The following is a 288,358-nucleotide window of genomic DNA, read 5'->3' on the forward strand; positions in this document are numbered from 1 at the left end:
ACCTTACTTAAATACAAGTTACCTGAAAAAAATTGTTTTGGGATTGTGAAAGATATAAAGAAAGAGGAAAAAAAAAATAAAAGCTAGAATAAAATTGCAATTATAACGTAATAGTAATTAATAATGTAATTTAAAAGCTTCTTTTCGAAGGTGATTAAATCTCTTTGACCTTAGTCCCGGGTGAAAAAACCCAAAACAAATCATATTTACCATGGAAGATGGAAAGAGAGAGAATTGATATCTTTGACTTAAGATAATGCGACTTCTTGGGTGTTAGAGAATGGAAAAAAAAAAAAAAAAATCTCAACAATATTATTTCAACATTGAATGAAATGCTTCTACATAGAGGCACTATTTCTCGAATTTTTAGGGTATGTTTGAAAGTATAGGTGTTGTTGTTTTTTAAAGTGATTTTCACTTAAAAATATATCAAATAATATATATATATATATATATATATATTTTTTAAAATTTATTTTTAAAATTAGCTTATCAAAATGATCTAAAAATACCAAAAAAATATTAATTTAAAATAAAGAAAAAAATATAAAAATTATATTTACCATGTGAAAGAGAAAGAAATGTATAGTTTTAGGCTATGTGACTTTTCCTGAAAGGTGCAAGAGATAGAAAAGGATTTTTAAAAATCTTCAAAATATCATTCCAACAATGAAGGAAGATAAGAGCACAGAGAAGGAAGATATGGTTGCAAATAAGCGACGAATAAAGCCAATAAAAAAAAGGAGAAATTATATAAAAAGGACTAAGAGCTGAAAAAAAAAATTACAACAACAATGCATTTCTATAGTCAAGGTCTATTTCATTTTAGTTTCTTTTTCTTATATATATATATAAGAAAAGGTTTTTAGAAAAGAATACTTTGTCTAATTCTTTGATCGCTTGGGCTTCTTTTTCTTTCTTCTTTCTTCTTTTTTTTTGTCTTAATGGCCTTTTCTCCAACGTTTTACAAATTGAAGGCCTAAATAAATTTTTCTTAAGAATTTATAGATATAGAAGAAATAAATTTGTTGGTACCAAAAAGAAACTTAATTTAATTGAAATTGACAAGGACGGCTACACATCATAGGTATAATAACTTAATTTAATTTGTAATATTTGTGTATGTATGACTTTTATATCATCAAAGATGCTAAAATCTAGTCGTTGTTCACAAGTGACAAGTCATTCATGTCTCTATATGGCTTGCAATATCAATCGTTATCGTTAATTAAACCTATCAAATGCAAAAAAAAAAAAAAAAAAAAAAAATTTTACATATAAAATAAAATCAACCTAATTTGTCATTTGAAACTAAAGGGAACAAAAGCAACTCATTATTTTGTGATCCTTGCAAGGATTGTTAGAGATTGTGGTAATGATTTATGGTTTAAAATGTTTTTTACTTAAAAATACATAAAAATAATTTTTTTTATTCTTTAAGAATTATTTTTTAGATCAACATATTAAAATGATATGAAAAATATAAAAAAATTATTTTAATAAAATAAATTTTAAATTTTAAGAGAATACGATTTCAATTGCATTTCCAAATATAATCATAACACGAGAACAAATAAAACATGTTTTTAAGTTAAAAAAGTTACAAAAGGTAAATTAAGAAATAAACAAATGAGCTAATAATGTGTAAATCATAATATAAGATGGAGTAAAAAATAATTGGCAAACCTCACAGACACCCAAATGATTGTGGTAGTCTCAATTTTGCATTTAAACCATTTTTGTATCAATTTTATCACCATACTATTTTGATTTCTCAATAAGCACCCATGTTAAAGTTATTTAACGAAAAAAATGTTAAGTTTTTTCACAAAATAATGTAATCTCTTAAAAATATAAGTAAAATTTGGATAGAAATATGAATAAAAAGTCTTAAAAATTGATGGAAGTCCTTAATTGAAAAATTTTTAAAAAATTAAGGATAAAATTGATATGAAAATAATTTTGTGATAAAGTTGAAAATACCTCCATAGCTGGATGATGTTTTTAATATTAAATCTTTTTATATATATATATATATATATATATATATATAAACAAAGAGCATATGAAGTTGATTAATGTATTTAAGTCGTGTATATGTTTTAAAATAATTAATGTGCAGAGACTCAACACGTTTAAACATTTTTTGGACTTTATTTTTAGGCCTAAGCCCGCTAAACCAATGGAACGCATGTGACTAAATTCTTTTTTTTTTTTTTTTATGGTTTTTTTTTTAATTTTATTATTTAATACTGAGTTTTTATTAAAATTATTTATTTAATTATTTTTTTAATTTTATTCTTAAATATTTGATTGATTTTTAATTGGTTTCCACGATTTCTTTCAGTTTATTTTTTATAAGGTTATTGTGATTTTAAATAAATATCTTTACATTTAATTGATGTTTGATTTCATGAGCGTATATCTTTTTATTGTAAAATATAATTTTAAAAAATAAAAATTATTAAAATGAGTGGAATTCATGATCTAGGGTGTATGTTTGACAAGTTATACCATAAAATCTAAATTAATCAAATATATAATCTTCTTAATATGAAAAAAAAGATATCACCTTGTTAAATTATTGTTTCTACAAGTTATTTAGATTATTTTTAGATCCATTAAATTGATTGAGTAATATCAAATTAATTTTCATAAAATTTAATTTTAATTCTAAATTAGACAAAAATTCGAGTGAGGAGAATTTAAATCAATTAAACAAGTTATATTTAATAATAAATATCATATAGTTCCATATAATCTATATATTTTTTACTTTTTACTTTTTTTATTTAATCAAGAGTGGAGCGCAGAAAAATAAACTAATATTATATACGTATATTGGATTGTTGGATACAATCTCACGAAGACTTGACAATATTGATAAGTAGGTACATTTCCAACATTGTCATGTAGGTTCAAATCATAAAAAAGGTTTTAAGAATATATATATATATATATATATATATATATATATAGACACTAATGTGGGCTTGGAAGACGGCGCCCGAGGCTTCAACCGGAGACAGACTCGGTGTCCATGGAGCTAACCGGAAAATGACCTTATTAAAAAGAAAAAAATAATAAAAATGTTTTTGGGCCTAACTCAAAGTTACGAATCAATCTGGGTTATGCTTCTTCAATCTTTTTCAACGAAGTCCTTTCGAAAATCAAACCAAAAAAAAAATGTTTATGCACTGTTTATTTTTGTTATAGAAATGTGGTTTTTTTTTTTTTTAAATATTATTTTTAAATTATTTTAATGTATTGAAATAAAAAAATTTATTTTTTTATTATAAAATCTTCTTTATTTTAAATGTACATTTAAAATTGTGATAACAACATGGTATAAGAAAAAAAAATATTATAAGTTTTTAATGAAATTTGGGTCATGTTTAAATGATTTTTACTATAAAAAAAAAAATTAAACTCCCCAAAAACTTGCTTAATTATAAGTTAGATGTGTGGTTGTAGTTGTTTTTGAAAGAATTTTTCACTTTATAATGTATTAAAATAATATATTTTTTATTTTTTAAAAATTATTTTTAATATTAATGCATCAAAATGATTTAAAAATATAAAAAAAAATATTAATTTAAAATAAAAAAAAATTTAAATATACTTTTAAAACATAAAAAACAAACATAAATAAAACTTCATGGATTTAATTTTTTTTTTTAATTTTTTAAATAGCAAATATGAGAAGAGATTGATTTATAGGCATAACTGTTGCTAAATAAATCTTTCCACCACCTCCATGATAATCCACTAAAATCGCACACCATCTAACGGTCAAAAACCCAAAACAAAATTCAAACGAATCAATCCAACCCCTACAAAACCACAACCCCACAAAAAAACTAGCCGTTACGAAGAGCGTCCAAAACCCTCTACGTTCCTTTTTCTCTTCACAGTCACACACCATCTATGCCCTCATTCATCGCGCTCTCTCTCTCTCTCAGTGATCAAAGAAACAAACCCCCATCTCTCTCCCTCTCAATCGAAACACTTACAAGCAAAAAACCCTTTATTGATTTTGGTATTTTGAAGTGATTCTTGATGGATTTGAATACCAAGAATCCAAAATCAGCCACTCCGGTGAAAGACCCTCATGGGTTTCAATCAAAATTATCTGAGAATTCAAATCCAAATCTTTCCCATTCAAGTCCTTGTTCAAAACCCACAAATTCTCCTCTTACCAAATCTGCCAAATCCCAAAAATCTGCCTCGAGGAATCCGACTTTGAATCTAAATCCTGTCATTTATTCACCCAGAAACAAGATTAGGGAAAGAAGGTTTGTAGTGGCAAAAAAGAAATCAAAGAAAGGGGCTTTGAATTCAAATACAACTCCTGTGGATTGCAAGTGCAAGGAGAGATATGGGGACAATGTAAACAAGTGCTTGTGTGTGGCCTATGAGACATTAAGGGCTTCGCAGGAGGAGTTTTTCAAGAAAAAGAATGATGTTGAAGAGAAAGGTGACACAGATAAGGAAAAGGCCTTTGATTATAAAGCTATGATAGAATTTGAAGAGGAGGAGATAGAAAATCATTTTGCGGCTCAAAATCTTGAGATTGAAGATAGAGACGGATCAGATACTCAATATTCCTGCGAAAGCGAGAAATCGGGACAAATGGGTAGTTCCACAATCAAGAGAAGGAGAGATAAGTTACTTGAAGATGCAAGAAACAGTGCACCTGACTCTGGGAAAGTGAAGCATTTGGTTGATGCCTTTGAGAAGCTTTTTACCCTACCAAATCCAAAGGGATCAGATAAGACTGAAGAGGAGGAGATAAAGGAGAATAGAAAGAAGGCAATGCAATGGGCATTGCCTGGATTGCAGCATCCTAAAGTGGTGCCCGAGACTGAATACTCTTCTTCTTCATTTTCATTGCCTAGGTTTCAGCCTGCTGAGGTATCCGAGACAAACGTCTCTTCTTCTTCATTCTGTCCATCTGATTTCTGTTTAACTTCCGAGAATCTGGGGCTGGATTCAAGGATTTCTCTTTCCTCTTCATGGGATGGCAGTCATGGCAGGTTAGTAACAACTGCTGAATTGATTTCATTGAACCCCACATTTGAAAACATATTTTAGTTTTTAAGTTAGGTTCTAATTAGGTATTAATTTTCTGTTTTTTTCGAAATGCCAGTAATTCTAGCAGGTCATCTAATGGAGGCAGGAGAAGCCGAAGAAATGTGAGTTGTTTTTTTTTTTTTTTACTTGCCTCGTAATTTCCTATTTGATCTCGCGTGTATTATATTTAAGCTGATGATTTTGGTGATCTTGTTTGAATTTTTAGAGTGCTGAGTCAAGTGGAACAATGGGGTTGAGGCGATTGAAGAAGAAGAAGCAACTTAAAGTCACAAGCCAAAAGCCATTTAAGCTCAGGACAGAGGTGCGTAGCTTTCTTTCTTTCTTTTTCCATCATGAGAGCTGAACATGGAGTGTTCACATTGCTTTGTAATGAATTGCACGGTAAGTTTTGTGATTGGTTCCCATTGTAGCAAAGGGGAAGACAGAAGGAAGAGGAATTCACAAAGAAGATTCAAGAAATAATGATGGAGGAGGAGAGGCTGCGGATTCCTGTTGCACAAGGCCTGCCTTGGACAACAGACGAACCAGAGGTTAGTCCTTTCTCTGATTGAGTAGGCAAGGCAATTGATACTCCAAGATGCCTTATAAACTTGAAGACCAGTTCCATGCTGCATGGTTAATAGCATGTTTTTAACCATTTTGATTTGGAAGGATAAACAGTTCACAGAAATGAGATTAGTTGACCTGTTTCTGTCATGAGGAATATGCAATCAAGGATTTAGGGAAATATTTGTGTTCATGAGTTCAATTTCATTGATGTGTTCTGTCTAATTTTACATGTCATGGAGTTCAGTTTTTAATCATACGTTTTGATCATGAATTACTTACATGGGCGTTGTCTGCAGTGCCTAATCAAACCTCCAGTGAAAGAAAACACCAAGCCCGTTGACCTGAAGCTCCATAGTGATATTCGGGCCGTGGAGCGTGCTGACTTTGACCATCAGGTAATTTTCTAACTATATTGATTAGCATATGGGGTTTTAGTGCTGATCTTGATAGGTGCACTGCTCGGTTTATGATTAAACTACCAGAAAATGGGTCTATTAAAGCCTGTACAATTAACTTTCGATACTCTGGTCGAAGAGAACATCTAATAGAAGCATGGCTTACAGTGAAATGCCTCTCATAGAGTGAGGTTGTTACCCCCCTCGTGATTGATAAGTGGTGTTTGTGCTTTCATGTGCGGGCAATCATGTGTTTACTCATTTGTTGTTACTTGTTGGTTCTAGCTAGCTGAAACTATATCACAGTACCAAGACTTGAAACCTGGAAGTAACTTCATCATTTCTTTATATTACAATGCTGTCAGGTATCTGAGAAGATGAGCCTGATTGAGCAATACAAGATGGAAAGAGAGAGGCAACGAAAGGTAAGTATAGAAAGAAAAGGCATGCTTTTAGGGTGATGCTGCTGTTTCATTCTGATTAAAATCTTCAAATTCGCTGTTGGCTCTTGTAGTTGGCAGAAGAGGAAGAGATACGCAGATTGAGAAAGGAACTCGTTCCAAAAGCACAGCCCATGCCCTATTTCGATCGGCCATTCATTCCCAGAAGGTAAGGGTTACCTGGTTTATTTATTCGCATGTGTGTGTCTTGTAAGGCACTTCATTTCCATATGCGTTCCTTGTGGCTATGGTGGGGTTGTTTACAGTGGCAAAGCTCAACCTTTCTTCTGAAGGGGGAAAAGCAAAGGTCCAAGGGACCATGGTGTTTGTTCAAATGTGTTTTGATGTGTCCTTATGCTTAGAATGAAAGTTTACATCAGTTCTTTTGGTAGTTAATATGCACAAACAAGAAGGAATGGTGGTGAACATTGTATTTCGTTGTCCTCAGAATACACGAGATAAAATTTGTGCCAAAGCATGGTTATTTTACTTCGAAATGTATTTGGCTTTTTTGGTCATGGATCATAAGCTTCCTTCGTTTGATTTGTATCAGCCAACCCTTCTAAAAGACCCCTTTTAAGATAAAATGTGCAGCTTTCTTGTTGAATGAACTAGTTAGTTAAATGACGTACTGTCTGCTGTTTTTGGATTTCTTAAGGTCAATGAAGCATCCAACAGTGCCGAGAGAACCAAGGTTTCACATACCTCAACACAAGAAGATCAAGTGCTGTCTATCATGGAGCGATGTCAGTAGCTACACTTGTGATCAATAGGGAAACAGAGGAAGAGAAAGAGAATAGGTGGAGGAGGGTTAGGCATTCGTTCGTTCTTGTCAATTAGTACTTAATACTGTTGACCCTTGTTCTGTTTATCCATTTTCTCACTCAACTCTTCCCAATCATTCTTTACATCATCTGTATATGAGAGGCAACCAATTAGTTGCAATTTTGAGGACTGTCTTTGTTGGCTTGTGTTCTTGTGCGCAGTGAAACCAGTGGGGGGAAAAACATATGAAGTTCTCAATTCATACTTGGTGCCTTTCAAGGTTGCATGACAAGTTAGTGCAGCAGAATATTTATCTGTGGCTTATTGTTTCTTCCATTTCCTCCATTGATAAGTTCTTAATCTTTTCTCATGTCCAAGCCTCCAGCATATAACTCTGCGTTGTTTCTTTTCTATTGTGCAAATCACCTTGTTGCCCAGAAACTATTGCCTGTTTATATTTACTCCCCCTTGAATATTTATCTGTGGCTTATTGTTTCTTCCATTTCCTCCATTGATAAGTCCTTAATAATCTTTTCTCATGTCCAAGCCTTCCAGCATATAACTCTCTGCGTTGTTTCTTCTCTCTCGTGCAAATCACCTTGTTACCCAGCAACTATTGCCTGTTTTTATTTACTCCCCCTTGAACTATTATTTCTTCCTATCTTTTGCTTTTATTATTGCCTTTTCTTTTTTCATTTATCAATTATTTTGACTCTTTTTTATGCGCTAATTTTCATATGCTTTTCAATGAATTTATTAATGAAATCTAATGAAAGGGGTGTATATTCGAACAAGCAATAGTTCAGCTATTAAAATTTTATAAAAACCTCAATTCAGTATAAACAAAAATGAATAATTGTATAGGAGGTTTTTATATAGACTGGTCTTGTTAAAATTAATTTGGTTTTTTTTTTCCTATTCATGTGATTTTCATGTATTTTTAACAAATTTATTAATGAAAATTGACAAAAAAAAATGTAAATCAAAACGAGTAATACTTCAACTATTGAAAGAAAAATATTTTTTCAAGGATGTAAATAAAGAGAAGCAATAATTTAAGGGGTCTTTGTACAAACTATCCAAGTTGTGTTAAAATTATCTCTAAAGATTATTTATGAAAAGAGATAATTCTAATATAGTTTTGATAATTGAAAAAACTTAGTGTTTCTAAAACTCTCTTTTTTTTGTATTCCATAGCTCATAGTTTTGTATTCTGACATAGTATACAAATTATATTGTTAAGGTGTGAATGAAAAGTTATGTCATTTTAAACTAGAAAGTTATATCCTTTTGTTTTAAAAGTTGTGTTAAATTATCTATCAAGATTATCTATGAAAAGAGATAATTTTTGACATAGTTTTAATAATGAAGAAAACTTACAGTTTTTCTAAAACTCTTCTTTTTTGTATTCCTTGGCTCAAAGTTTTTATAGAGAGTAAGATATAAATTTTGGTTAATCATTTATTTTTGGTTGTGCTGCCAAGAATAAAAAATTGAGAGAGCAACCAATAAATTGTTTTAAGCCTAGATGATTGATTATTGTTTAAATTCACTTCTTCAAGTCTATTTTCTATTAACAAATACTATATGTTGATTTTTCTTTTACTTTTTGATTTATATGCTTGTTTTATTTTTTGTATAAATCAAATCATAGAGTAAAGAGAAACAATAGTCCTATTTAAAGTATTCTGACAAATTAAAACTCATATTGTATGGATTCTTTCCCTCTATATTTGTGGTATTCTCCAACTAGTTTTATGCACCATTCTAAATATTGGTTAAAGCAAGTGATGTAAAATAAGACTAGAGGATGGACATAAATTTTACTTCTCAACCTAATTTGAGATTTGAATACTATTAGTAAGGGAAAAAAAAAGCATCTCTATAAATCTTTTATTGATTTTTGTGTGTGCAAAACTATGAAAAGTTAGATAGGCTATATATCTTAATATCTTACTCTCTTTTAGGAAATATGTATATCATCTAAAAAGATCCCACCACACTTATGTTAGGATCAAAATTTAAGGTCTTTTTAAAGATAGCTATGACTATGATAATATGTGTGTGTACACACACCACCAACTCGTTGTTAGGCATGGAAGAACTATGTGGAATATCAATTTGCAAGTCATTTTAACTATATATAAATATAAACTCAAACTTTTGATTAACTATTATACCGTCATACAATGCCAACATTTTAATGTAACTAGCTATGTGATCTACGTTCCATTGCGGGCTAGATAAAAAAAAAATTAGCTCAAGAAAATTATGCTTATTCAATGCAAGTGTGTTGTAAAGAAGGGGAAAAATTCCACGTCACGAGTCATAAACCCGATTGAGCCAAATATGTTGCGTTAATTTTAATAAGATGATTAAAAAAAGATAGTAAAAGTAAAAAGACATAATAATAATAAAAAAAAAGGATAATGACAATAATGTGAGGGGAAAAAAATTTTAAAAGAAGGGGAAACAACAAAGCTAAAGTCTAAGCAAGCTAAAGGAAAAAAAAAAATTAGAACAAAATAGGATAGGTGTGCTCTTGGGCCTCGATGCTTGGTCCATTAAAAAAGAAGCCTTTTCAGCGAGCCAGACCTCTCTTGGATGAAGACATAAAAGAAAAAACTTTAATGTTAAAAAAACAATGAAAAAATAAAAACTCAAGTCAATATAGATTAACTTATAAAACCCATAAACTTAGATATTAGATCTTGATAGTCTTATGGAAACAAAACTAAAAAACTTAATGAAGTCAAATTGTCAAACTACATTATGATGGATAATGAAATAATCAAAAGAATAACTAAAAAATATCTAAAAAGGGATGGAGTCAACCCATGTTAATCTTTAAAACCCGTCACTCGGTCCATAGGACTGGGATTAGCCCATAGAAAGCAAACATGAAAAAATAATTAAACCAAGTCCCCAAAATAAAAAATGCTAGGGGGCAAAATTGAAAAAAAAAAATCAAAAGAATGAGGGTAAAAATTGAAACAAAAATCAAACTAGATAAAATATTGAGGAGTGAAATAGAAAAAATAATAATAAAATGATTAAGGATAAAATGAAATAAATCAAAAAAACGAGGACCAAACTAAAAAATATTGAATTGAATCAAATTTGAGGGATGCTACTGGAAAAAATATTCAAAACAATACAAACAATTTGCAATTAAGAGAATAAGGACCAAATTGGAATCAAAAGTTGATTAAAAAGATAGAAATCAAGTTTGAAAAAAAAAAGACAGAGAAAAGTAGGCGGAGAAGAAAAAAGTAAATTAGAAATCAAGTTTGCCGTTTTTTGCAAATTGTTCTTTGATTCACAAATTATTCAATTAAGTTTCTAATTGCTCACCATACTTTAAATTTTATGCACTTAAACCCTTGATTTGACCAATTAAACTTTTTAAAGTTCAATTTCAGTCCTCAAGCTTTGATTTGTTTCAATTAATATCCAAATTGACTTTAAAAACTAATTTTCTTTACATTAAGTTCTCAATAAATGCAATTAACCTTCCAGAACTCCAATTAAGTCATTAAACACCAATATAAAACATTTTCACTATTGGGATCCTTTGTCAATTAAAATTGGGTTTTCAAATTTTTTTAATCTTGGACATTTTCATCTACTAGCTCTTACTTGGCACTTTGACATTTTCACCAACAAAATTGGTCTATTCTGTTTAAACTTTCTTAATGTGTATTCTATTGTATATATTTTTATTTTATTTTATTTTATTCTTTATTTTTTGTGTGAGGTTTTAAAACTTAGATAGCAACAAAATTAAAAAATACTCGTATCCATATTAAATATTAGCACTCCTTTTTTTTTTTTTTTTTTAAGGAAACAGCCTAGGAGCAGCATAGTCTTATTTGTTTAGAGGTTTTTTTTTCCCCTGAAAGAAAAGTGAGTCTATTTTAACTATTGGGCTTAAAGATAATCCAAATAGCCCAATACCTGATATTAACATTCAATAGGCCCACCATAGCCCAAATATCAAGAAACCCTAACGAGATTGGCCGCTGCTATATTAATACCCAGTAGACCAACCACCAGAAACCCTATTGAGAGAAGAGTAGCGAGAGAGCTAGCTAGCTCATTCCTTGCATCAAAAGAGCTCTCTTGTAGCTGAAGGACAATGGCAACAGCAAAATCTGTGAAGGACGTGTCTCCTCATGAGTTCGTCAAGGCTTACTCTGCTCACCTCAAAAGATCTGGCAAGGTATTTTGTTGCACATGGTCCAAACACAAAATTACAAGCATGGTTTTTGGATTTTTTCGTTTTAGATCTATTGTTTTAGTGATTGATAAATTGGGTTTATGTGAAAGCAGGTTTTGGTTGCTGTATTTTTTTTTTTAATTGTGATATGTGCTTAATGTTTGAGCTGCGTGTTTATATTTATGACTCATAGGAATTTGTAGTTTATATTTATGGCTGATACATCTTGCGGAGTTCTGACTGATGGTGCTGTTTGGTTTGTCCTAAAACAGTTTACGAACTAACCATTGATTGTTTCTGAACTGGATCACTATGATTGAAAGTATGGCATGTGTAAAATATGCACTACTTGATTCAGTGATTTTGTAATAATAATTTTGGGAGGCAGATGATGATGAGAGGGGAGATAGAGAAGTGATTTGTGTTCATCTTTTAGAAGGCTTATGTGAGTTTTAGTGTATCAGGAGGTATCATACATGTGGGTCAACCATGGTTTAGTGGTGTGGTTGTTAAACTCCTGAAGCTGTAGTTTGTGGCTCGAATGTTTTGAGAATTGCGTGTATACCTGTTTCAATTGATGTTGTATAGCCCTTTATCCTTGGTTTTCTCCTCCTTCGTATTGAAGGAAAGTAGTCTTTGATTAGCACTGATAGAGACGTAAATCAAAGCATTTTATGAAGTTTCTGTCAGTATTTTGTGACTTTTGACTGAAAATCTTGTTTTGTTGTATTTCTGAACTTGTTAACTGCTGTGATATAATTAGTCATTAGTATGATTGTGGTTTAGGGGTTATGATCTATTTTCCTTCTCTGTTGATGAACAGATTGAGTTGCCACTATGGACTGATATTGTGAAGACTGGTACATTTAAGGAGCTTGCACCATATGATCCTGATTGGTACTATGTCAGAGCTGGCAAGTCATTCTCTCCCTTGTGGGCACAAGCTCATGTACGTTTTGTTTGGGGTGTTTGTGATGCACAGTTAATATCTTTTGCTTATAGGCTTGGTATTTAATCTTTATTGCAGCCTCCATGGCAAGGAAGATTTACATTAGGGGAGGCCTTGGCGTGGGTGCTTTCCGTAGGATATATGGTGGTAGCAAGAGGAATGGAAGTCGTCCACCTCATTTCTGCAAGAGCAGTGGTTCTGTTGCTCGTCACATCCTTCAACAATTGCAGAATGTGAACATTATCGATATTGACCCCAAGGGGTGAGCTACTTTCCTCGTATTTTTCAGTTTTTTTATAATTTGTCTTCAAATTATGCTTTCTAAGATTTTATTCGAATTTCAGCCTATCAAATATGCTCAGTTACGAAATCTTGCTGTGTTACCCTTGTCTTTCATTTCACAATTGAAGTGGATTGATAAACATAGATACACTGAAGAGTTGCATATTTGCTGATGTGTGTATTTTTGCTTTGGTAATAGTGGGAGGAGAATCACTTCAAGTGGTCAACGGGATCTTGACCAAGTTGCTGGACGCATTGTGGTAGCCCCTTGATCATCAAATGTTGAGCTATGTTACAACTGTCGTACTCTAGGTTTCAGTTTCAATCCTGTGGAGAGATGTGATTGCAGCCACAAGATTATATGCTACGGCGTTTTTGGTCCCAACTATCAAATGTTTTTGATGTGAAGTGTTTTTTGTTAAGTTGCATTTCAATGATTAGGTATTTTTTGTCTTGCTGGATCCGATTTCTTACTTTTTTAGAGTCAAGTTAAACAAGCACCTATACACTTAAAAATACACTCTTTTTTTCGTGTCAAATCAGTATTGTAAAATCTAATCTTCCTTGATTTTATGTTTAGTTACCAGTGCTTGAGAGGTGACAAGATTGTTACTAAAAAGCTCCTCTCCAGTAAAACAGTTTTCAATTGTCCTGGAACTGGGGCTCGTTCCTCTGCAAATTTCGCTCCTTCTCGAAAGCTCTTGCAATCTTTCTTGAAGGGTCTCTTTGGGTTATTAACCTTCGCTGGGCCTCAATTTGTTTTCTAGAATCTAGGGTCAATTCCAGGGGGGCATTGGAGGATTTGATATTAGGAAGATTTGTCAAAAGAAAATAATTCACTCAGCGTAGGAGTGAACTAAGGCAGGAAAAAGTATTCCTGTAATTTTGGATGAAGATACGGATCTCGTGTGAGTCCTGGTATTGAGATTACAACTTCTACTAGTGAAAAGATTAGAGAACCATAGATACATGCAAGCAAAACCTTGAGTTTTTTCAGTGAAATTAGCTAGCATGCATGCAAATAGATCCTCCGAAGGATAATTGCATGTCTTAGCACACAGTGAAGTTTCCACTGGCAAGGAAAGGCTTTAAGAATAGGAACCATCGTCATATTGAAGCTGCCATGGGTGCAACAAAGCAATCTTTTATAGGATTGGAAGGTGTTTTTTCAAGATCGGAAGCTATTGCAGACTAGGAGTGAAAGTACAGTGCAGTGGTTGTGTTCTAGTTTTTTTTGGATAATGATCGAGGATTTAATTAAACTGCAAAAGAAAAAAAGTACAAATTAATAAAAAAGAGAACATTAAAGGACAACAAAGGAGTGAATGTTCCTCTTACTTCTATAACAAACATGGAAACGAAATCAGCAAAGTCTTGAGAAGCAGTGTATATAACATGAGATCCCACAAACAGATGCAATAACAGCCCAAAAAGTCGTCACCTCCACAGTCAAGTACCAAGAAATTAATGAGTCATAAGCTATAGAGCCCTCCCCATTGCATCGTTAGTCCAAAGTAAAATACCCTCAGCCTTTCGAACTAAGTCAAGCCCCGTGTAAGGAAATTCTTCATTCTTTGACCGAAACCAAACTAAGTCATAAGTTTGTCCTTGATGTAGCGTGTCGCAAGTAAATAATTAAAACTAGTGTTACCAACATTAATTCACCGGTTACGAAACTTTCCTTCTGCCTTCACACACTTTCCATATGCCTTTTTATATTCCATCGCTGAGAGCACGAAGAAGATGAGCTCTTCCGCCTCTGTCAACTCTCTAGCTTCACTCAAGTCCTCTAAAGACTCAATCCGCTTTTGAATATAAGCCATCCGGGCGTCTTGATAAGGATAATATGCATGTCTTGGCACATAGTGAAGTTTCCACAGGCAAGGAAAGGCTTTAAGAATAGAAACCAACGTCATGTTGAAGCTGCCATGGGTGCAACAGAGCAATCTTTTTCAGCATTGGAAGCTGTTGCAGATGATGAGTGAAAGTACAGATACATGCAAGCAAAATCTATAATTTCCTACATTGTCACTCCTGATTTCAAAAGGAAAGAAAAACTTTCCTATACTACCAGACACAGACACAGGACAGCTGCCTTGTTAAATTTCCTAGAATGTTTTCTTTTCCCCTTCAATATATATATAGCAGCAGTCATAAGAAGAAGAATATTTATGTCTCTTCTCTTTCTCTGGCTTATTGTTGTTATTTGACTATCAATAGAGCATCAGGGCAAACTAATGAAACCCGGGTTCCAGGTATCTCTAGCTACAGCTATCCTTGTATTCTTTACTTCGATATACAATGTTTATGTTTTGTTAATATGTATATATATGTAGCCTGTGATTTAGTTTAATTAATTTTGTTAGTGTAGAAAATATGATCAGTCACCCACATTATAATTTCAAAAGAGATAACAACAGTAAATCAAGCTGTTCTTTTTCTTGATCTTCTTCAACTTGAGGTTCATCTTCTTGCACTGTTTTTCAATAGTTCCAAAAACAATCAAGGTCCATTGATGCAACTAATGTAGAAGGTGTTGCATCTTGATCATCACCTGACCTTTTTCCCTCTTCAAGATTTGATATGACTGAATAGATTTCAGTATTCATATCTGTAGTACTGTCTTGTGAGACACCGACCATATCCCTTTCAATCTTGAAACTTTGCTGCTTCATGTTTGTGCCTTGGTTTGCAATCAAGGCTCTTAAGATCGAGTGGTCTTGCATTAAAACAGAACCTGAATTTTGTAAGTTTCCTGATACTGGGACAGCCTGAGGAGTGTAGAATGGATTCAAAAGTGGGATTCGCGGAAAAACCTCTAAAGGGTTTGTTGAAACTGCTAAAAGATGATTGCCGAAGCTATCAATTATGTCTTGTTGGTTTCTTTGAACATTAATGGGATTGGAGAAGCAGGGCACGTAGGCCGCCTCGGCCACTGGCTTAATCTTGCAATTCATTACTAAATGGCAGACCGGGTTTCATTAGTTTCCATTAAACTCTACTCATTGATTGGTTGAGATTTATTTGTTTTGTTTTATTTTTGGTAAGGAGAATTAACGACAGCTTGTACAGATCACTTTTATATAATATAATTCCCTACATTGTCACTCCTAATTTACAAAGGAAAGAAAACGTTTCCTAAACTACCAGACACAGACACAGGACAGCTGCCTCGTTATATTTCCTAGAATGTTTTGTTTTTCCCTTCAATATATATGTAGCAGCAGTTGTAAGAAGAAGAATATTTATGTCTCTTCTCTTTCTCTAGCCTTTTGCTTTAGTGTAGGCTTATTGTTGTTGTTATTATTATGGTTATTTGACTATCAATGGAGCATCAGGGCAAACTAATGAAACCCGGGTTCCAGGTATCTCCAGCTATAGCTATCCTTGTATTCTTTACTTGGCTACAGTTTCTGTTTTAAGGGTTTAGGGTTCTCTTGATCATCTGTTTTAGACAATGATTGGTAATTTAATTTATTATTCTTTCATGAATTCTGATCAGGTCGAAGCCAGAAAGGAGGACAGGATAAGCCAGCTCCCCGATCGCATCCTATCCATCATTCTATCAAGATTACCCATGAAAGATTTGGTTAAGACCAGTGCTCTATCCAACAGATGGAAGCACCTCTGGGCGCTGAGGACCAACCTCAATTTTGATGTTGACGGCATCTTTGGAACCAATCATGAAAGGCCGGATTGCAGTTCAAAACATAGCAAACATTACGAGGAATTTAAGCTTGAATTCGCAAGGTGTGTCGATGGATTCTTGCAGAATTTCCAAGGCACAAAAGTAATTTCTTTCAAGCTGCATTTCTTGAAACATCTTGGAGACACTTCAAACATTAATCGATGGATTAGTTCTGTGATTGGATTGGGAATTGAAGAGCTTGAACTTATCTTATCAGGCATGACATTATTTTCCTATTATCATCATGGTCTATTAGGTGATGAATATTATAGCTTTCCCTATTGGCTTCTTCCCCATCCTAGTGATTCAAGAGTAAAGCACTTGCATCTACGAACTTGTGTTTTAAAACCTCCTGCTGATTTTATCGGATTCAACAAACTAATAACCTTACAACTGCACGACGTCTTTTTGGGAGAAGAATTTCTTGCATCTCTCTTATCCAACTGTTTGCTCCTTCAAGGTCTCATGTTGATACGCTGTAAACACATGTCCCTTTTAAAAGTTTTCAGTACTTCACTCCAAAATCTAGTGTTGCTTGATTGCTCCAACCCATCACCAGTTAAGGTAATAGCCGTAAATCTCACGGATTTTGAGTATAGTGGAGACATCATGAAGATCACTGTATTTGTTGCTCCTTGTCTGGTAAAGATCTATTTCAATTTCAATTCTATTCATGTGATAGACATGCCAAATGCATTATCCCACTGTGCAACATTTCCAACTTTACAGACTCTAATCCTGCATCTCGACCCTTGGAAGGTACGTAAAGATTCAGAATTCACGAAGTGTAACTAACTTCCAATGATGACAATGAGAATCTGTTTTCTAATCTGCTTTTGTTTTCATTCAGGAAAAAAGATTACCACAAAGCGTGGACTCGCTCAAAAATCTGAAGCAACTAGAGCTATTTTATATCAGAGCAAGTAAGGTAGAGGATCTGTTGTGGGTTTTGACATATCTAAATGCTTGTCCCCTGCTGGAGAAACTTGATATCACGGTCGGTTGCTATATATTCCGTCAAATCTAAAAGATTCTGGAGAAACACTTTATTTGAACTGTTTGTTATCAGCTTATATTCGACAGTTTGTTTTGCCAAAACAGTTGGAGTACAATTTTGTCTAATATTGTGAATCTTATTGTGAGTTGTCTCTGTTGTCTATAGCTGAGCGGTGAAGAATTCCACAAAAATCAAAGAGAGATGCGAAATATCTGTGGATGCACATATAGCAGACTCAAGAAGGTTCGGATGAATGGATTTAATGGTAACTGGTTCGAAATGGAGTTGATAACGCATATACTGAAAAGTGCAACATCCCTTGATCAAGTTGTTATCAGTCCCTTGGCTCTTTTTTATCTCGGAGGTGGAGAATGGAGTCGTTTTACTCCAGATGAGTCGTGGCATGAATCACGACAGGATGTTGTTAGAAAATCACTTCAGGAAAATGCTCCTGCTGGTGTTCATCTTGTAGTCTTGTGATGCCAATTTCGCTTTCTTCTCTTCTTTTTTTCTTGGGTTTTAGTAATTACTCGGTGTGAACAAACTTGGAACTGAGGGCTTTTTGCTCTTATTTGTTTTGAATTAGTCCCAAAGGAATAATTGCCTTCAAAAACTTAATCTTCTTCCAATAAACTAGGGGGAAAGAGGGGCACTTTTAGTGTAAACCAAATGCTAGAGTGAAGCAAATGTTTGAAGCAAAAGTGAGACCTATACCATTAAGCTCTTTTGCGTTAATATTTTACTAAGCAGTACTATGCCTGTTCTTCATCACCAGGCTTCAAGCTTGAAAGAAAAAGGGTATACGTTACCTGGTACAAGTCCATGTAATACAAAAGGGTACATATCTCTTGAGATTTTGTTCTGAAACAGAGGAGGGAAAACATGGGGTGGAAAGAAAAAAACATTTGAAGTCAACTCCTCCCTTCTGCAGAGCCGGTTGCATTGTGGTTGATATGAACATTCTCGCCATCAAGGTCCAAAGAGTTTTTTAAACCCTATCATTGCTCTCTCTTTTTTCATTCGAATGGTTAAAAAGAATAAGATTGAATGAAAGGTCATTGATCTAGTGTTTGTTTTCTTAAAATCTGTATTTATTAAAAAAAAAAATTCAAATTGCTTGAGCAAGGTGGTTTATATATAACATTAGACTAATGATCAAAGTTTATAATTAATTTTAACGATTAGATTTGATAATATCTTGAGGGATAAATAATATCATTAAACCCTTTAACTTGTAAACCATAAATTGCTAGAGACTATATATATATATATATATATACTATTTAACATGACATTGGTAACATGATAGGGAATGGGGACAACACTGGAAATCAAGAATTTGAAATTTGCAAGTACTTTTGGTGTCGTTTGCTACTTGAAATTGCAGTAAGAACCTCAAAATACATAGAAATACATGTATAAGCAGGACCACATCCCCCAATTTTCATATCATGTATCTATTGAATGATTTGGACCTTTGAATCTGTTTACGGTGCAGATTTCTTAGTTCCCATATGCAACCTGCTCATCCCCCAGAATTATATTTGTTACAGATATAATCTTTCCACTTTGATTTTTCTGCCAATTCAATCTCCAAAACATGGCTCGATTCTTGACAAGCAAAGAGCCTGTACCAAGCCCTCCTCGATCATTAGCTCTCATCACTAAACTCCATTTAACTTTGCAGAGCCTTTTGTTCTGCCCTGCTCCGAACCACAAAAATTTCCTCTGGTTTGATGTTAACAATTTTGCAACTCCTTCTGGCACACAAAAAAATGGACATATAACAAAGAGGTAGAGCATTTAATACACTTTCGATTAAACATACCCTACCGCCCATGCTCAAGAGTGTACCTTCCCATCTAGCCAATCTGCTGCTAAACCCCTAGTAGTTGGTTCGAAGAGATTCACACCTACACAAAACAGCTTCTGCCAAGAATTACTATACTGGACAGCACCGTTAATTCCGACAACCGAACTTTTGTAAGAGTTAGTTCTGAGCCCAGAAACAAATTCAAACCATTTGACGATCCTCTTAATTGTCTGCAGAGACTGAAGATTAGGAGGAGAAAAAATCAAGGTGTCATCCTTGTACTGCAGATGAGTAATACACTCTTCTTCATTCTTCAGTTGCACACCTTTAAAAATCCCACTAACTATACCTCTGTGGAATAAAAATGATAAATCCCCTGACGAAGACCTCGAGAAACAACAAATTCTTGAGTCAGCGAACCATTTATCATCACCGCCAATTTCAAAGTTGAAAGACATTGGTGTATGACATGTCTTCATTTTGTGCCAAACCCCATTTAAGACATAATATCAAAGTATGGAGGCCTTTTTGATGTGTTTTTTTTTACATAAAAAAATCTAAATGTAAATAAAAAAACTCATATAAGCATCTAATTAAATAAATCAATAATCATATGTGCAAATAAATAAATAAAATATCATTAACAATAACTAAAATCAAGAGATAGATATAGATCAAGATATTCGATCCTATAATTTATAACATTTACTCGGTTATGTTTAATGATTTTATTTTACTAAAACAACTTTTTTATTCAATCAAACAATAACAAAAATAAACAGACATGTTATTGATTGAATAAATAAAAGAAGAAAAAATCATCGAAGGCTGAACATATTATAAATATTATTTAAAAATAAATATTTTTTATTTTTTTAAAAAAGTCCATCTATATAAAACAAAAAAAATATATAGATAAATTAGAATAATATCCTTAAAAATTAAACACATACAAATAGTATTTTTTTTAAAAAAAAATACACAAACAAAACTCTATTCAAAACAAGCTAAAGAAGCAAAATAAAAAAGCACGGAGGAGGGATATTAATTGAAATATAAATTAAAAAGGTATTAAAAAAAGACATAACAAAGTACCAATTAGAATAACAACCAAAATTAGAATAAGAAAAATAAGAAAAACATGTGGTCTGGTACTATTCATCTTCTTCTTTATTTTTTCACTCGAAAGCTACTTAGGTGGCTATTTTTTCAAAGTATTTAATACTTCATCTCTCAAATAAACTAGACAAATCATACACCACCATGATGGTCCGACACTTGACCATACCACTATATGGATCTTTTTGATTGATTAACACCACAACGACCACAATGCCGCCCCAAAAAAGCAAACTTAGACAGCCTTGAGTTGCCAAAATTTGACAGTTCATCATGACAACTTTGAACCAATAGTTGGGATCCTTTCGGTTCGAATCAAGGGATAATATTTGGCACCAGTAAATAAAAAATATCTCTCTTCCACCCCCTATAAATAGGAGTGCATTCCATATCTTGAGCAGGAAGAAATCAAGGTCCAAAGTTAGTAAAAAAACCAGCCCCCTACCCCCAATTTATGTTTTCTTTTTTCCTACAACTTTCAACCACTCCCTTTGTCACGCCTAAGTCGTAGTTGCCGCCACACACCAGACTTCCTAGCACCACCAGGAACACCTTTGGTAGCTATTCTCATCCGACCAGCTGAGCCTTCTTCTTCCTAAAACCTGATGGTGGTGGCCATTGCATGTAGAATTTTGCATGCAATGGCCAAATAATTAACCTCATGGTCACTAGGCTGGGCCAATGACCATGCGAGCCTAGGCTGGACCGGATCCAGTCCACTTAAAAAAACAAATGTTGTTGGGCCTCAACTGACCCAACTAAATGTTGTTGTTCCGCATTAGAACCTAATGCTCTTGGGTCCTGTGTCCACACCCAACTCTAATGAGTTCGGATTGCATCCAGAACCAAGGCTTTAGGGTCTGGCGTTCAAGAGGGCCAAAGCACTTGGGTCTGGTGTTGCAGCTAAATCCACTTAAACTTGGGTAAGTTTATTATCATTATTAATATTAAAAATATTATTATTTGTACTATAAATTTTCTTATTTTTATTATAATTAATATTGCTAATATAATAATTAATAAATTTGAAAAAATATATTATTAATATTGAAAAAAATAATACATTTTATTTGAAGGCTAAAATTAAGAATTACTACCGAAAAAAACATAAATTTGATATGAAAGGTAAAATCAATTATTAATATTATATAATATGATGAATATAGTTTTTGCAACCCTTGGCCTTTGCTGAGATGTGGAAGAAGCGAGTGTTTCTGTCCCCCCAACTTGAGCCAATACTATCTAGCCTTTTGTCTCCATATAGATTCTACATATCTGCGGAGTTTTCATTATTTATCTTTAAGCTCATATACCCTTTTTCCTTTTAGAGTCAGACAACCCTCCACTTTTAACCTAATCCTTGAGATTCTGGATAGAAGACTGAAGATTTTGTAGAGCTTAGTCCTGATTCCCAAACACAGTTTTATTCCACTTTTATAACTTTAGCCTCAAAGCATTGATTCTTCCAATCACCTGAAAGTCACCAGGGATATCTCACACAATATCCTCCCACAAGACCTTGAGGGTCTTATGGAAGGAATGGGCCATGAGCCAACAGTCCAGACATTTAAAAGGTTTCCATCTCCAGTGAGCTTGTTCTTTCCTAACAAGCAGGGGACAATGATCTGAAAAGCCATGATCTAAACAGATTAGTTTCAAAGAACTAAAATGAGACAAGCATTATGTGTGAGCAAACACTCTATCCAACCTACTCATGGAGCCACCTTTAAATTAGGTAAACCTATGATTCCCTAGTGGGTATTCAACCAAATCACAACCATCAATGAAAACTTGGAACTCTGAGGCCCCGCACCTTTAACATTTATTTAATTGAAATTTTGACTTCTTAGTTTTTTTATTTGGTTACTATAGGATTTTTCATTAATTTTGAGAATAACTTGGTTGTTTTGAGTCTTTTTATTTGTCGTTTTTTATTAAATTTATCTTCTAAAAAAATATTTTTATTTTTTTAATTTAATTTAATTAGTTGATTAAATATAAGAATGAGATGTTCATTTTATGATATTTTGTTAGTTTATTTTTTTTTCAGTTTCATCATTCGTCATTTATTTAATTGGAGACCGAGCTTCATTATTTTTTTTTGTTTTGTTTAGCTTCCTATAGGATTATTTACTTATTTTGAAAAATAACCTTGATTATTTTGAGTCTTTTTAATTTATTATTCTTTGTTAAATTTAGTATTTTAAAAATAACCTTGATTATGAAAATACCGATGGAATTAAGTGGGTAATATCTTTTTTGGCATGCTTTTTTTGTTTATAAATTCAACGGTTGTTTTATTACCGAGTGACCACACATCGCTAGTGATAATTTTTTGATGAAGTATTTCTGTCCGTGAGCTTATTGGTAAAATTGATGCCAACAGACTAAAAGTATAAATATCAATAAAATATTGCATCGGTAAATTTAAAAATTCTGGTAGCGGATGAACGGATACGACTAGCCAACCAAAGTTAGCTTGTAAGTTCTTCTAGGTTTATTGGTTAACAAAAGACCATTGTTATGATAAAACCAATTGATGCCTTTTTTCGAGAACTTCAAGACAGAGGAGGCACTCAAGATTGTTAATTACTTGTTCCCCTCTCCAGAGAGTTTTGTCACACCTTTCAATTACTTGTTTTTAAAGTACTCGAGGATGGAACTCGATATTCAAGGGGTTTGCGACAGGGTAAATTTCTTGTGCTAGTCTTACTTCTTCTATAAGAGTTTCAACCTAAGCTACATTTGTGATATTTGGGGATTTAACAAGGATGAAAATGGGATGATTCCAGTAGGAGAAGTCAGGAAAAGTGGGAGCATAAACCGATAAAACATCAAACCACCGGAAGCTAAAAGAAAACATGACTTCTTTTTTTAGTTACTATTTTGTTAGGAGTCGTCATGATCCTCCATTTGCTTGGGAGACCTGTTGTTTGTGGAATAACCAAAGAGCAAGTTCCTTAAAGCCCAAGGAAAACGCTAGAAATGGAAGAAGCCACAGTTAAGGTGTTCTGTCTTCAATAAATCTCAAGTGACTTAAGGGTTTTCCTGATGAATTGATTCTTTATGAGGTGTCGCATTAAACTTATATTTTCAATATTCAATAAATATCTCTTGGTCTTGCATTAGGAAAAGAAAAACAAAAGAAAATAAGATTAAGGTGCTTTTCCCAAGAGTATTAAATTACAGTTTCATGCCAGCTCGTAATAAGACAACAGACTGTCAACAAAAGAGATTTGGCATACTTGTCTTGATCATGATAGCACAGCAGATTGAGTGAGCTCTCAATCTCTGTCTTTAAAGAACAAGGATCGTGAATATTTTAGAAAAGCCTATAATACTAGTGGATCTTCTTACTAGTTTCTCAGTTTGTCCATCATCAAGCTTCAGTTTAATGAAACTCCCTTTCTCCAGCACAGGTCAAAACATTGATACCAAGCACTAGAAGCGATGATATAGAATATATATAGTCGATCCTTAAGGTGCAATACATCTCTATCCACCTTTAACAAAGATGACAAGAAAAACGGATGGGGAACTGCATGCAAAATCATAAATATAAACTAAAGCATTCCTTAATTAGCTGATCCATTACAATAATTTAAACTGGTAAATAAAAGGTCACGAATCTACAGGAATAACAACAAGTACGTATCGAGAAAGGTCATTTATGAAAGATAATATAGTAGGCTATTAACAAGAAAGTAAGTGAATACTATACTTCATGATATAACGTCGAATTCACGGGCTTTAGCAGTTATTAATATCTGCTTCCTTAATTTTCTTGGAACATCAAGGGGACGACAAGGATGAAGTTTTTTATTCCAGGTGATCCTACTCAGTCTTGTTGGGGAATCTGGACCGGTGATGTACTGATAATTGCTCATTGGAGGGTAAGCACACTGATACAATATTTAACGTGGTTCGACAAACCGCCTACATCCACGGGAGAGTCAATATTATTAGAGATAGAGAAATGATACAAAACAAATACATGGAGGAGGAGGATCACTTCACTCAAACTCAACTCCCAGCTCTCATTGCTGCCCTTATAGCTGCTGCAATGGCAACAAGGCTGTTATCATTGTAGCCCTTCACTTTCTCTCTTAGTCTCTCTACTGCACTCACAATCTCTCTCATTTTATTGCTCTCTCTCGGTGCTTATTTATAGGCAAGAATGGTGCCACCGGCTCCAGCTTTTCTTCAACAATGGTGGCTGCCAACCTTTGACATTTGGGATAGGTGCACATGGTTGGTGGAGCTCCAGCTGCAGCTGCTGCATTTATCAATGGACGGTGCCGTCCATTAATGGTTGCTGCACATTAATGGGAACAAACCCAACAATCACCTTCTTTGCCATTCATGTGGGGCAATTGTCCTCTTGCTTCTTCAGCACATGCTTGCATCTTGCAGTTCTTCCAAGCTTACCATTCCGAGAGTGTCTTTGGCCAAGTTTACAGGTACTTGCCACACCTTTCAGTCACCAAAGCACACCTTTGCTCACACCAAAGGATCACTTCAACAAGATGGTCTCCCACATCACATCTAAAGAGTGTTAACGCTTATCTCTGGAACACAACATTCCCCTTCGAGCGTATCAACCATGCTCGGTCCGAAATGATTTATCAAGCCTCACACCAAGGCTTACAACACCCCCTCAAATGGAAATTTATATTCCTAAGTGCGACAATTATTATCTGAGTATCTCAATATGATCACGAGATCACCACTCTTCCAAGAGTCTACTCATCCTGGAGTTGCATCTGCCTTTTATTTCACCCTAAGAACCACGCCTTACTTCTCCGTGAGTCTCCTGCTCTTAGTCTCAAGAGTCTAGGTAGCTCTCCACCTTTAACTATGAGGGCATCCCATTAAAGGTTGATCCATATCTGTCTTCATACTCTGAGTATTACAATGTCATTACCATGCTCACCACCTTGACAAGAGTCAACTTGTTCCAGGAACTTACTCATGCCCTCTGCTCATTCCTAACAGTCGCGTCTTAATGCTCCACAAGTCACCCACTTATTGTCCAAGGCAAATGTCTTCTAGCTCATTGATCTTTAGCATGGGGGCAATATCCATGAAAGTCAATCCTGCATTTGTCTCCATACTCATCATAGCCACTTCATTGGCTATCCATACACTTGTCCACTCATATTTAGCCATCACATTAGCTTTGGGGTGTTCTAAACTGGGGCTTCTATCACGGCCCTCATACCTTCTCTAAGGTGTCTTCGCCTATTTTCATAAGACGGTCTGAACTGGGTTTCTATCATGGCCCACACACCTTCCATCTGAGGTGTCTTTGCTCATCGTCATGCGACAGTCTGAATCTAGGCTTATATTGTGGCCCTCACACCTTCTATCTGAGGTGTCTCCGTTCGTCGTCATGTGGCGGTCTGAACTTGGACTCATATCATGGTCCTCACACCTTCTCTCTAAGGTGTCTTCCCCTTTCATAGGCAGTCGTCTTTTATCAAAGGCGTTCACACCCCCTCAATTAGGTGTCTTTGCAATAACTCATCTTTCCATCCTTACATGCATTGGAAAGGTCCTCGCCTGTTGTCTTCATCAAGAGCACAAGAGACTTCATATTGTACACAGTCTCTGCTCTAAGCTTCATCTGGGAACTCTTCTTCTCCTTGCACCTATTGTCTCATTACAGTACCTCGTTGGATCCTTCGGGTACTTCTTCACAATCTTCGTGTGCCCTCGTGCAATATCTATTCTCCATATTTCTCCCTATTCTTTGCTTTTATGTTTGATAGTAGCTCATCCTGTCACAACACCTATCTAAGTCAAAATAGGGTGCCAATCTTTATCCCCTTGCTGTATTTCTCTTCTATTATCAGGGTCTTCATTAATTCTCCTCTCGAGAAATCACCGTCACCGAATCTAACTTCTTTGGAGAAATCACCACTCCATCAAATCCTTCATCATACGGAACCCAACTATTCCTTTTTGCCGTTATCCTGCTAGTCTTCAACAGTTTCATAACAAACTGTTACATATACAAAAATAGTATTGTATGGATAATCCTTTAACTAAGCAAGTTCCCAGGAAAGATTGGAGGGGTCACAACGGTCTCGCTTAAAACCCAATCTCCTAGCCAGAACTTCTTAGGCCATATCTATCCATCGTACTGCCTTTCCATATATACAACCATTTGCTAGCTTTGTTGCAGCTTTCTTTTACAACTGATCTGGGTATCCTAGTTTTATACCTGATTTCTCGACTACTAGTGCTTAGATTTGCCAAGTTGGTCTCCACCTCAAATCGTCCACATGATCGGGTGTCCAGAGTGTCCCAATTTTGCCTTCCATCAAGGCAATTAAAATTTCCCCACTAATCAGTTCAACACATGTAATTGGGCAAACATGTGCACTTTCTCCCTCTTCATCTCCATTGACCACCATGATGACCTTTAGATGCCTCCTCATCGGGCAATCTCTCTTTAATAATTCACCACCACCATTTTAGGTCTCAATCTCAACGATTGGACCGTACCATTGCATCTGGAATGATCAAATTAGCTGGAAACAAGTCTAAAATCGTCCAAATCGCATTTCAGATGACTAAGATTTGATCTAAACAATTCTAGCCTCATCAATGGCTCAGATTCAATCTCAGATCCGATTGCACGTAGGATCAGCTACACTGGATCCTTCCCCTCGGCTCACGATTGATGATGTGCCATGTGGGTCCCACTGTGCTGACGTGTCTGTTGACTGGGCGCTGACTATGCATGATGGCGTCACCATTACATCAGGTTGACGTCATCCTTGGTATGCCTCCCGTGCATGCTGATGTCACAATTTCATCATGCTGACATCATCCTTGGCATGCCCTACTGTGCATACTAATATCATAATTATCCGGGTCAGTCACATGGGTTGGGTCAACTGGTATTCGGGTCGGGTCAGCCCATCTGGGCGAAAAAGACCCGTGGAGCGCGTCTACGCTCATGGGCAGACGCCTTGCCAGAGCGTGACGGCGTGTAGGGCCATGTCTGACATCTGATTTTGATGTCGTTTTCACCAGTGGCTTTGTCTCTTCCTCCTCTACATAGTGGTATGGTCAAAACACCATTTTGACAACTTTTATTTTTGAGCAAAAATCAAATACCACTTCAAACCATCAGCTCTGATACCAATTGTAGGGAATTGTGACCGGTGATGTACTGATAATTGCTCTTTGGAGTGTAAGCACACTGACACAATATTTAATTTGGTTTGGCAAACCACCTACATCCACAGGAGAGTCAATATTATTAGAGATAGATAAATGATACAAAACAAATACATGGAGGAGGAGGATCACTTCACTCAAACTCAACTCCCAGCTCTCATTGTTGCCCTTGCAGCTGTTGTAATGGCAGTAAGGCTGCTGCCATTACAGCCCTTCACTTTCTCTCTTAGTCTCTCTATTGCACTCACAATCTCTCTCACTTTACTGCTCTCTTTCGGTGCCTATTTATATGCAAGAATGATGCCACCAACTCCAACTCTTCCTCAACAATGGTGGTTGCCAACTACAGCTCTTTTTCAACAATAGTGGCTGCAAACCTTTGACATTTGGGATGGGTGCACATGGTTGGTGGAGCTCCAGCTGCAGCTGCTGCATTTGTCAATGGACGGTGCCGTCCATTAATGGTTGTTGCGCATTAATGGCAACAAACCCAATAAGTCTACAAATCCTCGTGATTCGCGGGAGTGGCTCACAGGATGAAGCACGAGGATTGGCAATGAAATCAGCTTTTTTGTTCAAACAGTTGTTGAGGATAAGTTCACTTTGGACATCCCTGTATTCTTCCATTGAAATGGATTGAGAGACTTTGTACCCATACTGTAAATCTGACAGCTTTTCATTAGCTATGTAATTGGACATTTGTTTCTTAGCATTGATATGGATATGATAAACATCATCGTCGGCCATACTGAAAATTGAAAGCAAACAGAGGTCTGAGTTCCTGCACTAATTTGCAGTTCATTGTATAAGCCTAGTCGAGATGTTTGGATCATGACACCTAGCATGCAGCTCTTGTGATCAAACCATTGATGCATTCATGATATTCGCCCCACCTAAACAACCCTAAATTAGTTTACTTGCAACATTTTTTAACAATACGAAATAGCGTGGAAGTTCACTCTATACCTTTAATAGAAACAAAATATTCTATAAAAAAAAAAATGGAATACAACCACTACACTATACCTGTTAGGATACTGACATGCAAACCCGAAAAGACAAAAGGCAAGGGACAGGATAAAACGAGAAATGAGACACACAAGAATTTACATGGTTCACCCAATTAGGCTACGTCCACGGGCAAGTATAGAAGGATTTTACTAAGTGATGTGGGAATTACAACCTCTCTTAAATAATAGAAGAACAACTAAGAATCTCTCTATTATTAGGAGAAAACACCTCACTTACTCTCTCACAAATACCTCACAACTTTGTGGGATTACTCTCTCTTCACTCTTCTCTTCTTCTCTATATCTTGGTGTGCAAAATAAGCTTGAAGGCATTGCCTATTTATAAGCAAGAGTGAGGGGACAAAGGCCATAAATCATGGCACCAATTATGCCACAAGTTATGCCAATAACTCCACCAATTATGCCAACAACTCCATCAACTATGTGGATTTAATTAAGTGAATTTACATTCTCCCACTTGAAGACTTTGATGATTTAATCAAGTCTTCACACTTGATTATTTGTGATTTTTCTATCCTTTCTGTACTTGCCATCTTTTAAGTGACTTTTAATTTGTACTTTTTTTTTGTGGTCAGCATCTTGATTACCATTTAATTAAATCCAGGATCATTATAAAAAAAAAAAATGGAATACAACCGCTGCACTATACCTGTTAGGATACTGGCATGCAAACCCAACAAGACAAAAGGCAAGGGACAGGATAAAACAAGAAATGAGACACACAAGAATTTACGTGGTTCACCCAATTAGGCTACGTCCACGGGCAAGTATAGAAGGATTTTACTAAGTGATGTGGGAATTACAACCTCTCTCAAATAATAGAAGAACAACTAAGAATCTCTCTATTACTAGGAGAAGACACCTCACTTACTCTCTCACAAATACCTCACAACTTTGTGGGATTACTCTCTCTTCACTCTTCTCTTCTTCTCTCCATCTTGGTGTGCAAAATAAGCTTGAAGACATTGCTTATTTATAGGCAAGAGTGAGGGGACAAAGGCCATAAATCATGACACCAATTATGCCACAAGTTATGCCAACAACTCCACCAATTATGCCAACAACTCCACCAACTATGTGGATTTAATTAAGTGAATTTACATTCTCCCACTTGAAGACTTTGATGATTTAATCAAGTCTTCACACTTGATCATCTATGATTCTTCTATCCTTTCTGTACTTGCCATCTTTTAAGTGACTTTTAATTTGTACTTTTTTTTGTGGTCAGCATCTTGATTACCATTTAATTAAATCCAGGATCATTATAAAAAAGAAAATGGAATACAACCGCTGCACTATACCTGTTAGGATACTGGCATGCAAACCCAACAAGACAAAAGGCAAGGGACAGGATAAAACGAGAAATGAGACACACAAGAATTTACGTGGTTCACCCAATTAGGCTACGTCCACGGGCAAGTATATAAGGATTTTACTAAGTGATGTGGGAATTACAACCTCTCTCAAATAATAGAAGAACAACTAAGAATCTCTCTATTACTAGGAGAAGACACCTCACTTACTCTCTCACAAATACCTCACAACTTTGTGGGATTACTCTCTCTTCACTCTTCTCTTTTTCTCTCTATCTTGGTGTGCAAAATAAGCTTGGAGGAATTGCCTATTTATAGGCAAAAGTGAGGGGACAAAGGCCATAAATCATGGCACCAATTATGCCACAAGTTATGCCAACAACTCTACCAATTATGCCAATAACTCCGACCAACTCCACCAATTATGCCAATTACTCCACCAATTATATGGAATTAATTAAGTGACTTTACAATACCTTCACTCATCATTTGCAATGGCTTCCAGTCCTGAAAAAGATTGTTCTGCTCACCCATTACAGCTTTAATATGACGATGGTTTCGATTCTTAAGATTGTTGCACTCATCATCATATTAATAGAGGAACATATTATTGTGATTTTGATTGTTGTTGGAATGGCCAGATGCAAGCATGGTTCTTGGCAGTGTCTTATGTTTGTTTATGGCAAATTAAGTATTGAAAGCAATTATTTCTCTTTACAAACTCACACCTATTTGTAGCTTTCTGAAGAAGCCTTCTTCATTCTTGCGTGTTTGTTCAGAACAAAACATTGACCTAATCAACATTTATATATTCTGCAGGAACACATGGCTCTGGTTTAGGAAGCCCTGCCATATATTAATCAAATTATTATTATTTCTTATTTTTTTAGATTGTTGATTTACTGATATTAAAAAAAATGTTATTATAACATATTTTTAAATAAAAAAATAACATTTATTAAATTTCTAAACAAACATTTTGTTAGAAGCCATGTTCGTAAAAGTTTTTGATTACACAGTACAATCCACTTCTTGAGACCATGCATATGTGTGACTGTTCAACATCCATCGAGACATCTTCTGGCCTTCAAGGCCCATAACTCTTTTCCTTATTTGGTTTTTCCACTTCTTCATCGAGACATCCGTTTTCTTGTGCTAACACATGACTATATACGGTACAATTTTTACAATTATAAATGTATGGAAACCTTTGCTTTAGTATGCATGATTAAGTAATCCTGATAGATAATAATAAAATCAGACAATTTAATAGCAATTAAAAGTTAAGATTTCTATAAAAAGAAAACGAAACAAAGTTTGGCAATAGAACCTTTACCAATTCTACCTTAGAAATCATGACCTATTCACTTTGTACAGCTGATGTCATCTTCACCCAACGCTGATGCATATTTTTAGTCTGTATAATGTTGTGGTAAATGCCACCACTCACCACCTTCAACCGCCAACTATCAACCACTCACCACCCTTTGAAATTTGAATTTTCTTACTTTCAATTTATGTATAAATAGGCAGCTAAGTTTATGTTATTAAGTTTGGGAAAGAGAAGAGAGAAACACTAGAGAGAAAGAGAGGGTGTGTATTAAGAGTGTTTTTGTTTGTAATTTTATAAGCTTATTGTTTTGAAATAAAACCGTGTGTTTTATCCCCTCTGAGTGTTTCAAAGCCGCCACCAGTGGTTTATCCTACCAACATATAATACATCCCATGCAATAATCCAAAAGAAAGGAGGAACGGGGAAGGTGAGAAGGTTGGGTATGGGAACCAAGAAATTTGCACCGTGGACAGATTCAAAGGTCCAGATCATATAATAGTAATATACATGATATGAACATTGGGGGATGAGGTCCTGCGTATATATATATTGAATAATAATATTCTATTTAACAATTTGAATTAAAAAGAGAGAGTAATGATAGGGTTTAACCACAACCCCCCTCAATGTTTTCCCTCCCTTGTTTCAAAACATCGATAGTTTTGTGTGCTTTCTTTCTTGCTTTTTACTCTTTTGTATGCAAGTAGACGACAGGAAATGTACGTACAACATGCATGTTTTGCACATTCCCTACATGCATGCAGGTGATCAATTTCAGCCACTTCTCCTCTTTTTCTTGCCCCTCTTCCCCTCCTTACCTATCCTTCCAAAGAACTTTTATATTATTGATTATCAATACTAAGTTATCATGACTCAAGGTTTGGTTCCATATGCATCATAATAATAACTTTGATAGCGAGAATATTTTGTTTCTATTAAAGGTATAGAGTGAACTTCCACGCTATTTCGTATTGTTCAAAAATGTTACAAGTAAACTAATTTAAGGTTGTTTAGGTGGGGCGAATATCATGAATGCATCAATGGTTTGATCACAAGAGCTGCATGCTAGGTGTCATGATCCAAACATCTCGACTAGGCTTATACAATGAACTGCAGATTAGTGCAGGAACTCAGACCTCTGTTTGCTTTCAATTTTCAGTATGGCCGACAATGATGTTTATCATATCCATATCAATGCTAAGAAACAAATGTCCAATTACATAGCTAATGAAAAGCTGTCAGATTTACAGTATAGGTACAAAGTCTCTCAATCCATTTCAACGGAAGAATACAAGGATGTCCAAAGTGAACTTATCCTCAACAACTGTTTGAACAAAAAAGCTGATTTCATTTCCAATCCTCGTGCTTCATCCTGTGAGCCACTCCCGCGAATCACGAGGATTTGTAGACTTATTGGGTTTGTTGCCATTAATGTGCATCAACCATTAATGGACGGCACCATCCATTGACAAATGCAGCAGTTGCAGCTGGAGCTCCACCAACCATGTGCACCCATCCCAAATGTCAAAGGTTTGCAGCCACCATTGTTGAAAAAGAGCTATAGTTGGCAACCACCATTGTTGAGGAAGAGCTAGAGCTGGTGGCACCATTCTTGCCTATAAATAGGCACCGAGAGAGAGCAACAAAGTGAGAGAGATTGTGAGCAAAGTAGGATACTGGCATGCAAACCTAACAAGACAAAAGGCAAGTGATAGGATAAAACGAGAAATGAGACACACAAGAATTTACGTGGTTCAACCAATTAGGTTACGTCCACGGGCAAGTATAGAAAGATTTTACTAAGTGATGTGGGAATTACAACCTCTCTCAAATAATAGGAGAACAACTAAGAATCTCTCTATTACTAGGAGAAAACACCTCACTTACTCTCTCACAAATACCTCACAACTTTGTGGGATTACTCTCTCTTCACTCTTCTCTTCTTCTCTCTATCTTGGTGTGCAAAATAAGCTTTGAGGCATTGCCTATTTATAGGCAAGAGTGAGGGACAAAAGGCCATAAAATCATGGCACCAATTATGCCACAAGTTATGCCAACAACTCCACCAATTATGTGGATTTAATTAAGTGACTTTACATTCTCCCACTTGAAGACTTTGATGATTTAATCAAGTCTTCACACTTGATCATCTGTGATTCTTCTATCCTTTCTATACTTGTCATCTTCATACTGCTGATGTTTTTGCTAGGTCATAAGAGGATCTGCACCATATATACTTATCAGTGTTGATTGGTTTGGTCAAAGCATCAACTGGGTTTTCCTTTTGTGTGAACCTTCTGAAAATCCACACTTCCATCTTCCACCACTTCGCAAACAAAGTGATACTAAACATCTATATGTTTTGTTCTTAAATGAAACATTGGATTCCTTGCAATATGCAAGGCACTCTGACTATCACAATACAAAAGAATCTTCTCTTGTTTGTGCCCGAGCTCCCCCATAAATTTCTTCATCCATATTGCTTCTTTACAAGCTTGTGTAGCTACCATATACTCAGCTTCTATTGTGGATAACGCTACAACAATATGAAGTTTAGAGACGCAGCTCACAGATCCTCCTGCAATTATGAACACATAGCCTGTAGTGGATTTTCTTTTCTCAAGGTCACCAGCAAAATATAAGTCAACATAACCTCTGACAGTAAATTATGATCCTCCATAACATAATGTGGCATCTAAGGTACCCCTGATATATCTCAAGATCCTCTTAATAGTATTTCAATGCTCTCTACCAGGATTTTCCATGTATCGACTAGCTGCTCCTACTGCTTGTGCAATGTCTGGTCTTATACATATCATGGCAAACATTAAACTTCCCACTGCTAACGCATACGGTACTCGAGACATCTTCATCCTCTCTCCTTCATTGCTAGGAGACATACTTGAGGATAATTTGAAGTAATAAAAAGTGAAATGGAAATTGGCTTACAATCTTGCATGTTGAAGCATCATAAGATCTTCTTCAAATAATTAATGAGAAAGCCAAATCTTCCTTTTACTTCTATCTTGGTGAATTTGCATCCTTAGAATCTTGTTTGGTGGTCCCAAGTCCTTCATATAAAACTCCCTAACCAATTATGCCTTCAATTCTTAGACTCGATCTTTGTTGGGGCCTATTACCAATATGTCATCCACGTACAATAGCAGAATGATGAAATCATCATCTTCTTCAAACCTCTTGTAGTATGTACAATGGTCTGAATTAAGTCTGTTGTACCCAAGGCTAATAATGAAGGAATCAAATCTCTTGTACCAACACCTCGGCGCCTGTTTAAGACTATATAGAGATTTGTTCAACCTGCAAACCAAGTTCTCCTTGCTTGTTTCAGCAAAACCCTCTGGTTTGAGCATATAAATTTCTTCTTCAAGTTCTCAATGAAGAAATGCAGTTTTCACATCTAACTGCTCTAAGTGAAGATCAAATATAGCACACATCGCCAAGACTACTCTGATTGTAGTAAGTCGTATCATCGGGGAAAATATCTCATTGAAGTTTATTCCTTCTTTCTAAGCATATCCTTTCACTACCAATCTTGCACGATACCGCTCCACCTGATCATTGCCATCACGTTTTATCTTGTAAACCCATTTGTTGCCAACAACTTTTCTTTCTTGTGATAGCGGAACAAGATCCCAAGTGTTATTCTTGTGTAGAGCTTCAATCTCCTCTTGCATTGCTGTCATCCACCTAGATACATCTATGCTTTTGATAGCCTCATGGAAAGTTGATGGTTCTCCATTCTTTGTTAGAAGATAGTATGCAATGTTACTCTCAGTAACATATTTTGAGTGTCAAGCCAGTGGTCTTTTTTCACGAGTTGACCGTCAAACTTCAGAAGTTTCAGACTCTATTTGTTCTTGTTCTTCATGCTGTATGATTCTGAGTATTTTCCATCTAGACTGTTGTGGTCTCTTTTAAAATGCTATTATGTTATTCCATTTGCATTTTATCTTCTACAAATATGACATCTTTGCTGCTGATCTCTTTATCTTGATGTGCAAATTAAGCTTGGAGGAATTGCCTATTTATAGGCAAGAGTGAGGGGATAAAGGCCAAAAATCATGGCACCAATTATGCCACAAGTTATGCAAACAACTCCACCAATTATACTGACAATTCCACGAATTATGTGGATTTAATTAAGTAACTTTACAAAAAAAACCAAAATGCTCCCAACCAAAAAGCCTTCCCTTTCCCCGGCAACCCAGGTCCTAGCAACCTCGTTCAAACCTACCTTGTACAACCTAGCCTCTCAAACACCTGCAAACACATCCTTCAAACTCACTGATCCCCATCCTCCCCTCCTAAACATCCACAACACTCTTCCTTTGTCCCTGCTAATCTGAGCCTAAAGAACGCCCTTAACAACTCTCTAGCCTCACTCAAGTCCTCTAAAGACTCAATCTGCTTTTGAATATCAGCCATCCGGGCATCTTGGTCTCCATAAGTTCCACTGTTCCATGCTCTTAAATGTCTATTACTAAGGTAACTCAATTTTTTTAACAAGCATGGTTGTCAATCAAATTTGTATCTGACTTCATAGTATAGTTCTCATCCGATCCAAACCAACTTAGTTGCCTTATTTAGTTGAACCACGCTTAGAAGCTGCAGAAGAGATTCCAGTATAGCTGATTCATATTGAAAAAGCTCACGACACCAAGCTATATTCCAGCGCCAAACTCCTTCGCGCTGCTCGCCCATTTTCATAATCTTACCACACGGATTTATTGAGAGCTTGTATGGGCATGTGAACTCTTCCATTAATAGCTTATTCGAGAGCCAACAATCCCTCCAAAAGAGTATACTTCTACTGTCACCCACCTTATACTTGAAATTATCTTTGATGGCTGTAAAAAAGCCCTCATGGTCATACTTTAGTATGAAATATGGGGATCTCATTCCTGAAGATAGGATTATATTTGTTACATATATAAACTTTCCACTTTGATTTTCTAACCCTATTCAATCTCCAAAACATGGCTCGATTCTTGACAAGCAAAGAGCCTGTATCAAAAATTTCCTATGGATATATGTTAACAATTTTGCAACTCTTTTTGGCACAAAAAAAATGGACATATAATAAAGAGGCAGAACATTTAATACATTTTTGATTAAACATATCCTACCGGCCATGCTCAAGTGTGTACCTTCCCATGTACTGGACAACACCGTTAATTCCGACAACCGAACTTTCATAAAAGTTAGTTCTGAGCGATTTGAGGGTCCTCTTAATTGTCTGCAGAGACTGAAGATTAGGAGGAGAAAAAATCAAGGTGTCATCCGCGTACTGCATAATAGTAATTAATACACTCTTCATTCTTCAACTGCACGCCTTTATAAATCCCGCTAACTGTAGCTCTATGGAATAAAAATGATAACCCCCCTACGAAGACCTCGAGAAACAACAAATTCTTGAGTCAGCAAACCATTTATCATCACTGCCAATTTCAAAGTTGAAAGACATTGGTGTATGACATGTCTTCATTTTGTGCCAAACCCTATATAAGACATAATATCATCAAGGTACTCCCAAAGCACTGAATCATCATGGTCTATTAGGTGATGAATATTATAGATTTCCCTATTGGCTTCTTCCCCATCCTAGTGATTCAAGATTAAAGCACTTGCATCTACGAACTTGTGTTTTAAAACCTCCTGCTGATTTTATCGGATTCAACAAACTAATAACCTTACAACTGCACGATGTCTTTTTGGGAGAAGAATTTCTTGCATCCCTCTTCTCTAATTGTTTGCTTCTTCAATGTCTCATGTTGATACGCTGTAAACATATGTCCCTTTTAAAAGTTTTGATCAGTACTTCACTCCAAATCTAGTGTTGCTTGATTGCTCCAACGCATCACCAGTTAAGGTAATAGCCGCAAATCTCATGGATTTTGAGTATAGTGGAGACATCATGAAGATCACTGTATTTGTTGCTCCTTGTCTGGTAAAGATCTACTTCAATTTCAATTCTATTCATATGATAGACATGACAAATGCATTGTCCCACTGTGCGACATTTCCAACTTTACAAACTCTAATCCTACATATGGACCCTTGGAAGGTACGTAAAGATTCAAAATTCATGAAGTGTATCTACCCTCCAATAATGACAATGAAAATATGTTTTCTAATCTGCTGTTGTTTTCATTCAGGAAAAAAGATTACCACAGAGCATGGACTCACTCAGAAATCTGAAGCAACTTGAGCTATTTTTTATCAAAGCAAGTGTGGAAGAGGATCTGTTGTGGGTATTGACATATCTAAATGCTTGTCCCCTTATGGAGAAACTTGATTTCATGGTCAGTTGCTATTCTCTGTCAAAGTTAAAACATTCTAAAGAAACCCTTTATCTGAACTGTTTGTTATTAGCTTATATCCGATAGTTTGTTTGCCAAAATAATTGGAGTACAATTTTGTCTAATGTTGTGAATCTTATTGTGAGTTGTCTCTGTTGTCTATAGCTGAGCAATGAAGAATTCCACAAAAATCAAAGACAGATGCGAGATATCTTGTGGATGCACATATAGCATACTTAAGAAGGTTCAAATGAATGGATTTGATGGTAACTGGTTCGAAATGGAGTTGATGGTAACTGGTTCGAAATGGAGTTGATAACGCATATACTGAAAAGTGCAACATCCCTTGATCAAGTTGTTATCAGTCCCTCGGCTAGTTTTTATCTCGGAGGTGGTGAATGGAGTCATTTTACTCCAGATGAGTCCTGGCATGAATCACGACAGGATGTTGTTAGAAAATCACTTCAAAAAATACTCATGCTGGTGTTCATCTTGTAGTCTTATGATGCCATTTGTATTTGTTTTCAGTAATTCTTCGTTGTCAATTAACTTGGAACGCGGTGATTTTAATTTTTTGTTGTTGTCATTTGCTCTTATAAATTAAGGCAAGCTTATTTCGACGTTGGGAGGATCGGGTGTTGCAAGCATGTTTAAAAGAAATAAGAAAAATCAACTTTTTTAAGTTTAATAAGTTGATTTTATTTTAATTAAATGATAAAAAATAAATAATGATAATAAATAGATAATTTTTTTAAAAAAATAAGATCAAGATAACTTAGAAAGAAAAAACCTTGGAAACACGAAATTGAATTAAAAAATAGATAAAAAAAACTTGAGTTAACCTGAATTAGCATGATATGAGCTATTCCGATCTCATTAATTTTATCATGAGTTTGACGGATTAACTCATGTTTATTTAGGTTATTTTTTTGTGCTCTTTTTTATAATTGATTTTTTTTTTTAATTTCATTCTTTAACATTTAATTAATTAAAAATTAAATTTATAATTTAAAAATCATAGAACTAATTATTAGAAATAGGATGATCTTTTCACATCTATAAATTAGTGATTATTGTGTTGATGGAGAATAAATCTTTTTTTTTTGCATTTATGATGCACAACAAAACCTTAAAATCAAATTTTTAAAAAATTAATGCCTAAGGGTGTTTTGATATTATTACTTTTTTAAAAAAATTAAAATGATTTAAATATCTTTAAAAGTAAACTTTTATGCTTATGTTCTACAGAAGTTTTGTATTTTGACTTGGAATTTTTTGTTATTATAGGTTGATTTAAAGGGAAAAAAGTATAATTTAATAAATATAAATATTATTAAAAAGAGTTGATGACCTGTGCATTATATAAGTTAAAATTAGTTATTTTTAAGATATATTTTTTAATTAAATTAAATTAATTTATTGAATATAATCATAAAGATACTCATCTTATAATGTTTTGTTAATTCTTATTTTTTTAATTTTATTATTTAATATTTATTTAATTGGAGATTGAGCCTCGTTAATTTTTTTACTTGCTTTCTATATGTTTTTTTAAATGATTCTAGTTATCCCTGATTTTTTTTATTTGTTATTCTTTGTTAAATTTAAGTTTTTAAAAGATATTTTATTTTTTAATTAAATAATTTATTAAATATAAATATGAGATATACACTTCATAATTTTTGTTTTATTTGATTGAATATAAAAAAGTAAATGGGTTAGAGATTTCGATGGAGACCTATTAACCATAAAAAAAAATTCTCTTGACTTAAACTTTTTTCTTTCACTACAATTTTTTTGGGTTCTTTTTCTCCAAATAAAAGTTCACAACAACTTTTCTACTTAAGAGATGACAAAAGATGTAATAGGAGGTGATTTTATATATATATATATATAATCATTTATTGAAAATCACTATAATGAACATAAATTTATAAGAATACATAAATAAAAATTTGTTAGGTTATAATGTGATTTTATATATTTAAATGAATTTTGTAATTCGTATTTTCCTATGAAAAACTTAATAATTTATATATAAAAAAAAATTATTAAATGGTCCTGTGATTTAGATTTATCTAATATTTTCTCTTCTTACAAACTTAAACATTAGACTAATAAATAAATATATTTATATAAAAAAAATCTTCTTATTTTTTTTTTCCAATCACCATCTTACGTAATTAATTACTTGTAATTTGTAAATCAAAAGCTATCACTTCCATTATTGCTTGTAAATTAAATGTGTTAATTAATATTTTGTTAACAAAATTGGTAAAAACACACACTTGCAACGACACGTCGTTTAAAAAATCAAACCTGCAAGTCACCTCCATGCTTTAATAGTCATATCTTCACTATCATAGACCCTCTCAGGTCTCCACTGTTTTTATCTACAAACCCTAACGCACACGAACCAAAATCATGGCTTGGAAGCGCCTTCTAACCCTAGCTCGCCGGCCCCACAGACCTTTATCAGCAACCACGGCCAGATCCTTTTCCAATGCCGCCTCCGTCGCCACCGTCAGTCCCACCACTCCACCCACCCCACCACCACCAACCGCCATGATCTACGACCGATTAGCTGAATCAGTCAAATCAAAGCTCAAACTCCTCGAAAATCCGGACCCAAGATTCCTCAAATACGGGTCACCCCACCCAACTCTCAAAACCCACACCCATATCCTCTCCTCACCTGAAACCCGCATCACTACGCTCCCTAATGGTCTCCGTGTCGCTACTGAGTCGAATCTGGCTGCTAAAACTGCGACTGTTGGGGTTTGGATTGATGCCGGGTCGAGATTTGAGTCCGATGAGACAAATGGGACTGCTCATTTCTTGGAACATATGATATTTAAGGGAACGGAGAAGAGGGGCGTGAGGGAATTGGAAGAGGAGATAGAGAATATGGGAGGGCATTTGAATGCGTATACAAGTAGAGAACAGACTACTTATTATGCTAAAGTTATGGACAAAGATGTTAATAAGGCCTTGGATATTTTGGCTGATATTTTGCAGAACTCTACTTTCGATGAGGGGAGGATATCTAGGGAGAGGGACGTTATTACTTTGGAAATGAAGGAGGTAAATTTGGGTTTTTTCTGTTGTTTGAACTTGGATTGGAAATGGATTTTTGTTGTTTTGCCTGTTGTGTCTAAAGAGTCTAGTGTTTTGTGTTCGGTGGTTGTAAAATTCTGTGGGTTTTGGTTGTATATGTGTAAAGTTTTGTGCCTTTGGTTCTAACTGTTATGAAAGTTGGTGTCTTTGTAGCTTTGGGTCAATGGGATTTGACATGGTTCTTTCTATTTTTGGGTTGAGCATGTGGGAATTAGAATTGCATAGTTATCTATGCTTACTGATTTTTAATTTAGAAATGCTAATGGTTGTTGATTTATTTACAAGTAAATGAGGGATGTCATTGTTGTTTGCAAGTGTGGGTCATTTAGTTAACTTTTTTGGTGTTTGTTTTATGAAGTTTGTCGAATAGAAGATGTGGTGTTTGTTTGTCGGGTAGTTTTAGATGTCAGGTCCTAGCATCAAAGTTTCAAACTTGTTTAAATGAATCCTGGTTATGGAGAAATGGTCATGTATTTGTTAGTGGATGGTTTTAAATGATATGTTCTAGTGATAAAGTTTTAAACTTTCTTAACTGGATCTTTGTTGTAAGCATACTGAGTTGTTTGCTATGCTGTGTACCGAACAAAATGCTCAATTGCTTTTCAAAGTTATGAAAGGGGATAATTTTCATGTGAAAAGTGTGTTGTTGTATTGTACTTCCAGTAACATTTTACCGCAGGCATTCAGTTTTCTTAGTTCAACATTTTCTATGGATATAGCCTTACTTGATTTTGCTTCCTGCTTCTAACAGTTATAAATGATGTATGTGGAAAATTGTAGGTTGAAGGGCAAACCGAGGAAGTAATTTTTGACCATTTGCATGCAACTGCTTTTCAATACACTCCTTTAGGTAGAACTATTCTGGGACCTGCTAAAAACATCGAGACAATATCCAGGGATGATCTTCAGAACTATATACAAACACACTACACAGCTCCTAGAATGGTAATGCTTTATGTTATTTTCCTTTCTGCTTGCTATTAAGATTGAAGGCTTGCTGTTGAAATTCTTATCATGGGTATTTGTGTGACTTTCATTTCAGGTGATTGTTGCATCAGGGGCTGTGAAGCATGAGGAATTTGTTGGGGAAGTAAAGAAGTTGTTTACAAAGTTATCATCTGATCCAACCACTGCTGCACAGTTAGTTGCCAAAGACCCTGCATATTTCACTGGTTCTGAGGTGGGAAGATATAACTTGAAATCCATGCCTTGTGTCTATGCCTTTTTCTTTCTCTAAACTACTGTTTCTGCTCATTGTTGTGAAAAATCAGGTCAGGATAATTGATGACGATGTTCCTCTGGCACAATTCGCCGTCGCTTTTCAAGGAGCATCTTGGACAGATCCAGATTCCATTGCTTTGATGGTCATGCAGGCTATGTTAGGTTCTTGGAACAAGAGTGCAGGAGGTGGAAAGCACATGGGGTAACCTCTCCTCTCTCTCATTTACCAGATTCGTCGCCATTCATCTTTAAAAAATTGTTTGTATTCAGGGAGGCTTCATTTAACAGTTTTGGACTTTTATTATAACATTTCCGGAGAGCAAATATGTACAGTGGTCTGTATTTACAGAAATGTGTCAACTCATGAGCTACAAATGGAATCCCTTTGTTGGTGGAGTTATAAGCAATTAAGCTTAAAAAATAAGATTTTTCAAACATTACATTTAATAGGGCTGCGTGATTAACCCCTAATGTTTCAATGATCATTCCTTTCTCTGTTTTTCCACATCCTGACAAGTTTCAAAGTTTAACTGGCTGACTATTTAAGACACTTTTGTCTTGTTAGCAAGGGCATTGATTAAATCTCAATCATTGGACAGTTCTGAACTAGCACAAAGGGTTGGCATTGATGAAATAGCAGAAAGCATGATGGCTTTCAACACAAACTACAAGGACACTGGTCTTTTTGGTGTTTATGCCGTTGCGAAGGTATGGAGATTTTTCTTGTTTTCTTATTATTTGGGAAAATGTAGTTTTAGCATAGTCGAGCAAGGAATGGAAAAGGTGCAAGTAACTTTGGAATGAATCTTAACATGTTAATAATGTTTTCACATAGCCTGCAATAGGAACTTGACTGGCACTCTCTCGCATCATCCTGAGTAATTTGGTTCATCAACCAATGCGTAACTCTCAATAAATCATGCTTCTGAGAACTTTTATGAAGTCAGTTCCAATCTTGCTCTGCTTTGACTGGTATATAATTGGAAATTGTATGCCTTCCTAGGTAATGCTACATTATGTGTTTGTGGCCCACCATCATTTCTTCCCATCATCTCTCTTTTGCTGTCTCATTTAAGTTAGTCATTAAAGATTTGTTACTTGCTGATTCGTCTTTGAAAGCATAAGATGTTCAAGTGTAGCAAGTCTATATATATATATATATCATGATAATTTAAGTCATTTTGCCTTTTGATTGGATTCTCGTTTAAGATTTTTTTTTTCCCTCTTTTCTCAATGAAAAAAATTGTCTGATGCTTTGTTTTCAGCCGGATTGCTTGGATGATTTAGCCTGGGCAATCATGCATGAGACAACTAAGTTATGCTATCGAGTTTCAGAAGCTGATGTCACGCGTGCTTGTAATCAGGTGGTTACTAATGTTCATCCTTTCTTTTAAAAGTGGATTTTCTATGTTTGTTGCTGGCATCCATACGATATTTTTTTAAGATTTCCAGGTCATTAACTCAGAACGTGTTACATATGCTTTCCCATCACATACAATGTATTACTAATTGTATGTCCACCTTGCTCTGTTTGCTTACTGGTGCATATCAGACTGCCCAATCTGTTGATTATGATATGCAGATGAAGCCCATTGCAGATTTTCATTTACAAAAATTCTTTGCTTTCTTAATCTAGTCATCATTTATTCCCCTTGTTGAATCTTTATTATCATAAATAACATTTAGCTGTTGCTGTCTGCAATATAGAATTTGTAAGATGCTAATTCCAGTCTAGTTCATGGTTTCTTTCTATCAAACTAAAGTTTGATGTTTGGATTGTTTGTAAAGAAATAACATGGGTGAAGAAGGCAAGTAACATGATGTCACTTTGTTTGCTCAGCAATAGCTATACTAATAACTGTGTTGTTCTCCTGTTGGAATGGTATCTTGTAACCTAGTTCTGACTAATTAATTTGCATTTTTTTTGTGATAGTTTTTTGGATGGAAGGATACAATGAGACATTGTATTCAAGGTTTTTTGTTAGTCAATCTTGTCGACCTTTTCACAGTAGGATTTCTTGAGTTTAAACAGTTGTTTCAAGTTAATGTGAGCCTCCACTATTAAATTGATAAGCACTTGATTGACATTAATTACTTGAACTTTAGACAACTCCATCATTCTTGTGATGCTGGAATTTATTATCTACAATTGTTTGGTTTAATATACTTTATTTAGACATGAGTAGCAATTAATTAAATTTTAACTCCCATATGAAGCTAAGAAGCTAGTTGACTGTGCAATCTTCTTTGTATGTTCAAAAAATGAAAAAGGGGTTATATGATTTAAAGCTGTATCATTTGTATGCTGTGTGTTTTTATCCTCATAATCTTCTCTTGATGTGCTAGGTGATGTGTACGTTTAACAGATCTTGGAACATCCTATGTTCTCATAATCTAGTCATTTTTCTTACCTTGCTGCTTACTCATGTTTGACTGCAGTTAAAATCTTCCTTGCTACTTCACATTGATGGAACTAGTCCTGTAGCGGAAGATATTGGGCGCCAGGTATGACTTCACCTCATAAAATAATCTGGTTAATAAATGCTAGTACAGGTTGTACAACTCTTCCTGGGTATACTATGAGATTTGTTGCTTGAAGATAATTAACACCTTGCTAATTTTTCGAATGGTTTCCCAAATTACACAACCCAATTCATAATTGGTGTAGTTTCAAGCACAATTGTCTGCTGAGACAATCTAAACAGCATGTGTTGTGCTGTCCATGTTGATGTTTAAGTCTGATCCTTCATTGGCTGATCTTTTAGTTGGTGCAAAGGCTTTCAAATTATTTTAATCAGTGTTACCAAGAAATTCAATGAAAACAAAATAATACTCACATTCAATTGTTTTCCATGAAAATATTCTGTTATTTTAATTCTTGAATAGGCTGATAATTTTGTGTTTTGTATCCGTTTGTGTTTATACGCACTATTTTATTGTTAGAATTTTCTTTCCCCTTATTAAATAGTTCCTTTCAAACTACAGATTAGTTATCACTAGCAGCATGTTTTTCTATGTATAAAAAAAGAAATAGGTTGACATGATTAATGTGTGTTATTCACTAGATCCAAGTCATGTGAGTCGTTGATAATTATGCTATACAAAATAGTGTTTAGTAATATGCCGCAGCTTCCATTGTCTGGTTTTAGGTGTTTATTCTTGTATGATTAACAGTTGTAGGATCATAGACACTGACTAGTGAGAGTAATCTTGTTTGAAGTGAAATCAGAATTGTAATCTACTTTAGTTACTTGTTTTTTCCTTACATTTGGCTGCATATGGTTGCAGCTACTTACTTATGGTCGAAGAATCCCATATGCCGAACTGTTTGCTAGGATTGATGCTGTCGATTCAAGCACTATCAAACGTGTTGCAAACCGATTTATTCACGACCAGGTACAAACTATAGAATACCCCAAGTCTTATTGTTATCTTAGATCCTGCTTTAACATCAACTAGTTTATAATTGTAAGAATCCTGTTGAAGCTAGAAGCTCTGTTAGTTGCAGGAATTGAATTTCCATCTCAAGTTTTATGTCTATTTATCTATTTCTTTCTTCTATAATAACTTTTAAATCGTGTCAATTTGTTAAAGTGGGAAAGTGTTTTGCGAATATAAGTTAACAAGTGCACAAAGAGCTAAATCCTAATGATAAATGTTTTTGCCTGTTAAAGAACCTTGCACATAAAAAATAAACCCTACTGATTTCCATCGTTTGAAAGAAATCACATGCACATATGGGACAGGCTTGGGAGTTTTGGATAAGATGTGTTGATGTTATGTTATTGCAGGATATTGCAATTGCTGCCATGGGTCCCGTCCAAGGGTTGCGTGACTACAACTGGTTCAGGCGCAGGACCTACTTGAATCGTTACTAGATTTTGCCATGCGTTTGTTTATCACTGCATTCTTGTGTATTGTGCAGTTGCCAAACATTTTACTGCTTCTACACGCAACCGATATCTTTGGAGAGTCCTCACGGCCGCCTAAGCCCCCATTTTTTTAAGGTTTTTGCTTCTGTAATGGTATCATTGTTGACAGTAATAAGCGAATGCAGTCTCCAGTAAATGCCTATAGGCTGCTGCTGAAAAGGATTTCTAATTCAGTCCATTTAAAGCTGATGTATGAGCTTGCATCTTCCCTTTCTTGAATAGGAGAAAAATACATGGCTCTATTTTCCAACTGCCACCTGCTAGCTAGCTACCTCGCTTAAGGGTTGGTTGCTCACATACAGTTGGAACCACTTGAACCAAAATCAATAAATGCTGTCGAGATCTTGGTCCCCCATTCTAAGGAACTAAGAGTCTCCTTCCTTGTATGTTGGATCTGTACGTGTTTCCTTTTTTATTTCAAGTATTTTGCTTTGGTTTTCTCCCGTTCACAGTTAACCAGAAAGGACGTACATTCCAAGGGCTACTGTACGTATAACTATACGTACATAACTCCCGTTTCGGTAGCTAGGGTTTATTCATGCACACCAAAATTAGAAGTTTCTTCTAAAAGAGATTCGGACTGCACCAATTTCTCCGTAAAACTTGTACCTGAGAGCAAGGCTAGTCCCCGTGCTCTTGCTTTACTTATATTAGAAATTGATTTAAATGTATATGTGTGTTGTTAAGTGTTTCTATAAAAAACAAGAAAAAATTCAAATGTAAACTGAAAAATAAAAGCATTCGCTGAATAAAACTAATTAACAATAATATGCGTTAATAAATGATTAGTCTAAAATGGAATGTTAATAAATGATGGGTCTAAAATGGGAAGCTAATGGGTAGATGCACATAAAAAAAAAACATGATTTCACATAACAACATGCTATTTATTTATTTTTTTACTTTATTATATCAATATTTTTATAGAAAAAAATTTAAATTCAATGTAAATAAAATCACTAAACCATGCTAGCATGATGCAAATCAACGAGTAGGTTCTACAACAATTCATTTCTTCCATAACCTCATTTGACTAAAAATAAAACTTAAAGTTATTGTTAAAAAAAAAAAATTTTGAAATAATAACAAATTTTGATCAACTCGGTTTAAATAGTCAAGTCTACTACATGGATCATGAACCTGGTTAGGTTTGTTTTCTAGAATATATTTTTTATCTAATTAAACGATAGCAAAAAATATAAAAACTAAAAAAGACAACTATTAAAAATATATCATGAAGGGCTATATAAAAAAAGTGTTTATTTATATTAGAAAGAAGTGTTACAATTCCTATTAAAAAAAAAGTAAATACTAAATTACACTTTATTAAATAATACCCCAATTAAAATTCTAATTTATTTATTTAAATGAAATTTAGTAAAAAAAAAATTAAAATATCCTATTTGAATTAAAAAAAAAATTGAAGGTCAAAAAAAGACAAGTAAGGGGTTTGGCTTGGATGAGCTAGCATGCCTACCTAAGCCATATATGTGAGCCTGACCTTTCATGTCATCTGCTTTTTTTTGTTAAGAAAACAATCACAATACGTTTTGTAATAGTAGATATCACATCGTCTGAAAAACCAATTTCTGGACCAATAAGCTATTTTTCAATTTATTTTCAACTAAAAACACATAATGTACATCCTCGTAGTCTCTCAAAACCAATCATTTTATCTAAAATATCCCTAAAGTGGTAGTAAGAAAAAACACAAAATCAAGTAGAAAACAAATCAATTAATTAAAATCTAATGCCAATCTACTTTTCTCATCAAAAAATGGGTAAAAATCAATTAAATTAAACTTTTCTTGTTAAATGGAAACTTATTGACACTCGAAAACGACTTGTTTGATGTTAAAATTTGATCAACCATAAACTCTCTCTCATTGCTCCTATTTGAAAACTTTTCTTCTCCTCACTCTAACTAAAGACAAAAAAAATATAAAGTTTTGGAGCTAAAAGGATGAAAATAAAAAGCCAAAAAAATTCAATGTGCTTCTTAAATAGTAAAAAAGACCTTGGTTTTAGATAACATCTCAGATTTGGTCTCTGCATCTTTAGTTTTTTTAGGCAACAAAACTAAATTTGGTTTTTCAAATTAAGGCTGATAGAAAGCTAATGAAATGAAAAAAAAAAACAATATATAGGAACAAATACAATGGGCTAAAATTATGAAAAAGTAAAGCTTGATGATCAAAATAAGAAAACCATAAAGAACTACGAAAAGTTCATTATGCAAATGAATAGTGTTTTTGCTATATTTTCAATTTTTTTGTAATGAACTTTTTTCAAAATTTGCAATTGGAATTATAAAAATAAATTCAAATGCAAATGATAATTTGGAATGTAGAAGTTAATTTGGAAAACTCACTTATCATCAACTACCGATCATTTTTTAGGTTTTTGCTTTTTAACACCATTTATAAAAATATTTCAATAATATAAATAGAAAAAAATCTTAATAAAATAACACATTTTATATCTACTAATTAGAAAACAAGAGAACTAAAGATGTCATGATTCTCAATCACGACATGTACCCTAAATTTCTAAAATCAAATCTTAAACAATATCCTAAACCCAAAACCCTCACCCTCACCCTAACTAACCCTAAACCCAAAATCAAACCTTAAATAATAACACTTATCATTAATCCTATTCCAAACCGTAAAATCTAACTTTAATGATAACTCAAAACTTCATCTAATTTTACTCCAAATTCCCTGCACAAATTAAATTTTGGAATTCTCAAATCTATTGCGAAGGTACAATTAAGGTTTATTATGGATTGCTTTGAAAACTAAAGAAGCTTATAATAAAAAATTCAAAGCCAAATATACATATAACATGTGGGCCATTGTATCCTATATTAAATATTGTGTAAAAAAACTAGGATTTTTTAACTATAATTGTGTGCCTATTTTGAACTAGTATTTCTTTTATTTTCTTTGATTTACAAGTATATTTATGTAAATTATTCTATTGTAACTTGTTTAACGATAATTGAAGTTGATAATAACACAACATAACAATGTTGGCTTTATTCATCTTTATATGCTTGACTAGAAATTCTAAACAGTCTAGATATGAAAATTTAAAAAAATATCAAAATTAATAATTTCTCAAATAAAAAAGCCTAAAACAATATTAACATTCCAACTACATTAAACCCATTTGTCTTTTGTACATGTGTTCATATGTGAAATTTAATTAGGGAGAGGGTTTAAAACTAGGGTATTGTTTAGGATTTTGGTACATGTCGGGTTCATAATTATAAAACAATTAAAGATATTGTGTTTTTCAAACTCAACATTCTTAAATGTTGCATTTTCAATTCATAATATCTTTAAATGTTAGATTTGAGAACCATAACAAGTACAAATTGTGTTATTTTAACTGTATTATTTTACTAATAAATTTTTTTTCAATGAACATTTCTAATTTTCAAAAAAAATATTCTCATTTTTAATTGAGAAACCAAAATCATAGATAGCATAAACCCCACAAACAAAATCCACATCACAAAGGACACATTCTTGACTCTTCATTCCAGTTGTGTCGTGTGCCCATGACAGTTGTTGGAGGGAAACTGAAGCTCTGACCCTCTTTGTCGTGAATGTGTACGTAGGGAACGTGTGAGGCTTCGGCCTCCAAGACTTCAAGTGCCGTTGGGTTAGTTAAAACCTAAAACCGTGTACGTTTCCCCCCTCCTCTTGGAAGTATCGAAACACATATATTGCGTTTAAGCTTTTCTCTATTTTGGTTTCTCAGATTTCCCACAACACTCACACACACTTCCTTTGATCCCATCGCCACATTTCTCTACAAAACTCCACCAACCCGCCACACTTCTTCAACCTTTCTGTCAATAGAATTCAAAACTCAAAAACTTAGGACATCATTCTTTCTTGGGTTTTGCTCTGAGAAGAGAGAGCATGGCTTCTATCTCTGTTCCATGCCCCAAGACTGTCTTGGTTGCTGCTGGTGCGGGATCCAACGCTCAAAATCCACTACCAAAGCATAGGATCTCTTTTCCTCGACCTCCCAATTCCAATCAGAACCCGTCTCTCTCTTTCGGATCCACAGTGTCTGGTTTTGAGGTCAGTTCATCTTGTAGTAATTTGGTGGTTCTCTCTATATCTTCATCATTTGGTTTCCCATTATAAAGTTCTTGACTAAGACATGAATTATTCGCTGTCTCATTTCTTTTCTTTATCTTTGTGTGCGTGCTAAGCATGAATCTTTGATGTTTTATATTGATGCAGTGAAAATTAAATGTGGCCTTAACAACTTGTTTTGGGGTTAACGTATTTTTAAGGAAGGTTGTCTATTTTCAATTAATCATGATAGATAGTGAATGACTACTGTCTGATTCTATCACCATGGATTGAGCTTCGCTTTTCATGTTTTAACATTAATGTTGTCAATTCTTAACTTGTCATGATTGGATTTTCATTGATGTGATATGACTATTATGTTATATGAAGACTAAAATGCATCTGTTGGAGTTGTGGGAGACCAATGTCTTCACAAAAATGTTCTTCTTGTTGTTGAAAGTTTAAGGATTTTTGGTTATCATGTGCAGTGGTCTAATAGGAAACAGCAAGCTGTTGTGAAGGTGCAGGCACAGCTTAATGAGGTAAGTTGTACACGAGAAGTTAAAATTGTATGTTTATAGGAGGTAGCATCATTAGCTATTTACAAAACCCACTTCTTATTCCAAGGCTATTGCCAAGAAATCTTCAAATTCGGCGGTGGTGGTGGACACTGAACCCAAAGTTGCATCGTCAGAGGGAGAGGATGAACCCACAGAAAGCAAAATTCCTGACGTGTCATCTATCTCAGCATTTATGACACAAGTATCAGAACTTGTCAAGTGAGTCAAATAATTTTGTAATGTCTAAGTATGTATATGTCACTTGTTGTTATGTGCTTGGCCGCACATCTATCTCATTGTTTGAATTGATAATGTCTTCATGAGCAGACTTGTGGATTCAAGAGATATCACCGAGCTGCAACTGAAACAATCAGATTGTGAGCTTGTAATAAGGAAAAAGGAGGCTTTGCAGCAATCAGCACCAGCAGCTGCTATTCTTGCAATGCAGCCTCCTTACCCACATGCAACGTTTCCTGCTCCACTACCAGCAGCTGCTCCTGCCCCAGCTGCTGCTATTCCCCCACCGTCCCCTGCTCCTGCCCTGCCTTCTCCTGCAAAGGCAAGCTCGTCATCTCATCCGCCACTGAAATGCCCCATGGCTGGAACCTTTTATCGGAGTCCAGCTCCAGGTGAACCCCCATTTGTGAAGGTAAGTGTTTGTGGCTAGTGACCGTGCCATTTAAGAGCCGGCATTCCAAGAGGCAAACCTTGCAAGATTTCCCAAGTGCATATGTGAACTCTTTCCCCATCTCCATGTATTTTCACTTTACAGGCGGGGGATAAAGTGCAGAAAGGTCAAGTCATTTGCATCATCGAAGCCATGAAGCTAATGAATGAAATCGAAGTAACTCCTCTTCTTATTCCACGTCTCTTGAGCTTATTAGTTTTAGTACTCTCTCATTTACAGATCTTTTGTTTGAAGAATTGAGTGATTCTTTGGATGCCTGAAATCTATCATTTAATTTTGCTTCTTATTTTGTTTTGTGGTTCTGTAGGCTGATCAATCTGGAACCATAACCGAGATCGTGGCAGAGGATGGGAAACCAGTTAGTGTGGACTCGGTAATCTCTCTCCCCTCATCTCTATCTTCCTACTTAGTGGAGAATCTTACATCATTCGAAACCCTTTGTTTCTTCCATGCAGCCTCTTTTTGTCATTGTACCATGATGACTTGCAAGGAGCTTCCTTCAAACTTTGTAGCCGCTACTGTTTTCGGAGAAGTAACTCTCAACTTTCAATATCCAGTCTCTTCTTTTTTTTCCTTGTTTCTCTGTAATTTTATAGAAATAATGGTCTCATCTTGGTTCAGGAAAGTCGAGTTTGTACTCTAGTTTTGTATTTGGAGTGTGAAAAAAGCCTCTGGCGATACGATATGTAAGGGATTGGGCAATGTTCGAAAAATAGAATTCAGAAGCATCAATTGGAAACCTGTAATTTTTATTCTTAGGGTTGAACTTGTAAGAAGCTGTTGTGCATTCTTAATTCAAGAATTGGTTGGTTGAACCATTTCCACCTAAACGTGGAATGCATTGGAAAAAAAAAATGCAATTCCTCTTGTTTACATGTTCATCTTCCCATCCCTAACAAGTGGAAAACATCAAGGACGCTCAACTCCTCTGACCTAACAATTTCAGCACACAGGAGGGAGGGTAGAGAGAGCAACGAGATTTTGTGCGGACACAAAAGTTTTTTAAGAGATAAAACGACGTAGTGTGTGTGTGTGTGTAAAATAAAATAAAATAAAATAATTCCTTGAGGCGAGCTAGGAGGAAATAAAATGATTTCATTACATGAAGTCCGAAAAATGGATGTACACTTTCTATCTTGCTGATGTTTTGCTCTCGATTTCTCATACTTGAAAAGAACAAGTTTCTTCAAAGAGTTAAAACAGCCCACGATTTCTGGGAAACCAATGCAGGATTCTTGAATTTCACTGAAAGCAACGAATGAAGTTGTGTGTCAATTGGCAATCAAATTACAAAATGGAGATAGCTAGAGGAGAAGTGCCTCACTGCCAGAGTCCTCGCATGAAGACCCTTCATGCTTGCTTTCTTCTGTTTCCAGAATTCTATTCTTTTGCTGTCATTCTATCCTATTGCTATTTCCTTTTCTCCTACATAATATACATTCGTTAGCCTACCCTGTTTCATATTCACAGAACTATTGCCGGTGCCTACTTCTACTGCTGTTGCCTTTCCTGCCACTGCCCAGCCTCCGACCCCCGGACGCCCAGTCTTCATCTTCTTCATCGTCTTCATCGTCTCCCATCACACGTCCAGATTTCACCTTTCTTGGGGCAGGTCGTTTCCTCTTGATATTTGCTGTGTACGTTGAGTAATCGACAGTATCCTCCTTCAAGGCTCCCTTGAATTCCTGTGCAATAACAAACCATTTAGACACGCAAGTTCAGAAGTTGAACCAAACTCTGTCCCCATTCCAGTTCTATGAGACCTTCTCATTGACGGTCAAGCTACCTGATATCTCTGAACCAAATCTTGATAGGTGGACGGCAAACTGGTGCCTGTTTGACTCATGTCAAAAGGAATGTTCTGCCTTGAGAAAGCCTCTCCTGGCTTTGGGGGTTCAGTGGGAGAAAAAGCCTGGCAGTTATGACATGTAAAATTAGTTGCGGACAATTTAGGCACATGCACGGTATTGTAAAGCAAAGTAATGAGAGAAACCAAATCTAAACAGTTTTTACCTGGCACCGGGCATCATTAAGGCCATACACAATTTTCAGGTGTCTCTTGAGCTTCAAAAGAAGCTCCAAAGCAGTTGCTGCGAGGCAGTCAACCTGTGTAACGACCCACAGAAAGAGGAATGAGAAGCAGTACTGGGTTTGTGAGGTAAAGGATTCTCATGTGCGTGCATAAAGAATTCTCATCTTGTATTTGTTCAAAAGCAAATGCACTCAGAGACATGAACAGCATAGCATTAATAAATTGGCATATGCTATTCCACAATCCTGCATAAGTCATAGTGGTGCCCTCTAAAAGCTCATGGCATACCATCACTCCCAAACACTGAACACTTGGAGAGGACAAAAACCCAAAAAGAAAAGGCAGCAAGACACAGCCCTCCATTGATCTATTCTTCCAAAGAATAAGACCCTCTATTCTTCCATCTCAAGACAAGATATAATTCAACTTCCAGGAAAAAAAAAAAAAAAAAATTCTGCATGACTTCAAGTGCTTTCAGAAGTACCTGAATTTTCTCCACATCATCTTTGGAGATGCCTACGGACTCACCAGAGCTCACACGCTCCATCTTTGGATATCTTGAGACACTAGAGTTTAGAACTGCATGATCAGCAGGCTGTTCTTGAACTGTTCCGTTCAGATCAAATGATCTCAAAGGACTGTGATCAGGCTGACCATCTGGCTTTGGTTGAATTATACCATTCATGTCCATGTGATGGGAAACGGGCTCCGCGAGTTCCCTTTGAATGAACCCATTTTCATTAACCATTCGAGCATTTCTTTGGGAAAAATGCAAGATTAGTCCCTTCATATTTGCTTCAAGTGCCCCTGCTCTTACTTGAATAACTCGATTTATAACATAAATCAAATACAGAGGTTCATCAGGTAAGGTAAATGGCAGCAAAGCAAGCATTTCCGTGCAGTACCTGTTAAAAAGAAGACAACTTCTAAAATATCATATCAAATTCAAAAGAAATCTATGATCAGCATTACAGACAACTCACACTAAAAAAGGAATCACTGAATCACTCCGGCTTGGATTGTCAAATTTTCGCACAATTGAGGACATAAATTTGTTCCTTGAAACTCGGTTTCCGCGAATAAGCTTGTATATCCGAGAAACCCCAAGCCTTGCTTGATATAGGGAGCCACCTTCAGGTTTTCCCTTGAGATTTCCAGCAGTCTTAGATTGGAGTTTTTGGTTTGGAATTTCAGGAGAAATATTAACAATAGATTTCATGAATATAAATGAAAGCTGAAGGCCATCACCCAATCGGCTTTCAAAAAAAGCAGGATACCTGAAATTATTTTTGGTCAGTTGCATAACCAGAAAAAGGGAAAGAAAAAACAAATTTGTTTCAAGAAACATACTTCTCATTCATATTCATCAGCAAATGGTGGGCTAACTTTGAGTTTAACTCTTGAGGATCCGTTTCCAATGCTATTAGATATGGAACACAGGTTATAGGATGGACCAGACCCTGGCGTAGTACTACTTCCACAATCTGCATAGATAGCAAATCAAGAGATATAAAACTCAAGCATGCAGCAATAACTCTAAATTTCACTCACAATCAGGTGCATGTGAGTGGTTAGACCAAGAAATTTTCCATCTAGTGTTATGAATCAGGGTCAACACTTCAACTTTTCTGGCAATATATATTTGATGTTGGACTTGTAAATAGTGAACAATTATTTATGCTTATGCGAATTAGTTTCCAAATTTTCTTAGAAAATGAACTTTCTCAAGTCCATTTTACTTTTTACAAATGTTGCAGGGATATGCATCCTTAACAAAAGCTTTCACACATAAAGTGACAAGAATACCCAGTCTAGGTTCTCACCTTAAGGGCAGTCTGGCGAACTTGTTCATTGAAGTCCAAGCACGTTCCCAAAATATGATCCCAATACAGCTGGACTATACCACCACAGATGTTAGTATCACCTGCACCAGCAGCAACAGGTACACTGTTGCTCCCTTCTACAGGATGATGAGCTACACTATTAGTCTTATCTGTGTCCATTTGGCTTTCAGCATCCAGAAGATATTCATGCATATTTTGCAAAGCTTGCATCTGGTGGAATGAATGATTCAGTACACAACGAAAAAAATGGAAAGATAAAAAAAGAGGCTAGCACTTTAGTACCTTAAGACGAACATGAGAACCAGAAGATAAAGTTGCCTCCAATATTTTCCCAATGTCCTTTTCCAGCATAAACTCAGGCCTAGCAATAAGAACAAATCCTAATGCCTGAAACAATTACAAAATTAGATCATTAAACATTAATATCAAAGCGGGCCTTAGATAAATTAAGAAGAGAGGAGGATAGCATACACACCTGCAAAGACCTGACTTTTATACCGAAATCCTCCATAAGGAGATGCTTTTTAAACAAACTGAGACTGCTCGCAACATCAATATTTTTGTTGTTGGAGATACTCAGCAAAGAGTTTCCATAGCGAATAAGCAATCCAAGACAGAACAAAGAGCGGCCTGCTAGCTGTGATTGGCATGGAGTTAGCATCTACTTTATATTCCAGTTCCATATATTTTCTATTTTTTAAATACCATTTCATGAAGAAAAAAAATATACACCCAGAACATGAGATGGGCTCAATTACAACAACATTTATAGCCAGTGGAATATGCAACAGATATGTACAGGGCAATTCTCTTCATACAGTTAAAGAACTTTCATTAGAATCTAGATGCAAGTGCAGAAGTCGTTCATCCTTTCTGATTTATTATACTAAATCTGACAAGCAAAGCATCTCCTATACACGTATAACTGCAAAATACAAACAGGGAAACAGCCCAGTGCCAATTACTGAACAAGGATTAACAAAAGCTCACACAACAAGCACATAAAAAAGGTGACTAATCTCAGTATCCTTCAGTCCTAGACCCCAAATCCCCATAATAACCAGAGCATCGTCTCATTTGAGTCACCTGATAAATGCCACATATGCATCCAGCATTATACTGCACATATTATATGTAGCATCACGTAACAGACTTTAATGCAATACTAGATGATTAAAATCCACCAAGGCTCACAAAAATATCAGCAATATAAAGCTGAAATCCAATCAAATAAGCAAGGCAAACTAAATTCTCCTCTTAGACCACTGCAAAACTTTTGGATTCATTCACATTTCCACTTTATTCTGGCAGAGCTCTTTGTACACAGAAGAGAAAACTATGTTTCATACTACTAATTTTAGGAACTTGTTTGTTTCATAATCTACAAAAAAGTTATTTGAATAGAAGGTGATAGTCAGGAGTATAATACGGTAGGCCATACTATTCTTTTCCTTAAAACCTAAGTTCCATAGGAAGAAAAATGGAATACCCTCCCCATGGATACCATCCGCAAATCCTAAAGTTCAAAGTACAGCTTGAAAAAATAATTTGCAAAACAAAATACATATTAGCTTCTCGTGTCAGATCAATTGTAAAGTTGCAGCCATAGAATATGAAAATAAAGACCAACCAATCAAACAGGGATGAAGATAATTAACCTTAATTGTAGCTACCAACCTGCTTGTTATCGATTCCTTGAGCATCCAAACGTTTGAAAAAAACCTGAATAAGATACTCAACTACACTAGCACCCTTTGCTGCTACTTTACTCAAAGAACAAAGACACCTGTGATGATGAGAGACAGTCAGCACGAGTAGAAATTTGAAAGAGAGAAATTAGTTTTATCCAGAAAATAGATGGAACATAAATGCATAGATGTCCCAAATTTAGATCAATGAAGACTAAGGAACCTTTTTGTTTTATAAAACATGGCAGAATTGATTCGAGTATAGTCCTCATGGGAGTAAAAAAAACCAAAAAGAAAAAAGGGTTGAAGATGAACATGCATGTTTAAGTAATAGCATAATACATCTATAAGTGCATAGAGGAATAGACTGCACAGTAATACAAGTCAAGATCTTATTTACAAACCATTCCTTGCTGCAGCAATCACAAAATAATGAGTGTGAGATAAAACACTAAAGCAGGGTCATACTTATCGGAAGCACAAGAACTTTATATACTAAATATTGCAGCATGACCTAAAAGAGAAGCAAGAAAAGAAATTTACTGATTTACTTGACACAAGATGAACAAGCACATTAAAAAATAAATGTTGCAAGATGACCTAGAAGAGAAGCAAGAGAGGAAACATTGAAATTACTTGATGCAAGCATGGACCACTGTCAAAAACGAATGTCGAACAATCATTTGCTTCAGATCTTGCTCTAGTTCTTCAACAACACTTTGAGGCAGCTTTCGGATTAAGGGAAGAACAGAATCAATTATAAAGATTATACTCTCCAATAATTGTGCAATAGCTCGGTTATCAACCTGGGCACAAGTAAAAGCTAGTTAAACTGTGTCATCTGTCTGAGAGCAAAGATACAACTGCAAATTTCTCTCTTTCTTATATCAGTATACTCGAAAAAATCTCTGATACAATCACTGCACTGGTACATCTACTAAGATTTCAGTATTTGTGACAAATTACTGAAAACTGAACAGAAGATGTATGTACAAAGGAGTATTGAAGATTTTTCCCTCTGTAAACTGAATTCAAAAGAAAAATTTAGGAGAAGAATGTGCACTGTAAGGGGGGAATATTAAAGAAAAAAATTGCATCTAAACAATGCTAAGTTACATGGAAGTCGGTTGTTCATGCAGTTTCCAAGGAGAAAGAAATGCTAAGCACATTCCACTTGACTCAAAGATGAACAGGTACAGGTTAAAAGAAAAAATCTCTCAACAGGCATACAAGTTTAGACCTGGTATATGTCAATTCTGCATAAAAAGGCTATATCCACTGAGCAATGTTCTGAGATACAAATCTAGAGGTCAGAAGCTTAAACATTTTTTTCCATGACATGGCTGCTCTCAAAAGTCAAACTTAGAACATCAGAAATTGCAAGCCTAGGATTTTGATTATCACCCCAAAGAATGGCACCCCTTTTAGCAGCTTGTACACATAACCCAACAATTCCTCTGCGTTGCTACTAAACAAAACCCCTTCCCCGTCTATAAAATTAACTCAATTGTTCAAACTTGTTTTTACAGGAATGTGAAAATATAGACTTGAGTTATATATGATTAATGATGCCCAAAGACTAGAAACAAAGAACCCACCTGTAACTCAATTTTGGGGGAAACTACCAAAAATTTTGAATTGTAAATGCATGTCCACCTAATCAGTGCTAAAATTCACCATAAAGATCAACCATTTACCGCAAAATACAGCCAGTAGAGTTCAAATTCATCCCTAAGCATAATAGAAAAGATGAAAGGGAAGGCTGATAAAATACAGTTCTTCAGACTACTGCAGATTGTGATTCCATTTGATTCCCAAAGCTTGATATGGGTTCAAATCCAATTTGTGGATGTTGGATTCCTAAATTCAATCATTACCCATGCTTGACAGTCAAGCAACAAGATCTAATACCATATGTGTGGAGATAATAACCAAAACTACCAAAATTATGCCACCAGATTGACAGAACATTGTCAAAAAAAAAAATTAGATAACCTGACTCTTGAGATATGGCTGTAGAGTAACAACGAACTGGGAGGGATCAGAAGCAGGTGCACAAAGCGTTGGATCAACAACACAAAATGCATGCAATGCAAGCACATAAGGAAGTGTGCAGAGCTCCACTTCATCACTATTCATTTCCTCTACCTGCCAAGAAAAAATTTCTTATCATGTCCTTTGCAACCAAACAATCAAATGCATAAAAAATAAAATAAAAACAGAAATACCTGCAGTATTCTTTCCAGTAAGCACTTGCACATCAACTCACAGCGCTTGCGCACTGATGCAAGTGACACGGGGTTGATCCCAACAGCTTTAGCTGATTGAGGGAAAAAGTCAAGGGCTAGATTGCGCTTGATGACTGTGACAAGAAGCTGATGACTTGGCATCCTCCTCAACATCTCAACAATTTGCTCAGTCTTCTTAGCCACCTCCAGTGGCACAGAACTGCCATCTCCAAAAAATTGTGTTCGCGATCCAGAAGGTTCCTCGAACCAAAACTCATAAAATGTTTTGCAGACAAGATCCTGTACATAACAGAAGCATGAATACAGGGAAATAGCATAGGGGAAACACATTTTTATCTGCTGTTAAGTAGCTTTTCTGGCTATGTTTTCTGCTACCCTGACAGATGTATTATATAAAAGAAAGTAGAAAAGAGTTTTTATACCATTGTAATTTGCTGAAAGCCAGATTCCTTAGAAGGAAACATTTTTATTATTTTTGGATGCTAGAGTGGTAAACCAGAAGATCACCATATTCAAGATTTTTGCAACGCATTCGTCCAGTTGTGAGGGAAAACAGTGGTCAATAATGGCAGTTACACTTCAAAAGAATGAACATTGTGGTCTAACCAAATTGTACATGGCATAATCACATATGGTAACATGAAAAAGATGAGCAACTGGTAGACAATTATAGTCAGTAGCCTAATTGCCTGAAATGATATACGAACTCATTCTGTTTTGCTTTAAACTACCTGAATACTGGATTCGTCATCACTGACACGGGATATGATCTCAATACATGCAGTTGTAAATTGAGTGAAGTTTGGATTTGAAATGCACATGTCTCTGATGATTTTGATAGCTCGTTTTCTTACACTCACTCCAGTATCTTTTATCCTTTCAGCAACCTTCTCAAAATACTGCATCACAAAAATATGGACTTGGAGAGGGAAGAAGCAGATGTAATAAAAAGAAAAAGAATTAGCAAAGTTTGATTTCGTATACCTGCAGACCGACATCAGGGTGTGAAGCAATATGCCTACCAACAAGTTCCAATGCAGCTTCTCTCACAGATATTGCTGAATCACAAAATCTTCCTTCAACAGCCAATTGTACTCGCTTGTCACGTAATACATCAGGATCAGCTTCTACAATAATACTGACCTGATCCCATGAAACAAAATAAAAAGAAAGGCCACTGTATTACATCAACATAACCACAGAAGTGTTTAATTTACAATCAAAGGCAAAGCAGATCAAAATATAAATTCTTCTACTTACTGCTCGTAATGCCTTGGCCCTAATTACAGGAGAATTCTCCCTCAAACTTGCCTAGAAACAAGAAATGTGTAAGCATCAACACATGTTCTGCACATGCATGGAAACTAGAGGAAGTGAGATGCTATACTGACCAAAAGCATATGAAGAATCTTATCGAACCCTCTACAAAAAGAACTATTTTGTCCCAATGCTAAAGCAATCTTCTTAACAGAATCCCTCGTCAACAATGAAAATGCAGTCCCAGAATCACGCACAATAAGGTTTGATTTCAGTCTAGTGAGATGGTACATAAACTTTTGTTTAGATTTCGGGTCATCCTTGTACCACAAGCACAGATAAAACCTGCACAGACATGTTCTCTAATAAACAAAACTGTAAAACATTTAAATGGAGAGGAAACAGCATCATAGAGTACAAACCAGCGAACAAAGAGGTATGCATCATCAGCAGATACAACATCTTGGAGGTAATTTAAAAGCATTTGTTGAACAATTTCAGCTTTTGTTACTGTATCTGAAGCATCCGAATTGTTCTTTGACTGGATATTATCCTTTTTCTCCTCATCCTTGTAATGTGAATCGCTGTAAGATTGTAACACAAGAAGTTGATTCTTGCAGAGGCAAATCATACAGTGCCAGCTTCGATTAGGAGCTTCATGTTTTTTCACTCCCATGCAATCAGCATGAAACAATCTGTGACAACCCGGACACATAAACAACCTGTTCTCCACCCTTCCATCTAAGCAAACACAGCATGCATCTTTTGGGAAACTCAGATCCACATCATCCCCACAACTCAGTTCCTGCAATATCCAAAATTTGTTCCCACTACAAATAAGTGCATCCTGCTTTAACCTTGCTGCAATGGTGCCCAGAAAATCAATGGCCATGGAACGTGCAGAGACGTCCTTGGATTTCAGTCCAGCATTCTGAAGTAGTAAGACACAAAGAACCTGCAAACAGAAGTCCCTTAGCATGAAAACACGTGATGATTTCATGAGGAAGCAAAATTAGATTCAAATCTATCTCACCTCCAGAATGGGAGATGAAGAAGGGTATTCTGGTAAATTGAGAGTTGTTAGTAGATCTGTAACAAGATTCTCCATCATCACTTTCAGTTCAGAAGCATCTTGATTCTTGACAGTTGTGAAGCGCTGGAGAACTCGGGTCCAGAAAAGACAGCAGGTCTCTGTGGCTGCTTCGTGGGACTTGATAGGATAACTAGCATCCAAAGAGACTTCTAAGATGGAATTACCACTCGATGCTTGCCTCAAAGCATCAGGAAGGTTTGCACTGCTCTGAACCAACTGAATCAGTAAAGCAGTGACCATCTGAATCTGCCTCTGTTCTTCATCAGGCAGGTGATAGGCTCTGAGTGCTCGCTTTGAGGATGGTAACTTCCAGAGTAGCTGAACTATTTCATCTATGATGTATGGACGATGCTGTATGTATGAATAGAATATCTGTACCATAATAAACAAAAATACACTAAGAGACCACAAAACCATGTGATGCATATGTATATTTACATGTATAGAAGAATGCATGCAAGTACATATGCACATGCATTAGCTCTCAAGAAAAAGGAAAAGTGTAAAGAGCTCTACCCCACAGATTAACCCAATAGCCTTCATCTGCAAAAGTTGGATATTGTCCACCAAAAAAGTCGTAAAGCTTGTCCTCACCAGTTGTAGAATGCAACTATCAGATAACCTCTCTATCAAGAACAAATCCTTCAGCAAACCGAGTATTGTGCACAGTTTTTGTAGTATAGTATTCACAGCACCAGAGACCCTGTCAAGGGTAAACAATCAAGAGAAACCTCACATTCTAAACTGTTAAATTTTCCATAAAATTTAATAATAGGGAAACAGAATTTTGATAAGCGCACCTGTTGGATGATGACTTCTTCACTCTTACACTCTTTACAGTTCGCCGTTTCTTGTTAGCTGAACCATAGTCAGGGTCAGGCTCTTCGTCTTCATAACCTGAGAATAAATAGTAGATGGTTTCAGCTTTGAGCAATGCAAGAAGAACTCAATTAAAAACCAATAAAAGAACACAATGACCAGTTATGCTAAGGAAAACCAATTTGAAAATTTCATAACCATGTTTTTTTCTTGTTTCAAAATGACATGCATAGTCATTAGCAATTTTCAGGAGAAAAGGAAAAGCCTGTTGGGGAATGGCAAGTTAACAGAAGGGAAAGAAACAACTGAATGAAGGTACAATGCCTACCTTCAGGTGCCCCATTTTCACTAGGCCTATGCAAAGCACGATATGATGGATCATAAGCAGACATCACATCCATTATTTGATGCTTAGAGAACTCCAAAATTCTTTCAATAATCTGATATGGAAACACCACAATCAATATTGATAAATTAAGATCATGCAAATCTTGAGAAAAACATGTAAAAACATACACGGCAGAGGGAGAATGCTTGATTATTATTTTTTTCATTACAGAAAGAGAACATTTAAAAGACATTTTTAATAGATCAAAATTAATAAAGGAAGCACCTCTTCTTTATACAGCTGCTTTGGCATGTTATTATGCGCCATTACAGCTAGAGCTGCATGAATAGACTCCAGCGCACAGAAGACATAGGAGACTACTTCTGAATCTGACTGCAGCATTAACAAAAACAGGAAAGCAAATAAAATAACTAAATCATACTAACAACACAATGAAAGCATCAACCACAAGGGAACACATCAAAGTTATTAGAGGACAAAAGGTCAAACCATATCTAAAATCAAAACACCAATAGAGATATCCAGAAAACTCTTGACCAAAAAAACAAATCAAAGTTCTAAATCCAAGGGCCATAGTTGATGGTTCTAATTAAGCAAGCTGGCTGTTCAAGCCATCAATTTCCTTGGACTTTTACTAAGCATTTCAACATCAGATCAAAGGAAACAGAATAAAATTCAAATTCCACAATCATATATTTAGCCTATCATTTGTACCATGGACCACATCATTGTCAATATAGATTATTGACTTGATCCTTGAAGATCTTGTCGAAGAACTCAGTGTTACATATCCCAAAACTCCACTTAAAGAGCTCCCACCAACTCAGAAAGGTCAAAATTACACTAAGACACAATAGATTTAACAGACTGGTATGCAATAAATGTGAACAGTTTAGCTCACAAGACTGCTAGCAAAGGAGTTGATAACACTGAGAATGAATATAATAAATTTATAATCTCCTGATCTTATTACTAACAAACAGTAAATGGCATCCTAAGAAGTGTAGAAAAAGAGAATGCTATGATAATTGCATCAAAAGGGAAGTAAATCAACAACTTAGCTAGCTAACAAGAATCAAGTTCCAAAAGTGAAACTTGGAAAAAAAAAAAATACAGGTGAACTGTCCCATAGTAAAATTTAGGGCGACACCACATCCTACAAGCCTACAGGAACTCAGATGCAAATAAAAAAAAAAACTCACATGTTCACATTCATCAATGGATAAGCCTTCAGCTCGATGTATTTGGTGGTCCAGAACCCTCAAGAGTCTTACAAGAACTTCTACGGGGATCAAATTTAAAAGCTTTTTTGCACGTAACGATGTTATTTCATTCACAAGCTTTCTGAGGTCAGCAGCGGGCAACGATAACCACTCTGCTTCTTCCCGATCATCACCAAGAACTTCAGCTCTTCCACAAAAGTCTTCCAGCATATCACAGAAGCTTCCAATTGTTGCATCTGAAAAAAGATGTCAACGGAAAAACCATAAAATGAATAAGAAATGAGAGAGATAAGAGTTCAAAATATCACCAGTAGCTCTACCTTGAAGCTCAGCAGGATCTGGCTGGATCACTGCTGAAATGTCAACACTGCCTTTTTTCTTGACTTTTGGTTTCCTCAGAGATGAGGCAATGTCCTGCAGTTTATCCCCTAAGTTACCAATAAATATTGAACCCGAACACATAAAGCTAAATCCAAAATTTTGCATACATTAGGGGTGTATTTCGGTTGGTGATTTTGAAATCCATCATAATCTCTTTGTGCTTGAAACGAAACAGGTACACTTAGCTCAATGCGCTTGCTTTCAAATGCTGCATTTCCAGAAATTTGCCCCTTACCTGAGAAACTTGAACAAATGCAATAACCCACAAGCACAGCAACTCTTAAGTGTTATGTAAGAAATAATGCAAGCTTTAAACGAAAACAAGTTTAAACAATAGTATATAACATGCAAAACACCTAAAGATGGTACATTTATCTATTTATGAATTGTTCTGTCAAATGATGGCCCCTGAAGCCACCTTCATGTCTTTCCAGCTACATATTCTACTCCCGAGTGGTGATCGCTACATCTTTTTTATTCAGTTACGAGGACCACCATTCCTGTCTCATTATGTGTGATTCAGTTCTATTTACAATTACAATTCTTTTAGTGACAACACATTTGCTTTAATTAAAAATCCAAAAGAGTATTTCCATCAAAAGGAATATTTGCAGATGATTGTAAGTGCTTCATGGATCATAAAATATATGAACCACTTACCAAAATCCATGAATATTATATTTTTATGTACCGCGTTGTATAGGAAGCAATCCAGGCATCTCCAAGGCAAAAGTAATGCCAGAGACCAACCAGAAACATATTAAATGTAGGTAAATTTGTGTATTGTGGTCAAACTGTTTCAGCTATAAAGTCTAAAGATAATCACTAAGGAAGAAGTCACTTTCCATTTTCTGACAGGTTTCTTCACAAGAATTCTATGCAAAGAAACAATCCTCATATAAATAAACGAAGAACCAATGACAATTTGATGAATTATGAAAGATATGATAGGACTAGATACAGAAGGAAGCCACCATGCTCTGTCAATTCTAAAATTTAGCAACAATAGGATTAACTTGCTGTATCTTATCCCACTCATCCTCAATGTTCACTCTCAAGATCATTAAAACAGAGAAGCACATACGCTATTAAACGAAACTGAGAGCAATAATTTCACCTCCATATAATGCAATTATCTTATCTATCTAAACACTTCCAAGCCATCTCTTATCTATCTAAATCTGATCAACATCTTAATTCTCCCTCTCAAACAAAACAGAAGTGTCGTAGAAATCACCTTAGGGAAACCATGGAACATTATTCCCTATTTTATATGCTCGTCTAACATGTCCTAAACTTAACATCTCATCAACTAAAGACGACTTTGTCAGTAAACTTTCTACAAACATACCTAATAGTCTAATCAACATGAAAAACACAAAGATTAAATGCAGGCACTCATATTGCAATCATGCTATTCTTCTTTTCTGAGACTAATAGCATTGAAAATTGAATAAAGAATACCTCAAAAAGTACCCTCATATGGAAACATATTCCTAAAAGCTTTGAATTATACCCTTATCCAAATGATTCCCACAGTTCACAATCATCTCTCCATCTAATAAACATAAGCCTAAAACTGCTATGCAAACTTCCTGCATTCATCTATAGCAATTAAATTATCTATCACTTCAACTATACATTAAAAGAATCATTTCTAGTAAAGAGAACAATATGAAAAGAGAAAACGCGTGTGCTTTGTTTACCATGAGTAACATACTCAAATGCATCAGGATTGCAGCGAAGAACCTCTTCATAAAGTTCCAACCGCTCCACGTTGTCAGACGCAGTTTCCCTATTCGCATCTCTAAGTGTCCTGCAAAACAACACCAGGCATTAGCAAAATCATAACACCGATACAATAAAGATGAGCTTGACTAAAATCATGGATTTTCTGGACAATCACGTTAATTAATCGAGAAACTACGGAAGTAACACAAATTAAGGTTTTGAAAAGAAACTAGGTGTAAAGTAAAATATTTACTTATTCAGTTCAAGCATGAATTAAAGTTTGCTACACAAAAAAATTACATTTATCACTCGAATTTCAAAAATAACAAATAATCAGTAAAAATAAATGAATTATTATAGAAAAAGGAAGGCTTACAGGTAGGATACGTCGGTTTGACGAAGCAGATCAGCGATTCTGGGAGACTGAGACAGAATTTCATTTCGATTCAAAAACCAGAAATTACTATTTCTAGCACTAGCTCCGTCGAACAACCGGAGCTCCGGATCCGAAGCGCCACAGAAAACAGGAAGCGAAGGCAAAGGCAAACACGGCGCTACTTCAGAGTGTATGCTGTTGGACAGGCCGATTCCTCTAGGAACCGAACCCGAACCGCTTGGATTTGAATTTGAATTGCTCATCGATTAATTAACCGGTGAGTTCTGAATTGACTAACTAAAAGCATCAAGGGAAGAAGTAAGGGAGGGGGAAGGGATAATAAGTTGGAGTGGTAATAGTGTAATAATGTGGAAGTGCAGGGGTAATTAGTGAATAATTAGGGTTTTCAGTAGACTCAGCGAGTCTATTTGTTGAGACCGAGAGAGAGAGAGATTAGGGGAAGAGAATGAGAGAAGCAAAATCACAGTTGGCGGGGAAAGTGATTTTATTTTTGGGGATTTTTTGGGGATAAAAATGTGGATTTTTTTTTTTGGTTTTAAAGGAGAAGAAAATTGGGATGAGTCGATAAACTTACTGAAACACCCTTGGTTGACGGTTTCTTCCTTCTCTCTTGTTATGGAGGTTGGGGAGGTGGTTTTGTTACGAAATTGAAAGGGACTCAATTATTATTGGAATTACTAAATTGCCTTTTTTATTTTGATTTCTGTTTTGGATTTGTGCGTTTCGCAGCTAGCTTGTCGAGGAAGTTTGGTGTTTGGAAACTTGAGTCATGGAAATTAGTTTTCAAAAAGACAAAAAAGAGGGAATTTTTTTTTTTGAATTTGGAGCTTTGGGTTAATGAAATTGGATGAGAAGGTATCTGGGATTGCAGTAGAACTGCATATTTTAAAAATCTTTTTAGTTTTAAATATTTTTTTATTTTTTATTTAAAAAAATTAACATATTTTTAAACAAAAAATACTTTAAAAATTAACAATTACCATTTACCACACTCTCAAACACCACATAAATCTTTCTTATACCTTGCATTTAAAAGCTTGTTTGAGAAGTGTGGTAGTAATTACTTTTCAAAATATTTTTTTGCTTAGAAATACATCAAGAAATAATATTATTTTTTATTTTTTAAAATTATTTTTAATCTTAGCACATTAAAAAGATCAAAAAATATAAAAAAATCATTTTAAATAAAAAAAACATTTTTTTAAAACATCTTTTCAAACCACCCTCGAGTTGTCAGGACACATCTTCAAACTTGATTTTTGTGTTGTCAAATAAATAATTCAAACAACAATGTTATAATTAAATGTTTGTTTTTGTGTTTTAAAAGTGTTTTTTGAAAAAAATTAAATTTATTTTTTTCTTTGCTTTGAATTATTTTTTTCTTAGTGTTTTTCAGATCATTTTGATGTGTTGATATCAAAAATAATTTTTTTAAAAATATTATTTTATTTCCAAACAAAAAAGCACTTTAAAAAACAATCATTATCATACTCTCAAACACCTTTTTAATTAATATTGTAAAAGGTATCTTAAATCAATTATCCCACCCATCGATTGATTAATGTATCGCTAAAAAATATTTTATTTTATTTTATGTCACACCAAATGGATTAAAATCAATAAAACTATGCGAAAATACTCTTGTCACTTCTAAAGTTTTAAATTATAGTTAAAAACTACAATGTTAGATCTCACATGAGATTGAATATTGCTCCTTATTTTTTTAATTCAATGGGCAACCAAGCTGCAAAATGTATTAATAAACAAGTGAGCTTTAACTAACATTACAAATGTTAGACCTACTTTTGAAAAACATAATATTATCTATTTATATTTACTAGGAGATTTTATTTAATGGTTTTTGGATTAGGATGAGTAAAAAAACTAAAAAAACCAATTAAACTAAGAAAACCGGAAAAAAAAAATAACCGGAAAAAAACAAACGTGAAAAAAACTTATTAAACCGATTAAAATTTAAAAAAAAAAACCAATCGGTTTGGTTTCAGTTTTATAAGCCTAAAACCAAAAAAATCAAACCGAACCGTTAAAAAAAAAAAAAAAAATCACCAAACCGGAAAAAAAACTGAGCCAAAACCAAGCCAAACTGATTTGAACTGGTTTTTGTCCTAAAAAATAAAACTAGTAAGTTTGAACCGGATTTCGGTTTAGTTTTTTATTTTAAAAAAAAAAAAATTATTTCGGTTTTTCTTTTTATAAAAACTAAACAAAAAATGATTACCCATATTTTAGATTAGTGATGACTCTATAAAGATTATGAACATAAATTCTTTTGTCTCATGGAATCCCAACTTACCTATTCTAACAACTAAACTCAAATCCCTAACTCCAAAAATTTGAACTCTCATCTTTTGTCTTATGAAATTGGTTTGAAAAAAATACAAAAAGAAAAATTAAAGAAGAAGTAAATAGAGAGACTGAAATGCTCGCATAAAAGTTTTGTCTTCACCAACTTGTTTAGTATGATGTAATTAATGTCATAGTCAAATGTGCAATCAATAAAAAAAACAATAACAGTGTAATGAGATAGTTCAATTGGTTGCAAAAGTTTTGATAAAGTAATGAGGCCTTTATAAAGTTTCGTTTTAGTTTATATTATATAGGAGGTCTGCGCGATGTCACAAGCTAGATTGATTTTTTATTTACTCAAAAAAAAAAAGGAGATAATTATACTTTTAAAAAGATTTAATAAATTTGATAATCAAATTAAATTTTGATTAATTTGAAAATATAATAAAAATAATAATGAGGTAACAAAAAAAAAAAAACAATATTGTTTTGAGCAAAGCTAGATTAACAGGTGAAATATATTACCTGGACATAAAATATGACAAGATTACATGTATGTTGTACGTCTTAAATCATAGGACCGAGATAATTTAATAATAATAAAAATTGATGATAAATAAAAATGAAACTGTAAAAATTGAGATATATTATATATATATATATATATATATATATATATATATATCAATATATTTAATAGTGCAACTCAAGTCATTTATCCGGTTATGTTTAATGAATTTGTTTATTAAAATCAATTTGTAATAGAAATCGAGAAATAAATAAAATTTATTGAATTAAATAAAAGAAAAAATATTATATAAAGTTGCATATATTAAAAATATCATAAAAAGTAGGCGTTTTTAATTTTTAACAAAAATTTAATGAATATTAAATATAAAAATAATTATACATGAATCATATTAATTTCATGAAAAAATAAAGACACCCAATATAATTAAAAATAATTGCTATTGAAAAAAAGCTAAATAAGCCCCCAAAAATGAAATATAAGAGGTATTAATTAAAAAGCTAACTTGAGAAATAGTTAAAAAAAATAAAAAAAAGTATTAATTAAAAGAAAAAAAAAATCAAGACAGGAAAGCCCAGGCTCGCACCTGAGCCTGTTATTTTTTATTTTTTTTTAAAAAAAAAATGGACAATTTTGAAGAAAAAAAGTTGCCAACACGTCACTTACTGTTGCAAATGACTTGTCATCTACCAACCTAGTTTTTAAGCACTACTATAATGGTTGAAAAATCATGCCTACGGATTTTTTACCTAAAAAACTTGTTTTTTTAACTCATTTCAAGCATAAAACACAATGTATAGGCACCCTTAAACACCAACAAAACTTACATATCAACCTAATAAACCCAAAAAATGGTTCCAAACCACAAAATCAAATCAAAAATTTTTTCATCTTGACTTGTATATAGTTTTTGAAGCTACATTGAAACTTAAAACAACTACCATAAGACTTGCATCACCTAGTGTAACTTGTTAATACCAATTTTAACTTGTTTGGTGGTCGAAATTATAGTTAACAAAGGGCTTTCTTTCTCTTTGCTGAAAAAAATAACCTGAGTCAATCTTGGTTAATATGTTAAACACACAACCCAGGTCATAAGATCGAATTAATTTATAGAAAAAAATTTGAAAAAAATTACAAAATCCAACTTCCGATAAATCTAATTTTGAAAGTTGAAATAATAATAAAAAATAAATAAATTCCATGGGACCGGTATATAACATAACAAAGAGAAAATAAAAAAAAAATCATGAAGCATAATTCTATAAAGAAACTCATATTAAAGGATGAAAGCAAAAAATAATTATATAGAAAAAGCTTATCAAAATAAACAGCTCGAATCAATTTAAATTAACTTATTAAATACGTAGCATAAGTTTTGAGATCATAATTAATTTATAAAAAAAAATTAAAAAAGAATCCCAAAGCTCTACTTCCAATGAATATATTATTGAAGGTTAAAATAATAATAAAAACCTAAATCTATGAAATGGATATATAACCACAACACACACACATAGATAATACAAACATAATTCCCAAACAAAAATTATATGAATCATTCAATTTGATTATTATCTACTCTCTAGATGAAAGAATTCATAACATTTGTATTTTTCATTTTGGCGAACTCTGTTGATATTAAAAAAATCTATTTTATTATATGATCCTAGATATTTTTATATGGGATTTTTTTATTTCTTGCATCAATTTTTTAAATAATTTTATTTCAACTTTATTTATCAAAAGCGTTCCAAAAAAAATTAATGCAAGGGCTACTTATAATATTTATTGGTTCTCTGATCATACACGACACATAACGAAGACGATCTCCCACATTTTATATTTATATTTGAGTATTTGATCATTTTTTATCTTATTCATTTAATCAAAAGAACATGAACTTTAAAGTGAAGGCCACAGTATAAACACCTATCCACGTGCATTATAATAAAAAATTTAAAAGAAAGACATAGAACTTTATTTTTCTTATATTATTACAATAAAAACATATTATTTCAATTTCTTCCTAACTATTCATGTGCTCATAATATGTTAACGACAACAAGGTTCTTTAATCCTTCTTTAGGTATCCAACCATCAACTAAAAAAAATCCCATCTCCTCGCATTCATTAATATAAAAATACTCTTAATAATGAGATATTCATTATTTAAAGATTGTTTAAAAATGTGATTGTACCTACGTTTCTAAAAAAATTATTTTTTTATTAAAAATTAATTTTATTTTGTATTTTTTAAATTGTTTTAATGTGCTGATCTCAAAAAAAATTTTTTTTAAAAAAATAAAAAAAAATATCATTTTGATGCATTTCAGCACGATAAATATTTTAAAAAACAATCATAATATCACTCCTAAACAGGCCCTAGAAGTGTTTGAAAATACAATAACATATATTTTTTAAAATATTTTTTACTTAGGAATATATTAAAATAATATATATTTTTTAAAAAATCATCTTTAACATTAACACATTAAAATAATTTTAAAATACTAAAAAAATATTAATTTAAAAAAAAAATTATCAAACTTTTTGAAAGGCTTTTTTTTTTTTAAAAAAAAAAGTTAGAAAAAAATTATTGTACTTTAACTTATCAGTGTAAGAATAAGCAAAACGCATATATCGAGACATAAATTAATATTATACATTTATCACGTCGTGATTGATTAAATGCTTGAAATCAATACGTTCCTTCATGAGGTCTCTTAAAATGACAATTTCATAGAAGATGAGGGATTAATCAGTCTGGGAAGCCCAACAGGCTAGTAAAAACCTGAAGCTTTTCTAGCCAGTATTGGGCCCTAAACATTCAGAGCACATGAAACGGGCTCAAACTTGGTCGTCAAATCCAAAACCAAGACTAAGCCCAAGCCCTAGCACTCTACTACAGTTTTTTTTTTTTTTTTTTCCCCTTTTGCAGTACCTTATATTTTTGCTGCATTTGTGGTTATTGTAATTTTACGTTTCCACATTCGAAGATTTTTAGTTTTCTTTTCGGCTTTTTAGTAGCAATAGTTTCCCATTAAAAATATAAAATATAAAATATAAAATATAAAATCATAAGAAATGGAAAAATATTAAGAGAAGAGAGGGGGAGGGTAACGGAAAGAAAAAAGAAAATTTTGAACATACAAAATCTAATCATTAAATTGGCCAAATAACACAATTATTGTGAGAGATTAGGGGATTTGAGAGAATTATATACTTGAAATTTTAAATCTAAATACTCTAAGATTGTATCTTTGGCGGTTAAAACTATGTTTTAATATTAGATTTATGTTTAAGATTAATAGGAGGGTTTATATGTATTTAATAAAAAAAAAAAACAAGTTTAAAAAACAAGATTTTAAGATGTGGTTGACGGGTCTTCTTCAACCTTCAAGTCGTAAGCTAAATCCCAATTTACATGCGCTTGAGCTTGCTTTCAAGTCCATCCATTTGGGCTTCGTTCCAAATCCAAGTTATTTTTTTTTTTTTTTAATTTTCTAAATATAGTTTTTGCACAATATTTGTTAAATATATGATTATGTTTAAGTGAAAATTGACGTGACCTAAATCTTATCATTTCAAATGAAATATTATATTTACTTTGTGTTTTTTTCTATATTTATTTTTACCCGTGTTATTTATTGTTTAAATTTATTCCTAAACTTATTTTCATGTTTTATTTTATAATATCTATTTTAAAAGAAAGTTGAAAACTCATCGATAAACTTGACATTAACTACTAAAAATAGAAAATTTAAACCTGCAAATTAATTTTTTGACTACCAATTAAATGAATTAATAAACTAACAAATTGTATAATATTCCAGTAATATAATAGCTGTTGAAATAGTGGTCAAAGATGTTTTATTTTTCTTTTTCTTTTTTGTTGACAATACATCGAGTTGGTAGGGAAAGTGTATTATTAAGATTTTTAATACACAAAGCTAAATATTTTAAAAAAATTATTTTTGTCAAGAAGATAATACGATCGAGGAGCCAATCGCCAGGCTAGGAAAATAACAAGACGGGCAATTAAGGAAGTGTTGATTCTCTTGGACGAGAGGCAGTGTGTATTAAAACTCTAAACATAATTAATTTATATAAAGCATTTTAAGTAACTTTATTTTTTGGGATTATCTTAACGCATAGAATACACTTTTTCCTTTTTTTCCCCTGAAGATTCATCGTTGCTTTTGCAAATAATAATTAATGTTTGGATTTTCCTTATTCACATACAATATGTTCCTATAAGATTTATCACTTTTTATTTACTAATGAAAATTTCTATTGATATTCCCTAAAATTTTATTTATAATTGTTTTATTGATGGAATTATCAATAAAAATTGTTCATAAAAATAAATTCTGGCATGTCAGTAAATTCATCATTAATAAATTGAGTGATTACTTTACAAATAAACTATGCAAGTAAAAAAAATTTACCCGTATCTCAATCCATCAGTAATTCTTTTGATATTATTCAATGTTTATGTTTATTAGATGAATAATACATCAATTAACAATGAAATAACATATCTTTTTATTAAATCATGTTATGAAACATAATCGTTTTTATCTAAGAAGATATCTCATTTTAATAATTGTAATTAATATTTAATTTTTTATTTTAAGGTTGATTATGTTGCTAAATAAGATGTATTCGTTGATTCATGGTGAGCTAAAGAAGGCAAGTAGTTTTTTTAGGTCACCCCAATAATTTTTCCTTATCTTTCAACCAAGACTATGATCCATGAAAATCTTATGGATTGATAATATAAAATCAAACCCCATTAATTATGTTTCCTATTCGGTACTGTTTAATTGATGGCTATATGTATAAATATGAAGTCAAGCAATCATACACAATCAAACTTTAGCATTTTTCTTCAACATCTCCTCTAAATCATGGCTAGTTTCAAGAACTCCTTTGCTTGTTTAGTGTTAATGGCACTTCTGGGAGTGGCTAGGAGTGGCCAAATTAGCTTTGGTGAAAAAATAGACAGTTCATGGCATGATGCACACGCAACTTTTTATGGGGACATAAAAGGAGGACAGACAATGAGTACGTGTGTGTGTGTGTATATATATATATATTTCTTTCATATCAAGTATTATTTATTCATTTTGTGTAGTTTTCTGCTGGTGAAAACAACAGATATGCATATTGATTTCCTAATGTGTTGATTATATATTGGCAGTGGGAGCTTGTGGCTATGGCGATCTCTTCAAACAAGGGTATGGACTTCAAACAGCAGCCTTAAGCACAGCACTCTTCAACAATGGACAAACCTGTGGTGCTTGCTTTGAACTCAAGTGCGTGAATGATCCACAATGGTGCAAAAACCATGCTGGCACCATCAAAATCACAGCAACCAATTTATGCCCTCCCAATTACGGAGCTCCCAATGCCTGGTGCAACCCACCACAACAGCATTTTGATCTATCGATGCCCATGTTTCTAGCGATCGCAGAATATAGAGCAGGGATTGTCCCTGTCAAGTATCGCAGAATCTTGTGTTCCAAGGAAGGAGGGGTTAAGTTTGACATCCATGGCAATCCCTATTGGATGCTTGTGTTAGTGCGCAATGTTGCAGGAGCTGGTGAAGTTATTAATGTCAGGATCAAGGGCTCACAAACTCGTTGGATACAGATGTCAAGAAACTGGGGACAGAACTGGCAGACCGGGACTGATCTCGTTGGACAAAGCTTGTCATTCCTAGTTACTACAAGTGACTACAAGAGATTATACTTTAATGATGTTGCCGGAGCTGACTGGAGTTTTGGACAAGCTTACGATGGGAAAACAAACTTTTAGAGGATAGGTTCTTGATGTTTTATTGCATGCTTCGTTTTGCATATATAGGCTATTAGCATAACTTCTACGTCTGCAGATGGTTGCGCCGCCTTCGTGCGGCCAGCTTGGGATATGAACAATGTTAGAGTTAGAATTCACGTTTTGGGAAACAATACATTGTTAATTTGATGCGATTATATGCGTTGCAACATTCCCAATCAATAATATTATCTTTCTTAAAACAAAATCCTTACCTGACTAAATGATATGCTCATGTGATTGTAATGCAAAAGCTAAAACTAAAACCAGCAATCCGATGATACGAGAAGTGAGGCTCTGCAGACAAGTTTTTTTGCAACTTTACGGCCTGCAGGCTGCAGAGGTTAGGAGATTTATCATGTAAGTGAACCTGTGGCGGTTCTCTCAACAGATTTGCTATACAATTGTTATCCAATCATTGACCCTTTGCTGCTCTAAAACTCAAAAACAAAACCCTCATGGAGATGCATAACCCCACATCTTTCTGTAAAAAAAAATAAAAATCGCATGAATCCCCCATAAAATGCTATTGAACAACCACCAAAATTACAAAAATCCAATTCAAAAGATTATGATAGAGATTCAAAAAACCCAAAAATCATAAGCCCATTAATGAATCAATCGCATATCCCATCAAATATTTATTACATTCACAGGAACATAAATACAGAGAGAGAAACCTGAATTGTGAAGATTGCAAAATTGAGATGGAAAAAGGAAAGAAGAGAGAGATGAGGAAAAAAATAATGCCCAGTACTTTTGTAAATCGGTACAAACATGCTTGATTTAAGCTTGTTCAAGCCTTATAATCACGGAGTTTCAGCCTTGCCATAAAAAAAGTTTCGAGTCCAAGCCCTGCAACAATGAATTTCAAGCTCTGTAACCTGGAAATTTAAGCCCTGTCGCTAGGGAGTCCAAGCTTTGCAATCAAGAAATTGAAGTCATGTCATTAGAAAGTTCTAACCCTGAAATGAGGAATCACAGGCCCTTCTAACAATAATAAGGAAATTCAAGCTCTATCATCTAGAAACTCCAACTTTGCAATTATAAATTTCAAGCCCTTACAATTATAAGTAGGAAGTTCAAGTCCTGCCATCAAGAAGTTTTAGCCTTGCAATCAGGAATCTAAAGTCTTGTCACAAGGAAGTCTTTAACTCTCCAGGAAGTTCAAGCATAGTCATTAGGAAGTTTCAGCCTTGTCATTAGAAAGTCTCAAATTCAAACCCTGCGATCAGAAAGTTCATCTCCTGCAATCATGAAATTCTAGCACTGCAATTAGGAATTACAAGCCCTTTCACCTATAATCAGGAAGTTCAAGCCATATTATCAAGAAATATCAGCCTTACAATCAGAAATTTCAACCCCTTACAATTATACGCTGAAAGTTCAAGCTCTGTCATTATAATATCTTAGCTCTGTAATCAGGAATCTTAAGCCTTGGCAGCAGGAAGTCCAAGCCTTGCAATCAGGAAGTCCAAGCAATGTCATTAGGAAGCTTTAGCCTTGCCATTAGGAAGTTTTAAGTTCAAGCCTTAAGTTTCAACCCCATACCATCAGAAAGTTTCAACACTATACCATCAAGAAGTTTCAAGTTCAAACCATACAATCAGGATGTTCATCCCTTTTCATCAAGAAGTTTCAGCCCTATAATTAGAAAGTTTGAGTCTTACCATCAGAAAGTCCAAGATCTATAATAAGAAAGTCCAGGCCATGCAAGAAAGAATTTCAAGCCATATCACCACGAAGTCCAAACCTTGTAATCAGGAAGTTCAATTCGTGTCATCAAGTAGTTCAAGCCCTCCAATCAAGAATCTCAAACCTTGTAATCATGAAGTTCAAGTCTTTCCATTAAGATGTTTCAAGCCTTTCTGTCAAGATGTTTCAAACCCTTCCACTAGGATGTTTCCAGCCCTTTTATCAGGAATTTCAAGCCCTGCAACCAAAAATTTTAGGTCATATCACAATGAAGAGTTTTAATCAGAGCATTATAATAAAAGTCACGCAAGTCAAACTAAGCTCTACAATCAAGGTAACATTCTATTTCTATATTGAGGTTGATTACTTCATGATTTGATCCATTTTAAATTTCATTTTAAGATGGTTGTCTCTCGATTTAACTTATTTAGATTTCATGTTAAAGTTGGTCATATTTTGATTTGATCCATTTGAGTTTTCTATTAAGGTTGGTTGCCTCTCGAGTTGATCCATTTAAGTTTTATATCATTTAATATGATGTTGAGGTTAGTCACCTCTCGATTTAATCTATTTAAGTTTTCTATTGATGTTGGTCACTCTCGAGTTGACCCATTTAATTTTTTTGTTGAAGTTGTTGCCTCTTGATTTAACCCAATTAGATTTCATATTGAGGTTGGTTATCTTTTGAGTTGGTCTATATAATTTTCATGTCATTTAGTTTTCTAGTCAAGGTTGGTTACTTCTCAAGTTGAGTTGACATATTTAAGCATTTTCCAAATGATTCTTTTCTTTTCTAGTGTTTTTGAGTAGTTATTTACAAACTTATTATACAAAGTCAAATTTTTTTTTTTCAATGTCTTTATACAATATCTATTACAAAGAAAGGGCAGTTGACATCTTATTCTTGACCCCTTGTTTTTCAATGTATTTTTCAAAATATAAAAATCTCTCAAAAAAGGTTTTTTTTATGCCATTTCATGATTTTTGGCATTATATAAGTTTTTTAAAAATATATAATGAAAAAAAAAAAAAAAAGATAGGGGTGTTAAAGGATGAAAAAATTAAGGAAAAGCAGACCAAGATGATGGATGATAAAATATTATAAGGTAAGATCATACATATGAGAAAAAAAATAAATAAATAGGAGAATAAAGCAAAATTTTTTTAAAAAAAAAATTATAAATAGATCTTTGTTCAAGAAGGAAATAATATGAAGATCTAATATTATGTTTTTTGCTGTTGTGATAGGAACCCATACACTATCAATAAAGAGAAAAAAGGGAAAGCCTAACAAACAAAAAAAGAGGACATGCATAAAAAAAATATAAAAAGAAGAAGAAATAGTACATCTAACAAAAAAAAAAAAAACCTAGCCATTATTTTTTTTTATTTTCCACCTCTCTCCCATTACTACTGTAATAGACTCCAGCCGCTCACCATAGCTACCACCATACACAAAAAGACATTGTTAGTCCCCACCATAACATCCCTCATTTTCTCCATATCAACAACAACAACCTTTTCACTGGTATACCAATATAACAACAATTACCATTATCTTGTCTCTCCTATTTGATCCACATTTAGTGACAATACTATACCATCATATCAATCGAAGCCACCTTATCATTCTATCCGACACCATAGTCTTAAGCTTACATAATTCTAAGCTTACAACTAAACTAATAGTCGTGTGACAACCTAAAAATTCCTTTATGATAGACTAAATTGGACAAAATAACCCTTTTGTTCTCTCCAATTAGTCATGGTAGCCATCTCTAATAACCACTTGAAAATTACACCACCATCACTAGATTGACAACTCATAAAAACCCTATCACCCACCATTTCTGATTAACAAATCCATCAACATCACTCGCCACAACTTTTATAAATAGATACCTTTCCTCCATAAATCCCACAAAACTCACAACAATAAGCCATAAATAACAGCCATTAACACACCCAACTTCCTAAACCAATTTTTTTCTTTTCTTTTCTTGGGACTTAAAGAGGCAGTGCAACACATGCACCCTGTCTATTGAACACCTCCATGCATTTGTCACTTCTAGCACATGAGGTGCACACACTAACATTGCCCTCGTTAATTTCCAATAGCTTTAGGCCACACATCTCTCAAAGGTTAATTTTGAATCTGAATAAATTTCCATTCATATTTTATAAGTGTTTACATGGCATTAATTATTGTGAATTGTGATATTTGAATTGTGTGGATTTTGTGTGCGTGGGTTTTGTGTATATGAAATTAATTCATTACATTATGTGCTAATTGTTCTTGTTATTCATAAGTCACACATGGGATAAATGAACCATTTATTGGGTGTTGTTTAAAGATATGCTGACACGTGGATGAAAATTTGTTTGATGTGTGATTTGATTTTATCATTCAAAATAATTTTTTTTAAAATATCATATATTTATTTTTGTTTTTCATGATTTTATCGTGTAATAATTGTTTTTGTTATTCATAAAGCCACTCCAAGGATAAATGAGACACCCGAACATTGTTCAAGGATGTTAAAAAGTAGGCGATATAATCTCTTAATACACAACTCTTTATTATTCAAAATATATATAAAAAAATATAAATTTTGTTCTTTATATTATTTTTTTACACATTTTTTTAGGAGTTGGAATATCTTTCCTTGAGTGACGTAAAAATTTGGGATGAATCAACGCAATTTTATAAAGGCCCTATTGATTGAGGAGGTGGTCTTCGGACCTATTTTAGAACTTAACTAAAAAAGACAGACTGAAGCCTACTTTATCATTTACCATTCTTTCATCTCTAAAGCTTGTACTTTAAAAGTAAAGATTAAGCTCTGTTATCAAACCTGGATCCCAAATTACTATCTTAAGTATTAGAAATCCTTTACTTCCAATAATAAAATCACATATATCAGTTTAGAAAAATTCTCAATATGTACGAACAATATGCATATTTTGTCATTAAGAACAAATAAGCAACTTAATTGAGGTATGATATTTTAGGGTGATCTCATCTTTTCTTTAGAATAATTAATCCCTTCACTTAGAACCTTTGAAGATTAGTTAGTGTTTTTAGTTGCCGTAAAACTAATTAATGACTTTTACTTTCTATTTTAACCCTTTTCTATATATATAGTTCTTTGAAATATCCGCTGAGACATTATTTAACTATCTCAAGTTTATGGTATCTATCCTCTTTTGCAACAAACTAAAATCACATTCAATGTATACTTAATTAATATATTTTATGGATATACTAAATCAAGCAAAACATCTATAAAAAGAACATACAATATCACAAATAATAAAATTAAACATAATTTCTTTTTATCTCAAATGTGTAAAGAAATCAACAATGATGGATGAAATGTGTAAAATATTGTAGGAGACTTACAAATAAGCAATTAAGAGGCTACCCAAATGCCTTTTTATTGCAAATATAACATGGTAAAAGTTTTCTTGCATGTTGATAATTATCTCACTCATCCAAAAACTATTGAAGGTTTGAAAAATTTTGAATTATTTTTCTTGGCACTTAACACAATATCAAAGATTCAGCCTTAATACAAAAATCATATGAGCTTTCAAGATGTATTATCACGTGGATTTTATGAAATATTTTGGAAGTGTTATGAAATTGAATCTCAAATATAGAGAAAGTGTTTAGGGTGCAATGAATCTTGAAATCTCGGCCTTTAAAAAAATTTCAAGTAAATATGATTACAAATTGTTTACATTGTAAAATTATATGTACAATGTGTCTTCAATGAATTTGAATCAATACTTAGATGATGAGATGTTCAACAATTACATGATTTAATCAAAGAGTTGAAGCGTTATGATACAATGAATGTTGAGTATCATTTAAACTGGCTAACAGAAATTAAGGTAACTTTAAAATTATTGAGTGACGTGCAAATTATTGAAAATTTGGTGAAAAATAACAAAAACAATAAAATTAAAAATACAAGTTTGTATTCGAGTCTGTTTGACGTATTTAAAACAACAATCACATTGTGTGAAGGTTTGAAGTCTCTAACATGGAAATGTTTTTCTCACTATTATTTATTGTGACTTCATCGAAAATTCCAAAAGCGAATGTAGAGAATTTGTAACTATCTGGAATACTTTAATGGGAAAAATTCTTTCCTAGAAAAAATCCCTACTTGACTAAATGATTGGCCCATGTGATTGTAATGCAAAAGCTAAAACTAAAGCCTGTAATCCGATGATACCAGATTCAAGGCTCTGCAGACAAGTTTTTCTGTAGCTTTACCGCCTGCAGGTTGCTGAGGTTAGGAAATTTAACATGCAAGTGAATTTATGGTGGTTCTCTCAACAGATTGGAGGTTGACTTGACTAATGGGGCATGGTCCTGGGCACCATAAACAAATAGATTTACACATGGGGTTGGGCGTAGTGGTTGGTCCTGGGCCTTACATGCTCATTGGCTTGCCACGCATAGCTGGCAACAAGGTTACCAAAAAAAAAAAAAAAAAAATAGATTTGTCAATGGGACATAATGTGGAGGACTGAAGAATTTGCCAACTGAAAATGCACAAGCTGCTGTGCCCTTCTCTTTCAACTTTTGCTGAAAAAAGTGGTATAAATGGCTTCTAGAATAGGTAAAACAAAAGATATGGCTAGATCACATAGAACAACGTAGAGCAAATGCTTCATTTACGCATCTCAACCAGAAAAGGGGGAAAGCTATAAATAAAACTCAAGGTCAAGGATAACAACACCATATTATTCATAGATTATTTAATGTTTTACACCGAGTTGAGATACATAAAAGAAACGGTGCAGGCGATCCCATTCCAAGTGGGTGAAAAGATATAGCCACAGAAATTTAGAAATTCATCACAAAGATTACATATTTATTGAAACAAGTCAGACAACCAATGTAAAGTATGTACAAATTTAAACATTAAATGAAATGCTATAAATCCGACCGTACTACTACTGAAGGAACTTGGAGTTCAAACATTCTCGATGAGCTCATCAGTTCTTCTCTTTGCTCAGCTGATGGATTTCACTTCCAATCAAGTATGTCAAGCAGCCACAAAACCTCATCCCTGGATTTTGCAGCATCACAAAAATCTATTTCAATCCCAAAGACATCAATAACACTGTCATTTTTATCATCCACGAAGAGCAAAGAAATCCAAGCCCGGATTCCTGGTACAAAAGGATGTGCTGGTGAGAAACCAAGATAATCAAACGCCATGGCCCTATAGGCTGTCCGATCGATATAATCAAAGACAGATTTATTAATTATGCAAGCAACCTTATTGTTATCCTTCCGCCCCACAAGCACTGAAACGCTTACAGTCTCGCCCAAGGGGGCTTTGAACCTTGGTTCAACAGGTAGAATCATCTTATAATCGGGGCTTTCAAGATGAAATCTAAGCCTATCACAAATTGCAGGAGGCGGGCTTTTGATTCCAGTTTGCAAAACAGGGCCTGAGACCACCTCAGAGAAGATCAATTTATCTCCGGTCCAGATGTCGATGAAGAATTCCAAATTGTCAAAGGAAAGTCTTGGAGGAAGCGGGGTTTGTTGACGCTGGTGCTTATAAAAGGTCTTGTATAGCTTGTAGTATGTGACAGTTGGAGGGTTTGGCCTCTTGCAAATGGAAGGCCATCTCTTGGCACAAAGACATTTCCAAAAGTAATCATCTTGCGCTATATCTCTCCACTGTTTACACACTGCCACGCATGAAGCCAGATCTGCACCCTCCAGTAAAGGGAAAACAGCCTTCAGAATTTCTACATATGACATTTTCAACAGGGAAGGCACAATTCAAAGAAGATATGCCTCGACACTCAATTAGAGCATTTCAATGCCTGGAAGATTTACCTGAGAAAAAATCACACAGAAACAATCACATTGTTGCATATACCGTAGAACACCAAAAATGCAGCACAATAACACACCAAAAAACAAACTTATCTCAAACTCGAATTCCACATCCAAAAACAAACACTTTACACCACTAATTTAGGTTCTCCACACTCTCAACTCCTCAATCACTAGAAATAACAACTAGTCCATTTGATACAGTCATAATACTCATAACCAACATCGGAACTTAGCACAGTTTCTCAAAATAAATCATACAAAGAATTTCTATCCAATCATTGACCCTTTGCTGCTCTAAAACTCAAAAACAAAACACAGTTCAGAAATAAAAAAAACTCTATAAATTGACCCCAAAAATGCGAAATTTACCCTCATGGCTATGCATAACCCACTATTTTCTGCACCTAAAAACAACAAATCAAATGAATCCCTCAAAAAATGCTATTACACAACAACCAAAATTACAAAAACCCAATTCAAAAGATCAAGACATGGATTCCAAAAACCCAAAAATCATAAACCCATTAATGAATCAGTAGCATATCCCATCAAATTTATTACATTCCCAAGAACATAAATAAAGAGAAAAAAACCTGGATCGTGAAGATTGCAAAATTGAGATCGAAAATGAAAGGGGAGAGAGAGAGAGAGAGAGGAGAGAAAAGAAAGAGGGTACTTAGTAATTTTGTCAATTGATCAAAACACGCTTGATTTGAGTTTTTGGAGTTTTCAAATGAGAGACCTTCGCTTTGGGTCCAAAACACGGGGAGATGAATGATGATAAATCCGTGGAGTGATAAAACTTTGATGAGGGAGTACGTAATTAATTAATTAAATCCAGGATGAAATAAAAATATAATTAAATCAAGGATATATCGTCCTTAAAGTTTTGTTAAGTAAAGGATATATGTATCTCTCCAATGCCTTTCTCTGATTCATGTTTTTTTTTTTTTTTCACAAAACATATTTTTTTTTATCAAAATTATTTTTTTTAAAATGAAAACTGATTATAATCTGAAATGTAAGTTTTATTTAAAAAAATAAATTGATAATTTTGATATGAATGTAAAATCTTTAAAAATTTATATAAAATACTTAAAATAAAAATAAAAATATTTTATTTGCATTAAATATTCTTGAGTAAAATTTTAGAAAAATATGTATATTAAGTTGACATATAATGACTCATAAATTAAAATTTAATATTACTATAAAAAATGTTAATATTATTTGAAAACAATGGCATTGTTGAATAATTATTTTAAAAAATTTATTTTAAAATTTTTTTATTATAAAAAAAATAAAAATGAAGGGCCGTTATAAAAAGAAGGGCTAGGAGCTCTTAGCTCGAAAGAATAGGCTCACACCTGTAGTTCTTCTCTTGAATAAAATCCATAGACACTTAAATAGTTGTTTTCAATGACTAGGATTTTGGGCTCCTGAGAATTTTTTCTCTTCTTTTCTTTCTCTAACAACTTATTTCTCAACATTAAAAAACTAAAATGTAATAAAAATCAAGTTATGTACCAAAACATAAAATTCTAAAATAACAGGTGCCTAATAATGAGTAAATGTAAACTTTAAGGGCCAAAATAAAGTTTTCTATGTGAAAATGATAAAGGCTTTATTTGTTTGTTTTTATTTTGTCCTTGTTCATTCAATTTTTTTTAAATATAACCTTGAATTCTATTTTATAAAATTGATTTAATTCAAGAATTTTTAATACATTTTGTGTGTGCTAGAGCATGTAAAGAGTATCAAATCCTAGAACTTAAAATGATGTCAATAAAATTTATGAGGATGAAATCGAGAATAAATAAAGTTAGTAGATGAACATAAAATAAGGCACTCCAAAGTGTAATATTTCTTATGCTACAATCATGTAGTGTAAGTACAATGTTGTTTTAGTTTTTTAAGTGTAATATTAAATGTATATGAACTACATTAAATCTTTTTAACAATCGAGTTAAAAGAGTTAAAAAAATTATTCAGCTCCTTTTCTTTTCTTAACAAATGGATAAATTATTTATGGTTATACCTAATCCTTATAATCCATGTAAGAATATATATATATTTATCTTTAACAGTTGATTAATGAGTTAAATCAATTATGGCTAGTTAGGGTTTTGACATATAATATCTCAAGAAAGTAAAATTTTCAAATGAAGATAACATTGATGTGAACTATAAATGATTTTTCCGCGTATGAAATAGTTTCGGGTTAGAGCACATATAAAAAATTAGCTTGTCTATATTATATGAAAAATAATAAGGCTTTTAACTTAATGAATGATAGTAAATCTATTTTTTTAGATTCTTGCCCATTCATCACCTATATAAAAACAACATAAATGACTTATTGAAAGGTAAAAATAAAAAGAATATTACACCTTCAACATTGTCGACTGAAGAATTGTATGATATAGTTTTGCAATATAAAAATATTATATTTGGTTTTTATTTTGGTAAACAAAAATTTCCTAGTTAATTTTGGTGTGTCTTACAATTGAATAAAACAAAGAATATTTTGAGATCTTTTTTATTAGATGTAATTTGCTATAATTTGGACGTCATACATATCAAGAAGAATGTGATTGACAACATTTTTAACATGATCATGGATATGAAAGGAAAAACAAAGAATAGTATAAAAACTAGAATGTATTTAGCTTTGTATTATGATTGTCAAAATATAAGATTGTTTAATGATGGGTTACGTGTTGAAAAACCAAAATCACCTTTGTTTTAGACAAAGATGCATGATTTCTTGTCTATGAATAGCTTAAGCATTTGTGATTTTTTGATGGATATGCTTAAGGAATAGCTAGATTGGTGAATTCGAGAGAATAAAAAAATATATGGAATGAAAAGTTGTGATTGCCATGTATTTATGTAAATACTCATTCTAATTACATATAAAGATTTATTGCCAAAAAAAATATTAGATATACTGACAGAGATTAGTCACTTTATTCTGACATAGATTACTTTTTAATTTACCATGCAAAGCACATGATAAGAATTTTTAAATTATTTTTAAAATTTTAATTTATTATTTATCGGTTAGATTTTTTTACAATTTTTTTTTCTTCAAGAAAAACAACTTGAGCTTAAATCTACTATGATGAAGTTATATGAGGAAACTCATATAAGAAAGTGAGATATTGGAAAAGGGGTGAAGAAGTTTGTAGATAACAGAGTGTAATCGCTTATTGTAATTTTTTTTTATTCTTGTAATTTTTATAATTCCTTTAATTATAATTGATCTTTTTTTAATAAGAAACACATAACGCCGCAATGGTTGAAAAACATGAAGAAGATGCTTCCACCCATCATCCTGACTATTCTTAGTTGTGTTTGGAGGCTAGAGTAGTTGATGGACCCAATATGAATCAAGTTTATAGGATGCTTATGGAATTGACCAGAGAAATGAAGTTAGGTCATACTACTTTAACGATAGACACATAACAATCCAGCTCGACCCAGTCAATACCAAAATTTAAAGTGAGGGTTCTAGTTCAGATTGATAAGTGAGTAGCCAAATTAGAATAAGAAAATAGAAAGGAGTGGAAGAAGATAATGGAATATATAGCTTTACATTATCCCGCTCTTGATTCCGAGTCTTTTGGCTTAGGATTTCCTCTCTACCTCTACCTTTATTTATGTGGTGACGTATTTATTGATGTAAAATTGTTTTTGAATGAATATTGAAATTAATAAAATTTTGATGTTCAATAAAATTGATAATGTTTGGTTTTATTGTGATTTTTTAATTTTTTACTTAACAACTAAATAACTCAAAAATACTTACTAAATTTCCAAAGGAATAACTACATCAAAACAATTCTATTGATGATTCTTTCGGCAATATAGATTTCATTTTGTTGAAAAGTTATATAATGGTCTGAAAGTTCTAGAGCTTTATGATAGAATTAGCTATGGAAATTATGTTGCCAAAATTAGGTAATTTTATCGGTAATTTAATTATTGATGATTCAAGTATGTTTGGTATTGCGGTAGCTGTTGTGGTTGTGGTTTGAAAAAAGTTGTTTTATAAAAAAGTACTTTTAGTTGAGGTTAGTTTGAAAAAATAGGTGTTTGGTTAAAACTGTGGTTAAAATTGAGGTTGAAGAAAAAATAGTTTAATGTGTTTGGTTAAGAATGCTTTTGAAATTGAGGTTATAAAATAATTTTTTTAAAAAATATATTAATATTTATGGTTTTAAATTTAAATATTGTAAAATTAATTACTCCTATTACATCATGAAAAAAATAACACTTTATATAAAATATTTTTTTTATTATTCCATTAAATTATTTACAATTCCATTACGTACAAAATTCATCCGATAAGAACTACAGTTTTCATAATTTTTAGAGTATGTAATAAAATTAGATAAAATATTATCAGATATAAAATTGATATTACTCTGCGAGTGAATTTAATTCACTCTATACTAGTTTTTCGAGAAAAAAATATTGTTCACATCGCAAATGAATTTAATTCTCTAGACTAGTTTTTTTTTTTTTTTAAAAAAATTTAATACAATTAACACACTTAAAAAAAAAAAACCTTCGGACAGTGCAAGTGAATTGCACTGTTCACATGAACAGTGCAAGTAAATTGCTCAAGTGAACAGTGCAGTGAATAAAACGCAGGTTTTCGTAACTTTTTCTTCACAGCGTTTTAAACGCAAAAATCACGTGGGTCCCATACATAACAAATCAATTTTTTTTTATTACCAAACGGCTATAAATTACGTTTTAAATAAAACGCAGCTGCAACCACGTAGATAAACAGGGTCGAAATGGCTGACAAAAATTAATCAATGCATTTTATTTTCTCAACACCTATTTTTTATAGAAATACCGATGGATAGTAAATTCTTGACAAAACATTTTTTGATGACATGTTTCTGTAAGTGAATCCATCGGAGATGTAAACTTTTTTTTGATGATTTTAAAAAAGAAAAAATATTTAAAATTATATATATTTTTAAAAAACATAGTAATACCGCAAAAATAAACAGGCTTAAATCTTCCGGTCTTTTTCTAACCCTCTCAAAATTAACAACAGCAAGATTAAGTTCACCTAGATTACCAAGAACAGAAAACAACTCATCACATACGTTGGAATAGATTGCGCAACGGGTTTAATCAACACCTCCTTGCCCGCAATGGATAGAAATTCTTCGATCATTCTATTCTTGTAGTATCCTTTTCAATCTTTGAGAAAATTTGCTTCCTCGATCTACCAATAACTGTTGGCAAGCTCATGGTGCTCAACGCTGTTCTTGCATCCTCCTCTGGATATCTGATTGGATCTCTTTCCGTACACTGGCTGACAGAGAGGCCTGTTTTTCCGAAGTTAATCTTTTTGGCCAGTTGCCCCCTCATATCAATGGAGTATTTGGAGGGTCTTGTTTGCTTCCCGCGAAGCTGCTCCGGCGATCGTTTGCGAAAAATAGACGAGAGCCATTTCTACAAATTACTAAACCATGGAGATGATTTTCCACTTCTGCTATCCTTACAAGGCTTGAAAGAGAACACGAATAAGACACAAACATGTCTAAAGTCATAAGATGATTCAAGGGATTGAATTTTAGGAGTCCTGGTAATTAACAGATTGAATTGGGTGGCTTTGGAAAACTTAGAACATCAATGATCAAACTAGCTCTTTGTAGTTTTCTTCTCTTTTTAATTAGATTTCTAACTACAAATACAAAAAAATACAAAAAAAAAGTAAAGAAGGCAAAAGGCCCCATGGAATTTGGCTTTTGCACATGGGTTTCCCATGGCAAGCTGAGGAACTTGTCGCTATCGTCGCAATCACAGCATGCCAGTGTGTGTGCGCGCAACACCATGATACAAAGGCAAAGCTGGCCATCTCACTGAGATTTGATGTCAAATATCAGAATGCACCCATTTTTTTGCAGTGCAAAGGTGAGAATGACTGTGGCCATGCATCCCACCTCCATGCTTTATACATAATGAATTTTGCTGTCAAAATGCCAGCAGCCCCTCAATCTACACCAATTCCTTCAAGGAGAATAGCAAATGTGTCTCTTTTTGCGTGAGAGGGAGAGAGAGATACTAAAAGGGTCCGATGCATAGCTTTGAACACTTTCAAATCACCTTGCATCATCACATGAAAGAAGGCCAATATTTTTGGAAGTATATGGGAAAATCTTGCTCTACAACCCAAAAACGAAGAGTGTTTCTGGGAAAATATCAAATCCCAAAGCAAAATAATCAGGGTTCTTCTCTCAGTTCCACAAATAACATAAGCACCTACCTCAAAACAAGATGTCCACGAATATATAAATAACGATGAGATTTCAAAAAATCTTATGCCAATAACATGAAGTGAAGAGAATTTGGAAACTAACAACACAGAGCCACTAACTACTACATGGCTTCAAATGGTTGTAGCACTACACTCTAGCTAGAATTTCCGAACTCTCTTTCTCATAATTTCCTTCAACCCAAACAAAACTATTTAAGAATCTAAGACTCCAAGAGATCCTCTCTTTTATCATTGATATTGAGACAAAGATACTACTATAACACAGAGTTATTTTCTCTTTCAGGAGTACTGGATCCGTAAAATTCAACCAAACCCTGCAATAAAACAACTTGGGTCCTCAAGAGGAGAATATAATCAGCGGTTTCTTTAAACAACTGGTCAGGTTTTACAATCTCTCCATGGTGGGCGGCAGCTGGAATGAGGCTCTTGAGAGCCTCTAACTTGTCCGAGACCTTGCTGCAGGAGCTTGTGAGCCCACCATTGCAAATGCCTCTTCGAGCTTTGCAAGCACCTGCATGTGGCAGTCTTCTTCTTCTTCGTGCAGTCTTTTTTAGTGAGATCTTGGACTTGGCTGGCATTGAGCTCATGGTCGGAGCTATGGGGTCGTGTATTTGCTTGTATGTGGGAGAGTGGGAGAAGGGAGAGAGTATTTCTTGATAGCAGGGGAGAATTTGAGGGGCTCGAGTCTGGTCGTGGTTTAAGTAATGGAGGGATTGGATATTGCCACTGGTTTTTCAGTTTAACTACAAAGAAGCCACTCTTTGCCCTGTTGTTTGTCTTCTTGTTCTCTAGCTTTCATCTCCCTTTTCTTTGTTTTATAAAATTGTGCTTTTAATTGTTTATTGGAGAATTGTATTCTTTAGAAATATATATTGGAAAGTCAAATGCATTTCCCGTCAATTTTGGCTCATGCTATAACCCATATTCTATCTAATTCTTAAAATCCAACAGGATTTTTTTTATGATTTTTAATAATTATTTTTCAAGTGTATTTTTTTAAAATATATTAAAAAATATATTTTTTATTTTTTAAAAATTATTTTTAACATCAAAACACACCAGAACAATTAAAAAACATAAAACAATCAAGTTTAAATAAAAAAAATTAATTTTTTTAGAATTACCATTTCAACCACATTCACAAACCCTATTTACATTAAAAATCACAATCTATTCACTTTGTACCAGCAGAAAATAACTAATTAATTTTAGAACAATTGATGACAAGATCTACTTGAGCAATATAGTTTGAGATCCTTAATTACTTAATAAAAAATCTAAAAATAAATAAAACATATTTTTCAATTATGTTTTATAAAATAAAAATTACTTCCGCTTAAAAAAAAACTCCAAGTATAAAATAAAAATCATCAAAGATCCCAATAATAACAATAAAATATTTTAAAAAAACCCCATTTATAATTTTATCCAAGGATATAATCTTCATCCGACCATCTTTTTTTTTTTTTTTTCTAATAATTTTAAGCATGTAAACCTAATCTATATAACACCCCTTGCATTGCAAAGGAGAGAAGGAATGGAGAAGGTGAGCAGGTAGGGCATGGGAACCAAGAAATCTGGATCATGGAGAGATTCAATGGTCCAGATCATTTAATAGTAATTTGTAGCTGATGATGGGCCACACATGATATGAACAATGGGGGTCCTGATTTAGGGGGATATATTTCTATGTATTTTGCGGTTTTTATTGCAATTTCAAGTAGAAAACGACACCAATCTCGCATTGTCGCTTGAAAAGTTAAAGCGGGAAGATGGCACAACTTGCGAGCTAGGAGGAGAAAAGCCTGCCTCTCTGTATCGGCACATGCACAGATTTCAATTTCTTGATTCGCCAGTACTCCGATAAAATATATAATACAGCCTCTAGCTAGAAAATTAATTTGGAAATCTATGCTTTACAATTAAAGGGTTTTTTATGTTATTTTTTTTTATCCCTAAGCAGTGAGGTTATGGCCAAATAAAAGCCTGAATTACTAATTTCATTAATGGTTTCCTCATACTCTTTTATTTATAGAAAAATTAAGATAAGTTTTAATTTATTTTTGAGTGAAAAACACTTTTAAAAAATAATTGTTATTATCTTTTTAAATACCCTCTAAATAATATGTAAAATAATATAACCCATAGAATTTAGGTTGACAAGTAAAACACCAGTATTAACTTTTAAATTTGATGGCCTGCCTTAATTTATCTGATAAATAATAGTTTGAGGATACAATAGAGACGAAATTAATAATTGATGTCTTATTTGGCTACAAATGGATAGTTGAGGCCTTATTTTGCTACACTTGCAATAGTTCAGGGGTAAAATAATGTAATTACAATTGTTTTTGTTTTGTTACTACTAACAAGGGAAATATTCCTAGACATTTTCAAGTAACTCTTGTTACCTCTCAAGTCCTTTTAACTAAACAAAAAGGTAAATGAAGATTAATATTTTTAGGATTTTTATTTAACAAAAAAAATGTATATTTTTATATATTAGGTGCTTAATTAATTCTAAAAAAATAATTAAAAAAATTTGTAGTAGGCTGTCAGAAAATAAATGATTGTCCCATAATTAAGATTGCATTTATAATCAACTAATACAAATATATTACATGCTTTACAGCATAGTGCGGTAGATATTGTTTTTAGGTAGATTGCAATACTAAATATTTTAGTGTCTGGAATGTAAAAAAAATTGTTTTTTATTTTAAATCAGGCAACGTGATGAATTATTTATAAAGATTTGTGGAAAATGAACAGGCCTTCATTTCACATGGCCGCAAAGCTGAGAGGGCTCGACTCCCAACGTGGAAATTAGCTTGCCTTAATTTAATGAGTTAGTCAATAAATAATACCATCAAAGCAAGAACTGAACCGACAAGCAAGATTAGTAAATTAATTAGCAATTGAGAGCCAAATGATCCAAGGAAGAAAAAAGGAGCCTGAAAAAACAATATCCGAGGATGATCCCAAAGCTATGGCAGAGACGAAGCACCCTCTACATGTAGGGGCAAATTAGGGAAAGGAAAAGGAGCAAGTAGGCTTCGCTTGAAGGGCGCATGTGAAAGCGATATGGGCCAGCAAAGCCTCCATGGCAATGGAGATCAGAGGCTGAAAAGAGCACATGGGGCTGCACATGCAGAGAGAGAGAGAGGAGAGAGAGGAAATTCAAGGAGCTGCTTTGCCTTTGTGGAATGTGACAGAGGGAGAGACAGTGAAGCAGCCTCAAGTGTACAGCATGTCCTGCACATTCCCTGCATGCAGCCGATCATTTCCAGCCCCCTCTCCTTTTTTGCCTCGCCTCTCCTTCCAAGAACTTCACTCTCTTTAATTTCGTATATATTATTAATTATTATGATAAAATAATGTTTGATAGTGGATACAGATTCATGTTTTCCCTTCGTTTTCAAGCTATCTAGCTACTGCTGCACGTGCCTTTATGTTGTGGTTATTCTATATAATTGGAGAATTTAGAAGGGAGGAAAAAAAAGACCTTTAGGGTTTCGTTTTATCCATATCGTATTTTTGCTACAGGGAAGTCTATATATGTATTTGATATATATATTTTTTTTTGAATCCGAGGAAACCTATCCTTTAAAAATATATTTTTTTTAGATATAAATGAACGAGTAAAACTCCAACTGTTCCAAACTTTTATAAAAAATACTACTTGATTTAAACTTAAAATTTATTATATAAATTTCAAATTCTTTATCGTTATGTCATGCCTACGTGGTTGATATCCTAGCTCTTTTTTATTATTTTTTTTTAATTTTGTTTGTAATATTATCAGATCACTCGGACGCAATCCTTGATAACAGCATATTTCATTTAGGACAAGATGGGGATAAAAGGACATTATTACAACTTAAATGAGAGATCGATGTGATGAAACATCTGCTGCTGTCTGCTGCTGCTGTTTTTTTTTTTTTTTTTTTTTTGAGGAGAAAAAGAAATGAGAGGCTAGAGAATTATGCCGCGTTGGTCATGCTCATGTGCTGGTGTATATTTGCTTTATTCCTTTTGTTTTTATGGGGTCGATAGAGGCCAACATAATCAACATGGGTCACTAACCTTTCCTGGGTGGGTGCTCAAGCATGGCCCTCTTGTTTTGTCTGAAATGATATGCCTGTGGTTCGGTACTTTTGTTGATCTCTCTCTTCTCATTTTTCTTGGTTGAGTTTTCTGTTGCTTTCTGTTTCTTGTTGGGTCCAAAACTGTTTACATTGTTTTAACAAAGTTAGCATGACAAAACAGTTTCTTTTACTTTTTTTTTTTAAAAAAATCTAATAAATGAGGGAATTTATAATAAAGAAAAGAATGATAAGATAATTATTTTTGTCACATCTTTTCAAGACTTTAAAACGTCAATTATAAGATGGGTGATGATACGCCAAACCCCAAAACAATTGTGTTTGGTAATTAGTCGAACTCAATATAAATTGGGTCTAATGATATATCAAATCTAAAATAATATGGGCTTGGTGAATTGTCACATCTAATATGTTTGGGTTTAACAATCTACTAAACCCCGGAGAATATGAACCTGATGTTATACTAGACTCAAAACACTTGATGAATCCAATGTATCAAATATAGGTCTGATGAGATGTTAAACTCAACATACTTGAGTTCAGCTGATAGCTAAACCTAAAAAACATGGGTCTAATAAGATGTTAGACTTAGCTTGCTTAGACTTAGCTGTCAACTGAACCCAAGACAACATGCTAAGTCATATATAAACATTTAAATTGAAAGTGTTATTGGTTGGATAAATTATTATGTCCTTTAATCTAAGTTGGATTACATTCCAAGTCTTGAGTATCCAAGACTAAAGAATAATACTTCTAAAATAATTACATGAATTATCCATATAGGTAATGATCTTTCTACACTTATAAGGTATAAAAAATCTCTCAAAGGACCTTTTACATTTTATCATCTTATTAATAACATGCAATAGATATTTGTCATTCATTAGTGCCATCAAAAGTAAAACACTTTTCAATCATTTTTTTCTCTGAAAACAATAAGGTTCAGGGGGTATAAATATCTATTAAACCATCTAGATAAAGAATTTAGAATCTTTTTATTTATTAATAGCTTACATATATTTCATAGCATTAATTATCCTAAAATACAAGAAAAAAAATAACTTGTTCTTGAAATTTAAGGTTCTTTTAATTTATTTATTGTTTTTCCCATAAAATCACTGATTTTATTATCTTAGAACCTTTAAATCTCTTTATTGGAATTGTTTTTGCATGTACATAGAGCTTTATCATTTTTTTTGTTGCTTCTTGATCTAAAAACAAAAAACCTATTTACTTTAATATCTTAATTAATCATTATCTACCAACCAGATAACCTCTAACATAAACATTATGAGTTTTGGATATCATCTAAGAGCAATTTATTTTTTTTATACCCAAAATTAAACATTTTAAGTGTTAAAAATTATGTGTCTCTAGAAAAATCAAACATTTAATTATAAAATACAGATTCAAACTCAAGAATATTATATATAATTCATTTAATTAAAATATTGGAGTGACGTGTGGATTTTTAACTATAGTGGGTCTTGTTTTACTCAATATATATGATAATAAGCTTATGTGAATATGTAGTATATGAACTATTTTTTATATAAATGATTTATATAATAAAACCATACTAAAAAAATAAAAAAATGGAAATGAAGAGCACGTAAAAGTGTAAAACAATAAATTTAAATTCAATAAACCAAAAATTATATAATAATTTTTTAAATAATTGTATTTTTTAGAATGCATGTTGATTACTAAAAAAGTAAGAATATAATGTATATGATCATCTTAATAAAATCTTAAAAAAAATGATAATATTATAAAGAAAAAGCACTAAAAACATAAAATAACAAATTTAAACTCAACAAATCCAGAAAAAAATTGCTGGTTATTATATTTTTAAAAAATATGATATTATAAAAGAATGAAAAAACTTCTAAATACGAACCCTCCACACAACAACAAGATATTTGAGATATTTGTGAGAGAAGACATTAATATATGTTGAAACAACGTGAATATCAAACTATTTCATTTACAGTGAGCGAACATTAATTATATTTCGTTGACAAAAAAAAAAAAAAAGATTAGCCTCCTAGTTTTTTTTAGAAAACATTATAAATTCTAATAATTTTTTTTTTTATAAATATATCATAAACCTGCGACATCACACGGTCATGGCATTATAGTATATGTTGAAAGAACGTGAATATCAACTATTTCATTTACAGTGAGAGAACATTAATAATATTCCGTTGACAAAAAACAGAAGGAAAGAAAAAAGATTACAGTAAATAGATGAGGAAGTCAACTAATCGGGCGGTGGGGGTAAGTTGAAAAATGATAAAAACAATCATTACTCTCTGCAATCGAAGAAGATGTTTTTCAAAGATCATAATTATAGAATTTGATTATTATGGTTATTATACTTTCACTCATCTTCCAATTTATCTGCCGCAGACACACGACGTGGCCATGCTAGTTATTTTCGGGGATAATTGAAAATATTGTAGGGTGCCTTTTAAATTATTATTTTTATTTCAAAATATATTAAAGTAATTTTTTTAATTTTTAACAAAGTTCTTCAAAATTTTTATAAAATACTAAAAAAAAAAATCAATTTACTATTTTTTTAAGCTAAAAATAATTTTAAAAACATATAAAAATATAAGCAGAAAGGTATTCTAAATATCTCATTTTCCAGTCATGAATAGTAAATTTTAAAAAATAATTGATTTAATATTTTTAAATTAAAAATATTTTTAAAAATCATTAAAAAATAAAAATAAAAGCAATGCCAAATACCCTCTTCTTGGTCCATGAAATGTGTATAACAAAGGAGAGTTATTATTGAAAGAAAAAGGAAACCAACATTAGATTCAACATATAAATTTGTTTTAGAGAAAATACAGATTAGTCCCTCAAATATATAGGTGATTTCAATTGAGTCTTAATACAGCAATATTACCTAAACATAATTAAAAATCTCTAAATGTTAACTTTTATAAATGAAATTCAAAGATTCAAAAGCAATCAACGGAGTCCAAAAGCCAATGCGCGTCGTTTTAGGGTTGCCAATATCAGCACCACCTTTTAGACTCAAGATCCACGCCTTATTGAACATGTTTATCACTTGTTATGGCAAAAATAAAACAAAATATTGAATGCATGTGATTTTGCTGGTCGGAGGCTGTAATCTATTCTTCTTCTTGAAGTATTCAAGCCCACTGTTCATTTCCATTGATGGATTCCGTTCGAATTGTATGCTTGTGCACAAAACACAACATTGTTCTGTTGTTTTTGTGAAAAATTTGTGAAGAATTTTGACTGAGAATCCCAATTGATAATTTTTTGAAAACTTTTAAATTCCTTATTGCATTGTGATTTACGAAGTTTCAAATTAAAGTAAGAATCTCGAAGCATTCAAAATAAGGCTGGTCATGTATAAAAAAATTTATTTTTTTATGTTTTCAGATCATTTTGATATACTGATATTAAAAATAATTTTTTAAAAATAATAAAAAAATATTATTTTATATATTTTCAAATAAAAAATATTTTAAACCATAATCATTATCACATTAACAAGCCAAGTTGTTATGAAATCTCAGAAAAAGAAATCACTTGTCCATGGTTTTCAATACCTATAAGAATAGTCTATTATTAGTACCCTCCAATCCTTTAGTCAGTTCTTGAAATTAGGTTGTGCTACGAACATCTAAACTTGATAGAATTTTTTTTTTTTTTTTTTAAAGAAAAACATGGTTAATGAATAAATTTAAATTTAAATTAAATGTGTGTTCCATTTATATTTTGGATTAAGATTTTTGTTGAAAATTGTTTTTCAACAAAAATATTATTAACATGTTTATAACAAATTATAATCAAATGAAAAATTAATTTTAAAAAAATTCTTGATTGATAGTTTTTTAAATAAAAAATCTCAATTTTACATTGAAAAATTAAAAAAATTTCGTGGAGTTCTTAAGGCACAAACACTTTTTCAGTCCACATTCCATTACAGAGCTTTAGGTTCTTATTATGAAGATAATTTGAGTCTATTTTCAAAATAGTTCGAAGGCCTTGATCGACAGTGCTATCTTTAAAGATGGGTGCTGTTGAAATTCTATGAAACTAGGGCAAATCCGCTTGAAGGAAAAAACACTGAATCCTTGAAAGCAACCTAATTTGCTTCCTTTTCTTGGACATAATTCTTCAACAAGTACATTTATTTTGTTTCTATAATTCAATGTTTATTATACATGAGAGGCATTAACATAATTTTCCAATGAAATCTATCATTATGGTGCGAAAGATTTTAGCCACTTTGCAGCCTTTACTTCAAGAGTTTCAAGACGTTATACCTGATGAAATTCCACCAGGCCTTCCTCCAGAACATTTCATCGATTTTGTTATCAGGCGCCAGGCCGCTGGCATCCTAAATCATAGTAGAAGGCGGTCTTCGCTCACTTCCATGCAAGTGAAGGTATTGAGGCTTGAAGTTGTGAAAAAAACTGTACAGAGATGATCTTTAGTTTTGTAAAGTGTGTGAATAAAGCTCTAGAGGATCGCTCTTGTTGACGTCCTAACCAGCAAATCATGTTGTTAGAAGAGTAACTTCTTAGATATAATTGTCTATGCATTCCAAATTCTTCTCTTAGAGAAGCCATCATTGAATAAGCACACGGTGGAGGCCTTGGAGGACACTACTTTGGTAGGGATAAAGCCCTTGCACTAGTTCAAGAGACGTTTTATTGGCCTAAGATGATAGGCGATGTAGATAGGCATGTGAAACGGTGCCGAGTTTGTCAAATTGCCAAAAGTCATGCTCAAAATATGGGGTTATAGACCCCACTGCATGTTCCTAATTCACCATGGAATGAGCTTGGACTTTACGGTGGGGTTACCAAGAACTCATAGGGGAAAAGATTCGATCATGATGGTTATTGATCGGTATGGCACATTCTGTGTCATGTTCTAAGATGTTAGATGCTTGAAATATAGCCGATCTTTCTTTTCTTGAAGTTGTGAAGCTTTCTGGCCTGCCAAACACTATTACTTCAGACAGGGATGAAGTGGCCAGATCATGGACAAACGGAGATAATTGTCAATAGATAAAATCTGTCAAGAAGTTTGGAAAAAGGAAATATTCGTCAATGGGATCTTCATTTGGCACGTGCATGATTTGCTTATAATCGATCTATCAGTCACACAACTAGCTAGGCACAGTCCTTTTAAAGTTGTTTATGGCCATAATCCAATCAGTCCTCTAGACTTGGCTTCTCTTCCAACTCCTCATTTCTTCAGAGGGCAAGCATAAGAGAGAGTTAAGCAAATCAAGAAGCTACGTGAAGAATTGCTAAGCAGAATGAGAGGTATAAAAAGTAAGCTGATAAGCTTCGGGAACCAGCAGCTTTTGATGAAGGTGACTTGGTATATGGATTCATCTTCGAAAAGTAAGCTGATCCAGAAGCTTCCCACTGAATCTCCAACTCTGTTGCTTTCTCCGAGTGGTCCTGTTGGAATGATTTAAGGAGCCAAGTTAAAAGCTCCCGGCTCCAGTTCATAAGCTGAGTTTCATAGCAGCCTGGCTGTTAGCTTCATGGACTGGTTGTTTTTAATGCTGTCTATGATTTCTCATTTTGCATTTGCTCTGTGTGTGTGTGTGTGTCTGTGAAGATTGACAACGAAATCTCTTCTGCAATATTTAGCGTTCTACACCTAATGAACTGTAGACTAAACCATGGCCAGCCGTGATTGCCTTTCCCATGATTTCGCAATTTGGGCTCAATTTGCTTTGACTACATTAGGTGGTAGATGATTCATTTAAATAACTTATAAGAGAACTGGGATTTAAAAAAAAAAAAACTTTTTTTTTCTTGCAATTAAATTCTTCTATAACCAATTTAATAGAATTAAGCTTTGAGAAATAAAAACCAAATTAATTAAAGGATAAAAGAATGAGATATAAAACATAAAAAAATATGTTTAATTCTATATCCTTAACAATTTTTATTTTGTTTCAAAAATTCATTTTATTTATTTTTAAAAACCTAGCTTTGAGAGATAAGAGAAAAAATCATAGGTTGGATTAATTTTGGGTGATGAAACTCGTTGTTCTTGATGCAATAGAAAGAAAAAAATTTAATCATGATCTTTTTAAGTTTTTATATTGCTTAGAAAAATAAATTAAGGTAGAGAAAGAACTTTTTCTTCATTTGTTTTTATGTTTTAGATCCATTTTGGATTTTGGCTTGACAAATTGATTTTTTAATATTTTAAAGATGTTATTAGTTGTTTTTATACCAAAATAAATGATAAAAAAAAATTTATATCAAAAAATTTCAATTTTGATTTTTCAACCATGATTGAATTTATGCGTCATCCCTTTATAAAAGAAAACAAAAGTATGATGACCCAGACACAGAAGGCCTGTCATAGGATCATGCTCTTGGAAATTTTTTAAAGGCCATGGACGCTGGGCAACCTAGGCCCGTGTGCCTAACCTGATTTTTTTTTTTTTTGTCATTTTGTTTTTTTTCTTTGGAGTCCTTTTTTTTTTTTTTTTTATGGTTAAATGTCCCTTTTTAGATAATTTAGTTTTGCAGGAAAAAAAAAAAAACATGGGTTTTCTTTTATATATAAATAATATGGCTTTGTTAGTCTAGTATTTTTTTTCTGTTTTTTATTATTATTTATTATATTATATTATATTATATCTTATCAATTTCTTTTTCTTACGCCTTTTTCACTTTGTTTAGTTTTTTTTTTTTTTTTTTTTTCCATGTGCTAGATCCCATTAATTTAGCTACTAACAAGGTTGCTAAATCTTTTAATTGCTCTATAGCAATAACTATAAAGTTATATTTTCTTTCACTAACTATAATTTTTTCGACAAGTTCAGTAATATTTTCTCCATAATAATAATGGTCTCATGATATATATACTTTAGAATTGCTAAGAAACTCCTTCTACATAATATCCTACACTTGCTTTGTTGTTGAAGTTCTAGTAATCCTTGAAAAAATTGTATTAGCTAGTGACTTTTGAATCAAATAAAGAGAAATTGCATTCTTTTCTCCTCTAACTCCTTCAGTTATGCTTCTTCTATAGTAGAGATATTTCATGAGATGTTAAATCCCTCCACATCATTAATTTATATTTTCCACATGTCATAGATATTCTAATAAAAAAACCAAGAAGTGGCATAGAGATTGATTATGATGAGTTTATGGTGGCCATAATAACCCCAATGCCAATTTATGATCAATTGTGCTATGTTATTATGGTTAGAAGATGATGATAGTTTTAGAGGTAATTTATATGTTCTAGTGATTAAGAGTTTGTTTGAGAATGCAATTGAAACTGTGTTTTTTTAAATTTTAATTTTTTTTTTGCTAAAAATTATTTTTTAAACGTTTTCAGATAATTTTGATATACCGATCTCAAAATTTTATTTTTAAAAATTAAAAAAAATATCATTTTAATGTATTTTTAAACAAAAATACTTTAAATCATAACCACTACCATAATCTCATGCTATAAGAGTTAAAATGAAAAAGAATTGATAGTTAAGATATTTAGTTGTATTGTTTTAGTAAAAAAGAGTACTTAATTTATAGTTTTAAAGCTGAATGACAGATCTGGGACACACAAAATACATGCATGACAGGAGAGTTTTAAATATTTTAAGCATATCATCGTTTATTGGCTTGCCTTACAAGCGATGATGGTTGCATATTTATTTATAGTCTTTAAATAATTTTTTATACGAAAATATATTTGAATGATTTTTTTTATTTTTAAAAATTATTTTTAATATTAACATATTAAAATAATTTGAAAACACTAAAAATATATTAATTTAAAAATTAATAAAAAAATAAAAAAAATTTAAATTTTTTTAAAAATATTTTTAAAACATAAAATAAACAGGCCTTAATCAACCTAAATGGAATAATTCAAAAAAAAATTTCAACTATAGCACGCCTTACAAGTTGTTGAAAATTTAGCCAATACACTAGACAATTCTTAGAGTTCTTCGAATTGACAAGCATTCTTTCTTTGGTAGAACATTCCTGGTGTTAATTTGTTCGACTTTTCCTAGACTTTTCTAACCTGGTTTAGCATTAATTTGTAGTGTGTAGCATCTTCTACAATTGATTTTGATTTCCTAGACTCTCTGTCACGCAGGAGGAGAGCTAATGTTCTTGTTTCCACACCTTAATTTAGTGGAGGGTTTATTTCTCTAAAGCTCTCTTGTTTAATGCTTGCTAGAAAAACTATCTAGTTAATTGTCTTTCAATAGAGCTTTTGCCGTCACTTGGAAAGCTTAAGCTAGCTAAGAACAACTTAAAATATTTGTTACGTACAAGGTTAGTTGCAGGACAATGTTAGTTGAGTTGCTTGGCACCACCATTTCAAGGGATATGAAACATGAGGAGATGTGTCTTTGAAGGACTTCTTGATGGTCCCTTTTGCAACATCAGCTGCCAGTGAGATATCTGCAATCCATACCACCACTTTCAAATCCTTGCATGTGTGATTAACATGTAATTAATTAAACAAGGATCAATCAGGGCTTTTCTACATGATTAACTTGCTTCATAATTGAACCTATTGGTTTAAATCGGGGCGGCATCGATCATTGATTAAACTATAGTGATCCCATAAAAAGAAAAGGAAAAATAAAGAAAATAAAAAATAAATTTCATATATTATAATAAGAACATAAACTGGTCTAATGTACCAAAATATATATATATATATATATATATATATATATATATCCCACTTAAAAATAAACAGGGCTATTAGGTTCATAATCAAATTAAAACAGGGTTATGAATACAAAGAAAACTACTTGTATCATGTGATTATGTTTTCTGAACAAGAAGTAGGCAAGGATTAAATTAAAGTTATAATAATAAATAAAAAATATTTAAGGAGAAGTCAGACCTCGAAGAGGTTTCTTCTCATCAGAAAGCTCAGTGATTGTGTAAATAATGGCAGCCAACACGGACTTAGGGTTCATCCTTCTATCAACAGCTTCGTGCACAGCCTTGACAGCATGATTTTTCATTCCAAGATTTTTCCTTCCTGGTCACCCCATAACCAGCACTGCTTATTTCTTTCAATGTCCTCGGCAACTTATTCTCTCCACTAGATATGGACAAACAGGCCGCACAGATTGAATCCCTCTTCCTCATAATGCAAGCTTTCTGTTCTTCTGTCTTCTTGAATATCTCTTTAGCCCTGTTCTTGATGGGCTGCACAAGCCCTAACCTACAAGCAATAATTTCAATAATGTCAAAACCTTGGAGGAGAACCCTATCAGAGTTTGAGACACCGTCCAGCCACTTGGGAATTGCATGGTCGCCCTTGTTGTTGGAGATTGAGGTTGTTAGGTTGCCTTGGCTTAAAAGAGGGTTTGCGTTGTAACCGACACGATTCGGATCTTTATCGTTGTTATCATCGTTGAAGGCTCGCCATTCGGTTGTCTCATCGATGTAGTAAGATTCAAGAACTAATCCACAGTCGGTGCAGATTGTGTCCCCGTTACTGTGATCAAGAACAATATAAGTGTTTGCCTTGCAATCCTTACAGTAACCCCCATAGTCATCGATCTCACCATTTCTGGCCATGAGTTTGCTCCTCTAAATACTCTTGAGATTTCAGGGATTTTCTGTCTCTGCGATCCGGTCGAAAGTATAGATATGGAAGAAAGGAGGGGAGGGTGGGTCTATGTTTATAGAGGAATATTTGGCTTGGCCGTCAAGGAAAGTGGTGGGCGGGTCTCTATTTATAGAGGAACTGGCTTGGCCGTCAAGGAACTGGATTTAATATATGTTATTAAAATAAAATAAAAGGGTATTTCACAAATATTAATTAGAATATATGGCATAAGGATATGTATTGAGTTTATATATATATAATCTTGTTTTATCATTGTGTGACAAAATATAACGAAAAAGTAAGAATAAAATGACAAAAGGAGATTGCATGTTTTAAAATAATGCGTAGTAGTTATTACCATAAAAATTATAATACAAGATTTTCTTAATAGTCAAATCTAATGGTTAAAGATAAGATGCTTATATATAATTATAATTGTTACGTGAACATAACCAATGGGTAGATTTTCTTGCTAGCTTTAAAGATCACTAGATTTGCACATGTCGGGAAAAAAAATTCAATGTAAAAGAAAAATACGAAGGAAAAGAAATCTAAAATCCTAAGTAATTGGTTTAATTGATAATTTAAATAATAGTATTAAAATATACAATAATAATAAATAAACTAATAAAAAATAACAAAAAAAAGATTAAAAAAAAAAAAAAACTCGACTTAAGCTTATTCAGATTATCAAACAAGTAAAATTAAAAAAAAAAAAAAAAAAAACAGTTAAATCAAATTAACTCATTTGCGACTATGAACATAAAATTAAAATAAACTCATAGAAAGAAATGCAAAAAAAGTTTGAAAACTAATATTTAATAAATCAAATGAGAATATGATAAAATCTAAAACTCAACTCTACTAAATAAAATGTTAAAGGATAAGAATTAATATATATAATATATATATATTGAAAAAACTTGATTCGAGCCTACCAGGTATCAAAACCACAAAATTAATTTATAACCTAATCATAATACCTAGGTGACCGCGATAAAATAACAAATTGAATAAAATCATGAAACTAAATTATTAAATAATTCAATATGTTAAATCGACCAAAATGCCCTCAAATAAATTCATAAATTCATAATACCTAATGCCACTTAGTATATTTGTAATTTATTTTATAATGTTATGATTTATGGATAGAGGGGCTTTTTTTGAAAAAAAAATTGAATTTATCTTTTTGTAAAATTGATTTAAAAACAAAATGGATTGGGACAAGTATCCATTGGGCGAGAGAAAGACACAACATACTTGGGCTTTGAGGTCGGGACATTTGACCGTAGCTGCAGTGAAAAAGGACTGAAAGAGACAGACAAGATTAATGCAAATGATTCGAAGTAGAAAGTTTGACTCGAGTCTTCCATTAAAGACCTTGTTGGCAAAATGTTTCGAGTCTCCTGAATCATGACCTGGACATTGCCAATTCGAATGGTACAAATATCTACCATGATAGAATATTCACAAACACAGGAATATAACCAATCTCAATCCACAAGAAAAATCATGGTTGAATAATAAAGAACAGTGAAAGGATAGAGATCTCAGAGCCAAGGAAGAAGAACAATGCAAACACATCAGGTTCAAATCAGCAGCACCTTGGATTCATAACACCTTAAACGAATATCAAGAATTGTGTTTTTCTGCATTCAGGAGAACCTCTTATTCTTTTGGATTGTAAGTATAAATGAGATTTTAGTTTAGATTGTCGATCGGTCTATTAGAGCCATATACAATTATCCCTCTTGCAAGAAGCAAACAATTATTGATTGATGTTTTCAGCAATGTTTAGAAGGTATAGCATGGAAATTCTTACTTTCATCTGTCGAATCAAGCTATTGTCTCAACCACAATTGATAATCTGATCCTTTGTCCACAAATTTTTGCCAACTTCCATCCAGATTAATTTCCTTTGAGGGGTTCCAATCAAATTGTCCAAGCTTCATCACTAGTGCATCACCTATTTGTGCAACATAACCTTCATTGTTAGCATGGTATATCTTGACAGAGCTCCGGCAATGGATCCCAGCCCGTTTTCGAGCCTCAATAAGCTCAGTGATGACATCGCGGAAGCCAAAATCATAGAAGTGATCGTAAAATATTGTGGGCTGAAAAAATGAAGGGGAGAAATCCATGTTAGAAAACTGAAAAGACATGCTGTTAATCATTTTTCACCTTTATTGGCAAGTAAAATAAAAATACGACCCATAGTTGAAACAACTATATAACCGAACTTCTTGTTGCTTCACTTATGATATAGAAAACAAAATTTTTGTAGGGCTAATATTAAGCGGAGAAATTTTATTCTAACAGTAAAAAGAGAAGGGCCAAAAACTTCATGGACACATGTTTCATAACAACTTGGCAATTGATATAGAACTCACCGTTCCTGGATGGGTTAAAATGTATGCATATCCTTGTGTCAGCTTATCTCGAGGAAATGGCCAATGACCCTGGCAAAACAGAAAAGCACGGAGTTCATTTATCTGGTCTCTAAACTTCATTAGTAGTTCAAAACGGACTTGAAGTAGACCAGGTTGACGATATGCTAATAATGCCACAGTTTGAACATCAAACCAGAAAGCATTAAAATAAAGTACAAAAATTAATAAATTACCAAACTTCAAATAAGATAAGAATTTTCAATCAGACATTGGCGAAAAGAGTTATCTGAAAGACATGAGATCTACAGGCTGCAGGCTGCCGCATGTTTGATCACTACCACCACATCATTTCATTCAGTTGAAAAGCAAATCACTTTGATTAATCATAAACCAGATGGCACCATATTCCAACTTGGAATAACATGAAACTCTCTATCAACCAAAGGGATGAAACTTAAATACAACGAATATGCGTGTATCATCAATCATTTTACATTAAATTGCAGATGGACCTCTTCCATAACTTACAGAGCCCACCTGTATCTTTCTTTCTCTTTATTTTTATTTTTATTTTCACTTCTATATTTTTTTTTTAGATCCAAGGGAGGGGGGAGAGGATTCAAATCAAGACCTCCCAAGATTCTTAAAGACTCCTTGCACTTGGGCTACCAACCAATTGATTCTTTGTTCACTTCCACAAGCATGCAAATAAAATAGTTGTCATGACACACGAATACCAATGATTTTAGGAATAACTTCAAAACCCTGAACATCAAGACAACCATGTCCCTTGAACACAATTTCATTAGTTATCAAATATTTGTTCGCCAAATTATTTTATCATTTACCAACACCAAGTAAAATAGAAATGAAGCAAATGTAGAACATAAAACACCATTAAGCCAAGATTCTCCCTTTTCTTTTCTGGGAAGTAAAGGGAAATTATATTTGCAAGGCTCAAACTAGTGATGACTTTATGAGTGCTATTAAATTATCCTACAAGAACAATGTGCCAATTGGAAAATTTGAATCAGAAAGAGGTTGCACCTGAGTTGATCCTGTGTCATGGTTCTCCAAAAAAGTGACAGCACGTGAGGGCCACCATCCCATCACTCCAGTTGGTTTTCCTTGGGGATCGATTAGTCTCCAATATTGGTTGTGCAGAGCAGAGTGCAGTATTCCCTACAAAACATCAAAAAATAAATAAATTAAATACATGAGTTTATTGTTGAATAAGGAGAGCGTATGGTTGCATCATAAGATTATTAGATTGTATGCAATGCTTAAAGGGCATCTTGATTTACCCATATCCTAAGCAGCAACTGAACTTGTCCAATGTAGCCAGATTATCTAATAGGCCTTCAAGTCACATTCATTCTGCTTTCACATTCTATTAAAGCCATTTCACTATAGTACCTCAATGTATATGGGAAAAGCTGATGATTTTGGGTTAACATAATATACAATGCAGAAGGTTATAGAATACATAAGACTAGATATTCCAAACATAGTTAAGAAAGTACCTTCGTGGTGACATCAAACGCTGAAGAAGTACCTCCTGTGGCATTGATCCAATTGACTATCCTCTGCCGATGAACATCTAGGCACACAGGCAGGCTGGGATTATTACACAAGATACTTCTAAGCTAAGATGAAACTACATACTTGCAAAGGAAATTAGCAGCAGTAAAAACTTTTAGGTATAGAAGTTAGCTTAGAAGTCTACTGAAATAATTAAATGGAAATTCTTAGTTCTGTCTTGCTGGAAGTACATGAACTCGTCCATATGTTTCCCCTAAAGTACATATTAGATCTATAGTTATCAAAGATTACCTTGATTGTAACACAAGCTACCATGTTCATAAGCTAAACTATCCCAGTATTCTCCAATAGCAAATGCAGGATTTGAAGATTCAATATATTCTTTAACATATGTGCCAGAGAAGCCCCTGCAAACTCAAAAACAAATTTCACTGTCCCAATAATTTACTAGAGAAAATTTTTGAAATTACAAGTGGATTAAAAGGTGTCAAAAAGGCACTCACCTTACAAAGTCAAGGCGCCAACCATCAAAACCAATATCATTTCGAAGCCAATTTAGCCAATCCTTTATATCTCTTCTCACAAAGTCCTGGGAATGGTCAATGTTTGGAGCAGCATGGAAGACATCACCTATACCGAGGTCAACAAATAGTACAATTTTCATGTCATCTGGTGGTAGCACTAGCACTAGTACTTTGTTCCATTAAAAAAAAAAAAAAAAAAAAAAAACCTTGGGTCCAAACCACCCATAAATTTAACCTTTGGGATAAAATATTTCATGAGCAAAATTTACATGGAAAAGCAGATGATGATAACAAGATGCACACAGGTGCCAGTAAGAGTTCATGAGCAATGCAACCATAACTTTTAAAATGAAATTTTCACGAACACACGCGATGACATAGGTGCATAACTATATGCAACTTGATGGCTATTTCTTTTGTGTACTTTTGGTCTCCATTATATTTATCATTTACCAAAATTCAAGATTAGCTTCTATCGACAGCATGGGGACTATATTGCTCCTGATCAAGATAAGGACTGCGGCACAGGTATAGCTCGTAAACAGGTAGAATTTGATGATCTTTAAAGGGCATAGAATGTAGATTTTAAGGTGTTAAATTGGTCAGCTGGATATCATTCAACCATGTACTTTTCATTCATCAAAGAAGAATGTTGAAGTCTGCGTACCACTTGAAGGATTTCCTTTACCCTGGAAATTTGGATCATCACACACAATTGCTTCAGGACCCCATGCAAGCTTTCCACCATAAATGTTCCAAACACCATTTGGACTCTGAAATCGCAGAGAAGATTAATTTATTAAGTGATGGCACAATGTACTCGTTAGGAAGTGCAACTTCAAAGAAGTTTCTCAACCTTAGACTCCATGTATTTAACAAGGTTGGCAAAGAGTAGATGGGTCTTATATATAAGGAAGAGTATCAGCATTATGAGAAGCTTGAAACATTATTATACTGATATTATTTTTTCCAGGCAGTTAAGTTTTCGCATAATGGGTGAACCAGACATGGAAAACCTAACCCATTCCCTGACAAGGCCTGCAAAAATTTAAGTCGCAGAAAATCAATAATAAAAAGGACAAAGGATGAGCTGTGGTTTGCCAAATACTTTGCAGGTTTTATGATTTTCAGGTTCCAAGATGAAGAAAGATGGTAAAACGATTTTTAGATGTTCATGCTTGCAATTTCTTGGTATATTTGGATGGATGGAAAGTAATACCCTGATGCTCAATAACCATAGTTTATATAATCAAGTAGTTCGGGATATGGTGACTTGTATGACTTCTTGAAGGTGTTCAGCTCTAAGAGGTTTCATTACAGTTGCTTCAGCCAATATTCAAGGAGAATGAACAGCCCTTTACATAGATATTTTTCTGCAATCAATTAGAGGATGCTTATTCCTTTTGTACTTCAGTTACTTCGATTTTCTTCTTTTATCAAAAATTAAGAAAAACAGATGAACTATAGTTGCCTACCCCAGGCCTTTTAATTAGCTCAGTGAAAGCAAAAGAGACACAAAACCGCTTAAGTTTGGATGACTATATTAAGCGTTTGGCAAAACACATGATCTGATGAGGTTTGTTGTGCCAAAAAAGGGAACAAAAGTTTAAAATGTTGTTGAACTGTCATGACAATATAGATGAAGCATGAAAATCAAAAGAACAGTAAGGACATTAAAAAAAAATAGCAATAATACTATAACAAAGAGGTTTACCTGTTTCTGTGCACATCGATGATTGAGTACAACATCTCCCAAGGCCTATAATATCAATCCAATCAATACCATATGCAAAGTATGAATAACAACCCGAATAAAGCATAGCAAGGAAATTAATATCATAAGGCTTCTCATGACAATATAGATGATTTGTTTCATGGAAAGTGATTTTTTGAAAAATACTTTCCAAACTTTTTTGTGTTTGTTTACCATTAGAAAAGTTGATCAACAAAATACATTTTTCAGTCATGTAAAAATTTGGTTTGTTTTTCAAAAAAATATTGTCCTTTTATTTTGAGTAGAAAACATTTTCTAGAAGTTATGAAAAATTCAAAAATATCTTATTATTTGTTGATTATATCAAATTCGGTCCTTAATCTTTTAATTACTATATATTTTATTTTGAATCTTTTTTTATTATTATTTTGTCCCTTAGAATTTGATTTTTATATCAATTTTCTCTATTCCTTTTCTAAATTGAAATCTTTTATCTATTAGATTTGTTTCTCATTTTTTTTATTGTATTTATTTTATTTGAAATAATTTATGAAATTATATTTTCTTTTTAATTTCATCATTTTTCAACTTTTTTATCCATCAGATTTAGTCTTTATTATTTTGATTGTTAATTATTTTATTTAAAATAATTTATGAAATTAGATTTATTTTTTTTAATTTCATCCTCCTTCAACTTTTTTATTTGTTAGATTTGTTTTCCATTCTTTCAATAAACTTGAAAAAAAAATATTAACAAGTTATTTTTGAGCTCATTTTCCATGACATAACCAAACATTAGAAAATACTTTCCAACTCATTTTTCATGACACTATCAAACATCAGAAAATAATTCACTTTCCACGGAAACCACTTCCCAGCAAATAAACATGGCCTTATTTATAGTATGCAGATAACACTTAATCTTTGGCGAAAAAACCAACATAAAGATTTCTACAGTAATTAATAAGCATTTTTAGGAACAAATCTAGCAGCAAGTAATGATACTTATGAATGCACACACTAATTGCAGAAGACACAAGAAATTTAAACCACTGTCAGCACAAAGGGAATAAGTTTAATCTTTGTAGCCAACTAACCAAACAAAAAGTGATATTTTAAAAAAATACCTTTTATAGAAACCATTTTTCCCCCTTGAAAAAAAGGATTATGTTTTCCGAAGTCAAAGGAAACAGATGTCTCATCATAAATTCTTAAAACATATACATTTCACGCTGCTGGTCCCACCAAATGAATTACCATGCACTCGTTCCTTTTCTAACTGACAGCTTTTTTTCTAAGAATAAATTAAGTTTCTGATTCAGGCAAATGTAATATAAAAGGCATTCCATGTAATGCACAAATCATTACCATGAAAAGTACAACAAAAATTGAGATGCGAGGTGAAGGTCTAATTTTCCTCGCAAAGGTCTAGTTATTATCCTGTAAGACAGCCAAAACATACCAGAAGATCTTGAGAATGCATTTCCTCTATGCAGTGTTTCAGTTCTTCCACAGAACCATATGCTGAGTTCAAGTTGTAGAGATCAGAAGGCATATAACCTGCATATTAGTGAGCAAATACAGAACGCAGGTCCATAAAACAGAGCATAATGAACAAAAATCTTAACACAGAGCTGGCATTGCTTGGGACTCCAAGACTATATCCTTATTCCTAGGCACAAAAAAGCCCATTTCTCAAATGCACACAGCATTTATTATTACATATACAGGATGAAAATGATGTATGGTAATTTTATATGAAAAGACATGTTCATGACTACCTCATTTTCTCAGGAAAAGTGTGTGCATTGATAAGAAGGCAATGACACAGACAAAGGAAAGAAAAACAAAGAGCTAAACCTTGAGGAGCAACAGATTCTGTTGGTGGCGGGAGCCAAACTGCTGTTACTCCGCATCGAGATAAATCAGCAGCTTTAGGAGCTAAATCCAGGTACCACTGCTTTCTCCAACTTTCCCAATTGAAACCTTGAAACTTCAAAAGTGGTAAATTAAGAATCATCAAGACAAATGTGTTTACAATACCTGGATGCAACAGGCATATAGGAAGCAGCAGGAAAATAAACTAAACAATCCTTGATTCAAAAATCTCAAATGAACTCCAGACAAAAACCTAGAACTAGGTTTATTTAAAAGCCAAGACAAACATGCCCTCATAATCCCTAACTTGATCACTTCAACGAGTGACCCTCTCCAAGACAAGCAAGATCATTTTCCTGGAAAATGACACTTCTTGGAGCAGATCACGTCAGCTTGCCACCATTTTTATTGCTCGCGTAGGCATAACCAATGAACACTAAAATATTCTGAAAAGGGAAACATTACCAGCCTCTTGCTAGAAACAAAGAAAGAAGAAAACAAATGATCGATTGAATATTATTCCCCTCGTCACTTTTACTTCTACATTCCAGCGCACAATTCTTTTCATCCACTTGTCAATAAATTCATCTATTCTTCACAAATTATCAATTAATACATATCAAGTTAAAGTGAATGCTCTGTGGTGAGCATAATGTAGTATAATGGATTGTATTTAAAAGGAAAAGCTATATAGATGCAGAATACGAGGATGGAAGAAATCCTGACAATCCAGAAGCCAAAGCAATTGAAAATGGAAAAACAAGGCTTATGACAATATCAGCAACAAGATTTAAGTGGGAATGACAACGGCCTCAAATGATTTAAAAACCATAAGTTTCATCCATTAAGTGGGCACTGGATGCTTTAAGTTCATAACTGTTTTTTAAGATGCAAACAACTTATGTATTTAGAACAGTGAAGCTTGAACTACTAGTACAAATTGCAAAATGTCAAGAAGGTTGTAGAGCTCTAATCTTTCAAGAAGTGGGCATGTAGACAGAGGTGGACAAGGCACCTCCACCTAATGCCTGACCAAGAAATTATTAGGTGAGCCTGGCTCACCAATTGTCCACATTCACCAAGTGATGTATTCCTCACAATCTCAATTTGGTCGGTCCCACCCCATTCATGTGATTGGTCTCATGGCAAGCCTGGCTTAACTAAAATGGTTCAAGTTTGGAGTCGATTTCCTCTGAGAAAAACACCACATATATAAAACACTACGAGCTGAGGGGAGGACAAGAGAATTAATGCATTCATCAGTTTTCAAATCTAATCTGTAGACAGTACTAACCACAATCTCACGTCCTGTTCCAGTTCCTGGCTCTGCATTAAGGCATTGCTTTTAACAAGTCAGATGCAGACTTTGTTGTTGAATTATGTTATTTAAATAATATCAAATGAGGCACTGATCGAAAAATTGAACTTACCTAATTTTGTTTCCTCAGGGGTCTTCTGCCATTGTATGGTCTTCCGTTGAAGAGCACGTTCTAGAGCCTTTCGCTTCTTCTCTATTGTTTCTTTCTCAATTACATGTTCAATAAGTGTATCCCTTTCCTTAAGCTTTTCTTGAGCAATTGACCACACTTCATCAGGTTTGGGCAAGTCCAGTGGTCTAAAATTTGATGTCAATGCTTCAGATACATCAATCTTTCTTGGCGGAAACCTGGGACGGATGCTTCTTATCCTCCTTGCCATCCACTGAGGTGTCTCTCTACGAGGACCATCACTCAACAGTTTCCATTTCTGTGAATCATCATCTGTCAAAAGGTCTATACGCCCACCATTGACTATATAGATGGCATCTTCATCTTCTTCCTCCTTTAATAATAGTGACTCTGCAATTTCTGCTCTGTGTTTCCACATCTTTGAAGCAGCTTCAGAGGCCCTCAATGATCTCTGCAATGCTTCACATCTTCTCATGTAAGCCTCATTTCTTGAATGTGCTGTTTCTTTGGCAGCTTTGATAGCAGCCTTGATGCTTTCCAACTCAGCCTTAAATGCCTTGGATGCAGCCTTCTTTTTTTCAGCAGCATCTTTCTTCATTTTCTCCAGCAAAGAGTTGATTTCCTCTTCCCGCTGGATAGTCATTTCCCTGTTTGACTCCTGAAATTCAAGCAGAGCTTTCTCAGCATCTTCAGCACGGAGTTCAGATGCTTTTGCTTGTGCATTGACCTGTTCTAACTCCACCTTCAACTTAGCTATCTCATTTCTTGTGATCAATAGTTGAGATTCCAGATCATTTAAAATTCCTTGTAACTTAATATTTTCTGATTGAACAGATGCAATCTCATCAACAGGATTAATACCATCAGTAAAGACTGCCACAGCTCTTGTAGCATAGTCACCGGCTTTTTCTGCCACGTCCAGGGCCTTCTCTATAGCATCTTTTGACTGTTCGACAATTGACAATATGGTGCCTTCAGTTGCAATTCTAATTTGTTCTTCAATATGAAAGGCAGCTTCAGCAGCAGAAGTTTCAGCGGCTGACACTCTCCGTTGGGCATCTTCAAGTATATGAGATGTTGCCTGCTGGAAAGCAATCTCCGCCAACTTTTCAACTTGTACAGCAAGTTCAACAGCATCTTGTTTTGCTAAAACCAGTTTAGATTCTAAGGTGAACCTCTCTTCCACCGACTCCTGAAGCTTATTGTGGAACAGAGATTTGGCAGCCTCAAGTTCTGTAATAGCAACTTCCTTGTCACGCAATATGGTAGCAACATGCTCTTGTTGTTTAGCCTGGGACTGAGCCAACTCTTCAAGCAACTGATCCCTTTCTTTTTCAATGGCTTCCTGTCTGGCCCGAGCCTCATAAAGAGCTTTCTTAGTTGCAACTAATTCGTTTTCTTCTATCACCAAGTCCTCAGTTCCTCGTAACATAAAACCATCATCATCATCAACCATATTAGCAGAGCTGTCATTGGAATCATCCTGCCACAGACATATAGCAAACAACCACTATGAGTCTCTTTTCTATCCCTCAGAACATACCCTCTCCACTTTCACATCAAATCATTCAATAATATAACAGCAACGACTTCATACTAAAAAACAATTGAATACTTGCACAAGCCAATTTTGTCAATTTTCTTCAGCAAATGAGCCCATCAACTCCAAACGCATTTCATAACAATTTCAATGTCCCACTTAAATTCTCTCAACCAAATACACAGACCCATCATGTATCTACAAACCACTCTCCACTTAAAAGAAATACTATCTTGTGCACACATCAAAACAGAAAAAACATATAAAACAAATCGATGGATGCATGCATGATTACCACAGTTGAAAAAACAACGGTTCTCGACTTCCAATTCCAGTTGCCATTATTCAACAGTCTCCTGCAAGAAACCCAGATTAAAAACCATCAAGACTTGAGATGGACAACCTCAAACTTAAACAATTAGAAGACATAAAGAACATCAAACAAGAATAAATAAATAAATAAAACCTTTTCCTTGTTCGCGCAGGAGGAAAGATGAGAGAATGGTGGTGAACAAGACACAAACTTGAAACGAAATTAAAGTTTTTCTGTTGGAGGATCCCCAATGTGGCCCCAGGCATCAAAATGGTTCCCATTTATAAATAATATAAATACCCTCTTCTCTCTTTCCTTCTTCCCTCCTTCCTTCCTGTAAAAACGTAAACAAGATGGAGTACTATAATGGTTATGGTTGGTTGTCGTTTATTCACAGAAACAAGAATGGATTCAAAATCAATAAAAACTGGGACTAGTAAAATAAATTTGATTCAATGGATGAGACAGGAAATAATAAATAGTAGATGATTTAAAGCTAAGTTGGGAAATAAGAGGGAAAATGTTGCTTGCTGACCTTAATGAAGCATACATAAGCTAAGCGGAAAAGATTGAGAATTTCATCATCATAATAATAATGGTACAGTGAGTCTGAGAGACGCAAAGTACAGAAAAGTTTTAGGAGAAGTAAGGTGAGGCCTTTCCTCTTTTTAGCTTCCCAATGACAGGGAGAGAAAGAAAGCTTTGGGATTTGCTGTCATCACAGTGATGGAAAAAGGTTTTTTAGAAGTTGACCCTGCCTTTTTCTATTATTTTCAAGATATACGTGTCCCTGTTATTTTTCCTATTTTCCCCGACACAACAATCTACCCTATTCTTATTTTATTTAAGCTCGTTTGGCTCTGCGGCTGCGACTGCGTTTTATTGAAAACGCAGTCAGTAGCCGTTTGGTAACAAAAAAGCGTGATTTCCTGTGTATGGGGTCCACACAAATTTTGCGTCAAAAACACAGGAAATGAAAAGCTAAAATTTCATGTTTTTCATGCACTGTGCAGCTAATTGCACTGTTCATTGAACAATGCAATTAGTGTGAACAGTGTACATGGTACACTGTTCACATTAAAATATAATGCAGTGCAAGTGAATTGCATTGTTCACGTGAACAGTGCAATTCACTTGCACTATTCGTCTTTTTTTTTTTTTTTTTTTTTTTTTTTTTTTTTTTTTTGCAGTGTGTTAATTTTATTAAATTTTTTTTAAAAAAAAAAAACTAGTTTAGAGTGAATTAAATTCATTCGCACTGTGATGTGAACAATATTTTTTTCTCGAAAAAGTAGTATAGAGTGAATTAAATTCACTCGCACTATAATATCAATTTTATATCTGATAATATTTTATCTAATTTTATTACACGCTCAAAAAATTATGAAAACTGTAGTTCTTATCGGATGAATTTTGTACGTAATGAAATTATATATAGTTTAATGGAATAATAAAAAAATATTTTATATAAAATATTATTTATTCCATGATGTAATAGGAGTAATTAAATTTACAATATTTAAATTTAAAACCATCAATATTAATATATATTTCTTAAAATTATTTTATAACCTCAATTTTAAAAACATTCTTAACCAAACACATTAAATTACTTTTTATTCAACCTCAATTTTAACCACAGTTTTAACCAAACACCTATTTTTTCAAACCAACCTCAATTAAAAGTACTTTTTATAAAACAACTTTTTTCAAAACACAACCACAACAGCTACCGCAATGCCAAAACACACTTTAGTAGCAAGAGTATTATGGACCGGTTTTAATGCATAATTATGATCCGTTTTTGTATATATTTCAAGAGTTTTTTTTGCTCAAAAAAATATTAAAAATTATTTTTTAAATATTTTTTTTATAATTCTTATATACTATACTAGCTTTAAAAAAATAAAAAAATTATTTTAATATATTTTTAATGAAATAAAACTTTTAAAAAGTAAATAACTTAATCATTTTATAATTATAAGTTGCAGTAATATTTTGAAAATGCAATGGTGCAGTAATATTTAAATTTTTTTTATTTTTTTATTTTAAATTAATATTTTTTAGTTTTTTTATTATATACACTAATATCAAAAATAATTTTTAAAAAAATAAAAAAATATATTATTTTGATATATTTCTAAATAAAAAAACAATTATAATTACAATTACACTCTCAAAAAGACTTTAAAAGATGCATCTTTTTTTAAAAAAAAAATCTTAAAAAGAATATAAAGATATATTTCAAATTTGTATATAGTAAAAGATAATCAGAGTAATTATGAGATTTTTGTTAAGCTAATTAAAATGATATATACACAAACCCTTTCCTTTTCCCCTTTTTTTCTTCCACTTCTCCGGAACCCAGGTTGAGCTTGTCTTTTAGGAAAATAATCGAGGGTAAATATGTAACTATGGTTAAAAAATTTATAGGTCCTAGACACGGGATCTCACGTTGGTCTACAGGTTAAAGCGAAACAACTTTAGAAATCAAATCACACTCTTCGCAGCAAAAAAGAAAGCAGGCAGCTCTTGTAAAGTTGAAGGAAAACGATGTAGGATGTTGTCATCTTTTTGCACCCATCATCTGATGATGAAAATACTTCCTCTTCGGCTCTTCATTCAAGGCCAAAAAGAAAAACCCTAAATGGAGCTCATTCATACAACACCCTCTTTCCCTGACAATCTGTGGTAAACAAAACCCAGAAAAAAATCAAGGGGAGATTTTAAGATCCAAGGGTTGAATCTGCAGATTTCTAGCACAGGAAAAATTTAGAATATGAGTCAAGTCATCTATGAGTTAACAGATGGCCGTCCCCTGCCCTAATAATAATTGGCAAGGGCAATGGATCTAGACAATATGATTGGTTTGATGATGATGTAAGAAAATCCCGGAGAGATGTTAGAATAAAGGTAGTTCCTCTAAATCCATCATCGGCCATGAAAATTATAAAGCAGAAAGATGAACTTGAACACTCTAGAAAGTCAGGCAGCATCAATTCCTTACCACCATCAAATATATGCCCATTTTGAACTTGAACTCGAAAATTTTCCATGCAGGCGCTACAAAATTTCTTCGAAGAATCAAAATTTAATCCTGCGGAAGTATCCAATGAACAAAATCTTATAAAATCCCATTACAACAGAATCCCATTGTAGAGGACATAAGACTCCCTTATGCACACTCTTACAGGGGATTGAATGAAATTGACATTAAGCAGAAAGATAGCCTTCAATCTGCTCCCTCACTGGAGAACGAATCAGATATGCCCTATCACACTGCCAACTAAAGAATTGGTAACCGAACACTGAGATGAGAATGTTTCTCATTGAATAATCCATCCTCTTATGACTTCCATCTTTGTGATGGCACCAATTCGAACTCTCTTCTGCTGAAAAAAGACGCATGACTAATGATTAAACAGACAAAGTAAGAGCCATTCCTATAAATGATGATGATTTTCGGCCATCCAATGCTGCGGACAGAAGTTTCAAAAGACATAAATATGCATACTCCCAGAATTCAACAAGTGAAGCTACCAACTGGTTATTTATGTGCAACAGATAACAGATGCACTAACATGGACTGAATGGTGGAAGGATAACTAAAACATAGAACTTGATTGGTTGGGATCGAACCTGCAATTAGATGGGTTAAAAAGGAGAGGTTCAAACTCAAAACCTATTATGAGGAAAGGGGACATGCATCATGCTATTAAGCCAAAGACTCGGTAACCTTTGTGTGAAACATTCAGATTGATTTCTTGCAAGCATACCAAAAAAGAAAAAAAGAAAGAATTGAAAATACAGTAGCTCTATCCTCTAAGAAAAGAGATATTCTCAAGCTTGTAGTGGCACAACAACATCTGTCACTCAAATAAACAAACGGTCACAGAGAAATTGAGGACAGCACAAAGAAATGAACTAATTGTCACACACCAATAGCAGAGAATGCAGAGAGAGAGAGGAGACAGCATCAGATTCTAGAGGTGGGTTGGGTGGGAGTAGAAATTTAGACTGGAGTTCATAATAAAATGATAAATGAATAAACAATAATTATAACTCCTACCTCATTGCACAGAAACTCCAGAGGATATGCGGAGCTTTGAGTCCACCCCACCACTGATCACACTATCACCTTTCCACCAGTCAGCACATAGCACCTGAAAAGCAGCACATCACCACATATAAATGAAATTTTCTGAATGTGTTTCAATGGGTAAGACATAAATGGATGGAATCGATGGTACATACCTTGTCCTCATGTGAATCAATAATAGCCAGAGGCCACTGCATCAGAAAAATACACTATTCAACACTTCATATAGTTGACAGATTTATGTTATTCAAGACATGATGATTAAAAGATGATGCTGATCAGTATACATGAATCATTCTTTTATATAGTTTTCAGGTTCAGAAAAAGGTTGATCATAAATTTTACAAGTGAACAGAATACAATACCGCAGTTCTTAGATCCCACAACATGAGTTTCCCATCATAAGATGCAGAAAGCAGATGAAACGACGATTTAGAATGCCACTTGCATGCCGAAATCCAAGAATTATGTGAAGAGAACTGATAAATAGGAGCAGAAGTTCCTGCAAGAATAGTAAAACATAAATATCGCAGACACAGGGGTTAGGATGTGGGGAAGAGTACTTATCTCAGTTAACATACCTGGTTTTCGTGGATCCCATACCCTAAGGATGGGGTCAGAGCCACCAGCAGCAATAAGGGCAGAACCTTCACCTCCAACATGCAAGCAGTGGAGGGCTTTCCCACAGAACTGCAAAAGTAGAGCAATTAATCAACTAAACTTCAATATATCTCATTAACATGCATTCACCAAGCAGGTGAGAGAGAAGAGGAGAGACAGAGGTAATGTAAGACTATCACATACTATGTTCGACAAATCTTTGCCCATCTCAACATCCCATCTTCTAACAGAATGATCCCAGGATGCAGAATAAATTGTATTGGGTTCTGGCCAATAGACTGAGGATACACATTGAGTATGGCCCACAAGTGTAGACAAAGCCTCCCCCTGAATGCAATAGAGATTAACACATAATCGATCATAAGAAAAGGTAGTCAGAAAAAACATCAATTCGTAGGCAGCATAAATGGCAAACAGCATAACAAGAAAAAAGACATAATCACAAAGGATCACTCTTTTCCCAGTGAATAGGATCTTCTAATTTTGTCAAACCATTTATTTAATGAGCAGCAAATGAAGCAAGGGAGTTTTGTGGTGCTCTCATGTTGTGAATGTAACACTCAGCCTGATGCTTTCATTTTCTTTCTTCCTTTGTTTTTTTTTTTTTAAGAAACAAATTCAATCAATGAATATAAAAGTCTACACAAGTGATAGTAAAAAAAAAGTGTGGAAGAGCAACACCAAGAATAAGACATCCTCCAAGCCAGCAGTAAGGGGAAAATAGAACTGAGCTAGCAAGAAACAAGAGCCTTCCCATCTCCATGGATATCAAAGAAGCAGAACAACCTGCCTTGTGACTTTTAACACATGCATATCGAGGGAAGAAAAAAGGCGAGACAAAAAGACAACAAAAATAAATAAAACTACTGTTGCCTTCTTTCAGACTCCAGCTACTCAAGTAAAATTCTTAATGATCTCTGCAAACTTCTAAGCTCTCAAAAGCTTTTAAAACAAAGTGAGACAACCATAGTTATGTGGACATCAAAATGAATATGAGTAGAAAACATGTAATACCTCCAACTGGGACTCTCCAGCTTTGTTCTTCACTTTTCTCTTTTTAATTGATACTAAATCACCTTCAGTATCAGACTCGTTTGTCCGCCATAAATTGATTGTACAGTCCCAGGAACCAGAACAAATCTAAATTACAGAATATCACAAAACAGAGGAAAACATTAGGTTATGCTTTTGAAGTGAACTCCATAACCTTACTAGAAAACAAGGAAAAAGGACATAGAAAAGACCATGCTTCCAGAAGCCTCTGCCGCAACACTTTGAACAGATGCATTATGCCCACGCAAAATTTTGAAGGCCCTGATCTTCGAAGGCTGATCTAAATGCTCCTCTGTATCAAACTTTAAGGAAAATGCAACATAATTAGGCAGGAATATTAAAATTTTATTTTATTAATCATAAATGTGTTCAAATTACCTTCCACAGCCTCAGAGTTTCATCTTTTGAGGCAGTGGCTACAGTAACACTATCAGTACCTGGAAATTATCACAGAATAGCTAATCAATGGCAGATTGCAGAATTAGCAACAAAAACGTGAAGAAATAAAGGAACATGTCTTAGCAGACACAAAAGGAAAGAGTAGAATATAAAACATATAACATTCTAGAAAACAAGAAGACAACATTTATTTTATGAACAGATGTATACATCCTTCAAACATAAAGAATATCTGGATGATTCCCGTGAGATTGGTCATGAATACAGTAAAACTTCTTGAAATTATACTTCTAGGCTGAAGCAGCCTTAGAGAGTATACTGCATTTAAAAAAGATCATACATTATTTTTATTTTTTATTTTTGTATATAAAAGATAACTGCCTATAGACAGTTAATTGTTAGAAAGATGGATTATCTGAATGTATTTGTTCAAACTTGGAAATAAATGATGCAAGTAGCAAGATCACGGATGATCAGTTAAAATTGAATAGTGTGAGATAGACATTCACTCAAAACATCAATTTTAGAAAGAAAGACAACTATCATGCATTGACAAGTACTGTTCCAACTTCTGAATTTCAAACAGCAGATTCAACCAGAACTTCCAATTTTCAAACTGCAGATTCAACCAGAAAGAGCAGATAACGCCTCATTTCTACCTTCTGAGTTAACAACACTGACAGAAGTAATTGCACCACTATGTCCCTCTAATATATGAGTACATTCTCCAGCAGCTTTCCACACCCTAAAAAATACAGGTAAAGATTTGCGATTATCAGACTGCTTATCAATTATTTTGAAGAAAAGATAATCAAACGAATTAACAAAAAAACATAGAGATGTTAGTAGGTGCATAAAGAATAAATTAAAGCACTAAATTCATGCTCACCTCCCAAGATTATCGTAGCAGCCTGTCAAAATGAACCTGCCAAAAACCACAAATTAGAGTAGCTTATACCAATGCATCAAGAGTTACATTGCCATTTATGAGGAAAAAGCTATCATGATGTGATACGAAGGTGACCATTATGATACATTGCCAGCTCTAATTACATCAAATGTGTTGCATGATTGTGTTAATCAGTCTAGATTCAGCCTTTTGGCCTACAAATTGCCCAAAACCAAGCTGAATGCAGATCAACTCGACTCTAAAGACCATCAAAGTTACTTGCAAAGTTCGTAATGTAGTCAGCACCATATTCCTTCATATTGAAAAAAAAAAAAAAAAAAACGACCTCCTTATCATGGAATAGAATACAAATCTTACCGTGGACAAGAACCATCAACAGCACTGACCCAGTCATCATGTAAAGAAGGCTCATCCTCTTTCTGCAGGACTACCGCCCTTGTGTATTCAATTTCCAATACCTTCTCCTGTAATTTATTTAAACACAATAACTTCTTGTAAGCTATCAGAACAAAAAATATGTATAAAATTCCTCAGTAGCAAATAAGCAGAAAGTTGCATAAATTACCGCAGAAATGCCCTTGGCAAGCAGAAACTGTTCAAGTGGCAAGCGAACCAATTCCCCATCAATCAGAAAATCAAACGGTTGCGATTCCCATTCATCATCCCCTGCCCATATTTAAAGCAAATTAACAAAAGCAAAAAACAACAAAAACAAATCGTTTTAATTAAAAATTAGGTTAAAATTACCGGCTTTGAGGAGGGAATTGACGATAGTGGAGAGACCAAGACGTGTGAGATTAGCAGGGATAGCAATTGAAGTATTTGGGACTTTAAAGGGTGGCTTCAATTTTGTTATAAATCGTACTTGAACTCGCCTCTCTTCTACATCACCGTCCATGTCCATGCCCGTGCCCATGTCTTCTTCTTCGATTAGACGCAGAGAGACGAGAGAAACAAAGTGAAGTGAATGCTAGGGTTTTAGCGATGATGGGTTTTAGCGGTGGCGTGCAAACGTTGTCGTTTTCAGTTAGCCTAATTTTTGTCCCTCTTTAACCGGAGTTCTCCTTTATTTAAATTTAAAGTTATTTCTTTTGTTTTTTGTTTTAACTAAATAAGACGAGTATTGGTGAGTAACTAATTGCTGATATTTTATTAGTTATTTTTTATGGTTTATTTAAAATATATATATAAAGATATAGTTACGAGAAAGAAATCTTAAATGAAAATATTTTATTATTTTTTGTGGTTATAAATTTTATATTCTCTTTTTTTTTGTGGTTGTTTTTTTTAAGTAAAATTTGGAAAATAACTAATAAAATACTATTAATTATTCCTTGAATACTTTAAAATTATCTAATACTAACGGTTAAATATATTGGATAATTTAGTGAAATGTCCTCATGTTAGGGTAAATAGCCTAATGTTTGATATTTATTGGATGTATATTGATAAATTGGTAAAATCTCTGGAGTTTTGGGGGAAAAAATCTTGATAATGTCTTAATTTTAAATTTAATCCTTTAAAAAATTTGTTAATGCCCTAGTTTGAATTATATAAATTTGATGTTAAGATAATTAAGGAATTTTAATATTTATAATGGTGAAGTTTATATAATAAAATAACAGTCTTGAAATTTCAAGAATAACTATTGGAAATAAGAAAATTTTTAAAAACAAATCATATCAAAGGAAAGAAACAAAATTATAATATAAACTAAAAAGGATAGAGGTTCTTATGTAGCTATTTCACTGTTAATCTTTTCATATATTATTATGGATTTTAATAGTTGATTTTTTAAAAGAAATTAATTTGATCCTTAAACTCTTATTTTGCATAATTAAATTTTTTAAACTCAAATTAGTACTTGATTGCATATTTTTTTAGAGGAAAGGTTGAATTGAAAGATAGAAAATGATTTTGGCCATCTAAATAATTGATTTTTATGTTAAATAGTTTCATATGATGAGAGTAGTAAAAAATAAGTGTTTTTTTTTTTTTTACTTTGAAAGCACCTATATATATATATATATATATATATATATATATATATATATGAGTTTTGGAAAAACTTTTTGTTTTGAGTTGATTACGAGTTTCAGGGCAGTTTTTTGCATTCTTGAAGACCGTATATTGGTTTAACAATATTCCAAGGGTATTTCCTAAGTGTTTTTAGTTAAAATAGGTTAAAAATATATTTTTAAGTGAAAAAATAAGAACCATGTTTTTTCAGTCACTATCTAAAAATTTATAGATGATATTTAATGTAGTTTGAATGATATAAGTAATAGTAACAAAAATTACTCTAAATTTGACTTAGAAGTGCATATAATAAATCATGAAATTATTTTAAATTATAGGATGTTACAACTTCATTGCTTTGAGAATCATTAGGGAAAAAACCAATGTTCTTCGACTCCTTAATTATTATTATTATTAACATGCATGTTGCCACTTTGTTTAGCAATGGTTTTTTTTTTCTTTTGGTTTGGTTATTGAACTCTTTTTTTTCTTTTCTTTTTGAATTGATTCTTTTATGAGCAAATTGGTAGCCAATTGCTCCTAATTTGTTAAGAAAAGAGCCAAATTGAAATATACAAGTCAAAATGAGAAAAGCAAGGAAATGAATGTAACAACCAGGGTTCTCTTTAGATTGCTTACAACTCGGTTTTTCATGAACAAACTAAGCACATTGAGATTGATTGTCATCTTACTCGTCATCATTTCAAGCATGACACCATTATCTTTTCTTTTGTTCTTTCTTCCTTGCAGATTGCAGATTTATTTACTAATGCGCATTCCATCTCTCATTTTTGTTTTCTAGTTGGCAAACTCTCGATACTTGTAGCTGCCGCATCGTGAGTTTAAGATGAGATATTAAATAATATTTATATAGTCTTATTTATTAAAGGTAGAATAATACTTTCAATTTAACCTATATATATTTTATTTATATTTAGGTTAAGTCTATGAACTCATAATATACAGATTATTCATAATTCTAGTCTTTTTTTTGTGTTTGATCTTAATTATTTCAATATCTTTAACTTTTCTTGAATTAAAACTTAAGCTAAAACGAAATTCGTTATATATATATATATATAGGAGGAAGTTACAATAGAGATTAAAAAAGACAAGAAAAAAAGGAGAAAAATACCTTTTAAAAAGATATCCAAGTTTGGACTCAACTTTGAATTCTATGGGATAAGAATATGGGTATTACACTCTCGCATTTAAAACCGTTGCAACCACATTTTTCTTTGACATGTCAGTCCACGTTGGACTGTGTTTCACATTTGTGTACCTGTATCTTTTAGCCATTGGGATGGTACTTATGAAGTAGTTTATTTGGATTTCTTGTTGGGTTGTGATTTTGTAAAATTATTCTATTTAGGACAAAGGGGATAGGCACTCATAGAAGATTGTCCATTTTATGTTTTTCATTTGGCTGATTTTAATAATTAGTTATCCAAATGGATAAATTGAGAGCTCATTGTCTTGTCCGATCCATCACTAGAGCCCCTATTTTACCAGTTTTCGATGCCTACAGCCGAGCAGTCAGCCTTCATTGCAGAGAAATTGGTGGAAATTGTTGATGCAATTTCACTCAAACCCATAGGAATTCCCTTCTATGACTCGTGATACTCCGCGATTGTTCGATGACCAAAAAGCTTCCTGGCTTTTTAATGTGATTCTCAGCTTTGACTGTCAGATGGTCATGGACTCATGGTGTCCATTAGCCTACCAGCAATCTTGCAAAACATGCAAAATACTTTCCCCCATACGAGGACAGTTCATGTAGCAGAGGGAGCAGGTCAAGTTTCTATGAAAAACTGGTCACTCTCTGAGGACCTTCAACTCCAACCGAAGACCATGTCTTCCTTTTACCAGGCCAAGCTCACAGGCAGATTGCGTAGCAAATTAGTCGTTCGACGTGAAGTCCCATTTAACATGATCCATACCAGCATCGCCAGAGTTGAAATAGCATCGGAGCAATCCTAGACATATTTCCTCAGGGAGAAAACAATCTAACATGCTCCAATCCTTTTGATCATCTTCTAAAAGAGGAGGAATCCTGCAACTACATCCACCTATATTGATCATACCAAAATTTGACGACTCCCTTTTCCCAGAGTCCACTGAATTCCTTCAAGGGCATGCTAAACCCTGCCATGTAGCTTTCCAAAAGGCGATGAAGACAACTTAGCAGTCATAGAAAAAATGGATATGCCTGTAGAAACATATTCACTATTAAAAACTTGCACTCAGAGGCTGTTGGCATCGTGTAGAAGACCCCAGCATAGGTAATTTTTATGCATAAAACAAGATCTGGAAGCGCAAAGTTCAGCAAAGATAATGCGTTAGGATAAAATATATATATATATATATATATATATATATATATATATATAAATCAAAAAGTGTTCGACAACATTTTTATTTCATAATATGTACAGAAAATTAACATGGAAGGATATAATTCTATTAACCAAATACCCCCCTGCTGACCTGAGGGTAATCATTTCATTACATGCCCCTGCCATGAGCCTTACTGTCTAGGTAAAGCCGTTAACTGAGCCAAACAGAATTGGCTCTTGGCATTAACATCAGCGTCACCTTGAGCAAAATCAGCAATCAATTTGGCAACACATTTGGGATTATCCACGTGAGGAAGATGGCCAGAATCAGATACTTCTCGAATAATTGCATTGGATAGTTCAGAGTGCAATTTCTGCATTACGTTCATAAAGATGTTAGGAAGAAAAATACTAATAGTTTAACAAGGTGATGGCATTGCAGGTCAATTACAGTAGTTAAACAGCTTCAAGGATTGGCAAGTTCGACAGATTAAGAGCTGAGGTAAGTACTATGATGAAACTAATAAGAACAACGACGTTTCGAGGTAGATAGACACAGTGTGAGGACCATTTCTTGTAGAAAAATAGATATGACTAAGAACTTACCACTACATGCTGGAAGCTCACAATCTGATCGTGCTGGCCACATATGATAAGGGTTTTGTGCTTCACCTGTTTAACAACAACAATAAATGCAGCAACTGGTGTGTTAACATTATGCATAATCCAATAATTTCATGTCCTAAGACTTTGATCACTACTGAATCTAATCCTCCATATCGTTAATTTACCTGCCTAAAGTTGCACTAACATACTAACATGGTTTTTCATGGAAGTTAATCCGTCACCTCCTGATGGATTGATTGACTTAATCATGATCAACTCAAAGGAGCTTCACTAAAATATCTACAAAAAATTGGTAAGTATAGATTCTATCCCTTCTCATGGTTATCATTTCGGGATTAAATCAATCCGTACCTGTTTTATCTGGGAAATAACATTGTAGCCCCCACTCAACATAAAACTGACAGTTGCATCTTTCCACCATGGTAGCAAACAATGTAACCGGCCAACCTACATCATTACAGAAGAGCAAGATTTTATCTTAAACAACTTTGAGCAAGATCTACAACTTCGGCTAAAATAAAATGTCAAAGAACGAAGAAATTAAGAAAGAGATAAAGTTTTTGTGTGAGAAAAAACAAAAGAAGTTACACAAGTCCAGTCCAAGATTGTAAAGAATGGAATGCCATTGAAGGCCACCATATTTGCATAAAAGCGTAATGGGAGACTCTTTAAGAAAGAAACCTGATCAGAGAAAAAAGAAGGCCAGAAGGTTAGACTCGTATAAACCACAAATACCAGATGTAATCTTCTCCTATCAATAATCCTGATCATGTAAGATGAGTGTCAGCAATGTATTACACACAAGGGTAGATCGTTAGTCATACCCCAGCATAGGCTACCAATTCTGGTAACTTCGCAAGATTTCCTGTGCCTTCAGCATACACACTTGGGTTGATCAAAACCAGCTTTTCAACCTGTAAGATATATAGAGATCACTCAATTATAAACCAAAAGAATATGAGCAAAAGCAAGATGCTTTTGCTTCCAAGCAGTATCTACCCTTATACTAGAGTGTAAGGGTAGGGATCATTGCTTCCATGCAATATCTAGGCTAAAGAATGCTGCGATGGCAGCTGTGCATGAGGGCAACACCTTTTCTGTTTTATGTGGATAAACAAGAAGATACAAGGCTGAGAATTTTGACCTTCTATCAGTTATCTTGAAATTTTCAGAGCATCTTTTTACTTGGATTCGGAAAGGTTAGTTTGCATCTCGTAACCTGCTGATTGCTAATGTTTTTCTTTTTCTGCTAACCCACACCACCATCATGCACGTTACAAGTTAAAGACGCTATAATCTTCTCTCTACAACTTGGGGAAATGACAAAAAAGAAGAAATGATTTCTTTTAGATTTAATGTTCAGAATCAATCATATTGGCCCAAACCTCAAATGATGGGAACACTTATCAAGTCCTCTTGTATCAACATAAACATGTCTGGTGAATTTTTCCACATCAAAATTTTCTTGCACTATCCACAAATCGTATTTTTCCAGACTCCTCAACTGATATCAGCTTTTGATTTGAGTTGCGAGCATGATCAATTAACATGAATAAAGAATATAACTTTAGATACATTGCCAAAAATGATAAGAATGCATATTGCAATGTATTGGAGTTGAATGGCAATATGTAATTGGGAAAATTACTTACAGCTTCTGGATAATGCACTGTAAAATCAATTGCAACAGATGCGCCAAGACTTGGTCCAACTAATATCATTGGCCTTTTGATGTAAGACTTCCAAAGCTAGAATGTAAAGTAGAAAAACGTTGCTTAGTTTCTGACTCAAGGTCTTAAATTCAACTATATAAAGGCCAATAAGGCAATATAACCATTATATAGATTAGATGAATTTCCAATCATCGCACAAATTGGCTCAAATTGTTCAAGCCATGGAAAGACTGCAATGTTAAGCTCATATTTACAAGAAAAGTAGAATTATTGGAAATGAAATGCATTTAAAGCACAGAACACGATGTAACCAAGTGATTGAAACAACTCTTCAACGTTTTGAGAGCCAGAGAATTCAAGAACAAACCTGATAAAGGTGATGACGCTTGGATGCTACGTCACATGGTGGCCGAGTTTCTATTACATATAGCAACAAGTGATCACATTTAAGAACATGCTGAGAGAAATTAAGAAACAAAAGGTGCCGAACTTAATACTTTTTACATGAGGGCTGGGTTGTTTAGACCTAACCTAAATCAGAAAAGCCCCACCCAAGAACATCAACAGCCCAAGCTTCCAAACCAGCCTCCTCAAGTAAGGGATACGTGCATCTCCATTCTAAACAAGAACTATGTAACGCAAAACAGCAAACCAACTTCAATATAACTACAGCTTCCCACACATGCACGAACGAGCACACACAGATAACAGCAGGGGAAAAAAATACAGTAGTTATTGTGAGCATTAATGTAGGGTAACTTTGCATGAATATCAAACCTGTCAAAGCAGTGAAGAAGAACCACTGGACTGGTTTTGTTACTTTGTCTCAGTGGTTTAACACAACTGCTCATGATACAACTTTCTGACATTCCAATCTGCAATTATGACACACAACAAGCCTCACAAGTCAGAATGAGAGGCCACTTTATTTTTTTCTTTTCTTTTTATTAGAAAACTATAATTAAAGATGCTTGAGAAAAAAGATGAAAAGGAAAGAAATAAAAATAGATCACTGGAGCCATGTCGCAGTTGTGTCGCCGCCACATGCTGCCTTGGAAGACAACCCTTGATACAACAAATCTAATGGCACCAAAAAAAAATCGTCATCGGGGCAAAGAGGAAATCGCATGTGCCTCTCCAAGGTGGCGGAGTTCCTCACACGTCAACTATATTTTTTTAATCTCTGATTGTCTTATATTTTTTTAATTTTTTAATTTGGTTATTGATTTATTGATAATTTTTCAATTTAGTCTTAAATTTCATCCAACCGGATTCAATGGAAGCCTAACTGAGGAGAAAATAAAAAAAAATTAAAAAAAAAGAGAGAAAAGAAAAGACAAATGATTAAACTGAGTTAGCTCATTGTAATTGTGTCTTTAACCTGAGTTGTGAATTTAGTGAGTTAACCCGTGTTAGTTAAGATTGATCCAATATGTCATAATGTTTTTTTTATTTTATCATTCAAAAGTTTCTCATTTTGCTTTTGAGCCTGATCGAGTTAGATAGAGGTTAAAATGATGGCGACTTGAAAAAATTTCAAAAACAAGATTGGGTTGAACTGGATAGCTAAGTTGTGTTTAGGCTCACTTGGTCGAACAAGCCACGTCAAGCCAACTCAAACATAGTTGGATTTAAAACTTAGGTCATGCAAGGGACCGCGACATAGGGCAAAGCCAAATCAACAAAAAGCAAAATAACTATGCTAACAAGTTATTTTGTTTTGATTCAATTTTTATTTTATCTTTCTTAAAAAAATCAACATTTAAGGCAATAATAGTAAATGGACCAAATTAAAAAAAAAATAGATAATGGTAACTTGAAAAAAAAAAATCTTTTTTCAAAAGAGAAAAAACGATTTTGCTCAATTCTTAGCCAATTAAATATGAAAGGATGAAATTGGATAAAAAAAAAAAAAACCCGAACTGAGTTGAATCAAGTCAAACTGAGTTAGCATGACAAATATGTATCTTCGGTAAAAAAAAAAAACCAGTCAACTCGTTTTAACCCGCTAAACCTGCAACGAAAGTCATGAGATCAAGATAACCTAATAAAAAAGAAAACCATAAAATCCATTAAAAAAATCAGCGTTAAATGATGAAATAAAAAAAGAAACTAAGTAAAAAAAGGTATTAACCCGTGTTAACTTTTCAAACTAGTAACTTGGGTCATTAGACCAGAAGCATCATATTTGAAAAAAATCACGAAACATAATATCTAACAAATCAAATGCTAAATAATGAAATTAAAAAAATAAAATTAGGATCCAAAATAAAAATAGCAATTCAAATAATGAGGGTCAAAATTGAAATAAAAAATAAATTAGATGACAACTACAATTTTTATTATTAAAGGGTAAAATTGAAAAGAAAAATCAATTTAACAAAACAAAACAAAAAACCCAAAAAAATAAGGAACAAATTGAAAAAATAATATATCACAAATTGAAATTGAATGATGAAATTAAAAATAAAATTTTTTTTTACAAAAAAGACAAGAACAACAATTAAAAATGAAAAGAATAAGAATTGAAATTGAAATATCAATCACTAGAGGACAACTCTGAGATTTTGAATGGTCAACATGAATTTTAAAGGCAAGAGAGAGAAAAAATGGGGGAAAAGAAGTCTTGTTAGCAATAAATTGACCTGCTGCTGCCACACGCCACTCTACCTAGAAAAAAATCTCACGATGATTCCAATTACATAGCATAAAGTAATTTTTTATCATCAAGAGACGTCGCACGTGCTGTTAGAAGGACACAAGCATATCCTCCTTGCCAGCAACTTTTTCATTTTAATAATATTTTATATTTATGAAAAGATGAAATTAACCTTATTTAATATATATCACAAAAAACCCTCTAATTTTTATTATTTAATTTTTAATTATATGATAATAAATGTTTTGTACGAAGAGTAATAATAGTAAACTAATTTACAAATATTAAAAAAAGGAGGAATAATTTTGGATTAAAAATAAAAATCATAAATTAAAAATATTAGAATGGTTAAATTAAAAATAAAAATCATAAATAAATAAGAGGATGAGTAATTTTGGATTGAAGGGTTAAATTGTAAATAAAAATCGATTTCATAAAAGAATAAAAAAAAATCACCAAAAAAATGAAGACTAAATTAAAATAAGAATAAACTAAGTTTTTTTTTTTTATCAAAGTATGAAATTGAAAACAATTGAAAGATTACAAAAAGAACAATAAAAAATTAAGAAATAAAAAGAATATATCAAGATCAATTGGAAAAAATAATAAATAATAAATTTAAATTGAATGATAAAATTGAAAAAAATACATTACAAATAAAAAAAAAATAATAGACAGTCAAATACATACTACTGAGAAGATAACCCTAAATTAAATTCTAAATAATTAATATGAATTTTAAGAAATGAGAGAGAAAAGTACCCAAAAAAAAAATTACAACTTGCGATATTCCATCGCAAACCAATCAATATGCGCCTCCTCTAGAGAAAAAGAACACAGTGGAAAGAAACTTTTCACAACTAGAATCAGTCACGCGGCAAAATAGTTAACTCATACGTGTATGTTAGTAGCTTTTTATTTATTTATTTATTTTATTTATCAAATTATCATATTACTTCTAAGACCAAATAATAACTTCAAAAAAAACCGTTATAAGATTATGTAAAAGCTCTTAAACCATGCCTTGAGAATTTTGATTTTAAGAGCAATCGGCTTATTACATTACACTTGAGAGAGTAAAAAATAAAAAATAATCATAAATAAGTGTTTAAAAAAATATATAAATATTTTTACTGTTAAAAAAAAAAAGGAGTTCCTCTTTAGCAACTATCAGTTCATCCATTTTTTTTCTTGTCAGGGGAAAAGACATGAATTTATTGTTCTAATACACGTTGAATCACATCTATGCTACAATATTTTTGCCACAACGTTAAGATTTTTTTAAAATTATAATGTAACCATGGTCGAATATGCTTATTTATAACAATGTCAATAACTATTACGAAAAAATGAAAATAACATAATAAAAATCTTAAATAAACAGTGTGCATAGCCACCCAGATAAATATTGCTGCAAATGGAACAAGAAAACAAAAGGGAGTAGAGTAGAATAAATAAATTTTGATGAAGATGACTAACCTGCACTGGTAACCTCTTCATTCTTTTAGACAAAGATCTAGCAAATGGGTCTTTGATTTTCTCCACCTCTTTTGGAAGAAATGAAGGAAACTCAGCATCACCAGCTCCATCAACAGCGAAAACTTTAACTTTACTAGCCTTCAAACTTCCATAGTTCTTGGTCATATTGATTCCCATTACTGGTAGAGATCCCAGCTTAAGAGCCGTGTTCATAACGTAAACTCTTGAAAGCTAATAAAACAAATGCTCGAAAATTAAAACCCAGAAGTTATTTCTTCAAACTTCGAAATGGAAGGAGATGGGCAGAAACAGAAAAGGGGAGGGAGACGACAAACCAAGAGAGCCACGCTTACCGTGCGACATAGTTGCACTCATTACTTGGGACGTGTCTTAAACGTGTACCCAAAAAGAAAGCTAACGTGGTATGTAAGCTTGTTTGGTAGTGTTTTTGTGGTTGTTTTTTAAATAATTTTTTGTATTAAAATATATGTTAATGATGTTTTTTTATTTTTAAAAAATTATTTTTAACATTAACACATTAAAATGATTCGAAAACACTAAAAACATACTAATTTGAAGTTAATAAAAAAATAAAAAAAATTCAATTTTTTTCAAAAATACTTTTGAAATGCAGAAACAAATAACTACGTTAAATGGAGTTTAAGGAAATATTTTTTTTAAAAAAAAATTATTTAAAAAATATTAAATTAATATTTTTTAATGATTTTAATGTTAAAAAAACTATCTTAATTTATTTTTAATTAAAATACATTTTAAAAAGGAACATTGCACGGAATTACTAAACACATTATTAATAAATTAACCTAATAACCTTATTATTTGAAGTTTAGTTTGAATTGGATTTCATTTTAAACTAATTTAGAAATTAAGCTGGTCTATATATTTAATTTGATTAAATTTAATTAATTTGATTAACCTAGTTTAACTCAAGTAAAAGAACTAGTGAACTTTAGATTTTTTATTTTTTTAAAATAATTTAATTTTAATTAAAAAATAACATTTTTTTAAAGTTGATTCTTTGATTTTCATCCTTCCCAAGTTTTATAAAGGATGTGACAATTATTTCTCAAACTAATTTTATAGGCGGAAACTAATAAGTACCTCCGTCTCTATTAATTTCTTTCTAGATGGTAAATTTCATGATTACCGTTTAAGATTTTAATTTTTAACTCAGTGCTGGCTCGACTTTGTCCAACGAGTGTCTTCGTTGCTTTTATCATTTTCATTAAATATATAAATTGAGAAAAACATTTCAACAATTAATTATATGTGCTCTTTTAGAATATTTTTTCTAATTTTTTTACAATATTCTCTTGGTAAATTGGAATGCAAATGGAGGGAGGAACTTTCGAGGGAAAAAAAAAGGAGAGAAGAAGCATGGGATTATTATGGCACGTGAAAAGATTGTGTCCCATCTAGACGGAGAGAAATTATCTTATAGATCTAAATTAATATCTCAAAATGTGCATTTACTATAATTGATGATTCCTCTAAAATAATGTAAGATTAGGAAAAATTAGAGGACAAAAGCCAAAGAACTAAAGAAAAGAAGGTTCAAAATGCAATTACTAACTTAAATAGATGAAGAATGCTAGATTTGTATGATGTAGTAAGTGAAGTGGGATTTTTTTTTTTATGGAAGATGAGATTTTATCAAGCAACTATTTAGCCATTAAGAGCATGACTAAATTGGAAGAAAAAAAACAAACAAAAATAAAGTTAAAAAGATTTATAATTTAAACATGAACTAAGCAGATTTAACTATCTTCTATATCATATACAAATTAATTAAATATATAAATATATGAAAGAAAAATACCTATAAATATGCAACCAAATCATTTTCTTTATGAACTTATGATCAAATGATCCACTAAATAGTAACTCATTCTATGAATATGTGTAAAAAAAAAAAAAGGAAATCAAAGATATATTGTGAGGTTAAAAAAAAGAGAGAAAAGGTAAAGGAAAAGGGGCTAAAGCTTAAGATGGGTGATTATACTAATAAGTACAAATAAGTTTTTTTTGTTTTACATGTATTTATCTATGAAGATTTTCCTTAAATGCTTGCTGATTTTCTATAATTTATACATAGATCCTAAACTAAGGTTTAAATGAAAACTTCACATTATAATTAATAACTAAAAGTATACTTATGAAAGATTGAACCATGATTTGTTATATTAGAGTAAAAGATGTGTTTGCACTTTATATAATATATAGCTCATGATATTTGAAAAGAGAAAAGCTTATTTTACATGAAATTATAATCTAAATTGTTATTAAATTGTCATACATGCTACACTTTATGCAAATGTCATGTCAATAAAATATTGGAACCAAGAGTCAAAAACTTGCTAAGTTTATGTTTATTGATTCAATCATTCATTAATTTATATTTATTAGTTGGTGATGCATTGATAGGATCCAAGTGAAAATAAAAAGGGAGCTTGAATGACATGCTACCAGCCAAATTGACTTTGGAGTCCTAGTTTGAATTGCAATTTAAATAGGGTTATTATATTTTTTTTATAGGTTAGTTTTGTATATAGATTATTATTCCTGTAAATATATTTTTAATAGTTTTATCCTAGTTTGAATTGATTTCAATTTGATTTTGGTTTTTTTATTTTTTATTTAAATTTAGTTTGATTTTTTTTATAAAAACTAAATTAAACTGAAAATAATCATTTCTATTTTAATGATTTGATTAAAAAAAAAATGTTGTCTTTTTGTGCTAAAGGAAAGTTTCACTACAAAAACAAATGGCTAGGCGAGATTCTTCCATGGTCACCACCACGCACCCAATCCGACTTTTGAAATTTTGCTATATGGTAGAAAATTTGGTTTAAAATATGATTATAGTACACATTTAACATTAATTTGATAGAGGTACACTCATAATTTTATAACATAAATAATATGAAATATTAACACATTTTAAAACTAATTATTAATAAATAAGAAATGAATATTAAAAAAACCCTTAATTTCAATCTTGAGTTAAAAAATGACAAGTTTTTCTTGTAACTTGAAAAGTTAAAATTAAGCTTGGATGCACTAAAACTTTTAAAGAAAAGAGAACTTAAATTAAGTGAGAATTGAACTTATACCACATGCTAGTACTCGCTTGCATAACAAAAGCCTGGACTATAATTTTATTGAAAGTTATTTAAAATAAAGAATATAAAATATTAACATGTTTAAAACTAATTATTAATGAATAAAAATGAATATAAAGAACCCTAAGTTGTGTTTTTACAAACCCAAAATCCTCAATCTTGAGTTGGAAGATTACAAGTTTTTCTTAATTATCAAAGTTGTATTTAAATAAGATTTTATTTTTATAATTCAGGACAAATTGGTTGTTAATGAAAACAACTTTTTTTAATTATGATAAGAAATGAAAAATTAATTTATATATTATAAAATGAGATGGTATATATATATATATTGAAACTATCACATGCTTTCATTTAATATTATCTTTGATATTTTTGACAGTGAAAACTCCAGTTTTTTTTTGTTTGTTTTTGAAAATGGAGTTGAAATTTGACTTAATAAATATAATTATAAGGTTGAATTGTTCAAAGTAGTTTTAATATGTATTCTTTCCTTTTTATAAAGTCCAAAAAATGAAAAGATTTATATTTCTAATCATTAATTTATCCTTTAATCATTAATTTTAAGGTAGATTGGTATGTATGCAAGGATTTTTTTTCAGCCCCCTCCCAATAAATTAATTTTTTAGCCTTAAAAATAGAAAATTTAAAATCCTGGCCCCTCTAAAATTATTTATCTTGTTTGACCCTCACAAACTAAAATTTCTAACACGCAAGCACACATATTTTAATAAAATTTTATTGTAGGGTAGTGCAAGAAATATACTTTTAGGATAACAACTTCCAAGACAATAATACATAAATTTCAAATAACATAGTAAGAAATTAAACATTAAATAATTTATATTATTCATTTAAAATTAGTTATATTTATAGGCAAATATAAAAATATTTTATTAAATAATATAAATTTTTATTAATAAAAAAATAATTAGAAACTTCTAACAAATAACTCATAATTTTATGAGATTTATTATATGAGAATAAAATAATGGTTATTTTTTAAAATATTTTTTTATTTATAATATATTAAATAATTTTTTTTAAAAAATTATTTTTTGTATCATTATATTAAAAAAAATTAAAATCTCGGGGTTTGAAAAAACAGCGCCGCATCTCTTTCTGGCATGTGATGCACCGACAGTCGGATGGTGGTCAGCTTTCGGTGCTTAACATAAACAAAATTAAATGGGAAATTTCAATGGTTAGTTTTGACAACTCGAAAAAAGTTGATAGTCAGCTATGGTAGGAAAGACTAGTGATTTTCAAATCAGAGCACTAACTTATAAAATCATAAAACAAAGGAGTATTTATTAATTTACTCTTCGAGAGAACTAAGTTTAATAAATTTATATTAGCCCCAATATTCCGAAGCGGTTATTGTTATCTTATGATGACGAAATCTAACTGTGATGAGATTTTTAAATCAAAGAAAAGTTGAAAATAAATGAAAATTAGAGGACTGATCTGTAGTTTTCCAAAAACAATAGGCCTTGTATTGTTCACTTTATACAAATTTGCTTGTTAGTATCAATATGATGTTTAACTAGTTAGGCGGTTCCTACTACTCCACGAGCTCACCTTTTATTTTCTTAAAAAGTTAGGTACTGACGCTGACAGGATCTAAAACTATTCAAATCTTTTTTGGGCCCTGCACAGCTAATGACCTAAGATTATTTCGGGTTCTACATAATGTAGGGCTCAAGGATAGTTGGGTTTTGACATGGCCAAACACCATGTATGCACATGGGTGTGTTTATAGAGACAAGACTTAAGCGCCATGTGCGCGCTTTAAGTAGGAGTCCAAGCATCACATGGGTGTAGGGGGTGCAGCCAACCCCCAGGAGCAGCCCAAAAACCACGTGTTTCCGTGTGGTTTTTCTTTAATAGCAATAACAGTTGTTTAAAATTTATTATTGATGATGATAATGATGATGATGATGATAGTAATAGTAAATTTTAGTTTTACTTTTCAAATCAAATCTACAGGTGTTTTTCAATATTAAGAATAATGTTTTTTCTAATTTAGTAATTATTTTTATTAATAATATTAATTATTATAAAAAATAATATTTATAACACAAAAGGTAATATTTTTAATATTAATACTTTTGATTCTAGTAAAAACAATAATATTCATAACACAATTAATACTATTTTTAATTTCAGGAATATTTAGAATGCAAATAACATTTTTTTCTATTAAAAATTTGAATTCTTATAAAAATAATAATATTATAACACAAATAATAATATATTTGACATAAATATGTTGAATTCTAAGAAAAATAATAATATTTTGATATTAATACTTTGAATAATAAGAAAAATAATAATATGTTTTAGATGAATACTTTGTATTGTAAGAAAAATAATAATATTTACAGCGTAAATTATAGTATTTTTTATATTAATACATAGAATTGTTGAATATTTTTTATAATACTACGCCGCAAACTCACTTTTTATTTTTTTTTAAAAAAAAACACCATAAAAATTTATAACATAAATAATAATATGTTTTCAATATTAAAATTAATATTTTATTTGAAATTTATTAATTATTTATTAATAATATTAATTATAATAAAAATAATAATATTTCTGAAACAACTAATAATATTTAAAATTAGATCGTTAAACACGACCTATTGATCTTGTGTCCTGACACCGGACCCATTGGGGTGCGGGCATGGGTTCCGCCTAGCGCAATCCAAGCGCCACGTATGCACTGGGATGTGCCTAACCCTTAAGTAGGCAGCTATGTGTACGCTTGGTCTGCCTAGCACACACGCAGGCAACCTAAGCGCCCAAGGGTGGGCATACCAAGTGTCAGGTGGCTACAGCCCGAGGTGCAGCCATTAGGTGTTGTCTGCCCCACGCCTAGGCCTGGCAGCCAAGCACTAGGTGCTTGCAACCCTCCTGGGTGCGCCTCTAGCTTGGCGCTTGGGTCATGCAGGTTGCAGCCTCTTTACATGCCCCTACCAACAGTGCAGTCCACAGATAAATTACCCATAATCTACAATACTTGCATTATAGTGCAATATACAATGAACAATATTTTATGCTATAGTGAAACATTAATTAGTTTTAGTTATGGTTAATATTCGGAAATTATTTTTTAAAATATTTATTTTAAATGTGTGAATATAAAAAAAGTATGTATAGTACTTGGATATTGTTTTTTAAAGGATTTATTTTAAACGTGTGAATAAAAAAAAAAGTATGTGTAGTACTAAATTCAGACTCCTTTACCTATGTACTGCTTATGAATTATCAGCCATTAGACATGTCTACTGACATGCAACCTGGACCCTCAACCATCATCATCTATCCTTTGCGCTATGTTGGCCAAAATTTATTCATTTTATTGTCTTGATTTGATTAAAATTATTTTAAGAATACTTGTTGCTAAAATGGTTTTCCTTGTTCGTGTTTTTTTTTTTTTTTATGTTGATAATAATAATGTCTATAACGATAACAAATGAGTATGTTTTTTTTTATATTATTATTTTAGTATTTGATGGTAATTGTTGTGATTGTAATGGTAATTTAGATTATGATTAAGGTGGTGGATTTGATTTGGAGAGAATGATGCAAACCTATAATATCTTTTTTATAGGCTTAATTTTTATATAAATTCATCCAAAAATAATTTAATTTGACTTGAAATCCATATTATTTCTCTAGTTTTAGCATAAAAAGGGTGCGAGTAGGCTCCTAATTTATTAAAAAATTTCAATTTTTTTGTATATTTAAAATTCCAACCTCCTTTTGCCTGAAAAAAAAAAGGGTAAATTTTAGGGAATAACTCAAAAAAATTATGACAGTTGCCCTATTTTTACAATGCTTTATAATAAAAAGTTTCGTAAGACTTTAGACAATAAGTTTTGTAAAAAATAATAAAAAGAAATGAGATAAAAGTTTTAGCAAATCAAGAAATGGTTAATTATTTTGAAAATATTTGGAAGTAATGGCTTAAAAGCGTGTTCAAAGAAAAAAGAGATTAGGTTTGAAGGAGAGCTTGAAGGCACATTAAAAATAAAAAAAAACAAGGTTAAAAAGCACATTATTTAAGAAATGAGAACACAAAAGCACACTTAAGAAGAGATAAGGTATAAAGATAGTGCTAGAAAACTTATTATCTAAAATACGAGAACACAAAAATGCATTAAAAAAAAATGAGATATAAAGATAGAGCTAGATAACATACCATAAGATTTTTAGTAATTCTCCCTTTTAAACTATAAAGGCAAATTGACAAGAAAAAAGTTGTGATGTGTTTTAAAAGGCAAACCCATAATATCTTAACAGATTTTTTTTTTTTATGGTAACTAATGCTAGTTAATGAAATTAAAATATAGAATAATATAAATTACAACAAGATATAAAATATGAAAAATTATATGTAATCTCCTATTGTATGATTTTTTTATTTTATTTTTTTTCCTCATTTTTAGAAAATTACACTTTAAATTCTTATTCCATAAATATTTTTAAATTTAATGAAATGAATAAATTATCCTCCTTCGTAATATATAAAAACACTCACAAATAACACATAGCACACTCTCTTCCATAGAGTCATGAGTTGCCTCTTTCCTTTTATTCTTTATATATTTTATTTTATTTATTTATATCAACTCTAAATGAATTCAATTGAAGCTTACAGTGAAGCCCCAAATCCCCTAAATGAAGACATTAACTTTACCAGACTGCATAATTTTCATCCTGCTTTTGCTAGATGGATTGTCTCTAGGGCGAGATGCTGAAGACACTTGCAGCGATCGATTACCTTTTTCTAGACAGAGGCGGCGCCTCTCTCTTTAACGACATTGCTCGGAAATACGGTATAATCATATTTTTTAAAATTTTAATATTTTTTTTATTAATATTTTAATATTATTTTGATATGTAAATTTTAAAAATAATTTTTAAATAATAATAATAAAATATTATTTTAATATATTTTTAAACAAAAAATATTTTAAACCATAATTGCTATTACAAATCTATATATATATATATGAGTTGCGACCCAATTCTCTACCCATTGAGTGTGGTCAATTTCTTTAATGATTTTCCAAATCTATAATGGGTGTTCTTTTATTGTTTGTTTAATATAAAATTATTTAAAAGATAAGATAATTATTTCTAAAATATTTTTGGTTTGGAAATGTATTAAAATAATATATATTTTTTATTTTTTTAAAAATTATTTTTAATATTAATATATTAAAATGATATGAAAATATCAAAAAATATATTAATTTAAAATAAATAAATAAATTTTAAAATTTTCAAAAATATTTTTAAAAATATACCCAAGACTTTTTATTGTATGGTATAAGAATTTTTTAAGAGATGGGCTTGATTTCGAGACAACATAAATAATTGTTACCATGATTATTGTTTTATTATATTTCATGAAAGTTTGATTTCATTGCATACGCTATTAGTAAATGGATGCCATTTACTGGAGGGAAAAGTTTTTTTTTTTTTCAAATATATAATTTGAAAAACAATATGATTGTAATTTTCCCTATAAAATATAATCTCTGAAAAATTAATATGTAAAGTGTTGCCCATTCAAATTATTTAATGTTTGTAGTAATTTTCTTATATATAAAAACACTTTCTTATAAAAATATAATAATTTTAGTCGTCAGTCTTTGAGTTCAAACTTACTTGTTTAAAAGTGTGGTTATAATTATTTTTTAAAGTATTTTTTTACTTATAAAAGTATCTAAATAATATATATTTTTTTTATTTTTTAAAAATTATTTTTGATATCAATGTATAAAAATGATCTAAAAATACTAAAAAATTATTAATTTGAAATAAAAAAATAAAAATATTTATTTTTTTAAATATTTTTAAAACACAAAAACAAAAGCAATGTGAAAATGCAATACAATCTATAGTACCATACTTTTACTGTTTTGTGTTTTTTTTTGGGTTGTAAAGCCTATTTGGTATTTAATATTATTGTAGTGATTTTTTATTAAAATATTTTTATTTACAAATATATTAAAAAAATATAATTTTAAAAAATATTTTTGATATTAGCATATGAAAAAAATTTAAAATTTAAAATTTAAAATTTAAAATTTAAACATTTAATCTAAAATAAAAAATAAAATTATTTTTTTCAAAAATATTTTTAAAACAAACTCTTATCTTATTAGAATCATTATATATTAGTAAAGTTACTCCAACTTAAAAATGTAGTTCTATGGGTATTATACACAATTTTTGTTTCTATTTTAAGTGTTTTTAAAAATATTTTTGATTTGAAAAATATTAAATTTATATATTTTTAATATTTTTTAAAATTTTGATATGCAATAAAAAAATTTTTTAATTTTTTTAATATAATTTAAAATAAAAAATCATTTAAAAAAAAATTCTGCAAACATTAACGGCTCGCTCCGTAAAGAGGATAATATAGATTTGCCGATGTCCCCAAAAGAATCCTCACGTGCCTTTTACTTGACGTGGCACATATCAATTGGTTTTCCTTACGTCCTCCTCCCTTAGTCTCCCGATCACCATCGCCACCAACACTACTGTCAAATTATTAAAATATAGAAACGAAAGAGAAACGAAATTTTAATCTTAGAAAACAATGGTAGAGGAAAGCAGTGGTAGGATTCCTACAGATGATTCGACGGCAAACTCGGATACATCATCATCACAATCCAGGCAAAGGTAACCCATAACTGTTGCTTCAAAAACCTTAAATTAAAAAAAAAGTAATTAACAGAAAAAACCTAAATTCTCAACAATTGTTTTTGCTTGGTTATTGATTATGATGTGTTTAGGGTTTATTTCATTATCATTGTTGCTCTAAAGGGTGTTTTTTTTCTTTTTTTGTTCTGTTTAGTGTTTATATATATCTGCTGGGTTGCAATTGGAGTCAAGATTGGAAAATTTATGGATTTTTAGGGGCTGTTCCAGTTATGATTTTTTTGGGAAAAAAACCAAATGGGGTTTGAAGAAAAAGAATAAGCTGTATTATGGTTGAAAAAAGAAAGCTCTTTTCCTTTTCGTTTTCTCTTTATAGGAATGTAGGGAAATGATGGAGTATTGTAGATTAGATCGTGGTGAAGTTGTTTGGATTTACAAGTATTCACTTAACGGAGCCATTAATGGGGTCTTTAGAAAGTTGTGTTGAGAAAGCTGTTATTGTGACTGTTATTTCCTTAGTTGATAAGATGGCGCTGATTTTTGTTTATTGATACATGAAAAAACTCATGGTTGGTGGCTGTGATGAACTCATCTTGTAGCATATGTTGCAGGAGAAAGAGAAAGTGGGATCAGCCTGCGGAGTCACTGGTTTCAGCTGGAGTTCCAGTATCTGATGCTGTACAATTAAGCAATGTGGGGTCTCTTGTTGGGATCTCGTTACCAGGGGCTGCTTCAGTTTCTGGTGTGCTTTTAACAAATCCACAAATTTCTATTGTTCCGCCTATGTTTCTGGTGCCTTCGATGCCACAAAATACTGCTGCTGTGGTCCCAAAACAAAATCAAGTGAGATACTTTATTGTTATCTTGCTTACAACACTGTTTATGAGGGTTATAACCAATAAGTAATGCTGTTATTGAATTTGTTAGTAAATGTTGTTTAGTTAACATTTTTATATTATCTCATTAAAAATTTAAATTAATTTTGTTGTGCTTCTTTTTGTTTAAGTATATGGTCACACATTCTCAATTTATGTATGTGCTTGTGTGTGTGTTTTCTTTTTTAAAATATTTTTCTTGTGTTCAGCCTAAGGTTCAGGATGAGTTAATTATAGCACGAGAAATTGTTATAAATGATGCAGAGTCCTCTGTTCGCTACAAGCTTACAAAGCGGCAGACACAGGAAGAAGTAAGTCTTTCAAAATTGGTTTGCCTGGGTGAAAGATGTTGATTTTTTTTCATTAATGGTCAAGAACATAATTTCTCTGTGCCATCAAGAATTGATAAGAGTTTTCCCTTACCTTTCAGATTCAGAAATTCACTGGTGCTGTGGTGATAACTAGGTTAGTAGGTCCTTGAAGTTGTATGAGGGATTTGTATAAGGCCTTTCTTTCTGTCTATTTTATGAGCATGCTTAACTTCCTTTATAGGGGCAAGTATCGTCCACCAAATGCACCGCCAGATGGTGAAAAGCCATTATATCTTCACATATCCGCGGCTGCTCACGTAAGTATAATATAGTATTCATAGGCATACACAGTCAGTAATTTGTTAGTCATCAGCTGGAGCTTTAGTTATGCCGGGTGATTACTTTTTTTCTTGACCCTAGACTTCATGAATTGTCATATAGGTCCGTGACAGATTTACTACAGATAACAATTGAGATTATATTTCATCATGTTTATGGAAGATACGTTGCAACTATTCTGGTTCAGTTTTATACTTGACCTCTTCTTCTGCTAGTCCTATGAGCTTAAACATTTAACGGTTCTGACTATATTTTTCTTTATAAGATGAATGTAAAAGTGGATCACTATTTATTTTCAGAAATCCAATGCTGGTTTTACATATCTTACCCAGTGGCAACTGGATAACTTAAATTTTATAGGTTAAAGTTTTGAAATGATTGTATTAGGATCTCTGAAGGACAGGACACCTTTGAATGCTCTTTGTATCACAATTCCCATAATATATAATTTCTTAGTCTATGAAAATATTACTTAAACTGGATTTTGATTTCATGGAATAAAAAATGGATTATCTGTGCAGTTAAAAGATACTGCAGAACGGATTTTGGCAGTTGATCGGGCAGCAGCCATGGTTGATGAAATGCTGAAACAGGGTCAGAGCTCACAGCCTGCTTCTTGCATTATACAAATGCCTGCAGTTAATGGAGTAAAGGTATAGATTACTAGTACTGCTAGTTTATTAAGCTATGAGCTTCACATAACTGTCATGGCATAGAAATGTCTTAACCAAATAAGTTGTCTGATCAGGCGCTAAGTACGTGTGTGTTTTTGGGCTTTGACACAGACCCAACATTGAATATTGCTGCTCGAATTCGTGGACCAAATGTGAGTTTTTCTATTCTTTGCAAGCCTTGTCATATGATGACTTGGATTTTGCAGGGTTACTTGTATGCTCTTTTCATATTCAGACTTGGATGTCTGTAGTATCAACTGCATTGTATCATTTTATGGGTTAATTCTTTGTACATATTTCATCTAGATTATAGTTCAGTAATAAATCAAGGTAAACTGGGTATACATGGTACTAAAATCTGTCTTGCCTTTCTCTCTTCTGGTTTAAGCTATGCCTTATTGTTTGACTCATTATTTTCATTTTTATTGTCAAAAATGAACATGAGGGATTCTAATGTTTGAAGCTTCTCTCACATCTCCATACCATTGGGAGAGCTTGTTTTGTGTTGGTGGTGTTTTGGTTTTGTACATGCAGGACCAGTACATAAGTCATATTATGAATGAAACAGGGGTTACAGTCGTACTAAGAGGGCGTGGTTCTGGAAACTGTGAAAGCCAAAGTACCGGAGGTACTTTTTAAGTGCATGTATGATGTAATATAACCTTTGTGCAAGTAATTGTATTATTAATTTGCATGTTGTGGCCTTCTCTTTCATTTTGTTACAGAATCGCAGCTACCACTTCATTTATTTTTGTCTGCTAGTAATCCAAAAGGTCTTGAAGATGCAAAACGTTTATCTGAAAACCTTCTGGATACAATCAGTTTAGAGTGTGGTGCTTCCAGGTAATCAAGCTTGTTTATCTATTGTGTGTCTACACTGCATCCCATGGGCTTCTATGAATTCTGCTTCTTCAAAATGAGATGTGTAAAATATAATTCTGCTGCTTCATTTTGGAAGAATTATACACTGTTCTGTTTTGTAAAATTATACTCTTCAACTAGTTTGGGATTAAGGCTTTGTTATTGTTTTTGATACATTGCTCTGTTTAGCAAAATTTGTTTAGCTTTCATTGGATTGGAATTACATGTAGTCTGTAGATTGTAGAATGAAAAATTGCTGTCTCTCACCTCTATGTATTTTATTCATTTTCTGCCATAGATCTCATCAGTCTTTGCTCTTGTAATATATTCAGTTTTTATTAACAAATGTGCTCATAAATTCTTCAGTCGACCTTTTATCCCGGTCTTCTTATTTCATGTGAGGGCTAACCTTTTCATCTTTCCAACTGTTGCAGGGCTTCGTCATGTAAAGTTTATAATGCTGTCCCACCACCGCAGACATTAACTGGAGCTCATGCTGCTGGGATTGAGCACAAACTAAATACAAGTGCAGTCACTGGATTGATGCTACCAACAATGAGCTCTACTCCACCTATTCCTGCTTCTTTGGTTTCAGTTTCTGGGGTTGCTACTGTCTGTTCCCAAGGGACTGTATCACAGTCTGGGGCAATGTTGAGCTGTGGGCAACCCCAGCCAAGTGTGGCTGGTTATTCCCAGCCTTTTGTAACGGGAGGAACGAGCTATAGTGGATATGGTGGTATATATCCTCAAGCCACACCTTTGCAACAAGTTGCCCAAGTCCTTAGGCAGCCACCTTCCCCCATCCCTTCTACAGTTTCTCCTACAACGTCTATAGCAAATGCAGCACCAAATTCAGGAATGAACTCTATTGCTGAAAAGGAGAAACGACCTACACAGAAGCGGAAGTTTCAGGAAATACCAGTTGGTTCGAAGGGTCCTGCAAAACTTCATCAGGTATCTGTGCACTTTTTTCTTTAATCATGCTTGTCTTAATAATAATAATAATAATATATTAATAATTTAATAAATTTAAAAAGGATCATAATATGCCAGAAGGTAATATATATATATATTTGTGTGTGTGTGTGTTATTGATGGGCAATTATAAGTTTTTTTCTGGAATATGGCTGAGCTTTTTAGACGACTGCCTTGGAATTAAATCTTGGAATGAATATTGTTTGCTCTGTGTTATATAAGCTTTTGTATGAGCACATGATAGTGAAGGGGGTTTACCTGCACTATTTGTCTTATGTCATCCTGTTGTTAAAATCCTTCAGAGTGGGATTACCATGTACTTTCTTCGAAAATTTAAGCAGAAATAGTTATTATTTCCTTAAGGAGGCAGCAGGGGGGAATTGCTGCCTGCCAATTCTGGTGTCAGTTGTATTGCATGGTGCTAGGGGTTTTATTTTTGGAAAGTCTTTAAGCATTTTGTCTCGTAGAAAACAAGTGGCAATTTGGTAACAAGATTTGAATATTCAATTGTTTCAAAAAATAGTTTATAATTTATTAATCTTAGCCCAACAGGTTCTTGGTATCTTGACTATAAGAGTATCATTAATTTTTTTATTCTGTAGTGTTGGATGGTAGTTCTTTATGATCATATAAGAGGAAAATCTTCTGGCTGGAGTTCAGTGGACTTCATGGTTAATTTAAATTCATGAATTGTCATATCTGCATATCTTATTTTTACTGGCCAGTCAGTGGTCACATGGTAGAGCAGATTGTCCTTATATGAGGTCAGAAACTTTGAAGACGGTAGAATTTCTCTGTTTTTATTGATTTAGTATTTTGAAACCTGAATGTGAAAATGTATCAAGTTTTTGTTTGCCAGTTTCATGTTTTCTATATTGCTTTATTAGAAAGCGTAATTTGCTGGATAATCCTTATTTGTGAGAACTTGCACTGCTCGTTGTACCATTGAAGTGCCCTTGCCTCGAAGCAGCAAGAATTAAATTAACATGGAGAAAAATTAGAATTTGTAATTTTAGTGCTGATTAGATACTGTCTGTTTCATAAAGCTAAGTACAATTTTGCTTGTGTAGAGAGAAATATGAAGTTGCAGTTTCTAGTTTCATGTGCACATGCTGCCAAGTCAGTCCAAAATGTTGGACTTTTTAACATTTGTGAAGGAGCATGTGAGGCATTCACTAGTTGCTTGGTTCTGTTGTAACTGAGCAGCCCCTCATTTGTTACTAAGTTTGGCTTGCTGGATGTTGGGGCAAGGTTAAAGAATTCCCTCTATTGCGGGGGTTATGGGTTATTTGTTTGGGTGTTGTTTGAGTTATTATTTTCATAATCAATGCTCAGTTTTCTTGGTTTGCAATCTGATGAATTTTTTTTTTTTTTTTTTATCATTATCATTATTTAATGTAAAGCATGAAAAAATTGACGATTGATTGGTTGTCAGTGGACTGATGTATGTGTCCTTGTTGGGTAACTTTTTTTTTTCTAATAAAGCATGAACTTCAGTATGGCTTAACACTTTATTGATTTTAATTTTTTTTATGTTTCAATTTTGTACAATATTTTTGTATTTTAAGCTGACTTTACTGCTTGATATTCCAGGTATTTTCTCTGACCTTCTAAGAAGCTAACAGGCTGATACCAGACCTCTCTGTTAGGGCCATTGGTTTGTATGTTTCACAGGGGTTTCCAGTTTTGGAGGCACTCAGAAATGGACCAATTCAGAGCCATTATCAGACTGATAAATTTTGTGATTGGTTACATGCTATACTTAGTCCTCTATAGTATGTCTCTTTTAGAACACTTGTTATATCTGATGCCTGGTATCTTCACAGGATGTGCCTCATGCATGTCTGCTGATTTTTCTTGGAGAAGACATTCTGAAATCCAGCTTTATAAAATTGTCACCAGGATTCTGTGGTGGCAGAAACTGTTCTTTCGAAGATAATTTACCAATTCAAGTTCCAAGGCTTGCTTTATCACCAAATAGAAATTGCATTAAATGCAGAAATGAATAAGTAAAAAAATGAGAAAGTAGGGGAAAATTGCAGCCAATGCCGTATTCTGTTGTCATTCTCAAAATTGACCAGGTGTCAAATCTCTTTACCAGGAGAAACATTGGCTTTGGTGTTGGCTGGAATTACTTAAACAAGTTTTATCAGCCTCACTGAACACCCAAACGTGTGTTCAATGCAATAGGAAATCATAGCCCATGTAACACCATGCCTTTAGATATTTGCTCCAATCTCATTCAACACTTACCTTTATGGTGCATAAGGTTGACTTTTGCATTGTATATAATTGTGTTTTGAGATTCCACATGTTTTATCTCTATGTAATTGATATTGAGAAATTTGGCTTGCTTATTTCCTTTCTAACTCATTACAGGGATCAGAATTGTCCAAGTCTGGTAAATCGCTGCAGGCAGATTTGGGTGTTAGAAATATCTCAACTATGCCAGCTCCAAAAAAGTTGGTCCACCCATCATCATCCAATGGAATGCCACCCCCTCCTCCACGAGCCATGCCTCCACCCCCACCTCCACCAAAGTTCACTTCATCAACTCCAGCTGCAAGACTGCAAGACAATAACAATTTTTGGAATAAAACCATGTCTGATGCTGTTCCTGGTATGTTTAGAATTCATCAGCTGTCTATTTTTTTTTCAGCCAGCATGTACAATGCTACACGATGAAGGAACAAAAACTAACTTTAGATTCAGCCTATAAATAACCATTCATGCTTTCTTCATCAACCTGCATCAAAACATTAGTGGGAAAAAAACTAGAGAGTTGAACCGTATGTTGCCCACTTTGGAGTTGAGATAATTTCTTACCTGGTTTTATTCACAGATCTGCTCACTTCTTTATCTTAACCTGTTTAGTTGTTTCAGATACTTTAGTCAAACTGATGGAATATGGCGAAGAAGATGACGATCCTGAGGATACCAGTGAAGAATCCCCAAATGGGAAGTCCAGTGTCGTGGCAGTTCGAAAACCATTTTGGGCTTTATGACCAGTACTTGTGCTGTGGATTATTGCCAATGAGCAGTGATCATTTCCAACATGTGCCAACCATGTGTTCGGAGATTCTGAAGTTCAAAACGTTGTATTGATTTAGTTAGTTGACATAAGTAACGGTAGGGATATAAAATGTTTTGGGGTGCGGGAATTGATTGTTGGCACAGTATTGGGAAGTTCTGAATCTCTTTGGCTTGGTTCTTTGCGGCTGGTGTTTTAGGGCAAGGAGAGATTAACGTCGTCATAATTTGGGTGTAGATGTACAGTAATAGTTCCTTGTTTGCAAGTCCATATTGTTATTTCAGGGCGGCTCATCCCTTTGTTGAAAGCAGGTGGTGAAAATTAGCAAGTGCCCTACAAAAACATGGATGAGTTTGGAATTCATCTGACTGCCAAAATTTAATAAAAAAGATATAAGAAAAAAAAAAAAAAGAAAGCAAGAAGATGCTTTTGCTTTTTTGGCCTATTATGCCAAACTCAATTGCCTTTTCTTATTTTTACTACTTCACGATAATTAAATTCATGATATGTACCCACAACAGAGGAGCCGCCGCATTTAGGTGTGTGCACCGCCGCATTTAGGAGGTGAGAGGTGTGTGCAGCTCTCTCTGACCTCAAAAGGCCACTTCTTTTTATGTCTTCAGAAGTCAGAATTGCTGAGGAATGGGAGGCAGTGCATGTAGATGGAGGTGTCTCCGCCAAACAAGTTTTCTTTTCCTTCTTTGCCTCTCTTTTTCCTCTCTGCTTTCTCGATTTCTTTGCCTGGTTTCCTCGTTGTTACAAAGAATGTTATATTTTTTTTTTCAAGCCCAATTTCAGTTCCTCTATTTCCAATCATTTGTTAAACAAAAAATCAAAACTAATTTTTGCAAATTGAGCGCCAACGCAACATTAGGAAAAATTTCAGTTTCTCGGGATGATGGCATTCACGAATGCAAGAAATGTTGTTGCCCTTGCAGAGTCAGCCAACATCCCGAGAAACTCACGGCAGTCCATTCTAGGTCAAGAACTATCCTCAGTTGAGTATAAAGAATCTATATCTGGAAGAAGATCTACTAGGGCCATGTACATGTCAAGAATAGGGGACAACTTTCCTGGTTCATGGAGACCAACAGATTTGGCTTTGCCAAAATTCAATAGCTGCAACATTGAAGCCTCAGCAAAACAGACAAAGCTAACTGTTCCAAGCTCCCCAGAAATTTGTTGCCTTTGCTCACTAGCAAGACACACGAACAAATGTTTCCTGTGTCTTGATCTTGGATTTTAAGCTCTGGAATTCCGATTTCAGCATATCTTCAATGCTAAGTTTCTCCATTTCAAGAATAGACAGACACTCATCCAAGGCATCCCTTCGAACGCTAATATATGTCTGCGAACATTCAGAACAATTCCTCAAGCCTTTCCATTAACCATTTTGAAGAACAATGTGAGCTCTCCTTAACAGCATTCTTTTCTCCACCGCCTATATTCAAGCGCAAATTCTCCAGCCTTTCAGTCAACTTTCAGGCTTCATCAAGACGCGAGTCCTGGATGGTAGACTGATCTGCCTCCCAACTCATAACCTTCTCCTGAATAACATTTATCCATCCTTCAATCTCCCTGATTGCTTCATCTTCATTTTCACCAATTGTGGTTATGAAATCGAGAAATGGTGAGACTAAGGCTGCCTTTGTGATACACAATTTTTCATTTACACTTCATAAAATGTCAATAAATGCCTCCATAAAATTCGATAGCTTTTCCACTTCATAATTCCAAGCAAAACCAATTCTTTGTTGCGTCCCTTCACAGCCACCTTCTCCCCTGCAACAAACACCCCCCAGAAAGAGAGAGAGAGAGAGAGAGGAGAGAGAGAGAGAGAGAGCAAGTTAGCAAGTTGACACCTCAACATAATGTTAAAATAATATATTTTTATTTTTTAAAAGTTATTTTCGATATTAAAACATTAAAATAACATAAAAGCAGCAACAATAATAATAATTTAAAATAAAAAAAATTAATTTATTTTAAAAAACATAATAGCAAACCATTTATATAGAGATTGGTTATTTGGCTTCATTTTGTTGCTTGCGGCATGATTTTTCTTGTAATATTTCTTTTTGTACTTTCCATAATCCTGATGCTTGGCTGGTAGGGATCCTTTAGCAATACGATATTGTCTCATAAGACTCCATTGCTCTTGAGCTTGCAAGGCATTAATAGTTCTGCCAGGTTAATCCTGGATAAATCCTTTGTGTTTTGTAAGGTGATTGTAAATGCTTCATATCTTTCACGCACATTTACAAAGATTTTTTCTACAATTCTAGAATCAATAAATTTTGTTGCCAAGTAACCTTGTCTTGTTAACAATGCCAAGCAATTTGTCTGAGTACTCTTTGATTGTCTCAAACTCTTTAATCTTTTGCAGCTCAAATTCCCTTGTTAAATTTAGCACCTGCATGCCTCATATCCTTTCATCTTCTGCATGTTCTTCCTTCAAATAATCCAAACTTCTTTTGTTGTTTAGAGAGACATAATTCTCGTGAAAATGGTTGTGAAACAACATCAAGCAGACTTGCTATCGCCTTTGACTTCCAGGTTTTTCTTTCCGTGTGACTTCTGCTCTGAGCCATGGTTGGATTGTACTTGGCAGGGAAGGAACTTCATAATCCTCTTCCATAGCTTTCCAAAGATCTAAAGCTTCCTGGTATGTCTCCATTTTCACTGTCCAAAACCGGTAGTTTTCTTCATCGAAGACAGGAGGAGCAATTTTGAGAAAAAACTGGCTTCAACTTTTCATTTCATGGATCCCATGAGAAAGATAACTTCGACACCATATGAAAGGTTTTAAAGAAGAAGAGACGGAAGAAATTAAAAACTGCAGAGAAGAAAGAATACAAAAAAGCAGCAGACAAGGGAAAATTGATTCTCTTTATTTGATTAAATAGAATTAAATACCTGAAAAAACAAACTTAAATGCAAATTAATAGATGAAATTCACGCTATGATCTGCAATGTGTTGTTAACATACTAACAACTCCTAAAGACTAGCAAATTTATTTGCTGAAACAGATCTCTGAAACTAATATAATAAAAAGATCACGTCGACCTATAGCAGTACTGAAGCAATTTTTAACAATATCATCTCCTGTGGGGGTTATGCCATGATCTTAATTTGGGATCCCTCGAAGAGTGGCAACAAGCGATTCTGTAAATAATCAGCACTGTACTTAATGTGCTTGTCGCTTACGTGATCAGTATGTCGTTCAACAAATTTACGATATGCACGGATCACTTTGAGGGAAGTCGAATATCGTAAATCTTCACGAAGCTGGTCATCAGGGATAGAACATGCTGTCTGAGCCCTGCAGACCTCTTCAAAAGCAAGATAAAATCTCCGAAGCTTTTCCTCCACATGGGCTTTCGAGACAGCATACGAATTGGTATTCCCCTCGTCCTTCAATAAAGAAAGGACTGGACTCCAAGTAACTGTAGTGTAGTTCCTCACATGCTGTTGGAATTCCCAGTCGTGCTCTTGAATCCACTCCTCTCCTAGTATAAACTGAAGTTCTGAACACTTAACCTTTTGAGCCATGTAATGTATATTGTTCATCAAGAATATGTGCTCCAAAGAAGCATCTTTAAATAACTTGGCCTTGTTGTAGAGCTTGTATTCTAGAATACAACAAAATGCTCGCAAGTGGAGAGCCATCGTGGATAGCTTGCATGTACCTCCACTTATGTGCTCCTCTTTAGTAGATGGACTCATCGAGGAGCCATTACTGAGCCATTTTAGAATTGAATCATTCGACAAAAAGTGCCGAGCAATTGGGGAAAAATCACATGTGCCTCCACTTAAGTTCTCTTCTTCCACACCTGAACTCATGCAAGAGGGTGCTGGCATGGGGTGCTCTCCACAATGGTCACTGAGGAGAAAATCAAGTGTCTCGTGGTAGACTGTGAGAGCACTAATGTAATTCATTACATTTTTTGTGAGTGGGTGAATTCCTTCAGCTGCAAAAGGCTCTGTCATTGTGTATGTCATAATGGAATCCTCAAACTCATCAAGTGTTTTCCTTACTGAATCAGCCAATCCCCTTAGAACCATATCTCCGTCCACTATTACTTGAGAAATAACTTTGTCAGAGTACAAAGAATCTAAATATGGGAGAAGACCTGCCAGGACCTCGTACATGTCAAGTAAATGGAACAACTTTCCTGGATTTTCTGGACCAGTAACTTTGCCAAAATACGTCAATAGCTGAAGCACTAAAGGCTCAGTAAATGAATCCAAATTAACAGTTCCAAGTTCCCCGAAAATCTGTTCTGAGAGCCATTTATCACTAGCAAGATAGACACGCATAAACATATTCGTAGTCCGGACCCTTCTCTGGATCTTCGATTTTAAGCTTACCTGATCCAGTTTCAGCACATCTTCAGTTCTCAGTTTCTCCCTTTCAAGAATGCGGAGACATTCATCCAAAGCGCTCCTTTGAATGCTAATATATGCCAGAGAACATTCATTAGCATAACCAGAAATGGACATCGCATTCGCAATACGTCTGAGCTCAGGGATAACATCGTATTGAACCAAATTAGTGGTGAATTCCTCTGAATTTCTGTTAATGATTTTTCTTAGCTTCGAATCCCCAACCAGTTTATTGCCAAGAGAGATTTTTGAGACTGCATTGACGGCAATTGAAACAGCAGGCACATGTTTTGGCTCAAAGGGTTGTCTATTTTTAGAAAGCATGTGCTTGAACTCCTCCTGAAGCCTTCCCATTGAGATTTGAAGAAGATATCGAGCCCTCTGAAGCATCTCCTTTTTCCTGTCTTCAGTCACACACAAGATTTCCAGTTTTTTAGTCACCTGTCGGGCTTCGTCAGCGGCATTTAGATACTCATTAGCTTCATCAAGACCCGAGTCCCAGATCATAGGCCAATATCTTTCCCAACACATAAACTTCCCCTGAATAACATTTAGCCTTTCTTCAATCTTGTTTATTTCATCAACCTCTTTTTCGCTGATTGCTATTGCAGTGGTTAGTTGGGCATGAAGGTCTCCCAGAATCTCCTTCTCATCATCTGTAAGATTCTTTCTTGACCTTAATGCCATCATAATCTGTTTCGCCGCATCAATGATCACCATGTCACCGCCTCTCGTTTACGGGAACTTCAAGATCACCAGCAATCACTATCTCAATGTTCAATAATAAGAATACTGGACCCAGAAGCTTCAATTATACCACTGAGAACACCTTCCCGCCCGGCTGAATTAGCTTCTAGACTCAGACTCGCAGACTTTCATTCCGAAAACTGAGAACACTAAAAATCCAAACCAAAATATAAATGCTTTACTTGAGATATCATGAAAATACACGATGAAGGAATGCATTCGAAAAAGGCCGGCGAGTCGAGAACTGATTGAAGGAAAGAAAACCAATGTGATTGTATATTAAAAGTAATATCACTACAATTAATAGAAATATCAACCAGCTCCAAATTCATCAGACAACATTAAAAGCCAGTTCACTTGTATATACATATATATCTTCTTCATTTTTTACTCTTTCTGAGAGGATTCTATATATCCAGTCTTTAATTAGCAGCCATTAAACACGAAAGAACAAGTTCATAATAGTAGCTCGATAAACATGTGTAGCATATAAAAAATGGGGTTCCAAAGATTTTGTAAGAACAAAGTTTAAAACAAGCTAAAGACAATCAAATTAAGCAGAAAGATGGAAGGCCAAGAATAAATAGTGAACAGATTTTAGATTTTGCAGACCAAGAAACAAACAAACAAACACACACACACATATCCGAGTATTATCCTAAGATACAAAGATCAAACATAAACTGACCTTTGTTTCGGTTCTTTTAAGGCCTCTGCTGCAATTAGTCTTCTCAAGTTATGCAGAATTTAGATCTACCATGTCTCTCCTGCTCTTGTTGACTCTGGCCATTTTGGTCTACGAAGAGACAAAAATTTATTGGTCTACGAAGAGACAAAAATTTCCTAAAAGGAGGAAGGAAATTTCCACAGACAACGTGACACTCTTTACATGGAAACACAAGTGTTCGTCTTCTTCTTTTTTCTTTTTCTTTTATTTTTTGATTGAATGACTGGGATATCTTCTCTTCAACCGGATCGATGTTGGAGAATTAGTCTATTACAGTTGATTTTTCTTTGTTTTTCCCCCCCGTTTCTTTTGAATTGCAGGGAAGTTTTGACATCAACGACAAGGCCCCAAGGCCAGAGATCCTATCCATCCGAACACTAAGATAGTACCGGAAAGGGGCATAACAACACAAAATCACAAGTGTAATTCAAGCCCATCTACATCATTATAGGATAATTTAATATGAAATGGATGTTACGTATGAATTATGAAATGGTTTGGACTCACACAAAAAATCTCTAACCCAACAAATCCATCTAAATTATCTTAGCCATTTAATCATGGACACTCCTTTTTGTCTTGAGATTTTGTACTTTTTTTTTTATTAATAATAATCAACTCACACACACACATAACATTTAAAAATAAAAGCATATAATGTTTTTTATCTACATGACTTTTCTAAAAAACTACATTATATTTACACAACATTCATATTAAACTCTTTGTAATAGTTATTATAATAAAGTTATTGACTTTTCTTCGTACAGTTTAAATTTTTATACGAGATATTATAATAGTCATGGGGATCCAAGAGTGGAAATGAGAGGAATTAAGAATTATTAAGATAGCTATGAATAAAACTTGTCCTCTAGAAAAAAATAATGGCTAATAGAGTCAAACCCAAGCCACTGACATGGATTCATTAATCCTATCCTAAATAGTTCATACTACTAGTGAGTAATGCCGAAGAGATTTTTCGATTACTTATTGGAAACTAACAGAGATTGCAATTGACTGGTTGTAGTTCTGTGGCAAAGCCAACATGTTCATAATCAAAATACAAGCTTGTAATGTTTTTATAATTAGCATATCAAAATAAAAATTTGAAGGGAGAGAAGGAGGAACAAGGTAACATGGAAACAATAGACAAGAAAGTTTCATTCTTTCTATCATCACTTGTGGGGGTTGACAAATTATCCTAATTTTGAGCCTTCAAAGAAATGCAATAAGCGATTTTGTGCAATAAGCGATTTTTGTACTTAATGAGCTTACTACTTGTGTGATTAGCATGTAGTTCAACAAATTTCTTATATGCATGGATCACTTTGAGGGGAGCTGAATTGCGTAAATCTTCTCGAAGTTGAGTATAGGGATAGAGCATGTTGTTTGGGTCATTCAAACCTCTTCAAAAGCAAGATAAAAGCTTCGCAACCTTTCCCGGATATTGCAAATGGAAATTGAAAGAGTTATGAATTGAATATTTCATTTTGTTAATTTTACTATTGTCTATTACACTGTATATATAGACTAGTTAAAAACAGATTAAGCAACGGTTAATTAATAGAAATAATAGACTCCTATAACAGCTTCAACTAACTCTAACAGTTTTAACAAACTCTAACTCCTCCACTATTACTTGCTGAAGAAGTTAATTGAAGACTGCAGGATTGCCCGTTACTATTGCTGCTGGGGATTTGCATTGCTAATGTGGAGAAGCCAGAGAAAACAGAACTGCACTGCTAGCTTCATTGTGGACAATGAAGAAGATTGAATTGTATGCAACTCAATACTCCCCCTCAAGATAAAATGCAAAAAGAATCTAGGAGAATATATGTTGTGAAGACTCATCTTGGACAACAAAGGATAAAAGAGAGAGAAGCCAAGAGCCTTAGTAAATATATCAGCGAGCTGATGTTTGGAGGAAACATGAAAAGTTCACAAAATGCCTAACTGAAGCTTTTCTCGAACCACATGACAATCAATGTCAATGTGTTTGGTACGCTCATGATAGACAGGGTTAGCTGCAATGTGAAGAGCAGCTTTGCTATCATAATAAAGAAGAGTAGTTTGAGGAGAAACCTGTAGGTCTTGAAGAAGATTACGAAGCCACACAATCTCACAGCAAGTTGATGCCATGGCTCTGTACTCAGCCTCAGCAGAAGACCTGGAAACAATGGTCTGTTTCTTTGATTTCTAAGAGATTAAAGAGTTGTCAAGGAAGACACAGTACCCTGTAACTGATCTTCTGGTATCAACACAACCAGCCCAATCAGAATCACAGAATGCCTTCATTTGTAAACTAGAAATAACTGGAAAGAACAGCCCTTGAGCTGGAGATGCTGTCACGACCCGAATCCCGGATCCATGACCGGCACATAGGCAAGGTTCCCCTCCAAGGTTCCAAACCTATGCGAACCCAAACTTACATACAATCTTATCCTTCAAAACTCAATCAGAGTTGTTCAACGCAGCACTAATAACAAAACTAACTTCATAATATAATTAATTGTCTTAATACAAGAGTTAATATAATTTCATAGTTTTGGAGCACTAACTTGACATAAAAACAAAGATACAAATTTCAACCAAAAGCAGGTTCAGAAGGTTCAACAAAAGTAACCCGCTATCAAGCTATAAGCCTGAAAAGAATAAATAATGAGAGGGTGAGTTTAACAACTCAGTGAGTAGATAACATTCAATATACACAAACGAGGTAATATAGCAATGAGAAATATATATACAAGTATGGCTTTAGTTCTTATACGAAGGTTTATCAAATAGGCCATAACAAGAATATCATATGGTAGAACTCGTCAGAAAATCAAAATGCAATGAGCATGAGGCTCCGTACTGTTGGATGATCAGTCCACACAGGTTGGTGTCTCCCCCGACCAACTAGGGTTCAGATACGATGTGCACAAAGACTAACACTACCCTGTTAGCATGGGTATTCTGACTGACATACCATAGGTTCATAATCATAATCAAACAAACATATTCATATCTCAAAAGCTCAACTCATGACATCAATCAAATGAGGAGCATCAATTCAGAATTCACTTCAAAATACATACTGGTTCATATCAAGAATTCAGATTCAATAATTGATCATGCTTTATCATAACAAAGATAATAATCAATATATATTATCAAGAAGCATGATCCAATTCATATTAACAAATCAAATATTTATAGTATTTCTCATGCATATGGAAAATTATCCACTCACCTGACTCAAAAGCAAACAACACACACAAGCTGAAACCGAAGGAAATTCTACTGACGTCCTGCCGGTAGAATATCAGGATTATCTGAATACAAAGGAGACATATTAAAAAACGACTCGAAAGAACATTTAATCTATTTAATACACTTAACTAAGGGTGTGTTCCGTAACCCTATATATTTTTGAACTAACTAGTCAATTTTCTTAAAAACCCAAAATCTAACGGTTTTCCCGAAATCTAATCCATAATAAAAACAACTAATAAAATTGATAATAATTCACTAAGTAACCCTTAATTATTCATCAAACTAATCTGCAAAAGCTAATATTACAGCTAGGGACTAATCTGGAATTTTCCCATATTTTTAGGGCCAAATTGTAACTTTTATCAAATGGAGGACCAAACTGAAATTTGTCATAAATCCATGAATATACTGAAATTCTGACCTTAATTAATCCTCAATTCTGTCCAGGATGTATCATTATGCTTCAGGGATCATTCTGGAATTTTACTAAATTTTTAGGGTCAAATCGTACTTTTTGTTAAATTGGAGGACTAAATTGAAAGTTTGAAATTATCTTATCTATACAGTAATTCTGTCCATAATTCATATGTTATTCTGTTCAGAATCTCGGAATATGCTCCAGGGACCAATTTGTAATTTTCCAAAGTTCGGGGACTAAACTGTAATTTTCGGAAATTGAGGGACCAAATTGAATTTTCGTCATCTTCAACCTCCAGTCCAGATTTTAACAGAAACCCCACTGTTCTCCCCTGATTTCTAACTCAAATTTCACCATTTACACAATTCTATAACTCAAAATCATCATAATCTTCCATAATCAACTAAATCATCAATTAAACACAACAATCAACCTCCATCATTCAATTTAATTCATCAATTTAAACCAAAACACAAATTCTCAAAACCCTAACATTCATCAAAACTAAAATTAAAGCTTAATTAACATATTATACACAATAAACAACCTAAATCTTACCTTTTTCACTTATTTCCTCCAAATCTCTTCCTTTTTCCCTTATTTTCCCTTCTTTTCTCTTCTTCTTCTTTCTCCCTTCTCTCTCACGTTTCTGAATATTTCAGATCACACTTTCCCTTTTTTTTTTTTTTTTACTTCCTATTTATATTTATATCAATTTTTGTTCAATTACCATAATAACCCTTCAATCATTTATACCCTCTCTTTAAGCCTCCAAGGGCTTTGTTGTAATATCCTATCTTATAAATTTCAAAACATTACAATCTCCCCACCTTATAAAAGTTTCGTCCTCGAAACTTAATAGAAAAGATTGAATACTTACCGAGATTATCAAAAAGATGAGGATACTCCTCACGCATCTTATCCTCGAGCTCCCATGTCGCTTCCTCACGTGAATGGCCTTTCCATTTCACTTTCACTGAAGCTATGTCCTTTGACCTAAGCTTCCTCACTTGTCGGTCGACTATAGCTTCCGGTTGCACCTCATAAACCATATCATCCCTCAAGTCAATGGGATGAACCTCTAATACATGTGATGGATCTGACATATATTTCCTTAACATGGAAACATGAAATACCGGATGAATAGCAGACAAGTTTGGTGGTAATGCTAACCTATAAGCAACTACCCCAACTCTCTCCAGAATCTCATACGGTCCAATGAATCGAGGACTCAACTTGCCTTTCTTCCCAAACCTGAATACTCCTTTTGTAGGTGATACTTTTAAGAACACACAATCACCCACTGAAAACTCTAAGTCACGCCTTCTTCTATCCGCGTAACTTTTCTGTCTACTCTGAGCTGTTTGAAGCTTCTTTCTAATTACCTCAATCTTCTCTGAGGTAATCTGAATCAACTCCGGTCCCATTAGCCTCTTCTCACCAACCTCAAACCAACAAACCGGTGATCTACACTTCCGACCATACAAAGCCTCATAAGGTGCCATTTCTATGCTAGCCTGATAACTGTTGTTGTAAGCAAATTCCACTAATGGTAGGAACTTACTCCAACCAACTCCAAAATCCATAACACAAGCCCTTAACATATCCTCCAAGGTCTGAATAGTCCTCTCAGACTGACCATTTGTCTGAGGGTGAAAAGCTGTACTCAACTGCACCTTAGTACCCATAGCCTCTTGAAATTTCACCCAAAACCGCGATGTAAACTGTGGACCTCTATCAGACACTATCGAGATTGGCACTCCATGCAACTGTACAATCTCACTAATAAACAATTCCGCCAACTTTGCATATCCATAAGTAATCTTAACTGGCAGAAAATGGGCTGATTTTGTCAATCTGTCAACAATCACCCATATCGAATCATAACCCTCCTGACTTCTAGGCAATCCTGTCACAAAGTCCATTGTGATCCTCTCCCACTTCCATTCTGGAATCAACAATGGTTGCAACAATCCAGGAGGTTTCTGGTGTTCACCCTTTACCCTCTGACAGGTCAAACACCTAGAAACAAAATCTGCTACATCAGCCTTCATCCTATTCCACCAATAACACACCTTAAGATCTTTATACATCTTGGTGGAACCTGGATGCATTGTGTAAACTGTCTGATGTGCCTCTATCATCAATTCTCTCCTCAGATCATCAACATCAGGTACACAAAGCCTATCCCTATATCTCAACACATCATCATCACCAATCACAAAACCTACAGCCTTACCCTGCTCAACCTCATTTCTAATCCTGAGTAGTGAATCATCTTTCTTCTGAGCTGCTTTTATCTTATCAAACAAATCTGACTTAACCTGAAAATGAGCAATCATTGCTTCAGCTTCACTAAGATCAAATCTGACTCCTTCATCCACTAACTCATGCAACTCCCTAATTAGAGGTCTTCGTACTTCCTGAATATGAGCTAAGCTCCCTGATGATTTTTTACTCAAAGCATCGGCAACTACATTTGCCCTACCCGGGTGGTATTGTATAGTACAATCATAATCCTTCAGCAGTTCCATCCATCTTCTCTGCCTCAGGTTTAGATCCCTCTGCTAAAAGATGTATTTCAAACTCTTGTGATCTGTAAAGATCTCACAAGTTTCACCATACAAGTAGTGCCTCCAAATCTTCAAAGCAAAAATTACGGCCGCCATCTCTAAATCATGTGTAGGATAGTTCTGTTCATGCTTCTTCAGCTGTCGTGAAGCATAGGCAATAACCTTGCCATGCTGCATTAAAACACATCCTAACCCCACTCTCGAAGCATCACAATACACTGTGTAACCACCAGAACCTGATGGTACTGCTAGAATAGGCGCTGTAGTCAATCTCTCTTTCAACTCTAAGAAACTTTTCTCACAAGCTTCAGACCACTGAAACTTAACATTTTTCTGCGTTAACTTAGTCAATGGTGCAGAAATTCGAGAAAAGTTCTCCACAAACCTCCGATAGTAGCCAGCCAAACCTAAGAAACTTCTAATCTCTGTCGCTGAAGTAGGCCTAAGCCACTGCTTAACTGCCTCAATCTTTTGAGGATCAACCTCAATCCCATTCCTTGACACTACATGCCCAAGAAATGCTACACTCTCCAACCAAAACTCACTCTTTGAGAACTTGCCATACAACTGATGATCTCGCAGAGTTTGAAGCACCATTCTTAAATGCTGCTCATGCTCCTCTCTAGACCTCGAATACACCAAAATATCATCAATAAAAACTATCACAAATCGATCAATAAATTGGCCAAACACTCTATTCATCAAGTCCATAAAAGCTGCTGGTGCATTCGTCAACCCAAAAGACATCACTAAGAACTCATAATGACCATACCGAGTTCTAAAAGCTGTCTTTGAAATGTCTGCCTCCCTAATCCTCAACTGATGATACCCAGATCGAAGATCGATCTTAGAAAAGAATTGAGCTCCCTGTAACTGATCAAACAAATCATCTATACGAGGGAGTGGGTATCTATTTCGAACTGTCATCCGATTCAATTGCCTATAATCTATACACAACCTCAATGACCCATCTTTCTTCTTCACAAACAACACCGGAGCTCCCCAAGGGGACACACTTGGTCGGATAAACTTTTTATCCAACAAATCCTGCAGCTGCTCCTTTAACTCTCTCAATTCTGCTGGCGCCATTCTATATGGTGCCATTGATATTGGTTCAGTGCCCGGAACCAAATCAATACAAAACTCAATCTCCCTATACGGAGGCAATCCAGGTAAGTCATCAGGAAATACATCGATAAACTCTCTTACTATAGGGACTTCCTCTAACTGGGGAACTTCTTTCTCTACATCCACTATATATGCTAGGTAGCACTGTACCCCTTTTCGGGCCATTTTCCTCGAGATAGCCGACAACATAATTGATGGAGACCCAATCTTATCTCCTTGAAATACCAACCCAACTTCTTGATCTAGATCAAACATTATTTTCTTACCTCAACAATTTACCGAAGCCCTATGCTTAGCCAACCAATCCATTCCTAAAATCACATCAAAATCAACCATATCTAAGACATTTAAGTCTCCCATAAAGATCTTATCTCCAATCTCTATTTCACAATCCAGATACACATACTTTACTAATATTAACTCATCTAAGGGAGTGGAGATTGAAATGGGGGATTTTAACAAGGTTGGTTGTTTATCTAACCTCATGGAAAAATATGGGGACACAAACGAATGAGTTACTCTCGTATTAAATAATATTTTAGATTCAAAAGAGCAAACAATAAGAATATGTTGAGGTGCAGATGTACTGCCCCACCTCTTATACCTTACACACAATAGGGACATCATCTTTATTGTCATTTACTCTAAGAGTATCAATTGTTCGTCTATTCCTCGGCATTTCCTAAAATAAAAGAGAGATCACTTAGGTCATGCTAGAACAATAGCATGATAATTATCTCAGAATTATAGGAAAGCATATCTATCACAAGGAAGAAGACATACTTGATGAGAATTTAAAATTTCAAAAACAACAAACAAGACAATACGGATCCTAATGCTCCACTTATTATGAAATTAATTATATTATTGTTTCTTTAACCTAAAGCTCTGATACCAAGTTTGTCACGACCCGAATCCCGGATCCATGACCGGCACATAGGCAAGGTTCCCCTCCAAGGTTCCAAACCTATGCGAACCCAAACTTACATACAATCTTATCCTTCAAAACTCAATCAGAGTTGTTCAACGCAGCACTAATAACAAAACTAACTTCATAATATAATTAATTGTCTTAATACAAGAGTTAATATAATTTCATAGTTTTGGAGCACTAACTTGACATAAAAACAAAGATACAAATTTCAACCAAAAGCAGGTTCAGAAGGTTCAACAAAAGTAACCCGCTATCAAGCTATAAGCCTGAAAAGAATAAATAATGAGAGGGTGAGTTCAACAACTCAGTGAGTAGATAACATTCAATATACACAAACGAGGTAATATAGCAATGAGAAATATATATACAAGTATGGCTTTAGTTCTTATACGAAGGTTTATCAAATAGGCCATAACAAGAATATCATATGGTAGAACTCGTCAGAAAATCAAAATGCAATGAGCATGAGGCTCCGTACTGTTGGATGATCAGTCCACACAGGTTGGTGTCTCCCCCGACCAACTAGGGTTCAGATACGATGTGCACAAAGACTAACACTACCCTGTTAGCATGGGTATTCTGACTGACATACCATAGGTTCATAATCATAATCAAACAAACATATTCATATCTCAAAGCTCAACTCATGACATCAATCAAATGAGGAGCATCAATTCAGAATTCACTTCAAAATACATACTGGTTCATATCAAGAATTCAGATTCAATAATTGATCATGCTTTATCATAACAAAGATAATAATCAATATATATTATCAAGAAGCATGATCCAATTCATATTAACAAATCAAATATTTATAGTATTTCTCATGCATATGGAAAATTATCCACTCACCTGACTCAAAAGCAAACAACACACACAAGCTGAAACCGAAGGAAATTCTACTGACGTCCTGCCGGTAGAATATCAGGATTATCTGAATACAAAGGAGACATATTAAAAAACGACTCGAAAGAACATTTAATCTATTTAATACACTTAACTAAGGGTGTGTTCCGTAACCCTATATATTTTTGAACTAACTAGTCAATTTTCTTAAAAACCCAAAATCTAACGGTTTTCCCGAAATCTAATCCATAATAAAAACAACTAATAAAATTGATAATAATTCACTAAGTAACCCTTAATTATTCATCAAAACTAATCTGCAAAAGCTAATATTACAGCTAGGGACTAATCTGGAATTTTCCCATATTTTTAGGGCCAAATTGTAACTTTTATCAAATGGAGGACCAAACTGAAATTTGTCATAAATCCATGAATATACTGAAATTCTGACCTTAATTAATCCTCAATTCTGTCCAGGATGTATCATTATGCTTCAGGGATCATTCTGGAATTTTTACTAAATTTTTAGGGTCAAATCGTACTTTTTGTTAAATTGGAGGACTAAATTGAAAGTTTGAAATTATCTTATCTATACAGTAATTCTGTCCATAATTCATATGTTATTCTGTTCAGAATCTCGGAATATGCTCCAGGGACCAATTTGTAATTTTTCCAAAGTTCGGGGGACTAAACTGTAATTTTCGGAAATTGAGGGACCAAATTGAATTTTCGTCATCTTCAACCTCCAGTCCAGATTTTAACAGAAACCCCACTGTTCTCCCCTGATTTCTAACTCAAATTTCACCATTTACACAATTCTATAACTCAAAATCATCATAATCTTCCATAATCAACTAAATCATCAATTAAACACAACAATCAACCTCCATCATTCAATTTAATTCATCAATTTAAACCAAAACACAAATTCTCAAAACCCTAACATTCATCAAAACTAAAATTAAAGCTTAATTAACATATTATACACAATAAACAACCTAAATCTTACCTTTTTTCACTTATTTCCTCCAAATCTCTTCCTTTTTTCCCTTATTTTCCCTTCTTTTCTCTTCTTCTTCTTTCTCCCTTCTCTCTCACGTTTCTGAATATTTCAGATCACACTTTCCTTTTTTTTTTTTTTTTTTACTTCCTATTTATATTTATCAATTTTTGTTCAATTACCATAATACCCTTCAATCATTTATACCCTCTCTTTAAGCCTCCAAGGGCTTTGTTGTAATATCCTATCTTATAAATTTCAAAACATTACAGATGCCTTAATGTATCGCAGGACTTTAGTTGCTGGGACTTGAGGCTTGTCCATAAATTGACTTAAAACTTGCATTGCAAATGAAATGTCAGGTCTGCTGATAGTGGGATATAGTAACTGCCCAACAAGCCGTCTGTAGGCAGTAGGATTATCTAAGAATTGTCCAGAATCTTTAGATAATTTCACATCAGGTTCCATTGGAAATCGTACTGGTTTGGAAGCCAACATACCAGTATCTTCAAGGACTTCCAAAGCATATTTTCTTTGGCAGACAGAGATACCAAGCTCATTGCGAGCTACCTCTAAACCAAGGAAATATTTCAATTGGCTAAGGTCTTTTAGCTTAAATCTATCATTAAGCAGTTTGATAAATCCTAAAACCCGAGCCAAATTATTGCTTGCCACAATTATGTCATCAACATAAACTAGCAAGGCAATAAATGAACCCTCCAAAATTCATGTAAATAAAGTGTAATCCGCTTTGGATTGTATGAATCCAAACTCGAGCAGGGTAGAAGAAAATTGAGCAAACCATTGCCTTGACGCCTGCTTTAAGCCATAGATTGACTTGTGTAACTTGCATACCTTGGACTCCCCCTGTTTGGAAAATCTAGGAGGCAAAGACATGTAGACTTCTTCGTTTAATTGGCTATGAAGAAAGGCATTATTCACATCCAACTGATAAAGATCCACTTCTTGACTGCTGCTACTACTAAAAGAGTTCTTATAGTGGTGAGTTTAGCCACAGGAGAAAAAGTCTCATAGTAATCCAATCCCTCGCACTGATTGTATCCCTTAGCAACTAACCAAGCTTTATACCTTTCCAAAGTCCCATCAAAGTGTAACTTGACTTTGTAAACCCATTTACACCCAATAACATGCTTAAAAGCAGGAAGATCAACAATAGTCCATGTATCATTTTGTTCAAGTGCTTTGATCTCATTAGCCATGGCCTCACGCCATTCCTCATGTTTAACAGCTTGTATATAGGATGTGGGTTCAACAAGTGCAGAGACAGAAAGACTAAAGGATTTTTGAGTAGAGGAAAGATGATTATAGGAAAGAGCTGAAGAAAGAGGATAAGAAAGAGGATCTGAAGTGGAGGTTGCAATATGACAATGATAGTCATGCAGATATCCAGGTGTGTGTTTTACCCAAGAGGACTTTTTATCGGGCTGTGGTGTAATTTCTGCAGCAGATGGTATACATTGTTCTGTAGGGGGATTTATGTTGCTTGAGCTAGAAGGCGAAGTATTGATATGGCTTAAGGGAAAATAATTTGTATGTAAGGGATTAAGTGAAGGAATAGCTGAGTCATGTATGGGAATAGGCAGAGGTAATACATAAGCTTCATCAAGACGCGCGTCCTGGATCATAGACTGATCTGCCTCTCAACTCATAACCTTCTCCTGAATGACATTTATCCATCCTTCAATCTCCCTGATTGAGTCACCTTCATTTTCACCAATTGTGGTTATGAAATCGAGAAATGGTGAGACTAAGGCTGCCTTTATGATATACATATAAAAACAATTACCATATTTTTCATGTACACGACTTCATAAAATGAGAATAAATGCCTCCATAAAATTCGGGGCGGTTACATGATAGCTTTTCCACTTCACAATTCCAAGCACAACCAATTTCTTTGTTGCATCCCTTCACAGCCACCTTCTCCCCTGCAAACAAAACAAACTCCGAGAGAGACAGAGAGAGCCAAGTTAGCATGGTTGGATTGTTTGGCAGGGAAGGAACTTCATAATCCTCTTCCATAGCTTTCCATAGATCTAAAGCTTCCTGGTATGTCTCCATTTTCACTGTCCAAAACCGGTAGTTTTCTCCATCGAAGACAGGAGGAGCAATTTGAGAAAAACTGGCTTCAACTTTCATTTCATGGATCCCATAAGAAGATAACTTCGATACCATATGAAAGTTTAAAGAAGAAGAGACGAAAGAAATTAAAACTGCAGAGAAGAGAGAATACAAAAAAGCAGCAGACAAGGGAAAGTTGATTCTCTTTATTTGATTAACATCTTTAGAATTAAATACCTGAAAAAACAAACTTAAATGCAAATTAATAGATGAAATTCACGCTATGATCTGCAATATGTTGTTAACATACTAACAACTCCTAAAGACTAGCAAATTTATTTGCTGAAACAGATATCTGAAACTAATATAATAAAAAGACGACCTATAGCAGTACTGAAGCAATTTTTAACAATATCATCTCCTGTGGGGGTTATGCCATGATCTTAAGTGGGGATCCCTCGAAGAGTTGCGACAAGCGATTCTGTAAATAATCAGCTCTGAACTTAATGTGCTTGTCGCTTACATGATCAGTATGTCGTTCAACAAATTTCTGATATTTGTGGATCACTCTGAGGGAAGTCGAATTTCGTAAATCTTCACGAAGCTGGTCATCAGGGATAGAACATGCTGTCTGAGCCCCGCAGACCTCTTCAAAAGCAAGATAAAAGCTCCGAAGCTTTTCCTCCACATGGGCTTTCGAGACAGCATACGAATTGGTATTCCCCTCATCCTTCAATAAAGAGAGGACTGGACTCCAAGTAACTCTCGTATAGTTCCTCACATGCTGTTGGAATTCCCAGTCGTGCTCTTGAATCCACTCCGCTCCTAGTATAAACTGAAGTTCTGAATACTTAATCTTTTGAGCCATGTAATGTATATTGTTCATCAAGAATATGTGCTCCAAAGAAGCATCTTTAAATAACTTGGCCTTGTTGTAGAGCTTGTTTTCTAGAATACAAGAAAATGCTCGAAAGTGGAGAGCCAGTGGGGATTGCTTGCATGTACCTCCACTTATGTGGTCCTCTTTAGTAGATGGACTCATCGAGGAGCCATTGCTGAGCCATTTTAGAATTGAATCATTCGACAAAAAGTGCCGAGCAATTGGGGAAAAATCGCATGTGCCTCCACTTGAGTTCTCTTCTTCCACACCTGAACTCATGCAAGAGGGTGCTGGCATGGGGTGCTCTCCACAATGGTCACTGAGGAGAAAATCAAGTGTCTCGTGGTAGCCTGTGAGAGCAATGATGTAATTCATGACATTTTTTGTGAGTGGGTGAATTCCTTCAGCTGCAAAAGGCTCTGTCATTGTGTATGTCATAATGGAATCCTCAAACTCATCAAGTGTTTTCCTTACTGAATCAGCCAGTCCCCTTAGAACCATATCTCCGTCCACTATTACTTGAGAAATAACTTTGTCAGAGTACAAAGAATCTAAATATGGGAGAAGACCTGCCAGGACCTCATACATGTCAAGTAAATGGAACAACTTTCCTGGATTTTCAGGACCAGTAGATATGACTTCGCCAAAATACGTCAATAGCTGAAGCACTAAAGGCACAGTAAATGAAACCAAATTAACAGTTCCAAGTTCCCCGAAAATCTGTTCAGAGAGCCGTTTATCACTAGCAAGATAGACACGCATAAACATCTTCATAGTCTGGATCCTTCTCTTGATCTTCGATTTTAAGCTTACCTGATCCAGTTTGAGCACATCTTCAGTTCTCAGTTTCTCCCTTTCAAGAATGCGGAGACATTCATCCAAAGCGCTCCTTTGAATGCTAATATATGCCAGAGAACATTCATTAGCATAACCAGAAATGGACATCACATTCGCAATACGTCTGAGCTCAGGGATAACATCGTATTGAACCAAATTAATGGTGAATTCCTCTGCATTTCTGTTAATGATTTTTCTTAGCATCGAATGCCTAACCAGTTTATTGCCAAGAGAGATTTTTGAGATTGCATTGACGGCAATTGAAACAGCAGGCACATGTTTTGGCTCAAAGGGTTGTCTATTTTTAGTAAGCATGTGCTTGAACTCCTCCTGAAGCCTTCCCATTGAGATTTGAAGAAGATTTCGAGCCCTCTGAAGCATCTCCTTTTTTCTATCTTCAGTCAGACACAAGATTTCCAGTTTTTTAGTCACCTGTCGGGCTTCGTCAGCGGCATTTAGATACTCAGTAGCTTCATCAAGACCCGAGTCCCAGATCATAGGCCAATATCTTTCCCAACACATAATCTTCCCCTGAATAACATTTAGCCTTTCTTCAATCTTGTTTATTTCATCAACCTCTTTTTCGCTGATTGCTATTGCAGTGGTTAGTTGGGTATGAAGGTCTCCCAGAATCTCCTTCTCATCATCTGTAAGATTCTTTCTTGACCTTAATGCCATCATAATCTGTTTCGCCGCATCAATGATCACCATGTCACTGCCTCTCGTATATTTGAACTTCAAGATCACCAACAATCACTATCTCAATGTTCAATACTGGACCCAGAAGCTTCAATTACACCACTGAGATTACCTTCCCACCCAGATGAATTAGCTTCTAAACTCAGACTCGCAGACTTTCATTCCGAAAACTGAGAACACTAATAATCCAAACCAAAATATAAATGCTTTGCTTGAGATACCATGAAAATACACGATGAAGGGTACTTTGAATGCTTTCGAAAGAGGCCCGCGAGTCGAGAACTGATTGAAGGAAAGAAAACGAATGTGATTGTATTATAAGCTTAAAACTTCCAATATACTAGTTAGAATCACTACAATTAATAGTAATAGTAACCAGCTCCAAATTCATCAGACAACATTAAAAGCCAGTTCACTTGTATATACGTATATATCTTCTTCATTTTTCACTCTTTCTGAGAGGATTCTGTACATCCAGTCTTTAATTAGCAGCCATTAAACACGAAAGAACAAGTTCATAATAGCAGCTCGATAAACATGTGTAGCATACCAGAAATGAGGTTCCAAAGATTTTGTAAGAACCAAGTTCAAAACAAGCTAAAGACAATCAAATTATGCAGAAATATGGAAGGCCAAGAATAAATAGTGAACAGATTTTAGATTTTCCAGGTCAAGAAACAAACAAACATGTGTATATATATACATACGTATGTACACACACACACACACACACACACACATATCCGAGTAGTATCCTAAGATACAAAGATCAAACATAAACTGACCTTTGTTTTGGTTCTTTTAAGGCCTTTGCTGCAATTAGTCTTCTCAAGTTATGCAGATTTTAGAGCTACCATGTCTCTCCTGCTCTTGTTGACTCTGGCCATATTGGTCTCCGAAGAGACAAAAATTTATTGAAAGGAAGACGGAAATTTCCACAAACAACGTGGCACTCTTTAGTCTTTACATGGAAACACAAGTGTTCGTCTTTTCTTTTTTATTTTTCTTTTATTTTTTTAATTGAATGACTGAGATCTCTTTTCTTCAACGGTATCGATGATAAAGAATTAATTCTTGTAGTTATTGTTATTTTTTTAAATTGTTTTTTATTTAAAAATATATTAAAATAATATATTTTTTTTATTTTTTAAAAAAATTATTTTTAATATTAACATATTAAAAATGATTTAAAATATTACTTTAAAAATAAAAAACATAAATTTAATTTAAAAACAAGAATACTTAAAAACAAAATCTCAAGTATATTACAGTTGATTTTTCTTTGTTTTGACATAAACGACAAGACCCCAAGGCCAGAGATCCTGTCGATCCGAACACTAAGAAAGTACAGGAAAAGGGCATAAACAACACAAAATCACAAAGTGTAATTCAAGCCCATCTACATCCTTATAGGATAATTTAATATGAAATGGACGTTACGTATGAATTATGAAATGGTTTGGACTCACACAAAAAATCTCTAACCTAACAAATCCATTTATTATATATGTTTTGTTAGAAATATTATTGTGGTTATTTTTTAAAATATTTTTTTATTTTAAAAATATATTAAAATAATATTTTTTTATTTTTAAAAAAATTAATTTTAACATTAGTATATCAAAATAATCTCAAAAATATATAAAAATAATTTGAAACAAAAAAAAAAAAAAAAACTTTAAATGTTTTCAAAGCACTTCCAAACCGCAATTTCAAACACTACTTGTTTATACTTTGGTGTCCATTTATCTTAGCCTTTCAATCATGGACACTTTCCTATTCGTTTTTAGATTTTGTATCTTTTTTTATTAATAATAAACTCACACACATACATAACATATAAACATAAAAGCATATAATGTTTTTATCTACATGATTTTTCTAAAAACTACATTAACAAAAAAACTAAAACATGTTACGAAAATACTGTTCATTCAGACTATAGTTAAGTCGTGTTTTCAATTTCAATTTCTCTTCTTTTCTAACTTTTCGCTGGTTGTAGCGTGAACTTACAAGCAAAGGTTTTTTCTCTTCTTTTCAAGTCTAGAAACACGTATGGATAAACACCATAATTTTTCACCTTTTTCCCTTTCCCTCAAGGCAGAACAATTTTTGCATTTTTCGTTCTTCTCTTTCTTATTATTATTATAAGTTGTTGTTTTTTTTTTTCCCATGGATCTACTTCTTTTGTTTGCGGTTCGCAAAGTTTTTAAGAGATGAGTTTTGATTTTTGTCTACTTTTTTTATTTTCATTTGTTCATGTTGATGGGTTTTTCGATTCTCTGTGTAGGTTTTTTGCATCTACACACTCTTTCATGTTTTATCTTTCCATACGTTTCTTTTCTTTTTTGTTTGGTTTTGGTTGTTTATTTGTTTTTTACTTGGAGATACTGATTTGTTTCCTTTTTTACTTTGTTACAGATTGCTTTGACCTTCGAAGCCATTGATTCACCTAGCCTTGAGTGGGGATCTAGGTTACGAAACCAAGGTGGTTGTGACAATATGTCTTGCTGATGGTTTTGACATGTTCCTAGCATTGTTGGTGATGGATGGTTCTTGCATGATAGATTAATTGTATGGGAATTCATTGGAACCCTTGTGATGTTCAGGTAATCAATTTTTAAGTGGTTTTCAAAACTTTTGGAAGAGGTTTTTATTTCAAAATGTCCCCCCTTGCTATAGACAAATGATTTTGAGGCTAATTATTATTAGATTTTTAATTTATTAAGAGGCTGGTTTCTAGAACTGTTTTTCAATTTCTGGCTTTGGGAAAGTCAGTGATTAGGTGGGTAATTGGACGAGTCCGCGAGTTTAGGTTAGTTAGTTTGAATTGTTATGAGTTGTTTACGAAAGTTAATGCTAATTTAAAATATAGAACTTTGGAAGTAATTCTGAGCTTTTTATTGGGACTTGATATGTTAGAAATGCTTAGAAATTGGATAAATCACTAGCTGTTGTTTATGAAATTTTCTGGTGCTCTATGTAAAAAAAAAAAAAGAAGCCAGATTTGTCTCCATTCCATAATAGTGTTTAATGTGTTTGCTTTGTCTATCTTCATGCCAGATTTCAATGTTTAATTCAAAAATCATATGAAGTTGGTCATGGTCATATTCACTGTATATAGAACAATTTCTGATTTGATTGTGGTGATTGGAGATGTTCCAGCGTATATCTTTAGGAAATAGTTTGAGAACTTATAAAATTAGATTGGGTTCAAAGTTGTTATAACATAGGCAACATTTTAAGTTACAGTTGGTGGGGAAAGGAGATTGATTATGATATGTATTGCACCTAAGAAAATGTCAGGAACCGCTGTTCCTACAATGAATAACAGAAACTGCAATGTTTTGGGCTAGCAGATTTCTTTCTTCTTAAATTTTGCCCTGAGTGCTTCACTCTATTGGATCAGTTGGTCACCTTTAATAACTTGCTGCATTGGGATACCAAACTTGCTGAAATGACATAAACCATGCTTTCAAACTCTGCTTTGATTTTTTCCAGTGGAGATGATTGCAAACAAAATATGTGATTCATAGTGCACAAGGTTATCCAATCCTTTTTTTTCTTTCTAAGAGTCATATTAAGAAAATGTGCAATTAAGTGCACAATGCTTTATGCAGCATTTCACAACTAAGATTTGATGCTTTTATATATGCAATCCATTATATTTACCACATGTTCATCCTATTTTTCTATTTTTGCAATGTATAGGTGTTGAAACCTGGCTGGAATCATTATCACCACTACATCAGCAAGTTTGTCCTTTCCTCACACCGTCTTTCTTTCTCTTCTTCTTCTTCTTGGCATAGGATTCGGTTCCTATAGATAAAGAGCATACATGAAACATGCCTTCGGTACAAATACTAACAGATATGTATAAAGTCATGTTAATCTCATGATGATGACAAACTTGGCTTGCGCAAAATTAACCACATGTTTTGAACTAAATTTTCATTTTGTTAGTTTTAAATGAGTACTTTAATTGTTTGCTACTTTGAATAGTCAGAATACATTTTTTTTCCTTGCTTGGTTAATAGCTATCAATGCATTCATAAAGGCTAATTATTGTGTTTTTTTCTTTCTATTCCATTTATTCTATATATCTATTTCTGAGATGTTTGTGTTGGCAGCTTCATCTACAAATATGAATTATGATCATCAACAAAGTTATCAGCTCATTCGAACCCAGCACCCCCAATATTTTGCCACTGACATGGATTCATTAATCCTACCCTGAATAGTTCATACCACCAGTGAGTAATGCCGAAGAGATTTTTCGATTACATATTGGGAACTAACAGAGACTGCAATTGGCTGGTTGTAGTTCTGTGTAGCCTGTTCATAAATCAAAATACAAGCTTGTTATGTTTTTATAATTAGGATATCAAAATACAAATTTGAAGGGAGAAAAGGAGGAACAAGGTAACATGGAAATAATAGACAAGAAAGTTCCATTCTTTCTGTCATCTCCTGTGGGGGTTAACAAATTATCCTAATTTTGAGCCTTCAAAGAGATGCAATAAGCGATTTTGTAAATTGCTGTACTTAACGAGCTTACTACTTATGAGCCTACTATTTATGTGATTGGCATGTAGTTCAACAAATTTCTTATATGCATGGATCACTTTGAGGGGAGCTGAATTGCGTAAATCTTCTCGAAGTTGAGTATCAGGTATAGAACATGTTGTTTGGGTCCTGCAAACCTCTTCAAAAGCAAGGTAAAAGCTTCGCCACCTTTCCCGGAGAAGAGCTTTCGAGACAAAATTTGAATCGGACCCCTCATCATTCAGTATATTGTGGATTGGATTCCAAGTAATTCTCTCATAGTTGAACACAAGCTGTTGGAATTTCTTGGTGTGCTCTCGTATCCATTCCTCTCCAAGTATGAACTGAAGTTCTGAATTCTTCACCTTTTCAGCCACGTAATGTATGTTGTTCATCAAGAATATGTGTTGTAAAGAAGCATCTTTAAATGAGTTGGCCCTGTTGTAGAGCTCGTATTCTAAAATGGAAGCAACCACTCGAAAGTAGAGAGCCACTGGGGAAATGTCGCATGTGCCTCCATTTATGCTCTCTTCCTCTGTAGCCGAACTTAGCAGGAAGCAATTGGATAGCCATTTTAGAAGTGAAGCATCCGATCCCAGTTGGAGAGAAATTGGGGAAAAGTTGGATGTATCTCCACTTATGCTCTCTTCTTGCATAGCTGAACTCATCGGGGAGCCACTGTAAAGCCATTTTATAATTGAGGCATTTGATCGAAAGTAGTGAGCGATTGGGGAAAAGTCGCACGTGCTTCCACTTATGTTCTCTTCTTCCACATCTGAACTCTTGCAAGGGGATGCTAACATGGGATCTTCCCCATCATAGTCCTTGAGGAGAAAATTAAGGGTCTCGCTGTAGTCAGCGAGAGTAATGATGTACTTCATTACATATTTGGTGAGAGGGTGAATTCCTTCAGATGGAATGTTCGCAAAAGAATCTCTGGACATGTATGTAACAATGTAATTCTGAAATTCATGTAGTGTTCGCCTCACAGAGTCCGCCAATCTCCTTAGAACCTCGTCACTGTTAACTCTAACTCGAGAAATATCCTTGTCGGAGTACAAAGAATCTACATTTGGATGAAGACCAGTCAGGACCTCGTATATGTCAAGATTATGGAATAGCTTTCCTGGATTTAGGGGATGAATAGATATGTCTTTCCCAAAATACTTGAATAGCAGCAAGATTAAATCCCCAGGCAAAGAAACCAAATTAACCGTTCTGAGTTCCCCAAAAATCTGTCCAGAGAGCCATTTCTCACTAGCAAGATAGACACGTACAAAGATCTTCATCTTCTGAATCCATCTCCTGTTCTTCGATTTTATGCTGTCCAACTCTGATTTGAAGTTGTCCCACTTCGAGAATAGCACATCTTCAATTCTCGGTTTCTCCTTTTCAAGATTGAAGAGACACTCATTCCAGGCATCTCTTCGAAGGCTAATATATGCCAGAGAACATTCATCACCATAACCAGAAATGAACATCAAATTTGCAATTCGTCTGAGCTCAGAAATGGCATCATATTGAACCAAATCAATGATGAACTCCTCTGACTTTCTGTTAAAAATACATCTATCATCTGAGTTCTCAACCAAGTAAGCCCCTCTATTATCTGAGTTCTCAACCAAGGAAACCCCAAAAGAGGTTGTTGAGACTGTATCGGCAGCACTTAAAAAAACAGATGCATGTTTTTGCTCAAAGGGTTGTCTGTTTTCAACAAGCATGTGCTTGAACACCACCTCGAGCCTTTTCATTGCCAGTTGAAGAACTTCTTGAGCCCTCTGTAGCATCTTCTTTTTGCTGTCATCATTCCGACACAAAGTCTCCAGTCTTTCAGTCAGCTCTCGGACTTCACCAGCAGCATTCAGATACGCAGCAGCTTGATCAAGATGCGAGTCCCAGATCATAGGCCGATGTCTTTCCCAACTCATAATCTTCTTCTGAAAAACATCTAGCCTTTCTTCAATCTTGTTTTTTTCATCAGCCTTTTTTTCGCCGATTGTGATTGTGGTAGTTAATTGGGTATGAAGGTCGCCCAAAATCTCCATCTCCTCATCTGTAAGATTCTTTCTTGATCTTAATGCCATCATAGTTTGCTTCACCGCAGCAATAAGGTTTCCTTCCCCTTCTAATTCTGGAATCACCATGTCAGGGTCCCCCATAGATTACAAATCTAAGATCACCAACAATCACAACCTCGATAGTCAATAATCAGAATATTGAACCACAAATCCTGAATTTCAACTACACCTCTAAGATTACCTTTCACGTTGCTAAAGTAGCCTCTAAACTCTCAGCTATAGACTTCGATTCCCAAAAATCACAGCACTCTGTTGGCTGGAAATTTAGAACATTAACTTTCCAAACCGGAATATAAACTCTTTTGCTGGAGTTCTCTAGCAAGTAACCAGTGAAGCAAATCTTGAGTGCTTGTTGCAATTAAGCACCGCGATTCAAGAACTGATTACAGGAAAGAAAATGAAAATAATTGCATAAGCTTAAGACCAGAACAATAAAAACTTTCAGTACACTAGAAAGAATCACTATGATCAACCGTATCAGTAGACAGCTCCACGGTGATCAAAAAACATTGAAACCCAATTCACTTGTGTGTGTGTTTCCATAAATTTCGACAAAAAATATCTTAAAATTTTATTAATCATCACATATATTAAAAAGAAATTATTAATAATTATTAAATATATTATCTTCTCTTTTAAGAAATTCTACATGTTCGAAATTAAAAAAACAAAAAAACAAAAAAAAACAAAACTCCATATAAAGAGAATATTTTATCTCCTTATATGTATAAACAAATTATTTTGTTTTATTTATTATTATTATTTTTCTTGAGAGGATCATTATTCAATCTTTAAGAATCATTGATACATGCTCACAGTCTCAAGATCATGGCATATGAAAGCATAATAAACACAAACATATCTGAAATGAACAGGGCCAAGACAAGCTAAAGACAATCAAACAATGCAAGAAATGGAAGGACAAAGCAGATTTTAGATTTTGCAGTCAAGAGATGAACAAGCAAGCATCCGATTTATTTTCCTGAAAATACGAAGAGCTACAACTGACCTTTCTTCGTAGCTCTTTATCAACTTAAGAAGACATTGGAGCCACCGTCTGTCTCGGCTCTTCTTTTTCTATCCAGTTAAAAGTGTTGACTCCAGGGTTCAGCCATAATGGTCTTACGCAGATATTACAACATTTCTTTCCGACAGGGAAACAGGAAGTTTCCTCGCCGTGCGTGGCACTCTTACATGCATTTAACCCCCATATAGTCAAACAAATATATTTCTTTTTACTTCTTTGATTGATTGAGGTCTCTTGTTTGGGAATTTCTCTGCTCTTTGATTCGGACGGAAAGTTTCTTGGATTGATAAGGCCCGAAGGAACATCCATCAAAATACTTACGAAGAAAAGATAGAAGGCCCAATAATAAAAAAATCACAAGTTTATTCCAAACCCAAATGCATCCATGTGAGATCAGTTGGACTTTCTAGCATGGTGGTGAAATCTAAAAAACAAGTTAACATGATACCTTAATTTAATTTGCTTTTTTTTAAAAAAAAAAAGTGTATTTGAAAGTGATTTTCATATTATTTTTTACTTGTAAATATATTAAAATAATATATATATTTTTATTTTTTAAAAATTATTTCTAATATCAATATATCAAAATAACATGAAAATATAAAAAAAAAAATATTGTTTTTTTTTAAATTAAATTTTAACTAATTTTCGTTTGAATCGCACATACAAACCCTAAATTAACTATCGATTTATTAAATCCAGTTGATCCGATAAAAACTCCATCAAGATTCAGTTTAGTCAAAAAAATTAAAACGAAAAATAAATTATTTAGAGTAGTATTTTAAAACTTAGACGAGTTTATATAACTAAAAAATCTTTACCAACTCATTAAAACTTACATGTAATCGATTTAATTTAGTTTTAATGTTATATATTAAGGTAATTAATCTATTACATATTATTGAAAGGATTGACCTTCTATTTTGTAACCCGTAAATCTAGATTGTGAGCCCAGTTTGAAGACTAAGTTTTTTTTATTAACATAAATATTTAAAAAATATAGTGCTATTATAAAAATAAACACACTTAATTCATCATGTTTGTAAATCAAGTAGTCACACTAATTGAATTTAATAATATTTATTATTGTTGTTGTTGTTTTATATTTGATAATAAGGAATATTTTGAACCATTTATATGTAAAATTTATTTATTTATTTATTTATGATTATTGTGTCTTTATAAGTTGCTAAAAATAAGAGAAACTTTCTAGGCTGTTGATCGCTAACGATCATGTGATACAAATATTCTGTAAAGTGCATCGTTGACTATGTATTGGATGTGAAACGGGTCAGGTACATTGCCTGTACAGCTCAACCATGTACCTTTTTTGTTGTTGAATAGAATACTTTTGTATAAGTGGTGATTGGAAGATAGGACATTCAAGTTTATTGTTATATCTTGATATTTTAAAAAAAAATTGAAACGTGATGACTAATATTATGAAAGAAATCTTTACAATATAAATTTAAATTATAAAAAATATTATTAATAATGACTCGAGTATATTCTATTTATTATCTAAAAGTGAAGGGCATAAATTTACTAATATGCAAAACTAACCTATCATTTGTTTGGATGGTCCAATCATGTTTTTTAATTTTTAATTAATTTTTTTATATTTTTGAATTGTTTTGATATAATAATATTCAAAATAATTTTTTTTAAAAAATAAAAGATATTATTTTCATATATTTTTTTAAAAAATACTTTAAAAAAATAATAACTATTATAATTTTAAATATTAAGATGGGTTAGAGGCACAAATATCCGAAACTGCTGTTCCTATATCTTGATTACACAAGTTATTCTCGGAACACCACATGATCTATGAGAGTGGCAAACTTAGAGCTCCAAGTTCATTTTCTTGGGATGTATCAGATGGCGTTGCATCATAAAGACTGCTTTTATTTAACAGGGAGGGCGTACAGATTTTAAATTTGCTCATGTTCAAGTCTCTTTCACTTGGGAAATTTCATAAGAGAATAACGCGCTCTACCCTCTTTGCAGAATCCAGACAGTGATGGGCTAACATGTATATAATTGCAAATGTCCCCACCTGATCTTGTTTTCTTGCTGCCATCCTTCCTTGTGGAGGAGGAGGACTAACATCATATGTGCTTGCAGACAAAACCATTTCTCAAGAACACTCAACTCGGTCCTCGTTTTAAGCAGCCAATTTTGATATATCAAAGACACAACAACCATTTTAGAACGAATTGCCTGTCTGCTGCGTTGAGGGTTCATGTGGCTGGTAAGGTTCAGAGCTCGGGGATTGCGGTCAACCTCATGGCCCCAGTTCTTCCATTTAGTGACTCCTTCCAGGAGGTCCCCATATGTTAGCTGGCAACTGCAGCAGCAACTTGCAAGGAACGTGTTCCAAATGGCAGCCCAGTTAATGAACTGGGCACCGCCATCGTACCTGATTGTATCGGTTATGTGTTACATCCCAACATTCAATCGAAGCCTTGCTGTGGTGATATGGTTACAGAGTTTGTCTTCTGGGAAATTTTATTTCGATATTTCTAAGAAAATAAAGAAATTATACCGTGGTGTTTATTCATCGAACACAGAGAGCAGGCGACATTGGAAACAAAAGCTAATCTAACCAGTTTATGTTAGCCGAAGAGGACAATGATACAGGATAAAACTTCTTTTTTTTTATTCCACTCATACATTCCATATTGTAGAACCGAGATTTCTCAGGCATTTTGGCTAGTGATGGTACGAGCCACGCCACCTTGGCCCGTTTATCGATCAAGTGCAAGTTAGAAGAGCGGGGGAGAAAGAAAATATTACAATAGCAGAGGAGGTATAAAACTAAAAGCCTAAACCCCAGGTTTTAAGAAATGACTCTATGATCTCCTGTGGGGATTGTGCAATGATCTTTGAGACCCCTCAAAGAGATCCAACAAGTAATTCTGTAAATCATCTGCACTGTACTTGATGTGCTTGTCACTAACTTGATTTGTATGTCCTCCGACAAATGTCCGGTAAGCTTGGATCACCTTGAGGGATGTTGAGATTCGCAAATCTTCTCGTAGATGAGCATTTGGGATTGACCATGCTGTCTGTGTCCTGTAAACCTCCTCAAAAGCAGTATAAAAATTCCGAAACCTTTCCTTGAGAAGAGTTCTTGAAGAATTGGAATTCCCCTCTTCCTTAAGTATAGCGAGGATAGAACTCCAGGTATTTCTTTCATAGTTTATCTCGTGCTGCTGGAATTTCCAGTTGTGCTTTCGAATCCACCCATCTCCAAGTATAGACTGAAGATTCGAATTCACAACTTTTTGAGCCATGTAATGAATGTTGTTCATCAAGAATATGTGCTGCAGAGAAGCATCTCTATATAGCTTTGCCTTGTCATCAAGATTGCATTCTAGAATTGAAACAACTGATCGGAAGTGGAGAGCCAGTGGTGAACCATCGCATGCACCTTCTCTAGCGTTCTCTTCTTCTGTAGATGGATTAATGTCAGGGGACAATGACATGGTATCCTCTCCATCTTGGTCCTTGAGGAGAAAATTGAGAGTTTCCCGGTAGCCAGTGAGAGCATTGAGGTAATTCATAACATACCTGGTGAGAGGATGAATTCCACCTCCTGCAATAGGGTTTTTTGAGGTGCTTGTTGAAATAGCATTTTCAAATTCGAGAAATACTGCCCTTACAGAGTCCCCCAATCTCCTTAGAACTTCTCGACAGTCAATTCTAACACGAGCACCAGCCTCATCTGCATATAAGGAATCTATATTTGGAGGAAGATCTGCTAGGACCTCATACATGTCAAGTATAGGAAACAACTTTTCTGGTTTATGGGGACCAATAGATATAGCTTCACCAAAATTTAAAAGCCGCAGCATTGAAGCCTTTGAAACCTCAGCAAAAGAAACCAAATTAACTGTTCCCAGATCCCCAAAAATCTGTTCAGATAGACATTTCTCACTAGCAAGATAGACCCGCACAAAGATCTTCATAATCCGAATCCATCTCCTGATCTTGGAATTTAAGCTGCCAAACTCCAATCTAAGCACATCTTGAATGCTCAGTTTCTCGATTTCAAGAACAAGGAGAAACTCATCCAAGGCATCCCGTCGAATCCACCCATCACCAAGTATAGACTGAAGATTCGAATTCACAACTTCTTGTGCCATGTAATGCATGTTGTTCATCAAGAATACGTGCTGTAAAGAAGCATCTTTAAATGACTTGGCCCTGTTGAAGAGCTCGTATTCTAAAATGGAAGCAACCAATCGAAAGTAGAGAGCCACTGGGGAAATGTAGCATGTGCCTCCATTTATGCTCTCTTCCTCTGTAGCCGTGCTTAGCAGGAAGCAATTGGATGGCCATTTTAGAAGTGAAGCATCCAATCCCAGTTGGAGAGAAATTGGGGAAAAGTTGGATGTATCTCCACTTATGCTCTCTTCTTGCATAGCTGAACTCATCGGGGAGCCACTGTAAAGCCATTTTAGAATTGAGGCATTTGATCGAAAGGAGTGAGCAATTGGGGAAAAGTCGCACGTGCTTCCACTTATGCTCTCTTCTTCCACATCTAAACTCTTGCAAGGGGATGCTAACATGGGATCTTCCCCACCATAGTCCTTGAGGAGAAAATTAAGGGTCTCGCTGTAGTCAGCGAGAGTACTGATGTACTTCATTACATATTCGGTGAGAGGGTGAACTCCTTCAGATGGAATGTTCGCAAAAGAATTTCTCGTCATGTATGTAACAATGTAATTCGGAAATTCATGAAGTGCTCGCCTCACAGAGTCAGCCAATCCCCTTAGAACCTCATCACTGTGAACTCTAACTCGAGAAATATCCTTGTCGGAGTACAAAGAATCTACATTTGGATGAAGACCAGCCAGGAACTTGTATATGTCAAGATTATGGAACAGCTTTTCTGGATTTAGGGGATGAATAGATATGTCTTTCCCAAAATACTTAAATAGCAGCAAGATTAAATCCCCAGACAAAGAAACCAAATTAACCGTTCTGAGTTCCCCAAAAATCTGTCCCGAGAGCCATTTCTCACTAGCAAGATAGACACGTACAAAGATCTTCATATTGTGAATCCATCTCTTGTTCTTCAATTTTATGCTGTCCAACTCTGATTTGAAGTTGTCCCTCTTCGAGCATAGCACATCTTCAATTCTCGGTTTCTCCTTTTCAAGATTGAATAGACACTCATTCCAGGCATCTCTTCGAAGGTTAATATATGCCAGAGAACATTCATCACCATAACCAGAAATGAACATCAAATTTGCAATTCGTCTGAGCTCAGAAATGACATCATGTTGAACCAAATCAATGATGAACTCCTCTGAATTTCTGTTAAAAATACATCTATCATCTGAGTTCTCAACCAAGTAATCCCGAGGAGAGATTTTTGAGACTCTATCGGCAGCACTTAAGAAAACAGAAGCATGGTTTGGCTCAAAGGGTTGTCTGTTTTCAACAAGCGTGTGCTTGAACACCTCCTCAAGCCTTTTCATTGCCAGTTGAAGAACTTTTTGAGCCCTCTGTAGCATCTTCTTTTCGCTGTCATCATTCCGACACAACAAAGTCTCCAGTCTTTCATTCAGCTCTCGGACTTCACCAGCAGCATTCAGATACGCAGTAGCTTGATCAAGATGCGAGTCCCAGATCATAGGCCAATGTCTATCCCAACTCATAATCTTCTCCTCAATAACATTTAGCCTTTCTTCAATCTTGTTATTTTCATCAGCCTTTCTGTCGCTGATTGTGATTGTGGTAGTTAATTGGGTATGAAGGTCGCCCAAAATCTCCATCTCGTCATCTGTAAGATTCTTTCTTGATCTTAATGCCATCATAGTTTGCTTCACCGCAGCAATAAGGTTTCCTTCCCCTTCTAATTCTGGAACCACCATGTCAGGGTCCCCCATGGATTACAAATCGAAGATCACCAACAATCACAACCTCGATAGTCAATAATCAGAACACTGAACCACAAATCCTGAATTTCAACTACACCTCTAAGATTACCTTCCAAGTTGCTAAAGTAGCCTCTAAACTCTCAGCTATAGACTTCGATTCCCAAAAATCACAGCACTAAATGCTAGTCTGCTGGCTGGAAATTTAGAACATTAACTTTCCAAACCGGAATATAAACTCTTTTGCTGGAGTTCTCTAGCAAGTAACCAGTGAAGGAAATCTTGAGTGCTTGCTGCAATTAAGCACCGCGATTCAAGAACTGATTACAGGAAAGAAAATGAAAATAATTGCATAAGCTTAAGACCAGAACAATGAGAACTTTCAGTACACTAGAAAGAATCACTATGATCAACCGTATCAGTAGACAGCTCCACGGTGATCAAAAAACATTGAAACCCAATTCACTTGTGTGTGTATGTGTGTGCGTGCGTGCATTTCCATAAATTTCGACAAAAATATCTTTAAATTTTATTAATAATCATCACATATATTAAAAAGAAATTATTAAATATATTTTCTCTTTTAAGAAATTCAAAGTGTCAAAATTGTTTTTTTTATATAAAAAAAAAACTCCATATAAAGAGAATATTTATCTCCTTATATATATATATAGACATGTTATTTTGTTTTATTTATCATTAATTTTCTTGAGAGGATCATTATTCAATCTTTAAGAATCATTGATACATGCTCACAGTCTCAAGATAATGGCATATGAAGGCATAATAAACATAAACATAAACATATCTGAAATGAACAGGGCCAAGACAAGCTAAAGACAATCAAACAAAGCAAGGAATGTAAGGACAAAGCAGATTTTAGATTTTGCAGTCAAGAGATGAACAAGCAAGCATCCGATTTAATTTCCTGAGAATACTAAGAGCTAAAACTGACCTTTCTTTCGGAGCTTTGGAGCTTTTTATCAACTTAAGCAGACATTGAAGCCACCGTCTCTCTCGGCTCTTCTTTTTCTATACAGTAAAAAGTGTTGACCGGAGTTCAGCCATAATGGTCTTACGCGGATACTACGACATTTCTTTCCGACAGGGAAACAGGAAGTTTCCTCGCAGTGCGTGGCACTTTCACATGCATTTAGCCCCCAAAAACTCAAACAAATATATTTCTTTTTTACTTCTTTGATTGATTCAGGTCTCTTGTTTGGAAATTTCTCTGCTCTTTGATTCGGAGGGAAAGTTTCTTGGATGAACAAGGCCCGAAGGAGTACAGGTGCGAAGGAACATCCATCAAAATACTAACGAAGAACAGATAGAAGGCCCAATAATAAAAAATCGCAAGTTTAATCCAAACCCAAATGCATCCATGTGAGATCATTTGGACTTTATGGTGGTCGAATCTAAAAACAAGTTAACATGAAACTTAATTTAATTTGTTTTTTTTTTTTAAAAAAAAAAAAGTGTGTTTGAAAGTGATTTTCATATTATTTTTTACTTATAAATATATTAAAATAATATATTTTTTAATTTTTTAAAAATTATTTTTAATATTAATATATCAAAACTACATGAAAACATGGAAAAAAGAATTATTTTTTTTCAAATTGAAATTTAATCAATTTTCAATTTCAAACAGATTCTAAATTAATTATCGATTTAATAAATCCAGTTGTTCTAATAAAAACTCCATCAAGATTCAATTTAGTTAAAAAATTAAAACAAAAAATAAATTATTTAGAGTAGTATTTAAAGCTTAGACAGGCTTATATTAACTAAAAAAATCTTTACCAACTCATTAAAACTTACATGTAATTGATTTAATTTAGTTTTAATATTATTTCTTAAGGTAATTAATCTATAAGATATTATTGAAACGATTGACTTTCTATTTTGTAACCCGTAAATCTAGATTGGATCAGGTTTTAAGCCTAACTTGAAAATTAAATCTTTTATTAACATAAATATTTTAAAAATATAGTGCTACTATAAAAACAAACACATCTTAATTCATCAAGTTTCTAAGTTAAGTAGTCACACTAATTGAATTTAATAATATTTGTTGTTGTTGTTGTTGTTATTTTATATTTGATAATAAGGAATATTTTGAACCATTTATATGTAAAAATTATTTATTTATATATTTATGATTATTGTGTCTTTATGAGTTGCTAAAAATAAGAGAAACTTTCTATGCTGATGATCGCTAACGAGCATGTGATACAAATATTCTGTAAAGTGCATCGTTTGACTATATATTGGATGTGAAACGGGTCAGGTACATTGCCTGTACAGCTCAACCATGTACTTTTTTTTTTAATAGAATACTTTGTATAAGTCGTGATTAGAAGATAGGACATTCAAGTTTATTGTTATATCTTGATATTTATAAAAAAAAAAAAAAAAATGAAACGTGATGACTAATATTATGAAAAAAAATCTTTACAACATAAATTTAAATTATAAAAAAATATTATTAATAATGACAGAACGAATTGCCTGTCTGCTGCGTTGAGGGTTCATGTGGCTGGTAAGGTTCAGAGCTCGGGGATTGCAGTCAACCTCATGGCCCCAGTTCTTCCATTTAGTGACTCCTTCCAGGAGGTCCCCATATGTTAGCTGGCAACTGCAGCAGCAACTTGCAAGGAACGTGTTCCAAATGGCAGCCCAGTTAATGAACTGAGCACCGCCATCGTACCTGATTGGATCGGTTACGTGTTACATCCCAACATTCAATCGAAGCCTTGCTGTGGTGATATGGTTACAGAGTTTGTCTTCTGGGAAATTTTATTTCGATATTTCTAAGAAAATAAAGAAATTATACCGTGGTGTTTATTCATCGAACAGAGAGAGCAGGCGACATTGGAAACAAAAACTGTCCTCGAGGGTAATATATAATGGACAAAGATGCAACCAAAACTGCTGTGGGGATTGTGCAATCACAATCTAACCAGTTTATGTTAGCCGAAGAGGACAATGATACAGGATAAAACTTCTTTTTTTTTATTCCACTCATACATTCCATATTGTAGAACCGAGATTTCTCAGGCATTTTGGCTAGTGATGGTACGAGCCACGCCACCTTGGCCCGTTTATCGATCAAGTGCAAATTAGAAGAGTGGGGGAGAAAGAAAATATTACAATAGCAGAGGAGGTATAAAACTAAAAGCCTAAACCCCAGGTTTTAAGAAATGACTCTATGATCTCCTGTGGGGATTGTGCAATGATCTTTGAGACCCCTCAAAGAGATCCAACAAGTAATTCTGTAAATCATCTGCACTGTACTTGATGTGCTTGTCACTAACTTGATTTGTATGTCTTCCGACAAATGTCCGGTAAGCTTGGATCACCTTGAGGGATGTTGAGATTCGCAAATCTTCTCGTAGATGAGCATTTGGGATTGACCATGCTGTCTGTGTCCTGTAAACCTCCTCAAAAGCAGTATAAAAATTCCGAAACCTTTCCTTGAGAAGAGTTCTTGAAGAATTGGAATTCCCCTCTTCCTTAAGTATAGCGAGGATAGAACTCCAGGTATTTCTTTCATAGTTTATCTCGTGCTGCTGGAATTTCCAGTTGTGCTTTCGAATCCACCCATCTCCAAGTATAGACTTAAGATTCGAATTCACAACTTTTTGAGCCATGTAATGAATGTTGTTCATCAAGAATATGTGCTGCAGAGAAGCATCTCTATATAGCTTGGCCTTGTCATCAAGATTGCATTCTAGAATTGATGCAACTGATCGGAAGTGGAGAGCTAGTGGCGAACCATCGCATGCCCCTTCTCTAGCATTCTCTTCTTCTGTAGATGGATTAATGTCAGGGGACAATGACATGGTATCCTCTCCATCATGGTCCTTGAGGAGAAAATTGAGAGTTTCCCGGTAGCCAGTGAGAGCATTGAGGTAATTCATAACATACTTGGTGAGGGGATGAACTCCACCTCCTGCAATAGGGTTTGTTGAGGTGGTTGTTGAAATAGCATTTTCAAATTCGAGAAATGCTGCCCTTACAGAGTCTCCCAATCTCCTTAGAACTTCTCGACAGTCAATTCTAACACGAGCACCAGCCTCATCTACATATAAGGAATCTATGTCTGGAAGAAGATCTGCTAGGACCTCATACATGTCAAGTATAGGAAACAGCTTTTCTGGTTTATGGGGACCAATAGATACAGCTTCACCAAAATTTAAAAGCCGCAGCATTGAAGCCTTTGAAACCTCAGCAAAAGAAACCAAATTAACTGTTTCCAGATCCCCAAAAATCTGTTCAGATAGACATTTCTCACTAGCAAGATAGACCCGCACAAAGATCTTCATGGTCCGAACCCATCTCCTGATCTTGGAATTTAAGCTGCCCCACTCCAATCTCAGCACATCTTCAATGCTCAGTTTCTCGATTTCAAGAATAAGGAGAAACTCATCCAAGGCATCCCGTCGAACACTAACATATGCCTGGGAACATTCATGACCATAACCAGAAATGAACATCAAATTTGCAATGCATCTGAGCTCAGGAATCGTGTAAGGATAGACTAAGTCAACAATATATTCCTCTGAATTTCTGCTAACACTATCTCTATGCTGAGATTCCTCGAATGAGTCATCCCCAAGAGAAACTACTGAGCCAGCATCCTCTTCACTTGAACGAAAAGACATATGCTCTGGCTCAAATGGTTGCCTGTTTTGAATGAGCATATGCTTAAACTCTTCCTCAAGCCTTGCCATCGTGATTTGAAGAACATCATGCGCCCTCCGTAGCAGCTCCTTTTCTCCATCATCTTTCAAACACATAGCCTCCAGCTTTTCTGTCAATTTTCGTACTTCATCAGCCGAATTTATATACTCATTAGCTTCATTGGGACCCAAGTCCCAGATCATAGACTGATCTGTCTCCCAGATCATAATCTTCTCCTGAATAACATTTAGCCTGCCTTCATCATCACTTATTTCATCAACCTCATTTTCACTGATGGTGGTTATGGTAGTCAATTGGGTGCCAAGCTCTGTCAAGATCTTCTTCGCATCATCTGTGAGGTTCCTTTTCGACCCTAGTGCCCTCACAATCTGTTTTGCAGCAGCAATTAAGTTTTCTTCTCCTTCTAATTCAGGAACTGCTGCGTCATACTCCCCCATAGCTAGAAAGTTCACAAAGAATAGCAATCACAAACTCCCAACCGATCCCTTTGTTTGATCAACAACCAGAACTGAACCCCAATCCTGCAACCACGCCTCTTAATAATTGTCTTCCAAACTCTGAGCCATAGACTTCATTACCCTAAAGGCTGAGCAATACATGCTACTCTCTGATCTTACCTGGAAAACCACACATTAGTTTTCCAAAACCAAATTCCAGATACTTGCGTATCCAATGCCAAATGGTACGAGGAGATAACAAGTACAACTTAAAAGGTGAAACTTCGCATTGTCGGTTAGAGGACTGCAAGATCATTAACTGCTTCAAGAAAAAAAGAAAAGAAGTAACTTCAAATCTACAAACAGCAAGAACAAAGAAAGGCAATAAAAAAACCAGTTCATTCAGCACTGCAGATCAATCATTCATACAAAAAATGACCAAAAAGGAGACGGAATCTCAAGCACACAAGGGTAACATAGAAAAATATGCATATAACACAAATGAGGTTCTAAAGATTTGGCATAGTCATAGACAGAAGCAAGCTACATATAAAGAACAAAACTTGATTTACTCCTCAGAAAAAGATCAGCAAGATCTAAAAGGATAGTAATAATAAAAGAAAGGGCAGATAGAAAAAGAAACATCAACCAGTCGAAAGATCAAAGTAGAACTGACTGACCTTTCTTCTTTTGAAGCTTTTAAAGAAAAGGGTTTTCGCCTTGGAGATATCTTATCAGTTTGCTTTTGCAAGTTGCTTGCAGGCTGCAATCTCCAAAGCTCCTCTCTCTCTCTCTCTCTCTCTCTTTCTCTCTCTCTTCCCTATTTTAAGGAGAGGAAGAATACAAGTCCTTCGTTATGGATTTCTATGTGGCATCTGACCAAACTATTTTACGCGGAAAAATAAAGGACTTTTTCTTTTTTATTTGTCTAAAATATCAGATATTTATATTTCCCCAAGTTTTAGAGAAAATTTAGAATTACAGTAGAGTAATATTTTTTATTTAAAAATATATTAAAATATTTTTTTTAATTTTTTAAAATTTATTTTTGATATCAACTTATCAAAATAATTTTAAAAATATTAAAATATAATTTTTAAAAAAATCAAAACTTAAGATCACTATTAAACCACACTACCAAAAAAAATCTATAATATATAAAAAGTAAAAAACGAGTTAGAGAATTCATGAATTAATAAGTATATATTTAACCTTTTCTAGATTAAATTTTTAAGAAATAATAAAAGATTTATGGGCTTCATTTTATGAATAATATCATCAAAGTCCTTTTTTTACTAACCCTTTTCCAGGTAATTTAATGTTTATTTAAAATATTATTTTAAGCCTGATGAAGCTATTTTAGAATTGGGATTGGATTTGGTTCATTTTTACTTTATAAGATAATCAATTTGCTAATTTCATTGTAGATTTGGTTAGATTAGGATTGCATTATATGTTGTAAATTATATTATCTTTAATATGAGGTGTAACAGTCCGGCCCAACATGATGAATATTGTCCGCTTTGGACCTTACCGCCCTCACGGTTTTGTTCCTAGTGACGCAAGCCCGCTACTAAGCTTGACGTCCCAAAACGCACTCAACATGTTAGCACCAGCACTACTAATAAGGCCAGTAACACACCCCTCACCCGTCGATGTGAGATCTTACAATCCACCTCTCTTAAGAAGCCCGACGACCCAGTCGGCACAACCGGACAACCAGTGAAGTCGGCTCTGATACAAAATGTAACAGCCCGGCCCAACATACTGAATATTGTTCGCTTTGGGCCTTACCGCCCTCACGGTTTTGTTCCTGGTGACGCGAGCCCACTACTAAGCCTAACGCCCCAAAACGAGTTCAACATGTTAACATCAGCACCATAGTTTTGAAACCCGGACCAGCCCGACGGGTCGACCCGGCCTACCCGAGCCTGGGACCAGTCCGGGTCTAAGTAAAAATCCGTCTGGAAGTTGGCCCGGCAAAACCTGGTTGACCCGGAGGGTTGACCCGGAACCCGAGCGACCCGGGTAAACCCGGCTGAGACCCGGGTTTTTTTTTTTTACAGAGGCATTAAACTACATCGTTTTGGCCTTTTAAAAGGCCAAAACGATGAAGACGAATAAATACAGATCTCCAGGAGAGAAGCAACCTTTCTTTGATCCACCTTCAGGGATGTTATAGCGAAGCGCTTCAGTGCCACCGATGCATTTGCAGTGGCAGCCTTTAGCAAATCCAAAGACGTTTCTCTTTAACTTCAAGAGATGGGACAACATGTTTCCTTGATAATGACTGGAGAGGCTTGATGCATAGTAACATGAGGAGCTAGTCTCTGTTCTCCATGATTTTGTACAAAAAGCCATGGCCGCAAGCTTGATTTGAAGGTGGTTATGGCTGCCTTTTATTGGTTGAAGGTCATGTGAAGAAGAGAGATCGATCGCAAGGAGACGCTGCTAAAAGGTGCTGTGTTCAAAAGGAGAGGTGGAGAAAAGACAAGAATGGGACAAGACTTAATTAACAAGTGAGATGGGAAATCTGAAGCAGATCCACACTTGTCTTTCAAACTTACTTCTCTTTTTCGAAGCCAACACATGTCTCTTTTTTTTTTTGGTTGACCCGGACCCGTGACCCGGTCATTAGACCGGGTCGACTACCGGGTCGGGTTTTAAAACTATAATCAGCACTACTAATAAGGCCAGCAACACACCCCTCACCCGTTGATGTGGGATCTTACATGAGGGGTGTAGTTTAACTAATTAAATTTTAAGTTTATTTTATAAAGATCACCAGTTTGAGCTCTATAAATCTTAAGGTAACTGGAGATTTATATGATCGTTAATTTCAGGATCCGTAGAAATAGTCGAGGTACACCCAAATTGACATGAACACCCACATTAATAAAAAAAAAAAATTATGTTATATTTGTTTGAAGCAGCACATAAACTAAAACCTTACCTATTTTATTGGTTTCTTTTTATTCCTCTTTTTGTTGACTCTTCTATTTCTTACAAAATTATGTCTAAATCGGCTTTTATATTGGTTAAAAGGGCATTAGAATAGATTAAATAAAATTAAAAAGATATTGATTCTCAATTTATTAATTTTATTTGTGTATATGTTGTCTGTGATGTTTGATGGATTAATAGTTTATTCTCTCTCTGCATCATATTTTTGATGGTCAAAGGTTTTTATAATTTGAATGAAGGCCCATTTAATAAGATATAATTTAAATTTGTACCATAAAATCACAATTAAAAAAAAAGATTAAATTGAAATAAAACAGAGGCTTTTCACAAATTAAAAAAAAAGGTACGTCTTTGTCCACATATTATCAATTGACTTGCTTTTTTGGTATTTTTAGTTGTAAGGTTTTTTTAGCTTTGGATTAAAATTTTATTTTATTTATATTTTAACCACTAAATTTAAGAGAAAAAAATAAAAGGTCGTTAAAAAAAATAAAGAGTAAAAAACTTGATTTTTGTGTTAATAGGTTTAGTTGACTAAATAAGTGTTATTAAAATGTTTTTTATTTTTTATCTTATTAGAAAAATTACATCATTACTCAAATAATTTTTTTATTCAAGTTAATTTTCTGAAATTTTTATTGACTAAAGGCTGATTTAATGTTAGAAATGGATTTATTAAAGTTTTTAAGGTATTGTTTATGTGCTTTTAGGTGTAAACAAGGTTAAAAATAGATTTTTAATATCAATAAAATCAAACCTTGACTTTTTCAACCGTTTTAAATGGCTGAAATTCTAGAAGGATTTATTATTATTTTTTTTTTTTTTTGGAAGCTAGGTGTGTTGACCCGCCTGGACCCAAGCACTCAGTCTTTTTTTGTAAAGTTTTGTTGTTATTGTTGTTGTCATCGTCATTATTATTGTTATTTTTAAAATTTAATTTTGATTTTTTTAAGTAAAATTATAACATTGTTTTTATAATATTAGCAAGCACTTTTTTTATACAATCTTTTATGATTTTATTTTAGTTTACTTTATTTTCTTAAATTTATTTGTTATTTGTTTTGCGAAAGCCTATTTTTATTAACATATAATTAAATAGATTTCAAGGATTTGTGTACAACAAAAGCGTGTGTATAGTATATTATTTTTATATTTTTTAATATATTTATGTCAAAATTATCAAAATATATTTTTTTAATAAAGTTTTCTTTTATAATTCTTGTAATAAAATGCCAAAATAAAGGAAGTGAATTAATAAGATAAATAGGTTTTAAATAAAGAGATATTTTTTTATCCTATTTCAAATCATTCAATTAGATTTTTTATATTTATTCTAATTGCTTTCATTATATATAAATAAAGAACACGTCTTGGAAAAAACTATATTTTTTGTTGAAAAGTATATTAATAAGAAAAAAACAGTATACTAGAAAATTATTTTTTTTAATGGAATTTCAATTATTATATTTCTTATAAAAATAATTTTATTGTTATATAATTAAAATAAAAAAATTTAAATAATTCCCTGAGACATAATATAATATACATTGACATATAACTTTTTAATTTTTTCCTATTAAACTCAACCATTAATTTTTCAGTTAACAAATAAAACTTTCCATGATGTTAGAAAAACACTTGCATGTCTTTTTTTAACATTAAAATTTAACTTCTGATCTTGCCAATAGTGGAGAGAGCGCTGGTCAGAACTCATTGGTCTGATCTTTTATTTTTTTTCTTTCTCATTTATTGATTAATATTTCTATCTTGTCAAGCACCTACCTATACCTACTTCAGCTGATTTTGTGCTGGGATGATTTAATTCATTTTTTATTCGTTAGATCCTTAAAGCTATAGTTATTAAATTTGATTATGAGATTAAAAGTGCGTGTGTATTTTTAGTAGGTGGTTTAATTGTAAAAAATTAGGATTAAAGAGTTTGTTTTTTTTGTGGCTTTTGAACCATGTGGTTGTTAATATAATAACTACTGAAAACTTACATGGTCGTTAACTTCAGGGTACGTGAGATTAGTTGAGATTAGTTGAGGTGCACACGAACTGAGCCGAATACTCATGTTAATAATAATAAAAAAAAATATATATTTTTGTTTATATAAGATGTGGTGAGTGCTTTAAGAGGGCTCTATATTTGAAAAAAAAATCACCACATCTTTAAATTAAACACACTTTAACTCGGTGAAGTAGCATATAGATTGATTGGAGTCAATTCTAAAAAATTAAAAAATATATTTAAAGTTTTAATATTTTATTTTAATAAAATTAAAAAAATAAGTTTTGTATGTGGAAGTTATATGTGTTTTTGTGTGTGGCCAAGTATTTATAAACTGATTGCATATTTTTTAGATTATATATATATATATATATATATATATATATAATGAATCTCACTTGGGCTTTAGATTGACTTGAAAAATCATATAGGTTTGATCAGGTCAATTGAAAATCTAAATTTTTTTTATTTAAAATCCGATAAGATCCCAAGTTATTAATTCTAAATCAACTCATGAAAGTAGGTTTAACTTGTATAATAAGTACAGTTACTTTAATTATTTTTCAAACTCTTATAATCTATTTTTATACATGAAATACTTATTGGTAAATATAAATTTTATCGGTTAAGATTTGATTGTAAAGATTTATTTTTATTTTGAACTAGGATTGTACTTCAACAAAGACAATCTCAAACCATCCGTATCTGGTTAAATATCACCAAACTAGTTAGATTTTTTTTTATAACAAAACTTCCCAAGTTCAAACATTAATATTATATTCAATGATTTGTTTTAAATTATCTAAAAATAAATCTAATTTCAATCGGCGGGTAAAGTAGTTCGTAATTGATGGAGAAACTATGACGAAGGTGACGGCAAGACTGTTGCTTGGAACCAATCATTTAGGTTGAAATTTGACTAACACTTTTCATTTGATGAAACTATATTCGCTATTTGTTTTCGTTCTCCAACATGTTTTTAAAAATATTTTTTTTAATAAAGTATTAAATTAATGTATTTTTAATATTTTTTATATAATTTTAATATAATAATATCAAAAAATTAATATATATATATATATATTAATTTAATATATTTTTAATTAAAATATACTTTTAAAATTTTTTTGAACCTCTTTACAAAGTTTAGTGATCTGGCTGTTTATTATTATTATTATTATTAGTTTTTTGTTAATGTTATTGTCCAGGTAAACTTATATGCATCTTAAAATTAATAATGATGTAAAATTTTAATTATCACGAGATTTATATTACTCAAATCAATGATTTTTGAAAAGTAAATTTAAAATTTGATTGGTTGAATTATACCCTTTAAAATTAATTTTTTTTTATGATTAATATAAATATTATATATTTTAATTAATTTTATAAATTCTGAAATTAATAACTATATAAAATGTTAGAGCTAGGATTGAGTTGACTGTTTCTTAGTATTCCCAATACTTGTGATATCTACCCATATTTTCTTGAAATAATTTTTTCCACAAAGAGCCAACGTCCCTAAGGAACATCAATCTCTAAAAAGATTGAAGTACCTTAAAATAATGTTAATATAAATAATTCTTCAACGACATCCATACAAAGAGTAGATAGACATCACGGCAAAAACAATTCAATCAAGAAAAAGCTGACCAGTCAATGTTTGATTTTTTTTTTTAAATAGCGTATTCAAAAAAAGAAAAGGGAAAAAATCATATGACCAAACTTTTATACTAAATAATTTTTTTTTTTAAAAGGGTAGGATTAGATTTGGGTTTATGCAAAAAAATAATAATTAAAAATAGATAAATATCGAGAATAAAAAATAGATAAAACAATTTTTTTATCCAGTAAATGCACGGATTGGATGCGCACAATCACACAGAGCAAAACCCTCTCCATTCCATCTGCCTTTCCCTGCTTTTACACAGTCAAACTCTTTCTTCCTACTGAGATTCCTCAATGGTTACATAAAATCTCTGTCGACATTGCAACAATAACAACACGAAAGCAACTATGTTTTACTAAATTGGAGAGATTTTTCTTTATTTTTTTGTTTTATTTCAAGACCTAGGAAGGGGATCCCCCTTCAAGAATGATTTGAATAGCTGAAGAGCTGCTCTGGGCTTGAAAAGTGGCACTTCATGGCCAGCCCCTCTCACTGTTGCAAAAGTCAGCCCTTCGTATACCTCTGTCCAGCCTCCAACCTTCACAAATCCACATCCAGATAGAACAATTCAAAAACATTTACTTTCTTAACATACAGACTCATTTCCATATCTAGTTAGTTTGAAGATTCGTATCCGAGATTGATCTGCGGATATTAAAAATAAATTTTAAAAAATAAAACTATAATCAAATGGTGTTAGATTCTGGTAAATGACAAAGTTTGTTAGCCTCGATTTCGTTGACTTTGTATCCTATCAATCTGTTGAAATATATCAAACAAGGACTAATTCTTGGAGGTTTCCCTAGTGGGATTATAAGCATATTATCACAACATTCTATCAATTCCAGTTTAACATAAACAAAGAACATGGGACAGAATCCTTACCTGCTTCTTAACATACCAAGGATACCATGGGATCTTTGTTGCTAATTTAAGATTTGCAAGGGAGTATCTAGTAGCTGTAACTGGGACCACTGAGTCGACGTCGCCACTGCAGTGGATCGACAGGAGAGAAAAAAAGTGATTAACTGTTAAAAATTATATATGAAAAACAATTCTGTAGAGTCGTTAGATTAACCAAGACAAATATCTCACCTGAATACCCAAATCCTCAATCCACTAGCAAGCATTTCTCTGTAAATTGGGAGAACTGAAACATCCGAGTCGTTCCAGTTGCGATTTAGGACGTCACTGCATAAGCAAAAACATCAGTTTAGTTCTTGCAGTAAATGCATGGATTCCCTTGATTTTTTTTGTCAGTGCAGTTGCCTAGAGCTCTGGTAATTCACCTGCAAGCAGTCCACTTGTATGGAATCTTGGTCACATTGGCATGGAGTTCTTTCTGCACATCCGGCCTATTGTAATAGATCTCAGCATATTTTTCAGTACAAGGATCATAGCCAGATATTTGTCGGAAAACCTGATAGTTATAGAAAAAATAGGAGATATATCAACCATTTTGTACCTAAGCATATATAACATATGGTTTTTTGTTTTTTGTTTTTTTTTGACAAAATCTACCCGGAAATATCAGTCTTATCAGTATTGCTAAAGCTTGATTTATATAAATACCTTATGGGGATGGTGAGGCAATCGAATAGTGTGGCGAGTGGAGGTGCTGCCATCAGAGTTGTTACAAGGGGGTGAATAAATGTTGTACTGGTCAATGTTGCCAAATTCTTGATCCATGGCATAACTATACAATGATTCACATTCGTCTGACTCCTTCTGCCTTCGAAAATCACAAGTGTTGACGAGCTGCTGATATGTTTTATCAGAGATCATTGCATGGCTCCACCAGTACGTCACTGTTCCAAGGTTGTCATAATAGTTGTCCGTAACTGCATTCCCAACCTGGAATCCATTTCACAATAAATTATAGATTATATAAATGCAATACACGGGGACCCAATTGTCTCATGAATATACAATTTATAGATTATATAAATGCAATACACGGGGACCTAATTGTCTGATGAATATACAATTTATAGATTATAGAGCTGAAATTACTTCAACGTTTTACAAAACCAGGCACAGGCACAGCATTTCTAATTGTCTGATGAATAGGACCTGGAAGCTGTGATCTTAATCAGCAAAGAAAACCATTTTCTAGGAATGGAACTTCAGCCCATGATTTCGTCTGGTTGTGATTGTGCACAACACAAAACTGAAAAAAAGCAAAGCAAAGCAAATGCAAATGGATCTTATAGGTAGTATGGGGATAAGAAGTTACCATGAATCCTTTGAGATTTATTGGATGCTTGGACCTTTTATTGTACATTGTAATTTCTCTAGCCAGCTGAGGAACATAATGGCCTGCATAACTCTCGCCAGTAAGGTACACTTCCCGGTCCTTGTATCGCGGGAAGCGATCCATCCATCCAAGCAGGAACTCCAGTGAGTCCATGGCTGATCATTAGTACAAATTAGACTGAAATCACAATAAATACAACTGCAAAGACCGAAGCATGCTCATCATATGGCTTGCAAAATCTCCTATTTCAGATATTCATGAAGTGCACTAGGTCGTCGAATGGCTTGCATCATATTTCAATCACAGACAATACACAAACTATAGTAGGCCAGCAAGGATTAAAATACTATAACAAGCTTTCCCCTGGCTGGCAATGATCACATGGACCAAGGCCCGTGTATCTAACAATATGCAATTATACATGGGGGCATATCCATAATAATAAGACTCGATCCATGGTCAACCCATCCTAAGATCCAGTCCTGGATCGAATGGATTAACTGGGTCAATCCAAGATTTTTTTGTTTTGTTCTTAAATATTTTCACCAGCCCTGTTTAGGCCGGATTGACGATCTCCAAGTTGAGCTGACCGAATCATGTAATTATGGGCTTATCATGTTAAAGTATTACTTGTACGAATCATAATCTTAAAGCAGTGATTAACTTGTTAAATCTAAGTTGATCAAAGAAATTACTTTACTACCAATGATAAGCACTAGGACCTATGGCATCATCATTATAATATTGTAGTGGTGCTGGCTAGTTTTTCAAATCATGGCCTCAGAAATCACCTATATGCACACCTTCTTTTACAAGCAAACATAGCAATAACTTATCTAACGCTGGCATAAAATGACTTCTACCAGTGCGAACATCGCCAGTGTCAAGCAAATCAGAGGACCGGTTGCTGTAAGAGAAGCCAACACCAGCAGGAGTTTCCAAGAACAAGAGGTTGGCCACAGAGTTCCATGAAAACTTGTTGAGGTATAATCCCGAGGCAGTCTTGTTGATTCTAAATGGGCCTATCTCCTCAGAAGCACCATACGCCACAGAAGAGCAACCAGGACCTGCTTATTTACAAGTAAAAGGAAGAGAGATTAAAACCATGACGTAGAGGAGATGGGTCTCAAGAACATACCAGATCATGCGGCTTTGTTAGAAATGGTCAGAGATCGTGCCAACAAATCTGACTCCACATCATGTATTTGCCTTAATATGCAAAGATCCTCTTAGACTCAACCCAATATACAGAGTGATCTAAGGATTGCATTGTACAGACTTAATTTTCAAAGTCGGTACAGAAACTTGAGCTGACGAGCGTGGTTTAGCAAGGGAGGACAGGCTGGGTTATGCTATAATTTCTTGGTTTAGTTAATGCATTTGTGGTGCACCTGCACAAGCTGACAGAGATGACTAAATGAAGTCGTGATTGCTGTAACCTAATAATGAGGCCTCTCTCTGGTTGCTCTCGAGCAATTATCTCTCATTCTATTTCACCCATTACATATTTTATTAGATATTCTATCTTTTGGAGTCTTGTGTGCACCTTTTCAAAGTGTCAAAATCTTCTGTTTCCTCATTGGTAGTTAACAAGGGTGAGAATGCGCCTAGTCATTCTACTATCATTTATTGGTAGTTGGGTCATCATTTTTAGCCATTGGTAGGCCATTCATGTGGGCACTGACCACTGCTCCTCTTTTCTTCTCTTCTTTTCTCTCTAGTTTCTGCCTGCTGCATAAAAAGTAAAGGCACCTCATCGCAGATTAACCAGAGAGAACTAAATGAGTTAAACTTCCATTCCATGCCTCTTTTTGGATGAGTTTTAAGTTCCAAACAAAACAACGAAAAGAAAACAGGGGTTTAAAAATTGATAGTGCAGTGTATAGAAACTTATGAAGACTCTAAAAATCTTCACCATTCGTTTCCATGCCTGCAACAAAGAAAGTTTCTGATATATTTCTCTTTCTAGGTATAGAAGGAGAAACAAGGGCTGGAGTAATTCTTGTACCAAATACAAGAAAATGCATGTTGACACAAGTATATCCCACTAATGTTTTCTCGAGAACACGACTAGGCAATATCCCTAATGACCGATATATAACAATGACAGAAAATCAAACTAGTGATGCAAAGAGACCTGTGCAGAAAGAGAAAGAGGAGAGGAGGGGGGGTCTAACCTCCATTGAGCCAGACAACCAAGGGTTTAGACAAGGGGTCATGGACAGCCTCGGTGAGCCAGTAAAAGAGAGCTCTACCAACAGCTTTGTTTACTGTAACATAGCCAGAGAATTGTTGAAAAGAGACCTTAGGCTGGCCAGGAAGTGAAGATATCCTGTCTGCTTCTTCTTCTTCATTCACTGCATGGTGATGACTAGCACTAGAGGAGAAAACAACTAAAAGCAAAACAAAGACAATGGAAACAAAGATCTGTTTTTCAGCCATTACCATGGCCTTTGTTGGTGGAAGAAGAAGCAGAAGTGAAGCAAACAAATGGGCCTGCACTTTCTAGTGTGTGCGCGAAGCTGAGTATGGAGAGTGTCACTCAGTTTGGATTAAATAGGAGAGAGGGGGAGGGAAGGCATGATCTATGGATCATCATCACCCAACAGCACTACAGCGGAGGCCAATCTTGAAAAGACAATACTAGCCCCACTTTTTTTTTTTCTTATAATAAATATTGAGTCAATGATTATATAAAAATCATAAATATATATTTTTTATTTTTCTGGAAAAGGGTTATCTTAATTTCTCTGTCTCGGGCAAATGGAACTGGGATCACATGGTTAACGCTTGCACATGAAACAGTCCCCTCTAATCCTCCATTAATTCCTCTTGTATTCATGTATGAAACTTTGACCGATACCTTGCTTTACTGCCTTCGTCGCTTCATCCATTACCATCACTTGCTTTTGTGTTTCTCCCCCTCTGTTTTGTAATGATGATTTGCTCTCCGATGAGCTTCAAAAAGGGCGGTTTTCTCTATGTCATAAAGAAAATCGTAGTTTTTCATATACGGTAGTTGTTGTCCAGAGCGTATTACTTTAGTGCGAGGCTAATTTGTTGGCACCTGATCTTGTGCTAGCAATCATCGTCTCCGTGCAAAAAGATTTGCAGGTATATAACACAGAAAGTCTTTCGAGCAGGAAAAGGGCCACAAGGCTACGAACCTTACATGCAGCTTGCTATGAGTCCATACCCTTTGAATTTGTGTTCATAATAACTTAAAAATAATCTTGTTCGCATAAAAATAATGATTCACTTAATTCCAAATTAAAACTCAGAGGCAAACCCTAAATAATCTTCGCGTAAGCAAGGAGCTAGGTGGAAGTATAATAAAAAGCTTTATTCTCTCGCTCTCTTTACGTGCACGCGAGAAGGGTGTTTTTGAATTCCATTTACAGCATGCTGTGTGGGCATGGTGATGATGGCTGCCTTGGACTTGTATTGCCCTTCAAAGGGGTGTCAATGTCATCCTCCACTAATTTATTGCTTGCTCTACTCAGCAGTGCCGCTGCTGTTGCTGATAACAGATCATCGTCGATCTTTTATCTTCTTCTCTCATCTTCGATACATTTCCATCAAATTTAGCATTTTATGCTCACATGATATGTCCACAGCATTGCTTAATCTAGCAATGCTTTGAACAGGGATGGGCTGTGTTTGGCCTTTCTTGTAAATTTAATTTCATGCATTTGGCAACACGCAAGGTTGCTTTGGAAGATTCGTTTACTCAAGTTTCTAGTTTTCTCTCAATAATCTCAACAGAGGATGTGAATACATGCTCTTTTGTTTGGTTTTCTGAACTAGGAAAGCTGGTAGCATTTACAGGGATGACAATGTGGCATGATCCATGGAGGTACGTATATGAAATAAAAACCAATGTCGAAGGATAAACCTATAAAAGAATATGAATTAAACCAATTCCTAATGTGGAAGGATGATCCTGAAAAAATAAATAAAATAAATAAAAAAATAATAATTCGAGTCAACCCGGGTTAATCTGTTAAATTTGCAACTCAGGTTATGTGACAAAGATAAATTATATACAAAGCAAATCAAAACAAATCCCAAAGCTCAATTCCCAATTAATACAATTAATGTTAAAGGATCAATTTGAAAAAAAAATCAATTAAAAAAATAAAAACAACTTGAGTCAATACCTAGACTAATTAATCAACCAAATCCGTGATTTAGATAATGAGACCATAATAATTTCATAAAAAAAAAAGAAACCTAATTCCAAATCAATCAAATATTGAATAGCAAAATTTTAAAAAAAATTAAACTAAGAAATGGACAAAAAAAACTAAGTCAACTCACAACTTGGGATAAACAATCCTAATGTTGAAAGATGAAATTAAAAAAAAAAACAAAAAATAACTTGAGTCAACCTAAGTTAACTCGCCAAACCCGTAACCCGGGTAATGAGACTAGAAAAACTTCATAAAAAAAAAAAATTATAAATCATAATTCCAAACTAACCAAATATATAATGATCATATTATCCTTTAAAAAATTTAATGAACAAGCTATTAGGGAAAGACATTATTCATTGCGAGAGAAGTTACTGCTCATTAAAACTATATAATAATCATTTTACCCTTTCTAAAAAAAATGGATGAATTTGTTATTAAGAATGAGATAGTCTTTTTACAAGGTCCATTAGTTATTATTAGATTGATCAATGACAATTAGGTCTTTTTACAATTTAAATGCAAAATGAAATAATTAAATTACCATTGCAAACATATTTTTGTTTAATTGACATCGAAGAGTTTTTTTGTATTTTTATTTTAGTTTTTTTAGTTATAATTAAGTTGATTAAGGAATAATTTAATAATTTAATAAATATAAAATATAATTAAAAAATTAAAATTAACTAGCGTGTGAACCATATGTATTAGCATGTCCACCACTCCATCATATTCAAGTAGTACGTATGACGAATTATAATGGTGAAAAACAACGTTCTTCGATGTTTTTATAATCATCTCATTGAATCTTTTCTTGTTAGGCGTACAGCTTACTAACTTTTGATTTGATGTCAATGACTTTTTCTTTTTCTTATTTTTTTTTTCTTTCCACCTTAATTTTTATACCTAACCCTTTAAATTTTAAAAACAACACTTTATTTTGTTTTTCTTTCAGATTTGATTCCTGGTATTGTTCTTTTAATAGTGGAAAGAAATAACGTATAAATGTAGTGGTAAACTAGCTGTACAAGATTTAGAAGCAGCCCTACTTATGGCCCGGAGAGTAGAGAGTAGAAAGCGAAGCAGAGAGTAATGGGGGACAGTGCTTAGGAGTGAAGGTGGCGTCGACACTGTCCCAAGCATATCTTGGCCCCCCCGCACTCGGCACTGTCCCTCGCACAGGGACTGAAGAAACGGCCGGGAAAGAAGTGAAAAAAAGGTGAGAGAGTCTTTCTCAGCTAGTCAATGGCCTCCATTTTTACCCTGCGCAAAGCTTGAAATGCCCATACGTTTCAGTGGAGGAACTGGGCGACGGGCAGCCATTATAACTTCCCAGAAGAAAAACTGAAACTGGGAACTCATAATTTTCTAGTGAATATTATTGTTTAATCGAGAAATCTTCAAGAATCAAGTTGGCTATGGAGAGTTTTTTATTCTGAATGGAGATTTTTACTCGCACTCAAGAAAAGTCCGGTCGTCTCTCCCTGTTACTCTGCTACGTACGGACATGCCATCGTCGGAAAGGCCACTGTTAATTACACTGCAGAAGCAGCAGAGTCTGGCGTAGAAGGTCATCTAAACACACGTGCCATTGACATGACCTCCCAATCAGAGTTGGATAAACTGCTTAGCTATTGGCTAAAGCTTCATTTCGATGGTCTTCTCTCTTCTGCATGCCCTCCTTTTGGCTTCGGTTTGCGTCCTCTTTATACCACTGCTCTGCTAGCGTAAAGATACGGTCAGTATATTTCACGCGGTTTGATGAATTTTAAGTATTACTTTAATTTCTTTGAACTAATTTGATTTAAGTTAGTTCACTGTACTCGTGACTCGAGTCATAAGATTAATATAACTTTATAGAAAATAAATAAAAAAATAATCTAAGTTAACCCAGATTAATATACTAAACTCGAAACTAAAATCATAAGACTGTGATAACTGCATAAAAAATAAATCAAAATAAATTATGAAGTCTAATTTTCAATAAACTTATTGTTAAATGTTGAAAAAAAAATCAATATAAAAACATCATACAATAAAACAATCTCAGTCCCTAAAAATATGTGACCTTGAGTCATAAGACTAGAATAACCTCATAAAAAGCAAACCAAAATAAATCATGAAGCCCAATTCATAATCAACCCAATGTTGGAGAATGAAATTGAAAAAAAATATCAATTAAGAAAAGACAAAAAAACTCTAGTCAACTAAGTTAACCTACTAAACCCGCAACTCGAGTCATAAGACAAAGATAACCTCATAGAACGCAAACCAAAATAAATCATGAAATTTAATTCTCAATCAATCCAATGTTGAAAAATAAAATTGAAAAGAAAATTTCAATTAAAAAAACAAAAACGACAACACAAGTCAACATAGTTAACTCGCTAAACCTGTAACATGAGTTATGAGACCGAGCTAACAATGTATAAAGCAAACCACAATAAATTATAAAAGCTAATCTCCAATAGATTAAATGTTAAAACATAAAATTAAATATATATATATATATATATATATATATATTTAAAAATAAATAAATAAATAATATTAAAATAAATAGTGTTATGAGGTGGTGATTAGATGATCAATAGTAAAATCACCACCTCATTTAGTTTATATTATACTTAAAGACGTTTTGAATTTTTGTCTATATATCACCAGCATTATTCATTTTCACCATAATTATCACCTTGAATTTGTATTGCTGCTGAGAATTTTGCCAATATCAGAGTTTTAAAACATGGCTCAGTGGTCAACCTACTTAAGATTTAGGTTTAAGATTTTGATCGGATCATTAGGTTGCTCGGGTCAATTTAGATTTTTTTAAAAAAATCAAAACGATGTTATTTTAGTAAAAAAAACAATTAACTGATTGCACCCAGGTTTTTGATTGGATCTTGTCAGATCAGCCGATTCACCTCGAGTTTTGAATTTCTCTATTTTTTTTAAAACATGACTCGATTTCAGCTTTAGATCAATCTATCATGCTAGTTCAGGTTTCAAAACAATGGCTAATATTGCAATATCAATCGGAAATGCGTGCAAATTAACGGAAATAGGAAAAGGGAAAATCGTTTCGCTAATTGAATCAAATAAAGACTCGCAATGTCACACTTTATATTAATATTGTCGGCTTGAAGAAAAGAACAAGTCGATTTGATAATCATTGTTTGGTTGATGCAATAATTTGAGTTGCATGCACGAGTGAGTGCGAAATCTCACATAAATTAAGTATAGCGCTGAATTTCCAACCTCACCAATTTTAGATATGAAATAGATACTTGACCTACATATCTTGTCACTCATGAGTGGGATCTTTTTTTTTAACATATAAAATAAATATTTAGTATTGCTAATATTTTTTTAGTAGGAAAAAATTGACTTGATCGATTTAATGGGTTTAAAAGTAACCCAATCAATTAGTAAAAATATAATTTGATTCATAAAAATTTAGGATGAATATTTTTTTTTCAAAAGTAATATTAAAACAGCAATATATTAGATCAATCCGATCTAACCTGGATTAACATGCCAAAGCCACTACTCGTATTATGTGATCATGATAACCCTGTATAAAAAAAATTAAAATTAATTATAAAACTCAATTTTCATTCAATGCAATGTTGAATAATTGAATTAATAAAAAAAATAATTATAAAATAACAAAAAAATTAACTTAAATTAACCTGCTAAACTCGTGCTTTAAGTCATGAAATTGAAATAACCTCATAGAAAATAAACAAAACAAATGACCCGATTTAACTTGGATTAATCAATTAAACCCACGATCAAGATCATAAGACTATAATAACCCGATAAAAGACATTTTTCCATGTAGAAATTGACTTATCGATCCAATATATTATGCGAAATCTCACATAAATTAAGTATAGCACTAAATTTCCAACCTCATCAATTTTTTCAACCCAATGTTGAATCATTGAATTAAGAAAAAAAACTAATTAAAAAATAACAAAAAACTTGACCCGAGTTAATCTGTCAAACTCATGATCATGATTTAGGTCATAAGATTGAAATAATCTTATAGAAAAAAAAAAAAAAAAAACCCGAGTCAATTTGGATTAATTAATTAAACCCAAGATTAAGGTTATAAGATTATGATAATCTTATAAAAAATAAATCAAAATGAATTATATTGTCCTATAATAACAATAACAATAACTAATTTCAATATGAATAATTTCATAATAGTACTGTAATGTCAAGATGGTTGAGAGGTTATGAATGTAATTATCTTTTATATAAAAAAAAACTTTATGATAAAAAAAAAAAAAGATTTTCTGGTACAAGATGATATTGATAGTTGATCTATCATTTTAAACATGCACGGCTGGAATTCTAATCTGTCTCGTAAATACTTTACCAGTTTTCATCGAAGGTTGAAAATTCATCTTGCCGACAAATCCAGTTTCACAACCAAGCCCCATTTTCTAAATTAAAAAAAAAATAAAAAAAATCTTGTCAAGCCATTTATGATTAACCAAAAGTAGCTATTTCACACACGTGCATTCTTGAGATATATATATATATATATTGTTAATGTATTTTTTATTTAATGCATAAATAATTTTTTAAAAATTAGCAAGACAGCGACATCTTTGATCAATAACTTTATCGTTTTCAATAAATTTTTTTTTTAAAAAATAATTAAAACGGAGACATCTTTGATCAACAACTTTATTATTTTTAATAAGTTTCTTTTTTTTTTTTATATCTTAAATTCAGATACTACAAAATAAATAAAATAAAATTTTAAATTAAAATAAAATTTTTAAATTTTTTGAGTTTACTTTATATTTTATATATATGGATATGATCGCGGACGTGCCCGCGTGTGTATACATATGAGGGCATGGTTAATAATTTTATCATGTTTCTTCGTCCTGGTTTGTACGTGCGGGCTTCTTAATCATTTGATTTTAAGCTTCAATAATTTCATGTAATCTTCTTTTTGAAAGCCTTTCTTTCTTCTCCCGAGGTTACTCTTGAGAGGCATTCATGGCTAATGATTCTCATGAAAAGGTTAATTGATGTGTCCAAAAGCATCTAATCATCCTTAATTACATTTTGCGATGTACACTTTCTGTGGCTTATTCTGCACACGTAACCACTAATTCGATGATCAATAATTGCGTAAACATTATTGTTTGTCAAATTAAACGTAAATTACCACAAATATTTGGTTGATTCGGTACTTACTAGACCTGACCAATCCATTAACCAGCATATTCGAGACCCAACCCAGGCAAAATTATTGAAAAAAATCTGATCTTTTCTCTTCAAACAGTATTGTTTTAGAGCTTTTTTTTTAATTAAAAAACACTTGTATTCATGAATACTAGTTATATAACTTGCGTTTTATTGCGAGTCAAATTAAAAAAATTAAGGAAAAAACATGGAGTTTAGTTGATGTAAGTGCGCTTTAAAAAAGAGAAAAATTCAATATCAAATTATGAAAATAAAAAAGAAAATAAGAAAAAAGCGATATCAACCCATGTTAACCTATTAAGTCTATGACTTGAGTTATTTGACTAGAAGTAACAAATTTGAAAAGACCTTGAAGCCTAAATTTCAACCAACCAAATGTTGAAATACTAAATTAAAAAAAATTAAAACATACAAAAGGATAAAAAAAATATAGCAATTATAAGTAAAAAAAAAAAAACTTGAATCCACTTAGCTAACTAGCTAAATCTACGGATTAAGTTATGAGATTGAAATAACCCAATAAAAAAATTAAAACAAAGAAAATCACAAAACCCTTTTTTTTTGAAAAAATATTGAATATTGAATCGTGAGATGAAAATGATTAAAAAAATAACAATATAAGCCAAAAAAAGACTTGCGTCTGCCCGGGTTAACTCGAAAACCCACGAATCAGGTCATGAGGTCGAGATAACTCATGTTAGCATATACGACTCGTGCCTAAGGCCATTTTATTAGAAGTACCTAATATAAGAAACTATAAAGATTAATTCTTAACAAATTAAATATTGATAGATAAAATTAAAAAAAATCAAAAACAAAAAAAGTTCCAAAAGAAAAAACAATAATTAAAAGGTAGAAAAAGACGTAAACCCATTTGGGTTAACCAGCTAAATCCACGAGTCAGGCTATAAGATTATGATAATACTTTAGAATAAAAAATAAGGAAATCCACGAAGCCTATTTTATTTTTTTAAAAAATAACAATGTCAAGTAATGAGACTGAAAAAGAAAATAAGTCTAGAAAAAAGATGGGAACCCGTGTTAACTTATAAAACTCGTGACCCAGGCCATTTTATTGGAAACACTAAACCCCAAAAAATCATGAAGCCAAAATTTTAAAAATTTAAATGTCAAATGATGAAATTGAAAAAAAAAATCAATCACAAAAAATAATGAAAAAAATAGTAATTAAAAGAATGAGTATCATTTTTTTTAAAAGAAGAAGAAGAAGAAGAAGAAGAAGAAAAAAGGGTGGATAATTTGGAATTGAATAACTAAATTGAAAATTAAAAAAAAAATCAATTTCACAAAGTAATCAAAAGAAGAAACTACCAAAATAATGAGGACCAAATCTAAAAAAATAACAAATTAATTTCTTTTATTAAATGATGAAATTGAAAATTTACTAAAGAGGTAAGAGAAAAAAGAAAGAAAAAGAATTAGGATCAAATTTGAAAAATAATAAAAAAAAATCTAAATTGAAGTTTGTAATTGAAAAAAATATAGAACTTATATAAGAACCAAAAACATAAATAAAACAATTAAAAGAGCGAAGACTGACCTAAATATATTTAATCAAGAGGAACTACCTTGATATTTTAAAAGCCAAGTGCAAATCTTAATGGAGGAGAGAGAAAAAATAATTAACTTATACGATAATCAATCAATTAACACCTAATACGTGTTGTCTTGTATGAAAGAAAATGCCATAATAAATTAATAACATGATGAAAGAAATTATTTTATTATTACAAATTCATAGTAAACTCTCTCTAGTGATGCAATGAATTTAATTTCCTTCTCCCTATAAATTTTTGGTAAATTGTCTTTCGATTTCATTATATTGTTGAATGATGAATGGTTAATGCATGGGTGTTGGCATGTGCAATAAGTCGGTCCTCATTTTCTCTATACATGTGAGTCTCTTTTATTTATGCAAATATATGATTTATTAAAATTTGCAACTCGCCAGCAGGGTGGCTAGAAATTAAAAGTTTACATAACAATTCTTACAACCATGCCACAAACTCCACGTAGCCAAACATGTTGAAGAATGGCAAATTTCAAGTAATTACCTCAAAGATTTTTCACATCATCACATCACATGTATTAAAAAATAATATAAAATCATTTTTTAAATTTTATTTAATAATTTAAATTGTTAAGTTAAATTAATTTTTTAATATTATATTAAAGTCTTGTTGACCAACCAGTTGCAAATTTAAATTTTACTATTTCATTCTATTTGATAAAAATAAATCACAAGATGGATATAAACATATGAAATTCTAAATTCAATTGACTTTTACTTGAATGAATATATTAGAGAGTAATATAAAACTATTATTGGGATCTTACTTAGCAGTTTATATTATTGGGTTAAATTGGATTCTTTGATATAGTATCAGAATCTTGTTGATCAAATAGTTACAAGTTTGAATTTTATTGTTTTTATTTATTTTATAAAATAAAAAACAAAATTGGTGTGAGTATGTATGAATTTCAAATTCAAATAACATTTATTTAAAAAATATGTTATAAAATTATATAAATTATATTATCCATCTCTCTTTTAATAACTTAACTTTTCGATGGTTATTTGACATTTTTTGTCCACAACTTTTCCATCACGACTATGAATGAGATCGATACTTACATACAAAAAAACTCTAATCAAAAGCTTTAACCCAAAAAGACACTCGATGAACCAGCATTGAAAAAGCTCCATTGACAGCACTCGATAATCATCAACGGAACTCGACATGCACCGTTCATATCCAATATTTTACTTTTTTTTTTTTTTTTAATTTCTTCGTTGTTTCTTTTAATAATGAAACGAAAAAGTCAATTGACATGATGTGTAGAATCGTCGTAGATGTGGACAAATTAAATTAGCTAGTGACGATTAATCATCATTAGAAAGATATTAAATTGGAGTGGTCTCAATTGATCAGACCCGCCATTGGAGAGCTTGAAATAGCGAAGGATTGTCTGGGAAAAGATAAACGAAAAAGACAAGGCTCAATTAGTGTGATTGGCTGAGCATGTGGACTTATCTCTACCTGCAATTTTTGATTGCCGGAAACTGATTACGATCGTAGTGACTAGTTATATTCATGCAATTATGAGAGGGTCTCATTAAGCTGGCGGGGAGATCTTGATTTCCACTTTCAATCAAAGCAAAATGATCTTGTTTTTTCCATCAAAAATTAATTACTGTTTGATATCATTGTGAGTTTTGATTTTTAAAATGCTTAAATTTTTTTTTTTAAGATATTAAATTAATATTTTTTTCCAAAAATAATTCCCTTTCTTAAAATTTATTTTTTTAAAAAGAAATTATTTAGAAACAATACGTGAAGCAAGAAAAATAGCACCATCACTTGAAATTGCTACCCAACCCTACGATATTTCCCTTGCTTTTAGATCTCTGATGGTTCTATAATTAAATATTCTTGGTATGACTGATTTTGCCAAATATATTGCGCAACAACCATATATATTTTGTTAACATCTAGTAATTTCAAATTAGTTTTGATGGCACTTCATTTTTTTAAAGAATAAGAAGAAGGAGGAGAATAGTTTTGATGGATATTGAAAAGAAAGACAATAATTTCCTTCAAAATGAGCTGGGAGGAATCTTCCTCCTATATATATATATATATATATATATATATATATATATATATATATATATATATAAAATTCAAAACATCCCAAATTATTAATGTTTCACCTAGTATATCCAAATTGTTGTACACAAACCCTTAATCAGCTTCATCTTCATGCACTAAAATAAACGTTAATTAGCTCTAAAATTAGTTGTTGTCTAAAAATCCGTAAAATAAAAACAAAGCACAAATGATATTTACGTGGTTTAAGCTAAGACCTACGTCCCTCCAAACTGCCCATTGATTCCATTAAAATGAAAATGAATTAATACAACGTATCCAAATCCCAAAAGCCGATTATATTTTTAACCTTAATTTTTAACTAATTAAATATTAAAAAATAAAATTAATAAAACATCCTGACAATTCCAATAACATAATGAAAATGAAGTTTTAATAGTTACGAGGCTTTGTATGCACCACTAGAAGGTTGTGAGCATTTCTTCTTGATAACTTTTTCATCTAAATAATATTTTATATTTATTAGAAGATTAAATTATCCTCACTTCACTCTATGCAAATTTTACATGAAGCTCAAATAAGCTAGCTTCCTATTACTGTACTCCATTTTCGTTATATATAAAGACTGGAGTACACTAATAATATTTCTTAGGAGTATAAAGTAAGGTTAACAGCTAGCTTGGAATCATAAATACAGTGGAATTAATAATTGGTAGGGAAGAAAGTACCAACACCACTCTTCAGATAAACCCTAGCTAGCTAGGCTAATATATACTGTCATCACCTTCCTCCAAGACGACATTAATTAGATATTTGGATTATTGGATAATTATTATCCGAAAGAAGACAGCAAGTAACAAGAACATATCTAGAAAAAGTTAGCCAAAGCCTAATAATGCCTAATCCAAGGGTCTTGCTATCAAATTATGATGCGACCATCGCTACAATCGTGGCCATGAAAGCAAGGAGAGTGATCAACACTGATATTTTAGTCTTCAAGTCAAGACAAGGACGAGGTGTTTGATGGCATGACATGTTTTTCACTTGAAAACACATTATTAAAATCTTAAATTAAGACAAGAAGACAACCATCGAGGGATCCTTCTGATGATGAAGTCTCATTAAACTTACACACGTGTGCAGCAGAGTTATTCTCTCTCGGGATTATGTGCATGAACTCACCACATTAAATAATAATCAGTGCAAGTTTTGGTGAAAAGTCAAGAACAATGAGTCCTTGGCTTCTAATCGAAGGATGAGCAATGGGGTCTGGTTGCTTTGGGAGTATCCCCAGCGTCTGTGGATGGTTTCTTTGATTCAGTTTTGACCAGCCATCTTATCAAAATCTAAGGGAGCCTTCGTTTATAGTCCAATGGGTTCTGAATCACAATCCAATTCAAATGATATGTTTGGAATCTCTAATCATTCCCCTTGAAAAGAAGAAGAAGCTGTGTTTAATTAAGTGTTAGATATTATTATTTGTTGTTGATATGTTGTTCTCACGTAGGGTATAAGAAAGACAACAAGTAATATCAAATTAATTTTGCAGAATAAGATTTATGCAAAAACTTCAACTCAGAATTTTATTGTTTAGTATTTTTTTTTTTGGATTAAAAATCCATACTGCAACTCTTTTAATCTATTTATATATATTAGAAAAGACATTCTAAACAAAACTCATAAAAAAAAAAAAGTTAAATAAATCCATATTGCAACTCTTGAAAGCTTATTTGAAAGCTCTTTTCAGCCTTAATGGCTGCTATGTTTTAATCTTATATGAAACATGACTTCTAAAATTTCATGATAAACTTTTAGTCCAATTCAATAATCAAATTAAAAATCTCATGTATCAGTTTATTTGGGGTTGGAGAGAACTTGTACTCTAGTTTAAATTGTTATTGTCTCTATTTCATGGATATCTAATTAAAAACTTTTAATCATTTATATGATCAATATTTTTATTAGAAACATCATACCTACCAGCAGAAACTCCAAACCATATACAACACTAGAGATAATGATTTTCCTCATTGGTCAATCTAAATCTTTCTCATTCTTCACTACATGTGCCATATTAGAATCTTTAAACTAAAGATTGAATTAAAAATCCAACATAACATTATTGTCCTTCACAAAAATTAGGATGTTTTGTTGTGACAACACATCTTTGTTGACAACACCAAAACCACCTTGAGATTCTTCAAGCATTAAATTTGCAAACTTGATTGTTGGCAATAAACAATATGTTGGTTCATTAATTTTTTTTGTGGATAAAATTATTTCTTACTACAATATCTTTAAAGTTAGCTCTAAGGAAATATTTTGGAGTATAAAAAAAGTATATAAAGAATTCTTCACTTTCATGAGAGAGTTCTTATAGTTCCCAACTTATAAAAATCTTAGGATTTGTGTAACCCTGAAGTTTAATGCCATCTTGAGCTTCTTTCTTGTAAAATTTTGGTGGTCCATTCTAATAAAAAAAATACTAGAATAATAAAAAAAAAATAGTTTCAATGTCATTTAACAACTAACTACTAGAAAGTTTTAGGCTCTAATATCAACTAATACTGACAAAGAAAACACAAGAAAGACAACAAGAACACGTAACACAAAATTCTACTGAATAGGGTCATCATACAAAAATTCTAATTCAAAATTTTATTAATCAATATTTTTCTCTAGTAAAAACTCTATGTTATAACTATTTTAGGTACTTATATACTAGGATAATTTTCCTAAAAAAAACTGAAAAAAATAATAAAAGTGTTATAAAAAAAAAAAAAAATCATAAATCAACTAAGAAGTTTCTGAACTTTATTTGAAGTCTTTCTAGACTTCAGATGGCTACAAGATTTTAACTTAAAAAAAAAAGGTATTTTAGAATCTCCTAACAAATTCTTAACTTGAATTAATGATCATATTAAAACTTATGCTTATTAACATAAGGTTGTGTGTTAAAGAAAAATCTCATGCATCAATCATATATTAAAAAATAAACAAAGGTAAATAAATATAAAATCAGATAGTAAATTTTTTGAAAGAAAGATGTTTAAATTGAATTATACTCTAATGTGCGTGAGTATAAATGTATTATAATGAGTACCACTTGGTTCGCATTACCACCGTACGACCTTATAAATAAAATGCATCTGAAGAGTTTTCTTCTTGAGAGCGACTGAAAAGGATGACAAAACTACCTTTTTCCTAGGAATCCAAGGGAGTCGAAGCATGATATGACTTGGTGAATATCTTGAGTAAACCTAACATATTGTTAGAGAATAATATAAATGATATCCCACGATCTCACCTAACAACTTGAGCTATTGGGTAAAGATGGTTCTCTGATATAGTATTAGAGCCTTGATGACCAAGAGGTCATGAGTTCGAATCTCACCACCCCCATTTATTTTTTAAAATTAAGCATAAGGTAATGTGGGTCTATGCAAGATTTAAGTCCAAAGTTTTTCACTTGAGGAGGTGTATTAGAGAATAATACAAAGCATATCTTGGGATCTCACCTAATAGCTTAAGCTTTTAGGTTGAATTGGTTCTTTACCATGGTATTAGAGCCTTAATGACTAAGCGGTTATGAGTTTGAATCTTACAATTCCTATTTATTTGATAACAAATTAAGCACATGGTAGTATGAGCTTGTGTAAGTTTCAAGCTCAAAAGGTTTTAACTTGAGAGGGAGTGTTAGATAATAATATAAATCATATCTTGAGACCTCACCTAATAACTTAAGTTTTTGAGCTGAAATGGTTTTTTGACACATACCTCAACCAACTACAAAAATAAATTATACATACATTAAATACATATACATTCAATGCTTGGTATTCCTTAACAATGTAAACAGTTGTCTTTATTAAGTGGATAATGCCCATGACTTCAACATTATCTCTTAACAAGGATTAAGGTTATTATCTCCTAGTGATGTGATGATCTATAAGCATAGAGGAAACATGGGCTAACCTTTTTTCTCTTTTACTCTATGCAAGTTGCCTACTCATAACTATATAAACAACCATGAGACTTAGAGGTAAAGGGTTTTGAACTTCATCTTTTTCAACCTTCCTCTTCACTCTTAACTCATAAAAATATACAACACACACTACATTACCTGTCCAAACTTTTGTTTATAAACATCAAAGGATACCCAACCTTTCAAAGTGGCTTGTTTTATAGGAATTCTAGCCCACAACTCTATATTTACAATGAAAAATGTTACATATAACCTAAATCTTTATAAAAAAATTTCTCTGAACTCATCAAAAGTTTTTGGGTTGTTATAATGTTGACATTATAGTAAACACTAGTAACCATTAAACCATTATATTTGAGTTTAGCGGATCAATTTTCATTATTTTTTTTAAAAATTCAATAATTTACTATACTTGTCCCAACTATTTTCTTTGAATTTTGTGCCATGTTAGAGGGTTGCATATATATATATATAAACTTTTAGATACACACATTATACAAATCATTTTCAATCCCACCTAATATGGGCATATCCTTTTAGATGACCAACAACACCAGCTGTAAATCCCAAGTCCTGGCTCGCTGGCAGCCAATCTAAAAACACACCATCATTTTGATACAAATATAATTAATAATAAGCACAATGGTCAATTTCTAACATCTAAAAAAACATGAAAAGTGCGGACATACACATAGCAAAACCATCTTTAGGGTTAAAAATGTTGGATTCTGTGATAAAGATTTGTTTTATGAGCCTATTTAATATTTCAACTGCTTTGTTAGGATTAGGTCTTGATTTTTTCTAGACTTAATCTTTGGGCCAAGTTTCTTCAATTAATTAAGTTATTCAGTTCATTTAAAAAAAAAATTAACAAAACACTAAGCTATGGCTAGATTTATTGTTCACTCTCTCACATTCCATTGTGAATTAGAGTAATGGAGTTTTTTTTTTTCTTTTAACTCTCAAACTTTTTTTTGGCTTTATTGAGTCCTTACGAGGACAAATTGGTGGCCAACTGCTTCCAATTTATTAAGAAATGTCACAATTAAAAAACCTAGAATCAAAGTAAAAAAGAAGGAGAAATTAGGTGGCAAACTCATACATGGTGAAAAAAGTTTAAATTAGTCATCCTTCTTTTTGAATTAAAACTTTTTGATCCCTTTAGTTTTAGAAAATTGAACTTCAGTACAAAATTTTATTTTGCCTATTTTTTTAGTTCTTGATTTAAGAGAGGAGAGAAAAAGTTGTTGGTTGACACCAATTTCAACCACCAAAAAATCATTCTTGGTATCAACGAGTTTCATTTGACGAGAGTGTTCTAATGAGGTGTTATTTTACCTTCAAATTACCCGAGAAAGAAGATATGATTTTGGGAAGTTTTTGGCTTTCGATTTGAATTTTTGTATTTAGACTATTTTTTAGGTTATTTGAAGGAATAAATGGGTTTATTTAGGTCTTTAAGGTTTTTTAGATGTTTTTTGGATCCAAATATGGTTGAAAATAGATTTTTAGATGTAAAACATCTGATTTGACTTCTAAGCAACCTCTAATCGCTAGAATCTAGGCGACGTATAGCCAACTATTTTTTTCTTTAAAAAAATCAGGGGCAAATGATGCATCGTTTGCCTTTTTATTTTTTTTTTTCAAAACAAAAGTCCAGGCAGGGAGGTTGAGTTGGAGGACCTTTGTACTTGGGCCTTTTGGCCACAACAAAAAATGCCCAAGCCCGCACACCTAGGCCTTTTCTTGTTTCTGTGTTTTCTTTTTGTACTTTAGTTTTTTTTTTTTTTTGAATTTTATCTTCTTTTTTTGAATTTTTTTAATTTTATCCTCAAATATTTAGTTTATTTTTAATCGGTCTTTCTTATTGTTGTTGTTGTTGTTATTAATTTTTTCTTTATATGTTATAGTCTCAAATAAATATTCAATTATTTAATTGATGTTTGATTTTATATACTTTTATTTTTTTCATATATCGAGTAATTTTTTTTAACTCATTGAATTAATCGGATCACTTCAAGTTACCCTCTAGATGTTATATTTATTTTTATGTATACTAGAAAGCATGTTAGTGGTGCTTTCTTTTTTGAAAAAAAAAACTAATCTAACCCGTAAAGTAACACAAGCAAACACAATAGAAGGATTCTAATAACCGTTCAACCCATCTGATCAAAACATTAAGAATTGACTATACACTGCATTGCTACAAGTTTAGCACCAAAATTTATGAATTTGTTGTCGAAAGGCTTTGCATTATTTAGAAGGAAGCTTTATTTCACTAAACATGATTAATAAAAATGAAATAAAATAGCATAATATAATGTCCAATCCCTAAATTAAAGACTAACATACAATATAAAATTGACTAAACCTAAAGAAATCTAAAATTAAGTTACCATCCATCAATGTTGTGTAAGTTTTTGAAGATTTTAACAAATTTCTTTATTAACTTATTTATGCTTTGATTTTTGTTGGAATAAAGTTTTTCTTACAGGGAAAAAAAAAAAAAAAAACATTGTTCAATCTCAAAGTGTTGTTTACTAGCAATTTGGCCTCACAACTCGAATTAGAACATGAGCCCAAACTAAAAAAATCAATGAAGAATAAAAAAAAAATCAAAGTGAATATTTATCATGAATCCTTTAGTTTGGTTGCGTGAAATCCTGTATAGAGAAATACAAAGACTAAAATTAGAGTTGATTATTTTCGGTTTAGTTCAGTTTTATAAAAATAAAGTAGCTAAACTGATTTTTTTGTACAAAAACCAAAACCTGTTCAAATCGATCGATTTTGGTTTTTAGGACAAAAACCGATTCAAACTGGTTTGACTCGTTTTTTTTCTGGTTTTTTTCGGTTTGGGTTTGGTTTGGTTTGGTTTTTTTGGTTTTGAGCTTATAAAACCGAAACCGAATCGGTCCGTTTTTTTTTTAAATTTTAATCAGTTTAATCAGTTTTTTTTCACGTTTGGTTTTTTTTACAATTTGATTTTTTCAATTATTTTTTTCTAGTTTTCTCGATTTAATTAATTTTTTTGATTTTTTTACTTACCCTTAGCCAAAACAAAAGAGAGGTAAGAACTTCAATTTGTTTCCAACTTAAGTTTTCTATAAAATATGTTTCTGGTAAAAAAAAAAAAAAAGTTACCATTTTCCAAGATTAATAAAACTGCCAATAATGCGGATGAATTTTTATTTAAAAACTTATTTGTTTTAAAAACATATTTTTTAAAATTATTATTATTTTTTTATTTCAAATTAATTTTTTTTTATCAGTAAAACCAACTATTTGTACCGTTGAGGTGGCTAAAAATTAAAATTGGGTCCGGCTCAATTCCAATTTGTGTTTTTGGGTAGAATAGAATTGAAAATTCGAACGTTGCCAACTGACCTTTCAAATCTCAACGGTGCTTCTCTCCTGACAGAGCCCTAAATTGTACCGTTGGAAACACATACATGCATTGTTACTTTCTTCCCATTTTTAAATCCTTCTTCAGATTCCTCAACATCCCTGAGCCTCTCTCTCTCTCTCTCTCTCTCTCTCTCTCTCCTGTTCCTTCTCAACAAACTGTCTGCCATAAATTCGGTTTCTTCTTTTTGGGCACCTTAATTAATATCCTTTTTTCTTTTTTTTATCAAACAAGAGTGGTTTTTTTCAGTGCTACAGAGCTGACCCATGGAGAACATACTCTGTTCTGTGGACAATATGCAAGAAACGCCAATTAAGAGCCTAATTCAATCAAAACCCAACAATTTGGAATGCATAACACCATCAATGGAAGATCAAGAGATGGATAAAAAATCTGAGAATTCAAGCAAGGATTTGCGCAAAAGTGGCACCCCAGATCCTCTCAAAGTTCCCAAGGCATTTAAGTACCCTGAAAGGTACAGAAGCCCAACTGATCTTATGATCTCACCCATTACAAAGGGCATTCTTGCAAGAAACAAGAAGGGCGGTGCGCTCTTGCCACCAAGTTGGAATCAGCCTAAGGTAAGATTAAATCCCGTTACTGGTTTTTTTTATTTCTTGATTAATTAATCATGGGATTATTTAAAATGTGATATTAGATGCCAGTTCTTCGTGTGGGAAATTATTTTATTTCTGTAGCATAAAGTTCTGTCTTCTTCTTATTTTATTTTGTGGGTACGGTGCATGAACTGAATTTTGATTTTTGTCAACGTGCCAGGTTCAAGATGTAGAAACTCAGGATGTGGTGCCTTTCAAAATTGAGTTATAGACGTTGGAAAATAGATGCTAAATCAGATGGATTCTTGAGCTTTATGAACTTTGTCTAGATAAATCGTCTTCCATATCATTGCAATCATTTCTATCTGTTTGTAATAACATTATTTAATTCTGAAGTTCATGGGTTGGATCGGTTCTACTTTTGAAGGTAAGATCAATAAGCAGACTAGATGAGATTCAATAGGATTTGCCTCCTTTTGGAATTTTGAAAAGAATTCCTGCAATATAGGTTTGCCTACCTGTATAGAGCTTTCATAACAATAGAAGCCATCATAAATGGTATGCCGTGGTGGAAGCAGAGGGTAACATATATAATAATAATAATAATTAATCAAAATCAAAGCATTGTTAGTTGGATCACATTCTGTGATTTTAGAGGAAAATCTCAGAATTTTTTTGAATTCTGTAATTAATCAAAATCAAACCATAATATTTTTTTTGAAATGGTGAAAATTTTAGTATCATACAATAAACAAGCATGTGCTTTTATATTTTAGGTTATGCTTCACAAAATCTTAAAATACACATCATATCAAATTCAAAAGATAATTTAACATGTTTTTGCTAGAAATGTTCAAGCTTCAATTTATCTTGAGATTGATGATGTAAAATTTTATTTAGTTGCTAATAAAATTCGGGATAAATCCAAAAGAAAGCAAAAACCTTTTTATTAGGTTTGTTGATAGAAGTAGATTTATACGAAAATATTTTTTTGGATATAGTGTATGACAATGATACAACTGTTTTAACTCTTAAAAAAAAGATTCTTTGTTTTATCTCGTCAAAATCTTGGATTTTTTCAAATATTAGAGGTCAAGGATTGAAAGTTTATTTCATTAAAGATTACCATTTTATGCATGTTACATGCATTACTTGGCACATCAATTATAATATGTTGTTCACACTTTTTTTTTTTTTTTTTTTTTCAGAATTTGATTTTTATTGTCAACATTGTTATGTTTTGCAAGCATAATGATAAATTACAGGTTTTTCAAGCAACTCAAATTGAATATTTAATTGTTGCTGGTGAGATTAAAATGGATAAAAAAGCTAAATCAAGTAACTGATTTGAGAGTTTGCGCTTCAAATCAATTTGCATAAAAATGTATAGGGAAAGTTGCTTGGTTTTTGAGAATATTGCTTCAAGTATCAATTGGTTAAAAGTTATCAAAGTCAACAGATGAAAAATATCAAAGTCTATAACTTATGGTTAGAGATTTTTACTAAGAATTGTTGATTATTTTAAGACAAGATTATGATTAGTACTCAATAAACTTGGTAATTTTTATTTTTCTCTCTTTTACTTGATAGCTTGATCTCTTTGAAGCTTACTTAAATGTCACAAGTATAACTAGAAGCACTTAAGCTCGACGAAAATGAAAACAAGAATATATTTTTTGCCGAAAACCAACTAGTTAAAATGATCAAGTCATGATGAGTACTCATAAATTCAACACCTATGTTACCTCTTTTTACTTTGTAGCTTGGTATGAAAGAAAATTGCTTAAAGATCTATATAGAAGAGTAAAAAAAGGAAGAAAAAGAAGTACTTATGCTAGACAAATAGAAAACATGACTCATATTTGATGCGAAAAACATACTGGAAACAAAAATGAAAAAATAGATGTTTACCTTTACAAAATTACCACATTGGGTCATCAAATTAAAAAGTTTTAGATGGGCATAAGAAAAACAGTCAGCAAAGTCTATTGAACTTGCTCGGAGAAATGGTGCATAGCTTATTTTCCTTGTTATATTATTGTCTACAATTGATGAATAGATGAAACATAGAAATAGCCAGTACTTTTTCGATGGAGAAATTTCTTTTTGCGTTGCGACTTATTTATGTATTTTTATTAAAAATTGTATGCTTAGTTGTTACATGGCGACATTAACTTAGTGTAAATCAAGTTTTGTAAATATATTATACTAGTGAGTAAAGATACTTAGTTTATCATCATAAAAATATGTTAAACAAAAGATGTCCAACAAAAATATGGAGTTTATACATGTTTAAAACTATAATCATGCAAAAGCATAACTAATGGAAAACATGTTTTTAACATAAATATAATAAAAAGAATTCCAACATGCATACTAAGCATATAAAAGTAATATGATACTTTTTTCTACCTTTAGTTTTCACAAACTTGAAATTACTAATATTTGAGTGAATTAAGTGTAGAGGTTCACTACTTATTTCAATTGTTTCAAAAGAAGATTTTGTGAATTTGGGTTCTATACAAATTTTACATTTATAATTTATGGTTAATTAACATTTGCATAGAATTATAATTTACATTACCTAACTTTTCATGCTACACATCACAAGACTCAAACAAATAAGAAGAAGATGCAATCATATTATGGTTCTCATCATTAGTTATAATGGTCATTATATTCATTTTAAAGAGGTCATCACATAGATACTCTTATTGAATTTAATTTATTACTTTAAAAAATCATCTTAAAATAATTTTTGCTCAATAATAAGGCAAACACTAAGTTCTTTCTAATATCAATAACATGCAATGTATTGTTGAGGTTTTCTCTATTCACTTCTTTATAAGTAGAAAACATCATCTTCTTAATGTAAACATGTTTTATAGCACCAATATCAACCCCATCATTGTTTAGAATTATTGATCAGGATGACTTCGAAAACAACATAAGAAAGGTTCATTTCTAAAATTGTATTAGTGGGGTGATCAATCATGGTGACTTTGGCTTGACTAATTACTTTCTTAAGGTTTCCAAGTTGAACCTTATTTCTGCATTCTTTAGTTAGATGTCCAATCTTGTTATGGATAAAACACTTGTCATTGAACTTTTTAGCAATTCCGTTTCCTTTCACAGCAAGTTTTTTCTTTTGATTTTTGTTACTAGATTTTACCATTTGTTCCATAACATTTTTCTTTGGAGCGCCAGAAGAGTGACTCTTTTTTAAAACAACTTATTTTCCTCATATATCCTTAACCTCAAAATAAAGTCTTTAATTCCCATCTCATTGTGCTTATTCTTCAGATAATTTTTGAAGCCTTTCCAAGATGGTGATAGTTTTTCAATGATTGCATCTACTTAGAATCACTCACTAAGAGACTTACCTTTAAAATGTATATCATACAAGATGAGTTGAAACTCTTGAACTTGACTCATTATGGTCCTTTAATCAACCATCTTAAAATCTAAAAGTTTGTTGATTATGAATTTATTTATATTAGCATCTTCAGCTTTTTACTTTTTATCTAAACCTTCTCATAGTACTTTTGCATTCTTAATTGAACTACACATATATATCATAAAGTATATTATGCAACCCATTTAAGATGTTGTTCTTACACACGAAATCAATAGGATTCCATGCATCCATAACCACCATATTAGTAAGGTTAGATTCATTTTCTAATGGTTTTGGTGCTTCCTAGTGCAAGAAGTTTTTCAAGTTTAAAGTGGTCAAATATAATAATATTTTTTATTCTCGCGTCTTGAAGTTCAGTCCATTAAACTTTTCAGGTTTCTCACCATATACTATAGAAGGTGATGGTGAAATGCTTCACTACCAAAGTAGTACCCGTCGAAGCAATATTAATTTACACAACCAAACTTGAGTAAAAGGAGTGAAAGACATGATATAATCTATAATAAAAACGACAACTATTAATATTCATAAATAAATATTTTGGCTCTATAATAATAATAAAAAAACTTTAATAAAGCAACCTAATAAATAAAAATAATTAAACTATACAAGAGTAAAATCAACACTCATTGTCTTTTTGGGTTATTTTGTTGAGCCCTATTTTGTTCATTGTGATTTATTCTATTATTATTATTTCACTTATGAACTATATCATATATAAAAATAGTATCGTGTGAATAATATTTTTACTATGTAAGTTTTAAGAAAAGACTGTAGGGTTCACAAATAATCCTGCTTAAAATTCAATCTTTTTAGATAGAACTTTCTATATTGTATCTATTCATCGCACTAATTTCTGTATTATAAATATGACATATATGTGAACAAAACCAGCCAGATAACTATGATACCAATCTTAGAAAGTATAAGTGGAATTTAAAAAAAGAAAAGCATGATTGAACTAACAAGATAGCATAAACTATCACAAACAAATTAATAGTTCACTTATTAGAAAATATAAAATCAATAAAATATATGACATGCATCAAAACATTCAAAATGCATGAAAAACAGTCTTAGAAGATAAACTATAACCTTAAAACAAAGATATATAGCAACCTTCTAAAATTAAACAAAAAAAAAAGAAAAAAAATCATAACAAACCAAGAGGTTATAGATTAACGTATATAGAAATAAAATTAAATCTATATGTGAGAATATTGAAAATTAAAGAAAGTTAAATTTTAAAAATGCTAAAAACTTCGTTCACAATTAATCTATATTATTATTTTTATTATTAATATTTTTTTTCTCACAAGATAAAGTAAACAACGTCTAATTAATATAAAAATAAAGCCTGGAGATTTTAAATCAAAGTTTGTAAATATATTATACTAGTGAGTAAAAATATTTAATTTATCATCACAAAAACATACCAAACAAAAGATGTCCAACAAAAACCTGTAATTTATACATGCTTAAAATTATAAGAATGCAAAAGTATAACTCATGGAAAACATGTTTTCAACATAAATATAATAAAAAGAATTATAGCATGCATACTAAATATATAATCAAACTTACAATTGATATTAATTCAAAGTTTTAGCACGCATTCTAGTACTAAAAAAATATTTATATTTAAATTAAAATAAAAAAGTGTACTTACTTATTGAAACACTTTAAAATAATGAAATTTTTGTTGTTGTCAATGATGAATTCTTTATCCTTAAGACTTTATTGCTCCTTCACATGGCAACTAGGATGTTTGTAATATGCCTCTTAAGATTTCAATAATATTTTAGTTTAGATGCACTTCTAAACAATATATTTGAACCAAATAATATGAAACTCAAGTATCTCTAAACAAGAAATGAACCTAAGCTTTAGATTTGAGTGGAAAACCAAAGCTTAAAATAAGAAGAAAATACTGAAATATGAGGTGAGGAAGTGTATGTAAAATTAAATCTAAAAAATTTAAGTTAGAAATTCTTTTTTCTCCCTTTTTTTTATACTGAATTTTGAAAGGTAAAATGTTGAAAAATTAATTCTCATCATTATTAACTTTTGATTAGCCACCATAAATCAAGAATTAAATCTAAAAATATTAAGGGTTTTTTTATTAAAAATATCAAGAATTCCTTTAAAATTAATTTAAGATTCACCCATTATTTATCTAAATCATGCTAATTAAACAAATTTCCAACACTTATTACATGGCAAACAGTCTTCCCTCGTCAAGGAAATGAAATGCATGAACAGATCAATTATCATTTAATATAGCTTCATGCTCAATAATGCATATGCTTTTCTTTTCTTCACTAGTTTAAACATGTTTTCCCCACCACCTCTTAAGAATTTGAACCTTGAATAGTAAGGTGACCGAACCTAGTTTGTACATTAACGACACACACACACACACCCTTGTTTGAAATAATCAATTTGAATATTATAAGAAATTTTGCCTGAACTTACTTCTAGACATAATGATCATAAATCATGAGCAACATCTGATTTCTCAAGATAGAAAAATAAAAATAAGGACCCAAGCCTACAAGGACTTGGGAAAATCAATAGGCTTCTGGTTATTAAGCTCCAATATTGATAAACTTTAATCTAAATTGAAATACATTCTTAAAAACAAAATTATGAAATCTTAGAAGTGTATTGTAAATCTTAAGCGGTTGACGTGAGATATTTTTAGTTCTTTAATTTCTTAGATTCAAATCTTTAGTATACAATTTATAAAAACATTTATTAAATTCATAAATGTACATATTAAAATTGTTGAGAAAAGATATTTATTCTCGATTTCCAAATAAAGTGTTCCACAGACATCGCTAGGGATCCAATAAAAAAGAAAAGGTATAGTACAAACATTAATTATACTCAATATTAATATTGTAGGGAAAGACTTGCAAAATCCAGCAAAAAAAAAGGAAGAAGAAATTATCACACAAAATCAAAATAATTGGTGAATTAATATGAGAACAAAATTTTTTGGCGAAATACAACATTTTAATTTTATCATGCTTCAAAATAGCGATATTTAGTAAATATCATGTTTTTAAAACGTGCCAAAGTGAAACTCCAATTATCTGGTTCAACCGGTTGACCAGTTCATAATGAATAGTAAAATTGGTCAACTAGTTTTGAAAATAATAAGAAAAATCTCAAAAGTACTAAAATCAAGGAGCCTCGGTGAGATTTTAAATATCTAAGGATTTGACAGCCCACGTGACGACATGGTAACTACTAAAAAGAAAACGGCATCTAAAAATTCCTGTAAATATTTGAGTGCAATCCAATGGTCGGATTAAATGTTATGATCATTTTGAGTTATTATTCTGATATGGGGCAACCAGACCTCCTTTTTAACCTAGACATGTCCCACTAGTCCATAAATACGTTTGCTAGGCTAACCACGCAATTTGCTTAAAGCAATTCCTCATTTAGTTTGGCAGACTTACAACTAACTTATTAGAATCACTCATTAATATATGTCCGACTACATCATTAACATTAAAAAACAAAAGACAACTACTACATGAACAATAAGTTTTTAAGATTTTAATTGGAGCTTGTTATTGAGTTTACAAGTTAGATAAAGATGTATATTTCGACTCATAAATATACTTGAAAGAAAAGGTTCATTAACTTATATTTTTTGTGTGGAACGATCGATCAATTCATATAACTAGATCTAACCAATCAATCGGTTAAGCCAGATAATCAGAGTTTTATATTATTGCGTTTTAAAAACATGACGTTTACTAAATATTACTATTTCAAAGTGCAACAAGATAATTGTCGCTATTAAAAATAACAATATTTCGTAAATATTGCGCTTCTAAAATGCCATAATATAAAAATATATTATTTATCAAACATCAAAGTTTTTTAAAAATGTTATAATTTTAAAAGATATCCCAAAAAGGGTGTACGGGTCCGTACAACTGAAAAGATCTGTTAAGGTCAAAATACAGTTAGTTAAAACCTCAAAGCACATGTTGTCATAACCAACTTCTGTCTTCCAGCGTATATGGGTAGGAATCTTTAAAATGAAGACAAAAGAATCAGTTAATTACCGAAATTTTCTCTCATCCTTCCTTTCTGTCCTTACCCACACGTAAACCCTGCACTTTACATCGTTTCCCTGTCTCAACTCTTTCTTGATCCTTTTCTACCTTAAATCAATTCTTTTCTGTGAGACACTTCATGCTTTTGGGTTATCATATCACATTGTGATCGATAGATTCAAGTAAGTTCTTTTTTTTTTTTCCTTTTTTCTCTTTGAGTTTGATGCATATGTTTGTGTTTGTTTCTGTTTTTCTTCTTCTTCTTCTTCAATGTTTTTTCCAGAACCTAGTTGTTCAAATCGAATAATTGTAAGAGCTCGGTATTGACATGGAACAGATTTTTGCATTGAAATCAAAATTTTTCAAGGAAGCTTCAGGGGAAAAAAGATCATTTTTAATTTATTGCGCTTGAAAGAGCTGAAACTGACAGGTATTTGTATTCAAGAAGTTTTATATTGTTAATGCGACATATTTCTAATTTTATAGGCCATTGATTGAATAATTATGTCCCATATATTGATTGAATAGTTATTGCCCATATACTGCTCTGTCTTAAAGTTCTCAGGATTCTACTGAATTTTTCTGTTCTCGGATTATGGCCCTTTTCTTCTTTTGCATTGACTGATTAATACAAAGGGACTAGTTTTGATGCAGCATTTGTGTATACATTCATTGACTGATTCTGAAACTGGAAATTGTAACCTCTGAAAGCTCTGTTACAAGAGTTGAATATGCTGTAATTTGATATGGATGGTTTCCTTCTTGATTTGCAACTTGAATTCCTATTCCTAGGCAGCATAGGGAGCTTGATTTCAAGTAGTGTGATCAGACAAGTAATACCATATAGCTGGTGAAGGTGGGGGTGGAAATTAATAGATTTTGAAGGAGGTAGCCAGCATTTGAAAACTTATGAGGTTATGACTGACGAAAAACCTATTCTTGCTCTCGAAAGTTCACGTTCCTCTGCATCGGATTCTTCAGCAAGATCTAGTGAGGTTGAAAATGATATTCTTGCCAGTCACTTTATCCAATCAAAACAAGCAGATGTTGGGTCAGCACAAGGACCGATATTTCCAGCAGAAGTTCCCAGCTACAATCCTTTTATCAACACACAAGTATTGCCCCCACCATCACCTCAACTGCATGTGATGGGACAACCTGGAGGGTACGATCCAAATAGGATCCCATCATCCATTTTTGCTAAGCCTAGTAATCCTGCAGAATGGAGCGTTGCTTCTAATGATTCATTGTTCAGTATTTACATGGGGAATGGTAGCTTCTCAAGAGATCATGCTTTCATGTTGTATAAATCGGGAGAACTCCCCAGGTTTGATGAGACAGGCAATGCTTCAACCAGTTTGAGCCCTGTCATTGAAGTAGAGAACAATGATAGAAAGAATGAAGATATATCAATAGACGTAATAGTGAAGGAAGAAGAATCAACTGATTCTGAAGAAGAGGAACCTGAATCAACAGCTGAGATCAGGCCGACAAAGGAGGTTCCGGGTGCAACAGAGAACATTAGTTGTCAGGAAAAGATGCATCATGTTGAGGAGATTCGAGTTTCCCTCTCCAGCAGTAACAGATCATTTCAATTCCCGCTGTAAGTTACCTGACAATCTATCCATGCAGAATAAAATGGTTTTTGTTTGAAGCATCTATCAGTGCAGGAATGGGTACTCAAATGCATGCATACCACCACTGTCCTTACTGTTCCAATTTGAATTTTGATCTGATCGCTTGCTTCTGTTGTTATAAAACTTTGATTTTCATCTCTTTGCTTTTTCATACGAGTGCGTGGGAATATGTCTCCAATTCTTATAGGCTTGCATTTAGAATTAGTGAGTTTGTTGTTTAGCTAAATTTCTCCATAACATACCATCTTATGTTGAATTTTGACATAAATTATGCGTTTCTTTCCCTGCCTGCTGTCTGTCTCCTCTGACAGTGATCCACTATGGAGGACCGATAAGAAAGGTTACATTTTTTCAAATAAATTCGGAACTCTGGATTTCTATAACTACAACTTACCCTTTCCCTATCATGCATTATTAGACCATTTAGATTTCTTAGTTCTGCTACGTGCTAGGTCAGCCAGTGTTTGCCTGTCCTTTATTTGAAAGGTACCTGAAGCTAATTTTAAACTCCATTTCAGATTGGACGCTACCTCAGGAAGAAGTTCTTCTTTTAATGAGGTGATGAAGAAGCATTCCTCGGAGAAGCACTTGGAACAGGAGTCACAGCCAGCAGAGACCCCTGGAACAACCCAAAAGGCTGAGGGAAATAGCTGGTTTCCTTGCTTCTCTTGCTGCTTACATGGCTGTTGAGAGAGATTTCTGCATAAATATTTTAAATCCAACCTCTGCACATCTCCCTCTTTGTCAAGAATTCCTGCCTTGTCCATCGGATCTAAATACGAACCTTATTCTCTGCAGTCATTGTTTCTAGCTTTGGCGAGTCTTCTCCCATTGCAAAACCTTAGAGCTTATAGTTAAGGTATGAATCACCATCTAAACTCGGTTCTAGAATATACAGTATAGTCTTCATTCAATTCAATGGGAGAAGTTTGGCTTTTAGATTTGAGAAAAAGTCAGCATAAGAATTATCTACAAAGATATATTGATTTAGAAATTTCCAAGGGGAAAACTCAGGTTTGATTCTTACATTAGATTAATTGCGACTGATATATTGACAGCATTTCTGTAGTTTGCATGTCTTTTTATCCAGGGTGCCAGCGTCAGTCTCAAATAATGGGGAAAAAAGAGAGGATAAAACAAGTGCTTTGCAGTCCTTGATCAAATATTGATGCTTGAGTTTCTCTGTATTGATTATTGGTAGTGCAATTCTTACCAAATGGATTTATGGAAAGGGAAATCAGGCTGCTTATAAACTCTTTAATCACTTGTAAAAATGTGTATATTGCCCGTAGCTAATACTCAGTCACTGTCAGATCAGCATTTAATATATAGCAACTTGTTTCTTCTTCTTATTTGCTAATACCATCGCTCAATACATTCGTAATATTTAAATTATAATATGATAAATAATCCTTTTTTCTTCTTCATTCATTTTTCTTTTTTTTTATTCTGTAAAAACACAGCGCATATAACACTTTTTTATTTTGTTATAAATCAAGCTCCTATCATCGTAAATTCACATCATCTCAACACTAATATCCTTATTTTTTATAACTCATTTTTTGAATATTGTTTTTTTAGTATTTTTATGTAGTATATGTAGTTTGTTTGTGTGTTTACTTTTTTTTATAGGTTGTTCTATAAAAATTATTGTATGAATATATGATTTGTACATGTTAGGATTTGTTTGAAAATTTTTAAAAAAATTATATTTATTTGTAATTTGATAAAATTAAATTTGATTTTGTAACTTAAATGTTTGTAATGTAATAAATAATGACTTATATAATTGGATATGTTGCACATTTTGTCAATTTTATTGTTAAGTTAAAATTTTTTAATAAATTTGAAGGAATTTGAATTTTTGAAAAAAATTGATAATGATTTAAGGGTATTATTAAAATAGATTGAATAGATTTGAGTTAAATCAATGATAGCTAATTATTTAGGTATCGATAATTTGTTTAGTTCATATTATTAATTAATACATGTCATCAATATTTTATATAGGTTTCATATAAGTAATGAATTATTGTTCTTGTGAAAGGAATGAATCAGAGTGATGCAGATAAATGTTCAATCATAGATGAAGAACCTAATGCAAATACAGCTAGATTATTTGATCTTTTAAAAGAATTTGATGAACCATTATAGGATGGGTGCATAAGTCATAGTAAATTATTGGTTGTTTCATAGTGTTCACTATCAAGTCAGATTATAAGGTTGAGTAGGGCTAATTATGATATAATCATCAAATATGCATTTTACCTAAAGATAATAGGTTGAAAAAAAACGTTTATACTGCCAAGTCCATAATAAAACCCCTTAGACAAGGATACTAGAAAATTAATATATATACAAACTTCTGCTTGTTGTATTACCTAGAAAAAGCATATTTGATCGGGCACATAACTTGTGGACATGCTTGGTATAAACCCAAATCTAGTAGAGAAAAGACTTTTGTCGCACATAGAAAACTGAGATACATGCATCTCTATTAATTTTAGATTGAAAAGGTTATTCATGTGTTCAAAGACTGTTGAGCACATGGTATCATTCACATGATATAGTGGATGGAGTCATCGTGCACAATTCTTATGGTGAAACTTGGAAGCAGATTAATAGGGTGCATCCTTAGTTTTCAATGGAACCACAGAATATATGTGTTAGGTTATGTATAGATGGATTCAATCTATTTGGGTTATTTGTTGCACCATATTCTTGTTTGCTAGTGATACTCAATGTTTACAACTTGTCACTATGAGTGTGTATGATATCGAAGTTCATGGTTTTATTTATGGTCATATTTGATCCTAATAGTACAGATATGGATATAAAAGTTTATTTTTGACTATTGATTGATGAGTTGAAGCAGTTGACTAGTTGTGGTCATCCGAAACTTTGACATGATGTCTCAAGGAAACAAAGTTTTGAGATAATTACATATACACTCCTTTTTTTTTTTAAAAAAAAAATAATCATTCTAGGGTTGATTGCTTATTTGTATTGCATACCAAACCAAAGTTGCAAAAAAAATTACAAAATTGTTTCCACAACAACTACAAGATGTAATTATTGATGGATTAAGTTCCTTAGAAAGTTTCAGAGAATTGAAAAAAATTACAAGAGTTTGCCATGACATTTATAAATAGAATTATCAACAGACTAAGTTCTTCAAAAAGTTCTAGAAATTTGAAAAATAATTACAAGATTTTTCCATTAACAATCACAAACGAAATAACCGATGGACTATACCTCTCATAAAGTTCTAGAGAGTTAGAGAAAAATTGCATATATTTGCCACTAACAATTACAAATGAAATTATTAATGGACTAAGTCCCTTGAAAAATTCTAGAAAGTTGGAAAAACAATTACATGACTTTGCCCTAAAAATTACATATCACCGACCGAATGAAATTTGATCGGAGAATTTTAGGGGGGTTTTAGAAATTATAGGTTTTATTAAGAAATTAAAGTTTTAATTACCAACAGAATTACCGATAGACCATACAAATCAATAAATATTGAATTTTTCATTGGTAATTTTGTCCATAAAAAACTCCAATTAAAATACCAGAATCTTTTATTTTATTTGTCAACAATGTTTTCTTCTTCTCTCTTTTTCTTGTTAATCTCTCTCTCTACAGCCTCTTCCTCTCTTCTCTCTTTGTCAACATCTTTCTATCTTCTCTCTCATTTCTTCCCCTCTTTTTCCATCCTCAACGCTAGATAAGTCTTCATCCTTCATGCCTCCACGCCAAGTAAGTCTCCTACTCTTCCTATTTTTTTTTGTGGTGTTTTTATAGTTGCATGTGTTTGTGTAATTATGCTTTGGCCTATAACTACGTAAACTCAATATAGTCTCCTATTAAAGTTTAGGTTCTAACATAGTGTTTGACTTTTGATATCGAAAATAATTGTAGTTCTAGGATGTGTTTGTCATGCCATTTTCCATGTAAAAAGGACATGATAGAATATTATGCATGCATCTGATTTTATCTCATGCTTGTGCTTATTCTTGTTGTATTTCCATGTGTATAAATATGATTAGGGATTTTACATGTTTGACTTGGAGATTTATTTTTCATGATAATTGCAATTTTTTTCCATGGCAATAGATTTTGTTTATTGTTTTTTTTTTCCTAATAGTTGAGTTACTTCAAATTTAGACAATTAGGGTTTGTGTATGAATGTATTTGAAAAGGTGAAAATGGATGAATATTGGTTAGTGTTAGGTTAGATAACATAGTTAAAAAAAAAAAACGACTGTGGCTAGTTTCAAAGTGTGGATTACTTAGTTCATTGAGATGCATGCAAAACATAGAATGAGAAAATTATGAGGGCAAAAAAATTATGATTTTTTTTAAATATTAGTCATAAGTAAAATCAATTGGTTTGTGATTTTATTTATTTATCTGTATTTGCATTTAATAAAATTTTAAGTAGTCTCTCGTATAGGAGAGATGTTGTCAATTGTTTTTAAAAATAGGACATAATGAGAATTTTATTACCTTTTTTATGCTTTAATTTATTTAGATGACGAAGAGAAGGTCAATCTCTCTCAACGCATGCTTGATGAGTGCGATACCGTCTTATAGAGGGGCTATCCCTTATGAGAAGTATGTGTACATTAGAAAGTACATTGCTAAGCGGAAGCTTGACCTCGATCAACATGTAAGTTTGTTTTCCTTTCTTGCACGATTAAAAAAGTTAACAACAATGGATAATTTTTAAACAATTAACTTCAATGAATAAATGGAGTTTTAGGTTTACTCATATGATAATATCGGCAATTAAATCATTGATGGAAGTGCTTTTGTTTCAGTGGAGTCAAGTTTTCAAACATCCTGAATGGAAGCCTATGATTGATGTTTAATTCAGAAAGTTCAAGTTTACTATATACATAAAAAAATATTATTATTAATAAATTTGATTAGTTTTTTTTATTTTTAATAAACTAATTACTTTTAAGAAAAAGATTTACTGGGAGGAGGTTAATGGCATTGTTACCATGAGAGTGTTGGAGAATCATAACGTCATTAAGTAAGATTGAATTCAAAATGTTTTTTTTAAGTATTTAAATTTTATTTTTAGTTATCTTAATCGATATTTTATTTATATATATCAGGTTGCGTAATTTCTGGTATGAGATACAGAAAAAATCAAAGAACATGCAAAAGAAAGAGGTCTTCCAAGCTAAGAAGATATGGCTATGTGAAGGGATTTTAGATCTCCAAGGAAGATTCATGGTTCAATTACCACGCGTACTAGCAGATCCATTTTGTTTGTTTCGCATGCCAAGAGGATAGTAAAATTTTGTTTTATATGAAAGTGTATGACTAACAATAGCTACCTTTTGCAAGTTATAGTTCTTGGATGCGATCCAAGACCGATGAATCTTTTTATTGAAACTCACATACGAAATGATAACTATTGAAAAGGGGTGCAACAACTCGTGGATAACTAAATTTAGAAGTTTGTGGTAACTTAGATTTCAACAATGTTTTTTAAGTTATTATTTTTTAAATTTTTTGACTGATATTTTTTTTTCAGGAAACATATAACAGTTGATTACAAGAGAGATACAAAGATGATTTTTCGATCCATTTGAAACTCGATCTAGATTTGTGGTTGAAGGCTAGATCTTCAGGTAAACCTGATAAAAATCAACTTTACGATATCTTAAACACTATGGCCAAGGATATATGAATATGTTGTAATGTATCAACCGCTGGTTCCTCGTAATTGGGTTTGACCTCTCAATCTCTGGCTGTTCAAGCAATTGTACAAGAAAAAAAATAAAGTTCAAATAACCCAACTTAGTGCTGATATGATCAAATTTAGGTCCGCGATGGTCGAATTTAAGTGATTGTATGAGGAGTTGTTGTCAACCCTCACTTATACAAATGGTTCACCTCGTAATCCACCTGGTCCCCGTGAATATCTGTCTTTTTCTCCGCCGCCTTCTCCTACTCCTTCATTTTCTATCCACTAGATAAATTGTATTTAATAATATTTTTAAATTAATAATAAAAGTTTGGTTTTTATTTTAGTTTTATTCCTTTTAATTTTTTTCTTATTTTATTTATTTTTAATTCTTTTTTTAAAAAAAATATTGATGGAATTACCATGGAATTTGAATTACAAAAAGAATGATCGATAGACTAAGTCCCTTAGAAAAATCAGGAGACTTAAAAGAAAATTACAGGACTTGTCCGCTGATAAATACAAATAGAATTACCAACAAACTAAGTCCTCTAAAAGGTCTAGAGAGTTCATAAAACATTATAGGACTTTGCCACTGACAATATGTAAATCTTTGATGGGTTAATTTCATCGTTAATATGAATTCGATCACCGATGAAATTACCAATAGTTTATTCTGTCAATTTTATGTCATACTCACCGATAGAATTACTGACAGAATGATGCCATTAATTTTTTTTTTTTTACATGTTTTTTCTGTTTGTAAATCAATCGGTGATTATATTACCGAATGAATTATCGATAGAATATAAATCACTTACAATACGTTTTTTTTTATGATTATATTATAGAATGAATTATTATATAATCCATCCATCTGTTTATTTGGCTTTAAAAATCCATTTTTTAAACTATCTTTATGTAAAAAACCTAATAAACACCCTTATAACTTTAAAAACTAATTTATCAACTTAAAACGTATTAAAAACAAGATGTGTGTGTGTGTGTGTGTGTGTGTGGAGAAGAGAAATGTGAATTTACAGTGGGCTTTCTAATTTAAATTCACATTTCTCTTCTCCATTCTTTCCTAATTTATTTTATGTAATCATAACTCTAACTTCTACTCTCTTTTTTATATCAAAACAAAATTAAGTCGGCATAAGAAGAAGAAAAAAAAAAAAAGGGATAATTGAGATATTAGTTTGGCATGAGGATTGATTTCAAATTGTACCATCAATCAAAAGTTTCATTACTAGGAGCATAAATAACAAATGAAGATTTTTTCCAGAGGAATCTAGTAGCTATTTATAGATAAACATATCTTATTCATATGGAACTCTTAGTTGCTACAAGATATCAGGAGAATTGCAATAACACATATGCTTTCTGCATATAAATTATTTTGAAATCAAAACTTATAGATTGGGTTCCTAAATTATTGATGGGGCTAATATAAATCAGGCCTAACCAAGCCCAAGAAGAAGGAGAGTAAAGAGGAGAGGGGCTTAACCGAATCCAATGAGATTCAGCCCAACCGAATCTAATAAGGTTCAGCCTAACCAAGATTGAGAAGAAAAAAAAAGAGTGAAGAGAGAAGAAAGAAAAAAGAAGAAAATGGGAGAGGGAGGAAAACCCAACTATGACTAGAAAAGAAAAGGATAAAAAAAGACAAAAAAAAAAAAGGAAGGGGAAAAAAGGAGAGGGAAAAGAAAGGCCCAACCTTGCATAAGAAATAAGAGAAAAGGGGAAGGGGAAGGGAAAAGAGAAAAAAGAGAAAGATGAGGCCTAACTGGGCTTTAGGAAAAAGACAAAAAAAAAAGAGAAAAAGCCTAATCAGGTCCAAGAATAAGCTTAATAGGGCAGGTAAGAAAGAGAATAAAGAAAGAAGGCATAAGAAACAAGAAAAAAAGGAAAGGAAAGGAAAAGAAGAGGCAGAAAAACATGTCATTGGAGTAACGTAAATTTTTTTCTAACAACACGTGTTATTGAGAAATGTTACCCTTATCAAGACCAAGCCAAATGCACCTAAGAAGACACCAACCATACGACTTATGCGTCACTTAATTACAGCAAGGAAAAGCTTACGCCATACACACTTTTTTTTCCTTCCATTTTAGTCAATGATTCTTTAACAACTCTCCAATCTAGTCCTTAATTTGACCTTGCCAAGCCCAAAAAAGAATAAGAGAAAAAAAAAAAAAAATGAATTGTGCCTAAATAACCTTAGCCCAACCAAACCCACTAAGAAAAGTGAGGTATAAGAAGAAAAGAGAAAAGAGAAAAAAATGGACAAGATTGTCAAAAAAAACTGGCAAGAACAACTTATTCTCTTTGTGTCAGCAAATCTTATATTATACATGATATAAGGTTCGGGGCATGCCCAATATACTTCGATCATATTAAATTATTTATTTTACAAGTTATTAGTGCATGAACACACCCAAATTCTTGCAATACGACACCAACTTGAATTCTTCAAGTTGATAGTATGATGCTTACATGAAAACCATATCTCATAAGTTAACAATATGAACATTTACATGAACAAATTGTACTAAAATGCCAAATGCGATATATAACAAGTAAATTTGTAGGTTAATGGTATTTTTTTATGCAATGTTTTTTGTCTAGTGAATTTGCTTTCAAAATAAAACACACACATATTCTTTAAAATAAATCATGCGGGGGAGAAACTTCAAGAGTTAAATCAACACTTTGATGGAGAATTGAAGTTTTTGAAACATAAAGGCATTTTTGCTAGTTTTGCTAACTCAGGAAAATGAAAGGACTTTATTGATAAATAGCATGAAACATTTGAGAGAATTGATAAAGAATAAATTAAAAAAAATCAAGATAATTCATTTTTCCACTTAAAAGTATAAAAATGAAATAAACATGGATATTATCTATTAGAGAATAATATAAATCGAGAACTCATCTAATAGCTTAAATTTCCGAGTTAAAATTATTATTTGATATATAATCAAAACTTTACCGAACAAATGACCATGAGTTCAAATCTCACAACTCTCATTTTATCTTCTAATTAAGATTAATTAATAACACAATATAGAGTGAGTTTGCACAAGTTTTTCAAGCCAATTTTTTTTTAATTGAGACTATATTATATCTTGAAATTTTATATAATCATTTAAGTTTTTAGATTAAAAAATATATTTTTGAATCTTTACGAATAGGATTGCATTCACATGCAAGATCAAAGATGAACCAAAACAATCATTCTATTCACATATGTGATTCTTGTGAATGCTTATTATAATCCATGCCCTAATTATATACAAGGAGTGCAATTTAGGCAAGGTGAAGTCACTCCTTCGTCACTTGGTCGTAATTATTTGATAAAAGATAAGATTAAGAGCCCAAAAGAGATGGGATTATTATTAAAATTAAAATAGACTAAAGCAGGAAACGTAATAATCTGCTTTTCTAATTAAAGTATGTTTGTTGTTAGCCCAATAAAGATACTTGTTCCCTTTGCTTCAAGCCTTTATAAGTGTGGGCCAGGCCAGCCAAGGCAAACAGAGGATAACGGATCACAGGATAACGACAGCACATTCTCTGCAGTGTTTATGAAGCAAAGCAAACGACGGCGCGTTGGACTCAACATTTTTCGCTTTAAACGACTAATCGTGGTTGTTCAGGACCACGTGAACTGGAGCTGAACAAAAGAGGGGGCAGGTGGCCCCCATCTTCACCTTCTGGAAGGACACCCCACGTGGAATCCTTTATCCACAGCCACGTTTTCAACCTTAAGGAATCTTTTTTTTTTCTTTTTTATAATTATAATATTTCTTTTTAGTGAACGATAAAGAGGGAGGCCAAGCCAACCACCGTGAGTCCTTAAATTGACGGGGCTGCTGGCTTTCATTGACCACCTGTGGACCCCGACTACTTCCCCCTGGACCCCACCTCCCTTCCCTCTGCTACAAACCTCCATTCGTAAACAAAATCAAATAAATTCTTGAGGCATGCGAAAAAGATGAGCCTCGAATTGGTCCCCTCATTATCATTACATTTTTTATATGGTTGCTAGAACTTTTTTTTTTTTCAATTAGATCTTAGAAATTTCAAAAAGAATTATGATGTACTGCCGTTCTTTAATATTAAATATGACAAATCCCAGGTTATCTTTTGATTATTGAAAATAGTAAGAGAATATTTAAAAAATTTCTTAATTTTATCACAGAAAATTATAACAAGTTCATAATAATCTCAATTAAATATTTTTATTAAAGTTGATAATCAACAAAATTTATACAAAATAAACATGTAAAACTAATCACTATATACAAGTTAAATCTTGAGGTGTATATTTTAATTGGTCAAGTTCTGAGTTTGTTTTTCATAAATTACTGCTTAAAGTATCATAAAACTTATAATTACTAGAGGCATAACTATTCTTTAATTTTAAGGTATTGAAGGATTAGTTGGGATATAAATAAACTGGTTTGGACATTCATAATTATATATTATCTAGGTAAACCTCTGTGGTCCGAGTCCTGAATATGATGGCCACTGGGGACTTACAAACTTCATACGCACAAGCTGGCTCGGACACCCATGTTAAACTAAAAAAAAAAAATAAGAAAGGACTAGCTCGAGAATCATTTTGTAGCATGGCAGGCAAAAATTAAGTGAAAATGTATGGTGGAGGTACTTGATTAAGACGGCATTGAAAAAAGGTTTAATTGAAGAACTAGTTTGCTAGAAAACTAAGCTGAGAATTACATGATAATAGGGGGGCTAGAACGATGTTTGGCCCAAAGAAAAATGAAAAGGAAAGAAATGTGAGAGAAGAAGGAAATGAAGAAATTAAAGAAAAAGAAACGAAAAACGCGTTTTCCTAAAGAACACATATACTGTTGAATCTTTACTCTTTCCTTTCCTCTTACTTGTTCTCTCTCAGTGAAAGACCCTAAAATTAGGGTTAGGGTTTTCGAAAACAGAGAAGAAAAGAAAAACCTCTCTAGTCATTCACTTCAAAAACTGAAAGAGAGGGGCTTTCAGTGTTTTAGAGACCCTTTTGAGGGTTCTAAAATGGGTTCCTCTTATTTTCTTTCTTCAGTTATCAAGTGGCAATCTTTCACAAAACTGAAGCTTTTCTCTCTCTTCTGTGTCTTCTCTCTGTCACTAAACGGCGTCGCTTCTTTTGATTCTGACAAATCTGTGCTGTTACAGTTCAAGAACTCAGTCTCTGATCCTTCAGGGCTTATCTCCGGCTGGAATCTGATCAGCACCAACCACTGTCACTGGAACGGCGTGTCCTGTGATGCTAATTCGCGTGTCGTTTCGCTTAATATCACTGGAAATGGAAACTACAGAGGTAAGAAAAGTGGAGGTGGAGGTGCTATTTTGTGTTCTGGTGATTCTATTGAGCTTTCACTGTACGGGTTTGGGATTAGGAGAGATTGTAAAGGTAGTAATGGAATTTTAATGGGAAAGTTGGTGCCTTTGATTGCTAGGTTAAGTGAACTTAGGGTTTTATCATTGCCCTTTAATGGGTTTCTCGGGTTGATACCGAGTGAAATATGGGGCATGGAGAAGTTAGAAGTTCTCGATCTGGAGGGTAATTTGGTATCTGGGTCGTTGCCGGTTTCATTTTCCGGGTTAAAGAACTTGAGGGTTTTGAATTTAGGGTTTAACAGAATAGAAGGAGAGATACCGGATTCACTTTCTCGCTGTGATGGTTTGGAGATCTTTAATATAGCTGGTAATCGTATTAACGGGACAATTCCAGGGTTTGCTGGTCGGTTTAAGGGTGTGTATTTGTCGTTGAATCAGCTTGGTGGCTCCCTACCTGAGGATTTCGGATATAATTGTGAGAAACTTGAGCATTTAGATTTATCTGGGAATTTCTTGGTTGGAGGGATTCCTAGTAATTTAGGGAATTGTGGGAATTTGAGGACATTGTTGCTGTATTCAAATATGTTTGAAGAAATTATTCCACGTGAACTGGGTAAGCTTGGGAAGCTAGAAGTGTTGGATGTGTCAAGGAATAGTCTTAGCGGGTCGGTACCCCCTGAGCTTGGAAATTGCTCTGCTTTGTCTGTGCTTGTGCTTTCAAATATGTTTGATCCGTATCAGGACGTTAATGGTACGAGAGGGACCAGTTTGTTGGATCATTTGAGCTCTGTGAATGAAGATTTCAATTTTTTTCAAGGGGGTATTCCTGCAGATGTCATGACTCTTCCGAAACTTAGGATGCTGTGGGCACCAAGCGCAACCCTTGACGGCATGTTGCTGAGCAACTGGGATTCCTGTGATAGCTTGGAAATGATCAATTTGTCTCACAACTTCTTCAAAGGAGAAATCCCTCATGGGTTCAGTCGCTGCAATAAGCTGCGGTATCTGGATTTGAGCTCCAATGGGCTCTATGGTGAACTTCATGAGGAGTTTCGAGTTCCTTGTATGACTGTTTTTGATGTTAGTGGAAATGCATTGTCAGGTTCCATCCCCAGTTTCTATAGCAGCAGTTGCCCTCCTGTTCCTTCCACAATTGAGTATCCCTTAAATGTTTATGACCCGTCATCTGCCTATATATCATTTTTTGCATATAAAGCTAAGGCAGGAAGTCCTACTATGTCACTTGGAAGAAATGGTGAAATCTCAGTTTTTCATAACTTTGGGGACAACAACTTTACTGGTACTCTCCAGTCCCTTCCTATTTCCCCGGTAAGATTAGGAAAGCAAACTGCTTACACATTTTTGGCTGGAGACAACAAGCTCAGCGGGCCATTTCCTGGGATCTTGTTTGAGAATTGTGATGGATTGAACATGATGATTGTCAATGTTAGCAATAATAGAATGTCTGGTCAGATTCCGGCAAATATGGGTCCAATGTGCAGATCACTCAAGCTTCTGGATGCATCTAAGAATCAGATTGCTGGGACCATTCCACCAAGTGTTGGCGAATTAGTTTCTCTTGTTTATCTTGACATGAGTTGGAACCTTTTGCAAGGCCGGATACCATCAAGTTTGAGCCAATTAAGTGGTTTGAAGTATCTTTCTTTGACTGGTAATAGAATAGTTGGTTCTATTCCTTCTAGCATAGGGAAGCTGCAAACTTTAGAGGTTCTGGATCTCTCTTCAAACTTGCTTTCTGGGGAGATACCAAATGATCTTGTGAGGTTGAGAAATCTGACTGCTCTTCTGCTCAATAACAATAAACTCTCCGGGCAGATTCCTTCTGGTTTGGCAAATGTGACTTTGCTCTCAATCTTTAATGTCTCCTTCAATAACTTGTCTGGGCCTCTGCCATCAAGTAACAATTTGATGAAATGTAGCAGTGTTCTTGGAAACCCGTATCTACACCCTTGCCATGTTTTCTCCCTAGCATCGCCATCTCCAGATTCTCCAGGAAGGGCTTCTGAGGCACAAAGCTATACTTCTCCATCAGGTCAAAGTCAGAAGAACGGGAGTGGTGGCTTCACATCAATTGAGATAGCATCAATAGCCTCTGCATCAGCCATTTTTTCTGTTCTACTAGCTCTTATTTTCCTATTCATCTACACCAGAAAGTTGAGTCCAAAGTCCAAAATAATGGGATCTGCTAGAAAGGAAGTAACAATCTTCACAGATATTGGGGTTCCCCTGACATTTGAGAATGTGGTGCGGGCTACTGGGAGCTTCAATGCAAGTAATTGCATCGGCAATGGGGGTTTTGGGTCCACTTACAAGGCAGAGATCTCTCCCGGAGTTCTGGTGGCAATTAAAAAGCTTGCAGTTGGACGATTCCAGGGAATTCAACAATTCCATGCAGAGATCAAAACCCTTGGAAGACTCCACCATCCAAATCTTGTCACTTTGATTGGTTATCATGCCAGTGAAACGGAAATGTTCCTCATATATAACTATTTGCCAGGTGGTAATTTGGAAAAGTTTATCCAGGAAAGGTCCACGAGGGCTGTGGATTGGAGGATACTTCACAAAATTGCTCTGGACATAGCTCGAGCACTAGCCTACCTTCATGATCAGTGTGTACCACGTGTACTCCATCGAGATGTCAAACCCAGTAATATTCTGCTAGATGATGATTTCAACGCCTATCTATCCGACTTTGGTTTGGCCAGGCTCTTGGGAACCTCTGAAACCCATGCTACAACAGGTGTGGCTGGGACTTTCGGATATGTTGCCCCGGAGTATGCAATGACTTGCCGTGTTTCAGATAAGGCCGATGTTTATAGTTATGGGGTTGTGCTTCTTGAATTACTTTCAGACAAGAAAGCTTTGGATCCATCATTTTCATCGTACGGGAATGGTTTCAACATTGTTGCTTGGGCATGTATGCTCCTACGGCAGGGCAGAGCTAAGGAGTTCTTTACAGCAGGGCTATGGGATGCAGGTCCACATGATGATTTGGTAGAAGTCTTACACATGGCAGTTGTGTGTACGGTTGACTCCCTCTCTACCAGGCCAACAATGAAGCAGGTTGTCCGTCGGTTGAAACAACTGCAACCGCCTTCATGCTAGTTGCTTGATAATGTTTGTTTGATTAACATAGGGATTTGTAGTGGGTAAAGGCCCATTGTATTTATGCTTTCTTGGTCCTCATTATGGGCTGCCCGTAGGTAGAGCTAAACTGTAGTTATTCCCACTTGTAAAGTGTAATATAGTTTTGCCCCCATTTTTCGAAGTTGTTTCCCCACCTGGGGGCTCACTGGTGAATCTGCAAAAGAATGCAGATGTTCATTCGCCACGGTGTATACATGTTTCTCAGTTTCCATTTGTTCAATAAAGCCATAGAATCGAGATATTTGCTGGGAATATGTTTGTGCTCACGTAAACAATGCCAAGGTATTGCCCTTGAAACGAATCGTGCAGTTTGAACTTCTACTTATCATGTGAAGTTCAATGAAATAGGGATTTTAATCTAAAGTCCATTCCAGTGGTTGCTGGAGCAGCAAAAGGCGATCCACGCCTTGCCTTCTTGATCAAATCACAACCTTCGCCCTGTAGTGACAACGTTAGCTCTGCATTTGGCCATTGTGGTGTTGTTTCCCTGTGCAAGTCATGCTTTTGATGGTTCTTTTTTCCTGTTCATTTCACTTGGTTCACGAGCAACAGCAACGATCATGAGAACCAATTTTACTTCCTTCAGCTGCAAGCAATAAGGTATACAAGCTGGACAAGATGATATTATTTATAGTCAACAACTGCCTATTCGTGGTTTACCACTTTGTATACGGTTGATTGTGTATCGATGGAACTTCCTTTATGTTGTGTTGTTATGTTGCTAAGATCTCCACTCCACAGGTGGTGAGTCGTTCTGTCTCACCCCTCTCCTTCATGAACATGCTTTTTCCGCAAGCTCAAACCGAAGTCGTTGAGGAATACGTACCGTTTGACTACTTGCCGGTTTCTGAAGTCTTGCATCTCAGCTACAAATTCTCTCTTTTTTAGTTTGGTCAGGGACGTCCAATTCCTTAACCTAGAAGGAGTAGGCAAGAGTGGAACATTGTTTTCGCTTCTATACCAATTTTTGAAGCAGTCCAGCAATAGACCCCTGGTATTTTGTTAGCGCTCAATTGGGTATAAACTTTTGATCAAGAATTCATCTGCTGTCAAAAAGGAAACAAAATAACCAGGCCATAGACACAATTCACCAGGTTGGCCTGCTTTACATTAGAAAAAATAATCTTGCATCACGCTACACAGCTGAAAATGGAGGAAAAATAATTTAGGTTTGCAGTAACAGGCATGGTGATCTGCATAAGCCAGTAACCGGGGAAAAATTGAGATTCAAAAGAAAACTTCATTAGCCTTGACCTCCATGGTTCCTTTTCCTCGCTGTCTTTTTAGCATGAGAATTACCGTTAAAAAAAAGGGAGAGGGGTGAACCACTATATGCTTAAGGGGTTGTTCTACATCACCACCACCACCTGCATGCTTGACAAACTCAGCTGGTGAGAGAAAGCTTCCATGGCAAACGCATACTATCCTCACCTCCTCACCTTTCCTGTACTGGTAGAGAAAACCTTCTATGTGTTTCCCATTGGGACCATCTCCTTTTGTGGACACATATGGCATATCCTCCAACACATCCCTCACCACCTCCTTAGTTCCATTCTCAGTGACTGTAAGTTTGTTAGATCCATTCTTTTCCATTGCAACTCCGGCAGGGAAACTTGATTTTTCACCTAGTACTAATCCAGGAGCAATGATTGATCTCTGCTCATAATCTGACAAAGACTGAACACTGACAGGGCTTCTTGACTCGGTGTATTTGTTCATTCCTATATTGCAACAAACAAACTAGAGGAATAAAAGGTTGGATTAAAGAAACTGAGTTCTTATTCAAATATAATCGGAAATTATGGAAGTTAAGGTGATATTTATATAATCCAAGAAGATGCTCGCCATGCTGACATGGAGGGAGATAACCTGGAGCTCGAACTATTGTTGCGAGAAAGGTAATTATCTCAAAGGTAGATACATTCAAGACAACAAAAAAAAGCCATTATTTTCAGGTGTATCATACAAGACTGGCACCCACAGAATATGAGCTTCACTAGCATGAGCATGTTCATATCGACATTACCTGAAATTCAACGGAAAGACTTAATTTGAAAGCCAGAGAAGAATAATTAAATTCACCTGCATGCATAGCTCCAAAGATAGTTTTGCTTTAGCCAGGGGTGTCACTATGCCAAGAGAAGCTATGCAAGCTTGCCATTAAAAGAGTTTCTTGCCCAAGTACTTCGGGCATGAAGATCCCACCCCGATAAGTTTTAAAAATATTATCATCAACAAGAGAGGTTAAATAAATAAAAGAACCAGAAGCATGTGTTTTAGAGATTCAACTATCTGTTTTTTTCCCCAGAAATCTAATTAATTTAAGATTGCCAGAGTCAACTTTCTGACATCTGGAGTAAGGTAGCCAGGAAGCTTATGCCTTTGAAGTCTTCCATAAATTTGCATAGACGCTATGGATTGAAGGAAGCCTCAAGTGAAGCTAGCATGTATAAATTGCAGACAAAATGCGATCACATGCATTTCAGGTTCACTCTGTTGTGCACTAATTATATCATAAAAAAAGGGCCAAGTGAAGTTAGTAAACGGGCACTCATAGCTTTTGTTATACTGTTTTGCAATGGCTAGAATTTGAAGATGACAAAAACAGAGAAACATCTGGTGCATGGTTAAATAGGATTGAGAAAAATGCGACATGAAATCACCAATCGTTAAATATTACTTCAACATTTAGATGGCCTATCCTAACGTCAACTAAGTTCTTAAAATAGCAAAGGGATAAGAGGCACACAAAAGCTCGATTGGAAATTGGTTTTTAAAGGCCTTTATGAGTTCTAACACTTTAGAACACATTTCTCACCGCAAAACAACTACACATCAAACAGTGAAAACATTCACAGAGCAGTAAACTTGGATCGAGCTGAATGATACACAAAGAATTATATTAGTGGGAACACTGGACCCGTGACAAAGAATATACTTGTGTATAGACAGAGACGATGAAGGATAGTCCAAAACCATCACTCTTTGGTTGGGAGGGGATTAGCAACGTACAAACCCAAATTACTAAACTTTATTTGGTTTTACTATTGGACTTTAATTTATGTTCTTTTATTATAATTTTATTATTTAGTGGGTTTGAAGCCGAAATCTAATTCTCATCAGGTTTTAACTATTTATTTGTAATTTTTGACATTTTATTGATAAAAAGTTTGGTTTATCATCTGTGATAAGTTAGGTTTTAAGCCCAGATTTAATTATTTTGACATAATTTGGTTTTCCTCCCTTAATATTTCCTCTTATTCATCTCCTTTCGTTCTCTTCTTCAGCTCCTTTTCTTCTAATTCATAATTTAATCTTTCTTTAAATATTTGTCACGCATCAGAAGGCCAGCTTGTTGCAAGCTGGAAAAGCTAATGAAAATAACCACAGTAAACATAATTATTGTAATATCTCCAACCATGTAGACAAAATAATAGCTAAAAAGATGCCAAAAAGTCTCCAACTGGTCTACTTTCATAGATTAATTAGGGGGGAATTCTGAACAAGCCGGTATCAAGCTCAAACAACATCCATACTTACGGCATCTTAATGACAATAATAGCAATGAAATTTCAAATAAGCATCAAAGTAATCACACATGCAGCAAATGTTTAAAGGAAAGGAAAATAAAAGAGAGACATTTTTGTTACCTTGAAGTGGCTGGCTCTCAAATTCTGTTATCCCAGATGATCCAGTCCCTTGTGATTCGTGTGTTAATGGTGGTGCTGCTACTTCTGCTTGTGTTGACAGCCCTTCTACACCAACACCAAAGAAACCATTGAAACTCTTAAGAAACTCTTTTTGATGGTGATCACCATTTGTGCCATTTTCTCTCTTATCTTCCTCACCCATAGTTTTATCCGTCACTGTTTTCAGAATCTTTTGCTTCTCTGTTCTCTTCCTTTTAGCCTCCATTCTCCTAAGTGTCTGCATCTCTTTCCTCTTCCTCCACTCCTCTTTTGTCTCTGTTGGCAAAGAACAAGTCCTTGGAAGATAATTACTTTCCAAATTAGATACCACAAAAGCACTTCCATTTTCTCCTGTTGGGTTAATAAAATCTGATGCTATAGAAGATGATCTAGTAATCTTCTTGGCTTTCGGGTCCACACCAAATCTACCATTCAATGAAAGTCCAAGACTTAGCTCAACATCGTCGTCTTCTCCTTCTTCTCCATTGAGTCTGTGATTATAATGATTCCCAGATATAAATCTTTGCAACAACTCCTTAGGAAGATTGTTGCTCATAGAAATATTACGCTGATGTTGGCCGGTTTCAATGTTCTGAAGTTTCTCTGTTTGTGCCATTAATTTGATGATCAACAAACAAAAAAAAGAGGTAATGAAGTCAAAAGGATTTTGAAAGAAAACTACAACCACCCAAATTTTGAAATTTGATTAGGAACTGAAATCCCATCACTAAGACAACCTTCAAGAACCGACAACTTCAAATCCCAGCATGAACAAACCAAACATTTTGAGCTAAAACTTGTCATTTTCTCCATTGCAAAACACAAAACTACTCTCATTACAAACATCAAAAAAACGTTCTCTACTTCACAACCCAAGATTTTCCAAGAAACCAAAGAGAAATCATTGGAACAAACAAATTTTAAAGCTAAGGAAAAAGAAAATTTGGAACGAAGGGTAAATCAAGAAACAAACAAGAAAGAAAGAGAAAAGGAAAATATGCAGCAACGTTCCTGCCTCTTTGACGATAATATCAGGTTGTGATGGACCGAGTGACGATAATACCCTTGAGATGGTAATACTTCTACACGTGGAATGCATGAAGGAGGGTACACAGCCAGAAGCCGCCACGTGGGTGGAGAGAAGAAGCAGCAGGTTCCGAGGAGACGCCAAAGTAGCGTCGCCAGCTCTTTTGTTGTATTTGTCTCTTTTTGTGATATTTCTTTTTTTTAAACTGTAAAAAGAAAGATGATAACAACAAAACACGTGTCGGAATCTAGAACGTGGAACTTCTTTTCTCCACCACGTGTCCTTCTAAAATCTCGGCCTCGTAATGCCGCAACTTTTTTCTCGGGGAAGACTTGGGAGTCAAATTATGGTCTCCCTCTTTTTCTTTTTTTTATTCTTAACTGCTGGATAGGATTTTATACACACACACACATATACATAAAATATATATTTTTTATTTATCTTGTGACTGTTGTGAATTGGATGCTTTAACTGGTATTATAATAAAGTGTGTTGATTACTGATATTATATTACAATAAATTATTCAAAAATCGTATCATTATTTTTCAATATAAAAGCATATAATATTTATTTTGAAATAAGTAATCTATTACAACTATTAAATAGGTTGTCTTTTCGATATCTAGTTAATTTTTTTTTGTTTGTATTATGATAAGCAAGAATAATTAATGTTTTTTTTAATAAAACAAAGTCCCTTGTTATACCTTATTTATTCCCTCTCTTTCTGTTTAATTTGAACTTTTTTAGGGTTTCGTTGTGTGCTTACACATGGTGCAGTCACTGGTGACAGGCTTCTTCTTCTTTATTTTGGTTTTTTATTTTAAAATAAATACAATATTTAGTGCTTTTTTTTCACCATATTTGATTTTTTTTTTTTTTTATATCTGTCCGGTCTTGTATTTTTCCATTTTATCTATTATTTTCTTTATTTTAAGGTTTGATAATGTTTTTTTTTGTCATCTTGCCCTTTATAGGTATTTGAACAATATATTTTTATGTAGATTAATGCTAATATTTTATTTATATTTTAATATTTTCCAACAATTGGTATCAAAACCTCATCACAGAAGGCTTGAGTGTGAGTGTATGTGGAAAGAAACTGTAGCATTTCCTTCAGAATTAGAGAATCAACAGAATGGCGGAAAGCAATAACAGTGGTTTTGTGCAATCAGCTATTTCTATATTTGATGGACATTATGATCATTGGGCGATACTGATGGAGAACTTTCTCCACTCCAAAGAATATTGGGGTCTCATAGAGAATGATATTTCGATGGTGGTGACACAAAGGGCTGAGCAAAGATTTGTCTCTATAGTAATGGCAACGGAAGGATAACACAAATTAATCGAGGACCAGGCAAAAGCACAACGCAATCTGATTGAGGGGCAGAAGCTGAAGGACTTAAAGGTAAAGAATTATCTTTTCCAAGCTATAGATCGAAATATCATGGAAACCATACTCAATAGAGATACATCAAAGAGTATTTGGGACTCCATGAAACACAAATACCAAGGTGAGAAGGGCACAATTACAAGAACTTCGGAGGGACTTTGAGACTATTCACATAAAATAGGGCAAAATTATTGATAATTTCTTTACTCGTACTCTTACAATAACCAATAAAATAAAGACTCATGGTGAGATAATAAGTCAAACCATCATCAATGAAAAGTTTTGAGGTTCACAACTTTAAAATTTGATTATGTTATTTGCTCTATTGAAGAATCCAATTTTTTAAACACACTGACCATTGATGAGTTGCATAGTAGTTTATTATTTCATGAACAAATAATGAATGGCCATCGAGGAGAAGAGCAAGCTCTCAAGATCACCTATAAAGATAACATTAATAAAGGAAGCAGTCGAGGGGTGTTCAGAGGTAGAGAAAGAGGTCATGACAAACAACATTTCAACAACACTACTATTGAATGTTTTAAGTGTCACAGATTAAGACACTTTCTATATAAGTGATCGAATTGGGAAAAAAGATTCAACTATGCAGAACTAGATAAAGGAGAAGAACTACTATTAATGTCCTATGAAGAGCTTAACTATGAAGAGAAAAAAAAGATTTGGTTCCTCGATTCAGGATGTAGTAATCATAAGAATGGGAATAAAGAATGGTTCTCGGATTTGGATGTTCAATTCAGGCAAACTATGAAGCTAAGCAACAACTCAAGGATGGTAGTTATGGGGAAGGGAAACATTTGAATGCAAATGAATGGAACTACTCAAGTAATTTATGAGGTCTATTACATTCCTGAGTTGAAAAATGACCTGTTAAGTATGGGGTAACTTTAAGATAAGGGTGTGATAATTCTAATTTAATGTGGGGAGTATAAAGTTTTTCATTCGACTAAGGGCCTAATTATTCAGTCTGAGATAAGTACGAACATAATATTTATTATGCTCGCAGCAATGATGCCTAAAGCTACTACTTGTCTTCAAGCTATGATAGAGGATGAGAGTTATTTATGGCACTGCAGATTCGGACATTTGAGCTTCAAAGGGTTGAGAACCTTTCAATACAAAAAAGATGGTAAGTTGTTTGCCTTTTTGTCTGCATCACCTATAACTTCTGCAAAGTTGTGTATAACATGTTTAGTTGGAAAACAACACAGGGAATCCATTTCAAAAGGGGGTTTATAAAGGGCATCACAAAAACTAGAGTTGGTGCATGCTTATATACATCACTTTATAAAGTTAGCATCAAACAACAACAAGAGGTATTTTTTTAGTTTTATTAATGATTTTAGTTGAAAGACATGGATTTACTTCTTGCATGGAAAATCATAGGCCTTTACCATGTTCAGAAGATATAAGGTTTGCGTTGAAAAGGAAACAGGTGCTTACCTTAAACGTTTAAGAACTGACAAAGGTGGTGAGTTCACCTCAAATGAGTTTGGGGAGTTTTGTAAGGCAAATGGCATAACCAGGCAATTAACCATGGATTATACTCCTCAGCAAAATAGAGTTACTGAGAAAAAGAACATGACTGTGATTAATTTAGTGCGGTGCATGCTCATGGATAAACATGTTCCAAAGCTTGTCTTGCTTAAAGTTGTGAGATGGTGTGTGCATGTCCTCAACATGAGCCTTACTCTAGCTATCCAAAATACAACTCCAGAGAAAAGCATGGAGTGGTATGAAGCCTATAGTAGAGTATTTTAGAGTTTTTAGGTTATTGGATCATGTACATGTACTAGACCAAAAAAGAATCATGTTAGAAGATAAAAGCATACATTGTGTTTTTATTAGGAATGGGTGATAAGTCGAAAGCCTATAAATTGTTTGATCTGGTCTCTAAGAAGATAATTATTAGTAGGGATGTTATTTTTTAGCAGAATAAGGGCTGAAATTAGGACATGAGTAGGGAAGAAATAATTTTAGATGTGTTAGAATGGAGTGATACTAAAGAAGAAATTGATGAAGCTAAGAATGAAGAAGAACTTGGAACAAAAATTAACGAGAATGAAGAAGTTAACTCAAATGGCACAAATAAAGCTGGTTCAAATAGTACTTGCACACATTCCAATGTGTCATATGCTAAGAATTCCTCAAGCCTAGGAACGGCAAAACGAGTTCCACTTTGGATGCAAGATTATGAAACAGGAGAGAGTTTGTTAGAAGAGGAAAACTTGAATGTTATGATTATTCTCACAGAAGCTAATCGCCTTACTTTTGAGGAAGTTGTGAAGAGCAAGAAATGGAGAGATGCTATGAATGCAAAGATTGAGACTTTTGAATGCAATAAAACATGGGTTCTGACTATCCTACCTGAAGGAGTGAAGAGCATTAGACTTAAATGGATCTTTAAAACAAAACTCAATGAAAGTGGTAAGATAGACAGATATAAGGCTAGACTTGTGGCAAAAGAATATGCATAATAATATGAGATTGATTACATAGAAGTGTATGCGTTAGTGATAAGATTAGATACCATATGTCTGATAATTGCCCTAGCAGCTCGAGAAGGATGGGGTATTTTTTAATTTAATGTGATAAGTGCATTTCTGCATGGTGAACTTAGTGATGAAGTTTTTGTCCAACTGCCTCAGGGATATGAGAAGAAGGGCGAGGAACACAAGGTTTATAAGTTGAATAAGGCATTGTACGGCCTCAAATAAGCTCTACAAGATTGGTATAGTAAAATTAAGGCTTATTTTGCTAAAGAAGGCTTCGAAAAATATCACTGTGAACATACCCTATTCACAAAATTAAAGAAAAGAGGTAAGTTTTTAATTGTTAGTCTTTATGTTGATGATTTAATTATTACTAGGAATGATAATAACATGTGTGAAGAGTTTAAAAAGTTAATGATGTTGGAATTTGACATGTCTAACTTAGGAAAAATAAGATACTTTTTAGGGATTGAAGTACTATAAAATTTTGAAGGGATTTATATATGTCAAAGAAAGTATGCTCATGAAGTTTTAGAAAGATTTGGCATGGACAGAAGCAACTTGGTGAAGAACCCTATAGTTCCAGGTTGCAAATTGTCAAAGAACGAGAAAGGAACCAAGGTTGATGCAAGCATGTTTACGTGTGAGTTTTATCAGCATGTTTACGTGGTGGGTAGTATTATATATTTGACTGCAACCAAACCTGATTTAATGTATGGTGTGCGTTTTATCAGCATGTTCATGTTGTGTCCTATAGAGCAATATTGGTTACCAGTGAAAATATTACTTAAATATCTAAAGGGAACAATGAATATAAGGATTTTCTACAAGAAAATGGGTTGTAAGCAACTCATAGCTATTCAAATAACGATTTAGCTGAAGATGTAGATGATCGCAAGAGTATTACAGGGTGTGTATTCATGCTTTGTTTTGAAACAGTATCATGGTTTTCCAAAAAGCAGTCTGTGGTTAGCTTATCCACCACCGGATTTGAGTACATTGTTGCTACCTCATGTGCTTGTCAATGTTTTTGGTTAAGAATATTTTTAGATAAGCTTGGTTGTGTGCAGGAGAAATGCACTACAATTTTATGTGATAACAATTCAAGCAAAAAACTCTCCAAGAATCCTGTTCTTGACGGCAGAAGCAAACACATCGATATCAAGTTTCATTTTCTTCGTGAATTGGTAAGAGATTGTGTTGTTAACTTGAGTCACTATAATACTTAAGATAAGGTAGGGGTGAGTAAAAAAATCGATAAATCGATTAAACTGAAAAAACCGGGAAAAAAATAACCAAAAAAACTGAACTGAAAAAAAAACTGAATATACCAATTAAAAAATCACAAAAAGTTCCGGTTCAGTTCAGTTTCGGTTTCTAAAGTCTGAAATCGATTGAACTGAGCCGAACCGGATCGGTTCAACCAGGCCAACACTAAAAAAGTATAAATAGGAAATGTTTTAACCCTAAACCTAAAGTAGCATTCCTAAACACAAAACTAGCCGCCGCTCTCTGCATCTCTCCCTTCCATTCTCTCCTTCTCTGGATCTTCAACAAATCCTCCATTTGCCTTTGGTCTCTGCATCTCTCAATTCTCTCCTTCTCTGGATCTTCAACAAGCCCTCCCTTTGTCTTTGCTCTCTGCATCTCTCCTTCTCTAGATCTAAACCAGCAACCCCCCCACATACACACGCACAAACACCTACTTGATAAACCTCATAGACAGACTTTTCCTCGACTTTTTCTTCTTTATCATCGAACTCGAACGAGCTATGGTTGTGTTATAGCTGATGTACAGATTCTTGAGTTGCTATTGAAGCTTTCATGCGATAGCAAAAAAAATCGAGACAATCCTTTACATGTAAAAGGTTATGCCATGGTTGATGTACGGATTCTTGATAAGGATTGGGTTGTTAAAAGCAAACCCCTGTTTTGGCTTGATAAAGATTAAGTTGTTAAAAGCAAACCCTTGTTTTAGCTTGTACAGATCTTGATAAGGATTTAAACCCATGTTTTGGCTTGTACAGATTCTTAATACTTGATAAGGATTCAAACCCTTGTTTTGGCCTGTACAGATTCTTGATAAGGATTGGGTTGCTAAAAGTGAACTGAATAGACCGGTTGGAAGGGAAAAAAGCCGAATTGAACCAAACCAAACCGAAATTAATCGGTTTGAACCGGTTTTCAGTTCGGTTCAGTTCAAAAACTATATAAAATTTTTTTTGATTTGGTTGTTTATTTTGGTCTAAAACCGGACCGAACCAAAAATGCTCAGCTCTAAGATCAGGTAGCCAACATTATGACAAAGCTGAGGTTAGAGGTGTTTTAGAAGCTTCGTAGTCTGTTGGGTATATACGAAGTTCCTAATATAAACTGAATTCACTCTACATATAGTTTAAGGGAGGGAATGATGACTGTTAGAGGTTCACAATTTATTATTACAATCTATTTAACAACTCCTGCTTTCTTGGGTTGAGGTGTTTTCTGTTCTACCATTCTATTGCTATGTCCTATTCTTACAGACTAATAGTTTTATGTTATTTTTTATTTCTCGTAGTCTGTTACCACATTTAGAGCATGTATAGCGTGGGTTGTTATTTTAAATGTTGCATAGGCTATATAAGCTTGCTATTTGTGATGAATAAAGGTGAGAGACTTCTCATTCAAAACCGTGTGTTGTAGTTTCTTCTGCGTATTTTCCAACAATTAGTTTTCAACAACATAACTTATAGACTTTAAAAAAAAAAATATAACCTCAACAATTAAAAACAAAAAACTATGAAGATGTGTTAGGAACACGGTAACCTTTGGAAGCCATTCAAATGTCTAAAATTTGGACATTCATCTCGTAAAGGGTGCATTATTCTCAAGAACATAACTTTCATAATTAAAAATAAATAAACAATGTTGAAAAAAAACCTAGTAAGTAAGATAATTTCGACTGAAAGTAAAAATACAAAAAAGTTTAACCAATTAAATTTGAGGTGTTTAGAAATATGGTTGTAATTAATTTTCAAAATATTTTTTATTAAGAAATATATTAAAATAATATTTTTTAAAAAAAAATATTTTTGACATCAACACATCAAAATGATCTGAAAACATCAAAAAATATTAATTTAAAACAAAAAAATATTTTTTTTTTATAAATATAAAAACAAATAGGATCTTGATGAAATATACCGGCTGACTTAATTTAATTTTATGATCACTTAATTATGATATATATATATATATATATATATATATATATTAAGGTAAATAGGTGGTTTAGAAAGTTTTTTTAGGTTAATTAAATTCTGGGTTAATTAAAAAAATTTTTTTAGAAATAATCAATGAATTTTAATCCGAGTGACCGAAACAGAGGATCGACCAGGTGAAAACTAGGAGTCAACTTTTATTTACCATGACTTATACCGGACAATAACTTGAAAAATAAAAATAATTTAAAGTAAAGGAAGATCCAAGCGAAAGGAATCTTCATAGAACACGCAAAAAATTCAGGATGTGGAACCCAAGAGAACCAAGTTGCAAGCTTTTGCTTTTCAGAGAGCTTGGGTTTTAATGACGTGGGTTAGTGCCACGTATCAAAAGAGCACGTGTCAGTCTCATTCGTCTTAAAGCCCAAAGGCAATCGAAAACATTGGTGATGTGATTGTGACTTGTCCACTGGATTTTATGGAAAAAGGTCCTCCCGTTTCATCATGATGTCTCCACGCGTCTTGTCAGAAGATTGTGACCTGTCTACTGGGTTACTTTTACCGGGTTCTTTTTAAAAACAAATAAATAAAATTAAATAGCACAGGCATGGAAAGAAATAACACCTTTTTTCTAGTTGCACCAACCGATCTAAATTCACATGATTAATATTAATATCCATTACCGATTAAACCTTTTTTTTTTTACTATAAATCTTGTGAATATATTGTAACTATCTCACGTATGTGTGTGTCTACGTGTATGCACTCGCAGAAAAGTGGAGCTAAATATTTTAGTTTGAGAGGGCCAAATTAGAGAAAAGAATTGAGAGGTTAAAATTTAAAATTTTTTTATTTTAAAGCTAAAAATATTATTTATTAAAAAAAATGGGATATATATATATAATCAAAGTAAAATTGTCAATTTTATTATGTTTCAGTTATATATCTTATATCATTTTAAAAAATACAACAAAGTAAAATAAATTTTAACACATTTATTTATTATTTAGAGGCATTGTTGTTATTAATATATATTAAATACTATTTAAAAAATTATTGGTGTATGTGTATAAATAATCTTATGCAGTGTATAAAAGATGCGTGTATGGTTGTGTAACCATCAAATATTACTTTTCAAGATGACAAGGAGGTCTCAATGCCCAGATGCAATAGGATGGTGCAAGCCCTTAACATCTATTGAGTTTGGTGCCAACATCATTTTTTTCGTTTTCTTTGCCACCTTGAATTTAGTACTAGCCTCTTTTAAAAATTATATCAACTCTTGCAATTTATTTCTTTTTCACATTTAGTCTTTGTATTATTGTTATTTTTTTTAATTTTGAATAATCTATAAAATTACAAATATTTTTTTTTAATTTTACCCTTTATAAATTTTTTAATCTTTCAAATTTAATCCTTCATTTTTTTATTACTATTTGTTTTTATTTTGGGATAATTTTTAAAATTAATTTTTTTACAATCTCATCCTCCTTGAGTTTTTTGTTCCTATCAGATTTTATCCGTATTCTTTTTGTTGCTATATTTTTTTTCATTTGCAAGTTTTTTATTAATATTTTTTTTATGATTTTATTATTCGAAATTAAATTAGCTAGGAATTAAGCTTCTTGATTTAATCCGAGTCTAGGATTTTACAAGTTGCGAGTTTTAGATACTAAACAAGTTTAGAAGATTCATTCAAGTTTGCTTTGTCTTCTTTTTTCATTTTTAAGTTAATGTTTTCTTATTTTTTATTATTATTTTTTATTTTTGCTCTGTTATTTTGTACATGGTTTGTCTTTTATAGAGTTAGCCCAATGTTCATGACCAGAATTACTGATTTCAAAGGTTAATACGGAGTTGATTTTTATTTTTTTAAAATCAATTTATTTTAATTTTATTACTCAAACTTTTTTTTTCTATAAAGATTATCTCAGTTTTCAACCTATGTTTATAATTTGCGAGATCACTAGGTTTAACAAGGTTTTTAAAAAAAATTATTATTTTTTTTTATAATTTTACCTAAAAACATTAAATTGTTTAATAATTAAGATAGGTTTAGATATGGTTTTTTCCTTTTTTTTTCTTTTTACTTTTGCATTATTTTTATATTATTTAAATTACTAATTAAATTAAATCAAATCTCATATTTTTTTTTTACTCTAGCAATCTCTTTCTACGTAAAAAAAAAAAAAAATTGCCCGGCCAGGAGAGATCACGGGCAACAAATCTAGTCATGTTCAATTTGATAACTCTCTTATCATCTTTTAAATTCCTGTGGAATGCATTTATTGAGCCATAAAGAAGACCCTCACCGGGGTCCTTAGAGCCATGCACTCTATTTTCTAGCTGAAAGTTCTAGAACAGCCATTAAAACCATCTTAAATTCACATTTTACTTCTAATTTATACGCTCCTGTCAATGTAAGCACCATAAATTCCTATCAAAATCCACAATTTAGATTACGAGTTTTGTTGAATTAATCTGAATTGATCTAATATATCATCATCTTAATATTAAAAAATTATATACCAGATTCATTTTTCTTTTTAAGTCAAACCCTTTTTAACAATGTCTAAGTTGCCTTTAAATTCGCATGTCTAGTTTTTGTTTGTTATGTTATTTTCTTGTCCTTTGAATATATTTTGTCTTAAAATTCTCTAAGTTGAACATGTAATATCCAGACAACCCTCACATAATTTAATTAAAAACCTGAACTTGGCAAGGACTTTAGTTGGGAGTTTTAAGTTTGACTCGTTAAAAAGAATTTAATGACAATATCAAATAATTCCCCATAACTTAAATATTTTTTTTCCATATAATTATTTTTTAAATTCAGCCTACAACATAGTACAAGAAGTAAACTAGTCAATTCTAATAAATTTGATTTTTCTAGTTAATAAAATTCAATTAAAAATGAATTAATTATTGTTGATGGACTGTGTTGCTTGCTTTCATAGTTTGAATCCTTTACGGTAGTATCTTCCAAATATGCATAATTTTACCCGACTTTATATGCTTTAGTGCTTAATTAGCAATGTCATCAGTGCTTCGCCACGCGTCAAATATTGTTTTAGTAAGAAAAATAAATATACATGCTTTTCAATTATTTTTTTAGATTTAAAAAAATTCTCAACTATAAGTTAATATGTTTATACATGCATCTAATTACAAAAATCAATATTTGATTAAGAAATAATTTAGATTAAGATATTTGATCTCACAACACAAGCCTAGCATCCAGTTGTGTTTAATAACTTTATTTCTAGGAATAAAATTTTATTTAATCAAATGATTATTCACGCCAATAAAATAGAAAAAAAAAAGTCATTAATGAAAGCAAATTGAATAAAATTATGAATCCTACCTATTAAACAACCTAATGTTGAATGATAAAATTAAAAAATAATTTTAGAAAAACAATTAAAAACAAAATCTTGGGTAAACCCGCTAACCTCACGATAATGGAAACATGATTGAGATAACCCCATAAAAATAAAAGTGAAAAAAAAAACACAAAGATCAATTTTAAAAAATTTAAATGTCAAATGATGAAATAAAAAAATAATAATAATTTATAAAAACCCTAAAAAAAAAACCAAAATGAATTTGTGCTAACCCTTGAGACCCATAAGCATGGTCATGAAGCTTGGAATGACCACATAAAAGGAAAGACCAAAACAAAAACAAATCAAAATCCTCAATAAAAATATGTTGAGCAATGAAACTAGAAAAATTAATTAAAAAAACAAAAAAAAAATCGAGTTAACCTATATTAACCCGATAACCTCGTGACCATGCATATAGGATTAGGATAAACTCATAAAAAGAAAAGTAAAAAAAGAAGAAGAAGAAGCACGAGACCAATTAAAAAAAAAAGAGATGAAATTAAAAATAAATTAATTTTATAAAAGGATATAAAAAAACCAAAGTCATCATGTGTTAACCTTTAAAACTCGTAAACCTGATTATTAGGTTAGGACTAACCTCGTAAAGGCAAACAAAAACAACAAAGCAAATTGTCAAAGAAAAAAAAAATTAAGGGTTGAAATTGAAAAAAAATATATAATTAAAAAAATCCAATACACAACAAACATTAATAAAAAGAATGAGGATCAAATTTGACATAACAATAAATTGAAGCGAAATGCTAAGGATGAAAATGAAAACAAAATTCAATTAGAAGAATAAAGAAAATTAAAAGAATGAAGATCAAATTTGATATAAACATCAAATTAAACTAAATAAATAGGGATGAAATTGAGTAAAAAATAAACCATAAAAAGATAAAAACAAAAAAATAGAAATTAAAAAAATGAGAACCAATCTAGATATAAAAAATAAATGAGAAGACACCATTATACTTTGGCAAGAAAAAGAGAGAGAAAAGAGGGAGGAGAATAAAAAAACTCATTGAAGCCTCATTATCTCTTCGATATATACATGCATTGTATTATCGGATAGAGGACGTTGACATACTTTCAAAGCCACCATAGAATAAAGTGTTTCATTGTGGGACACTGCTGTATAGGTATGAGTGAAGTTCACTCATTGGCGCATACATAACATGCACTAATCATTTTCTTAATATTTTATATAATTAAAAGATCAAGTTGCCCTTTAGTACATATAAGTATAACGAAAAAAACAAGAGTTAAAGATGAAGAGCCCAAGCGAGGAAGTTTTAAATATTTTGATACAGAGAGCAATTAACTAATTTCGTTATTCATTAAAACAAGGAAATTCAATAAAGCCCCCAGACACAAGTTTATTTTTTTCCTAAAAGGTTATTTTAGTGATTTAATTGTTAAGAAAATGCAAAAAGACTTATCTAACCCCAATTAATTTGGGAAAAGAAGTGTCCTTGTGAAAATATTACATCACTCCTAATTGTTAGTTATTTGGTTTGTGTAGAGAAGGGTGAAACTATCTTTCACTAAGGACATCCACAATGTTTTCCCCACTATATATATATATATATATATATATTTTGTTAATGTTCTTTGAATGTTCGAGCTTGGTTCTTGAAAAAGAAAAATCTTGCAATTTAACCCAATTATTCATAATCTATTGGAGGGTATTTATTTTAGATAAATATATTACAAAAAATAAACTAAAAAGATTCAGTATTTTACCGTAACCCTAGTCACAATGCACTATGAATTCTAACAGTACATTGTGTTTTTATATAATATTTTTGGTAATTTAAACTTTTTTTTTCTTAATTCAATCCTTTTACACTATATTGATTTAGGCTTAATCTCGATGTTTGGTTCTGATTGACTTGGTGTTGGGAAACAAATTTGGTGCTTGGTGGGTGCTTGATCTAGAAAAATAAAATTCAATTTTGTTTATTAAAAACAATCTAGACTTTAGGAACCAACTTAAAACAAATATTCCAACCCCTTTTCTCATCATGTTAGGGAACAAGAGGGAAGACTAGGTGGCGCCTATGTTACACGCGCCAATGTGTGGAAGAACATAATTGTGCTCTGGTGGCACGTGAACCTTCTTCTGACCCTCGAATGGGATCCCCAGACACTTTAGGGATTGATGTTGTTGGATTTTTCTTGGTGATGGTCACCTTGTGGGGTGTTGTGTGTCAATGTTGGAGCTCCAATGCAGCTTTATTGACCTATTCTTCTTTTTTGACTTTTTTTCTCTTTTCTCTCTTCTTTCATCGAGTTTTACGCATTAGACGCTCCAAATTATAAAAACATGTTAATTTATTTTAATGTCAAATTTAGTTTTTCTTCTTTTGATTTATATTTTTATCAACTTGTTTTTTCGATTCCATCCTTCAATATTGGGTTGGTTGAAGATTGAGTTTTATAATTGTTTTAATTTACTTTTTATGAAGCTATCTTAATTTCATGGGGGGTCATGAGAATGCAAGTTTACTTCAGTTTTTTTTTCTTTTTTTATTAAGTGATTTGTTTTTTAATTTCATCCTTCTACATTGAGTTGTTTATGAATTAATCTTTATAATTTATTTATTTTGTTTTCTTTTAATTAGGTTATACCAGTCTCATAGACTAACCTGGGTTGACCCATAATGTTTATTTTTATTTTTATTTTTTTTAATTGAGTTTCATAACTCATTTCGATTTAATTTCTAAAGGGTTTCTTATTCTCATGAATGATATTGCAAGTTTAGTTGGTTTACCCGGATGACTTATACCTTTTTTTTCATCCTTTTTTAGATTGATTTTTTTTTTTAATTTTTTATTTAAACATTAAGTTATTTGAGAATTGAACTTCAAATATTTTTATGATTTGTCTTCTATATAACTATCATGGTTATGATCAAGTTGCAAATTTTGTAAGTTAACCAGGGCTTGTTTAGGTCAATTCAGTTTGTTGATATTTTAATATTTTTATTTTTAAAAATTCAAGTATGTTATTATCGTATTTAAGAAAGGTATTGTGTAATTAAATAAGATTTTGAATTCATAGTTATTTTTTGTTAATAACACCTTAGCAATGCATTTTTTTTTGTGTTTAATGAAAAAAAATAATTTGACCTATGACTTAGCACGAATCACGGAACTAATCTTGAAATATAGATATACATATATGGTTCATCGAATTATTGATATAATTCAAACATTATTCAAATATATATATATATATATATATATATATATATATATTCTTTTCTCAAAACTATAAAGATATAACACACATGTATATTTAAACTTGGGGTTAGATTTCAGATCAAATTAATAATATCTATATCCTATCAATTATTATTGGATAAGGGTTCTGGATGTCTATATCTAATCCATTAGTTATAAATATAAATAGAAAATATATATCTACTTGCATTGAATTGGCCATCGCTTAGACGTGGGTGGTTTTGAGCATTAGAATTCTAATAGGAAACATTGCAATATGAACAGCAGATAAAGCAACAGAGAGCTTGCTTCCTTATCCGACAAGTGACAAAAGAATCTCTTCTTATAATTGCAGGTTTGCCAATATTTCATTTTAAAATACTTATTTTTTCATAAAGATGTTACAATATATTTTTTTTCAATTTTTTAAAATTAACAAAAAAATAAATTCTAAAGAAAAAACAACATTTCAACCACACCGCCGCCAAACCCTTCTGATCCAGACATGAAAGAGATCTTAGTAATAAATAATAGTGTAATTAACAAAGGAAAGAAAAACGTAACACACCATCTCGTGCACTTAAAACCAACCAAATTCTTTCAAAACCTTGTACGCAACACCAGCAATCATGTCCATGTGAAAAAGATCACAAAGGTATTCTCCTAACTTAGCCAATCCACTGGAAATGTTTTGGTCATTACAAACCACCAATTACTAACTGTTCTGTGCATCTTCCACTAGAGCTAACATCAAAAGTTTCTAAAACATTTGAGATTGATTTTCTCATCCTTAAACTTGCATGCTACCTGGGGGGAATTCTTGTCTCTGCTCCTCGTAATCATCGGAGAGACTCTAAACTATGACAAATGCCTACTTGTACTCCTACCAGAATCCACCGTTTATTTCCTTGCAAGCTCCTAAGATAAAACCAGACTTTGAGATTTCTTTAACTACCAGGCACTGACCATGTAAATCAACTACTCTGGGGCTCTGAGGCTTGATCGTTGTTGCTAGGCACGACCATACCAAAATTTTGCCTCCAATATCAATAGAATGCGTGTTATGAGGAAATAGCATCATGCTTTACTCCACTTGAGCGCCCACCCCTCCCTCTTCCTTGCTGATAACCTTCAACTTGACCACTTGAACTCCTTCCCCTACCAGAAAACTCACCCCGACTTCTATCATTTCTACCAAAACCCCTGCCACCACCGTAGTTCCCACGACCCCTGAAGCTGTCATTTCGAAACCCTGCCCTACCATAAGAGAAATTACCTCTTCCGCTACCAACTGCAAGATCAATAGCATCCAAACATTAGTAAGATATATATCTGAGTCCATGATAATTGATAAATGAGAACTCGGGGAGAGCAAAATTCCTGGTGGGTAGACATAGTAACATCATTTTTCTTTCATTCATTTATCTTTCAATTATTGCATTGGATCTAGGTAGAAAATTGAAAAAGTTTAACTAAGCAAATGAAAGAGCAGAATAAAACTTCCCACTTACCTCGAGTATTAGTTCTCTTCATCTCAACAACTATTTGACGCCCCCCAATAGTCATAGGTGAAGCCTGAATAATAATTTCCATTAAGGAAACACAATATTTAATTATCAATTTTGAAACAAAACATGGTTGAATATTTTTCTCACTGAAGTTCCAAACAATTAACAGATTAACTGAAGTTTTGACAGTACAAACAGGACCATCTTAGCATGAACTTTTTACAAACAGGATGATCTTAGTATAAATAAAAGTTCATCTGAAAGTCTTAGTATGTTTAAGAAATCATATCAAACTTAAAAGGTCAATGCAACCTAAATGGCCACCTTGACATTCAAGAATCAAGAACTGATATTGATCCATACATATGTACTTGAGATTTAAGCTATGCTAACAGGAGAAATAATGGCCATTTTTGCAAATGCTGCGTGGACAGTTAGAGAAGTCGGGTGAGTCAAGCATACTATCTAAAGAATGCAGTGCTACAGTCACACACACAACCAGTCTCTCTCTCTCTCTCTCTCTTTTAGGAAATTGACCTCACAATTGCACATAAAACTTACTGATTATATGAATTATACTTTACAACTATGTGGAGGTCCCTATCCTCTGATTGCAAATAAGAACATAGAAACATGCAGTAATCTTTGATAGCTTGGTAATTTGAAAGAGATTTGAACTTGGGACCTGTCTTGTGGTTATGCCTAGGCCACAAGAAATCCACCAGTTACTTACGCAGCAAAAAAATGTTTTATTTCCTCAGCAATAAACTTCAACTTGTTACTTAATTTCACCCTTGCTCTTCAGTAACATTGTTTGCCCTTCAGTAACTTACCTTGATTAGGAAAGATGTTTTATTTCCTCAACAATAAACATCAACTTGTTACCTAATTTCACCCTTGTCCTTCAGAACATTGTTTGCCCTTCAGTAACTTGCCTTGATAAGGAAATACACCAATTATTCCTCAATCCTTTCCAACAAAATGCTGCAACTTAGAATCCCCAAAACCATTCTAGTTCCAACTTAGTAATTATTGAAAACCTCTTGTCCATGTTCTTTTTTCACCAAGTAATATAAAAGCCTACCTCAGGAATCATTTTATAGGACAACTGCTGTTTTTCCATCACCATAACAGTTCAAGTCCAGACACTTTTCTTAATTGTATTTGAACCTCAACCAGTTCAAAGTCTGAAACTGTGTTCAAAGGAACACAGCCGAGATGTTTAATTATACAATCACAAATGCTAGTATCTTTAAGTGTCTCACACCTTAGCTAACCAAGCAATCCCAGTAAGCAGGCTTACTGAATCTTTCCTGCATCAAAAAAAAAAAAGAATGCTCGTATCCTAGTCAATACCAGTTTTTCCCTCTAGCTATTCAAGTGCAGAAAACAGTGAGCAGCAGCTTAACCTCCATCTGAATATTCCTTGCATTGCTTCAAAAGAGTGAAGACAGAGACAGCACATTGACAAAGCTTAAATGTTTCTGGCTCTCCAGCTCAGATGTATGAAGGACTGCATGATGCTCAGAGCCTGTTGGTAGCACTATTAATAGTATTTTATGAGAAGGAACAAAATTTCATGCCAAATTGTTCTCTAACCAGTAAGCACCTTCTCTGCAGATGAACTCTACCTTAAATTTAGCGACTGATTCCCCATCCCATTGCACTAGACCTCATAGGTTTTGAGTTCAGTCAAATTAATTGATATTTATTTGAACATGTTTACTCCAATTCAAGATTCCCAACCAAGCTACAAGTGTAATATAATGTGAAAGATCATACAGCTTCAAACTCTTAGGCTTGAAGGTAACCGACTACCACAATATCCATTAAAAATTTCCATTTCCATACCCCAAAATATTTGCGTATTTTCTTGTTTTCACTGAAGCATGTAACATAGAATTGTGTTCTCTTAATCATGACCAGAGCTATATCCTTTTCCAGGCTAAAGCAACCTTAAATTACTGACCTTTTTTTCTTTGTTTAACTACTGCTGCACAAGTCAAGTGAGAAAGGGCTAGGTAATGCAAGCAACCAAGACAGGAAACACAAAACAACACCAGAAGACACTGTACACAACAATAAAAAAGGGCAAAAGAAATCAGATTTTTTTAACATAAGACCCTTTATAAAGTGTATGAGTTGAAGAAAAATATGCTGGCACGAGATTGACAGGAAAAAAAATACCACAAGAATGAAAACAATTACCATGCAGCATCTAATAATAACAGAAATATTCCAAAAACTAAAAATAACTTTGACTAAGAATGGACAAACCTCAATTGCACTATTCATGGAGTTTGGGGAATGAAATTCAACGAAACCAAAACAGTATCCCTGTTGCTGTATTGACAGAACAAACATATTAATAAAGAGCCAACAAATCATTTTTAGGTAAGTAGAACAAAGCAAAAGACAATGGGTCTGCAATGTGATTGGAACCAACCCTATTATATCTGACTTGGACACCTCCTTCCTTGATTGGTCCAAACTTCTCGAACTCTGCCTCAAGTTGAGAAACCGTCAAGTTAAAGGGCAAGTTTCGAATATAAATGGAGTGCCCTTCAACTGTGAGTGGAAAGTGGTTACTAGAGAATACACTTTGAAAAAGAAAATACTTGACATGCAACAAAGACTTAATCCCAAATTCCATGATACATCATTATCTCAGCTACATACCTTCCTCTTGAGCACTGCTAGTTTCGGGGGCATCATTGCTGCTTGGCACTGATGTTTCAGGCTCAAGGACAGGTGCCACTGACTTTTCTGACTCGTTCTCAGTTCTCTTAGGAACCAATTTTGTAGTATTAGCAGGTAAATAAACTTTTATTGGCAGCAAGCTCCCTTTCGCCACTTTAACCTACAACAAGAATTATCAAACATACTATTCTTTCTAATTTTCAAAACCGTGAATTAAAAATATCTGGCTATAAACTCACAATTGATGCATAAGATTTCTTTGGAGCATCCTCTTGGATCATGGACGAAACTGATTCAACAACTACAGAAACATTATGTTCATCTAAATGATCTTCCACAACAATCTCTCTGTCATTAACTAGTTGTTTCTCATGGTCTGATGATTCATTAGCTTTGTCAGCAAGTTTTTTATGTTCTTCCACAACAGAAGGTAATGGGTCAGGTGCAGAAGGATCAGGAACATGAGCAGAATCTGAAAAAAAAAAAAAACTCATGATGTTAGGAAGTTCATAGTAAAACAGAAAATGAATCAAAGAAACAATAACAGCCAATGCAAAATTGAGCGAATACTAAATCTTACCTTGATCTGGGATTGAGGGAACAATTGGGTTGCTATCAACACCATGACCAAGATGACTTTCCAATGATTCATTGTCATCCACATACCTGAAAACATCATTTAGGACAAAATAACCACTGTCTTGTGGTGCGAGAAAAAATGACTGAGCAAATTTCCTTTTCACGTTGTCCTTGCCCGTGAAGCATCCAGTTACTAGCACAGTAACCCCGTCTTTATAAGATATCTGAGCATCTGCTGTTTTGATTTCTGCCTTACAGTCCTTGAAATCCAAGGAAAGTATCTTCTCATTGATACCCTATTCCAAGGAAAATAATCTCTTTTCAGATAACGCTGTTAGTTCTCAAGAAGTAAAAAATTCAAACATTTTTCATCCATACATTCTTAGAAAAAGAATACAACAGATCAGTTAAAAATAAATTACAAGCAATGATTGTGAGATTAGATGAATCTGACAATAAGAAAAAGGGAACAAACTCCAACCCATCACTACTATGCAGCTGACTCCTCATGGGTCTCATTACATTTCAGACAGGAAAACTTTTACAAGTTATGTATGAGGTGACAATAATACAACAAAATGAAATCTTGAAAGTGCCTGAGTATTACAATCGTGTAATAGCTGAAGATTGCAGAAAAGAAATTTGTTAGAATCTACCCATTGTAGAAGTTCAATTTTTTTTCTCATAGCAATTAATACTGGCAACATCATTGCAATTTATCAGCAGATCAGATGTAACTTTACATGTATGATAGAAATAAGAGGCAACGTAAACATATAGCAATTAGACAGATTTGAGGCTGACAGCAGACACAAATAATCAAGAGATACATCAATCTTCTCGTGTCTGCCACATCACTTTTTGTAAAATCATTTTAAACCATTTGCTAGTCCTCAAACAGCCACCTTGATATGAGATGAAGATCATGTACATTGTGGATCATTAACAACCGAAAAGTATCAACAGAAAATCTATGAGGACATGCATCTACTAATGAAAAGACTACTACACCAAGAAACTCACTTGCATTGTTGTCACTGACTGCACTACACCATTAGCATCTGGCCGGCTTAGCACACTTGAATCCTGATAGAATCTATGGACTGATTCCGGTGAGGTGAGAAGAATATAGTAATACTGCTCAACAAAAGCATTTCCAACCACTTGGGCACTGGGAAGAGTTGGGTTGCTCGCTGTTTGTAATGCCATTCTAATGGATAGCAAAAGAGAATGCAACCATGTCAATGAAACAGCATTTCTATACCTTAAAGAACATGATTAAAATGTTTAAAAAATCATGTTTTATAAGTACTGGGGCAAGGAAATGAATAATTTCCTGATGTTCTTGGAATTACAGTAAGAAAAACATTCAAACAAAGCGTGTAATCCACAACATGGAATTGACAGTTTCCATTGTACAACTATTGGGAAAATTCTCTCATGACCAAAGAGAAAGGAAAAAAAAAAAAGAAAACAAATATGCGCTTGATATGTAATGCACCCACATTTTCACGAAAATAAGTACAGCAACATTGTCAGAGAGACTCTGATAGTCATCAACAACAAAAATAAATTCTAAAAATTTTCAAAAACGAATTGAAAAATTGAATATTTGAAGCGAATAGTAACATTCATCGGATCCAAATAGCATAACCCAAAGAGAATAAACCCTAAACCCACCCTTTAAAACACATAACTGAAATTTCCCATTACAGAAATTCAACAAAATATTACTTAATCAACCAACATTGACATCAACAACAACAATAATAAAAATAGCCCATTTTTTCTATATAAAAAAAAGAAACCAAAATCATCACATTTTTATCAATGATCCAATATTATTAAAAAGTAGCAACTACCCATTATAATGCCTGATAAAATAAAAAAACAATAAAATACTCAAAACTTTTTTAAAAAGAAAGAACATCACAAAGCAAAAATTAAAAAAAAAAAATGATGATTTCGAAACTAAACAAAATGCACTCCACATAGAAGGAAAATATAAAAAAGGGTAAAATCCAAAAACAAAAGAAGGGGCCAAAGAGAACCTGAAATAATGTTAAAACTCGAAAGCGAGAGAGAGGTTTGATAAGGTGAACCGGTATAGCGGGTGGCTTCAAAGAGTAGAGGGGGAGTAAAAGTGAAGAGAACGGAGAGCAGACAAAACACGAAGAGACCGAAAGTTACCTGCGAACTGTGAAGCCTCTGTTTCCCTATAATGTTGGGCTACAACTTCTGTTGGTCCGGTTCCCTTTTGTTACGGTTTGTGGGTTTATCCATGTGCTGGAATTGAGTCGTTCCCGGTGAGTATTATTCGGGTTAACAATCAAACTAAACCCAGCCCAAAATAGTTTGGTTTTGAATTAAATATGGGTATTAAAACCCGATCCAAATTTACTTTAGGTTCAGTTTGAGTTTGGGTTTTAAGTGTATAAATAAATAAATAAAAATCAATCCAAGGCTAAATAATGAAATAATTAGGTCTGATAAATTAATTTTATTACACAGTGATAATAAATTAATTAAATTTAAAAAATAAATATGATCATCATGAATCGCATAACAAGAATATTTGTCAAACGAAAAAAGAAATTATAAAGTTTTATTCTAGACAACTCAAGCTAAACAATGAAATTGAAAAATAACAGTAAAAAATAACCAAAGTAAACCCTAGTTAGCATGGTAAACTCGTGATCCAAGTTATCAGGTCAAAATAATGTCATATAAAACAAATAAAAAGACATAACAATACCAAATTCTCAAAATATATAAGGATTAAATAAAAAAAAATAGTCAACAAAATGAACCTAAAAAAAATAGTAAACCCAAGCTAGACCTTCAAACCTTGCAAGTCGAATCATGCAAACAAGATAACCTAATAAAAGGCACAACAACAAAAAGTTTATAAAACTCAAACGAATAAAATGTTAAAGGATGAAGCCAAAAATATATTCAATATAAAAAAAATAACCTAAAAGTATTCGAGTCAACCCAATCTAATTCACCAGACTAGTAATCTAGGATATGAGACTTTGAAACCTCATAAAAGGAAGGTGAATGAAACCACAAAGTTTAATTTTTAACAGACATAATGTTGAAGAATAAAAATTGATCAATGTGAGAAAAAAAAATCTAAAAAATAATGCTGGTGTTAATCTGAATTAACATTTCAGACCTGAAACCCTAGTCATGAGACTAGAATAAATGCACTAAAAAAAATATGAAGTACAATTCCCAACTAACTCATTGTTAAATAATAAAATTGAACAAAAATAAAAATTTAAAACAAAAAAATAGCAATTAAAAGAATAAGGATGAAACTTGAAATAAAAATAAAATGGTAGACATATTTATTTTTGGTAGAGCAGCACGAATCCCAATAAAAGGAAAGAGGATAAGAAAAAAAAAAAAAAAAAAGAGTCACCAAACACTTTCCACATGAACACATGCCACCTCATTATTAAGCTTTCATCGTAATGCTTCCAATGCAATCTAGAACGACTACTTTCCCCTATTGAAATCTGCCTCACGCATTGTTAGAGCATGATAGTCAGCTTTCATATGTTGGCTCGTGTACCACTCGCACTTACCAAAGTTATCTTGCATGTTTATCCTAGTGCATCATATTTGCTTTGATTTCAATGTTGGTCCTTTATCATTTAATTGTTTTCCATAAACAATTTTTTTTTACCAAAATGAACATCAAACGAGTAATGAAATCTTCCCTCAACATTTTAAGAACATCATATCTAGACAATTAGAATAAACTGCCAACTCAAATATCAAATAAAATCAAATTAAAAGTATCCAATTAGAAGAAAAAAAAGTTGAGTAACAAAAAAAAAAAACTTTATTTGACCATGCAAATCAGTCCCTAACATTAGAATGCAAAAGGTGCTCATTATTTGTTTAAGCTTCAAATTTAGTCCCCTAAAGTTTTAATTCTTATAAATCAATAAAATTAAATTTTATTTTATTAAACCAAACATCAATTAAGTGATGGAATATTCACTTGACACTGCGAGGTCCCCATATACAAGCATAAAAGCAAATCACCATGATAAATACCAAGTTAATGCAATGTTAAAGGACAAATTTAAAAGAAAATAAATCGAGGTATCAAAGTGAAAAAAATATATGGGATAAAAAAAAAAATCTTGCTTTGTGCGGATCCTCGCACGATGAAAGCTCTCATATGCACATGAAATACTAATGTCCTTTAGGGTTTTTTTTTTTTTGTATTTAATTTAATTTTAATGTAGCTAATACATGAAACCCACAAAAACAACTAGATTAATAGATGACTTTGGCCTTGTTTGGCAACACGATTAGGCCACATGTTTTTTATTATAATTTTTTTTTTGTTATTAGATAATTTAATTTGATATATTGATATTAAAAATAATTTATTTTAAAAAAAATTAAATAAAAAATATTTTAAAAAATAACTTATAATATAATACTACCGAATACAATCTTTATCTATTCTGTGTTCTTCAAGAGTTTGGTAGGTATGGCTTTAGAGAAAAAAAAAAAAAAAGAAAAGAAAAGTAAAAGGTGCTTGCAATATGGTTTATAAGGCTAATTCCAAGGGTAAATTAAACACGTTGAATCGTGTAGCACAAGTAATGGACACCATAATATATCTGTTATTTCTACTTCTTTACCGGATATATATATATATATATATTATATATATATATATATATATATATATATGATGTTGGTAATCCTCCTATACTTGTTCGACTTGTAATATTTGTTTTTTGTAATTTATAAGAAAAAAATGTTTTTGCAATTTGTTAAAAAAGGAAAAATTATATTATAAAAGAAAAACTTGTTTCATGATGACTCAATCAAATAATTGATATATTTTTCAAAGTGTAGGAATGTCAAAAATAATAAATAACTTGACAAGACCAAGATCGATTCTTATAAAGGTTAAGGATACATAACCACAAATAATAAAAGAAACAAAGTTAAAGGGATCTAAAAGATGCAATATTAATATAAAGATTTTACACAGATAAAACAATTATTAATGTTAAAGAATCCACTAATGATATTTTTAAATAAGTATAGTTCAAACCTTTTTTACTACTCAATTAGAAACCACACACAAATGAAGTTCTAATTAGATGATTTTTCATTAATGACTTATTTTAAATTATTAACATGTTCATATCAATTATTTTTAATTATTTTATTTGAGTAACACCAACACTTGTAAATGTTGTCAAGTATTCATGGTGCTAACTTATATCAACAACCAATAAGGATCATTTTATAGCACAAGTGGTGGTTCTCATTGCAATAAGCTATGAAATAATCAAGAATTTGTTATGCCAAAGATTTCATATTATGAATCAATACTAACCACTTAACAAAGAGGATATTAAGATTGATTGAGATAACAATTATAACACATCTTAATATCAAACTTTCTTGAACTTAAACATTAAAGTTTTTGTTGAATTTTGTATTATACTTATTCTTAAACCATTAGTGTAACTTTTTCACCTTAATAAAAATAAACTTAACTAAACATAATTAAAAAAAAATATATATAAATAAACAAGATAGAAATATAACTATGATATAAATTAACTAAGTATAATAAAGAAAACAATAAAATAAATAAGAGATTAATGATAATATAACATGAAATAAAACTTAAATATTATAAAAATACAAAGAAAGAAAAAAAGAGCATGGATCTTGTTTTGAAAATCAAGATGTCTAAATAAATGAAAAATACCTTCTTCTATAGGCAAAAATTTAAAACTATTGATGGTGGCTAATTAATTTGGTATCTAACTAATTTGGTGGCTAGACAAAATATCTTTGATAACATCATAATCTAAATAGATGATCTTCATTAAAGTTGTATGTATTTATCTTAGCTATTTTGACTTTTAGAACTCTAGATATAAGACTAAACATCAAATAATATTTGGCCTGCAAGACACATTCATACTTCTTTTTTGTTGCTAAGATTTAAATCAAAAAAATAGAAATATTGAGTCTTGGGCTCTCCATGAATGTTTTAGGCTTACATCTTAGTTTTTCATCAAGATAAACTACACTTGAATCTGATGTTGATAGCTCTAGTTATAACCTAAAAATCAAATGATGTTCCAATTTAAATAAAACCTGCCCAACTAAGAGGATTTTTTTTTTTTTAAGCCTAGCCATTTCTTTGTCTCTTCATATAAAACTCAATTTTAATAATTAAACACGTTGATCAACCATCTAAATTATGAGATACGTCTATTTTATAAACTTGAATTTATTATAAAATTAAAGATATTTTATATTGTTAGACTGGTTATTATAAAACATGCTTACATTAAAAATTTAATAATATTTTAAATGCAATATGATGTTATACAACTTTAATAAAAGTACACTTTTAAGTACGTATTACATGCTATTTGATGGAGCTATTAGAACTTTATGTTAGATATTGTTTTCCACGATGTTGATATTGAGCTAATGAAATGATTGAGCTTGACCAATGATCTACTGAGTTGATAAAATAACTTTTATGAACCTTCCTTAACACTGTAACTATAAGAGGAGAATAACTTGAGAAGTTGTAGGGAGATGTGTGGAGAATGAAGCAAGATCAGGGGAAGTGGCTTTATGACTTGGTTTGCACTATTGTTGTATAGACCATTAAAAATGCTTGAATTTTTTTTTTTCATGAGTCAAGGTATTATTGTATATAAGTATTGTCCAATGTTATAATACAAGAATAACAGAGAGCTTTACACAGTAATGGTTTGCACTAGAAAGCTGGGAGTAATGCTTGATTAATTCATTGATGCTTATGGCTGTTAAATAGCCTTACAATAATAGAAATAACAACCCACGATTGTAGGACCTAGGATTGTGGTATATGACTAAATCAAGAATAACAGAAAATAAAATCTTCTCCCTCAAGTAACGGAGAACTTATTTGCAATACTGAATAATAATTGTCAACTTACAAATAATGCTAACTTTATCATCCTCTCTTAAACTACATGTTCTTAACGTTCAGTTTATTCAGAATATTCACAAACACCCATTGATTCTTGTATTTTTGAAAAAACTTCAATCTTCAATGGTTTGGTCATAATATCAGTAACTTGTTCGTGAGTAGAACATTGAGTTAGCTCTATTACTCTATCTTTGACTAGATCACAAAGAAAATGAAAACGAATATCTATGTGCTTGCTACGACCATGCATTACCAGATTTTTTGAGAGTCTGATTGCTGATATATTATCATAATACACCACCGTAGGTTCGGACAACACATGAGTTAGACTTTTCAGAATTCTTTTTAACCAAACAACCTAACAGGCACTTGATGTTACAATAATAAACTCAACTTTGGTGGTAGAGAGAGTAACTACTAGTTGTTTCTTTGAAGACCAGGATATTGCACTTGAATTCATCATAAAAACATAACCTGAAGTATTCTTTCTATCATCTTGATCACCTGCATAATCATTATCTATGTAACCACAAAACTCTACATCTCCTCCCTTCCTATAAAACATCTCGAAACTAGCTGTCCCCTTTACATACCTTAGAATCCTTTTTGTTGCCAACAAATGAGACTCAGTGGGATGTTCCATGTATCTACTAATTAGACTTACCACAAACATTAAATCAGGACGTGTGGCAGTTAGATACATGAGACTTCCCACCATTTGCTTGTAGAGTGTACTATCAACCTGCACTCCTCCTTCATCCCTTAATAGTTTAAATCCAAGAACAATTGGATTTTTGACTGAGTTGCACTGACCCATGTTGAATATTTCTAGAACCTCGTTAGCATATTTTCGTTGGCTAATAAAGATGCCATCTTCCTTTTGCAATACTTCAATGCCCAAAAAATATCTCATTTTCCCAAGGTCAATCATGTCAAATTTAGCCATCATTGACTTTTTAAATTCAGCGAACATAACTTCATCATTGCCGGTAAAAATAAGATCATCAACATAAAGATAAATGATTAATATTTTACCTCTACCCGCTTTTTTTATGAACAAAGTATGTTTATAAGGACATTTGGTGAAGCCTTCTTTGGAGAAATAGGACTCTATATGACTGTACCATGCTCAGGGAGCTTGTTTGAGTCCATACAATGCCTTCTTGAGTTGATAGACTTTTGTTTCTTCCCCCTTCTGCTTATAACCTGGAGGTTGATTGATGAACACTTCTTCATTAATTTCTCTATGTAAGAAAGTTGATTTTACGTCAAGTTGATATATCAACCAGCTTTATTATGCTGCAAAAGAGAGCACCATATGAATTATGTCTAAGCGAGCCACGAGTGCAAATATTTCTGCATAATCCACCCCATATTGTTGGCTGTAGCCTTTGGCAACTAAACAAGCTTTATACTTATCAACTTCTCCAAGCTCGTTGAGTTTGGTTTTAAAAATCCACTTCACTCCAACTGTTTTCCCTCCTACCGGCAGATTCATTAATTCCCATGTCTCATTCTTCACAATTGCTGCAATTTCCTGATTCATGGCAAGCCTCTAGTTTTCACTTTTCACAGCCTCTTTAAAGGTTGTTGGATCATTGTTGGTGAACAAAGCTAGATGAGCTATATTCACATGTATTGCAGCGAAGAAACTGTGATCAGTTTCATAGTCTGTCAGCCATGCAGGACGTCGACATGTTCTCCCTTCTGCAATTATGGTTTTTGCACTGGATGAGTTAATTGATCGGTGTGCTTCAACACTAGCATATGCTGTGCCATTTTCATCCAGTGTTGCTACATTTGCATGTGAAGGTTCTTCTTGAAAAAATCTCTATGCAGACCCATTCTCCATCGATTCTTCAATTGTATGAGACTCATCCTCATTTTCAGTGACTTCCCATGCTAAATCAGCTGCTAGGACTGGCTTGTGAATATCATCCCAATTCCACTGTTGATCTTCTTCAAAAACCACGTCCCTGCTAATAATTATCTTATGTGAAATAGGATCAAAAAGCCTGTATGCTTTAGAGTTCTCACTTACCCCTAGAAAGACACATTTCAGACTTTTGACATCAAGCTTCACCCTTCTGTGATCAGGAACATGGACATGGGACATACAACCAAAAACTTTGAAATGTGCTACTGAAGGTTTGATGCCATTCCAAGCTTCTGCAGGGGGCCTGTTTTTCACGGTAAGAGTGGAACTTCTATTCAGGACATGCACTGCCCAATTCACTGTTTCTGGCCAAAAGGATTTTGGAATTTGTTTCTCCAACAACATACTGCACACCATATTCATAATGGTTTAATTTTTCCTTTCGGCAACACCGTTTTGTTGAGGTGTATATGGTGCTGTCAACTGTTTGGATATTCCATTCTCATTGCAGAAATCGTTGAATGCTGATGAAGTAAACTCACACCCCCCGATCTATTCTTAGACTTTGAATGAATGCGCCAGTTTCTTTCTCAACCTTAGCCTTATAGATTTGGAATGTAGCAAAGGCTTCTAACTTGTTTGTCAATAAATAAACCCAGATTTTTCTATTGAAATCGTCAATAAAAGTAATGAGATACCTTTTGCTGCTGTTGGAAACTGGAGTTATTGGACCACATATATCTGCATGTACCAATTTTTTATGCCCTCCATATGCTGCTTTTTGGAAAAGAATCATGATGTTGTCTTCCTGCCAAACATCCTTCACACACTTGCTAAATAGCTTTGAAATGAGGTAACCCGTCCACCATCTTCTTTTGCTGCAGTATATTGATTTCATTCCAGTTGAGATGTATACTGATCAGTGATCATGGAGGAAAGACATTTCTAGTTTGTTGATGGTGAGCAGTCTGCTAGCACAACAAACATGCGATTACGAGTCATTTCAGTCTCAATAATCAAACCTTTCTCAGGATGAAAGATTTCACAATTCCCTTGTTGAATAAGCACAACAAGTCCTTTTTCTTGGAGTTCACCGATGCTGAGTAGATTGTTCTTCAGTTCTGGTACAAAAAATACATCTGTGATCACATGAATAATGCCATTCACCTCCATTCAAATCCAGCCGTTTCCTTGGACATCAAAACTTGAGTCATTTCCCATCTTTACTGATTCTCTGAAGCTGCTATCAAAATGATAAAATATGTCCCTCTGTCCAAACATATGGTTGTTGCATCCAGAATCAAGAAACCATATATGTTTTGTTTCAGCTTGCTAGAAGTTAACATGAGCCTTCAATAACATCTCTTCTTTTGTTTCTACATAGTTTGCCTTTTGATCCCTTGCTTTTCTTGGACACTCCCACTGAAAATGTCCTAGTTCACCACAGTTATAACATTCTATGGTTGTTTTGTCAAACCCAAATCTGCCTCTTCCTCTTCCTTTTCCTCGTCCACGACAGTTATTTCTACCACCATCTTTTTCTCTTTGCTGTGCCCCGTAAGTCATCTACAATGCTTGTTCTTTGATGACAACATGGCGGCTAATCCTCTGTTCATGAACCAATAAGCTACTTTGTAGCTCATCAATGGACAAAATATCTAGATCATTGGATTCTTCTATAGAACATACAACATAGTCATATTTTGGAGTCATAGACCGTAATATCTTCTCAATGATCACCACGTCCTTCATGCATTCTCCATGAATTCTCATTTTATTAGCAATAATGAGAGTTCTTCCAAAATAGTCGTTGACTAATTCTGCAGCCTTCATATGCAGTGTTTCGAACTCTTTGCGAAGAGCCTACAATTGAGCACATTTTACACGTGTAGTTCCTTGATTTTTCAGTTTCAAGGAATCCCAGATGTCTTTAGCTGTGTCCTTCTTCAATATTGTTTCTAATATTGATCGATCGAGAGCTTCAAACAGATAATTTTTGCACTTTAGGTCTTTTAACTTCTGCTCATCAATTTGTTTCTGTTGTGCTTCACTAGGATTAACTCCTTCTGTTGCTGCAATGATCCTTGTCTCCAGCAGGTTCCAATACTCTTTGGAACGTAGAAAATTTTCCATCAGTATACTCCAGTGATCATAGTGTCCATCAAACCTTGGGATTGCAGGTTGTACAAAACTGATTTCAGATGCCATTGTTTCTTCACGCTGGTAACTGTGTTGAAAAACTTAACAGTGTTGATTGCCCTGGTTTGTGTCTTCTCGTCTGGGATAGGTTGTAATTGTGGAGTTTTTATGGAGAGGCTCTGAAACCAAATGTTGTAATACAAGAATAACAGAGAGCTTTACACAATAACGATTTGCACTAGAAAGCTAGGCGTAATGCTTGATTAATTCATTGATGCTTATGGATGTTAAATAGCCTTACAATAACAGAAATAACAACCCACGATTGCAGGACCTAGGATCGTGGTACATGACTAAATTAAGAATAACATAAAATAAAATCTTCTCCCTCAAGTAACGGAGAACTTATTTGCAATACTGAATAATAATTACTAACTTATAAATAATGCTAACTTTATCATCCAAAACTCACGTAAAATCATAAAACCATGAACTTATTATTCATTTTTAATAATTCTTTATGATCCTTAAAATTTTATTTTAGTCGGTTTGGTTTTAAAATTAATTACTTTTGATTTCTCAAGTAAAAATAGAATTGAAAAAGGATATATATAAATGAAAAAAGATATTACACATGGAAGGCACGCCAAAGATTTCATGTAAAATATACTCATATTTTCAATCTTTTAGAATAAAATGATTTATACTATTTAGATTCTTTTAAATTTTAAAAAATAAGTACTGGCGCAAAAATTTATTTGTGTTGATTTTTAATTACCGATCAGAAAGAGAGAGGAGGGTTATCTCAAGAAAAGAGGGCCAATTTTGGAGGAAAAGAGGTTACAAGTCCAGACACGACAAAGAACATGGAAGATATATTTGAAAAGTGAATAACGAAATCTTGAAAGAGTGAAAGACATAAATCAAACATAAAACTTCAGATTATATTAATTTTGTTCTAACCTCTCTCTCTCTCTCTCTCTCACGACTCCCAAAACAGCTCCTCTAGGACACAAATAACATTTCATGGGCAATCACTCTTTCTTTTTAATAAATAAATAAATAAACAATTTGGGTATCGCATTTTTCTTTCTGTTTTTCTTGCTAGGGTTATTGGAAAAATTTTGGCAGCGATACATTGCTCAACAGTGAGGCCCAAAGACAACTTCAAGGGTTAAAAGACAACATTTGTCTGGGCACGACGCTAGGTTTAGTTGGACTTGACTTGCATGCTCACATGTATGTTTTTGTCGCATGTTCATATTTATATTTTATCTGTTTGTTTCATGAGTCAAGGTATTTATAAATCTTAATTAATTTACCTTGTGAAGTATGAATAGTATCGCAATATCTCTACCTCCTAGTACGAGTATTGTAGGTGTCTCGCGGTAAAGTGTTAATTGTTGTATTATTGATGGAGATATCGATACATATTACTAGTTACAATGTCTTATTATATTATTGATAGAAAAATCGTTGACTGAAAGGTGTTGGGACATGTGTATAAGAAATAGTCGTAAACAACAATGGAATTCTCAGGATCTGCATTAAAAAAAAAAGGAATGCATTTATCAGCAGGTGTTACACGCCTTGACTTTCTCAGAGCTTTTCACTTTACAATGTGTGCCACCTAGCGATAACATGGGGCACATGGTAGACATTAATAGCGTCAAAGAAGGTGAGTGGGACTGATAACTCGTTGGCTGACTCAGGTAAATGATGGGGTAACATGGCAGACGTCAGGTATCTTTACTTTGATGACAGAAGCCATAATGGCTTAGAGATAGAAGCTACAAATGATCACATTCAGACAGATATGGACTAATTCTCTCAAATAATGAAGCTTTTGCCAGCAAAAATGAAGATAATAAGAGACAAAGCTAGATGGATCATTCGCATGCTAGGTTGGTGAATTAATTAATTCCATGTCAATAAATAAATTAACTAATTTAATGTAACATAAGGAATTTTTTTTATTACATTTGTTTGCATTAATTACAAGAAAAAACACCCCAAAACTCATTAGATCCAAGACCACCTTTACCTCCCCACGCGCGCTGCACTCACCATAATCTTGCCACCACCTCATCCCCCACGTTCGTTGTCCAGTATTTGATAGTTTTCTCCACTCTCATCATCGATGTTCATCACTCCACAACCAATCAACTCTCTATTATGGAAACCCAATTGGTGTCGTCGTCGTGGTGGGTGGTGGAAATCAAATGGAGAAGGAGCAATCTTCCTCGTTTTCGTCAGTGGTAGTGCCTTTTGTAGATGGATTTTGATGATTTTTCGTAGGGGGAGGTTTTTCTATAAAAAAAAAACTATGAATTTTAAAAAATTCCAAAGTAAATCTCACAAAAAATGACATATCAGTTTAAAATTTTGTAAAAAATCTTATAGAAAGCACATAAAGAAAGAAACATAACCTAATTGCTAATAGTATAAATGTTCAATGATGACATTAAAACAATATAAACTTAAAAAACAATAAAACATAACAAGCAAACTCAGCTGAACCTTCCCGAGTCGAATTAACATCTCAAACTCATAACCAATAAAATCCTAGACTCAAGCTAAATAAAGATGCTCAATTCTCAATCACTTTAATTTTAAAGGATGTAATTGAAAAAAAATACAAATTTAAAAAATTAGAAAAAAAACTTAACAAATAACAATAAATAAAAAGACTTGAGATAACACGCGTTATTTTTAAAATCAATGAAAAATTCTAAGAAAAAAAATAAAAATAACAAAACCTGATCTTCAATTGAATAAATGGAGAAGGACAAAACTAAAAACATAAGCTTAAAGAAAGAAAGAAAAAAATCAATCCCAAATGAACCTTCAAAACCTTGGCTTATCTCTAAAATTCAAAATTATCAATCAACTTCACATAGCTAATATCTAATAAGAAGGTCATGACAAACAAAACAATGTAGATTACATTGTCACAATACACAAGATGGTAACAATAAAACTATTGCAAAAATTATATGTCAAGTATAAGTAAAGGGGTTTTAATGATATTAGTGCTCTTGATCCATAAAAAGATTGGAGGGAAGAAATTAATTTTTTTATGAGAACCTCGTAAAAAGTTTCAAGGTCTTTTAAAAAGAAAGTTTTTGATTATATATTCCTAATAAATGTATTATAGAAGAGGTATAAAACTGTAACAAAGATAGTATAGATTATCAAACAACCATTATAGCTAAGTTAGAGGACATAGAAGATTTAAGACTTCGTGCATTAGATCATTAGCTAGTGCAAAAGGAAATAAAAAAAGGGTGGAAATGACATAAAAAAACACATCTAATTGAAGTATTTCTTAGAAAATGACCTAGTATGGAAGGTTATTGTAAGATCCCATATCGAAAGCGAGCATTTAGAGCTACTGCCTTATAAGTGCATGCTTACCTTGACTAGTAAGACGCGTTTTAGGGTCATGCGCGGCTGCCAAGAACAAAACTGTGAGGGGGACCTGGGTGGAAGCCCTGGATTTGGGTGGACTGGGAGGCCCAAAGCGGACAATATCTTGCTAATGAGGCGGGGTGTTACATTTGGTATCAGAGCCAAGGATGACTCGTCTTAAGGTGGGGGGATTATAAGATCCCACATCGAAAGCGAGCGTCTAGAGTCAGGGCCTTATAAGTGCATGCTCTCCTTGACTAGTAAGACGTGTTTTGGGGTCATGCGTGGCTGCCAAAAACAAAACCGTAAGGAGGACCTAGGTGGAAGCCCTGGATTTGGGTGGATTAGGAAGCCCAAAGCGGACAATATCTTACTAGTAAGGTGAGGTGTTACAACTATACTCTCAAATTATTGCATGTGGTCCCTAATTGATAAGGTTCATAAATTATTGTCAAAGTTCTCAAAAGAGTTGCCTATTATCTAGTAAACTAGGATGAAAAGTTATACTATTGATCGATCAATAGCCAGTATTTAAAAAAGTATTTCCTCTAATAGAAAACTATACTAGAAGATGGTGCTTCTAAAAAAATTAGAGGGTCAATGTAAAGATCGCAACCATATAATTTCTCTAAAATTATAATAATTCTACTTTAAGCCTTCTAATTAAGCCTTGTTTCATATTTTAGCTTAAGTTTAGGATTTTCTTCCTTTACAACAAGAATTTAATTTAGTCAATTAAGTACAACTAGTTGTTTAAGTTTAAATGAACCTTTCTATTTATAAATGGCAGAAAAGAAATTTAAAATTTTAAACATTGCATCTAAAAGCTAGAGCACACATTGTTTTTTAAATTAAGCTGGTTAACTGAAATGGTTGATATGTTATATATACATGTTTTAAAATATGATCATTTGATTTTGAGTTAACCATTCTATTTCCACATCTTATTTGGTTGATTTGATCAATTGATTTTAGTATAAGTGTGATGAGGTTAATTTTCACTAGAGAAATTAAGCATTATATGGAACATTGTTTAAACCTAAAATAAATATACATGTGTTAATCCTAGAGAACAATGATTAGTCATGAAAAAAAGAGAGGAATATGACTAAAATTGACCATGAATAAAAAGAATCAACCAAGCTAGAAGAATCCTTGATTGATCATGAAAGTTGAAAGAGTAACTAACTAATCAACCAAGTGATCAAAAGTCATGATTGACTAAGAGAAAATTTTAAATACACATGAAACATCATAAGACTTAATCTTATTTAGGGTGAAATTCCTCGTTGAAGTAACTAGTCTAAGTCATATATTAGCTTATGAGTAATGTTGTATTCGGTAAAGAAGGAAATTAGTTTGTATTATTAATTAATAAACTTGTCAAACCTGCAACCTTGATTATGAGATTAGGATAATCCAATAAAAAAAATTAAAATAATAATAATTATGAAGCTCAATCCCTAATAAAATTAATATTAATGGATGTAATTAAAAATAAAAATAGATTAAAAAAGAATACTAAAAAATGACTTTAGTTAATTTGTCAAACATGTGACTTGAGTCATGAGATAAAAATAACCTTATAGAAAGCAAACTGAAACAAATCACGAAAGCCTAATTTTCAATCAACCCAATATTAAACGATGAAATTAAGAAAAATATTTAAGCATTTGATAATATTTTTTTAGTAAAACAATTTTAAACTGTGTGAAAATTGATCCGATATGACTCGACCAACCCAAATGATCAATAAAAACATAAGTTGACTCAAAATAAATATTTAAAATGAGATTCTTTAATAGACATTGAGACAATAATATTGTGGATTGATTTGAATCAACTCGTGTTAATTTTCCAATTCGCATACCAAGTCATGAGACAATGATAACTATATAAAAAACAAATCAAAACAAATTAAAAAGCTTAATTTTCAATAAACCAAATGTTGAAGGATGAAATTGAAAAAAACCAATTCAAAAAAGGATTCAAAAAATAACTCGCGTCAACTAAGTTAACCTGTCAAATCCACAATTTGGGTCATGAGATCGAAAAAAAAATAGAAAGCAAATTGAAATAAATTATAAAGCTCAATTCTCAATCAATTTAGTGTTGAAAGATGAAATTGAAAAAAAAAAGATTAAAAAAGGACAAAAAACCACTTGAGTCAAACAGGATTAACCCATCAAACTCATGACCTAAGTAATGAGATGAGGATAACTTTATAGAAAATAGTCTAAAAAAAATCATGAAGCCTAATTATCAATAAATCCAATGTTAAAGTATAAAATTTAAAAAAATCAATTAAAAAAAAAAAAAAAACTCAAGTTAACATGTTAAACTCACGATCTTTGTCATGAATTCATGATTACCTCATAAAAAAATTGAAAAATAATTATGAAGCTCAATCTCAAATAAATCTAATAATGAACAATAAAATTAATTTTTAAAAAAGTATATAAAAAAACAAATAATATTAAAAAACAATATGAGAGTCCTCTTCTTGTTTGTTTATTTGGTTTTTTTTTTTTATATCACAATGCCACGTGAAGCACGAGAACGCGCATCTTGAATGGCTCATCACTGTTATCAACAATGGAAATGGTTGATATATATCCTTGATAGCAATTGAAGAAATCAAAAGAAGCATATCTCAAGTAAAAACACATTGTCTGTCCGTGTCTCTCTCTCCATACTTCATGGCATCACCCAGCTTAGTAAGAATATTAGAGATCTGTAAGGTGACTCCGGCCTTCGATTCTGTTGACGCTGCAAAAGAATTCTCACTTCCTCTCACCTATTTTGACATAACTTGGTTCAAATTCCCTCCAGCCGAGTGCCTATATTTCTTTAAACTCAATGAGTCATCAAGTAGATCCAGCATATTTTACTCAGAAATTTTGCCTGCACTTAAACACTCACTCTCACAAACCCTCGGCCGCTTTGTTCCTCTCGCCGGCCACCTCACTTGGCCAGCCAACTCATCCAAACCCGTAATTGTTTATGCTCTGAATGATGCTCTATCACTCAGAGTTGCTGAGTCTAATGCTATTTTTGATCGCTTCATTGGAAATGAAACTCGTGAAGCTAATGAGTCACATCCTTATATACCTGAGTTGTATGTAACAAACATGATTGCTTCGTTACTCGCTCTACAAATTACTTTCTTCCCCTGTAAAGGTTTCTCTATTGGCATGGCCATACACCATGCCATGCTTGATGGAAAAAGCGTATCTATGTTCCTCAATACATGGGCTTATTTATGTAAACACAACAAGAACGAAAGGAGTCTCCTTTTATTGCCTGAATTAAGGCCATCTTTTGACAGGTCTGGTCTCCAAGACTCATTCGGGCTCGAGTCAGCGTACTTGAAGCAGTGGGAAGCCACGATCATTCCAGGTTCAGAATTGAACTCACGAAGCTTGAAATTAATGCCAGATCTTGGAGTGCCAAGCAACTTGCTTCGTGCAACCTTTCGTTTGCCTCGTGAAGCTATTAATGAGCTTAAAGAAAGTAGATTGCGCTACCACCAAGAAGGATTAAACTCTGGAAAGCAACTTCATCTCTCAACGTACGTGATTACATGTGCTTATGTATCAGTTTGTCTGGTGAAAGCAAGAGGAGGAGATGATAACAGGAAGGTTTATTATGTGTGTTCAGTGGATTGTAGAAGCCGCTTACAGCCTCCACTTCCACAAAATTATTTTGGTAATTGTGTTGCTGTCCATCACATGGTTGCAGAAGCAAAGGCTTTTATGGAGGAAAATGGGGTTGCTATTGTAGCAGAGAAGCTTAGTGATTTGATAAATGGCTTGGAGAACGGACTTTTTCAAGGCGCAAAGGAGAGGCTTGTTATGTTGAGAGGATTGGGACAAGAAGTGCAGAAGTTCGGGGTTGCTGGATCAACACGGCTTGGGTTTTACGGGTTGGATTTTGGGTGGGGAAATGTTGAGAAGGCTGAGATCACATCCATAGATAGAACTAGAGGTTTCTCAATGATGGAGTTTGGAGATGTTTCAAGTGGAGGGATTGAAATCGGAGTTGTTTTGGTGAGGCAAGAAATGGAACGTTTTGCTTCTCTGTTTGTCAATGGCCTAAAAGGTCTTCAATCCAGACTGTAATAACTCAGTTCAACAAAAATATGAACAGCATGGATTGACTTGTAAGATTGCTTTTTCTATTTCAAATTTTAGCTTGTGTTCTTGGATCTTTAGATGCCAGAACCTTTTGATTACGACTAAATGGCTGAAAATTCTACAGTGCCTTGCGTATGAAGTCTTTGTCTTCTAAAATGAAGTGGGAAGGGAAATTTTAACGTGGTGTGCTATAACACAATTATTTCTTAAATTCTTCTCCGTTCAAAGAAGAAGAAAAAACCAAAACCGGAAGCCATTGTTACCGGCTATGGTACTAAATTAAACAATTTCGTAGCTAAACTTTTGAGATACATGGATTTGCAGTATTTAGATCAAGAAAAAGTTTGAAATTAATGTTAAATAGATGTTGAAAAATGAATTTTGAGAGTATATTTCAGCTAGGAGATTTTGAGTGGTATGTAGATGCGTTTTTTTTTTAACTAAAACCGGCATCTTAGTAATGGCCGGTTGAATTTCACCGGAATCGAACAACAGTACTGCTCGATATAACGATTAAGAAGACAAATCATTGAAAGAGGTTCATTCAATGTTCTTTTCAAAATACTACTGTTGTCAACTTTATAAGAAAAAGAAAGATGCTACAAGCCACTTTGTCTAAGTTCTTTCCCTTTAAACAGATTGAAAGACAAGATTTTACTTCCTTTTTTAATAATACAGACATAGAACTTAGACAAAAAGCCTAAATCTGTTTACTTTTTTTTTTTTTTTTATCTAATGTTTGAATAATAATAAAATAAAATAAAAAAAAACTATACAGACTAGAAAACTACAAAATGGGAGATGGTTTCCTGCCCAGGCTTGAAACTTTGATTCGTTTTCTTTAATCTAGACTGTTTGAGAAGAACTTTTTATTTAAAAATATATTAAAATAATATTTTTTAATTTATTTTTTATAATAAATTATTAAAATAATCTAAAAATATATATAAAAAATTTAAAACTTCAAAAACATGAAACAACCTTAATTCTAATCATGGTGTAAATCATCTTTTAGTGGGTGTTTGTTTTGTGGTTGCGGGTAAGGTTTCACCCACAACCACGCAAATTTTTGTTTGGTAAACCTGCTTTTTAATAATACATTGAATTTTAAATTGAAACCGAGGTTTTGGAGAAGCAACAAAATCTCAGAGTTTTTTTTCTCAAAAAACAAGAAAAGTTTACAACGTACAGTGCGAGTGAATTTTAATTCACTCACTCGCATTGTTCCCTAAACTTAAATCAGAGTTTTAGTTTTTTTTAAATTTTTTTTTTGAAAAACCAAGAAAAGTTTTTTCTTTTTTTTGAAAAATCAGTGCAATTAAAAAAACCAGTGATTTCACTCGCACTATTCATGTAAACGTGAACACTATTTTTTTTAAAAAAAAATAGTTTAAGGTGAATTAAATTTACTTATACTGTAATCTCAATTTTATTCCTGATAATATTTTACTTAATTTTATTGCATGCTTAAAAAATCATAAAAACTGTATTTTTGTCGAATAAATTTTGTACGTAATGAAATTGTAATTTTTTTTTTTAAATTGAGTTTTAGTTGAAAAACTAGTATTTAATATTATTTAATAGCACTACATAAATTAGAAGGATATAGCATGATGACGTAACATTTGTAGAATTTGATCGCAATTCTATTATGTTATTGCCGTGTCAGACCAAGTTAAAAAAAATCAGTTCTTATTTTTATTTTAATTCTGTTTTATTTAAAAAATTAGAAGGAGATCACTTGATGAAGGAAATCATGTCTCTCTTCACAGAGCCAAACCTTCTGAAAGGAAGCTCATAAAAAAACTTCGTTGACAAGGTCTGTTACTTCAGCTTTTTGGGGTCTTTCCCAGCCTTGCCTTCCGCTGGGTTCTTCACCATCAGAACTCACTTTGGGCGTTTTCTCTGCTTCAGTCTGTAGTTTCCATTTCAACATGATGAGCTAAGGCCTTGTATTGATTCAGATGGTCTGATCGATCTTTGCTTGGATTGAAGTTATTGATTTGCCAATGGAATACTACCACAACCAACAAATTTCTTGCCTTATATGGCAGAATTATTGGTTTTGACAAGTAAGTTTTGAGTTTAGCAGCTTTGATCATATCAATTTCTTAATTGGTACACGACACCACAGATTCATTAAGGGGCACGTTCTAATCAGGTTAAGTGGGGAGGATTATCGTATTACTTTGTAGGAACTTTACCGACAGCATCACCTAGTATTCGAAGCTATTGAATACAGTATGGGGGCTTTTGATCTGATGTTGCAGATGGATATACCTGTGTCCGAAACCAGTACAGAACATACTTCTGATGCAGCCAGCATTGATGATGTTGGACGTGCAACTGACATGGAAACAAGTGTAGATCCCCTTGATTGTTGGCATAATGGATGGGATTCACAATTCTGTTCTGCGCCTATTTCTGATGATATTTTGTTTCCTGAAATATTGGAGATCACTCCTACTCAACCACTTCTCTATTCAAATCACTCACCTGGTTCAGGATCCAAACAGTAGGGTCAAGGTTGCCGGAGTCCATCTCCCAGCCCGTGACGAAAGCCAATAGTCAGGGAATTCCTCTCAGCCCACTGTTATCAGAAGAAAAACATTCCCCTGCAGATAAATCTTCCACGCTACCTGAAGCAGAGTGCCACGCCAAGCATCACACTAACTTCCACCCCATGGTTTTACGGAAAAGAAAGGCAAAATTAAACTCATTACTTCTACTGGTAATCTACAGCCAGCACTGGCTGAATAAGATGAAAGCTTGTCCAGCTCCATGGATTCTTGCATTCGGCAAGGCAACATTCGTAACACTCGACCAAATCTGCAGCTGTTACTTCAGACAATGGCAAAGAATATGAGGCGGAGGGTATGTTACAAGCTGGGCAGACTCTGGGTTTTAGGAATACAGCTGACTTGATGATTTTTACAGAAGACATTGGGCGGCAGTTAGATAGAGAGATTGGTGATTGGGCAGCATGTTAGTGGCTGCAGATCTGAATCTGTCTTGGTAAGGTTTTCTTAACTTTTACAATTCAGATTTTCAGTTTAGAATTGTTGTGGGCTGGGCATGTCCGCCAAATGTTCTTCAATCAGGAAGATGCTATTGCAGAATACCAGTGATGTTTGTTTTATTCTGGAAACCAAGAAGAGATCATGCACAAGTTTACAATTGATTCCATTAATAGTGCTGGTGGAATCCTAGTAATGTGGAATGACAAACCATTTAAGGTGGACTCCATTGAGTACAGTGGGAAATGGATATCAGTTTTTGGGACACTTGTTCTAACTAATTTTTCACATGCAGTAGTAGGAGTTTATATATATGCAGGCAGCCTTGGCAGTGACTTTGTTTTTAGTTGGGGATTTCATTGAAATATTGCATCATTGTGATAAAAGCAGTAAATACCTGAATCTGCTTGGCTCAAAGGAATTTAGCAACTTCATTGGAGATTGTAACTTACCATAGTATTCTTTAATTGTTCATCAATAAACTCGATTTTGAGGATCGATGAGCTGTATTTTTAGAGCTTTTACAAATCCAAATTGTCATCTAAAATTTTTAGGGCTAATGCTCATTTGTTATCTCAGAGGCTTGTCAGACCACTGTCAGCTGTTGTTGGGAGTGCAACAGTAAGACCGGGGATGGAGACCATTTTAGTTTCTCAACTGTTAGATTAAGAACCTGTTTCTTTTTAGAGAAACTCCTACAGTTCTGGACTGAGGCATGTTCTGAGCATGCTGACGGGTTGGCATCTACAATTCGAAAATGGAACAAAACTGCATTTGACAATCAAGATGAGAGGCAGCTGCATATTCAAAATCATCTTCAACAACTGGAAAAAGAAGAAGAAGAACATCATTCTCTAACTCAGCAAGAGATCACTGACTGGCAAAGCCTAAACTCCGAGCATTAATTGGACAATAAGTAAATATGTTGAAGGGACAATAAGTAAATATGTTGAAGCCATTTGAAGGCAAAAGTCTCGAAAGACTTGGTGTAAATTGGGAGATAGAAACACAAAATTCTTCCATTTAACAGGCAATATTAGAAGGGAAGAAACAGATTCACAAAGGGGTCACACACTCTGCACCACATGAAATAACAAACTTCTTTTTGCTCGAGCCATTGAGCTGGAACAACCAATAACTATGGATAAAGTCAAAAAAGCAGCGTTGGATTGCGATGGCTCAAAAGCAGCAGGCCCGATGGATTCACATTTAGTTTCTACAAAACAACTTATCTACTGTCATCACTACTTAATATCCAACCATCCTGCACTGTATCTCATCTTATTACAATATAATATGACATATCTTTAAATATTCATGAATTATATACCATGCAGATTAGAATTTAATGAACTCATAATCTACAAGAAACATTTTCCTAAAGAATACAGGAAATACTAACATTTAAATACAAATATACATATAAAGTTTTATCTATATTCCCATGGATTTAAAAAGAGATTCACAAACTTAACAAAATAAATACAAGTTAATGATAATGTTATTACCATAAACATAATTACAAGTCCAAGATAAAGTATCAAAATCCTAATACATATCCACTTAACATCTACTATTTACAATATTTATATTTATATTGAAAAGTAGCATGATATTAAAATCTATTAGTCAACCCCGACATGAGAGGAACTTAACAATTAGATTATTTCATCATGTTAGACTATAATACAACAATTAATTAATCATTTAATTTATTCAGTCATTTCAGATAATAGATTAAATTTCTCATTTGAAGCTTACATATGGTTCATACTTTAACTTCTACATGAATAAAATATTTTAGTAATTATGCCATATTAATTGTCAAAGAACCATTTCACCCAATAACTTAAGTTATTTGGTAAGGTCTCAGGATATGATTTATATTATTCTCTAACACACACCTTCTTAAGTGAAAGTTATTTGAGCTTGAAACTTGCACAAACTCACTTTGTACTTAAATTTTATCAAATAAATAAGGATGATAAGATTCGAACTCGTGACTGCTTAATTATCAAGGCTCTGATACCATGTCAAAGAACCATCTCCCCCAATAGCTTAAACTATTTGGCGAGGTCCCAAGATATGATTTATATTATTCTCCAACATTAATACATTTGGCTCTTTTCAAATCAACCAAACCATCCATTTATTCCTATCATTTGAACACAAATGCCACTAACTATCGGCTAGTCAAAATAATTCATCATGGTCATCTCAACACAGATGCCACTAGCCATCAACTAGTCAAGTTATATATCCCAGTCATCAACCACATTGATGCCACTAGCTCGCAACAAGTCAGAAAGTCAATTTGATTTTTATGTAGATATCCATCATTAAGGTTAATCACATTATAGGAAACATTCACTTAATAATAATATTTCTCTTGCCTATTGGTAAAATATACACATTGATAATATTTCTCCTACTTGTAGGCAATATTCACATATCAATACTTCTCATGCCTATAGATGATATTCACATATCAATATTTCTCATGA

At 33.1% G+C, this 288,358-nt stretch overlaps 23 protein-coding genes, 2 long non-coding RNA genes and 1 other non-coding gene across 51 annotated transcripts; 11 read left to right on the plus strand and 15 right to left on the minus strand.

Annotated features, from left to right (window-relative positions):
- Positions 1–3,899: 3,899 nt before the first annotated feature.
- LOC118060394 (microtubule-destabilizing protein 60) lies at positions 3,900–7,535 on the plus strand. Its single transcript, XM_035073618.2, has 8 exons — positions 3,900–5,036; positions 5,150–5,195; positions 5,300–5,395; positions 5,505–5,624; positions 5,940–6,038; positions 6,404–6,463; positions 6,553–6,647; positions 7,137–7,535. The coding sequence occupies exons 1-8, from the start codon at positions 4,060–4,062 to the stop codon at positions 7,249–7,251; spliced, it is 1,608 nt and encodes a 535-aa protein (XP_034929509.1). The 5' UTR covers positions 3,900–4,059; the 3' UTR covers positions 7,252–7,535.
- Positions 7,536–11,290: 3,755 nt separating this feature from the next.
- LOC118060393 (small ribosomal subunit protein eS19x) lies at positions 11,291–13,232 on the plus strand. The gene is made up of 4 exons (XM_035073617.2): positions 11,291–11,465; positions 12,286–12,376; positions 12,490–12,673; positions 12,893–13,232. The coding sequence occupies exons 1-4, from the start codon at positions 11,382–11,384 to the stop codon at positions 12,963–12,965; spliced, it is 432 nt and encodes a 143-aa protein (XP_034929508.1). The 5' UTR covers positions 11,291–11,381; the 3' UTR covers positions 12,966–13,232.
- Positions 13,233–13,368: 136 nt separating this feature from the next.
- LOC118060372 (putative FBD-associated F-box protein At1g61330) lies at positions 13,369–17,997 on the plus strand. The gene is made up of 3 exons (XM_035073586.2): positions 13,369–17,140; positions 17,232–17,378; positions 17,544–17,997. The coding sequence occupies exons 1-3, from the start codon at positions 16,151–16,153 to the stop codon at positions 17,856–17,858; spliced, it is 1,452 nt and encodes a 483-aa protein (XP_034929477.1). The 5' UTR covers positions 13,369–16,150; the 3' UTR covers positions 17,859–17,997.
- Positions 17,998–39,849: 21,852 nt separating this feature from the next.
- LOC118060392 (probable mitochondrial-processing peptidase subunit beta, mitochondrial) lies at positions 39,850–45,957 on the plus strand. Its single transcript, XM_035073616.2, has 9 exons — positions 39,850–40,582; positions 41,396–41,560; positions 41,658–41,795; positions 41,887–42,038; positions 42,436–42,544; positions 43,102–43,200; positions 44,276–44,341; positions 45,125–45,232; positions 45,628–45,957. The coding sequence occupies exons 1-9, from the start codon at positions 39,923–39,925 to the stop codon at positions 45,712–45,714; spliced, it is 1,584 nt and encodes a 527-aa protein (XP_034929507.1). The 5' UTR covers positions 39,850–39,922; the 3' UTR covers positions 45,715–45,957.
- Positions 45,958–49,383: 3,426 nt separating this feature from the next.
- Positions 49,384–51,928, plus strand: LOC118060391 (biotin carboxyl carrier protein of acetyl-CoA carboxylase 2, chloroplastic). 2 transcript variants are annotated; one of them, XR_004689450.2, is made up of 8 exons: positions 49,384–49,868; positions 50,354–50,407; positions 50,493–50,644; positions 50,753–51,074; positions 51,198–51,269; positions 51,421–51,486; positions 51,569–51,645; positions 51,735–51,928. XR_004689450.2 is itself a non-coding variant. In XM_035073615.2 (7 exons), the coding sequence occupies exons 1-7, from the start codon at positions 49,704–49,706 to the stop codon at positions 51,590–51,592; spliced, it is 855 nt and encodes a 284-aa protein (XP_034929506.1). In that variant the 5' UTR covers positions 49,385–49,703; the 3' UTR covers positions 51,593–51,928. The 2 variants fall into 2 exon arrangements, 1 of the variants encoding a protein (XP_034929506.1); XM_035073615.2 differs by having other exon boundaries at positions 49,385–49,868; positions 51,569–51,928.
- Positions 51,929–52,188: 260 nt separating this feature from the next.
- On the minus strand, positions 52,189–66,772 carry LOC118060389 (sister chromatid cohesion protein SCC2). Of its 4 annotated transcripts, XR_012168525.1 has the most exons (29): positions 66,156–66,771; positions 65,755–65,864; positions 64,156–64,283; positions 63,988–64,081; positions 63,647–63,903; positions 62,709–62,816; positions 62,424–62,535; positions 62,077–62,173; positions 61,793–61,979; positions 61,217–61,648; positions 60,606–61,138; positions 60,318–60,528; positions 60,187–60,237; positions 59,911–60,069; positions 59,658–59,825; positions 58,906–59,205; positions 58,673–58,825; positions 57,314–57,483; positions 56,667–56,775; positions 55,465–55,626; positions 55,272–55,376; positions 54,969–55,199; positions 54,496–54,629; positions 54,129–54,422; positions 53,630–54,050; positions 53,127–53,219; positions 52,900–53,025; positions 52,438–52,798; positions 52,189–52,358 (listed from the first exon to the last, which is right to left on the minus strand). XR_012168525.1 is itself a non-coding variant. In XM_035073613.2 (28 exons), exons 1-28 carry the CDS (start codon positions 66,416–66,418, stop codon positions 52,586–52,588), a joined length of 5,415 nt encoding a protein of 1,804 aa, XP_034929504.1. In that variant the 5' UTR covers positions 66,419–66,772; the 3' UTR covers positions 52,189–52,585. The 4 variants fall into 4 exon arrangements, 3 of the variants coding, with proteins under 3 accessions (XP_034929504.1, XP_034929503.1, XP_034929505.1); XM_035073613.2 differs by having other exon boundaries at positions 52,189–52,798; positions 64,156–64,291; positions 65,769–65,864; positions 66,156–66,772; XM_035073612.2 differs by having other exon boundaries at positions 52,189–52,798.
- Positions 66,773–73,964: 7,192 nt separating this feature from the next.
- On the plus strand, positions 73,965–74,835 carry LOC118060388 (expansin-A23). The gene is made up of 2 exons (XM_035073610.1): positions 73,965–74,082; positions 74,219–74,835. Exons 1-2 carry the CDS (start codon positions 73,965–73,967, stop codon positions 74,833–74,835), a joined length of 735 nt encoding a protein of 244 aa, XP_034929501.1.
- A 6,451-nt stretch (positions 74,836–81,286) lies between these two features.
- On the minus strand, positions 81,287–83,254 carry LOC118060387 (F-box protein At5g39250). 2 transcript variants are annotated; one of them, XM_035073609.2, is made up of 2 exons: positions 83,100–83,254; positions 81,287–82,420 (listed from the first exon to the last, which is right to left on the minus strand). In XM_035073609.2, exon 2 carries the CDS (start codon positions 82,340–82,342, stop codon positions 81,593–81,595), a length of 750 nt encoding a protein of 249 aa, XP_034929500.1. In that variant the 5' UTR covers positions 82,343–82,420; positions 83,100–83,254; the 3' UTR covers positions 81,287–81,592. The 2 variants fall into 2 exon arrangements, with proteins under 2 accessions (XP_034929500.1, XP_034929499.1); XM_035073608.2 differs by having other exon boundaries at positions 83,017–83,249.
- A 13,922-nt stretch (positions 83,255–97,176) lies between these two features.
- On the minus strand, positions 97,177–102,506 carry LOC118060386 (uncharacterized). Of its 3 annotated transcripts, none has more exons than XR_004689448.2 (3): positions 101,744–102,506; positions 101,175–101,289; positions 97,177–97,827 (listed from the first exon to the last, which is right to left on the minus strand). It is a non-coding gene; the product is annotated as an uncharacterized protein (transcript). The 3 variants fall into 3 exon arrangements; XR_012168571.1 differs by lacking the exon at positions 97,177–97,827 and adding an exon at positions 97,872–98,355; XR_004689449.2 differs by lacking the exon at positions 97,177–97,827 and adding an exon at positions 98,391–98,586.
- Positions 102,507–104,051: 1,545 nt separating this feature from the next.
- LOC118060385 (uncharacterized) lies at positions 104,052–114,553 on the minus strand. 2 transcript variants are annotated; one of them, XM_073405859.1, is made up of 15 exons: positions 114,348–114,553; positions 113,966–114,146; positions 113,795–113,855; positions 111,942–113,442; positions 111,806–111,837; positions 110,494–110,626; positions 110,096–110,193; positions 108,634–108,678; positions 107,608–107,692; positions 106,899–107,025; positions 106,687–106,802; positions 106,377–106,453; positions 105,901–106,035; positions 104,854–104,922; positions 104,052–104,577 (listed from the first exon to the last, which is right to left on the minus strand). In XM_073405859.1, exons 2-15 carry the CDS (start codon positions 114,091–114,093, stop codon positions 104,305–104,307), a joined length of 2,880 nt encoding a protein of 959 aa, XP_073261960.1. In that variant the 5' UTR covers positions 114,094–114,146; positions 114,348–114,553; the 3' UTR covers positions 104,052–104,304. The 2 variants fall into 2 exon arrangements, with proteins under 2 accessions (XP_073261960.1, XP_034929497.1); XM_035073606.2 differs by having other exon boundaries at positions 107,587–107,692; positions 114,348–114,552.
- Positions 114,554–116,790: 2,237 nt separating this feature from the next.
- Positions 116,791–121,926, minus strand: LOC118060384 (ribosome biogenesis protein WDR12 homolog). 3 transcript variants are annotated; one of them, XM_073405604.1, is made up of 14 exons: positions 121,642–121,926; positions 121,460–121,560; positions 121,252–121,358; positions 120,874–120,909; positions 120,644–120,729; positions 119,964–120,022; positions 119,777–119,887; positions 119,547–119,672; positions 118,716–118,859; positions 118,493–118,601; positions 118,277–118,413; positions 118,067–118,102; positions 117,882–117,975; positions 116,791–117,288 (listed from the first exon to the last, which is right to left on the minus strand). In XM_073405604.1, the coding sequence occupies exons 1-13, from the start codon at positions 121,808–121,810 to the stop codon at positions 117,883–117,885; spliced, it is 1,314 nt and encodes a 437-aa protein (XP_073261705.1). In that variant the 5' UTR covers positions 121,811–121,926; the 3' UTR covers positions 116,791–117,288; position 117,882. The 3 variants fall into 3 exon arrangements, with proteins under 3 accessions (XP_073261705.1, XP_034929495.1, XP_034929494.1); XM_035073604.2 differs by having other exon boundaries at positions 116,791–117,201; positions 121,642–121,925; XM_035073603.2 differs by having other exon boundaries at positions 116,791–117,204; positions 121,642–121,925.
- A 2,834-nt stretch (positions 121,927–124,760) lies between these two features.
- Positions 124,761–132,061, minus strand: LOC118060382 (alpha/beta hydrolase domain-containing protein VTE7). 3 transcript variants are annotated; one of them, XM_073406013.1, is made up of 11 exons: positions 131,688–132,061; positions 128,327–128,424; positions 128,081–128,178; positions 127,917–127,966; positions 127,529–127,624; positions 126,701–126,790; positions 126,465–126,557; positions 126,228–126,323; positions 125,856–125,921; positions 125,401–125,623; positions 124,761–125,122 (listed from the first exon to the last, which is right to left on the minus strand). In XM_073406013.1, the coding sequence occupies exons 1-10, from the start codon at positions 131,898–131,900 to the stop codon at positions 125,441–125,443; spliced, it is 1,083 nt and encodes a 360-aa protein (XP_073262114.1). In that variant the 5' UTR covers positions 131,901–132,061; the 3' UTR covers positions 124,761–125,122; positions 125,401–125,440. The 3 variants fall into 3 exon arrangements, with proteins under 3 accessions (XP_073262114.1, XP_034929493.1, XP_034929492.1); XM_035073602.2 differs by having other exon boundaries at positions 124,761–125,220; XM_035073601.2 differs by lacking the exon at positions 124,761–125,122 and having other exon boundaries at positions 125,305–125,623.
- A 9,307-nt stretch (positions 132,062–141,368) lies between these two features.
- LOC118060381 (protein RIK) lies at positions 141,369–148,869 on the plus strand. 4 transcript variants are annotated; one of them, XR_012168385.1, is made up of 12 exons: positions 141,369–141,541; positions 142,132–142,363; positions 142,605–142,706; positions 142,826–142,860; positions 142,948–143,023; positions 143,567–143,698; positions 143,794–143,871; positions 144,254–144,347; positions 144,445–144,562; positions 145,015–145,534; positions 147,149–147,330; positions 147,935–148,095. XR_012168385.1 is itself a non-coding variant. In XM_035073599.2 (12 exons), the coding sequence occupies exons 1-12, from the start codon at positions 141,459–141,461 to the stop codon at positions 148,558–148,560; spliced, it is 1,833 nt and encodes a 610-aa protein (XP_034929490.1). In that variant the 5' UTR covers positions 141,376–141,458; the 3' UTR covers positions 148,561–148,869. The 4 variants fall into 4 exon arrangements, 2 of the variants coding, with proteins under 2 accessions (XP_034929490.1, XP_034929489.1); XR_004689447.2 differs by having other exon boundaries at positions 147,149–147,303; XM_035073599.2 differs by lacking the exon at positions 147,149–147,330 and adding an exon at positions 148,439–148,869 and having other exon boundaries at positions 141,376–141,541; positions 147,935–148,175.
- Positions 148,870–151,458: 2,589 nt separating this feature from the next.
- LOC118060380 (exocyst complex component EXO70E2) lies at positions 151,459–154,942 on the minus strand. 2 transcript variants are annotated; one of them, XM_035073596.2, is made up of 2 exons: positions 154,409–154,942; positions 151,459–153,869 (listed from the first exon to the last, which is right to left on the minus strand). In XM_035073596.2, the coding sequence occupies exon 2, from the start codon at positions 153,691–153,693 to the stop codon at positions 151,702–151,704; it is 1,992 nt and encodes a 663-aa protein (XP_034929487.1). In that variant the 5' UTR covers positions 153,694–153,869; positions 154,409–154,942; the 3' UTR covers positions 151,459–151,701. The 2 variants fall into 2 exon arrangements, with proteins under 2 accessions (XP_034929487.1, XP_034929488.1); XM_035073597.2 differs by having other exon boundaries at positions 151,459–153,964.
- A 1,982-nt stretch (positions 154,943–156,924) lies between these two features.
- On the minus strand, positions 156,925–158,818 carry LOC140954905 (uncharacterized). Its single transcript, XR_012168531.1, has 3 exons — positions 158,679–158,818; positions 157,680–157,761; positions 156,925–157,089 (listed from the first exon to the last, which is right to left on the minus strand). It is a non-coding gene; the product is annotated as an uncharacterized lncRNA (long non-coding RNA).
- An 8,043-nt stretch (positions 158,819–166,861) lies between these two features.
- On the minus strand, positions 166,862–170,046 carry LOC118060379 (exocyst complex component EXO70E2). The gene is made up of 2 exons (XM_035073595.2): positions 169,888–170,046; positions 166,862–169,384 (listed from the first exon to the last, which is right to left on the minus strand). The coding sequence occupies exon 2, from the start codon at positions 169,112–169,114 to the stop codon at positions 167,117–167,119; it is 1,998 nt and encodes a 665-aa protein (XP_034929486.1). The 5' UTR covers positions 169,115–169,384; positions 169,888–170,046; the 3' UTR covers positions 166,862–167,116.
- Positions 170,047–170,984: 938 nt separating this feature from the next.
- LOC118060378 (uncharacterized) lies at positions 170,985–173,164 on the plus strand. 3 transcript variants are annotated; one of them, XR_004689443.2, is made up of 3 exons: positions 170,985–171,123; positions 171,524–171,711; positions 172,814–173,164. It is a non-coding gene; the product is annotated as an uncharacterized lncRNA (long non-coding RNA). The 3 variants fall into 3 exon arrangements; XR_004689442.2 differs by having other exon boundaries at positions 171,058–171,155; XR_004689441.2 differs by lacking the exon at positions 170,985–171,123 and adding an exon at positions 171,220–171,388.
- Positions 173,165–173,465: 301 nt separating this feature from the next.
- LOC118060375 (exocyst complex component EXO70E2-like) lies at positions 173,466–176,963 on the minus strand. Of its 2 annotated transcripts, XM_073405690.1 has the most exons (3): positions 176,735–176,963; positions 175,907–176,104; positions 173,466–175,817 (listed from the first exon to the last, which is right to left on the minus strand). In XM_073405690.1, exon 3 carries the CDS (start codon positions 175,804–175,806, stop codon positions 173,590–173,592), a length of 2,217 nt encoding a protein of 738 aa, XP_073261791.1. In that variant the 5' UTR covers positions 175,807–175,817; positions 175,907–176,104; positions 176,735–176,963; the 3' UTR covers positions 173,466–173,589. The 2 variants fall into 2 exon arrangements, with proteins under 2 accessions (XP_073261791.1, XP_034929481.1); XM_035073590.2 differs by having other exon boundaries at positions 173,466–176,104.
- Positions 176,964–179,390: 2,427 nt separating this feature from the next.
- Positions 179,391–183,945, minus strand: LOC118060374 (uncharacterized). 2 transcript variants are annotated; one of them, XM_035073589.2, is made up of 2 exons: positions 183,599–183,945; positions 179,391–182,936 (listed from the first exon to the last, which is right to left on the minus strand). In XM_035073589.2, exon 2 carries the CDS (start codon positions 182,653–182,655, stop codon positions 179,608–179,610), a length of 3,048 nt encoding a protein of 1,015 aa, XP_034929480.1. In that variant the 5' UTR covers positions 182,656–182,936; positions 183,599–183,945; the 3' UTR covers positions 179,391–179,607. The 2 variants fall into 2 exon arrangements, with proteins under 2 accessions (XP_034929480.1, XP_034929479.1); XM_035073588.2 differs by having other exon boundaries at positions 179,391–182,963.
- Positions 183,946–185,635: 1,690 nt separating this feature from the next.
- On the minus strand, positions 185,636–188,624 carry LOC118060376 (exocyst complex component EXO70E2). Of its 5 annotated transcripts, XM_073405905.1 has the most exons (3): positions 188,468–188,619; positions 188,054–188,106; positions 185,636–187,967 (listed from the first exon to the last, which is right to left on the minus strand). In XM_073405905.1, the coding sequence occupies exon 3, from the start codon at positions 187,785–187,787 to the stop codon at positions 185,853–185,855; it is 1,935 nt and encodes a 644-aa protein (XP_073262006.1). In that variant the 5' UTR covers positions 187,788–187,967; positions 188,054–188,106; positions 188,468–188,619; the 3' UTR covers positions 185,636–185,852. The 5 variants fall into 5 exon arrangements, with proteins under 5 accessions (XP_073262006.1, XP_034929482.1, XP_034929484.1 ...); XM_035073591.2 differs by lacking the exon at positions 188,054–188,106 and having other exon boundaries at positions 188,468–188,624; XM_035073593.2 differs by lacking the exon at positions 188,054–188,106 and having other exon boundaries at positions 185,636–187,957; positions 188,468–188,622.
- A 5,950-nt stretch (positions 188,625–194,574) lies between these two features.
- On the minus strand, positions 194,575–199,224 carry LOC118060373 (serine carboxypeptidase-like 25). The gene is made up of 8 exons (XM_035073587.2): positions 198,866–199,224; positions 197,552–197,755; positions 196,668–196,843; positions 196,004–196,285; positions 195,721–195,851; positions 195,527–195,622; positions 195,317–195,422; positions 194,575–194,969 (listed from the first exon to the last, which is right to left on the minus strand). The coding sequence occupies exons 1-8, from the start codon at positions 199,134–199,136 to the stop codon at positions 194,826–194,828; spliced, it is 1,410 nt and encodes a 469-aa protein (XP_034929478.1). The 5' UTR covers positions 199,137–199,224; the 3' UTR covers positions 194,575–194,825.
- An 18,036-nt stretch (positions 199,225–217,260) lies between these two features.
- Positions 217,261–218,119, plus strand: LOC118060370 (uncharacterized). The gene is made up of 2 exons (XM_035073582.2): positions 217,261–217,717; positions 217,914–218,119. Exons 1-2 carry the CDS (start codon positions 217,403–217,405, stop codon positions 217,962–217,964), a joined length of 366 nt encoding a protein of 121 aa, XP_034929473.1. The 5' UTR covers positions 217,261–217,402; the 3' UTR covers positions 217,965–218,119.
- A 19,245-nt stretch (positions 218,120–237,364) lies between these two features.
- LOC118060398 (LRR receptor-like serine/threonine-protein kinase RPK2) lies at positions 237,365–241,318 on the plus strand. Its single transcript, XM_035073622.2, has one exon. The coding sequence runs from the start codon at positions 237,593–237,595 to the stop codon at positions 241,022–241,024; it is 3,432 nt and encodes a 1,143-aa protein (XP_034929513.1). The 5' UTR covers positions 237,365–237,592; the 3' UTR covers positions 241,025–241,318.
- Positions 241,319–242,123: 805 nt separating this feature from the next.
- LOC118060399 (ninja-family protein AFP3) lies at positions 242,124–245,746 on the minus strand. The gene is made up of 2 exons (XM_035073623.2): positions 244,717–245,746; positions 242,124–242,787 (listed from the first exon to the last, which is right to left on the minus strand). Exons 1-2 carry the CDS (start codon positions 245,369–245,371, stop codon positions 242,294–242,296), a joined length of 1,149 nt encoding a protein of 382 aa, XP_034929514.1. The 5' UTR covers positions 245,372–245,746; the 3' UTR covers positions 242,124–242,293.
- Positions 245,747–260,072: 14,326 nt separating this feature from the next.
- LOC118060397 (nuclear transport factor 2) lies at positions 260,073–266,588 on the minus strand. Of its 2 annotated transcripts, none has more exons than XM_073405507.1 (9): positions 266,478–266,588; positions 265,311–265,497; positions 264,289–264,583; positions 263,948–264,180; positions 263,688–263,868; positions 263,455–263,576; positions 263,286–263,351; positions 261,012–261,075; positions 260,073–260,791 (listed from the first exon to the last, which is right to left on the minus strand). In XM_073405507.1, the coding sequence occupies exons 2-9, from the start codon at positions 265,494–265,496 to the stop codon at positions 260,562–260,564; spliced, it is 1,377 nt and encodes a 458-aa protein (XP_073261608.1). In that variant the 5' UTR covers position 265,497; positions 266,478–266,588; the 3' UTR covers positions 260,073–260,561. The 2 variants fall into 2 exon arrangements, with proteins under 2 accessions (XP_073261608.1, XP_034929512.1); XM_035073621.2 differs by having other exon boundaries at positions 266,339–266,478.
- Positions 266,589–281,353: 14,765 nt separating this feature from the next.
- LOC118060396 (malonyl-CoA:anthocyanidin 5-O-glucoside-6''-O-malonyltransferase) lies at positions 281,354–283,045 on the plus strand. The gene has a single exon (XM_035073620.2). The coding sequence runs from the start codon at positions 281,401–281,403 to the stop codon at positions 282,820–282,822; it is 1,422 nt and encodes a 473-aa protein (XP_034929511.1). The 5' UTR covers positions 281,354–281,400; the 3' UTR covers positions 282,823–283,045.
- Positions 283,046–288,358: the final 5,313 nt, after the last annotated feature.

The sequence above is a fragment of the Populus alba genome, chromosome 17, assembly GCF_005239225.2.
Source record: "Populus alba chromosome 17, ASM523922v2, whole genome shotgun sequence".
Classification (NCBI taxonomy): Eukaryota; Viridiplantae; Streptophyta; class Magnoliopsida; order Malpighiales; family Salicaceae; genus Populus; species Populus alba.

Coding starts and splice junctions, on each gene's coding strand:
- LOC118060394 (XM_035073618.2), top strand. CDS start 4,060: ATGGATTTGAATACCAAGAATCCAAAATCAGCCACTCCGGTGAAAGAC. Junction 5,196..5,299: donor GCAGGAGAAGCCGAAGAAAT/GTGAGTTGTTTT, acceptor TTGAATTTTTAG/AGTGCTGAGTCAAGTGGAAC. Junction 5,625..5,939: donor GGACAACAGACGAACCAGAG/GTTAGTCCTTTC, acceptor CGTTGTCTGCAG/TGCCTAATCAAACCTCCAGT.
- LOC118060393 (XM_035073617.2), top strand. CDS start 11,382: ATGGCAACAGCAAAATCTGTGAAGGACGTGTCTCCTCATGAGTTCGTC. Junction 12,377..12,489: donor TTGGTACTATGTCAGAGCTG/GCAAGTCATTCT, acceptor TCTTTATTGCAG/CCTCCATGGCAAGGAAGATT. Junction 12,674..12,892: donor ATCGATATTGACCCCAAGGG/GTGAGCTACTTT, acceptor CTTTGGTAATAG/TGGGAGGAGAATCACTTCAA.
- LOC118060372 (XM_035073586.2), top strand. CDS start 16,151: ATGATTGGTAATTTAATTTATTATTCTTTCATGAATTCTGATCAGGTC. Junction 17,141..17,231: donor TGCATCTCGACCCTTGGAAG/GTACGTAAAGAT, acceptor GTTTTCATTCAG/GAAAAAAGATTACCACAAAG. Junction 17,379..17,543: donor TGGAGAAACTTGATATCACG/GTCGGTTGCTAT, acceptor TGTTGTCTATAG/CTGAGCGGTGAAGAATTCCA.
- LOC118060392 (XM_035073616.2), top strand. CDS start 39,923: ATGGCTTGGAAGCGCCTTCTAACCCTAGCTCGCCGGCCCCACAGACCT. Junction 40,583..41,395: donor TTACTTTGGAAATGAAGGAG/GTAAATTTGGGT, acceptor GGAAAATTGTAG/GTTGAAGGGCAAACCGAGGA. Junction 45,233..45,627: donor ACCGATTTATTCACGACCAG/GTACAAACTATA, acceptor ATGTTATTGCAG/GATATTGCAATTGCTGCCAT.
- LOC118060391 (XM_035073615.2), top strand. CDS start 49,704: ATGGCTTCTATCTCTGTTCCATGCCCCAAGACTGTCTTGGTTGCTGCT. Junction 50,645..50,752: donor CAAGTATCAGAACTTGTCAA/GTGAGTCAAATA, acceptor CTTCATGAGCAG/ACTTGTGGATTCAAGAGATA. Junction 51,487..51,568: donor AACCAGTTAGTGTGGACTCG/GTAATCTCTCTC, acceptor TCTTCCATGCAG/CCTCTTTTTGTCATTGTACC.
- LOC118060389 (XM_035073612.2), bottom strand. CDS start 66,418: ATGAGCAATTCAAATTCAAATCCAAGCGGTTCGGGTTCGGTTCCTAGA. Junction 65,865..66,155: donor CAAACCGACGTATCCTACCT/GTAAGCCTTCCT, acceptor GTTGTTTTGCAG/GACACTTAGAGATGCGAATA. Junction 55,200..55,271: donor GTTCTCATGTTCGTCTTAAG/GTACTAAAGTGC, acceptor TCATTCCACCAG/ATGCAAGCTTTGCAAAATAT.
- LOC118060388 (XM_035073610.1), top strand. CDS start 73,965: ATGGCACTTCTGGGAGTGGCTAGGAGTGGCCAAATTAGCTTTGGTGAA. Junction 74,083..74,218: donor AAAAGGAGGACAGACAATGA/GTACGTGTGTGT, acceptor ATATATTGGCAG/TGGGAGCTTGTGGCTATGGC.
- LOC118060387 (XM_035073609.2), bottom strand. CDS start 82,342: ATGTCATATGTAGAAATTCTGAAGGCTGTTTTCCCTTTACTGGAGGGT.
- LOC118060385 (XM_035073606.2), bottom strand. CDS start 114,093: ATGGGAACCATTTTGATGCCTGGGGCCACATTGGGGATCCTCCAACAG. Junction 107,693..108,633: donor ATCGATGTGCACAGAAACAG/GTAAACCTCTTT, acceptor CTGCGATTTCAG/AGTCCAAATGGTGTTTGGAA. Junction 106,454..106,686: donor TAGCTTGTGTTACAATCAAG/GTAATCTTTGAT, acceptor CTGTGTGCCTAG/ATGTTCATCGGCAGAGGATA.
- LOC118060384 (XM_073405604.1), bottom strand. CDS start 121,810: ATGGGCACGGGCATGGACATGGACGGTGATGTAGAAGAGAGGCGAGTT. Junction 120,730..120,873: donor TGCTACGATAATCTTGGGAG/GTGAGCATGAAT, acceptor TGTATTTTTTAG/GGTGTGGAAAGCTGCTGGAG. Junction 118,414..118,492: donor ATGGGATCCACGAAAACCAG/GTATGTTAACTG, acceptor CTATTCTTGCAG/GAACTTCTGCTCCTATTTAT.
- LOC118060382 (XM_073406013.1), bottom strand. CDS start 131,900: ATGAACACGGCTCTTAAGCTGGGATCTCTACCAGTAATGGGAATCAAT. Junction 128,425..131,687: donor TGAAGAGGTTACCAGTGCAG/GTTAGTCATCTT, acceptor TCATAATTGCAG/ATTGGAATGTCAGAAAGTTG. Junction 125,922..126,227: donor TTATTTCCCAGATAAAACAG/GTACGGATTGAT, acceptor GTTGTTAAACAG/GTGAAGCACAAAACCCTTAT.
- LOC118060381 (XM_035073598.2), top strand. CDS start 141,459: ATGGTAGAGGAAAGCAGTGGTAGGATTCCTACAGATGATTCGACGGCA. Junction 141,542..142,131: donor TCATCACAATCCAGGCAAAG/GTAACCCATAAC, acceptor CATATGTTGCAG/GAGAAAGAGAAAGTGGGATC. Junction 144,348..144,444: donor TGAAAGCCAAAGTACCGGAG/GTACTTTTTAAG, acceptor ATTTTGTTACAG/AATCGCAGCTACCACTTCAT.
- LOC118060380 (XM_035073596.2), bottom strand. CDS start 153,693: ATGGTGATCATTGATGCGGCGAAACAGATTATGATGGCATTAAGGTCA.
- LOC118060379 (XM_035073595.2), bottom strand. CDS start 169,114: ATGGTGATCATTGATGCGGCGAAACAGATTATGATGGCATTAAGGTCA.
- LOC118060375 (XM_073405690.1), bottom strand. CDS start 175,806: ATGGGGGACCCTGACATGGTGATTCCAGAATTAGAAGGGGAAGGAAAC.
- LOC118060374 (XM_035073589.2), bottom strand. CDS start 182,655: ATGGGGGACCCTGACATGGTGGTTCCAGAATTAGAAGGGGAAGGAAAC.
- LOC118060376 (XM_035073591.2), bottom strand. CDS start 187,787: ATGGGGGAGTATGACGCAGCAGTTCCTGAATTAGAAGGAGAAGAAAAC.
- LOC118060373 (XM_035073587.2), bottom strand. CDS start 199,136: ATGGTAATGGCTGAAAAACAGATCTTTGTTTCCATTGTCTTTGTTTTG. Junction 196,844..197,551: donor CACTGGCGATGTTCGCACTG/GTAGAAGTCATT, acceptor ACTAATGATCAG/CCATGGACTCACTGGAGTTC. Junction 196,286..196,667: donor TAAATCTCAAAGGATTCATG/GTAACTTCTTAT, acceptor AATGGATTCCAG/GTTGGGAATGCAGTTACGGA.
- LOC118060370 (XM_035073582.2), top strand. CDS start 217,403: ATGGAGAACATACTCTGTTCTGTGGACAATATGCAAGAAACGCCAATT. Junction 217,718..217,913: donor CAAGTTGGAATCAGCCTAAG/GTAAGATTAAAT, acceptor TCAACGTGCCAG/GTTCAAGATGTAGAAACTCA.
- LOC118060398 (XM_035073622.2), top strand. CDS start 237,593: ATGGGTTCCTCTTATTTTCTTTCTTCAGTTATCAAGTGGCAATCTTTC.
- LOC118060399 (XM_035073623.2), bottom strand. CDS start 245,371: ATGGCACAAACAGAGAAACTTCAGAACATTGAAACCGGCCAACATCAG. Junction 242,788..244,716: donor TGAGAGCCAGCCACTTCAAG/GTAACAAAAATG, acceptor GTTGCAATATAG/GAATGAACAAATACACCGAG.
- LOC118060397 (XM_073405507.1), bottom strand. CDS start 265,496: ATGGCATTACAAACAGCGAGCAACCCAACTCTTCCCAGTGCCCAAGTG. Junction 264,181..264,288: donor TCCCTCAATCCCAGATCAAG/GTAAGATTTAGT, acceptor TTTTTTTTTCAG/ATTCTGCTCATGTTCCTGAT. Junction 263,869..263,947: donor AGAAATCTTATGCATCAATT/GTGAGTTTATAG, acceptor TTCTTGTTGTAG/GTTAAAGTGGCGAAAGGGAG.
- LOC118060396 (XM_035073620.2), top strand. CDS start 281,401: ATGGCATCACCCAGCTTAGTAAGAATATTAGAGATCTGTAAGGTGACT.